The following is a 288,358-nucleotide window of genomic DNA, read 5'->3' as shown; positions in this document are numbered from 1 at the left end:
GGTATGTTACTTGCCCGAGATTTGTTTGCCTGGTATGGTTTATTTTTGTCCAGTTTTTCTTCGTCCCACCACCTCCTCCCACTGGTTTTCTAATCCATTGGTTTATTTTTCTCTCCACTCTTTTCTTTAGAAAAATTAGCTCTTTCCTAACGTACAAAAGATGGCGGATCTAACTTTCCTAATTTATCCAAATCAACCGGTCTCTCTCATTAATGCTTTTTTAGGAAACAAATAATAGGTTTCCAGGAAACAAATAATGTATTTTAAGGAAATTAACAAGTAAAACATGACAAACAAATCTTATTGTGAAAGTATTATCTCTACTCCTAAAGTCTTACGTTTGTTGGTTTCGTTCATTTCCCCACCGATCGATCCCCTCCCCATCGATGGAGAGACATCCCCACCGATATTTTTCCAAATAAAGTGCCTACCTCCACCTCTCTCTCGCATGGAAGAAAAACAGGAAAGAACACAACATACCCCTCTCCTTCATAGATATTGGGCGAAGACTCGTAAATCAGGAAGGAACCATCCTGAGCGGCTCCGCCTTTTCTCGATTCGTTCAAACTAGGAAAAAAATAGTCGCCGATAAAATAAAAAATACCAACTCATGAACGACCCTATTGAAGGAAATATGCCCTAGAGGCAATAATAAAGTTATTATTTATTTCCTTATTCTCATGATAAATGTTTATTATTCATGCTAGAATTGTATTAACCGGAAACATAATACATGTGTGAATATATAGACAAACATAATGTCACTAGTATGCCTCTACTTGACTAGCTCGTTGATCAAAGATGGTTATGTTTCCTAGCCATAGACATGAGTTGTCATTTGATTAACGGGATCACATCATTAGGAGAATGATGTGATTGACTTGACCCATTCCGTTAGCTTAGCACACGATCGTTTAGTATTCTGCTATTGCTTTCTTCATGACTTATACATGTTCCTATGACTATGAGATTATGCAACTCCCGTTTACCGGAGGAACACTTTGTGTGCTACCAAACGTCACAACGTAACTGGGTGATTATAATGGTGCTTGAAAGGTGTCTCCAAAGGTACTTGTTGGGTTGGCGTATTTCGAGATTAGGATTTGTCACTCCGATTGTCGGAGAGGTATCTCTGGGCCCTCTCGGTAATGCACATCACTTAAGCCTTGCAAGCATTGCAACTAATGAGTTAGTTGTGGGATGATGTATTACGGAACGAGTAAAGAGACTTGCCGGTAACGAGATTGAACTAGGTATTGAGATACCGACGATCGAATCTCGGGCAAGTAACATACCGATGACAACGGGAACAACGTATGTTGTTATGCGGTCTGACCGATAAAGATCTTCGTAGAATATGTGGGAGCCAATATGAGCATCCAGGTTCCGCTATTGGTTATTGACCGGAGACTTGTCTCGGTCATGTCTACATAGTTCTCGAACCCGTAGGGTCCGCACGCTTAACGTTTCTATGACAATTATATTATGAGTTTATATGTTTTGATGTACTGAAGGTTGTTCGGAGTCCCGGATGTGATCACGGACATGACGAGGAGTCTCGAAATGGTCGAGACATGAAGATTGATATATTGGAAGCCTATATTTCGATATCGGAAGTGTTCCGGGTGAAATCGGGATTTTATCGGAGTACTGAGGGGTTACCGGAACCCCCCCGGGGCTTAATGGGCCATAGTGGGCCTTTGTGGAGAAGAGGAGAAGAGGCCAGGGCAGGGCCGCGCGCTCCTCCCCCCTAGTCCGAATAGGACAAGGAGAGGGGGGCGGCGCCCCCCCCTTTCCTTCCTCTCTCCCTCCTCTTTCCCCTCCACTCCTAATCCAACTAGGAAAGGGAGGGAGTCCTACTCCCGGTGGGAGTAGGACTCCACCTGGCGCGCCCCTCCTGGCCGGCCGCACCTCCCCCCTTGCTCCTTTATATACGGGGGCAGGGGGCACCCTAGAGACACAACAATTGATCTCTTGATCTCTTAGCCGTGTGCGGTGCCCCCCTCCGCCATAATCCACCTCGATAATATCGTAGCGGTGCTTAGGCGAAGCCCTGCGTCGGTAGAACATCATCATCGTCACCACGCCGTTGTGCTGACGAAACTCTCCCTCAACACTCGGCTGGATCGGAGTTCGAGGGATGTCATCGAGTTGAGCGTGTGCAGAACTCGGAGGTGTCGTGCGTTCGGTACTTGATCGGTCGGATCGTGAAGACGTACGACTACATCAACCGCGTTGTGCTAACGCTTCCGCTTTCGGTCTACGAGGGTATGTGGACACACTCTCCCCTCTCGTTGCTATGCATCACCATGATCTTGCATGTGCGTAGGATTTTTTTTGAAATTACTACGTTCCCCAACAGTGGTATCCGAGCCAGGTTTTATGCGTTGATGTAATATGCACGAGTAGAACACAAGTGAGTTGTGGGCGATATAAGTCATACTGCTTACCAGCATGTCACACTTTGGTTCGGCGGTATTGTTGGATGAAGCGGCCCGGACCACATTACGTGTACGCTTACGCGAGACTGGTTTTACCGCCGTGCTATGCACACAGGTGACTAGCGGGTGTCAGTTTCTCCAACTTTAGTTGAACTGAGTGTGGCTACGCCCGGTCCTTGCGAAGGTTAAAACAGCACCCAGTGGCGGAACCAGAGGGTGTGCCGGGTGTGCTGTGGCACACCCAGAAAATCTGGGATTTTTTTTATATATATAGAAAATTTGGCTGTTGACTATTGAGCCCAGGCCCACCTCATCTTCTCGGGCTCCACTGTGAGCGAGCGAGAGAGAGGCACAGGCGCACAACCGCATCTCGCTCGGCCGCCGCCGCCGCTCCCCGCCTCCGCCCAGTCGCTCCCCTCTCGCGCTCGGCCACCGCCGCTGGGCTCTCGCGCGTGGCGGCCGCCGCTGGAGCTCCTTCGGTCGCGGCCATCGACCGTCGCGCCTCCCCTACCGAGGCGCCGTCGAGCCGACCCGGACCAGACGGCCGCCGCCGCTACGGTCTCCGGAGGATCTGCTCCCGCCTCCCGACGCTCTCCTCTCCTCCGGTCCTTCCCGCTCCACCGCTCCCCGCCCCGGTCGTGGCCTCGTGGGTGAGTTTGACGGCGGCCTCCCCTACAGCTCTGAACATATGCTTAATTTTTGTCTGAACAACAAGCATAGTGCGCTCGGCGGCCTCCCCTACAGTTCTCTCAAATTGAATCTTGCATATATAGCAAACTGATGCTTGATTGCTTCTGCTCTGAACATATGCTTGCTGAAAATCTTATATAGCAAACTGATGCTTGCTTCTGCTCTGAATATATGCTTGCTGAAAATCATATGTTTGCAAACTGATGTATTTCGGATGCTGCTTTGAAATATATGCTTGTTATTGCTCTGAATTGTATGCTTACAAACTGATGTAGCAAACCGATGCTTTTCTGAAACAAATGTATGTTTGAAAACTGGGACGTGTGCCATTTTTTGTTCTGTTGTCTTGCTGTCTTGCTGTCTTGCTGACATTATGTTCTAATTGTAGAACTAAAGATGAAGAGGAATGGTGACATTAAGTCTTTTTCCGGAATTATGAGGCAAAAACAAGAAAGGTTGCAGCCGAAGAGCAACCTGAACCTGATATTGATCCACCTCCAGTCCATTCGGATGCAGAGATTGGCATTGATATTGATCCACCTCCAGTCTATTCCGATGCAGAGATTGACACTGATATTGATGATGAAGCGCCACGGCAACCATCACCCCAACATCCACATGCAAGGTCCTATAATATTCAAAGGCTTCCACCTGATCCAGGGGAAAGGATTCCTATTTCAGATTATGATGTTAATGATCAAGACGAAGTTCGGAGACGGTACATTGCAAAGAATGCAGTCCAACCATATGCACACAACTTTGAAGTCAAGAAAATATATGGTAAAAATCGACACTTCAACTTTGTTTGGTTTGAGAACTACAAATGGCTAGAATATAGTGTCAAATATGAGGCTGCATTTTGCTTTGTGTGTTATTTTTTCAAAGGCAAATTGAATGGGGGGCCTAAGGGTGATGCCTTTGTTAAAGGTGGTTGGAAAAATTGGTATAAGCCTGATGCATTAGACAAACATGAGGGTGGTATTAACAGCATTCACAACAAAGCTCAAGAGAAGTACAATTTATTTGTGGCACCCCAACCATCAATTGATAACATTATGGTGAGGGTGGATAAAGAGGATTTGCGTATGTACAAGGCTAGGCTGACTTATTCACTTAGATGCTTGAGGTTTCTTTTGAACCAAGGATTGGCATTTCGTGGACATGATGAGATTGAAGAATCTAGCAATAGGGGGAACTTTGTTGAACTTCTTAAGTGGCTTTCAGAAAATGATGAAGAAGTTAATAAACTTGTTTTGAACAATGCTCCTGGGAATTGCATCTTGACTAGTCCAAAGATACAAAATCAAATAATTGAATGTTGTGCGGTGCAAACAACAAAAAGAATTATTGAAGATATTGGTGATGACCACTATGCAATCCTACTGATGAGTCTAGTGATGCATCTCATAAAGAACAACTTGCTCTCTGCATACGATTTGTTGAGAAATCGGGAAGAGGATGTGAGAGGTTCCTTGGAGTTGTTCATGTTGCCAATACAACTTCATTGTCACTTAAGGATGCAATTCAAACTTTGCTTAAAGATCATCATTTGACTCCTAGTCAAATGCGTGGGCAAGGATATGATGGGGCAAGCAACATGAAAGGGGAGATTAATGGGTTGAAAACATTGATCATGAATGAGTCACCCTCTGCCTATTACATCCATTGTTTTGCACATCAACTTCAGTTGGTTCTTATAGCCGTGGCTAAGGAAAATGAACCATGTTTGTGGTTCTTTGATCATGTTTCTTACTTGCTCAATATTGTTGGAGTTTCTTGTAAGCGCCATGACATGCTTCGAGATGTTAGAGCTCAAAAGGTTTTGGAAGCACTTGAAATGGGTGAGATTGAAAGTGGAAGTGGGCTAAATCAAGAGATGGGACTAGCTAGACCCGGCGATACTCGTTGGGGTTCTCATTTTAAAACCATTATGCACATTGTCAGCATGTATTCCACAATCCTTGAAGTACTTGATGCTATTGGAAAAGATCCTTCACAAAAACGTGAGTGGACAAGAATACGTGGAGTTGCTCAAGCCATTGAATGATTTGACTTTGTTTTCAATCTTCACTTGATGCTTGTTATTCTTGGCTATACAAATGAGTTGTCCAAATCTTTGCAAAAGAGAGATCAAGATATTGTTAATGCAATGGCACTTGTTAGTTTGGCAAAGAGTAGAATGCAACACTTGAGGTCTCATGGTTGGGAAGAATTTCTTACAAAGCTAACCTTATTTTGCAACAAACATGACATTCAAGTTCCTTTGTGGGAGGATACTTATGAGCATCATGGAAGATCACGTCCGTATTATGAAGTACAAACAAATGATGATCGTTATAGAAGAGAGGTATATCTTGGTGTCATTGATCAAACCATTCAAGAGCTTGACAATCGGTTTGATGAGGTTAATACGGAGTTGCTTATTTGCATGTCGGCTTTGAATCCAATCAACTCATTTGCTTCTTATGATGCACTCAAGGTAATGAGACTTGCTGAATTCTATCCCATGGACATATCAAGCACAGATTTGATAAGGCTAGAATTTCAACTTACTACTTTCATTGATGATATGAGACAAGATGATAGGTTTAGAAATGCAAGTAATATTGGTGAGCTCTCTATTATGCTTGTTGCAACAAAGAAGCATGTTCTTTATGATTTGGTCTACTTACTCATCAAATTGATATTGATTTTACCGGTGGCGACGACGAGTGTTGAAAGAGTACTTTCAGCTATGAATCTAGTGAAAAGTAAGTTGAGGACTACTATGAGTGATGATCGCTTGAATGATTGCTTGGTGACATTTATTGAACGAGATGTGTTCATGAAAGTAAGTGAAGATGACATAGTTGATGCTTTCATGGCAATGCAAAAACGTAGAGTTACCTAGTGATGTAATTTTCTACTTGTGCTTCTTTTGTGTAAGACTATTCGTATTGTAATTTCGCATATTTGAGATATATTTTGTGAACTAAATTGTTGTGAAATTTGAATTGAGCTATTAATGTTATTATTTTACCATATTTTGTCTGACACTTGGATTAGTAGAATTTTTTTAGGGTGTGCACACCCTTCATTTCATTGCTGGGTACGCCACTGACATCACCAACTTGACAAACTATCGTTGTGGTTTTGATGCGTAGGTAAGAACGGTTCTTGCTCAGCCCGTAGCAGCCACGTAAAACTTGCAACAACAAAGTAGAGGACGTCTAACTTGTTTTTGCAGGGCATGTTGTGATGTGATATGGTCAAGGCATGATACTATATTTTATTGTATGAGATGATCATGTTTTTGTAACCGAGTTATCGGCAACTGGCAGGAGCCATATGGTTGTCGCTTTATTGTATGCAATGCAATCGCACTGTAATTGCTTTACTTTATCACTAAGCGGTAGCGATAGTCGTAGAAGCAATAGTTGGTGAGACGACAACGATGCTACGATGGAGATCAAGGTGTCGCGCCGGTGACGATGGTGATCATGACGGTGCTTCAGAGATGGAGATCACAAGCACAAGATGATGATGGCCATATCATATCACTTATATTGATTGCATGTGATGTTTATCTTTTATGCATCTTATTCTGCTTAGATCGACGGTAGCATTATAAGATGATCTCTCAGTAAATTATCAAGGTATAAGTGTTCTCCCTGAGTATGCACCGTTGCGAAAGTTCTTCGTGCTGAGACACCGCGTGATGATCGGGTGTGATAGGCTCTACGTTCAAATACAACGGGTGCAAAACAGTTGCACACGCGGAATACTCAGGTTAAACTTGACGAGCCTAGCATATAACAGATATGGCCTCGAAACACTGAGACCGAAAGGTCGAGCGTGAATCATATAGTAGATATGATCAACATAGTGATGTTCACCATTGAAACTACTCCATCTCACGTGATGATCGGACATGGTTTAGTTGATTTGGATCACGTGATCACTTAGAGGATTAGAGGGATGTCTATCTAAGTGGGAGTTCTTAAGTAATATGATTAATTGAACTTTAATTTATCATGAACTTAGTCCTGGTAGTATTAGCATACCTATGTTGTAGATCAATAGCTCGCGTTTAGCTCCCCTGTTTTATTTTTGATATGTTCCTAGAGAAAACTAAGTTGAAAGATGTTAGTAGCAATGATGCGGATTGGATCCGTGATCTGAGGATTATCCTCATTGCTGCATAGAAGAATTATGTCCTTGGTGCACCGCTAGGTGACGGACCTATTGCAGGAGCAGATGCAGACGTTATAAACGTTTGACAAAGCTCGGTATGATGACTACTTGATAGTTTAGTGCACCATGCTTTACGGCTTAGAACCGGGACTTCAAAAATGTTTTAAACACCACGGAGCATATAAGATGTTCCAAGAGTTGAAATTGGTATTTCATACTCATGCCCGTGTCGAGAGGTATGAGACCTCTGACAGTACTTTGCCTACAAGATGGAGGAGAATTGCTCAGCTAGTGAGCATGTGCTCAGAATGTCTGAGTACTATAATCACTTGAATCAAGTGGGAGTTAATCTTCCAGATAAGATAGTGATTGACAGAGTTCTCTAGTCACTATCACCAAGTTACTAGAACTTCGTGATGAACTATAATATGCCAGGGATAAACGGAAACGATTCCCAAGCTCTTCGTGATGCTGAAATCGACGAAGGTAGAAATCAAGAAAAGCATCAAGTGTTGATGGTTGACAAGACCACTAGTTTCAAGAAAAGGGCAAAGGGAAGAAGGGGAACTTCAAGAAGAACGGCAAGCAAGTTGCTACTCAAGTGAAGAAGCCCAAGTTTGTACCTAAGCCTGAGACTAAGTGCTTCTACTGCAAAGGGACTGGTCACTGGAAGCGGAACTGCCCCAAGTATTTGGCGGATAAGAAGGATGGCAAAGTGAACAAAGGTATATTTGATATACAGACTTTTGATGTGTATTTTACTAGTGTTCATAGCAACCCCTCGGTATTTGATACTGGTTCAGTTGCTAAGAGTAGTAACTCGAAACGGGAGTTGCAGAATAAATAGAGACTAGTTGAGGGTGAAGTGACGATGTGTGTTGGAAGTGGTTCCAGGATTGATATGATCATCATCGTACACTCCCTACACTTTCGGGATTAGTGTTGAACCTAAATAAGTGTTATTTGGTGTTTGCGTTGAGCATGAATATGATTTGATCATGTTTATTGCAATACAGTTATTCATTTAAGTTAGAGAATAATTGTTGTTCTATTTACATGAATAAAACCTTCTATGGTCATACACCCAATGAAAATGGTTTGTTGGATCTCGATCGTAGTGACACACATATTCATAATATTGAGGCCAAAAGATGCAGAGTTGATAATGATAGTGCAACTTATTTGTGGCACTGCCATTTAGGTCATATTGGTGTAAAGCGCATGAAGAAACTCCATACTGATGGACTTTTGGAACCACTTGATTATGAATCACTTGGTACTTGCGAACCGTGCCTCATGGGCAAGATGACTAAAACGCCGTTCTCCGAAACTATGGAGCGAGCAATAGATTTGTTGCAATCATACATACAGATGTATGTGGTCCGATGAATGTTGAGGCTCACGGCGGGTATCGTTATATTCTCATCTTCACAGATGATTTAAGTAGATATGGGTATATCTACTTAATGAAACATAAGTCTGAAACATTTGAAAAGTTCAAAGAATTTCAGAGTGAAGTTGAAAATCATCGTAACAAGAAAATAAAGTTTCTACGATCTGACCGTGGAGGAGAATATTTGAGTTACGAGTTTGGTATTCATTTGAAACAATGCGGAATAGTTTCGCAACTCACGCCACCTGGAACACCACAGCGTAATGGTGTGTCCGAACATCGTAACCGTACTTTATTAGATATGGTGCAATCTATGATGTCTCTTACCGATTTACCACTATCATTTTGGGGTTATGCATTAGAGACAGCTGCATTCACGTTAAATAGGGCACCATCTAAATCCGTTGAGACGACACCTTATGAACTTTGGTTTGGCAAGAAACCAAAAGTTGTCGTTTCTTAAAATTTGGGGTTGCGATGCTTATGTGAAAAAGTTTCATCCTGATAAGGTCAAACCCAAATCGGAGAAATGTGTCTTCATAGGATACCCAAAGGAGACAGTTGGGTACACCTTCTATCACAGATCCGAAGGCAAGATATTCGTTGCTTATAATGGATCCTTTCTAGAGAAGGAGTTTCTCACGAAAGAAGTGAGTGGGAGGAAAGTAGAACTAGATGAGGTAACTGTACCTGCTCCCTTATTGGAAAGTAGTTCATCACGGAAATTTGTTCCTGTGACTCCTACACCAATTAGTGAGGAAGCTAATGATGATGATCATGTAACTTCAGATCAAGTTACTACCGAACCTCGTAGGTCAACCAAAGTGAGATCTGCAACAGAGTGGTACGGTAATCCTGTTCTGGAGGTCATGTCACTTGACCATGACGGACCTACGAACTATGAGGAAGCGATGATGAGCCCAGATTCCGCAAAATGGCTTGAGGCCATGAAATCTGAGATGGGATCCATGTATGAGAACAAAGTATGGACTTTGATTGACTTGCCCAATGATCGGCGAGCCATTGACATTAAATGGATCTTCAAGAGGAAGACGGACGCTGATAGTAGTGTTACTATCTACAAAGCTAGAATTGTCGCAAAAGGTTTTCGACAAGTTCAAGGTGTTGACTACGATGAGAGTTTCTCACTCGTATCTATGCTTAAGTCTGTCCAAATCATGTTAGCAATTGCCGCATTTTATGAAATATGACAAATGGATAAACAAAACTGCATTCCTTAATGGATTTATTAAAGAAGAGTTGTATATGATGCAACCAGAAGGTTTTGTCAATCCTAAAGGTGCTAAAAAAATATGCAAGCTCCAGCGATCCATCTATGGACTGGTGCAAGCATCTCAGAGTTGGAATATATGCTTTGATAAGTTGATCAAAGCATATAGTTTTATACAGACTTGCAGTGAAGCCTATATTTACAAGAAAGTGAGTGGGAGCACTACAACATTTCTGATAAGTATATGTGAATGACATATTGTTGATCGGAAATAATGTAGAATTATTCTGCAAAGCATAAAGGAGTGTTTGAAAGGAGTTTTTCAAAGAAAGACCTCGGTGAAGCTGCTTATATATTGAGCATCAAGATCTATAGAGATAGATCAAGACGCTTGATAAGTTTTTTTTTCAATGAGTACATACCTTGACAAGATTTTGAAGTAGTTCAAAATGGAACAGTCAAAGAAAGAGTTCTTGCCTGTGTTACAAGGTGTGAAATTGAGTAAGACTCAAAGCCCGACCACGGCAGAAGATAGAAAGAGAATGAAAGTCATTCCCTATGCCTCAGCCATAGGTTCTATAAAGTATGCCATGCTGTGTACCAGATCTATTGTATACCCTACACTGAGTTTAGCAAGGGAGTACAATAGTGATCTAGGAGTAGATCACTGGACAGCGGTCAAAATTATCCTTAGTGGAATAAGGATATGTTTCTCGATTGTGGAGGTGACAAAAGGTTCGTCGTAAAGGGTTATGTCGATGCAAGTTTTGACACTGATCCAGATGACTCTAAGTCTCAATCTGGATACATATTGAAAGTGGGAGCAATTAGCTAGAGTAGCTCCGTGCAGAGCATTGTTGACATAGAAATTTGCAAAATACATACGGATCTGAATGTGGCAGACCCGTTGACTAAACTTCTATCACAAGCAAAACATGATCACACCTTAGTACTCTTTGGGTGTTAATCACATAGCGATGTGAACTAGATTATTGACTCTAGTAAACCCTTTGGGTGTTGGTCACATGACGATGTGAACTATGGGTGTTAATCACATGGTGATGTGAACTATTGGTGTTAAATCACATGGCGATGTGAACTAGATTATTGACTCTAGTGCAAGTGGGAGACTGAAGGAAATATGCCCTAGAGGCAATAATAAAGTTATTATTTATTTCCTTATTCTCATGATAAATGTTTATTATTCATGCTAGAATTGTATTAACCGGAAACATAATACATGTGTGAATACATAGAGAAACATAGTGTCACTAGTATGCCTCTACTTGACTAGCTCATTGACCAAAGATGGTTATGTTTCCTAGCCATAGACATGAGTTGTCATTTGATTAACGAGATCACATCATTAGGAGAATGATGTGATTGACTTGACCCATTCCGTTAGCTTAGCACACGATCGTTTAGTATTCTGCTATTGCTTTCTTCATGACTTATACATGTTCCTATGACTATGAGATTATGCAACTCCCGTTTACCAGAGGAACACTTTGTGTGCTACCAAATGTGACAACGTAACTGGGTGATTATAAAGGTGCTCTACAGGTGTCTCCAAAGGTACTTGTTGGGTTGGCGTATTTCGAGATTAGGATTTGTCACTCCGATTGTCGAAGAGGTATCTCTGGGCCCTCTCGGTAATGCACATCACTTAAGCCTTGCAAGCATTGCAACTAATGAGTTAGCCGTGGGATGATGTATTACGGAACGAGTAAAGAGACTTGCCGGTAACAAGATTGAACTAGGTATTGAGATACCGACGATCGAATCTCAGGCAAGTAACATACCGATGACAAAGGGAACAACGTATGTTGTTATGCGGTCTGAGCGATAAAGATCTTCGTAGAATATGTGGGAGCCAATATGAGCATCCAGGTTCCGCTATTGGTTATTGACCGGAGACGTGTCTCGGTCATGTCTACATAGTTCTCGAACCCGTAGGGTCCGCACGCTTAACGTTTCGATGACAGTTATATTATGAGTTTATATGTTTTGATGTACCGAAGGTTGTTCGGAGTCCCGGATGTGATCACGGACATGACGAGGAGTCTCGATGGTCGAGACATGAAGATTGATATATTGGAAGCCTATATTTGGATATCGGAAGTGTTCCGGGTGAAATCGGGATTTTACCGGAGTACCGAGGGGTTACCGAAACCCCCCGGGGGCTTAATGGGCCATAGTGGGCCTTTGTGGAGAAGAGGAGAGGCGGCCAGGGCAGGGCCGCACGCCCCTCCCCCCTAGTCCGAATAGGACAAGGAGAGGGGGGCGGCGCCCCCCTTTCCTTCCTCTCTCCCTCCTCTTTCCCCTCCACTCCTAATCCAACTAGGAAAAGGGAGGGAGTCCTACTCCCGGTGGGAGTAGGACTCCACCTGGCGCGCCCCTCATGGCCGGCCTGTTGGAAATATGCCCTAGAGGCAATAATAAAATGGTTATTATTATATTTCCTTATTCATGGTAATTTTCTATTGTTCATGCTATAATTGTGTTATCCGGAAATCGTAATACATGTGTGAATACATAGACCACAACATGTCCCTAGTGAGCCTCTAGTTGACCAGCTCGTTGATCAATAGATGGTTACGGTTTCCTGACCATGGACATTGGATGTCATTGATAACGGGATCACATCATTAGGAGAATAATGTGATGGACAAGACCCAATCCTAAGCATAGCACTAGATCGTGTAGTTCGTTTGCTAAAGCTTTTCTAATGTCAAGTATCATTTCCTTAGACCATGAGATCGTGCAACTCCCGGATGCCGTAGGAATGCTTTGGGTGTACCAAACGTCACAACGTAACTGGGTGACCATAAATGTGCACTACAGGTATCTCCGAAAGTGTCTGTTGGGTTGGCACGGATCGAGACTGGGATTTGTCACTCCGTATGACGGAGAGGTATCTCTGGGTCCACTCGGTAATGCATCATCATAATGAGCTCGATGTGACCAAGTAGTTGGTCACGGGATCATGCATTACGGAACGAGTAAAGTGACTTGCCGGTAACGAGATTGAACGAGGTATTGGGATACCGACGATCGAATCTCGGGCAAGTAACGTACCGATTGACAAAGGGAATTGTATACGGGATTGCTTGAATCCTCGACATCGTGGTTCATCCGATGAGATCATCGTGGAACGTGTGGGAGACAACATGGGTATCCAGATCCCGCTGTTGGTTATTGGCTAGAGAGGTGTCTCGGTCATGTCTGCATGATTCCCGAACCCGTAGGGTCTACACACTTAAGGTTCGATGACGCTAGGGTTATAAGGAAGGTTTGTATGTGATTACCGAATGTTGTTCGGAGTCCCGGATGAGATCCCGGACGTCACGAGGAGTTCCGGATTGGTCCGGAGGTGAAGATTTATATATGGGAAGTCATCATACGGTCACCGAAAATATTCGGGGGTATACCGGTATTGTACCGGGACCACCGGAGGGGTTCCGGGGGTCCACCGGGAGGGTCCACCTGCCCCGGAGGGCCTTATGGGCTGTAGGTGGAAGGAAACCAGCCCCTAAGTGGGCTGGGCGCCATCCCCCCTAGGGCCCATGCGCCTAGGGTTGGGGGGAACCCTAAAGGGGGGCGCCCCCCTTGCTTGGGGGGCAAGCCCCCTCCCCCTTGGCCGCCGCCCCCTCTAGATCTCATCTAGAGGGGCCGGCCCCCTTCCCCCTTCTCCCTATAAATAGAGGGGTGGAGGGAGGGATGCAGCACCACATCCAAGGCGCAACCCCTCCTCTCCCCAACACCTCTCCTCCTCCGCGTGAGCTTGGCGAAGCCCTGCCGGAGAACTGCCACTCCACCACCACCACGCCGTCGTGCTGCTGTTGGAGCCTGCTTCCTCAACCTTTCCCTCCTCCTTGCTGGATCAAGGCGCGGGAGACGTCACCGGGCTGCACGTGTGTTGAACACGGAGGCACCGGTGTTCGGTGCTTGGATCGGATTCTGCCGCGATCTGAATCGCTACGTGTACGACTCCTCCAACCGCGTTCTTGCAACGCTTCCGCATCGCGATCTTCAAAGGTATGAAGATGCACTCCCCTCTCGTTGCTAGTAAACTCCATAGATTGATCTTGGTGATGCGTAGAATTTTTTTTAATTTCTGCAACGATCCCCAACAGTGGCATCATGAGCTAGGTCTATGCGTAGTTTCTATGCACGAGTAGAACACAAGTTGTTGTGGGCGTCGATTTTGTCAATTTACTTGCCGTTACTAGTCTTATCTTGATTCGGCGGCATCGTGGGATGAAGCGGCCCGGACCGACCTTACACGTACGCTTACGTGAGACAGGTTCCACCGACTGACATGCACTAGTTGCATAAGGTGGCTAGCGGGTGTCTGTCTCTCCCACTTTAGTCGGATCGGATTCGATGAAAAGGGTCCTTATGAAGGGTAAATAGAAATTGGCATATCACGTTGTGGTTTTGGCGTAGGTAAGAAACGTTCTTGCTAGAAACCTATAGCAGCCACGTAAAAATTTGCAACAACAATTAGAGGACGTCTAACTTGTTTTTGCAGCATGTGTCATGTGATGTGATGTGGCCAGAAGAATGTGATGAATGATATATGTGATGTATGAGATTGATCATGTTCTTGTAATAGGAATCACGACTTGCATGTCGATGAGTATGACAACCGACAGGAGCCATAGGAGTTGTCTTAATTTATTTATGACCTGCGTGTCAACTGAAACGTCATGTAATTACTTTACTTTATTGCTAACCGTTAGCCATAGTAGTAGAAGTAATAGTTGCCGAGACAACTTCATGAAGACACGATGATGGAGATCATGATGATGGAGATCATGGTGTCATGCCGGTGACGATGATGATCATGGCGCCCCGAAGATGGAGATCAAAAGGAGCAAAAATGATATTGGCCATATCATGTCACTATTTGATTGCATGTGATGTTTATCATGTTTTACATCTTATTTGCTTAGAACGACGGTAGCCTAAATAAGATGATCTCTCACTAAAATTGCAAGAATTGTGTTCCCCCTAACTGTGCACCGTTGCTAAAGTCCGTTGTTCCGAAGCACCACGTGATGATCGGGTGTGACAGGTCCTAACGTTCGCATACAACGGGTGTAAGCCAGATTTACACACGCAATACACTTAGGTTGACTTGACGAGCCTAGCATGTACAGACATGGCCTCGGAACACGGAAGACCGAAAGGTCGAACATGAGTCTTATAGAAGATACGATCAACATGAAGATGTTCACCGATGATGACTAGTCCGTCTCACGTGATGATCGGACACGGCCTAGTTGACTCGGATCATGTATCACTTAGATGACTAGAGGGATGTCTGTCTGAGTGGGAGTTCATAAATAATTTGATTAGATGAACTTAATTATCATGAACTTAGTCTAAAATCTTAGCAATATGTCTTGTAGATCAAATGGCCCACGCTAATGTCAACCTCAACTTCAACGCGTTCCTAGAGAAAACCAAGCTGAAAGACGATGGTAGCAACTATACGGACTGTGTCCGGAACTTGAGGATCATCCTCATAGCTGCCAAGAAAGCATATGTCCTTGAAGCACCGCTAGGTGAAGCACCCGTCCCAGCAAACCAAGACGTTATGAACGCCTGGCAAACACGTGTTGATGATTACTCCCTGGTTCAGTGCGGCATGCTTTACAGCTTAGAACCGGGGCTCCAAAAGCGTTTCGAGCAGCACAGAGCATATGAGATGTTCCAAGAGCTGAAAATGGTTTTCCAAGCTCAAGCCCGGGTCGAGAGATATGAAGTCTCCGACAAGTTCTACAGTTTTAAGATGGAGGAGAATAGTTCCATCAGCGAACACATACTCAAAATGTCTGGGTTGCACAACCGCTTATCTCAGCTGGGAGTTAATCTCCCGGATGATGCGGTCGTTGACAGAATCCTTGAGTCGCTCCCACGTAGCTACAAGAGCTTTGCGATGAACTTCAATATGCAGGGGATGGAAAAGACCATTCCTGAGGTATATTCAATGCTGAAATTAGCGGAGGTGGAGATCAAAAAGGAACATCAAGTGTTGATGGTGAATAAAACCACTAAGTTCAAGAAAGACAAGGGTAAGAAGAACTTCACGAAAGACGGCAAGGGAGTTGCTGCGCCCGGTAAGCAAGCTGCCGGGAAGAAGACAAAGAATGGACCCAAGCCTGAGACTGAGTGCTTTTATTGCAAGGGAAACGGTCACTGGAAGCGGAACTGCCCCAAGTACTTAGCGGATAAGAAGGCCGGCAGTACCAAAGGTATATGTGATATACATGTTATTGATGTGTACCTAACCAGCGCTCGTAGTAGCTCCTGGGTATTTGATACCGATGCGGTTGCTCATATTTGTAACTCAAAGCAGGAGCTGCGGAATAAGCGGAGACTGGCGAAGGACGAGGTGACGATGCGCGTCGGGAATGGTTCCAAGGTCGATGTGATCGCCGTCGGCACGCTACCTCTACATTTACCTACGGGATTAGTTTTAAACCTCAATAATTGTTATTTAGTGCCAGCTTTGAGCATGAACATTGTATCTGGATCTCGTTTGATGCGAGATGGCTACTCATTTAAATCCGAGAATAATGGTTGTTCTATTTATATGAGAGATATGTTTTATGGTCATGCCCCGCTGGTCAATGGTTTATTCTTAATGAATCTCGAACGTGATGTTACACATATTCATAGTGTGAATGCCAAGAAATGTAAGGTTGATAATGATAGTCCCACATACTTGTGGCACTGCCGCCTTGGTCACATTGGTGTCAAACGCATGAAGAAACTCCATGCAGATGGACTTTTGGAGTCTCTTGATTATGAATCATTTGACACGTGCGAACCATGCCTCATGGGAAAAATGACCAAGACTCCGTTCTCCGGAACAATGGAGCGAGCAACCAACTTATTGGAAATCATACATACTGATGTGTGCGGTCCAATGAGCGTTGAGGCTCGCGGTGGCTATCGTTATGTTCTCACCCTCACTGATGACTTAAGTAGATATGGGTATGTCTACTTAATGAAACACAAGTCTGAGACCTTTGAAAAGTTCAAGGAATTTCAGAGTGAGGTTGAGAATCAACGTGACAGGAAAATAAAGTTCTTACGATCAGATCGTGGAGGGGAATATTTGAGCACGAATTTGGTACACACTTAAGGAAATGTGGAATTGTTTCACAACTCACGCCGCCTGGAACACCTCAGCGTAATGGTGTGTCCGAACGTCGTAATCGCACTCTATTGGATATGGTGCGATCTATGATGTCTCTTAGCGATCTACCGCTATCATTTTGGGGTTATGCTTTAGAGACTGCCGCATTCACTTTAAATAGGGCTCCGTCGAAATCCGTTGAGACGACACCGTATGAATTATGGTTTGGAAAGAAACCTAAGCTGTCGTTTCTGAAAGTTTGGGGATGCGATGCTTATGTCAAGAAACTTCAACCTGAAAAGCTCGAACCCAAGTCGGAAAAATGCGTCTTCATAGGATACCCTAAGGAAACTATTGGGTATACCTTCTACCTTAGACCCGAAGGCAAGATCTTTGTTGCCAAGAATGGATCCTTTCTAGAGAAAGAGTTTCTCTCGAAAGAAGTAAGTGGGAGGAAAGTGGAACTTGATGAAATACTGCCTCTTGAACCGGAAAGTAGCGCAGCTCAAGAAAATGTTTCTGTGGTGCCTGCACCGACTAGAGAGGAAGTTAATGATGATGATCAAGGAACTTCGGATCAAGTTACTACTGAACTTCGTAGGTCCACAAGGACACGTTCCGCACCAGAGTGGTACGGCAACCCTGTCCTGGAAATCATGTTGTTAGACAACGGTGAACCTTCGAACTATGAAGAAGCGATGGCGGGCCCGAATTCCGACAAATGGCTTGAAGCCATGAAATCCGAGATAGGATCCATGTATGAAAATGAAGTATGGACTTTGACTGACTTGCCCGATGATCGGCGAGCCATAGAAAATAAATGGATCTTTAAGAAGAAGACAGAGGCGGATGGTAATGTGACCATCTATAAGGCTCAGCTTGTCGCTAAGGGTTATCGACAAGTTCAAGGGGTTGACTACGATGAGACTTTCTCACCCGTAGCGAAGCTGAAGTCCGTCCGAATCATGTTAGCAATTGCCGCGTTCTATGATTATGAGATATGGCAAATGGACGTCAAAACGGCATTCCTTAATGGTTTCCTTAAGGAAGAATTATATATGACGCAGCCAGAAGGTTTTGTCGATCCTAAGAATGCTGACAAGGTGTGCAAGCTCCAACGCTCAATCTATGGGCTGGTGCAAGCATCTCGGAGTTGGAACATTCGCTTTGATGAGATGATCAAAGCATTTGGGTTTACGCAGACTTATGGAGAAGCCTGTGTTTACAAGAAAGTGAGTGGGAGCTCTGTAGTGTTTCTGATATTATATGTGGATGACATACTATTGATGGGAAATGATATAGAATTCTTGGAAAGCATAAAGGCCTACTTGAATAAGTGTTTTTCAATGAAGGACCTTGGAGAAGCTGCTTATATATTAGGCATCAAGATCTATAGAGATAGATCGAGACGCCTCATTGGTCTTTCACAAAGCACGTACCTTGACAAGATATTGAAGAAGTTCAATATGGATCAGTCCAAGAAGGGGTTCTTGCCTGTATTGCAAGGTGTGAGATTGAGCACGGCTCAATGCCCGACCACGGCAGAAGATAGAGAAAAGATGACTGTCATCCCCTATGCCTCGGCCATAGGGTCTACTATGTATGCCATGCTGTGTACCAGACCTGATGTAACCTTGCCGTAAGTTTGGTAGGAAGGTACCAAAGTAATCCCGGCATGGAACACTGGACAGCGGTCAAGAATATCCTGAAGTACCTGAAAAGGACTAAGGATATGTTTCTCATTTATGGAGGTGACGAAGAGCTCATCGTAAAGGGTTACGTCGACGCTAGCTTCGACACAGATCTGGATGACTCTAAGTCACAAACCGGATACGTGTATATTTTGAATGGTGGGGCAGTCAGCTGGTGCAGTTGCAAGCAAAGCGTCGTGGCGGGATCTACATGTGAAGCGGAGTACATGGCAGCCTCGGAGGCAACGCATGAAGCAATCTGGATGAAGGAGTTCATTACCGACCTAGGAGTTATTCCCAATGCGTCGGGCCCGATGACTCTCTTCTGTGACAACACTGGAGCTATTTCCCTGACCAAGGAGCCCAGGTTTCACAAGAAGACCAGGCATATCAAGCGTCCCTTCAACTCCATTCGTGAAAATGTTCAAGATGGAGACATAGATATTTGTAAAGTACATACGGACCTGAATGTCGCAGATCCGTTGACTAAACCTCTTCCACGAGCAAAACATGATCAACACCAGAACTCTATGGGTGTTTGATTCATCACAATGTAACTAGATTATTGACTCTAGTGCAAGTGGGAGACTGTTGGAAATATGCCCTAGAGGCAATAATAAAATGGTTATTATTATATTTCCTTGTTCATGATAATTGTCTATTGTTCATGCTATAATTGTGTTATCCGGAAATCGTAATACATGTGTGAATACATAGACCACAACATGTCCCTAGTGAGCCTCTAGTTGACTAGCTCGTTGATCAATAGATGGTTACGGTTTCCTGACCATGGACATTCGATGTCATTGATAACGGGATCACATCATTAGGAGAATGATGTGATGGACAAGACCCAATCCTAAGCATAGCACTAGATCGTGTAGTTCGTTTGCTAAAGCTTTTCTAACGTCAAGTATCATTTCCTTAGACCATGAGATCGTGCAACTCCCGGATGCCGTAGGAATGCTTTGGGTGTACCAAACGTCACAACGTAACTGGGTGACCATAAAGGTGCACTACAGGTATCTCCGAAAGTGTCTGTTGGATTGGCACGGATCGAGACTGGGATTTGTCACTCCGTATGACGGAGAGGTATCTTTGGGCCCACTCGGTAATGCATCATCATAATGAGCTCGATGTGACCAAGTAGTTGGTCACGGGATCATGCATTACGGAATGAGTAAAGTGACTTGCCGGTAACGAGATTGAACGAGGTATTGGGATACCGACGATCGAATCTCGGGCAAGTAACGTACCGATTGACAAAGGGAATTGTATACGGGATTGCTTGAATCCTCGACATCGTGGTTCATCCGATGAGATCATCGTGGAACATGTGGGAGCCAACATGGGTATCCAGATCCTGCTGTTGGTTATTGGCTAGAGAGGTGTCTCGGTCATGTCTGCATGATTCCCGAACCCGTAGGGTCTACACACTTAAGGTTCGATGACGCTAGGGTTATAAGGAAGGTTTGTATGTGATTACCGAATGTTGTTCGGAGTCCCGGATGAGATCCCGGACGTCACGAGGAGTTCCGGATTGGTCCGGAGGTGAAGATTTATATATGGGAAGTCATCATACGGTCACCGGAAATATTCGGGGGTATACCAGTATTGTACCGGGACCACCGGAGGGGTTCCGGGGGTCCACCGGGAGGGTCCACCTGCCCCGGAGGGCCTTATGGGCTGTAGGTGGAAGGGAACCAGCCCCTAAGTGGGTTGGGCGCCATCCCCCCTAGGGCCCATGCGCCTAGGGTTGGGGGGAACCCTAAAGGGGGGCGCCCCCCTTGCTTGGGGGGCAAGCCCCCTCCCCCTTGGCCGCCGCCCCCCCTCTAGATCTCATCTAGAGGGGCCGGCCCCCTTCCCCCTTCTCCCTATAAATAGAGGGGTGGAGGGAGGGCTGCAGCACCACATCCAAGGCGCATCCCCTCCTCTCCCCAACACCTCTCCTCCTCCGCGTGAGCTTGACGAAGCCCTGCCGGAGAACTGCCACTCCACCACCACCACGCCGTCGTGCTGCTGTTGGAGCCTTCTTCCTCAACCTTTCCCTCCTCCTTGCTGGATCAAGGCGCGGGAGACGTCACCGGGCTGCACGTGTGTTGAACACGGAGGCACCGTTGATCGGTGCTTGGATCGGATTCTGCCGCGATCTGAATCGCTATGTGTACGACTCCTCCAACCGCGTTCTTGCAACGCTTCCGCATCGCGATCTTCAAAGGTATGAAGATGCACTCCCCTCTCATTGCTAGTAAACTCCATAGATTGATCTTGGTGATGCGTAGAATTTTTTTTTAATTTCTGCAACGATCCCCAACACGGCCGCACCTCCCCCCTTGCTCCTTATATACGGGGGCAGGGGGGCACCCTAGAGACACGACAATTGATCTCTTGATCTCTTAGCCGTGTGCGGTGCCCCCCTCCACCATAATCCACCTCGATAATATCGTAGCGGTGCTTAGGCGAAGCCCTGCATCGGTAGAACATCATCATCGTCACCACGCCGTCGTGCTGACGAAACTCTCCCTCAACACTCGGCTGGATCGGAGTTCGAGGGATGTCATCGAGTTGAACTTGTGCAGAACTCGAAGGTGCCGTGCGTTCGGTACTTGATCGGTCGGATCGTGAAGACGTACGACTACATCAACCGCATTGTGCTAACGCTTCCGCTTTCGGTCTACGAGGGTACGTGGACACACTCTCCCCTCTTGTTGCTATGCATCACCATGATCTTGCATGTGCGTAGGAATTTTTTTGAAATTACTACATTCCCCAACACCTATCCCTCCTCCCTTGTCACCTGACGCGCTGCTGCGTCAACCCCAGCCGCGACGCCCGACATTTCCACCGATGGTGAGGCCTTCCTCAATCTCTCCAAGCTCTGTCACCGTGCATCTTGGAGGGGGAACGCGACGCCCTTGGCACCAGAAATCGGCCTATGATGGCGGATCGACGGTGCGGCTCGCCTGATGTACAGTCATCCTGAAAGTCGTTGTTGGCACCGGAAATCGGCCTAGGCTGGCCAGATCGATGGCACGGCTTGACGGCGGTCGGATCCGGCTACTCACGGCCTGGAGACGTGGCTGGGAGTGGAGAAGGTGGGTGAGATCTCGATGGAGGGGTTGGGAGGCGCCGATGAGCATGGAGGGGAGGGGATGGTGAGAATGCAGGGGAGGAGGCAGAGACATACCACGGGGGGGATGTGGCGGCCGGGACGCCATGGCAGAGAGGGGTGGTGGGGGCGACGTCGTGGCGGAGAGAAGGACTGGGAGGGTGAGAGAGCGAGGGCTGCGTGCGGTGAGAGTGGTTGAGGTGATACGACAGGGTAGTTAAGCTAAAAAACTGAGTAGGTGAAAAATAATTTATTTATTTTCTCATGTTTATTAATATAAAATATCATTTATATATGTTTATATATTTGTATGTAAATTCAGGTAGCCATTTTTTGCAAATAAAAGTAGTTGTGTTAGTCTCACATTTGTTTTTATGTACTATACATTATATACTTTTATAATGTAGTATAAAATGTATTCCACTTTTGTTCGTTAGAGATAAGAAGCGATGGATTTGGATGATACTTTAAAAATATCAACTAACATTAACATGTAAAATTTAACATGCATTATGGCAAAATATTTCAAATGCCCGTGGCAACGCAACGGGCATTCTACTAGTAGATATAGTACTATAATATAGTGTGATACAGTGGGGGAATTGCATTGGGGATCCTTGGTGTTGTCCCCCCTACATCTCCACCCACCAACTGCGTTTAGATTCGAAAGGTATAGTACGGGTGGTTTCTATAACCCACCGTATCAATTAATTCACGTGAATATGTCAATGCGTATTTGCATATCCTTTTTCCACCTTTGGTCCCACCAGTCGGGGTAGGAGTTGTTCTACCTTCTACGCACCCAACCCTTTGTTCGCAGTTAATTCAGCCATCCCTGATCAGAGCTCCACACCCGCTCCATCTTTACTCCCTCCTTGCCACTTTCTTACCTTCCCGATCCCCATCACCAGCTTCCACCCAAATCTCCATCGCCGCCATCCACCGCGCTGCTTCTCCGTCGCCGCCGCAACCGCATCTCCGTCGCCGGTACCATACCGCAACCATGTGTACCCCGTCGTCTTGATCCCAGTCCCTCGTGCCGTTCATCCAGGAGCTCGCACCTCTCCCTCTCGTCACCTGTCCCTACTGCAAGAAGGGAGATGTCGAATGGTGGGTTTCCCGCACCACGATGAACCCCGGCAGGCACTTCTACAAGTGCAAGCATCACCGGGTGAGTACTTCATCTTTCCGTATTCAATCTCACATATTCTTTGTTTTTTCTGTTCTAATCAATCCCCTTCTCTAATCTAGAAAGGGAAATGTTCTTTCTGAAAGTGGGAAGGTGAATACATCGACGTTCTCCGAGCCAAGTGGCCCAAGCTGTTCATTCCCCTGGCCATCCAACCCAAGAACAACGGCCCTGCTATGATGTTCATCCTCATCGTCGGTATCCTCAACCTGGTTGATGTTCTTCACCTTTGCATCAAGAACCACTGAAGAGGGAGATTCTCCGACGGAGATGCAGTGCCACAAGGCTGAACCAGTGTTAACTACCTAGTTAATTAACTATTTCAAGCAAGAACTTAGTCTGTCGTTATGTGTGGTCTGTCTTAGGTTTGTCTGAAATTTAGTTTAGCCTGATATTCAGTTCAATTTGTGTTATCAGGAGAATCATATGTTGATATTCTCCTTTAGTTTATCTTTAGTCCACCTCCGACAGGAGGTTAGCTTTTCAGGTAGCACTAAAGTACTGATCTGTGTTGTTAGCCTATCCTTTTTCCACCTTTGGTCCCACCAATCGGGGTAGGAGCTGTTCTGCCTTTGGCGCACCCAACCCTCTGTTCGCAGTTAATTCGGCCATCCCTGGTCAGAGCTCCACGCCCACCCCATCTTTACTCCCTCCGCGCCGCTTTCTTACCTTCCCGATCCCCATCACCAGCTTCCACCCAGATCTCCATCGTCGCCACCCACCGCGACCGCTTCTCCGCCGCCGCCGCAACCGCATCTCCGTTGCAGGTACCATACCGCAACCATGTGTACCTCGTCGTCTTGATCCCAGTCCCTCGTGTCGTTCATCCGGGAGCTCGCACCTCTCCCTCTCATCACATGTCCCTACTACAAGAAGGGAGATGTCAAATGGTGGGTTTCCCGCACCAAGATGAACCCCGGCAGGCAGTACTACAAGTGCGAGCATCACTGGGTGAGTACTTCATATTTCTGTATTCAATCTCACATATTGTGTGTGTTTTCTGTTCTAATCAATCCCATTCTCTAATCTAGAAAGGCAAATGTTCTTTCTGAAAGTGGGAAGGTGAATACATCGACGTTCTTTGAGCCAAGTGGCCCAAGCTATTCATTCCCCTGGCCATCCAGCCCAAGAACAACGGCCCTGCTACGATGTTCATCCTCATCGTCGGTATCCTCACCCTGGTTGATGTTCTTCACCTTTGAATCAAGAACCACTGAAGAGGGAGATGCTCCGACGGAGATGCAGTGCCACAAGGTTGCACCAGTGTTAACTACCTAGTTAATTAACTATTTCAAGCAGGAACTTAGTCTGTCGTTATGTGTGGCCTGTCTTAGGTTTGTCTGAAATGTAGTTTAGCCTGATATTCAGTTCAATTTGTGTTATCAGGAGAATCATATGTTGATATTCTCCTTTAGTTTATCTTTAGTCCACCTCCGACGGGAGGTTAATTAGTTATTGAGGGTTTTCAGTTGTTTACACAAAGTAGAAGGGAAAAAGAAAAAAGAATGGCCCACCGCTAACACTACCAATTAGGGCAACTCCAATATGGATCATCAAATTGCCCCTAAATATTCGGATTGGGATCAGTCTGGACATTTTTAGCCGTCCAACGGTGGTTATCAAAATTTGTCTGCATCAGTTCAAATGTCCAAAATCTCACAAATCAAAACCAAATTGCGGCCGGTTTGCAGGCATCCCGATGTCTGCCACATATGCATCTGGCAATGCGGACACACCAAAAACCCTCTCCCATCGCATCGGCGCACCTCCACGCCGCATTCATCTGGCAATGCAGACCCACCCGAAAAGCCCTCTCCCACTGCATCCACTCACCTCTGTGCCGCATTCATGCCTGTTCAAGTCGGACATGACATGACGAGATGGCTTCCGACTGCATTCAACCAGTTGACCGACCATCCGCCTGCCGGACATTCATACCGGTGCGGCGAATAAGACACCAACTCCAGGAGTCCCACATTAAAGCCGTTGCTCCGCCTCTCCCACCGTGTCCGCTTGCTCTCCGCGCCGCATTCATCATGTTGGTTCAGAGTGGATGCGACAAAACGGGATGATGAGACGGCTTCCTACTGCATTCAAGCTGGTTGATCGGCAGTCCGCCTTCCCGACATTCATAGCGGCGCGGCGAACAAGAAGCCAACTTTGGTCACCCGCATTCAAACCGCTGCTCCGCCTGCCTGGGTGTCTGCTATTTATAGTTGGACGGCGATGCCACAAAATCTGACCCCTCCATGCCCCATCTCCCTCCATCCGAGCCACCAGGATACTGCCACTTCCTCCAATTCTCCTTCGTCTATTGCCGTCGCAATGGCCGCAACCGCCCATGGGGTAGTGGAAGAGCCCGATGATGTGGAGCCGCCATGAAATCGCCATGAGCCTATGTATTCGCCTCCCCTCTACCTGCCGCTCCGCCAACTGGTGACCAGGGGGTGATCTCGGCGCTTCCGCCCCGGTTAGTAATTTAGGCTAGGGTTTTTTAGTCCTCGCAGATGCGGCGCTTCTTCTTGGAGTTTGTCTTCCGTGCTCCGATCCTCCTCGCGTCCGTCCATCTGGACATAGTCGACGAAGCTCCGACGTTTCCTGTCGTCTCCTTGGGGCGGTGAGGTTAGGGTTCCTTATCAAGTGGCAAGATTTGATGTCAGGTGCTTCAAATCTATTCAAAGGTTCAACGATGACAACTGCGACTCCAGGGCGCTGATCCTTAGGGCCACGTGCACGAAGACTTTCCGGCTATCATCGACAAGGTCATGCCGGCTCCGGTAGGGGAGCGATGACAATGGCGTGTCGGCGGCTCATTCTGACGGCGGTAGTGGTTGTTCGGTGGTCTTGGAATCTTGATGTTTTTTTAGATGCTTTATACTTCCGATGAACTTTGATAATAGATCTGGATCATTTTCAAAAAAAAAAACTCTGTGTTGCGTGGACGTCCATAGCTCCCACAACTCAGGGTGTTCATGAGTAGGGTTATCGCGGAATCTAAAAAAAAGAATAGGGTTATTACGGTGATGGTGCACTGATCCCCGGCGTGCGTACGAGAAAGATTTCTCTGGTGGTGGGGGTGTTCATGAAGGAGAAGCCACAGGTCACATGGAACACTGTGCTGCTAGAAAACAAGAGGACTTTGTCTGTGGCGGAATCTACTAGTGAAGGCAAGAACAGAGCGAGCGTGCTTAGCTGCTTGGTGGGCCCTGAGGGAGCTAGTTGGTACTGTATAGTAATAGTCAACTTAGCTTCAGTTCGAACATAGCACAAGCAAGTCTGTTGTAGTATAGTGGTAAAGTATTCCCGCCTGTCACGCGGGAAAGCTTACATTATGTGATCTGTGTAGCCCGCGTAGGACATAAAATGGAGCTCTATCGCTAGAACACTGTAATCGTTAATCCCTGTCTCCATTTCCAGTATCTTAATAATATGATTACTAGCGATTGGACTGTGGCAGTGAGCATGGCATCTCTAGGCCAGGTCCAGCCTCTGGCATAGCTCTGCGTGGACGCCCATAGCTCCGACAACTCGGGGTGCTCCTCCCCGCTCTCATGGGTAGGGTCATGATCATGACGGACGGTGGTGGTGGAGGTGGAGCACTGGTCGCTGGCGTACGATAAAGACGTGTCCAGTGGCCGTGGGGGAGTTGATGACGGAGAAGCCACGCACGGGTCCCTCTCTGGCGTACGAGAAAGATGTCTCCGGTGTGGGGAGTTGATGACGGAGAAGCGACATATCACGTGGAATGCGGTGCTGCTAGTGCTTCTGCTACGCATGAAAAACAAGGAGACTTCTTTTCAGTGATGAAAAATAAGGAGGCTCTGTATGTGGCGGAATATAAAAGGCAAGAACAGAGCGTGCTTACTGCTTCGCTGCTTGGTCAGGCCTGAAGCAACTAGTTATTGTCCGTTAATTAAGCTTTCCATTCGATCAAAGCACAATTAAGTCGTTGTAGTATAGTGGTAAGTATTCCCGCCTGTCACGCGGGTGACCCGGGTTCGATCCCCGGCAACGGCGTTCTTATTTTTGCTCCCCTCAAATCTGAATTTTGCTTACGCCGGGCTTCTATAGCAGGGGCGATGCTATTCCGCGCGCGCGCGCTGGAACGATCGGTTTCCGACAGGCGCAAATCTTTCCTGTTTTGGTTAATTGAGGGGGGAAAGTGCCACGCGCCCGGGCCCCCACTGTTGGAATCAGGGGGGGAGAAAAGATTAGGATTGAGCGCTGTAGCGGTCGGTCGCGCAGGAGTAAAACCGCTATAGCAGACAGGACAAACATGTTTGGCTTGGGTCTTACAGGTAGCCCACAAAAGCAAAAAAAATTGAAGTCAAACTTAACAATCTTTGACCAAGTTTGTTGAGAAAACTGTTTATATCTGCTGTACTAAATATAGACAACATGAAAGTATGTCTCGTGATGTATCTTAGGATAAGTATTTCATAACATGGAAGTATGATTTGTGATGAACCCTAGGATATGTATTTCGTGTTCTAGATCTATATGTTTTCCTCTACAAACTTGGTCAAAGTTTGTAAAATTGGACTTTTTTTAAACTACATTGTGGAACAGGAGTACTGAATTCTTTTGGATTCGACGTTGTTTCGAGATAGACTATCGGCTGCCGTTATAACACGTCACCCCCAGCAACAAGTAATGGTCAAACCTTCTTTCGAGGTAGTACATCACGTCGCCGTTTGCTAGAAGTGAAGTGACCCCAAGCAAATTATATCACAGGATTCACGGCACAGTTTTTCGCTCTGAGGTCCAAGTATCAACAGTAGTATATCATGGTGCGACAATGGCCGCACCAACACATCATCCTCGTTTGTCCCAGGATAAACATCACCAATGGGACTGGCCCAAATCACTCTTTCTAAATTTCTAACAGCTTTGACGCGAATTTCACACCAGATGGAGGATCTTCGCCTCACTGGCGCTTTTTAGCTTTCGATCGAGACGCGTCCTTCCTCATCGTCCAAAATGCGGCGCGGTATCGATTCTGCAACTCAAACCAGATGCAGAGATAAGACTGGTTGCCGTACATGGATTGAATTTAATGTTATACGTCACGTAATTCAATCAACTGTTAGTAGGTTACCTGCATCATCGATACCATATTTGCTGTGTAAGTGGTATCTATCATTTTCTCCATCTGAAAATTGCATGTTAATAAAAATCTGTGGAAGCAGCCACAGTCAATTTATAGTGCATAAGCCCCTCACCTCCATCACAAATCCATAATGGTAAGCTACCCTTTTCACGTCTTCCAAACTTAGTTCAATAGACATATCCTGAGTTCAAGGAGACAAATTATGTCAACTGATAATGCCACCTTCAATTAGTATAAATAAAGGGGGTCGAGAAAAGAGTAATTACATCATCTGGTCCATAGGCATCAGCAAAGTGATAAAGAAGCGGACCCATGTTTACCCAGATCTGTTGATTCAAATTGCAGCAATTATTTATTGATTACATTAAGTACAGAAAGAGCAAGTATAATAGCACTGGAGAGTGGAGAAACAACTTATAGTACTAAATAATGACTTCCTACCAATCAGCTCACAAAATAACATGTGCAGTACTGGTTCTCATGAAGAGTAGATATTATAATTAAAATATTAGAGCAAGAGAACTCACTCCACCATCCTTGAGAATTTTTGATATTATCTCAATATATTCAACAATATTGTGTGCCGTATCGAGGAAGAAGCAAGTTACAACAGCATCCCATGCAGCTGGAAGAGCAGATAAGAATTGTAAGAGTGTCAAAACAGCATTTATCCATTACGCAAGTACGGACTACACAAAATGAGAAAAGTAATAATGCAAACAGTAAACAGAGAAATGAAAGAACATTGAACATTTGAACTCCAAGAGGACTTCAACTTGCTGTCATCCATGAGAAAAGTAATAATGCATCAGTAGACTACATGGTTACAGAAGGGGTGTGCTTCAGTCCTCTCCAAGTTAATAGCGACAAATGCAAATCAGATTAAATTAAAGGCTTGTTTTGCAACCACTCAGGCACCCACTACATTATTACAAAACTAGAATTTTCTTTTGAAGTTAACAAAGGCACTCCTAACGCAATTTATGCATTATATGCAGCCCTGAAACAAAACCAAACAAGGTAGCAGAACAAAAAATACTGAATATGTTTCCCGCAAAAGCATACTCCGTACTTCATATGTACATGATGCAACAACAGCACAGATTATGATCTGGCTGTAAATCATGTTTTTCCTTGTGATTTAAAATTCAGACAACCTGACAGACAAAATCAGCTCAAATTTTCATCTCCTTTTAGGATACAAACAAGATGCAGCTTGCAATTATTAACACGTTTATATGCTTAGACAAGATGGAGTGATGGACTGACCCCATTACAGGAGTACCCATGTGTCAATAATTATTTAATCACAATGCTTCTAACAATCTAACCACCTTATTTCAGTTTCCTGCAGTTACATGCCTACTTAATGGAGGATTTTAGCAAGCAGAAGCACAGTTAAGCTGATTCTGAAACAACATATAACTCTTTAGTTCAGAAAGTCGTGTAAGGATTAAATTTTTCTTCATTAATGCACCTAAAACTAGAAGCTTTCCTGGTCCGTGAGAAGAAAGTTCAGTATTCCTTTAACATAATAACCAATAGTTCATGTGGCAAATATGTGCACAACAAGCCAAAGGGCCCCAGAACACTCTTCAAATCATAAATCATTTTGACCCCTATCCAACTAAAAGGCATCATGTCCAACAGTTAGGTGTAGCAGAGATGTGCATGCTGACATGAATATGTGGCCACACAAGAAAGGATCGGGTCCGGATTGATGATATACGTGATAGAGTTGGGGTAGCACCAATTGAAGAGAAGCTTATCCAACATCGTCTGAGATGGGTTTCAACTCTAGCCTACCCCAACTGGTTTGGGATTGAAAGGCTTTGTGTTCTTGTTTGTTTGACCCCTGCTTTGTTTACTAAAGCCCCAATCATAAGAGAGCAAGTGATCTTACATTCTTGGCTTTCCTCATTGTAGACCTCTACAAAATCTCCAGCACACATCGAAAATCCTTCGGTTATCCCAGCACTGTTAATAGAAAAGAGGACCCAAATACAAGTGAGCTAAATATACCAACGTGAAACATACAAACATATGACAATCAGTGTATCCGTGAGAAATCAAAGTCCACACTCGATAGAAATAAAATTTCAGCTTTTGCCTACAGAATAAAAACTGCCAGCAGACTGAAACAAGCTCTATCAGTAAACTCAAATTCTAAAATGAAACAAAATTTAGATTAGGAAGTCAAATGTAACTATGCAACGACACATTTTTTAATGCCAAATGCAATTTTTTAACATCCAAAAGTCAAAATTTAGTGGATAAAAAAGTTGGGCCCTCAAACTATTTCCATGGACCCAGGTGACGATTTTCAAGTTCCAGGACCTACATGACACCCCAGAAATAGTTTGAGGACCCATAATGCACTTTGATCTTCGCAAATATTCCATAAGCTGATTCGTATTTCATACAGAATCCTACAACATAATTTACCTACAAATGTAGTCAGCATAACTGTACTTGGGCCCATGGAAATACTATAATCTAAATGCACTCAATAATACACATATCCCAAATGTACGGCTTGCACCAAATGTACAAAGAATGATGCGTGGAAACACATTATTTTTGTAGAGGTGCTGACACTGAAAATAAAGAAGTTAAACACAGTGTACTCAATACCTTGAGGGATGAATATCAGGAAATGAAACAGCCCGAAGTTGATCTTTGTCTGAAAGAGAATTGCAATTGTTGTGTATCCAAGGATAAATGGTCCATTCATTGGCCTCTTGGGTGCTGATAGGAATATGTGATATTATTAGCATTATGAACACAGTTTGATAAAGATGTCGATTGCTTATAATATCTGTTGCACAGAGTTCATAGATTAGCATACTGGTTTAGAATGAAACTTGAACAGATCATCATGTAATATGAGAACTCATTTCCCTGGCTTACAAAACCTGTTCAAGGGGGAAAAATACAGAATTACAAGAAATATATTGTATTGGCTAATCTTCAACTCAACATCACCATACAGTACCCAGAGAAGAGATCTCCAGAGCCAATCTCCCAAGCCCAGCACCAGGGACTAAACATGAAGGTGGCCTGTGATTTTCAGAACATACACAGATCAGTGCTGGAAGACTAGAAGTAAATCTGGAAGGAAAAAAACTTCTGTTTGTTTGTGATGTCAATGGAAATGCTTGGATCCACCATCAATAGCAACTAAAAGAACAGTAATTTCCTCCGCAGTTAGGCTTCGGTGGCATTTATCACGCGCTTCTGACCCAAGATAATAGACTAATATAGCTAAATCCTGAAGGAAATGTGCTAATAAATAGTAGTACCAGTACGCCTGTAATCAAAGATACAAGAGTACAAAGACAAAACACGGATCTGCAAGAACATTATCAATTTGTTCCTTCTGCATGATTCGTTGAACAAATAGAAAAATAGGAAGGCTCAGCCTCACAGGATTCTGGGAGCGCTGAGCAGGTTCAAAACATGAACATTACGGAGAAAACAATACTATCTGAAATGATTTGCCAGTTTTCATTATAATAAGCCTCAGCCCCACCCGCCAAGCAAGCAGACTAGTGAGCACAAACACAAAGGAGATGACACTGTTAGATATTCCTATCAACCAACTATCCCACAACGACAAAAAACTATTGCCAGTATCCACTCTTAAAATCGAGATCAATTCTTAATCTTAGCAAATGATTTGAAAATGTACAGTAGCTCTTCATTACTGAAACAACAAGAGACAATGCATGTTTACCTGCTTCGGTCAGGAAAAAGATGATTAAGTTCCTCAAGAATTGGTTTATAGCACTCATCACGTTCAATTTGACCCTGGGACAAAAACAATTAAAGGTAAAAAGATAAACATTAGAACAGTATACAGAAAAATAGAAGGTCTACATCAAGCGCATTGTAAAACAATCTACAGTTGAACAGAAAATTACCTCCTGGGCCCAGTCTCTCACAATATTTCTTATGATACATCTTACCTACATAAATAGTTAAAAAAGTGAATGCCAGATGAATCAAAGCAGATAGAATTCTGAGAAGAACAATTACTTTGTCAACGCCAAGAAAAGGAGAATGTATCAAATGCAGGCAAAAGGAGAATGTATCAAATGATAACAACAATTACTTTGTCAACGTCAACTGGAGGAACATCCAGTGGCAAAGATGGAGCCCTGCGGTGCCCTGGAGTTACCTGAAATGAAGAAAACATATTCGTTATAATCAACAGTTATTTAAACACAATATTATCCACAAATAGAAGGCACAAAAGATTATATTATAGAACAGGAATCAGTGCTTGATAAACTGAAAGTGGTTCGTGAAATGTTTTGTGATACCCTGTCCTAAACTTTATGAATAGTTCGCTGTTAGCTGAAGCATTGACTGGTTCTGCAAATTAGGAAAGCTGAACCATTTCCAATTTTAACTTAATCTGATGGGAGTTTCCTATGTCCAATCCTTAAATTTTGGTGGGGAGGCTATGGCATGGCACCGACGGCTCAATCACTCTGGCTAAGCTGCAGGTTACCTGACCTGGCGCCCCAATCACCTTCTGTACATTTCTTTTGCTGGTGGTACAGAACAATCTCTATGGTGCCAGGTTCTATGCAGGCTGGGTTGAACTCCTTGATCACCCTTTGTGCTTGGATGATTTGGAATCATCGAAATGATTATGCCCTCAACGGGAGTTCGCCTAATGTCCAGAAGGTGCTGCTGGCTATTAAAGATGAGGCGCAGCATTGGTGCATGGCTGGGGCAAAAGGCTTGGCCAGGCTGACCATGGGAGAGTCGTGGTTTGGCCATGGTCGAGTGTTGGTCATGCTTTTCTTGCTTGCGGCGCTCTTTTTATAGCTGTTTTAGTGGAGTATGTGGCTGTGTGTTTGTACTCTAGGTACATTTGTTATTAGTGCAATGCTGTGCAGCTTTCCTGCGTATTCGAGAAAAAGGAACTGCAAGTTGCCAGGTTTCAATTTGGCTTAAATTGGTTCAAAATTCACCCAGTGAATCTTTGGACTTTTGAATAAATCCCTTAAAGGCGCAAATAAACGCCATATAACCCACTTTTATGTAGAAATCCAAGAACACAGGTGAATGTCCTATTTGTATTTTCTAACACTATGAAGCTCTTTAAAAAATGTCGAACTTTTCAAAGAAAGTGACTATTCAACAAAACCCTCGAGGATTGGTACCTGGAAGAAAGAGTACCAGTACATTACCTGGTTTACTCTTTGCCAGGCATATTTTTGCAATACAACCTCCTGAAATAACTTGGGGATAAATCTATTCATCACATACCCTATTTACAGAAGAGTCTTTATAAAGCGCATTTGAGTCTAGTCCTAAATTCAGCACATATCACATCAGAAGTTCAGAATTATCAGGGTCTTTAAGTAATGGTTAGTGGTAATATATTGACTGATGTCTCCTGAGACATATTACAAGTTCTCAAAGAGAACATAACAAGCATTTCCATGTTTGTGCAAAGTCATTTAGACATTTCAAAACAAAATTATGTCTGATAGGAATTTTGAATTATGCATAGGTGAATTATTTGGAATAAAAACGGATCTTGCAACATGAGCTTACATTTTCATCAGTAGAAGATGCAAAGCAATCTGTATCTTGACAGTTAGCAGCTGCACTCGCATCTTTACCATCATTACATGATTTATCTTCACCTTGGGATATCCCCAAGTTGCAGGCAGCAGGCTGGGAGCAGCCCACCATGTGGACTTCCTCATCCTGTTTAATATAAATCAGTCAGACTATACATGCAACATAAAAGGGGAATTCGGCAACATATCACCAATGCTGTAATCTAAAAATATGATAACAGAATTCTAAGTGAAAACACTCATTATCATGTTTAATGTTTTAAGAAATAAACTGATTCAGACTGAGGAGTTACCTTCTTATTCTCAGTTTCTCTAGTATTTGCACCTTCCTCTGGGCAACAATGCTGAACAAGCAATTCGGAATTATTTATGGTATCAGCATGACTATGTCCGTGCATGTGCTCTGCACAATCATGACAATCACCATCTACACACTGACTCATGTCGAAAGGAGGTTCAAATGCCTGCAGTTCTTTCTTTTTTAAGAATACCATCACGTGCATTGCAGTTTTCATCAAACAGTCTCAAAAAGACCATACCTCAAGCATATTCATGATAAAAGATGTATTCATGGATATACACCTGCAAGTAATTATGCATCAAATAACAGTAGTCAAAATGTTGAATCAATCAGCACTGAACAGTACGCTATACACACAAAGGCTTCTGTACAGATAGTGCTACACATGGATGGAGCAGGGGGGCATGGTTACCCCCATGGTAAAAAAAATGTTTACCCCCGATTTCTAATGTATTGCCCTGGCAATACCTCACATGTGAGGTTCTTTGTTTAACTCCTCCCCCAACCAACCACCTAGTATAAATTTTCTAGCTCCGTCCCTGTCTTACATGTCATTATCACATCTGATACTGATTTATAGCACATATTTTAAACATCTATAATGCACAAGTGCCAAAACAAATGACAGATATTGAACAAGCATGGCCAAAATTAATTTGAAAAGGGCATAGGTAGTTTTTTCTTCATAATAAGTCAATGGCTTGAAGATAGAGCATCATCCTTAAATCTCAGATAAATATGGATAAAATGAATCAATTGCCCAGAGTCATATCAAAGATCTGAAAAAGTGAGGTTTGATGATTCCATATAGACTAAATGAATAAATTACAGTTAACAAACCACTATTTCAGATGATGTACAGCTTGACAGATAGGTGGTCCAGCATTAAGCACAAAATATTACTTACCATCTCAAACGTTGGTACTTAAGACCAAGGTGGAATAGAAGTTCCTAAACAGAGAAAGGCATCAGAGAGCATATAGCATTATATAACCTGGATAAGTAAAAAAAGGTGAATGTGGGGTGACCCTATGAAAACTAAACCTTGTGGGCAGGAGAAAGCTTTTTGAATGAACGTTCATATCTCTTGACATCTTTCTCTGCTGCATCTTGATAGCTGTTACAAAAGCAAAACAACAGTATTTTGATATTCGAAGAGAACAGGAAAGAAAGGGGGTATGCTGTTTCCATGTCTTTATCTTCTATAGGTATCATTTTGTGCTATCACTAATCAATAAAAAGCAGGAACCATCATAATTGTGTGACATCAATGATGAAACGTCAAAGAAACCAAGACCTGGAAAAATATACATGTCCTGAATATAGTGTTTTAAGTACATCCAACAGACCAACTAAATCCTAGCATTCATATCAGTTAATTCGCCATGTGCGCACTCTGATTAATATAGCCACATTTCTGGACCATCTTACACACCCTCCAACAACTTCAATCCACAACAATCAAATGCAAGAGTGCCAGGAAACTCCACATTGCGTGGTTATCTTTTTTGTTTCCCTCTAACATGATTAAAAAAAAGGCACACCCATCCATGACGTTCGGACTGACGTGGTTGCTACCAAATCCAATCCACTATCGCTTCTCGACCATTTTACACACCCTCCAATGGCTTCAATCAGGAATAATCAAATGCAAGGATACCAGGAAACTCCGCATTATTCGTGGTTATCTATTGATTTTTTTCCATCTATAACATGATTAAATAAACGGCCACTCCCATCCCCAACCTTCAGACTGACGTGCTTGCTCGCAATCCAATCCACTATCCGCTGCAATACATCAATGTTTACATACTGAATCTATCTTATCCACCCTGACCAATGCGCGAGCACAAGAGGGGGGTGGGGGGTGCTATTTACGAACACCCAAACAGTCGAGCACACAGCAAAGCCTTAGCCCCCCGCCATCGCCACCAGTGAACTCGAACTGGGGCAACCATTCCTAAACCCTACAACTCGGAAGGAGACGACCATGAACTCGGGCCGAGCTCCACCGCGAGCTCCAGTCCACCCAATCGGGCCACAGCTCGAAGCAGAGCCGCGGAACTGCCGCGCTCCCCTTCTACACGACCTCTCAATCTCGCGGCGTGGACCGGCGGCGATGGCGGCGGGGGGTGGAGAGCCCAAAGGGATGAGGATGGAACGGGAGGGTTCGCAGAGGAAGGAGAGGATGGGGATCGGGGATTCGCGTACTTGATGTAGGCGGCGATGATGCGGCGGAGGGACTTGATCTCGAGCGCCTCCTCGTGCTCGGTATACCGCCGCGCGGCCATGTTTCCCGGCGGCGGCGGCGGCGGTGGCGGCTAGGTGCTGCTAATTTTCTTCAGATAGAATTGGTTTTTTTTTAGGGGTTCGGATGGAATTGGTGGGTTTGAAATGAGGGGCAGGTTTTTCAAGGCCGTGGGCCTTGGGTCCATCCGACTTTAATGGATTATATTATGAGGGTTTCACTTGGTGATAAATACTCGTATTTGCGCATGACAGATGTGGGACAGTCCAAAAATGACACTTTCAAATATCTAGATAAGGTATGGGAGAAAGTGAGAGGCTGGATTATCAGCAGCAAGAAAAGAAATTCTAATAAAATCAATGGCACGAGCAATTCCGGTGTATTCGATGGCAATGCTTCAGGCTACCCAGGGGATTTTGCGAGGGTGTGACATCAATTATATATTAGTTTTGGTTGGGGAATAAAAGTGACAAACGGAAACCTTGTTGGGTTGCTTGGGTTGTTATGGCATGGCCGAAGAATCTTGGTGGCTTGGGTTTTCGTGATCTAGAAATCTTCAATTTTGCTCTATTGTCTAGGCAAGCATGACGGATTTTTAATGAGCAAAACTCATCGAGCGCTCTAATTTTAAGAGCAACCTACTTCCCCACTTGTACTGTTTTGGAAGCAGAACTGGGTCCTCACCCATCGCAAGTTTGGCACAACGTGGCTGACGGTCTTGATTAACCAAGGCATTATTCGGAGAATTGGAGAAGGTACTTCAAGGCGAATCTAGATCCCTCGACAAGGGATCATGAAGACATTTTCATCCTGTGTTTCTAACCTGCCCCGAGTTGTGTCAGAGATCATAGACCGGAACAGGGAGGTATTTTTCCCGTCGATGTTGAAGCCATTTTACATATTCCTCTCTGTACACGTCAAGTTGATGACTTCTGGGCATGGAATGATGATCCAAAGGGATGATTCTCAGTTCGTTCAGCATACGAAATGTTTGTTGAAGTTAATCTTGGGAGAGAAGCATGGTTAGAGAAGAGGGAAGATGTTTCAAACCCAGCTGCGGAGTCAAGGAATGGTTGTCTCTTTGGAACACTCATGTGCCATCTAAGTTAAGAGTGTTCTCGTGGAGTCTTGCACAACATTCCTTCCCACCAGTGATGTCCTCCAAGGATGGAATATGGCCACCACATGTGTGTTGCCCTCTTTGTAGAGCCTTGGATAGCTGGCGTCACTCACTCAATGATTATAGTATGGCAAGGAGCGTCTGGGGTTGTCAAACAAAGAGATGGTGCAACATAGACCAATGAGACTATGCTAAATTATGGCTTTTCGCCATGAGCGATTTGTTGCTACCAAATCAGTTTATATTGATGGTAGTGACTCTTTGGGCGATTTGGAGTGCGCGCCGAACAGCTATACATGAGGATGTGTTTCATTCCTTTTGCCACAGACCAATCCATTGGTTCATATCTCGAAGATATCAAATTTATGCAAGGTGCAAATGTGGGATCAAGGTTAGCGCCGTCGCCAAGGCTGTCGGTGTCAAAACCGGCGGATCTCGGGTAGGGGGTCCTGAACTGTGCGTCTGAGGATCGAGGGTAACAGGAGACAGGGACACGATGTTTTACCCAGGTTCGGGTCCTCTTAATAGAGGTAATACCCTACTTCCTGCTTGATTGACTTTGATGAATATAGGGGTTACAAGAGTTGATCTACCTCGAGATCGTAATGGTTAAACCCTAGATGTCTAGCCTGTATGATTATGATCGCCTCTACGGACTAAACCCTTCAGTTTATATAGACACCGGAGGGACCTAGGGTTGTACAGAGTCAGTTTACAGAGAAAAGAATCTTCATATCCGAACGCCAAGCTTGCCATCCACGCAAAGGAGAGTCCCATCCGGACACAGGGGAAAGCCCTCCGTCTTGTATCTTCACGGCCCATCAGTCCGACCCATGTCACATTACCCGGATGCCCGGGGACCCCCTAATCCAAGACTCCCTCAGTAGCCCCTGAACCAGGCTTCAATGACGACGTGCCCGGCGCGCAGATTGTCTTCGGCATTGCAAGGCGGGTTCCTCCTCCGAATACTCCAAAGTAGCCTTCCAACATGAGAGCTATATCCGGCTCCGTTTATCAGCTACAACCCTAAGCCATAAGGGCAAAATACTTTAAAATAAGTCATGTCTGTCAACAACTTTTTTTTGGCGAGACGTTATGCTTGGCCTCATTATTATTTCGAACCGTTTTTAGCCTCCCGCTTCGTGTTTCGAGGCACGACCCACATTGACACGTCTTGTCCAAGCAGAGATCATGTCCCCTTATTGCGGGATTCTCATCAATACGGGTTTGGATAATCCAACCGTGTCGTTTGCATGACCCCTTGGGAATAGGCAAGTTTTAAGGCTTGTTAGGAGGCGCTTGATATTCATTGCCTTTATAAAGGGATAAAGACCCATCTTTCTCCCCCACGCCTTCTTCTTCCTCAGCCTTTCCATCCCTGAGCTCGAGCGCCCAAGTCTCGACTTCTTCCATTGCCACCAAGCACTCCGGCCATGTCTGGGTCCGGCTCTCAAGGCAAGTGGGTGGCCTCCTCTATCACCGAGGAGGACATCGCGGGGCTCCGGGAGGCGAGGTACCTGACTGCGGGAATCCCACACAGGCTCCCTGCCAAATGGCAGGTCATCCCCACACCAAAGCCCGGTGAGAGGGTTGTGTGCATCCCTCACTTCCTCCGCGGGTTAGGGTTTTGTTGAGGATATAGACCTGGGAGTCACCCGCCAGGAGGGCCGGGTTACACTAAGGGTCATTGCTAGAAGCCCAGAGCTAAGTTTCAAGATAATGGGCCAGAGATGGGCTGAGACCCGGCGATGGCTTAAAGCTCGTAGTACAATCTTTATTGTTATAATAGAACTTGTAGTGTAAGGCAAGTATTGTTTAGAGTCCGAGCCGGACACTCTTATGAGCCGGCCGGGACTCTAAGGGCTGCTGGGCGTCAGCCTCCCTATATAAAGGGACGACCCGACAGCGGTTTAGGGGCGACAATAATCTCATCGAGAGCCGGGCATAGCTGTTTAGCTCCCTGGCGATCGTAACCCTAATCAATAACACCTCAACTGGACGTAGGCTTTTACCTTCACCGTAAGGGGCTGAACCAGTATAAACCCTCGTGTTTCTTGTCCCGCATAACCCCTTCAAGCTTCCTAGTTGCGATGGCTCCACGGCTAAGTCCTAACTCAAGGACATCTCAACTGGACGTAACCCTAATCAATAACACCTCAACTGGACGTAGGCTTTTACCTTCACCGTAAGGGGCCGAACCAGTATAAACCCTCGTGTTTCTTGTCCCGCATAACCCCTTCAAGCTTCCTAGTTGCGATGGCTCCACGGCTAAGTCCTAACTCAAGGACATCTGTCGTGACAATTCCACGACAGTTGGCGCCCACCGTGGGGCTGGCGCACGGTGGATTTGAGTTCTTGAAGGGCAGCTTCGAAGGGCTCAAGGGATACGCTGTGGGCCGGATGACCAAGAGTCGTCGCGGCAAGCTCTACATCGACGATGCGGACTGGGGCCCCGACGCCGGCTCAGTGGAGTACGGGTACCGGGTCCCCTTTGGCGGAATTCATGTCTTCATTGGCAAGGTTGGTGAGCCGGGCCCCGAGCCGGATCTCTGCGCCGATCTCATCGAAATGGCTCAGCGCGCACGACCCGCCCGGGCCCGGCCTGCCTTAAAGCGCGCTTTTGTGGGGTGCATCCATGGAAGGCCCTCTAATCCATCTGGGTCTGGGGATGAGGCGGCCGCCGGCTCTGACGGTGAGTCGGCCGCTGATGAGTCAAACTTGTTGTACCAGCTTCAAGATGGCAGGCTCATGAGTTATTCCGATGGCAACAGTATTCCGGACCTTTTTGAGCCGCCAAGTCAGGTCGGAGTTTTTATGGCTGGTGCGCAGCCTGTTCAGAACCCCGCTACTGGATCGGAAAACCCGGAGCCTTCCCCGGCTCAGGTGCTGATGGATCTCACAGATAAGATGACGGCCCTGTTAACTGCCACGGTTGACCCGGCAGATCAAGCCCAGCATGACACAGAGGTGGCACAGTTAAAATTGGATCTGATGAAAGCTAAAGAGGATCTTGCAGCAGAAGGGATCAGGCTGGCGGCGGAGCGGGCGGCTCTCGACGCCCGGACTCAGTTGATTCAGGCGCAGTCCTTCCAACTCACGATGGATCAGAACGCGGCCAACGAGGTCATTAGAAGGAGGCATCAGAAGGCCCAGTCTCGACTCCCGCCGGTTTACGATCCGTGCAACCTCTTCAACACGCCGGGTGCGGGATCCAGTAACCCACCATGGGTCATTGCGCCCGGGTCGGGACCCCTTATTCAGCCACGAGTAATGGGGCCTCCCCAGGTGCCCCTGCCCCGCCTCAGTATGTGCCAATACCCCCGGGTCATTACGATAACCCGCTGGAGAACATGGTAGCTGCGGCAGCACGACTGGCGGCTCTTCCCGTTGACGGCAATTCTCCGGCAGCCGTCGAAACCCGCCGGGTCAGGGAACTCCTGCAGACAGCTCTAGCACAGCAAGAGGCGTACTCCTACAGCCGGGACAGGATCCACTCAACTCCTCGCCCAGGCCAGAGCCCGAGTTACAGCCGGCACATGGCCTCAGAAACCGGCTCAAGTAATGTCTGACGCCATGACCCACCCCCTGGCCATGGCCCGGCTCATGTTGGAGCCTTCTACGCAGCAGACCAAGCACGGCAAGAGGCGGAGCAGGTGCCGCAATTGACGGCTTATCAGACCCCCCCGGCTTATCCGACGGCGTCCGTTGATGTGGGTATTTCTACCAGGACCGGGGGTGTCCCTTGTTTGGTGCCGGCCATCCGTAATGAACGTCTACCTAAGGATTTCAAGGGCCCTAGGAAGGTGCCTAACTATACAGCTGACTTACAGCCTGCGGCCTGGATTGAGAGTTATGAGATGGCTATGGAACTGCTAGAGGTCAGCGAGGCGGCCATGGCTAAATATTTCACCATGATGTTAGATGGAACTGCCCGCACGTGGTTAAAAGGGCTACCACCGAACTCCATGGGGTCTTGGGCTGAGCTGAAAGCCCGGTTCATTCAAAACTTCAAGGATACCTGTAGGCAGTCTATGTCAATTGTGGACTTGACTAACTGTAAACAGCAGGAGGGTGAATCCACGACCCATTGGGTTCGCCGGGTCAAGGAGATCATACATTCGTCGGATAAGATGGATGCTGGCTCTGCAGTCTTAATGTTGGAACAAAACTGTCGCTTTGTGCCCCTAAAGATGAAACTCGGACGGCTTAAGCGTGACTGTACTGATATGGGTACACTGATGGCGGCTCTGGTTAAGTACGCTGATTCTGATGGTACCAAGGATCCCCCTTCAGATGATGAAAGGACGGGGAAGGGAAAGAAGAACGGCAATGGCAAGGGGCCTCAGTTTAACCCGGGGAATCAAGGAGGAGGCAAGCGCAAGGCCGATGGCAGCCTGGAGTTCGTAGCCAACACCCAAGGTAACAACCAGCGACGCAAGGGGAGGCCCCCTCCCCGAGGCGGCGGGTCAGGACCTTCTCTGGAGCAGCTATTGAATGAACCTTGTCCGAGACACAGCTCTGGAGAGAAGCCAGCGACTCATCTGTGGAAGGATTGTGCTATCATGAAGGCCTTTAAAAACTACAATGGCCCGGGCGGCGGCTCAGGCGCCGGCGGCTCCGGCGCTGGCGGCTTTCATGGCCCGGGAGGCGGCTCAAACCCCGGTCCTCAGAACGGTCAAGGGGGCTTTAATCAACAGTCTGGTCAGGGTCATCAACAGCAACAGGGGGGCTATCAGACCAACCCAAAGCAGCTTAGCGGTGGACAGTATCACGTGTTCACCACTAGTTTGTGCAAACGAGACGAGAAGCTTCACAAGAGGGCTGTTAATGCTGTTGAGCCGGCGGTTCCACGCTACTTACGGTGGTCGGAGCAGCCCATAGTGTGGAGTAGGGAGGATCACCCTCCCCGGGTGGATAACCCGGGCCACCTGGCCTTAGTGGTGGCTCCTCAAGTGGGAGGCTATAAGTTCACAAAGGTACTCATGGATGGAGGCAGCAGCATCAACATCCTCTATTATGAGGCTTTCCGTCGTATGGGGCTAGTTGATAAGAACCTCAGCCAGTCAAATACTATCTTCCATGGTGTGGTACCCGGTAAATCGGCTTATCCAGTCGGCAAGATCGAACTGGAAGTGGCCTTTGGTGATGAGAACAACTACAGGGTGGAGAAGTTGACCTTTGAGGTGGTCAAGATAAGAAGTCCATACCATGCTATATTCGGACGGCCGGCTTACGCCAAGTTCATGGCACGGCCGTGTTATGTGTACCTACAACTCAAGATGCCGGGTCACAACGGGACTATTACGGTTCACGGCAGCCGGAAAGTGGCTCTGGAGTGTGAGGAAGGTGACGCGGCTTATGCAGAGTCTGTTTGTGCCACAGAAGAGTTGAAATTTTATAAAGACAATGTTGACCCAACAGATATGACCTCTCTGAAAAAGCCAACCACGGAGAATGAACCAGCAATGAAGTTTAAATCAGCTGATGAGACTAAACTTGTTGATTTTGTTCCAGGTGACTCGTCTCAGCAGTTCAGCATCAGTGCAAATCTGGACCCAAAATAGGAAGGCGCGCTCATCGAGTTCATCCGTGAGAATAGGGACATCTTTGCATGGAAACCTTCTGACATGCCAGGTGTACCTAGAGAACTCGCTGAGCACACTCTCAATGTTGATCCAAAATTTAAGCCGGTCAGACAGTTCCTTCGACGGTTTAATGAAGAGAGGCGAAACGCCATTGGTGAAGAAGTGGCCCGGCTCTTGGCGGCCGGGTTCATTGTCGAGGTTTTTCACCCAGAGTGGTTGGCTAACCCGGTGCTTGTACTTAAGAAGAACGGCACCTGGCGGATGTGTGTGGATTACACGGATTTGAACAAGGCGTGTCCGGCTGATCCTTTTGCCCTCCCCCGTATCGATCAAATCATTGATGCTACGGCGGGTTGTGCACGCTTAAGTTTCTTGGATGCTTATTCAGGGTATCATCAGATTAAGATGGCAGTTAAGGACCAGGAGAAGACGGCGTTCATCACTCCCTTTGGAGCCTTCTGCTATGTCTCTATGCCCTTTGGGCTCAAGTGTGCGTAGGCGACTTACCAGCGTTGTGTACAGAATTGTCTCCATAAACAGATCGGGCGCAATGTTCACGCTTACGTGGACGATATTGTGGTTAAGTCCATCAAGGAGGAAACCCTGATAGATGACTTAAGGGAAACCTTCGATAATCTCCGGGTCTACAAGATGATGCTTAACCCGGCCAAATGTGTTTTTGGTGTTCCTGCGGGCAAGCTATTGGGCTTCTTGGTTTCTGACAGAGGAATTGAAGCTAACCCGGAGAAGATCAAAGCTATCACTTCTCTAGCTAAGCCGGCATGTATAAATGATGTTCAGCGTTTGGCAGGTCGCATCGCTGCTTTAAGCCGGTTCATAAGCCGCTTGGGTGAGAAGGCTATGCCTTTATATCAGTTGATGAAGAAAACGGATAACTTTGTATGGAATGATGCAGCTAATACCGCCTTCGAGGATTTGAAAAAGCAACTGGCAGAGCCCCCCGTCCTTGCTGCTCCGGTTGATAAGGAGCCCTTGCTACTGTATGTGGCGGCAAACGCACGAGCCGTCAGCGTGGCTATTGTGGTGGAGCGCAAGGAGGCGGGTAAGGAGCATCCGGTTCAGCGGCCGGTTTATTATGTCAGTGAGGTGCTCATTGAGTCCAAGCAGCGGTATCCGCATTGGCAGAAGCTCGTATATGGGGTGTTTATGGCGAGCCGGAAGCTTAAGCATTATTTTCAGGGTCATCCCATCACTGTGGTCAGTTCCGCCCCTCTCGGTGATATTATCCAGAACAGAGAGGCTACAGGGAGAATTGCTAAGTGGGCAATAGAACTTGGTCCTCATGACCTCAAATATGTGCCACGCACTACTGTTAAGTCTCAGGCCTTGATAGATTTCATCAATGATTGGACAGAGTCGCAAGTACCTGAGCAAAAGCCGGATAACACTTATTGGACTATTCACTTTGATGGGTCCAGGAAGCTGGAGGGCTCGGGAGCTGGTGTTGTCTTAGCTTCCCCCAAAGGTGACAAATTCCATTATGTGCTACGGTTGATGTTTCCTTGCACTAACAATGCGGCTGAATACGAGGCTTTGCTCCACGGTCTTCGGGTGGCTAAGGAGATGAGCTTAAGCCGGGTGAGGTGCTTTGGTGACTCAGACTTGGTGGCTCAACAAGTATCCGGCACCTGGGATTCTAAGGATCCTCTAATGGCGGCTTATCGCCGCGAGGTTGATGCCATTGCTGGGCACTTCCAGGGATACCAAGTGGAGCATATTGATCGCAGGCGGAACGAGGCGGCTGACGCGTTAAGCTGGCTAGGCTCTCAGCGAAAGCCGGTGCCGCCTAACACTTTCCTGGATATCCTGTACAACCCTTCGGTCAAGTTGCCTACAGAGGAGGGCTTGGCTATCCCTGACCCGGAGGCGCAACTGGTGGCAGCTCTTCATGTCATACCAGACTGGACAATGCCATATCTGGCTTATATAACCTGGGGAGAGTTGCCTGAGGATGAAATTCTGGCCAGGCAAATAACCCAGCGGGCTAAGTCAATGATTGTTATCGATGGCGAGTTGTATCATCGCAGTGTTTCAGGGGCATTTCAGCGTTGTATCTCCCCTGAGGAAGGTCAAGAGATCTTGCGCGAGATCCATGAAGGGGATTGTGGCCATCATGCCGGTTCAAAATCTCTTGTGGCCAAGGCTTTCCGTCATGGTTTTTACTGGCTGACGGCTCACGCTGATGCAGAGGACTTGGTTAGTAAATGTGATGGCTGCCAAAGGTTCTCACGACGGGCTCATGTGCCGGCTCAGGAGTTGAGGATGATTCCAATCGCCTGGCCCTTTGCGGTCTGGGGGCTTGATATGGTTGGGCCTTTTAAACGGTCCAAGGATAAGAAGACCCACCTCTTGGTGGCAGTGGACAAATTCACGAAGTGGGTGGAAGCTGAGCCAGTTAGCAAGTGTGATGCAGCCACGGCGGTTCAATTTATGAAAAAGGTGATCTTCCGCTTCGGTTTTCCGCACAGCATCATAACAGACAATGGCACTAATCTGTCCAAAGGCGCTATGGAGGAGTTTTGTCAACGAGAGCATATCCGGCTTGATGTTTCTTCAGTAGCTCATCCCCAGTCTAATGGTCAAGCTGAGAGAGCTAACCAGGAGATTCCGAAGGGCATCAAACCCCGGCTTTTGGTCCCTTTGCAACGGACGCCGGGTTGTTGGGTGGAGGAATTGCCCTCCGTCTTATGGAGCATCAACACTACTCCTAACAGGTCTACCGGCTTCACGCCTTTCTTCATGGTTTATGGAGCAGAAGCGGTTCTCCCCAGCGACATCCGTCATGATTCACCTCGTGTGGCGGCTTATGTTGAGACGGATAATGAACAGGCGCGCCAAGATGCTCTGGACTTGTTGGACGAACAGCGTGATGTGGCAGCCGCCCGTTCAGCGATTTACCAACAAGACCTGCGCCGTTATCATAGCCGCCGGGTCAAGTCACGGGTCTTTCAGGAAGGCGACCTGGTGCTCCGGCTCATCCAGGATCAAATGGATGCACACAAGTTATCCCCACCTTGGGAAGGGCCTTTTGTGGTCAGTAAGAACTTGCACAACGGGTCATATTACCTCATTGATATCCGGGAGCATAAAGACTCGCGTAAATCTGAGGAGGAGACCCGTCGGCCGTGGAACATAGCTCAGCTTCGGCCTTACTACACTTGAGCTACCGGCTCTTGTGATGTACATATTTATCTCAGCCATGTATATATTATGATAAAACAATAAAGCAGGACCTCTGTCCTTTGCTCTCTCCCAAATATGTGTGTTGTTTTTTACATGCTGACTTACAGAAGATCCGGCTTATGATCATCTTCGGATCTAGCTGTAAGCAATAAAGTCACTTGGGGGCTTCCTGTTCACACATGGGTCGTATTCGAACCAAAGAGAACATAGCTGTCGATACCCATTTGATTGGCAAAGTGCCGAGCTCATTGGGAAGTTGCCTCTGGTCATATTTGAATCATAGTGTAAACCCTCTGAGAACCGACGTGGATCGTATTCGAATCAGCGTCGTTAAACAATTTTCAGAATCACTTGGGGGCTTCCTGTTCAAACATGGGTCGTATTCGAACCAAAGAGAACATAGCTGTCGATACCCTCTTGATTGGCATCGCCAAACCCACTGGGGGCTATATGATCGTATCCGAATCTTAGCTTAACCCCTTTGGACCGAGTTTCTGGTCGTATTCGAACCAGAAGCCCTTAAATTTTTACATTTTACCACAAGTTTACTCTGATCATGTCAAAGTATGTACTGCCGGGTTTCACTTGCCGGCTTAATTTCGGTTTATCTTGTTAGTTGAGCATCATGGGCTATTTAACCCGGAAGTATGCTTACAGGCTGTTGAGTGTGGTATCACGACTGTGTTCAGAATATAGTTAAGGACCAGTTTTTTTGGTTTGTATTCCGGGTTATCCATCTCAAACACCTGATTCTTAGGGCGGTAAGCCGCCTTGCGACTTGTGATTTGCCTTTCTATGCAGATACTTAAAGGCACTTTTTAAGGTTGAGAAGGACAAAGGGATAATTACTACCCGGAGGAACACAGGATAATTTCAAGAATTTCCAGCATTCAATACGTGCACGATGGCACGGCAGAGATAAAATGTTGCACCTAGTCTATTACAAAATTCCTCAAGTTTCAAGGTTGGAGTGTTGTTCGGTGAACCGCCAGCCACTTTACGACGCCTGCTGGGTTGAAGTCCCCGGCTCGTCTTCTGCTCCGGTTGATCCCAAGACCTCAAAGGTTGACGACTTCCAGTCGATGCCGCGGAGAGCTTCGAACTGAGCTTCTTCGTCGATTAACCCGGCCGGGTTAATCTCCGGGGCGAAGGTGTGCTGGCGAGCCGGAGGAATCAGATTGATAGCTTCATAGCGGGGGGTTGGAATCCTCTGATTCTCCGCGTTGTATCCCGGCTGATACTTGGTTAAATCGGTGTCGTTCCCGATGATGGTGGCCACCGGGCGCACAGCCTTCACACACGCCGTGAAGTCCTTCTGGTCGAACGCTGAGCCGTCTTCTTTCAGGCTGGGGTAACCCAGGGCGATGTCTGCCGGGTCTAGCTCCGGCAAGAATGCTTTGGCCCGGCTCAGCACGGCGATTGCTCCGGATCTCGCGGATGCTCGTCGTAGCTCCTGGATCCGCTGCGGCAGAACTGCGAGCCGGCGCAGGACTTCGGCCAGATGAGTCGGCACTTCATTCGATAGGGCCACCACAGCTAAGGCCCGCTGTGACCCGGTGTAGAGCTGTTCCACCAGGGTGTACACGGCCTTTAACTTGGTGACCACGCTCTGGTTCAAGTTGGCGCTTCTGGAACCTGTTTAACAACATCAGATGACCCGGTGATAAGGATAAGTTAGGAGATGTAAACATTCTAACGTGAATGAAAGCCGGTGAGGCGACTTACCGAAGATGGCAGCTACCATTTGGGACACTTGGCGCTTTAGACCGGAGAGCTCAGCAGTCTTCTCAGTGAGGGCCTTCTCCGCCTGTTCTGCCCGGGTCACCAGTGCAGCTTTCTCCTCAGCCCAGGCCTTCCGCTCAGCGTCGAATTCAGTCTTCAATTTCTCCTGAGCGGCGATGCTGGAGACAAACTTGGCATTTGCCTTCCGGGTCTCCATCTCTTGTGCCTTCAGCCGGCTCTTGAGATCCGCCAGGTCCGACTCTAATTTCTTGCCAACAGCCTGCATATATTTCCGGGTTATTAATAGTCATTCTATAAAGTCCCAAGCGCTTTCCAAGCAAAGACACTTGACACTTGGGGGCTAATGCATATTGAACGTAACTATCTATGTACGGCCGGCTCAGTTCAGTAAGCCGGAATCTAAAGTCTACAACATATTCAAGTATAAGTCCTAGACTTGGGGGCTAGAATGACAAGGATCACTATGCAGAAATAAGAAAACAGCAGAAGGTTACCTCAGATTTCTGTTGGATCTGGTTGACCATGGCGATCTCGGCGTCTCGGCTCTTGTGAACCTGGCTGATATAGCCTGAGAAAAGCTCTCCAATGCTTAAATCGGTGTAGCTGGAGAGATCCAGATTCACCCGATGGGGTTGCAGCAACTCCCCCTTCGCGGAGCATTTGGCCAGTGCGGTCGGCCTCCCCGGCTCAACATACTCCGTCCAGGTAATTACCACGTCCGGGTCGTTAGCTGGTGGGGCTGAGCCGGACGCCTGCGGGTTAGCTGATGCTTCGGTTGTTCTCTTGGTGTTCGGGGCAGGGGCTTCAGGCGCCGTGTCCATGGGAATGGTGGCTTCGGAGGCGGAGGCGGCTGGCGGCTCTTGAGCCGTCGTCTCTGGCTCGGGCAAGTCTGGCACTCCGGCTGACCTTGTCTTCTTTGCTCTTTTGGTGAGCTTTGCCTGGGCACTGAAAAGGCAGAAGTGTTAGGCATACAAAGAGTAAGTACAGACAGATAATGTAAGGAGATTGTTATTACCCGGGGGCAGTCTTGAAGGCCGGCAGACTTGACTGCATGGAGTCACCCGAAGAGGGGGAGGTCTCCTGGTAATTGGAGTCAGAAGAGTTGAGTGGCTGACGGATGACACCCGCCAACGGATGAAAAGGGTACAGGTGAGAAAAAACCTCAGTGCGGCGCTTCCTCGTTGCGTCGGGTAGCCCGGTGGAGAGGCCGGTGTCCTTGCGGGCCCGGGTGAGACGCCGGCTTTCGTGAACCTGCTGCTTCAAAAGGAATTGAGGGTCTTGATGAGCTAATGGATGAGAAAAGCTTACTTTCCGGGTTACCCTTCGGACTTTCAGCTGTGGCAAAGGCTCCGAGTCGGAGGGGAGTAACGTTACCTCTTCAATCACCGGGTTACTGGCGCCGGTGTCGTCCTGTCAGTAAGCAAGTGTTGATAAGGCGGACAGCATCAGACAACATATACTGCAAGAATTTAAAAGGTTTAAGGGTTACCTCTGACTCGGAGCTATCGCTTAATTGTAGCAGCTCCGAAGCAGTGGGTCTGTTTCCCTTTTTGCGAGGGGCGGCTTTCTTCGCCTTCCTGGCCTTCTTGGCCGCCTCATGGTCATACTTGACCCGCCAGAATTTATCATCAGCCTGAGAAATACAGTAATGAGCTCTTAGTAAAAGGACAGGTAAAACAAAATGGAAAGGTTAAAGTCAGCGGCTTACCGCTGGGGCTGGATTGGTCTTGCAGAACGGGGCTAGCCCGGTTTTTCCACAGTCCGCCAGGCTCTCATTTAAAAGAGCCTTGGTCTTTTCTTCGGCAACGTCTTCTGGAAGGTTGTTGCGACTGTGCCTCTGCGGGTCATCCTTTCGCCCGGTGTACTCACACATTAAGCCGGGGCGGCGGCTCAATGGGATCACCCGCCAAGAGATCCAGACCCGGACCAGGTCTATTCCGTTCAGACCGTTGCCTAGCAGGGCCTTGATCTTATTGATCGTTGGAAGCAGAGGCTGGCGTTCCGCGGCAGACAGCTTGTCGGATAGCGGATGAGTCGGTTCCAAGCGCGTTGGGCGAAAGCCGGGCAGCGGGCTCTCATCAGCCGGGGACGTGTCTTGGCAGTAGAACCAAGTCATGTTCCAGTCCTTGGGGTGACTTGGCGGTTCTGCGTAAGGAAATAGGCAGTCCCTGCGCCGTTGGATGGAGATGCCGCCTAACTCTAGACTTGGACCGTTTGCGCACTCGGTTTGGCGGTTCAAATAAAACAGCTCTCTGAAGAGCAGCAGACTCGGCTCTTCTCCAAGATATACTTCACAAAAAACTTGGAAGTTGCAGATGTTGGATACGGAATTGGGTCCTATATCCTGAGGCCAAAGGTCAAAGAAGTTGAGCACGTCCCGGAAGAATTTTGAGCCGGGCGGTGCAAAGCCCCGGCTCATATGGTCTGCAAAGATCACTACCTCCCCGTCCCTCGGCTGTGGTCTTTCTTCGGACAGGTCAGGGGCACGGTAGGACATCACTTCCTTCTTGGGCAGATATCCGGACTTAACAAAGTTGGCCAGGGTCTCTTCGGTGACGCTGGATTTCATCCAGTTGCAAGTGATGGGAGCCTTGGGAGGCATGGTGACGGTTGGTGATCTATGATAAAGAGGAAAGTGTCCGGGTTAATTATAAGCCGGAGTTTATCATTCAAACTACAGTGACGGCTTATGAAGGGAACTAATGATATATATTGATACGGTGAGTTATCTAAGCTGTCGGAGTTTTCAGGATAAGTTGGTCATCTACGGCTTACTGCAGTTAAGTCGGAGGATTCTACGGAGCATGGTTCTCTTTAAACCGGAACGTTCTACGGCACGTGTTTTCTTTAAGTCGGAAGCATAAGCCGCCAAGATTCAAGGGTTGCAGTTTTTACTAAGTGTGGTAAAACGGATTTCACATATTGCAGTAACTTTTTCGGATCAAAATGGTCGGGCGAGGTGAAAATTTTCTAGACCTAAAAAACAGAGGCAGAAGAAGTTTTTGAGGTTGAACACAGTTCTTATGCAGTGAAAAGAGGGTTTCTTATAGATGAAATGGGTCTCAAACTTCTACCGCAGTGGTTCTACGCGAGGTTAAAGATCAACTAACTACAGTGGCAACAAGAACTACCGAATCTGTGGGCAATGGTGATGAACACGAAGAACTGAAAGAACCCTACCACAGATCTATTCTAGCAAGGCAAAGGAGACTCACCGGAGTTGGAAGGAGCGGAGGTCGCCGCCGTGAGTCTGGTCCGAATCAGGGTGATGCAGCGGCCGGGTTGATGAAGACCAGGGGCGCGACGGCGGCGGCAGTGGCGGAGCTCGAGCAGAGGAGCGATGGCGCGAGGAGGAAGAGGGAGAGTGTGAGAAGGAAGTGCTGGGCCGGCCTATTTATAAGGCCGAGTCATAAGTGGGCGCGGGATTCAAGGAGGCCACGGCGTGGTTATCTCCCCCTCACGGCGCCTCGATTCTCGGAAGGACAGTAAAAGGAAAGATCCGTTGCGGATCTGGCGGAGTAAAAAACGGACTTAATGGAGGATGACGTCACGGCGGATTATCCGGAGTCCAGAGGATGACGTCACTCCGGGTTATGACCTTCACATGAATGGTAAGCCGGAGATTTTTTCTGTCTGCAGAGCTGAAGATTGACACGAGCCGGCTCAAGTCAATCTGGGGCCTAATGTTGAGGATATAGACCTGGGAGTCACCCGCCAGGAGGGCCGGGTTACACTAAGGGTCATTGCTAGAAGCCCAGAGCTAAGTTTCAAGATAATGGGCCAGAGATGGGCCGAGACCCGGCGATGGCTTAAAGCTCGTAGTACAATCTTTATTGTTATAATAGAACTTGTAGTGTAAGGCAAGTATTGTTTAGAGTCCGAGCCGGACACTCTTATGAGCCGGCCGGGACTCTAAGGGCTGCTGGGCGTCAGCCTCCCTATATAAAGGGACGACCCGGCAGCGGTTTAGGGGCGACAATAATCTCATCGAGAGCCGGGCATAGCTGTTTAGCTCCCTGGCGATCGTAACCCTAATCAATAACACCTCAACTGGACGTAGGCTTTTACCTTCACCGTAAGGGGCCGAACCAGTATAAACCCTCGTGTTTCTTGTCCCGCATAACCCCTTCAAGCTTCCTAGTTGCGATGGCTCCACGGCTAAGTCCTAACTCAAGGACATCTGCCGTGACAATTCCACGACAGGTTTGCTCTCCACCCCTTTGTTCGCGGTCTTATGTTCTATTACGGGCTAGATTTTAACGATCTAGCCCCGAACTCTTTCCTCCATATCTCGGCGTTTATCGTCATGTGTGAGGCTTTTCTCCGTATCCCCCCCACACTTCGGCCTGTGGCTCAAGACATTCATCGTGAAGCCGAAGCAGGTGGTCGACGGGGAGCACGCGGAGTGCGGCGGCGCTATGGTGAGCAAGCTCGCCAACGTTACCTGGCCAAAAGGGGCCTTCGTGGAAACCGTCAAGGTATGGCAGCAGGAGTGGTTCTACATGTTGGGGAACGTAGTAATTTCAAAAAAATTCCTACGCACATGCAAGATCATGGTGATGCATAGCAACGAGAGGGGAGAGTGTTGTCCACGTACCCTCGTAGACCGAAAGCGGAAGCGTTATCACAACGCGGTTGATGTAGTCGTACGTCTTCACGATCCGACCGATCAAGTACCGAACGCACGACACCTCCGAGTTCAGCACACGTTCAGCTCGATGACGTCCCTCGAACTCCGATCCAGCCGAGTGTTGAGGCAGAGTTTCGTCAGCACGACGGCGTGGTGACGATGATGATGTTCTACCGACGCAGGGCTTCGCCTAAGCTCCGCCACGATATTATCGAGGTGTAATATGGTGGAGGAGGGCACCGCACACGGCTAAAATATCGTATATCAATTGTGTGTCTAGAGGTGCCCCCCTGCCCCCGTATATAAAGGAGCAAGGGGGGAGGCCGGCTGCCCTTGGGGCGCGCCAAGGAGAGGGGGGGAGTCCTCCTCCTAGTAGGAGTAGGACTCCCCTTTCCTAGTCCAACTAGGAAGAGAGAGGGGGAAGGAAAGAGAGGGAGAGGGAGAGGGAAAGAGGGGCCGCGCCCCCCTCCCCTAGTCCAATTCGGACTCCTCATGGGAGGGGGCATGCCACCTCCTGGCTGCTGCCCTCTCTCTCCCCTCAGGCCCACTAAGGCCCAATACTTCCCCGGGGGGTTCCGGTAACCCCTCCGGCACTCCGGTTTTATCCGAAACTTCTCCGGAACACTTCCGGTGTCCGAATATAGTCGTCCAATATATCAATCTTGATGTCTCGACCATTTCGAGACTCCTCGTCATGTCCATGATCACATCCGGGACACCAAACAACCTTCGGTACATCAAAACATATAAACTCATAATATAACTGTCATCGTAACTTTAAGCGTGCGGACCCTACGGGTTCGAGAACTATGTAGACATGACCGAGACACCTCTCCGGTCAATAACCAATAGCGGAACCTGGATGCTCATATTGGTTCCCACATATTCTACGAAGATCTTTATCGGTCAGACCGCATAACAACATACGTTGTTCCCTTTGTCATCGGTATGTTACTTGCCCGAGATTCGATCGTCGGTATCTCGATACCTAGTTCAATCTCGTTACCGGCAAGTCTCTTTACTCGTTCTGTAATACATCATCCCGCAACTAGCTCATTAGTTACAATGCTTGCAAGGCTTATAGTGATGTGCATTACCGAGTGGGCCCAGAGATACCTCTGCGACAATCGGAGTGACAAATCCTAATCTCGAAATACGCCAACCCAACAAGTACCTTCGGAGACACCTGTAGAGCACCTTTATAATCACCCAGTTACGTTGTGACGTTTGGTAGCACACAAAGTGTTCCTCCGGTAAACGGGAGTTGCATAATCTCATAGTCATAGGAACATGTATATGTCATGAAGAAAGCAATAGCAACATACTAAACGATCGAGTGCTAAGCTAACAGAATGGGTCAAGTCAATCACGTCATTCTCCTAATGAGGTGATCCCGTTAATCAAATGACAACTCATGTCTATGGCTAGGAAACATAACCATCTTTGATTAACGAGCTAGTCAAGTAGAGGCATACTAGTGACACTCTGTTTGTCTATGTATTCACACATGTATTATGTTTCCGGTTAATACAATTCTAGCATGAATAATAAACATTTATCATGATATAAGGAAATAAATAATACTTTATTATTGCCTCTAGGGCATATTTCCTTCAGTCTCCCACTTGCACTAGAGTCAATAATCTAGTTCACATCGCCATGTGATTTAACATCAATAATTCACATCACCATGTGATTAACACCCATAGTTCACATTGTCATGTGACCAACACCCAAAGGGTTTGCTAGAGTCAATAATCTAGTTCACATCGCTATGTGATTAACACCCAAAGAGTACTAAGGTGTGATCATGTTTTGATTGTGAGATAATTTTAGTCAACGGGTCTGTCACATTCAGATCCGTAAGTATTTTGCAAATTTCTATGTCTACAATGCTCTGCACGGAGCTACTCTAGCTAATTGCTCCCACTTTCAATATGTATCTAGACCGAGATTTAGAGTCATCTAGATTAGTGTCAAAACTTGCATCGACGTAACCCTTTACGACGAACCTTTTGTCACTTCCATAATCGAGAAACATATCCTTATTCCACTAAGGATAATTTTGACCGCTGTCCAGTGATCTACTCCTAGATCACTATTGTACTCCCTTGCCAAAATCAGTGTAGGGTATACAATAGATCTGGTACACAGCATGGCATACTTTATAGAACCTATGGCCAAGGCATAGGGAATGACTTTCATTCTCTTTCTATCTTCTGCCGTGGTCGGGCTTTTGAGTCTTACTCAATTTCACACCTTGTCGACAGGCAAGAACTCTTTCTTTGACTGTTCTATTTTGAACTACTTCAAAATCTTGTTAAGGTATGTACTCATTGAAAAAACTTATCAAGCGTCTTGATCTATCTCTATAGATCTTGATGCTCAATATGTAAGCAGCTTCACCGAGGTCTTTCTTTGAAAAACTCCTTTCAAACACTCCTTTATGCTTTGCAGAATAATTCTACATTATTTCCGATCAACAATATGTCATTCACATATACTTATCAGAAATGCTGTAGTGCTCCCACTCACTTTCTTGTAAATACAGGCTTCACCTCAAGTCTGTATAAAACTATATCCTTTGATCAACTTATCAAAGCGTATATTCCAACTCCGCTTGCACCAGTCCATAGATGGATTGCTGGAGCTTGCATATTTTGTTAGCACCTTTAGGATTGACAAAACCTTCTGGTTGCATCATATACAACTATTCTTTAATAAATCCATTAAGGAATGCAGTTTTGTTTATCCATTTGCCAGATTTCATAAAATGCGGCAATTGCTAACATGATTCGGACAGACTTAAGCATAGATACGAGTGAGAAACTCTCATCGTAGTCAACACCTTGAACTTGTCGAAAACCTTTTGCAACAATTCTAGCTTTATAGATAGTAACACTATTATCAGCGTCGGTCTTCCTCTTGAAGATCCATTTAATCTCAATGGCTCGCCGATCATTGGGCAAGTCAATAAAAGTCCATACTTTGTTCTCGTACATGGATCTCATCTCAGATTTCATGGCTTCAAGCCATTTTGCGGAATCTGGGCTCACCATCGCTTCCTCATAGTTCATAGGTTCGTCATGGTCAAATAACATGACCTCCAGAATAGGATTACTGTACCACTCTGGTGTGGATCTCACTCTGGTTTACCTACGAGTTTTGGTAGTAACTTGATCTGAAGTTACATGATCATCATCATTAACTTCCTCACTAATTGGTGTAGGAGTCACAGGAACAGATTTCTGTGATGAACTACTTTCCAATAAGGGAGCAGGTACAGTTACCTCATCAAGTTCTACTTTCCTCCCACTCACTTCTTTCGAGAGAAACTCCTTCTCTAGAAAGGATCCATTCTTAGCAACGAATGTCTTGCCTTCGGATCTGTGATAGAAGGTGTACCCAACTGTCTCCTTTGGGTATCCTATGAAGACACATTTCTCCGATTTGGGTTTGAGCTTATCAGGATGAAACCTTTTCACATAAGCATCGCAACCCCAAACTTTAAGAAACGACAACTTTGGTTTCTTGCCAAACCACAGTTCATAAGATGTCGTCTCAACGGATTTAGATGGTACCCTATTTAACGTGAATGCAGTTGTCTCTAATGCATAACCCCAAAACGATAGTGGTAGATCGGTAAGAGACATCATATATCGCACCATATCTAATAAAGTACGGTTACGATGTTCGGACACACCATTACACCGTGGTGTTCCAGGTGGCGTGAGTAGTGAAACTATTTCACATTGTTTTAACTGAAGGCCAAACTCGTAACTCAAATACTCTTCTCCACGATCAGATCGTAGAAACTTTATTTTCTTGTTACGATGATTTTCTGCTTCACTCTGAAATTATATGAACTTTTCAAATGTTTCAGACTTCTGTTTCATTAAGTAGATATACCCATATCTGCTCAAATCATCTGTGAAGGTCAGAAAATAATGATACCTGCTACGAGCCTCAATATTCATCGGACCACATACATCTGTATGTATGATTTCCAACAAATCTGTTGCTCTCTCCATAGTTCCGGAGAACGGCGTTTTAGTCATCTTGCCCATGAGGCACGGTTCGCAAGCATCAAGTGATTCCAAAATCCCATCAGTATGGAGTTTCTTCATGCGCTTTACACCAATATGACCTAAACGGCAGTGCCACAAATAAGTTGCACTATCATTATTAACTTTGCATCTTTTGGCTTCATTATTATGAATATGTGTATCACTACGATCGAGATCCAACAAACCATTTTATTGGGTGTATGACCATAGAAGGTTTTATTCATGTAAACAGAACAACAATTATTCTCTAATTTAAATGAATAACCGTGTTGCAAGAAACATGATCAAATCATATTCATGCTGAACGCAAACACCAAATAACACTTATTTAGTTTCAACACTAATCCCAAAAGTATAGGGAGTGTGCGATGATGATCATATCAATCTTGGAACTACTTCCAACACACATCGTCACCTCGCCTTTTACTAGTCTTTGTTTATTCTGCAACTCCCGTTTCGAGTTACTACTCTTAGCAACTGAACCAGTATCAAATACCGAGGGGTTGCTATAAACACTAGTAAAGTACACATCAATAACATGTATATCCAATATACCTTTGTTCACTTTGCCATCCTTCTTATCCACCAAATAGTTGGGGTAGTTCCGCTTCCAGTGACCAGTCCCTTTGCAGTAGAAGCACTTAGTCTCAGGCTTAGGACCAAACTTAGGCTTCTTCACTTGAGCAGCAACTTGCTTGCCGTTCTTCTTGAAGTTCCCCTTCTTCCCTTTTCCCTTGTCTTGAAACTAGTGGTCTCATCAACCATCAACACTTGATGTTTTTCTCGATTTCTACCTTCGTCGATTTCATCATCACAAAGAGCTCGGGAATTACTTTCGTCATCCCTTGCATACTATAGTTCATCACGAAGTTTTACTAACTTGGTGATGGTGACTAGAGAATTTTTTTTCAATCACTATTTTATCTGGAAGATTAACTCCCACTTGATTCAAGCGATTGTAGTACCCAGACAATCTGAGCACATGCTCACTGCTTGAGCTATTCTCCTCCATCTTTTAGCTATAGAACTTGTTGGAGACTTCATATCTCTCAACTCGGGTATTTGCTTGAAATATTAACTTCAACTCCTGGAACATCTCATATGGTCCATGACGTTCAAAACGTCTTTGAAGTCCCGATTCTAAGCCGTTAAGCATGGTGCACTAAACTATCAAGTAGTCATCATATTGAGCTAGCCAAACGTTCATAACGTCTGCATCTGCTCCTGCAATAGGTCTGTCACCTAGCGGTGCATCAAGGACATAATTCTTCTGTGCAGCAATGAGGATAATCCTCAGATCACGGATCCAATCCGCATCTTTGCTACTAACATCTTTCAACATAATTTTTCTCTAGGAACATATCAAAAATAAACACAGGGAAGCAACAGCGCGAGCTATTGATCTACAACATAATTTGCAAAATACTATCAGGACTAAGTTTATGATAAATTTAAGTTCAATTAATCATATTACTTAAGAACTCCCACTTAGATAGACATCCCTCTAATCCTCTAAGTGATCACGTGATCCATATCAACTAAACCATGTCCGATCATCACGTGAGATGGAGTAGTTTCAATGGTGAACATCACTATGTTGATCATATCTACTATATGATTCACGCTCGACCTTTCGGTCTCTGTGTTCCGAGGCCATATCTGCATATGCTAGGCTCGTCAAGTTTAACCTGAGTATTCCGCATGTGCAACTGTTTTGCACCCGTTGTATTTGAACGTAGAGCCTATCACACCCGATCATCATGTGGTGTCTCAGCACGAAGAACTTTTGCAATGGTGCATACTCAGGGAGAACACTTTTATCTTGAAATTTTAGTGAGAGATCATCTTATAATGCTACCGTCAATCAAAGCAAGATAAGATGCATAAAAGATTAACATCACATGCAATCAATATAAGTGATATGATATGGCCATCATCATCTTGTGCTTGTGATCTCCATCTCCGAAGCACCGTCATGATCACCATCGTCACCGGCGCGACACCTTGATCTCCATCGTAGTATCGTTGTCGTCTCGCCAACTTATTGCTTTTACGACTATCGCTACCGCTTAGTGATCAAGTAAAACAATTACATGGCGATTGCATTGCATACAATAAAGCGACAACCATATGGCTCCTGCCAGTTGCCGATAACTCGGTTACAAAACATGATCATCTCATACAATAAAATATAGCATCATGTCTTGACCATATCACATCACAACATGCCCTGCAAAAGCAAGTTAGACGTCCTCTACTTTGTTGTTGCAAGTTTTACGTGGCTGCTACGGGCTTAGCAAGAACCGTTCTTACCTACGCATCAAAACCACAACGATAGTTTGTCAAGTTGGTGCTGTTTTCACCTTCGCAAGGACCGGGCGTAGCCACACTCGGTTCAACTAAAGTGAGAGAGAAAGACACACGCCAGTCACCTTTAAGCAACGAGTGCTCTCAACGGTGAAACCAGTCTCGCGTAAGCGTACGCGTAATGTCGGTCCGGGCCGCTTCATCTCACAATACCGCCGAACCAAAGTATGACATGCTGGTAAGCAGTATGACTTATATCGCCCACAACTCACTTGTGTTCTACTCGTGCATAGCATCAACGCATAAAACCTGGCTCTGATACCACTGTTGGGGAACGTAGTAATTTCAAAAAATTTCCTACGCACACGCAAGATCATGGTGATGCATAGCAACGAGAGGGGAGAGTGTTGTCCACGTACCCTCGTAGACCGAAAGCGGAAGCGTTATCACAACGCGGTTGATGTAGTCGTACGTCTTCACGATCCGACCGATCAAGTACCGAACGCACGGCACCTCCGAGTTCAGCACACGTTCAGCTCGATGACGTCCCTCGAACTCCGATCTAGCCGACTGTTGAGGGAGAGTTTCGCCAGCACGACGGCGTGGTGATGATGATGATGTTCTACCGACGTAGGGCTTCGCCTAAGCTCCGCAACGATATTATCGAGGTGTAATATGGTGGAGGGGGGCACCGCACACGGCTAAAATATCGTATATCAATTGTGTGTCTAGAGGTGCCCCCCTGCCCCCGTATATAAAGGAGCAAGGGGGGAGGCCGGCTGCCCTTGGGGCGCGCCAAGGAGAGGGGGGAGTCCTCCTCCTAGTAGGAGTAGGACTCCCCTTTCCTAGTCCAACTAGGAAGAGAGAGGGGGAAGGAAAGAGAGGGAGAGGGAGAGGGAAAGAGGGGCCGCGCCCCCCTCCCCTAGTCCAATTCGGACTCCTCATGGGAGGGGGCGCGCCACCTCCTGGCTGCTGCCCTCTCTCTCCCCTCAGGCCCACTAAGGCCCAATACTTCCGGCGCGCCACCTCCTGGCTGCTGCCCTCTCTCTCCCCTCAGGCCCACTAAGGCCCAATACTTCCCCGGGGGGGGGGGGGTTCCGGTAACCCCTCCGGCACTCCGGTTTTATCCGAAACTTCTCCGGAACACTTCCGATGTCCGAATATAGTCGTGCAATATATCAATCTTTATGTCTCGACCATTTCGAGACTCCTCGTCATGTCCATGATCACATCCGGGACTCCGAACAACCTTCGGTACATCAAAACATATAAACTCATAATATAACTGTCATCGTAACTTTAAGCGTGCGGACCCTACGGGTTCGAGAACTATGTAGACATGACCGAGACACCTCTTCGGTCAATAACCAATAGCGGAACCTGGATGCTCATATTGGTTCCCACATATTCTACGAAGATCTTTATCGGTCAGACCGCATAACAACATACGTTGTTCCCTTTGTCATCGGTATGTTACTTGCCCGAGATTTGATCGTCGGTATCTCGATACCTAGTTCAATCTCGTTACCGGCAAGTCTCTTTACTCGTTCCGTAATACATCATCCCGCAACTAACTCATTAGTTACAATGCTTGCAAGGCTTATAGTGATGTGCATTACCGAGTGGGCCCAGAGATACCTCTCCGACAATCGGAGTGACAAATCCTAATCTCGAAATACGCCAACCCAACAAGTACCTTCGGAGACACCTGTAGAGCACCTTTATAATCACCCAGTTACGTTGTGACGTTTGGTAGCACACAAAGTGTTCCTCCGGTAAACGGGAGTTGCATAATCTCATAGTCATAGGAACATGTATAAGTCATGAAGAAAGCAATAGCAACATACTAAACGATCGAGTGCTAAGCTAACGGAATGGGTCAATTCAATCACGTCATTCTCCTAATGAGGTGATCCCGTTAATCAAATGACAACTCATGTCTATGGCTAGGAAACATAACCATCTTTGATTAACGAGCTAGTCAAGTAGAGGCATACTAGTGACACTCTGTTTGTCTATGTATTCACACATGTATTATGTTTCCGGTTAATACAATTCTAGCATGAATAATAAACATTTATCATGATATAAGGAAATAAATAATACTTTATTATTGCCTCTAGGGCATATTTCCTTCACTACATTACCGAACCCCGCGGCACCAAATGGGCGGCCGCTCCTGCATTCAGATCCGGTCCCCCACTGCGGCTCGCATCGTGGATCAATAAGGGTCTGGACTGGGGATCATCCGACGAGGTGCTGATGCTGCAAAAGCGCATCAAAAGCATCATCGAAAAAGGCACCAGTCTTACTAACGTGATCCAGGTGATGCTCGTCCACAACCCTTCCGTGCCAGCGACGGTCTCTCCGTATGTGGGAGTTTAATCCGGAAGGGCCGCGGACCCTGCATCAATTCTTCGGCACAACGCACAAAGGGATCTGGAAACTGCTCTTCAAGGCTCAAAAGTCATGGCCGGATACATCTGAGGACATCGACCTCGACTACAACCATCTGGACAGCCCAGTAAGTGCTCAATTTCTGAACATAGCTTAGTCCATTAATCTAAGGTGATGCACTGAGAATTACATCCTTTAATCAGGGTTGGATAAAGAAGGCGGAGCGAATCAGGTGTTCGGCTCCACTTCCTGAAAACCTAGCTGATCCTCTGTTAATGAAGATGCTGGTCCCGGCACCGTACCAAGCGCCAGCGAAGAAGGACAAGAAGAAGAGCAAGAAGGCCGAAGGTGGCCTTCACCCTAAAGGTACATCGGACGCTATGTCCGGGGGGACCGAGGCTCCCTCCTCCGAAGATGAAGACGAAGAGGAGGAAGAAAGCGATAACCCTCCTCCCTAGGGGGGGAAAAGGGCGGCCTCCGAAGACCTGGAGGTGGAGGTGCCCAAGAGGGGAAAGATATCCCTGTCGGATGGCTCGGATTCGGAAGCCGAAGCCGTCCCGAAACACCGCCCCAGGGTTAAGCCCCTTGCCGAATCGTAAGTAACTAATGACGCTCTATACACATCCAGTTCTTTTTGAACTGCGGGAATAATATTAATTTACGTGTTGCAGCCCGGCCCGTGATCTCCCTCAAGTATCATCGTCATCGGGGGATCTACCGCCGGAGATGATGGAGAGTGAGATGCCTCCACAAGCTTCCTCGCCCCCTAGGGCGGATGACATCGAGGTGTCATCCCAGCGGACTTCTCCGGATCGCTGAGAGGTACAGGGAACCATCAACACGGCACCGGAGGGGAATACTTCGGCCGTCGAGGGCACAGGGGGTGCGGCCCCCGTGAAGACCAGCGATGGGGGCCCTGGGTTGTTCGACCCCCAGCCGAATACCGCCCCGGAGATGGATCCGGAGTCGGGTGAGCAGCCCCCTTCAAGGGAGGGGGGGCGCCTAATACTGCGGTGACCTCCCTGATTCCGGAGGCGCCGGACACCCTGATGGATGTACTGCAAAGGGCGTCCGTCTTAGAGGAGCACCGTACCTAGATGGGTACGGTGGTTGAGAAGATTCGGTCCCCCAAAAGTGGGCTGAATGAAGCCCTCATGAGCCTACTAACAGGCTTCGAGGTATGCGATGTAATGTCTTTAGCCGCTTTCCATATGAACAATACGCCTGTATATAGATAGTAGCCCATGAGACTCTGGTCGGCCCATGAAAAAGGGCGAACAGAGGATCTATAGATATCTGCAGGAAGTAACATACTTATTTGATTGAAAAAACAAGCTTCACTGTTAGCGGCAACCGCCCAGGCTGCGGAGGTTTCCAAACTAAAGCAGAAACTTAAGCTGGCTGATGAGGACATTGTCCTCATTAACAAGCGGCTCGACGAGGCGCAAGGTATGCTTCGAACATCCCTTTTGTGCCTATATGAATGTGCGAACACTAGGTTGAAACTTAGACGCTATTATTTGCATAATTGCAGATGGCGCTGCCGAGGTCGAGACCCTCAGGGGTGAACTTGCCCGGGCCAAGGAGCGGTCCAGGGTGAGCAATGCGGCCGCTGATAAAGCGGCTGCAGATTTGAAGGCCGAACAGGCCACCCGGCACCAGTTCGAGGAGCGGATATCCGTCGTAGAGCAAGAGCTCAAGGACGCCGCCCGCAAGTGCAAGTCCCTCGTGAAGGAGAATAAAGCCAAGGCGACCGAACTCAACAAAGCCCTTCAGGAGGCCAAAGATGCGCGGTCCGAATCCAGAGCGTCTCGCGAAGAGATCCGGCAGGCTGGACAGATAGCAGCTGGTAAGCCCTTTCTTTTACAGACTAAGTTTGGCGATCAGAGATATGCCTTGCTTAATCGACTGTGGAGTTCTCCAGGCGCTTGTGCGGATCTTCCGAAGAGTGCCGCACAATTCTTCCAGGCTTAGGAGGGAGATGCGACGGAGAAGCTGTTCTGGTCACAGTTCGCGGCGCAGGAGCGCCCGGCGCTGCTGAACGACCAAATGGCGCAGTGGGCCGAGCTGCATAAGATGCCCGGAGCGGCCATGAAGGCGTCATAGTTCGGCTATGGCCAACCGAACCCATTCCGAGCAGCTATTTCAGCCTGGTGCGGCGACTTGTTGATGCAGTGCCGCGAATCGACGCAGTCAAGCGGTCAGTGTGCATAGAAGGTGCACGGATGGCCTTCGCCTGCGTCAAGATGTACTGGGCGAAGATGAAGGCCGCCGATGTTGCAGTTAAGGGCCCGCCTGGAGGCAAGGACCACCGCACCCCGGAGCGCTACTTAGACGACGTCCTAGAGGGCGCCCGCTTGATAGAGGATCAGTGCTCAAAGGACATTATGTTTGAATGAATGTACCTGAACTGCCTGGACGTTTTTATTATGTACTAAGGCCTTGCGATATATTTGTGCTATTATCCGAAAGTTCTATCCTCCTGTGCGGCCGTTGTTGTATTCCTGAGAGTTTTCCAGTCGTCGGCTTCATCCCCCACGTAGATACTACAGGGGTGTTCAGAATAGCACATGAGCACACTTGACCCGTAAAGGAGGTGTCAGTGCGGCGAACCAGGCAATTGGACTATGAGGCTTTACCACTGTCACTTAGCCATAGGAGTTTGACGATGGGTCTACGAGGTAGCCCCTGGTATGTACGCGGCTATCTGGATGCGGATGCGTTACATATGTGACTGGAAAACAGTCCTTCGTGTAATACGGAAAAAATCGCTAAAGATTTTAATATGTCACCGAGTGGCTGACCAGCTCTCGCCGCATCATGACAGTCAGTTTTCGGCTTTCTCTATTGAGGTGCTTAACCGGACGAACCAGAAACACAATCGCAGTAGTTCTACGTTTACTACCCTAGCTGGTCAGACGGAACGTAAGGTAGCAAACACAGGAGCCGGGCAACCCAACTATTGACCAAAGACATGATTTAGAGCCGGTGCATATAATGCCAAGCTCGGGACGCCGAATTGTGCTATAAAGCTGTTCGGGCTTTTGATTGGCAACACATATGTTACCATATAGAGCCCCTGGCAATTTGTGCCGAGGTGTGTGCGTGAGACAACTGAAGAGACGGAATATAGTATATGAATAAAGGCGATACCGTTGTGTTCATTGGAATCTGATTGATACGTCAAAATGTGATCTTACAGAGGGTACCATAATCACCAAGGCCATTTTACATGCCGGGGGTCTAAGACTAAGGGGAAAAGCTCTATACAGGTTCTTGAATAAAGTTTTGGTCTACAAAATCCTTTGGACCTCCTGCCACACGTCTGCGCCGCTTTCGCCTTAGAGAGAAAGATTCCTTGAGATGAATGGTCTTTGACTATTTGTACGAAACCGGGCTCGGAAAGAGTCCTTGTAAGTCCATTGGATGAATAGGTTTTGATTCACCTATGGTAAGAGAGAAGAAATAATTAAAGAAAAGGGGAAGGCCATATAGGGTCGAACCGTACTATAGGCCTGTCCGTATTGTGCCTACGCTGATGCCCAAGGTATTTTGAGTGCATAATTATGCATGCGCGATACGAATTTCGTGGATGTACATGGCGATCGACGGAGGCGAAACTGCTAATCCAGCTCTGGAATTGCCGAGTTGTTAGCATGCGGAATTGACCGGCCTTGTGTAATAAAGTCCGGCGGCTTAATAGCCAATGAGGTGTGCGGCTTGACAGGGCCGCTTTGTACTTCGGCCGCGATGGCCGCGGTATGCTCCTCAATGCGGAGGGAGCGTTCCATGTTTCCATTGATTGTAATGACGCCACGTGGACCGAGCATCTTGAGCTTTAGATAGGCGTAGTGTGGGACCGCATTAAAACGGGCAAAAGCGATTTGTCCGAGCAGTGCATGATAGCCACTGCGGAAGGGGACGGTATCAAAGATCAAGTCTTCGCTTCGGAAGTTGTCTGGCGAACCGAAGATGACTTCCAATGTTATTGAGCCCGTGCAGCAGGCCTCTACACCAGGTATTAATCCATTAAAGGTAGTTTTAGTGGGCTTGATTTTTGACGGATCAATGCCCATTTTGCGGACAGTGTCTTGGTAAAGTAGGTTGAGACTGCTGCCGCCGTCCATGGGGACTCGCGTGAGGTGGAATCTGTCGATGATTGGATCAAGGACCAGAGCTGCCAAACCTCCATGACGGATACTGGTTGGGTGGTCCTTTCGATCGAAGGTGATCGGGCAGGCCGACCATGGGTTGAATTTTGGGGCGACCGGCTCTATGGCGTAGACGTCCCCTAATGCGCGCTTGCGCTCCCTCTTAGGGATATGTGTGACATATATCATATTTACTGTTTTTACCTCGGGGGGAAATTTCTTCTGTCCCCCTGTGCTCGGTTGATGAGGCTCTTCGTCGTCGTCCTCGTTGGGCGGCCCTTTCCCCTTGTGTTCGGCGTTGAGTTTGCCGGCTGATACGTCTCCAACGTATCTATAATTTATGAAGTATTCATGCTATCATTTCATCAATCTTGGGTGTTTTATAATCACTTTATAGCTACTTTATATCATTTTTGGGACTAACCTATTGACCCAGTGCCCAGTGCCAGTTGCTGTTTTTTGCTTGTTTTTTTACATCGCAGGAAATCAATATCAAGCGGAGTCCAAATAACGTGAAACTTTTTGGAGATTTTTTTGGGCCAGAAGACTCCCGATGGGCCAAAGCAGCACCTGGGGGGGTGCCCCGAGGGGGGCACAACCCACCAGGGCGCGCCAGGCCCCCTAGCGCGCCGAGGTGGGTTGTGCCCACCTCGGTGGCCTCCCGCACCCCTTCTTTGCACTATAAATTCCCAAATATTCCGAAACCCATAGGGGTTACCCTAGATCAGAAGTTCCGCCGCCGCAAGGTCTCTGTATCCGCGAAAACCAATCTAGACCCCGTTCCGGCACCCTGCCGGAGGGGAGAATCATCTCAAGTGGCCATCTTCATCATCCCGGCGGCCACCACGATGAGGAGGGACTAGTCCACCCTCGAGGTTGAGGGTTTGTACCAGTAGCTATGTGTTTAATCTCTCTCTCTCTCGTGATCTATATCATGGGCTTTGTTAATATAGTCGGATCATATGATGTTTCTACCCTCTATACTCTTGTTATGATGAATTGAATCTTTACCCTTCAAAGTTTTGTCTTGTCGGATTGAATATTCAGAGATGAGAACACATGATATATGTCTTGCAATATGAATACTTGAGGTGACAATTGGGGTATCTTATTGATTCACTTGATATATGTTATGGCATTCAACTCGCGGATTCCCGCGGTGATATTGGGGTAATCTATGTATAGGGTTGATGCACATTTTTCTACGGTAGAAACTTTGGGGTCTCTTTGTAGTTCTTTGTGTGGATTGAGTATTATGAATATGAATTTGCCTTGGTGTTATCTTAGTACGAACTCTTGATTGGATCGAACGGAAAGAATAGCTTGCGTTATTCTAGTACGAACTCCGGGATAGATTGATCGGAAAGAATAGCTTTGAGGTGGCTTTGTACCCTACAAACAATTCCTATCTTTTGTTCTCCACTAATAGGAACTCGGGAGTGATTCTTTGCTGCACTTTGAGGGATAATCATATGATCCAACTATGTTAGCACTGTTGGGAGGTTGCACTAGCGAAAGTACGGACCCTAGGCCTCCTTTTCAAGCATTGCAATACCGTTTTTGTGCCCGTTTACTAGTTGCTACCTTGCTGTTTTTATTTATTCAGATTATAAAAATATATTTCTACCATCAATATAACACTTTTATCACCATCTCTTCGCTGAACTAGTGCACCTATACAATTTTCCATTGTATTGGGTGTGTTGGGGACACAAGAGATTTCTTGTATTTGGTTGCAGGGTCGTTTGAGACAGACCATCTTCATCCTACACCTCTCACGGATTGATAAACCTTAGGTTATCCACTTGAGGGAAAATTGCTACTGTCCTACAAAACTCTGCGCTTGGAGGCCAAACATGAGTCTACAAGAATAAAGTTGCATAGTAGACATCAAGCTCTTTTCTGGCGCCGTTGCTGGGGAGGTTAGGTAAGCGGCACTCACATCCCGTCAACGAAGCTCTTTTCTGGCGCTGTTGCCGGGGAGGTGAGTGCTTGAAGGTATATCTTTAGATCTTGCAATTGAATCTTTTAGTTTCTTATTTTATCACTAGTTTGGTTTATAAAAAGAAAACTAAAAAAATGGAATTGAGGTTGCATCATATTGTTCATATTTATAATGTATTTCGTGAAAATGATGGAAAGGAAAATTGTGCTCAATTGATAGAGGAATAATTCTATAAAATGTTTGACAAAAAATCTTTGAATGATGAGCATGATTGCAATGTTGTTAGTATGAATTCTTTGAATATCCATGATGCTAATGATATGAAAAGCCATAAGCTTGGGGATTCTATATTTGATGAAGATGGTATTTTTAGTACCCCAAGATTTGATATGCAAATTTGTTATAATGATTGCATGCCTCCTATTTATGATGATTATAATGATGAAAGTGGATTTGGAGAGGTCATGACTTTATTTAGTGATGAATCCACCATTTTGGATGAGGCTTCAATTAACTGTGATAACAAAGTTGCTATCTATGCTGATTATGGTGATGACATGTATGCTATAAAGAATAATGATGACCATGAAACTTGTCATCATGATTTTAATTTTCAATTACATGATAGTTATTTTGTCGAGTTTTCTCCCACTACTATGAATGAGAATGAATTTGCATATGTGGAGAGTAATAAAATTTCTATGCTTGTGGATCATGCAAAGAATGCTTTATGTGGTAGTTATATTGTTGAATTCATTCATGATGCTACTGAAAGTTACTATGAGAGAGGAACATATGCTTGTAGGTATTTGTAACGCCCGGGGAATCAAGCTACAGTAATTCCCCGCTAATCATGCCACGTCACCTCGGTTACTGTTGTTAACCGTGGGATGATCCAAAACCGTTTCAAAATTCAAATTTAAATTAATGCCGACAGAAAAGGTTTTTCAAAAAATTGAAACAAAATGTTCGGTGGGTGCCAAATATTACAAGGGTAATTATACTAAAGAAAACATATTTTATAAAATGCCTAAATGCGTTTAAATGAATTAAAACAGAAAAGAAAATAAATAAATAAAAAGAAAATACAAAAGAAAACAGAACAAAAAAAGAGAGAAGGAGAAGCCCCCCCACTGGCCCCTGGCCCAACTAGGCCGACCCCAGGCCCAGCCGGCCTGGCCCACCTCCCCGGGTCGCCTTTCCCCCCTGTTCCCCCGACCGGGGTCGCAACAGGCGCGTCCCCGCCGGACCCCCCTCGCCGGCGTCGAGGATAAGGACGCCAGCGCCCCCACCTCCTCGGGCCCCTCTCCCACTCGCCCCCGCTCACCCTCTCGGCCTCTGCGCCTCTCCCTCTCCCCCCAGATCCACGCCGCTCCCTCCTTCCCCACCGCCCGAGCGCGGTCGCCGACGTGCCGCCGTCGTTCCCGCGGCCACCGAGCCCCGTTCTCCTCCCCGACGTGTCCACGAGCTCCGCCGCGTCGAGCCCGTCCTCCCCGACCACCTGCTCGAGCCGGGACCCCCTACATCACCCCCAACGCCGTCGCCTTCTTCCTCGGGTCGCCGCCGTCTTCTTCGACTCCGGCGACTGCTGCTGCTACTAAGCCTCTCACCGGCCTTCGTGTGCCGCGCGGTGAGCTCCTCTACCTCCTACCCTTCTCCGTTTGCTCTCGCGCGAACCTTAGCTAGCTCTCACGACGAGGCCGAACGCGTCGCCGCGGAGCTCGCCGCCGACGCGTCTCCGGTGACGGTTTGGTCACGGGCCCGTACCCATTAGACTCGCCGCACCACGTAGTTCCTCCCCAGCCTCCTCTTTTACTCAATAGCGTGCTGCCTCGCCGTTTCCGTCTTCGACCGAAGCCGCTCCGCCGCTGGCCTCGACGCCGGCGCCGATTCCAGCCAACTCCGGCGACGCCACCACCGCTGTTCGACGCGCGTTGCTCCGCTCGTTCGAACGCGCCCTCGCGCGCGCGAAATGGTTGCCCGTAGGCGAAATCCGACGAGGTCCGAAGCCCTCCGCCGTGTTTGGCGTCACCGGCGACGTGCCGCCGGCCGCCGCTGACGTGGCACACCTAGGGCCACCCCGGGTCACTGCCAGCGGGCCCCGCGGGCCCCGTTGACTGGGTTGACCCAGTCAACGTGCTGACTGGGCGTCTCTGTGACGCTGACATGCGGGCCCCGCCGCGTAAATAAACTAAATAAAATGTTTTTATAAAATAAAACTAATTAATTAATCTAAATAGGCACTGACAGGTGGGGCCTACCTGCTAATAACCTTGTTTAAGTTAGTTATAAAACTCTGTTAGTGCCCTGTCAATGACATGTGGGTCCCACTGGACCCACCTGTTTGGTTTGACTGGTCAGCCGACCTGTTGACCTGCTGACGTCAGCGTTACCTCATGCTGACGTCATAATTCATTTTTGCTAAATTCAAATAATTCCAGAAATTCAAATAATCTTTGAAAATTCATATCTTTTAAACCGTAACTCGGATGAAAATGTTTTCTACATGAAAGTTGCTCAGAACGACGAGACGAATCCGGATACGCAGTCCGTTCGTCCACCACACCTCCCTAACCTATCGAACTCGCAACTTTCCCCCTTCGGTCCATCTGTCCGAAAACGCAAACATCGGGAATACTTTCCCGGATGTTCCCCCCCCTTCGCCGGTACCACCTACTGTCGCGTTAGGACACACCTCGCACTGCTCATTGTCATGTCACGCATCGTCATGTTTATGTTTGCATTGTATTTACTGTTTCTTCCCCCTCTTCTCTCCGGTAGACTACGAGACCGACACTGCTGCTGCCCAGTTCGACTACGGAGTTGACGACCCCTCCTACTTGCCAGAGCAACCAGGCAAGCCCCCCCCCTTGATCACCAGATATCGCCTATTCTTCTCTATACTGCTTGCATTAGAGTAGTGTAGCATGTTACTGCTTTCCGATATCCTATCCTGATGCATAGCCTATCCTTGCTACTACTGTTGTTACCTTTACCTGCAATCCTACATGCTTAGTATAGGATGCTAGTTTTCCATCAGTGGCCCTACATTCTTGTCCGTCTGCTGTGCTATACTATCGGGCCGTGATCACCTGGGCGGTGATCACGGGTATATACTTATATACTATATACATGACACATGTGATGACTAAAGTCGGGTCGGCTCGTAGGAGTACCCGCAAGTGGATCTTTGTGGCGGAGCGACAGGGCAGGTTGAGACCGCCTAGGTGAGAGGTGGGCCTGGCCCTGGTCGGCGTTCGCGGATACTTAACACGCTTAACGAGATCTTGGTATTTGATCTGAGTCTGGCCATTTGGTCTATACGCACTAGCCATCTACGCGGGAGTAGTTATGGGTATCCCGGCGTCGTGGTATCAGCCGAAGCCTTCTTGACGTCAGCGACTGAGTGGCGCGCGCCGGATTGGACTGGAACGCCACTAGGCTAGGTCTGCTTCCGGCCGCGTACGCAACGTGCAGGTGTGCATAGGGCGATGGGCCCAGACCCCTGCGCGCATAGGGTTAGACCGGCGTGCTGACCTCTCTGTTGTGCTTAGGTGGGGCTGCGACGTGTTGATCTTACGAGGCCGGGCATGACCCAGAAAAGTGTGTCCGGCCAAATGGGATCGAGCGTGTTGGGTTATGTGGTGCACCCCTGCAGGGAAGTTTATCTATTCGAATAGCCGTGTCCCTCGGTAAAAGGACGACCCGGAGTTGTACCTTGACCTTATGACAACTAGAACTGGATACTGAATAAAATACACCCTTCCAAGTGCCAGATACAACCCGGTGATCGCTCTCTAACAGGGCGACGAGGAGGGGATCGCCGGGTAGGATTATGCTATGCGATGCTACTTGGAGGACTTCAATCTACTCTCTTCTACATGCTGCAAGATGGAGATGGCCAGAAGCGTAGTCTTCGACAGGACTAGCTATCCCCCTTTTATTCTGGCATTCTGCAGTTCAGTCCACTGATATGCCCCTTTACACATATACCCATGCATATGTAGTGTAGCTCCTTGCTTGCGAGTACTTTGGATGAGTACTCACGGTTGCTTCTCTCCCTCTTTTCCCCCTTTCCTTTCTATCTGGTTGTCGCAACCAGATGCTGGAGTCCAGGAGCCAGACGCCACCGTCGACGACGACACCTACGACACTGGAGGTGCCTACTACTACGTGCAGGCCGCTGACGACGACCAGGAGTAGTTAGGAGGATCCCAGGCAGGAGGCCTGCGCCTCGTTCGATCTGTATCCCAGTTTGTGCTAGCCTTCTTAAGGCAAACTTGTTTAACTTATGTCTGTACTCAGATATTGTTGCTTCCGCTGACTCGTCTATGATCGAGCACTTGTATTCGAGCCCTCGAGGCCCCTGGCTTGTATTATGATGCTTGTATGACTTATTTATGTTGTAGAGTTGTGTTGTGATATCTTCCCGTGAGTCCCTGATCTTGATCGTACACATTTGCGTGCATGATTAGTGTACGGTCAAATCGGGGGCGTCACAAGTTGGTATCAGAGCCGACTGCCTGTAGGAATCCCCCTTTCCACACTCCTTGGCCGAAGTCGAGTCTAGACATTACAAAAACTTTTACTAACATGGCTGTGTGTCTTACGGGCCCACGTCGCCATTGGGTGGTACTAGGATCTTTTACTCCTCGACCTTTACTCTGGGACTCTGAACTTTCTTCTACTCGGGTTAAACGAATTTACTAACTCTAACACTAGGATCCCGTGACCGCATTCACCCCAAAGTTGGATAAGCCATAGTTGTTTCTTAGGATAGTATTTTGAACAATTCACACACTGTCATTTGACTCCTTTGAAACGTCTTTGCTTTCAGATGGAACCCACGAGGCAGGTCGTGCGCCACACGACGGCCATTGGTGCCTCGGGATCACCGGCTGTGCTAGCTGAGATGATGACCTATCTGGGTTATCGCTGGCACCCTGAGTACACCGTCTACGAGGAGTACCAGGACTTTAACCAGGAGCAGTACCGTGCCATCGTCCACCTCTACTCGCGGGAGTATGACTCCACTACTGTGCTGCACACCGCACATGGTGTTGGTGTGACCATCGATATGGCTGTCCACGATGCTGCCTATGCTGCTCTGACACGTCTTCGTGGAGAGTATCGGGAGTTGGACACCTCCCCTTTCAGGCACATTGCTATCGCATCTGATGTTGGTGCGGAGGGATACTATACTGCTGCCTACTCCACTGTCACCCGAGAGCCCTTCTACCATCAGAACCTGGTTCTGCATGCTGATGGGCTGGATCGAGCTAACCGAGCTCTTCGCCACGAGATGTACACCACCCGTCAGCACCTTTACCGTGCTCTGACGCTGCTGCACCCCTTTGTCCGGTCTGGACAGCTACCGCGTACTGCGATCTACCCAGCCAGGACCGTGATGCCCCACGGTGTCGGTTGGCCAGAGGTGGGAGGCTACTCTCCCGCACTTGGTCCTCTTCTGCCACCTGAGCGTCGGGCTCTACACCTGAGTATCCGCGGCCCCCAGTCTGCTGACGTGGAGGGCTATCCGTTGCCTCACTACCAGCTGTCGGGCTACGATTACCTCCACAGTACCTCTTGGGACTGATGTAGGCTTGCTTGTAGTGTTAGATGCATTCGCCGCGAGCCTGTGTGCCGCCTATGATGTTTTAGTCTATGTACTGAACTCTGTGTACTGAACTCTATGCATGACCCCTTTTGTAAGTTATGCCGACTACTATGTAGTAGCTATCGTGCTCCTTTCATTATGCATGTTTCATCATGAATGATCCTTGTCTTTGCAAATTTCTCAATGCTGAACCCCTGTTATATATTAGCAGGATGGTTAGACCAGGTGGTCGTGGTAGTGGTGGCAATGCCCCACCACCACCTGAGTACATGGCTGGTATGATCCAACAGTTCGAACTGAACCGCCAATTCATGGAAAATATGATGGCTCAGTTTCCTCGCCCCAATATGGACCAGCAGCCAACCCAAGTGACTCTTCAAGATTTCATACGCCTCAACCCAACCATCTACCGCAGCTCAACTCAGCCTCTGGATGCTGATGACTGGCTCCGTGACATCACCTATGAGATGGAGTCTGCTGATGTAGCCCCTGCCAGCTATGTCAACTTTGCTTCCTTCTTTCTGAAGGGACCCGCAGCTCAATGGTGGGACAGCCACAGGCGTACTCTGCCAGCTGGAACAATCATCACCTGGCCAGACTTCCAAGCAGCTTTCCGTGCCCGCTTCATTCCTCAGGGAGTCATGGACCGGAAGAAGCGTGAGTTCCGCAACCTCACCCAAGGCAACAAAACTGTTGAAGCTTATCAACGGGAGTTTCTGGACTTGTCTCGCTATGCTGAAGAGGACATTGCAACTGATGCACGCAGACAGGAGAAGTTCCATGATGGCCTTCAAGCTGACATCAAGCTCGCACTTCTAGTGCATGACTTTGCTGATTTCGCCACCTTGGTGAACAAGGCCATCAATGTCGAAACTGGTCTGCAGGAATACCAGAGCTCTCACAGGCGCAACCGTGACACGGGCTCATCTTCGGGCTCGCCCTCACAGAAGCGTAAGATATGGATCCCGAACAGCATGTACCGTCCAAATGCATCTGCCCCAAGGCAGACCTATGCTGCACCTCGTCTGCCTCCACCACCATCTAGGCAGTCAAGACTTCCAGCTCCACCATCCCAAGCTCCTGTTCCCACTCCCAATAATGGCTTGTGCTTCAGGTGTGGTCAACCAGGACACCGTGCTAGAGAATGCAACCAGAACCAGAATCAACTGGCCCTTCCAGCAACTGGCCGTGGTAACAATCAGCCCCGCAACAACAATGCTAAGTCTTATGGTTGTGCTCATGCCAACCATGTTGATCTCAACGAAGCTCAAGACCAGCCTGCTACTGTGATGGGTACACTCCTCGTAAATTCAGTACCAGCATCCGTTTTATTTGATACAGGTGCATCGCATTCATTCATGTCAGAAGATTTTGCATACAAGCACGACGTTAAATGTGAGGAGATGAACACCTCGGTATTGGTCAAAACCCCCGTGGGACAGTGTCAAACCTCCCTGGTTGGCATCGATGTCCCCGTGGAAATCGAAGGGCTGGAATTCTATGCCTCCCCCATTATCCTGAAGTCATCTAACATCGACCTAATTTTGGGTATGGATTGGTTGAAAGCGCATACTGCTTCTATAGTTTGCGCCACTAAGACCGTCCATCTGCTACACCCTTCAGATGAAATAGTTGCTTACCAAGCTCATCTGGTGCAAAATGCCGAGGCCAGGCTCTATGCATTGAATGCATTGAACGCTGCACCACTCGAGGGCATTGAAAACATTCCCGTCGTGCGTGAATTCCTCGACGTCTTCCCTGAAGAACTTCCAGGGATTCCCCCTGCTAGAGCTGTCGAATTCATCATCGACTTGAAACCGGGCACCACTCCTATAGCCAAGCGACCCTACAAAATGCCGCCGCATGAACTCCTTGAGCTTAAGGAGGAAATCGACAAATCTCTTCGCAAAGGATTCATTCGCCCAAGTTGCTCTCCTTGGGGAGCACCTTCTCTCTTTGTCAAGAAGAAGGATGGGACAAACCGGTTAGTTCAAGACTACCGTCCTATAAACCAAGCTACCATTCAGAATAAATACCCTCTTCCTCGGATCAATGATCTGTATGATCAACTGGCGGGTTCGTCAGTGTTCTCTAAGCTCGACTTGAGGTTGGGTTACCACCAGATCCGTGTTCGCGAAGAGGATATCCCAAAGACCGCCTTCGTGACTCGCTATGGTTCATACGAGTACACCGTCATGTCTTTCGGTTTAACCAATGCTCCAGCCACCTTCTCTCGTCTGATGAACTATATATTCATGGATTACCTCGACAAGTTCGTTGTGGTTTATCTGGATGATATCCTGGTATTTTCCAAGAACGAAGAAGAACATGCTGAACATCTTCGACTTGTGCTGGAAAAGCTACGAGAGCATCAACTATATGCCAAGTTCTCCAAATGTGAATTCTGGCTACCGGAAGTAACCTATCTTGGGCATGTCATCTCTAAGGATGGTATTGCCGTCAACCCCGAGCGAGTTCAGGCTATTCTTGATTGGACTCCTCCCAAGAACGTTAAGCAAGTCAGAAGTTTTCTCGGTCTCGCCAGCTATTGCCGTCGATTCGTCGAGAACTTCTCCAAGATCGCCAGGCCTCTGACTAACCTGTTGCATAAGGGCGTCAAGTTCCAATGGACAGACAAATGTCAGGAAAGTTTCCAGGCACTCAAAGACAAGTTGACTTCTGCCCCAGTTCTAGCTCCACCTGATACTAAGAAGGACTTCGTCATTTACTGCGACGCTTCCCGTCAAGGATTAGGCTGTGTCCTAATGCAAGACCGCAAAGTGATTGCTTATGCCTCTCGGCAATTGCGCCCTCACGAAGAGAACTACCCAGTTCACGACCTCGAACTTGCTGCTGTCATTCATGCGCTGAAGCAGTGGCGACATTACCTTCTCGGTAATCGTTGCGAGATCTTCACTGACCACCAAAGTCTGAAGTATCTGTTTACTCAGCCAGATCTGAACCTCCGTCAACAGAGATGGATGGAGCTTGTTGCAGACTTTGACTTGGGTATTTCCTATACGCCAGGCAAGGCTAATGTAATGGCTGATGCCTTGAGCCGCAAGTCTTACTGCAACCACCTCCAGGTTCACAAAGTTCAGCCCTCGCTTGTTGAAGAATTCAGGAAGCTGAACCTCCATATTGTTCCTCCGGGTGCACTCGCTCCCCCTCCTAAGGAGTTTGGCAAGGTGAACCTCCACGTTGTTACCCAGGGTTCCCTCAATACCCTAGTTGCTAAACCAGATCTCGAGGACAGCATCAAAAGGCTACAGAAGTATGACTCTGAAGCCCACAAGATTAAGCGCTACCTCGCAGAAGGAAAGCCCTCATTCTTCACCATTGCTGAAGATGGCACCTTATACTTCAAGGGCCGCCTAGTGGTGCCATGTGCAGAGAAGAACCTGGATGTGACACAGGAAGTTATGAAAGAAGCTCATGATACGCCTCTATGTATCCACCCTGGTAGTACAAAGATGTACCAAGACATCCGTCAGAGATTCTGGTGGTCTAATATGAAGCAAGACATTGCTCGATATGTTGCTGAGTGTGACGTTTGCCGTCGTATCAAAGCAGAACATCAAAGGCCTGCTGGAACTCTGCAACCTATCTCTATTCCTGAATGGAAATGGGACCATGTTGAGATGGACTTCGTCACTGGATTTCCCAAATCACAGAAAGGTAATGATGCTATTCTTGTCGTCATTGACCGGCTTTCCAAAGTTGCACATTTCCTGGCGGTCAAAGAAACGATCACTGCTAGCCAGTTGGCAACGCTCTATATGTCCAGGATTGTTTCACTCCACGGTATTCCATTGGTTATCAGCTCAGACCGTGGTAGCTTATTCACTTCAAGATTCTGGGCAAGTTTCCAAGAAGCTATGGGAACTCATCTGTCATTCAGTACTGCGTTTCATCCTCAATCGCAAGGGCAAGTTGAACGCGTCAACCAAGTTCTCGAAGACATGCTTCGAGCTTGTGTTATTTCCTTCGGCAAGAAATGGGAGGAATCTCTCCCGTATGCTGAGTTCTCTTATAATAATAGCTATCAAGCTAGTCTGAAGATGGCCCCCCTCGAAGTGTTATATGGACGAAAGTGCCGAACCCCTCTGAACTGGTCAGAAACTGGGGAACGTCCACTCTTTGGTCCGGATATTATCCAAGATGCCGAAGAACAAGTCCGCATTATTCGTGAGAATCTCAAGACTGCTCAATCACGTCAGAAGAGTCAGTATGACCGTCATCATAAAGACATGGTCTATCAACCTGGCGAAAAGGCTTATCTTCGAGTCACACCTATGAAGGGTGCTCACCGCTTCGGGATCAAGGGCAAACTAGCTCCTCGCTATATTGGCCCATTCACTATTCTCGAAAGGCGTGGAAAAGTGGCATACCAACTGGAGCTACCGCCGAACCTTTCTCAAGTTCACGATGTGTTCCATGTGTCACAGCTCCGCCGTTGCTTCAAGGATCCAATCCGAGCAGTGGATCATGAAGTGCTCGAATTGCAGCAAGACCTCTCCTATAAGGAGCATCCGGTCCGCATTCTCGACCAAGCTGAACGCCGCACACGTCAGAAGGCGATCAAGTTTCTCAAAGTCCAGTGGTCGCACCATTCTGAAGATGAAGCCACTTGGGAACGAGAGGATCGTCTGCGCGAAGAATACCCCGCACTGTTTCCTTCTACCTCCTAAATCTCGGGATGAGATTTCTTGTAGTGGAGGAGATTTGTAACGCCCGGGGAATCAAGCTACAATAATTCCCCGCTAATCATGCCACGTCACCTCGGTTACTGTTGTTAACCGTGGGATGATCCAAAACCGTTTCAAAATTCAAATTTAAATTAATGCCGACAGAAAAGGTTTTTCAAAAAATTGAAACAAAATGTTCGGTGGGTGCCAAATATTACAAGGGTAATTATACTAAAGAAAACATATTTTTATAAAATGCCTAAATGCGTTTAAATGAATTAAAACAGAAAAGAAAATAAATAAATAAAAAGAAAATACAAAAGAAAACAGAACAAAAAAAAAAGAGAGAAGGAGAAGCCCCCCCACTGGCCCCTGGCCCAACTGGGCCGACCCCAGGCCCAGCCGGCCTGGCCCACCTCCCCGGGTCGCCTTTCCCCCCTGTTCCCCCGACCGGGGTCGCAACAGGCGCGTCCCCGCCGGACCCCCCTCGCCGGCGTCGAGGATAAGGACGCCAGCGCCCCCGCCTCCTCGGGCCCCTCTCCCACTCGCCCCCGCTCACCCTCTCGGCCTCTGCGCCTCTCCCTCTCCCCCCCAGATCCACGCCGCTCCCTCCTTCCCCACCGCCCGAGCGCGGTCGCCGACGTGCCGCCGTCGTTCCCGCGGCCACCGAGCCCCGTTCTCCTCCCCGACGTGTCCACGAGCTCCGCCGCGTCGAGCCCGTCCTCCCCGACCGCCTGCTCGAGCCGGGACCCCCTACATCACCCCCAACGCCGTCGCCTTCTTTCTCGGGTCGCCGCCGTCTTCTTCGACTCCGGCGACTGCTGCTGCTACTAAGCCTCTCACCGGCCTCCGTGTGCCGCGCGGTGAGCTCCTCTACCTCCTACCCTTCTCCGTTTGCTCTCGCACGAACCTTAGCTAGCTCTCACGACGAGGCCGAACGCGTCGCCGCGGAGCTCGCCGCCGACGCGTCTCCGGTGATGGTTTGGTCACGGGCCCGTACCCATTAGACTCGCCGCACCACGTAGTTCCTCCCCAGCCTCCTCTTTTGCGCAATAGCGTGCTGCCTCGCCGTTTCCGTCTTCGACCGAAGCCGCTCCGCCGCTGGCCTCGACGCCGGCGCCGATTCCAGCCAACTCCGGCGACGCCACCACCGCTGTTCGACGCGCGTTGCTCCGCTCGTTCAAACGCGCCCTCGCGCGCGCGAAATGGTTGCCCGTAGGCGAAATCCGACGAGGTCCGAAGCCCTCCGCCGTGTTTGGCGTCACCGGCGACGTGCCACCGGCCGCCGCTGACGTGGCACACCTAGGGCCACCCCGGGTCACTGCCAGCGGGCCCCGCGGGCCCCGTTGACTGGGTTGACCCAGTCAACGTGCTGACTGGGCGTCTCTGTGACGCTGACATGCGGGCCCCGCTGCGTAAATAAACTAAATAAAATGTTTTTATAAAATAAGACTAATTAATTAATCTAAATAGGGCCTGACAGGTGGGGCCTACCTGCTAATAACCTTGTTTAAGTTAGTTATAAAACTCTGTTAGTGCCCTGTCAATGACATGTGGGTCCCACTGGACCCACCTGTCTGGTTTGACTGGTCAGCCGACCTGTTGACCTACTGACGTCAGTGTTACCTCATGCTGACGTCATAATTCATTTTTCCTAAATTCATTTAATTCCAGAAATTCAAATAATCTTTGAAAATTCATATCTTTTAAACCGTAACTCGGATGAAAATGTTTTCTACATGAAAGTTGCTCAGAACAACGAGACGAATCCGGATACGCAGTCCGTTCATCCACCACACCTCCCTAACCTATCGAACTCGCAACTTTCCCCCTCCGGTCCGTCTGTCCGAAAACGCGAAACATCGGGAATACTTTCCCGGATGTCCCCCCCCTTCGCCGGTACCACCTACTGTCGCGTTAGGACACACCTCGCACTGCTCATTGTCATGTCACGCATCGTCATGTTTATGTTTGCATTGTATTTACTGTTTCTTCCCCCTCTTCTCTCCGGTAGACTACGAGACCGACACTGCTGCTGCCCAGTTCGACTACGGAGTTGACGACCCCTCCTACTTGCCAGAGCAACCAGGCAAGCCCCCCCCCTTGATCACCAGATATCGCCTATTCTTCTCTATACTGCTTGCATTAGAGTAGTGTAGCATGTTACTGCTTTCCGATATCCTATCCTGATGCATAGCCTATCCTTGCTACTACTGTTGTTACCTTTACCTGCAATCCTACATGCTTAGTATAGGATGCTAGTTTTCCATCAGTGGCCCTACATTCTTGTCCGTCTGCTGTGCTATACTATCGGGCCGTGATCACCTGGGCGGTGATCACGGGTATATACTTATATACTATATACATGACACATGTGATGACTAAAGTCGGGTCGGCTCGTAGGAGTACCCGCAAGTGGATCTTTGTGGCGGAGCGACAGGGCAGGTTGAGACCGCCTAGGTGAGAGGTGGGCCTGGCCCTGGTCGGCGTTCGCGGATACTTTAACACGCTTAACGAGATCTTGGTATTTGATCTGAGTCTGGCCATTTGGTCTATACGCACTAACCATCTACGCGGGAGTAGTTATGGGTATCCCGGCGTCGTGGTATCAGCCGAAGCCTTCTTGACGTCAGCGACTGAGTGGCGCGCGCCGGATTGGACTGGAACGCCACTAGGCTAGGTCTGCTTCCGGCCGCGTACGCAACGTGCAGGTGTGCATAGGGCGATGGGCCCAGACCCCTGCGCGCATAGGGTTAGACCGGCGTGCTGACCTCTCTGTTGTGCTTAGGTGGGGCTGCGACGTGTTGATCTTCCGAGGCCGGGCATGACCCAGAAAAGTGTGTCCGGCCAAATGGGATCGAGCGTGTTGGGTTATGTGGTGCACCCCTGCAGGGAAGTTTATCTATTCGAATAGCCGTGTCCCTCGGTAAAAGGACGACCCGGAGTTGTACCTTGACCTTATGACAACTAGAACTGGATACTGAATAAAATACACCCTTCCAAGTGCCAGATACAACCCGGTGATCGCTCTCTAACAGGGCGACGAGGAGGGGATCGCCGGGTAGGATTATGCTATGCGATGCTACTTGGAGGACTTCAATCTACTCTCTTCTACATGCTGCAAGATGGAGATGGCCAGAAGCGTAGTCTTCGACAGGACTAGCTATCCCCCTTTTATTCTGGCATTCTGCAGTTCAGTCCACTGATATGCCCCTTTACACATATACCCATGCATATGTAGTGTAGCTCCTTGCTTGCGAGTACTTTGGATGAGTACTCACGGTTGCTTCTCTCCCTCTTTTCCCCCTTTCCTTTCTATCTGGTTGTCGCAACCAGATGCTGGAGTCCAGGAGCCAGACGCCACCGTCGAGGACGACACCTACGACACTGGAGGTGCCTACTACTACGTGCAGGCCGCTGACGACGACCAGGAGTAGTTAGGAGGATCCCAGGCAGGAGGCCTGCGCCTCGTTCGATCTGTATCCCAGTTTGTGCTAGCCTTCTTAAGGAAAACTTGTTTAACTTGTGTCTGTACTCAGATATTGTTGCTTCCGCTGACTCGTCTATGATCGAGCACTTGTATTCGAGCCCTCGAGGCCCCTGGCTTGTATTATGATGCTTGTATGACTTATTTATGTTTTAGAGTTGTGTTGTGATATCTTCCCGTGAGTCCCTGATCTTGATCGTACACATTTGCGTGCATGATTAGTGTACGGTCAAATCGGGGGCGTCACAGTATTGCAACAATATCAAGTTTCCTCTCTATGTGTTGAAAATCTTGAAGTTTTGCTTGTTTTGCCTTCCTATGCTAGTTGATTCTTGTTCCCATAAATTGTTTGCTCACAAAATCCATATGCATAGGAAGTGGGTTAGACTTAAATGTGCTTTCCATGTGTTTCATGATGCTCTATTTATGTTTCAATTCTTATCTTTTATGCGAGCATCATTGAAATCATCATGCCTAGCTAAAAGGCATTAAAGAAAAGCGCTTGTTGGGAGACAACCCAACACTTTTACCTACTGTTTTTGTGTGTTCACATGATTAATCTACTGTAGTAATCATGTTTTATTTCTTTTGTTTCAATAAAGTACCAAGTAAAGCCTTTGGGATCATGTTGGGTGATAGTTGATTTGACTTTGCTGAAAAATAGAAACTTTTGCGCTCACAAAAATAATTCTTATTTTTAACAGAAGAGTGCTTTTGAGTTGATTCTTTTTTCAGAAGTTTAATATACAAATTGCTCACGTGGGCCAATTTGTTTCATAATTTTTGGAGTATCAGAAGTATGGTTTGAGTCCAGATCATTACAGGCTGTTCTATTTTTGACAGATTCTGTTTCCAATGCATAGTTTGTTTGTTTTCTAGTTTCTATGGCTTATATTGCTAAATTGTCGAAATGATATGATACAGTAGGAATTGTGTGGTAACAATTATGAATCTTGTCTTTGACAGTACCAAAGTGAAATGGTTTGCTCTTTATCATACTAACCTATCTCACAAAGTTCCGTTAAGTTTTGTGTGATTGAAGTTTTTCAGGTTTTGGGTGAGATGACGATATGAGGAGAATAAGGAGTGACAAGACCCTAAGATTGGGTATGCCCAAGGCACCCCAAGGTAATATCCAAGGAAGATCCAAGCAACTAAGCTTGGGGATGCCCCGGAAGGCATCCCCTCTTTCGTCTCCAACATTATCGGTAACCTGACTTGGAGCTATGTTTTCATTCGTCACATGACATGAGTTTTACTTGGAGCGTCAATTTATTTTTTTAGTATTTGCTTGCTTTTATTTAGAATAATGTTTTGCATATTTTATTACAATAAAAATTTCAAGGATAGCCCTTACCATGCTTATTTTACAAGTCTACATGTTGCTGTTTGAAAACAGAAAGTTTACCGCTGCTGAGAAAAATCCCTAGAAAAGTCAGAGTGATAAAATGTTGAAACTTTTTGAAAAATAAGCTCTGATAAATTCACTACAGTGTTAAAATTTTCATAATTTTTGGAGTTAGGGAAGTATGATGAATCTTGCATTCTTACAGACTATACTGATTTGGCAGATTGCTGTTATGTTTGCATATGTTTGCTTGTTTAATGATTATATTTGAGGATAGGAGTATTAAATATGCAGAGGCATTTAGTATGCAATGTTAAATAATAATTTTTGTGATTTGCTGCAGTAGAGAATGATAAAGCTTTTGCATTGGTTTATACTAACTTATCTCACGAGTTCTTGTTGAGTTTTGTGTGAGTGAAGCTTTTGAGATTTAGGAAAATCGTGATATGAAAGGAATTAAGGAGACACAAAAGCTCAAGCTTGGGGATGCCCAAGGCATCCCATGATAATATTCAAGAAGTCTCAAGCATCTGAGCTTGGGGATGCCCCGGTAGGCATCCCACCTTTTTCCTTCAACAATTATCGGTTAGTATCGGTTGAGCCTAAGTTTTTGCTTCTTCACATGATGTGTGCTATCCTTGGAATGTCATTTTGTTTTGTTTTGCTTGCTGTTTTAATAAAATACTTAGATCTGAAAGTTTTTAAATAAGAGAGAGTCCTCAAATAGCTACCTATTTACTTAACTACTCGTTTGATCTCCACTTATATCTTTTTGGAGTAGTTTGTCATTTACTCTTGTGCTTCACTTATATCCTATGAGTAACTTGTTGAATAAATTGAATGTCATGAAGTTGAAATCATATCATGCCTAGTGGTAGCTTCACATTGGGTTTAGAAAGTGAAATCTTTTGAGGCTTGACAATCACAATATTGGTCATACAAGCAATTCACGAATAATTAGTATAAGGAATAAAACTTTGAAGGAAATATGCCCTAGAGGCAATAATAAAGTTATTATTTTATTTCCTTATATCATGATAAATGTTTATTATTCATGCTAGAATTGTATTAAACGGAAACTTGATACATGTGTGAATACATAGACAAAACAAAGTGTCCCTAGTATGCCTCTACTAGACTAGCTCGGTAATCAAAGATGGTTAAGTTTCCTGACCATAACATGTGTTGTCATTTGATGAACGGGATCACATCATTAGAGAATGATGTGATGGACAAGACCCATCCGTTAGCTTAGCATTATGATCGTTAAGTTTTATTGCTATTGCTTTCTTCATGACTTATACATGTTCCTCTGACTATGAGATTATGCAACTCCTGAATACCGGAGGAACACCTTGTGTGCTATCAAACATCACAACGTAACTGGGTGATTATAAAGATGCTCTACAAGTGTCTCCGAAGGTGTTTGTTGGGTTGGCATACATCAAGATTAGGATTTGTCACTTCGTGTATCGGAGAGGTATCTCTAGGCCCTCTCGGTAATGCACATCACTATAAGCCTTGCAAGCAATGTGACTAATGAGTTAGTTGTGGGATGATGCATTACGGAACGAGTAAAGAGACTTGCCGGTAACGAGATTGAACTAGGTATGTGATACGTCTCCAACGTATCTATAATTTTTGATTGTTCCATGCTATATTATATTCCGTTTTGGATGTTTAATGGGCTTTATTATACACTTTTATATTATTTTTGGGACTAACCTATTAACCGGAGGCCCAGCCCGAATTGCTGTTTTTTTTGCCTATTTCAGTGTTTCGAAGGAAAAGGATATCAAATGGAGTCCAAACGGAACGAAACCTTCGGGAACGTGATTTTCTTAACAAAAGTGATCCAGAGGACTTGGAGTCTACGTGAAGCAATCAACGAGGAGAGCACGAGGCAGGGTGGCGCGCCTACCCCCCCAGGCGCGCCCTCCACCCTCGTGGGGCCCATGTTGCTCCACCGACGTACTTCTTCCTCCTATATATACCCATATACCCTGGAAACATCAGATACGGAGCCAAAACCCTATTTCCACCTCCGCAACCTTCTGTACCCATGAGATCCCATCTTGGGGCCTTTTCCGGCACTCCGCCGGAGGGGGCATTGATCATGGAGGGCTTCTACATCAACACCATAGCCTCTCCGATGATGTGTGAGTAGTTTACCTCAGACCTTCGGGTCCATAGTTATTAGCTAGATGGCTTCTTCTCTCTCTTTGGATCTCAATACAAAGTTCTCCTCGATCTTCTTGGAGATCTATTCGATGTAATCTTCTTTAGCGGTGTGTTTGTCGAGATCCGATGGATTGTGGGTTTATGATCAAGATTATCTATGAACAATATTTGAATCTCCTCTGAATTCTTTTATGTATGATTTGTTATCTTGGCAAGTCTCTTCGAATTATCAGTTTGGTTTGACCTACTAGATTGATCTTTCTTGCAATGGGAGAAGTGCTTTGCTTTGGGTTCAATCTTGCGGTGCTCGATCCTAGTGACAGTAGGGGAAACGACACATATTGTATTGTTGCCATCGAGGATAAAAAGATGGGGTTTATATCATATTGCATGAGTTTATCCCTCTACATCATGTCATCTTACTTAAAGCATTACTCTGTTCTTATGAACTTAATACTCTAGATGCAAGCTGGATAGCGGTCGATGTGTGGAGTAATAGTAGTAGATGCAGAATCGTTTCGGTCTACTTGTCGCGGACGTGATGCCTATATACATGATCATACCTAGATATTCTCATAACTATGCTCAATTCTAGCAATTGCTCGACAGTAATTCGTTTACCCACCGTAATACTTATGCTATCTTGAGAGAAGCCACTAGTGAAACCTATGGCCCCCGGGTCTATTTTCCATCATATTAATCTTCCAACACTTAGCTATTTTTATTGCCGTTTATTTTATTTTGCATCTTTATCATAAAAATACCAAAAATATTATCTTATCATATCTATCAGATCTCACTCTCGTAAGTGACCGTGAAGGGATTGACAACCCCTTTATCGTGTTGGTTGCGAGGTTCTTATTTGTTTGTGTAGGTGCGTGGGACTTGAGCGTGATCTCCTACTGGATTGATACCTTGGTTCTCAAAAACCGAGGGAAATACTTACGCTACTTTACTGCATCACCCTTTCCTCTTCAAGGGAAAACCAACGCGGTGCTCAAGAGGTAGCAGTATGATGATACCGACGATCGAATCTCGGACAAGTAACATACTGATGACAAAGGGAACAACGTATGTTGTTATGCGGTTTGACCGATAAAGATCTTCGTAGAATATCTAGGGGACAATATGAGCATCCAGGTTCCTCTATTGGTTATTGACCGGAGATGTGTCTCGGTCATGTCTACATAGTTCTCGAACCCGTAGGGTCCGCACGCTTAATGTTCGATGATGATTTGTATTATGAGTTATGTGATTTGATGACCGAAGTTTGTTCGGAGTCCCGGATGAGATCACAGACATGACGAGGAGTCTCGAAATGGTCGAGAGGTAAAGATTCATATATTGGAAGGTTGCATTCGGACATCGGAATGGTTCCGAGTGATTCGGGCATTTTTTCGGAGTACCGGGAGGTTACCGGAACCCCCCGGGGAAAGATATGGGCCTTATGGGCCATAGGAGGGAGGCTAACCAGCCCACAAGGGGCTGGTGCGCCCCCCACAAGGGAGGAGGCCGAATTGGACTTGGGAAGGGGGCGCCACCCCCCTTTCCTTCTCCTACTCCCTCTCCTTCCCCTTTTCCCCTCCTGTAGAAGGAAAAAAGGGTGGGGCCGGATCCTACTAGGACTGGAGTCCTAGTAGGACTCCCCTCTCCCTGGCGCACCCCTTGTTGGCCGGCCTTATCCTCCCCTCCTTTATATACGGGGGCAGGGGCACCCCATAGACACACAAGTTGATCTTTTAGCCGTGTGCGGTGCCCCCCTCCACAGAAACACACCTCGGTCATATTGTCGTAGTGCTTAGGCGAAGCCCTGCGCCAGTAACTTCATCATCACCATCGCCACGCCGTCATGCTGATGAAACTCTCCCTCAGCCTCAACTGGATCAAGAGTACGAGCTACGTCATCGAGCTGAACGTGTGCTGAACACGGAGGTGCCATGCGTTCGGTACTTGATCGGTTGGATCGCGAAGACGTTCGACTACATCAACCACGTTACTAAACGCTTCCGCTTTCGGTCTACGAGGGTACGTGGACACACTCTCCCCGCTCTTTGCTATGCTTCTCCTAGATAGATCTCGCGTGATCGTAGGCAAATTTTTTGAAATACTACGTTCCCCAACAGTGGCATCAAAGCGAGGTCTATGCGTAGATGTTATATGCACGAGTAGAACACAATGAGTTGTGGGCGATAATAGTCATACTGCTTACCAGCAACGTCTTACTTTGATTCGGCGGTATTGTTGGATGAAACGGCCCGGACCGACATTACATGACCGCGTTCATGAGACTGGTTCTACCGACGTGCTTCGCACACAGGTGGCTAGCGGGTGTCAGTTTCTCCAACTTTAGTTGAATCAAGTTTGACTACGCCCGGTCCTTGTTGAAGGTTAAAACAACACACTTGACGAAAAATCGTTGTGGTTTTGATGCGTAGGTAGGAACAGTTCTGGCTAGAAGCCCGTAGCAGCCACGTAAAACTTGCAACAACAAAGTAGAGGACGTCTAACTTGTTTTTGCAGGGCATGTTGTGATGTGATATGGTCAAGACATGATGTGATATAATTTGTTGTATGAGATGATCATGTTTTGTTAAAGTCATCGGCAACTGGCAGGAGCCTTATGGTTGTCTCTTTATTGCATAAGATGCAAGCGCCATATAATTACTTTACTTTATCGCTACGCGATAGCAATTGTTGCAAAAGCAATAGTTGGCGAGACAACCATGTGACGACACATTGATAGAGATCAAGATGATGGAGATCATGGTGTCATGCCGGTGACGATGGAGATCATGACGGTACTTTGGAGATGAAGATCAAAGGGCACAAGATGATGATGGCCACATCATGTCACATATTTTGATTGCATGTGATGTTTATCTTTTATGCATCTTATTTTGCTTAGTACGGCGGTAGTATTATAAGATGATCCCTCACTAAATTTCAAGGTATAAGTGTTCTCCCTGAGTATGCACCGTTGCGACAGTTCGTCGTGCCGAGACACCACGTGATGATCGGGTGTGATAAGCTCTATGTTCACATACAATGGGTGCATGCCAGTTTTGCACACGCAGAATACTCGGGTTAAACTTGACGAGCCTAGCATATGCAGATATGGCCTCGGAACACTGAGACCGAAAGGTCGAACGTGAATCATATAGTAGATATGATCAACATAGTGATGTTCACCATTGAAAACTACTCCATCTCACGTGATGATCGGACATGGTTTAGTTGATATGGATCACGTGATCATTTAGATGACTAGAAGGATGTCTATCTAAGTGGGCGTTCTTAAGTAATATGATTAGTTGAACTTTAATTTATCATGAACTTAGTACCTGATAGTATTTGCATAACTATGTTGTAGATCAATAGCTCGCGATGTAGCTCCCCGTTTATTTTTGATATGTTCCTAGAGAAAAACTATGTTGAAAGATGATAGTAGCATTGATGCGGACTAGGTCCGTGATCTGAGGATTATCCTCATTGCTGCACAGAAGAATTATGTCCTTGATGCACCGCTAGGTGACGGACCTATTGCAGGAGTAGATGTAGACGTTATGAACGTTTGGCAAGCTCAGCATGATAACTACCTGATAGTTTAGTGCGCCATGCTTTACGACTTAGAACCGGGACTTCAAAAACGTTTTGAACGCCACAAAGCATATAAGATGTTCCAAGAGCTGAAATTGGTATTTCAGACTCATGCCCCAGTCGAGAGGTATGAAACCTCTGACAAGTACTTTGCCTACAAGATGGAGGAGAATAGCTCAACCAGTGAGCATGTGCTCAGATTGTCTGAGTACTACAGTTGCTTGAATCAAGTGGGAGTTAATCTTGTAGCGATCCGACCTCAGACAGTCAAATCTCTGTGCATAAGTGTCATCCCTGGATCGGTAATGCTGACACACACAGTACTTGAAGGATTTATAACAGAGTGCAATCATACACTTATTACATCGAATGTCTCAAAAGAGAACTTATTACAATAAATATGGCTTAAGGCCATCTAAATAAGATAACAGCGGAAGGCTTGGAAGATAAAGTGAGTCCATCAACTCCAACGGCATAGCCGAGTACACGACAATGACCTAGCGCACCTTACTCTTTGTCTAAAAAGTCTTCAACATGATATGTTGCAGCCCGAAACGGATCAGCACATGGAATATGTTGGCAATATAACACAGTAGAGCAAATGAACAAGTAAATGCTATTACTACATGCATATATGGCTGGTGGAGGCTCTATGGTTATAATGTTTTGCGCAAAGCCAATTTTTTCCTACAACAAAGGAATATATTTTATTTAACTATCATGGTAGTTGATAAACATTGAGAATGGTAAACCCCCATCTCAATCCCAATTATGAAGTAATTAACAACCCAAACAAATTAATTTAGAGTGATGAGATCAACATGATAATCCAAGAACCAGATACTCAAGATGTCCATAACAACCATGATTAGTTTGTACACTCTGTAGAGGTTTGCGCACTTTTACCCACAAGACTCGATCTCCTCCGTTGGATTTCTCGCACTACATGGTGTTTGAGAAACGGATGACCGAGACACAGTCTTTCAGAAGCATTAACTCTTTACTCTGGGTGGACAGTTACACCTACTTTCCCCTACATCTGCTAGCACACCACTGAAAGAGGTCATGCAACATACTCAACTATGCTAGAGCCCATAATAGCTTGTGGCTGCACACGAAAGTTTCTAGCATGAATAATCTTATGATCCCTTTGAGCCTGGGTGGCGAACCAAAAGGAGAGCACTGGTATATCCCCAGGTGCCCGCAACCAATCCACCCAGATGTGTGTTTAAGTAGCCACCTTAAATTAACCATTAATTAACAATCTCACATCTGTCATGGATACACTCAAACCCAATCCACGCCTATGAGCATAGCATAGCAACATAAGCATAACGTAGAAGTAACTCCCGAGGGTTTGATAATAAAAGGGCAATAGGTTCTACCTCATCATCTACTTCCCAATACCCACAAGTTAATCACATCCTAATCATGCAGTGTTTGAGGGTTGTAACTAATGCATAAAAACCGCGTATGAAAAGAGTATGATCAATGTGTTACTTGCCTTGCTGACGATCTGCAAACCCTAGAGACTCGTAGTAGCACGCTTCGCACTCCGGGAATTCTATCGCAAACAAACAATAGCATACATAAGCACTCAAGCAAAGATGCACGGTTAAAACTCAAATAAGAAGATCCAAACTGAAGATTCAACTGAAGAGCTTCAATTTGCAAAAAGAATCAATCGAATTGGAGCTACGGAACTGAAACTATGGTCAAAAGAACCTCGAATTCAAATCTTCTTGAAACAAAATTTTAAATTGTCAAAACCTTGTTCAAGTTGATTAAACAGAAAGAGGGGCTCGAGACGAAGATTTTGGCGTTGGTTTCACTGGATTTGGACGGACGGTTGAAAAGTTGCGAGGGTTTGAAGATCAAGGGCTAATCTGCGATAAAAATAATCGCGGATAGGTCCTTGGCCGAAAATAAACGGAAAAAGGAAAATCTAACGGACGAACGTCCGCTAACTGAGACAAACGGGCGAATCGTTCGTTAAAACGAACGAACGAACGCTAAATAACTAAACCGAAGAAAACCGAACCGATCTAAATAAATAAATAAATAAATAACCGATCTAGGGTTTTGAAGAAAACCGGGCAGGTTTTACCTAAAAACCAAAAAGAACCGGCGGCGACATCTGGCGGCTCCGGCGGCTTCCGGCGAGGCGGGAGAGGCGGCGGGGCTGCGCGGGGCGGCGGAGTGCGGCGCGACGCTGCGGCGGCGGCTCGGCGGGCGGCGGCGCGGCGGCTCGGCGGCGCTGCTGCTGCTGCGACGGCGGGCGGGGTGGCGATGTGGGGGCGGGGGCGGCGGCTTTTAAAGGGGTCGAGGAGGAGGGGTGTCTTGGGGAGGGGGCAAGGCGGCGGCGTGTCCGAGGTGGCGACGGCGGCGTGCAGGAGTTGGTCTCCACCTCGGGGTCGGGGGCGACGCGGTGCTGGGCCGGCTGGGCTTCGGCCTAGTTCGGTCCGGGAGTTTTTTTAATTAAAATTCTGCCGAAAGAAAATCCTAAATAAATATAAAAAAATTCTAAAAATGCTAAAAAACAATTTTCACCGTCTAAATAGAATATTTAGAACATAGTGAACATTTTCTTGGCCTAAAAATGCAATTTAAAAAATGCATATTTTTCTAATTCAAATAAAATAGCAATAAAATCCAAATAAAATTATTTATTTGATTTTAACATTTTCCTCCAATATTTCTTCTATTTTGGAGAAGTCATATTATCTCCTCTCATTTATTTTTATATTTAAATATTTCAGAGAAAAAAAGAAGTAAAACCAAAATGATCCTCTTTCCAGTATTTGAGAAAATTCAAATATGAAAATAATAAAATCCCCAACTCTCTCCGTAGGTCCTTGAGTTGCTTAGAATTTCTAGGATCCAAACCAAAATGCAAATAAAATATGATATGCATATGATGACCTATGTATAACATTCCAAATTGAAAATTTGGGATGTTACAAACCTACCCCCCTTAAGATGAATCTCGCCCTCGAGATTCGGGTTGGCTAGAAAATAGGTGTGGGTGGTCTTTCCGTAGATCATCCTCTCGTTCCCAGGTGGCTTCATCCTCAGTATGGTGGCTCCACTGAACTTTGCAAAACTTGATAACCTTGTTGCGGGTAACTCGGCTGGCAAACTCGAGAATCTTGACTGGTTTCTCCTCGTAGGTGTAACGCCCCGGATCCGATGCACCAGGTGTCTTCCAATTATTCGCCGTCGTTGCCATGTCATTTGCTTGCGTGTTGCATTTTGCCATGTCATCATCTGCATTGCATCTGCATGTTTCCTCAAAACTTGCATCCGGTCCTTTTCCCCGTTGTCCGTTTCGCGATCCGACAGTCCCATACGCGCCCGTCGCCCCTCTCAGACCTTGTTTCGTGAGCGGGAGAAAAACGTTCTCGGAATGGGCCGAGATTTGCCGAGTGGCCTTGGTATATCACCGGCAGGCCGCCCGTCAAATTTCGTTCCATTTGGAGGTCGTTTGATGCCCCCAACGGTTAACCGCGTAGCCCGAAACCCCCCTCTCTTTGCAGCCCAGCACCCCTCCAAATCAGCCCACTAACCCAGCAAAACCCCCTCCATGCTCTCGGTCGTTCGATCACGATCGTGTGGGCGAAAACCGCACCCCATTTGGACTCTCCTAGCTCCCTCTACCTATAAATATGCCCTCCCCCTCCATTTTTCGTAGTCCAAACCCTAGCACCTTAGTCCCCGCGCCGCAGGACATGTCCGCTCGCAGCCGGACGCGTCCACCGCCGCCCAGCCACGTCGCCCGGCCAATCAGGGAACGCCACCTTAGCCGCGCCGCCGCCCGCGCTCAATCGCGGCACGCCACGTCAGCCTCGCCGGCTCTCCTCTCTCCTCCCGCCGCGCCGGCCCGCTCGGCCCGCCCCCGGCCCTCGCGGGCCCATCCGGCCGACGCCGCCCGAGGTGCCCCGCGGACGCCGCCCCGCGCCTCCCTTCGTCGCGCCCCGCGCCTCCCGCCGCCGGCGACCGGCCCGCCGCCGTGTGCCGCCCCGCCTCCCTCGCCGGAGCAGGAGCTCCCCCGCGGCGGCCCGCCTCCGTGCCGCCCCGCCGGTTCCAACCCCGCCGGAGCCGCCGCCCTCCGCCGCCGTCCCAGCTTGCCGCCGGCCGGATCCGGCGAGATCCGGGCCGGGGCCGCCTCCCCGCGCCGCCTCTGCCTCGTCTCCGGCGAGATCCACCGCCGCATCGTTTTCCGTGCGAACTCGAGGTTGCACCGATTTTCCCCAAGTCCCTGAGAATTTTGCAGTATGTACCCATGTTCATCATGCCATATCTTCTTGTGTGCTGCTCCGTTTCATGCATATAATATATCAAAATGTTTATTGTGATATGATATTCATTTTGTTCCATTGGGTCATGTTCATTAGAGTTTATCTTGATGCCCTAATCATCGTTGCAAGAGTGCTATATGATGTTAACCTGCTGAAACTGTTATAACTTGGTGATTTGTCTTTTTCATTGCATTTTGTGTTTGCATCCTATGAGCATGAGCTCTATATGTGTTTTGTTATACATCATGTCATCTTTACAGGGGTGCTTGTCTTGTATTTTTGTGTTATATGTGGTGACTGTCACAAGCATGCAAAGTAGCCTCCGTGATGTTGCTGATTTCTGTGACTTAGTAATTTCTGCTAAGTCTGTAGCTGTAACATTGTGATGCCATGTAAACCTGCTGTCACCATGAGTTCTATGCATAATCTGGAGATGTTCACTAAGGATGTTTTGTTATACATGTTATGCTCTATCCATCCATGCCCTTGGTTGCATTTATAGCCTGATTTAGCTAGTTGTTAACATGATCTAAACTTGCTAAATAATGTTGCTGTCAGCCTGTTAACATTAAGTCTGTAGCTGTAACATTGTGATGCCATGTAAACCTGCTGTCACCATGAGTTCTATGCATAATCTAGAGATGTTCATTAAGGATGTTTTGTTACACATGTTATGATGTCTCCAACCATGCCCTTGGTTGCATTTATAGCCTGATGTAGCTTGTTGTTATCATGCTCTAAACTTGCTAAATAATGTTGCTGTCAGCCTGTTAACATTAATTCCAGTAATTTCTATGTGTTTTGCTAGTGATCCATGTAACCTGTGACTATGCTATTACCATTCTTAGCTTCATATTTATGCCGTATTACTGTTGGTTACCTTTCCATGCCATGTATTGCTCTGTGGTGAGTGGTTCAAGCTCACCAACATGCCTACTTATCGTTGTTTCTGCCATGCACTGTTATTTTCACCAAGTCTGAATCTGTCATATTACTTGCTATGTTTACATGGGTGCCATCATATCTTTTGTGTCTTTTTGGCTCGTTATCAGTAAGGGACTTTTGTTCTATTCAATTAGTAGATTCATGCCATGCCTTTGGTTGCTATGATCTGTTCCTATAGCATGCTGTTTGATAGCTCTAAACTTTGCAACCTGATGTTATTTCTGCCAAGTCTGTGAAACTGTTGTTATGTGCAATCTTGCCATGTCCTTTTGAGCATGTTCTAGTGGTTTCTGGAGATAGCTCAGTGTTCATGTTTTGTTGTGCTTTACCTGTACATCATGTCCATGCCTTTTGTTTTCATGTTGAGTTGCTGTAACATATTGTTTTGATGCTTGATAGATGTCTAGTTGCTGCTTTGGACAGATTGTTGCTATATCTTGTATAGAGTGTATGTGTTGCACCGTTGCTCCGTTTTGAGCATGCTCTATATGGAACTTGCTTAGAATTGCATGTAGTTTCATATTATCATGTTGCATCCATGCCTTGAGTGTGTTTGTTTGATGTTTGAATGATTTTTGCATCAATGCCATGTTTAACTTGTTTTGCTCATATCTTCTAGGCCGTAGCTCCGAATCTAATGAACTTTATATGTAACTTGACTAGAATTTCGTGTAGATCATCTTGGTGCATATTAACTTGCTGTTTAACAACTTGAACAAGGTTTATTCAGATCTGGACCAATTTTGAAATTTGGATATGAGGACTTACCGGAATTGTTATATGTTGTTTCCGGCCTCATTTAAACTTGCTTTGATGTGTTGTTCTTGGTTGAGCATCATGCCTTGTTCATGTGTGGTGTGTTTACCATGGTGTGTGCTTCTTCTCGATAGTTCCCGTGTCGTTGCGATTGTGAGGATCCGTTCGTCTTCGTGGCTTCATCTTCTTCATGGACTCATTCTTCTTCCTAGCGGGATTTCAGGCAAGATGACCGTCACCTTGGATCTCACTACTATCATTGCTATGCTAGTTGCTTCGTTCTATCGCTATGCTGCGTTACCTACCACTTGCTTATCAAGCCTCCCAAATTGCCATGAACCTCTAACCTTTGTCACCCTTCCTAGCAAACCGTTGTTTGGCTATGTTACCGCTTTTTTCTCAGCCCCTCTTATAGCGTTGTTAGTTGCAGGTGAAGATGAAGTTTGCTCCATGTTGGAGTATGTTTATGTTGGGATATCACAATATCTCTTATATTATTAATGCATCTATATACTTGGTAAAGGGTGGAAGGCTCGGCCTTATGCCTGGTGTTTTGTTCCACTCTTGCCGCCCTAGTTTCCGTCATACCGGTGTTATGTTCCTTGATTTTGCGTCCCTTACGCGGTTGGGTGATTTATGGGACCCCCTTGACAGTTCGCTTTGAATAAAACTCCTCCAGCAAGGCCCAACCTTGGTTTTACCATTTGCCTATCACCTATTCTTTTCCCTTGGGAGTCGCGCTCCCGAGGGTCATCTTTATTTAACCCCCCCGGGCCAGTGCTTCTCTAAGTGTTGGTCCGAACCGAGCAGCCTGCGGGGCCACCTCGGGGAAACTCGAGGCCTGGTTTTACTCGTAGCTTGACTTATCCGGTGTTGCCCTGAGAACGAGATATGTGCAGCTCCTATCGGGATTGTCGGCACATCGGGCGGCTTTGCTGGTCTTGTTTTACCATTGTCGAAATGTCTTGTAACCGGGATTTCGAGACTGATCGGGTCTTCCCGGGAGAATGGATATCCTTCTTGACCGTGAGAGCTTATAATGGGCTAAGTTGGGACACACCTGCAGGGTATTATCTTTCGAAAGCCGTGCCCGCGGTTATGTGGCAAATGGGAATTTGTTAATGTCCGGTTGTAGAGAACTTGACACTTGACTTATTTAAAACGCATCAACCGCGTGTGTAGCCGTGATGGTCTCTTCTCGGCGGAGTCCGGGAAGTGAACACGGTTTCTGGGTTATGTTTGACGTAAGTAGGAGTTCAGGATCACTTCTTGATCATTGCTAGTTTCACGACCGTTCCGTTGCTTCTCTTCTCGCTCTTATTTGCGTATGTTAGCCACCATACTTGCTTAGTCGCTGCTGCAACCTCACCACTTTACCCCTTCCTTACCCATTAAGCTTTGCTAGTCTTGATACCCATGGTAATGGGATTGCTGAGTCCTCGTGGCTCACAGATTACTACAACACCAGTTGCAGGTACAGGTTTTGCGATGATCATGACGCGAGAGCGATGTTACTTGTTTTGGAGTTCTTCTTCTGCTTCTTCTTCGATCAGGGGATAGGTTCCAGGTCGGCAGCCTGGGCTAGCAGGGTGGATGTCGTTTGAGTTCTGTTTGTGTTTCATCCGTAGTCGGATGTTGATCTTATGTATGATGTATTGATGTATTCTTGCGGCATTTGTATGCCTTGTATGTATCCCCATCTATTATGTAATGTTGATGTAATGATATCCACCTTGCAAAAGCGTTTCAATATGCGGGTCTATCCTTGGTGGGACCTTCGAGTTCCTCTCGGATAGGGTCGCATATTGGGCGTGACAAGTTGGCATCAGAGCCTCGACCGACCCTAGGAGCCCCCCTTGTTTGATCGTGTAGTTTGGCCGTTGTTGAGTCTAGAAGAAAACTATTTCTGAGTCTAGTTATATCGGAGAGTAGGAATTCTTTTTACTCCTCTGCCCCTTCGTCGCTCTGGTGAGGAATCTTGACGTAGGTGTTTTGAATTACTCCTCTTCCCCTTCAAATTTTCTTAGGATCACACAGTTGGTTTTCCGATCGTTGTTCCTCAGCTCTTTGCATCCGGTGCAGTTCTCGTCAAGGTGATTCGACCCTCTCCGTTTTCGCAAGTTCAATCCTAAGTTGTCTTTCTTTTCCCACCCGCCCACCCTTTTTTTCTTCTTCTCGGAGCCCGAGTCCCTAATCGAGTATCCATCCTACTCGTACGAAGCCTTTGCATTCTTTCAACCGGTGTTTTCTCTTCAAGCTATTCGTCGGTTCTCCCTTCCAAGTTGCCTTTGTTTTTCCCGCCCTCCCACCCTCTTATTCCCGGAGCCTGAGTCTCTTTCGAGCATCAATTTTCATTCGTGCGGAGTATCTTCAGTTTTTCCTCAGTTATTTCAACCGGTGAATTCTCGTCTCGTTTGACATTCTTCATCTTTTTTCTTCTCCGGTGGACTCAGTGCAAGTTTTTTTTTGGGTTGATCATATTCTTTTCCTTGGATCAAGTGTTTTCCTTGCTCGTTCGCCTCTCGCCAGTTTATCATTCTGGAGTGCTCAAGACATCTCAGGAGATTCGGCTGTATTCGAATTAATTCGAGGTTGTCACCTCATTCAAATATTTCAATTGTTCCGGTGCATCATCTCTTCTACAATCCTTTTTCAACGGTGTTTTTCTTTTCAGTGGGCCCTAACCCACAGGTCTTTTCCCAGGATCTTACCTGACTCTTCTAAGTTTCCCAGAGTTATTCTCAAATCCTTTTCGAAGTGGACGTAAGTATGAATTTCATCAGTTAGACGCTTTTCCAAGATCAATTTCAAATTATTTTCATTGTTGACTCTACCTCTTCGCTTTTCATTCTCCCGGAGTATCTCAACAATTTTGGTGTTCTTTCCCGTCGTCATTCTCAACATTTGAAGACTGAAGTAGAGTTTTCCCCAAATCTTGTCCATTCTCCCGAAGATTCGTGGTGCTAGCTTCATGTTATCCTCTCAAATTGTTTCTAGTCGTGCAATTCTTTTCATCCATCCGGAGTATTTCAGGAGGTGTTTTCTCTCTCGATTATCCGGAGGCCTTCATTTCAGAATATTTCTTCGTTCTAAGTTTTCAAATCCGTTCTCCGATTATTCTATATTCATGCCTTTTCGTTCGTCTCCATATTCTTCTGGTGTTTTGCTCTTTAATCAGTTTGCGATCTCTTCGTTCTCTTGTCTCTAGATTCCCTCAAGTATCTTCGTGCTTTTCTAATTCTTTCCGGTGATTCATTCTCTTTTCGTCATTTGTTTCAGTTCCTACGATGGATCGTTCAAGATTCTTTCTGTTGTTATCATATCAATTCATTCGTTCTTTCCAGCCCTACGTGTGGTTCACGAAGACTTTCTCAAGTTTTGCGCTATATCCCCCCTTAAACTTTCCAACGAGAATAAGTAGTATGCAAATCCATTGTTTCTCATCAATTTAATTGATGGAGGATAAGCATAACGTAATCCTTATTCTTCTTTCTTCAAGTGGTTTTATCTCTTCTTTTCAGAGATTTTTCATCTTATCACATTCTCGGTTCAAAGTGTTTTCATCTTTTCTTTTCCGGAGTTCCAAGCCTTCTCGCTTGTCTCGTCGCGAAGCTCCATCCAAATCATCGCAAGGATTTAATCTTATCCCTTTCATCCTTCAATTTTATCTCGTCATTCTTTTGTTACCGGAGTTCATCACGGTGGCTCCTCAAGATTTAATTCATTCTTCAAGTGTTCATCAAGATTCTTGTAGGAGGAGCTCAAGTATCTTTCCTTCTTACTTTTCGAAGTGCAATTGATTCTCCGTATTCTTTTGAAGTGGAGTTTTGCATTTCTTCGTTCTTCTCAGCTATCCAATCATTTCCGTTTGTGGCCGGTTATCACCTTATGATCTTGAGATGTTACCTATAAGACCACAACAAGCTTATTCTTTTGTTGTTGAATTTCCAACAACTCCGTTCAATCCTTCCTTCTAAAGTTGCTTTCTATTTCATTCATGGTAGAAGTTGTCATCTTCTTCCCCGTTCTTCTCATTCCACTCTTTCGAGTCTTCCGGAGGTTTTGTGTTGTTCCTCAAGTCAAGTATCGTTCCATTTCTCAAGTTCATGTTCTATTCTTTCCTTGTTCAGCCGGAGTGCTGCATAAATTCCTTCGTTATTATTCCTTTTCTATCTTGTCCTAACCGGAGTGGTTTCAAATTCAGTCTTATTCCTTGAGCTTTTGCTTCTTGTCTCATTCAACATTCCTCTTTCCTACTCGAGTGTTCTTGACTTTGTTCATCCTCACTGTTTTGTTCTTATTTCACCTCATCCCTTTTTCCTTCCGTCTCGGTCCTAAGATCTCGGGACGAGATCTCTTGTTAGTGGAGGAGTGTTGTAACGCCCCGGATCCGATGCGCCAGGTGTCTTCCAGTTATTCGCCGTCGTTGCCATGTCATTTGCTTGCGTGTTGCATTTTGCCATGTCATCATCTGCATTGCATCTGCTTGTTTTCTCAAAACTTGCATCCGGTCCTTTTCCCCGTTGTCCGTTTCATGATCCGACACTCCCACACGCGCCCGTCGCCCCTCTCAGACCTTGTTTCGTGAGCGGGAGAAAAACGTTCTCGGAATGGGCCGAGATTTGCCGAGTGGCCTTGGTATATCATCGGCAGGCCGCCCGTCAAATTTCGTTCCATTTGGAGGTCGTTTGATGCCCCAACGGTTAACCGCGTAGCCCAAAACCCGTCTCTCTTTGCAGCCCAGCACCCCTCCAAATCAGCCCACTAACCCAGCAAAACCCCCTCCATGATCTCGGTCGTTCGATCACGATCGTGTGGGCGAAAACCGCACCTCATTTGGACTCTCCTAGCTCCCTCTACCTATAAATATGCCCTCCCCCTCCATTTTTCGCAGTCCAAACCCTAGCTCCTCTCTCCCCGCGCCGTCGGACATGTCCGCCCGCAGCCGGACGCGTCCACCGCCGCCCAGCCACGTCGCCCGGCCAATCGGGGAACGCCTCCTCAGCCGCGCCACCGCCCGCGCTCAATCGCGGCACGCCACGTCAGCCCCGCCGGCTCTCCTCTCTCCTCCCGCCGCGCCGGCCGCTCGGCCCGCCCCCGGCCCTCACGGGCCCATCCGGCCGCCGCCGCCCGAGGTGCCCCGCGGACGCCGCCCCGCGCCTCGCTTCGTCGAGCCCCGCGCCTCCCGCCGCCGCGACCGGCCCCGCCGCCGTGTGCCGCCCCGCCTCCCTCGCCGGAGTAGGAGCTCCCCCGCGGCGGCCCGCCTCCGCGCCGCCCCGCCGGAGCCGCCGCCGTCCCAGCTTGCCGCCGCCGGCTCCGGCGAGATCCGGGCCGGGGCCGCCTCCCCGCGCCGCCTCTGCCTCGTCTCCGGCGAGATCCACCGCCGCATCGTTTTCCGTGCGAACTCGAGGTTGCACCGATTTTCCCCAAGTCCCTGAGAATTTTGCAGTATGTACCCATGTTCATCATGCCACTTGTGTGCTGCTCCGTTTCATGCATATAATATATCAAAATGTTTATTGTGATATGATATTCATTTGGTTCCATTGGGTCATGTTCATTAGAGTTTATCTTGATGCCCTAATCATCGTTGCAAGAGTGCTATATGATGTTAACCTGCTGAAACCGTTATAACTTGGTGATTTGTCTTTTTCATTGCATTTTGTGTTTGCATCCTATGAGCATGAGCTCTACATGTGTTTTGTTATACATCATGTCATCTTTACAGGGGTGCTTGTCTTGTATTTTTGTGTTATATGTGGTGACTGTCACAAGCATGCAAAGTAGCCTCCGTGATGTTGCTGATTTCTGTGACTTCGTAATTTCTGCTAAGTCTGTAGCTGTAACATTGTGATGCCATGTAAACCTGCTGTCACCATGAGTTCTATGCATAATCTGGAGATGTTCACTAAGGATGTTTTGTTATACATGTTATGATCTATCCATCCATGCCCTTGGTTGCATTTATAGCCTAATTTAGCTTGTTGTTAACATGATATAAACTTGCTAAATAATGTTGCTGTCAGCCTGTTAACATTAAGTCCAGTTCTTTCCATGTGTTTTGCTAGTGATCCATGTAACCTATGACTATGCTATTGCCATGCTTAGCTTCATATTTATGCCATATTACTGTTGGTTACCTTGCCATGGCATGTATTGCTCTGTGGTGAGTGGTTCAAGCTCACCAACATGCCTACTTATCGTTGTTTCTGCCACGCACTGTTATTTTCACCAAGTCTGAATCTGTCATATTACTTGCTATGTTTACATGGGTGCCATCATATCTTTTGTGCCTTTTTGGCTCGTGATCAGTAAGGGACTTTTGTTCTATTCAATTAGTAGATTCATGCCATGCCTTTGGTTGCTATGATCTCTTCTTGTAGCATGTTGTTTGATAGCTCTAAACTTTGCAACCTGATGTTATTTCTGCCATGCCCGGTGATTTCTGCCAAGTCTGTGAAACTGTTATTATGTGCAATCTTGCCATGTCCTTTTAAGCATGCTCTAGTGGTTTCTGGAGCTAGCTCACTGTTCATGTTTTGTTGTGCTTTACCTGTACATCATGTCCATGCCTTTTGTTTTCATGTTGAGGTGCTGTAGCATATTGTTTTGATGCTTGCAAGATGCCTAGTTGCTGTTTTGGACAGATTGTTGCTATATCTTGTTTGGAGTGTATGTGTTGCACCGTTGCTCCGTTTTGAGCATGCTCTATATGAAACTTGCTTAGATTTGCATGTAGTTTCATATTACCTTGTTGCATCCTTGTTTTGAGTGTGTTTGCTTGATGTTTGAATGCATTTTGCATCAATGCCATGTTTAACTTGTTTTGCTCATATCTTCTAGGCCGTAGCTCCGAATCTAATGAACTTTATATGTAACTTGACTAGAATTTCGTGTAGATCATCTTGGTGCATCTTAACTTGCTGTTTAACAACTTGAACATAAGGTTTATTCAGATCTGGACCAATTTCGAAATTTGCATATGAGGACTTACCGGAATTGTTATATGTTGTTTCCGGCCTCATTTAAACTTGCTTTGATGTGTTGTTCTTGTATGCATCATCTCTTGCCATGAGTAGCTTCATGTAGCCTTGTCATGCATCATACTTGGTTGAGCATCATGCCTTGTTCATGTGTGGTGTGTTTACCATGTTGTGTGCTTCTTCTCGATAGTTCCCGTGTCGTTGCGATCGTGAGGATTCGTTCGTCTTCGTGGCTTCATCTTCTTCATGGACTCGTTCTTCTTCCTAGCGGGATTTCAGGCAAGATGACCGTCACCTTGGATCTCATTACTATCATTGCTATGCTAGTTGCTTCGTTCTATCGCTATGCTGCGCTACCTATCACTTGCTCTTCAAGCCTCCCAAATTGCCATGAACCTCTAACCTTTGTCACCCTTCCTAGCAAACCGTTGTTTGGCTATGTTACCGCTTTTGCTCAGCCCCTCTTATAGCGTTGCTAGTTGCAGGTGAAGATGAAGATTGCTCCATGTTGGATTATGTTTATGTTGGGATATCACAATATCTCTTATTTAATTAATGCATCTATATACTTGGTAAAGGGTGGAAGGCTCGGCCTTATGCCTGGTGTTTTGTTCCACTCTTGCCGCCCTAGTTTCCGTCATACCGGTGTTATGTTCCTTGATTTTGCGTCCCTTACGCGGTTGGGTGATTTATGGGACCCCTTGACAGTTCGCTTTGAATAAAACTCCTCCAGCAAGGCCCAACCTTGGTTTTACCATTTGCCTATCACCTATTTCTTTTCCCTTGGGAGTCGCGCTCCCGAGGGTCATCTTTATTTTACCCCCCCGGGCCAGTGCTTCTCTAAGTGTTGGTCCGAACCGAGCAGCCTGCGGGGCCCCCTCGGGGAAACTCGAGGCCTGGTTTTACTCGTAGCTTGACTTATCCGGTGTTGCCCTGAGAACGAGATATGTGCAGCTCCTATCGGGATTGTCGGCACATCGGGCGGCTTTGCTGGTCTTGTTTTACCATTGTCGAAATGTCTTGTAAACCGGGATTCCGAGACTGATCGGGTCTTCCCGGGAGAAGGAATATCCTTCGTTGACCGTGAGAGCTTATAATGGGCTAAGTTGGGACACCCCTGCAGGGTATTAACTTTCGAAAGCCGTGCCCGCGGTTATGTGGCAGATGGGAATTTGTTAATGTCCGGTTGTAGAGAACTTGACACTTGACTTATTTAAAACGCATCAACCGCGTGTGTAGCCGTGATGGTCTCTTCTCGGCGGAGTCCGGGAAGTGAACACGGTTTCTGGGTTATGTTTGACGTAAGTAGGAGTTCAGGATCACTTCTTGATCATTGCTAGTTCACGACCGTTCCGTTGCTTCTCTTCTCGCTCTTATTTGCGTATGTTAGCCACCATACTTGCTTAGTCGCTGCTGCAACCTCACCACTTTACCCCTTCCTTACCCATTAAGCTTTGCTAGTCTTGATACCCATGGTAATGGGATTGCTGAGTCCTCGCGGCTCACAGATTACTACAACACCAGTTGCAGGTACAGGTTTTGCGATGATCCTGACGCGAGAGCGATGTTACTTGTTTTGGAGTTCTTCTTCTGCTTCTTCTTCGATCAGGGGATAGGTTCCAGGTCGGCAGCCTGGGCTAGCAGGGTGGATGTCGTTTGAGATTCTGTTTATGTTTCATCCGTAGTCGGATGTTGATCTTATGTATGATGTATTGATGTACTCTTGTGGCATTTGTATGCCTTGTATGTATCCCCATCTATTATGTAATGTTGATGTAATGATATCCACCTTGCAAAAGCGTTTCCAATATGCGGGTCTATCCTTGGTGGGACCTTCGAGTTCCTCTCGGATAGGGTCGCATATTGGCGTGACAAGTTGGTATCAGAGCATCGACCGACCCTACGAGCCCCCCTTGTTTGATCGTGTAGTTTGGCCGTTGTTGAGTCTAGAAGAAAACTATTTCTGAGTCTAGTTATATCGGAGAGTAGGAATTCTTTTACTCCTCTGCCCCTTCGTCGCTCTGGTAAGGAATCTTGACGTAGGTGTTTTGAATTACTCCTCTTCCCCTTCAAACTTTTCTTAGGATCACACAGTTGGTTTTCCGATCGTTGTTCCTCAGCTCTTTGCATCCGGTGCAGTTCTCGTCAAGGTGATTCGACCCTCTCCGTTTTCGCAAGTTCAATCCTAAGTTGTCTTTCTTTTCCCACCCCCACCCTTTTTCTTCTTCTTCTCGGAGCCCGAGTCCCTAATCGAGTATCCATCCTACTCGTACGAAGCCTTTGCATTCTTTCAACCGGTGTTTTCTCTTCAAGATATTCGTCGGTTCTCCCTTCCAAGTTGCCTTTGTTTTTCCCGCCCTCCCACCCTCTTATTCCCGGAGCCTGAGTCTCTTTCGAGCATCAATTTTCATTCGTGCGGAGTATCTTCAGTTTTTCCTCAGTTATTTCAACCGGTGAATTCTCGTCTCGTTTGACATTCTTCATCTTTTTTCTTCTCCGATGGACTCAGTGCAAGTTTTTTTTCGGGTTGATCATATTCTTTTCCTTGGATCAAGTGTTTTACTTGCTCGTTCGCCTCTCGCCCGTTTATCCTTCCTGTCGTGGAATTGTCACGGCAGATGTCCTCGAGCTAGGACTTAGTCGTGGAGCCATCGCAGCTAGGAAGCTTGAAAGGGTTAAGTGGGACAAGGAACGCGAGGGTTTATACTGGTTTGGCCCCTTACGGTGAAGGTAAAAGCCTATGTCCAGTTTGAGGTGGTATTGATTAGGGTTTCGATGACCAGGGAGCTTAACTGCTATGCCTGGTTCTCGATGAGATCTTTCTTGTCCGTAAACCGCTGCCGGGTCGTCCCTTTATATAGGGAGGCTGACGCCCAGCAGCTCTCAGAGTTCCGGCCGGCTCATAAGAGTGTCCGGCTCGGACTCTCAACTATTCTTGCCTTACACTACAAGTTATACCATAATAATGATTGTAACTACGGGCCTTAAGCCATATCCGGGTCTTAAGCCCATCTTTGGCCCACCGTCTTCAAGCTTAGCGCCGGGCTTCTGGCAATGACCATATGAGTAACCCGGCCCCTCCTGGCGGGTGACTCTAAGGTCTATATCCTCAACATTAGGCCCCAGATTGATTTGAGCCGGCTCATGTCAATCTTCAATCTTTTCAACAGAAAATCTCCGGCTTACAATTATGTGAAGGCCATAACCCGGCGTGACATCATCCTCTGGACTCCGGGTAATCCGCCGTGACGTCATCTTCCATTAAGCCCGTTTTTTACTCCACCAGATCCGCAACGGATCTTATCTTTACTGCCATCCCGAAAATCGAGGCGTTTCGTGGGGAGATAACCACGCCGCGGTCTCCTCGTTTCTCGCGCCCACTTATGAGCTCGCCCTTATAAATAGCCCGGCCCGACGGGCCTTCAGCCACTCTTCTCCTTCGTCTTCTTCCTCTCACTGCCCCCGTGCTGCTCGAGCTCCGCCGCCGCCGCCGCGCCCCCGGTCTTCGTCAACCTTGGCCGCTGCATCACCCTGACTCGGTCCAGACAAACGGCGGCGACCTCTGCATCTCTTCAGCACCGGTAAGTCCTCGCTACCCCGTAGAACAGATCTGCAGTAGGGTTCGTCCGTGTTCGTCCGTGTTCTTCACCGTCGCCCACAAGTTCTTCGGTAGTTTTCATTTTTACTGCCCTTCTTGATCTTAGACCTGTATAGACCTGCCGCGGTAGCTGTTTGGCACTCATTTCAGACGCAAGTAGATCTCTTTTGATTGCCTAAAGACCTCGTTCGAGCTCAAGAACTCCCTCGCGTCTGTTTCTAGGTCTAGAAACTTTTCTTTTGCCCGACCATTTTGATCCAAAATATTTACCGCAATGTGTGAAACCTGTTTTCACCATACTTAGTAAAAAACTGCCCTCATTGAGTCATGGCGGTTTACATTTCCGGCTTAAAGAAAACACGCGCCGTAGAACCTTCCGACTTAAAGGAGACCATGCGCCATAGAATTTTCCGGCTCATCTGTGATAAGACCGTAGACAATCGAATTACTCTCAATACCTTGGGCGGCTTAAATAACCTGGTGCACTTAGATATACGTCATTAGTCCCCTCCGTAAGCCGCCACTTTAACATTGAACTATAACTTTCCTCCGGCTTATACTTAAACCGGACGTTTCCTTTTATCATAGGCTGCCGACTTTCACCATGCCTCCCAAAGCTCCTAAAGTCTCCATCACTTGCAGTTGGATGAGGACCAATGTCACCAACGAGACGTTAGCAGATTTTGTCAAGTCAGGCTACCTGCCCAAGAAGGACGTCATGTCCTACCGTGCCCCCGACCCATCAGAGGAGAGACCACAGCCAAAGGACGGGGAGGTGGTCATTTTTGCGGATCACATGAGCCGGGGCTTCGCACCGCCCGGATCAAAGTTCTTCAGAGACGTGCTGAATTTCTTCGACCTGCGGCCTCAAGACATAGGACCCAACTCAGTGTCCAATATCTGCAACTTCCAAGTGTTCTGCGAGGTCTATCTTGGAGAGGAGCCCAGCCTGCTGCTCTTCAGAGAGCTCTTCTACCTGAACCGTCAGAACGAGTGCGCCAATGGGCCAAGTTTGGAGCTAGGTGGCATCTCCATTCAGCGGCGGAGGGATTGCCTTTTCCCTTAAGCAGAGCCACCAAGCCACCCCAAAGACTGGAATCTGACGTGGTTCTACTGCCAAGACACGTCGCCGGCTGATGAGAGTTCGTTGCCCGGCTTTCGCCCCTCGCGTCTGGAGCCGACTCATCCGCTGTCCGACAAGTTAACCCAGGCGGAACGCCAACCTCTGCTCCCCACCATCAATAAGATCAAAGCTCTCCTGGGCAATGGTCTCAACGGAATCGATCTGGTCCGGGTCTGGATCTCCTGGCGGGTGATCCCATTGAGCCGCCGCCCTGGCTTAATGTGCGAGTACACGGGCCGAAAGGATGACCCCCAGAGACACAGCCGCAACGATCTTCCTGAAGATGTTGCAGAGGATATGACCAAGGCTCTCTTGAACGAGAGCCTGGCAGACTGCGGGAGGACCGGGTTAGCCCCCTTCTGCAAGACCAACCCAGCCCCAGCGGTAAGCCGCTGATCTGAACATCTTATCTTCTTCTGTATATAACTTTCATCTGAATCGTTTTAAGAAATCATCATTGTATTTTTCAGGCTGATGACAAGTTCTGGCGGGTCAAATATGACCATGAGGCGGCCAAAGCCAGAAGGCCAGAAAGCCGCCAAGAAAGCCGCCCCTCGCAAGAAAGGAAGTAGGCCTACTGCTTCAGAGCTGATGCAACTAAGCGACAGCTCCGAGTCAGAGGTAACCCCTGAGCCTGTAAGTCCTTGTTGTATTTGTTGTTTATTTCTGTCCGCCTTATCAATACTTGTTCATCAATAGGACGACACCGGAGCAAGTAACCCGGTGGTTGAAGAGGTCACGATACTTTCCTCCGACTCGGAGCCCTTGCCACGGCTGAAAATCCGAAGGGTAACCCGGAAAGTAAGCTTTTCACATCCTTTAGCTTATCAAGACCCTCAATTTATTTTGAAGCGACAGGTTCATGAGAGCCGGCGGCACACCCGGACCGACAAAAACACTGACCCCTCCTCCGGGTTACCTGACGCATCAAGGAAACGCCGGACTGAGGTGATTTCAAAATTGTACCCTTTTCATCCTTTGGCAGGTGTTATACATCAACCGCTCAACTCTGCTGACTCAAATTATCAGGAAACTTCCCCCTCTTCTGGTGACTCTATGCAGTCAAGCCTGCCGGCTTTCAAGACCGTGCCCGAGTAATGATAATCATCTCATGTTGTACTTTGTCTTTACTTACACTATTGTGCTTAACCTTTCTGTCTTTTCAGTGCCCAGGCCAAACTCACCAAGAGGGCGAAGAAGACCAAGCCGGTCGAAGAGCCGGATTTGCCTGAGCCGGAGGTAGCAGGTCAAGAACCGCCAGCTGCCTCCGCTCCTGAAGCCACTGCTCCAATCGACACGGCAACTGCAGAAGCTTCTGTTAACCCGGAGGCCTCCAGCTCGGCTCAACCAGCAAATGATCCGGACGTGGTAATCACCCGGACGGAATTTGTTGAGCCGGGGAGACCTACTGCGCTGGCCAAGTGCTCCGCCAAGGGGGAGTTGCTACAGCCCCGCCGGGTTAATCTGGACCTTACTGACTACACCAACCTGAACATCGGAGAGATCGTCTCCGGCTTCGTCAGTCAAGTGCACAAGAGCCGGGATGCAGAGATCGGCATGGTGAACCAAATTCAGCAGAAGTCTGAGGTATTACTCTTCTGTCTTCTTACTTACTGCATAGTTACTGTTACCATGCTAGCCCCCAAGTCGACGACTTATGACTGAATATGTTGTAGACTTAAGTTCCGGCTTACTCAATTGAACCGGCAATTTGTAGATAGAAACGTTCAATATGCATTAGCCCCCAAGTGCCAAGTGTCTTTGCTTGGAAAGTGCTTGGGACTTTAAAACTGTTCATCCTATAACCCGGAAATTATGCATGCAGGCTGCTTGTAAAAAGTTTGAAGCTGACATCTCCGATCTGAAGAACCGGCTGAAGATGCAAGAAATGGAGACCCGGAAGGCAAATGCCAAATTTGTGTCCAGCATCGCCGCGCAAGAAAAGCTGAAGACGGAGTTTGACGCTGAACGGAAGGCTTGGGCCGAAGAAAAGGCCGCGCTGGTGAACCGGGCTGAACAGGCGGAGAAGGCTCTCTCCGAGAAGACCGCCGAACTCTCCGGTTTAAAGCGCCAAGTGTCCCAGATGGTCGCCGCAATCTTCGGTAAGTCATCTCACCGGCTTTCATCAAGTTTAGAATCTTTATATCTCATAACTCATCCTTGTCGGCGGCTTATCTGATTTTGTTAAACAGGTCCCAGAAGTGCCAACCTCAACCAGAGTGTGGTAACCAAGCTGAAGGCCGTGTACACCCTGGTGGAGCAACTCTACACCGGGTCACAGCGTGCCTTGGCTGTGGTGGCCCTATCCAACGAGGTGCCGACTCACCTGGCGGAAGTTCTTCGCCGGCTCGCCGTTCTGCCTCAACGTATCCAAGAGCTGCGACGGGCCTCTGCAAGAGCCGGAGCGATCGCCGCGCTGAGCCGGGCCAAGGCGTTCCTTCCAGAGTTAGACCCGGCGGACATCGCCCTCGGCTATCCAAGTTTGAAGGAAGACGGCACAGCCTTCGATCAAAGGGACTTTGCCGCCTGCGTGAAGGTCGTGCGCCCGGTGGCCACCCTCATTGGAACGACACAGATCTGACCAAGTACCAGCCGGGTTACAATGCGGAAAATCAGAGGATCCCGACCCCGCGCTATGAAGCCCTCAGCTTAATCCCGCCGGCTCGTCAGCACACCTTCGCCCCGGAGATTGACCCGGCCGGGTTAATTGACGAGGAAGGCTCAATTCGAAGCTCTGAGCGGCATCGACTGGAAGTCATCGACTTTCCAGGCCTTGGGAACAGCCGGAGGAGAAGAGAGGGACGAGCCGGAGACTTCAACCCAGCAAGCGTCTTAACTTCTGCAGGCGGCTTATAAAACAATGCTCCACCCTTTTGGACTCAATGAGTCTTGTAATAGAGTAGGACCAACACTTTATCTTTGCCGTGCCATCGTGCACGCCTTGAATGCTTGAAGTTTTATTGAAGTTATCTCCTTTATATTTCCCCGGGTCATTCATTCCCTTAGTCTCAAATAATTGCCTTTAACTATCCTGCATAGAAAGATGAATCCCAAGTCTCCAGGCGGCTTACCGCCCTGAGAATCAAATGTTTCAGATATATAACCCGGAATATAAATCAAAAAAGACTGATTCTCAGGTATGTCCTTAATACAGCCGTAATAACACAATTAGCGGTCTGCAAGCATACTTCCGGTTTAGATAACCCGGATAATAAGGTTGGTACTTTAATTCCGATTTACTTGTCTTAATGACACCCATTGTGTGCAACTAACACTGTAAATCAAAGTTTAAGCCGGCAAAATGAGACCCGGTCGTACACACTTTGAAATGATCAGAAGAAAACTTACTATGAAGCAGAAGAACTTAGGGGCTTCTGGTTCGAATACGACCAGAGACCCGGCCCAAAGGGGTTATGCTAAGATTCGAATGCGATCATATAGCCCCCGGTGGGTGTGGCGATGCCAATCAAGAGGGTATCGACAGCTGTGTTCTCTTTGGTTCGAATACGACCCATGTTTGAACAGGAAGCCCCCAAATGACTTAAGAATTGTTTAACGACGCTGATTCGAATACGATCCACGTCGGTTCCCAAAGGGGTTAAACTATGATTCAAATATGATCAAAGAAAACTCCCCAATGAGCTCGGCACTTTGCCAATCAAATGGGTATCGACAGCTATGTTCTCTTTGGTTCGAATACGACCTATGTTTGAACAGGAAGCCCCCAAGTGACCTTATTGCCTACGGCTAGATTCGAATACGATCATAAGCCGGATCCTCCTTCAAGTTATCATGTTAATCTTGCAATGAAAACAACACGTGCACATTTGGAGGAGAAAAAGGACAGAGGTCCTGCTTTATTGCTTATCATAATATATACATGGCTGAGAGAAATATGTACATTATGAGAGCCGGTGGCTCAAGTGTAGTAAGGCCGAAGCTGAGCTATGTTCCACGGCCGACGGGTCTCTTCCTCCGACTTACGTGAATCTTTGTGCTCCCGAATGTCAATGAGGTATTATGACCCGTTGTGCAAATTCTTGCTGACCACAAAGGGCCCTTCCCAAGGCGGGGATAGCTTGTGCGCATCTGTTTGATCTTGGATGAGCCGGAGCACCAGATCGCCTTCCTGGAAGACCCGGGATTTAACCCGGCGACTATGATAACGGCGCAGGTCTTGTTGGTAAATTGCTGAGCGAGCTGCTGCCACATCACGCTGTTCGTCCAACAAGTCAAGAGCATCTTGGCGCGCCTGTTCATTGTCCGCCTCAACATAAGCCGCCACTCGAGGCGAGTCATGACGGATGTCACTGGGGAGGACTGCTTCTGCCCCATAAACCATGAAGAAAGGCGTGAACCCTGTAGACCTGTTAGGAGTAGTGTTGATGCTCCATAACACGGAGGGCAACTCCTCCACCCAACAACCCGGCGTCCGTTGCAAAGGGACCAAAAGCCGGGGCTTGATGCCCTTCAGAATCTCCTGATTAGCTCTCTCAGCTTGACCATTGGATTGAGGATGAGCCACTGAGGAAACATCAAGTCGGATATGCTCTCGTTGACAAAACTCTTCCATGGCGCCTTTGGATAGATTGGTGCCATTGTCAGTTATAATGCTGTGCGGAAAGCCAAAGCGAAAAATCACCTTTTTCATAAATTGAACCGCCGTGGCTGCATCACACTTGCTAACTGGCTCTGCTTCCACCCACTTGGTAAATTTGTCAACTGCCACCAAGAGGTGGGTCTTCTTATCCTTGGACCTTTTAAAAGGCCCAACCATATCAAGCCCCCAGACCGCAAAGGGCCAAGTAATTGGGATCATCCTCAGCTCCTGAGCCGGCACATGAGCCCGTCGTGAGAACCTTTGGCAACCATCACATTTACTGACCAAGTCCTCCGCATCAGCATGAGCCGTCAGCCAATAAAAACCATGGCGAAAAGCCTTGGCCACAAGAGACTTTGAGCCGGCGTGATGGCCACAATCCCCTTCATGAATCTCACGCAAGATCTCTTGACCTTCCTCAGGGGAGACACAACGCTGAAACGCTCCTGTAACACTGCGGTGATGCAACTCGCCATTGATAACAATCATTGACTTAGCCCGCCGGGTTATTTGTCTGGCCAAAGTTTCATCCTCAGGCAACTCTCCCCGGGTCATGTAAGCCAGATAGGGCATTGTCCAGTCCGGTATGATGTGGAGAGCCGCCACCAGTCGTGCCTCCGGGTCAGGGACAGCCAAGTCTTCCTCTGTAGGCAACTTAACAGAAGGGTTATACAGGACATCCAGGAAAGTATTAGGCGGCACCGGCTTTCGCTGAGAGCCCAGCCGGCTTAGAGCATCAGCCGCCTCGTTCTTCCTGCGATCAATGTGCTCTACTTGGTAGCCCTGAAAGTGCCCAGCAATGGCATCAACTTCGCGGCGATAAGCCGCCATGAGAGGGTCCTTAGAGTCCCACTTGCCTGATACTTGTTGAGCCACCAAGTCTGAGTCACCGAAACACCTTACCCGGCTCAAGCTCATCTCCTTAGCCATCCGAAGACCGTGGAGCAAGGCCTCGTACTCAGCCGCATTGTTAGTGCAAGGAAACATCAACTGTAGCACATAATGGAACTTGTCACCTTTAGGGGAAGCCAACACGACTCCAGCCCCCGAGCCCTCCAACTGCCTGGACCCATCAAAGTGAATAGTCCAATATGTGTTATCCGGCTTTTGCTCGGGCACTTGTGACTCTGTCCAATCATTGATGAAATCCACCAAGGCCTGAGATTTAACAGCAGTGCGTGGCACGTATTTCAGACCATGGGGTCCGAGCTCTATAGCCCACTTAGCCACTCTCCCTGTGGCCTCTCTGTTTTGAATGATATCACCAAGAGGGGCAGAACTGACCACAGTGATGGGATGACCCTGGAAATAATGCTTAAGCTTCCGGCTCGCCATGAACACACCATAAACAAGCTTCTGCCAATGTGGATACCGCTGTTTGGACTCGATGAGCACTTCGCTGACATAATAAATAGGCCGCTGAACCGGATGCTCCTTACCCTCTTCCTTGCGCTCCACCACCACGGCCACACTGACAGCTCGTGTGTTAGCAGCCACATACAGCAATAAAGGGCTCCTTATCAACCGGAGCAGCAAGGACTGGGGGCTCTGCCAGCTGCTTCTTCAAGTCCTCAAAAGTGGTATTAGTTGCATCATTCCAGACAAAGTTATCAGTTTTCTTCAACAACTGATATAATGGCATGGCCTTCTCACCCAAACGGCTTATAAACCGGCTTAAAGCAGCGATGCGACCCGCCAAGCGCTGAACGTCATTTATACACGCCGGCTTAGCCAGGGAGGTGATGGCCTTGATCTTCTCCGGGTTAGCTTCAATGCCTCTGTCAGAAACCAAGAAACCCAAGAGTTTGCCTGCAGGAACACCAAAAACACACTTGGCCGGGTTAAGCATCATCTTGTAAACCCGGAGATTATCAAAGGTTTCCCTTAAATCATCTATCAGGGTTTCCTCCTTTATGGACTTAACCACAATATCGTCCACATAAGCATGAACATTGCGCCCAATCTGGTTATGAAGACAGTTCTGTACACAACGCTGATAAGTCGCCTGTGCACACTTGAGTCCAAAGGGCATAGACACATAGCAGAAGGCTCCAAAGGGAGTGATGAACGCCGTCTTCTCCTGGTCCTTAACTGCCATTTTAATCTGATGATATCCGGAATAAGCATCCAAGAAACTTAAGCGCGCACAACCTGCCGTAGCATCAATAATTTGATCAATACGGGGAAGGGCAAAAGGATCAGCCGGACACGCCTTGTTTAAGTCCGTGTAGTCCACACACATCCGCCAAGTGCCGTTCTTCTTGAGTACGAGCACCGGGTTAGCTAACCACTCTGGGTGAAAGACTTCAACAATAAACCCGGCCGCCAAGAGCCGGGCCACCTCTTCGCCAATAGCTTTCCGCCTCTCTTCATTAAACCGCCGAAGGAACTGCCTGACCGGCTTAAATTTCGGATCAACATTGAGAGTGTGCTCAGCAAGTTCTCTAGGTACACCTGGCATGTCAGACGGCTTCCATGCAAAATGTCCCTATTCTCACGGATGAACTCGATGAGCGCGCTTTCCTATTTTGGATCCAGATTGGCACTGATGCTAAACTGCTGAGATGAATCTCCTGGAACAAAATCAACAAGCTTAGTTTCATCAGCCGACTTAAATTTCATCGCCGGCTCATTTTCCGTAGTCGGCTTTTTCAGAGAGGTCATATCTGTTGGGTCAACATTGTCTTTGTAAAACTTCAACTCCTCTGTTGCACAAACAGATTCTGCATAAGCTGCATCGCCTTCCTCACACTCCAGAGCCACTTTCCGGCTGCCGTGAACCGTAATGGTCCCATTGTGACCCGGCATCTTGAGCTGTAAGTACACATAACACGGCCGTGCCATGAACTTGGCGTAAGCCGGCCGCCCAAATATGGCATGGTACGGACTTCTTATCTTAACCACCTCAAAGGTCAATTTCTCCACCCTGTAGTTGTTCTCATCTCCAAAGGCCACTTCCAACTCGATCTTGCCGACTGGATAAGCCGACTTACCAGGTACCACACCGTGGAAAATAGTGTTGGACTGGCTGAGGTTCTTATCAATCAACCCCATACGACGGAACGTCTCATAATAGAGGATGTTGATGCTGCTGCCTCCATCCATGAGCACCTTAGTGAACTTATATCCTCCCACCTGAGGAGCCACCACTAAGGCCAAGTGGCCCGGGTTATCCACCCGGGGAGGGTGATCCTCCCTACTCCACACTATAGGCTGCTCAGACCACCGCAAGTAGCGTGGAACCGCCGGCTCAACAGCATTCACAGCCCTCTTATGAAGCTTCTGATCTCTCTTACACAGACTGGTGGTAAACACATGATACTGTCCACCGCTAAGCTGCTTTGGATTGGTCTGATAACCCCCCTGCTGCTGTTGATGACCCTGGCCAGACTGTTGATTAAAGCCCCCTTGACCATTCTGAGGATTAGAATTTGAGCCGCCGCCCGGGCCATGAAAGCCGCCGGCGCCTGAGCCGCCGCCCGGGCCATTGTAATTCTTAATGGCCTTCATGATTGCACAATCCTTCCATGGATGGGTAGCTGGCTTCTCTCTAGAGCCATGCCTTGGACAAGGCTCATTCAACAGCTGCTCCAGCGTCGGGCCTGACCCGCTGGCTCGGGGAGGGGGCCTCCCCTTGCGTTGCTGGTTATTACCTTGTGAGCTGGCGTTGGCTACAAACTCTAGGCTGCCATCGGCCTTGCGCTTGCCTCCTCCTTGGTTCCCCGGGTTATGCTGAGGACCCTTGCCATTGCCGTTCTTCTTTCCCTTCCCTGTCCTTTCATCATCTGAAGGGGGTCCTTGGTACCATCAGAATCGGCGTACTTGACAAGAGCCGCCATTAGTGTACCCATATCATTGCAGTCGCGCTTAAGCCGCCCGAGTTTCATCTTTAGGGGCACAAAACGACAATTCTGCTCCAACATTAAGACTGCAGAGCCGGCATCCATCTTATCTGAGGAATGTATTATCTCCTTAACCCGGCGAACCCAACGTGTCGTAGATTCATCCTCCTGCTGCTTGCAGTTAGTCAAATCCACAATTGACATAGACTGCCTGCAGGTATCCTTGAAGTTTTGGATGAACCGGGCCCTCAGCTCAGCCCAAGACCCAATGGAATTCGGTGGTAGCCCTTTCAACCAAGTGCGGGCAGTCCCATCTAACATCATGGTGAAGTACTTAGCCATGGCCGCTTCACTGACCTCCAGCAGTTCCATGGCCATCTCATAACTCTCGATCCAGGCTGCGGGTTGTAAGTCTGCCGTGTAATTAGGCACCTTCCTAGGGCCTTTGAAGTCCTTGGGTAGACGTTCATTGCGGATAGCTGGCACTAAGCAAGGGACACCCCCAGTCCTGGTAGGGATACCCACGTCGACGGAAGTCGTCGGATAAGCCGGGGGAGTCTGGTAAGCCGTCAACTGAGGCACCTGCTCCGCCTCTTGCCGCGCTCTGTCTTGGTCTGCTGCGTGAAAGGCTCCGTTATGAGCCGGGCCATGGCCAGGGGGCGGGTCATGGCGTCGGACGTTACTTGAGCCGGTCGCGGAGACCATCTGTCTGCTGTAACTCGGGCTCCGGCCTAGACGAGGGGTCGAGTGGATCCTGTCCCGGCTGTAGGAGTACGCCTCTTGCTGCGCCAGTGCTGTCTGAAGGAGTTCCCTGACCCGGCGGGTTTCAATAGCCGTCGGAGAGTCGCCGTCGACTGGGAGAGCCGCCAGCCGTGCTGCCGCGGCGACCATGTTCTCCAGCGGGTTATTATAATGACCCGGTGGTATTGGCACGTACTGAGGCGGGGCGGGGTGCACCTGGGGAGCCCCCATTACTTGCGGCTGCATAGGGGTTCCAGACCCGGGCACTATGACCCCTGGCGGGTTACTAGACCCTGCACCTGGCGTGTTGAAGAGGTTTCGTGGATCGTAAACCGGAGGGAGTCGAGATTGGGCCTTTTGATGCCTCCTTCTCAGGACCTCATTGGACGCGTTTTGATCCATCGTGAGCCGGAAGGACTGCGCTTGAATCAACTGGGTTTGGGCATCGAGAGCCGCCCTCTCCGCAGCCATCCTGATCCCTTCTGCTGCCAGATCCTCCTTAGCTTTCACTAGATCCAACTTTAACTGTGCCACCTCCGCATCATGCTGAGCTTGATCCGCCGGGTCAACCGTGGCGGTTAACAGGGCCGTCATCTTGTCCGTGAGATCCATTAGCACCTGAGCCGGCGAGGGCACCGGGTTTCCCGCTCCAGCAGCAGGGTTCTGAACAGGCTGCGCACCGGCCATGAAGATTCCAACCCGGCTTGGCGGCTCAAACGGGTCCGGAATACTGTCACCATCGGAACAACCCATGAGCCTGCCATCTTGAAGTTGATACAACGAGTTTGACTCATCGGTGGACGACTCGCCGTCAGAGCCGGCGGCCGTCTCATCACCAGATCCAGATCGATCAGAGAGCCCTCCATGGATACATCCCACAAAAGCATGCCTTAAGGCAGGCCGGGCCCGGGCGGGTCGTGCACGCTGAGCCGTCTCGATGAGATCGGCGCAGAGATCCGGCTCAGGGCCCGGCTCACCAATCTTGCCAATGAAAACATGAATTCCGCCGAAGGGGACCCGGTACCCGTACTCAATTGAGCCGGCGTCGGGGCCCCAGTTTGCATCGTCGATGTAGAGCTTGCCGCGACGACTCTTGGTCATCCGGCCCACAGCGTATCCATTGAGCCCTTCGAAGCTGCCCTTCAAGAACTCAAATCCACCGTGCGCTGGCCCCACGGTGGGCGCCAACTGTCGTGGAATTGTCACGGCAGATGTCCTCGAGCTAGGACTTAGTCGTGGAGCCATCGCAGCTAGGAAGCTTGAAGGGGTTAAGTGGGACAAGGAACACGAGGGTTTATACTGGTTCGGCCCCTTACGGTGAAGGTAAAATCCTACGTCCAGTTTGAGGTGGTATTGATTAGGGTTTCGATGACCAGGGAGCTTAACTGCTATGCCTGGTTCTCGATGAGATCTTTCTTGTCCCTAAACCGCTGCCGGGTCGTCCCTTTATATAGGGAGGCCGACGCCCAGCAGCTCTCAGAGTCCCGGCCGGCTCATAAGAGTGTCCGGCTCGGACTCTCAACTATTCTTGCCTTACACTACAAGTTCTACCATAATAATGATTGTAACTACGGGCCTTAAGCCATATCCGGGTCTTAAGCCCATCTTTGGCCCACCGTCTTCAAGCTTAGCGCCGGGCTTCTGGCAATGACCATATGAGTAACCCGGCCCCTCCTTGCGGGTGACTCTAAGGTCTATATCCTCAACACTTCCGGAGTGCTCAAGACATCTCAGGAGATTGGGCTGTGTTCGAATTAATTCGAGGTTGTCACCTCATTCAAATATTTCAATTGTTCCGGTGCATCATCTCTTCTACAATCCTTTTTCAACGGTGTTTTTCTTTTCAGTGGGCCCTAACCCACAGGTCTTTTCCCAGGATCTTACCTGACTCTTCTAAGTTTCCCGGAGTTATTCTCAAATCCTTTTTGAAGTGGATGTAAGTATGAATTTCATCAGTCAGACGCTTTTCCAAGATCAATTTCAAATTATTTTCATTGTTGACTCTACCTCTTCGCTTTTCATTCTCCCGGAGTATCTCAACAATTTTGGTGTTCTTTCTCGTCGTCATTCTCAACATTTGAAGACTAAAGTAGAGTTTTCCCTAAATCTTGTCCATTCTCCCGAAGATTCGTGGTGCTAGCTTCATGTTATCCTCTCAAATTGTTTCTAGTCGTGCAATTCTTTTCATCCATCCGGAGTATTTCAGGAGTTGTTTTCTCTCTCGATTATCTGGAGGCCTTCATTTCAGAATATTTCTTCATTCTAAATTTTCAAATCCGTTCTCCGATTATTCTATATTCATGCCTTTTCGTTCGTCTCCATATTCTTCCGGTGTTTTGCTCTTTAATCAGTTTGCGAGCTCTTCGTTCTCTTGTCTCTAGATTCCCTCAAATATCTTCGTGCTTTTCTAATTCTTTCCGGTGATTCATTCTCTTTTCGTCATTTGTTTCAGTTCCTACGGTAGATCGTTCAAGATTCTTTCGGTTGTTATCATATCAATTCATTCGTTCTTTCCAGCCCTACGTGTTGTTCACGAAGACTTTCTCAAGTTTTGCGCTATATCCCCCCTTAATCTTTCCAATGAGAATAAGTAGTATGCAAATCCATTGTTTCTCATCAATTTAATTGGTGGAGGATAAGCATAACGTAATCCTTATTCTTCTTTCTTCAAGTGGTTTTATCTCTTCTTTTCGGAGATTGTTCATCTTATCACATTCTCGGTTCAAAGTGTTTTCATCTTTTCTTTTCCGGAGTTCCAAGCCTTCTCGCTTGTCTCGTCGCGAAGCTCCATCCAAATCATCGCAAGGATTTAATCTTATCCCTTTCATCCTTCAATTTTATCTCGTCTTTGTTTTGTTACCGGAGTTCATCACGGTGGCTCGTCAAGATTTAATTCATTCTTCAAGTGTTCATCAAGATCCTTGTAGGAGGAGCTCAAGTATCTTTCCTTCTTACTTTTCGAAGTGCAATTAATTCTCCGTATTCTTTTGAAGTGGAGTTTTGCATTTCTTCGTTCTTCTCAGCTATCCAATCATTTCCGTTTGTGTCCGGTTATCACCTTATGATCTTGAGATGTTACCTATAAGACCACAACAAGCTTATTCTTTTGTTGTTGAATTTCCAACAACTCCGTTCAATCCTTCCTTCTAAAGTTGCTTTCTATTTCATTCATGGTAGAAGTTGTCATCTTCTTCCCCGTTCTTCTCATTCCACTCTTTCAAGTCTTCCGGAGCTGTTGTGTCGTTCCTCAAGTAAAGTGTCATTCCATTTCTCAAGTTCATGTTCTATTCGTTCCTTGTTCAGCCGGAGTGCTGCATAAATTCCTTCGTTATTATTCCTTTTCTATCTTGTCCTAACCGGAGTGGTTTCAAATTCAGTCTTATTCCTTAAGCTTTTGCTTCTTGTCTCATTCAACATTCCTCTTTCCTACTCGAGTGTTCTTGACTTTGTTCATCCTCACTGTTTTGTTCTTATTTCACCTCATCCCTTTTTCTCTTCCGTCTCGGTCCTAAGATCTCGGGACGAGATCTCCTGTTAGTGGAGGAGTGTTGTAACGCCCCGGATCCGATGCGCCAGGTGTCTTCCAATTATTCGCCGTCGTTGCCATGTCATTTGCTTGCGTGTTGCATTTTGCCATGTCATCATCTGCATTGCATCTGCATGTTTTCTCAAAACTTGCATCCGGTCCTTTTCCCCGTTGTCCGTTTCGCGATCCGATACTCCCACACGCGCCCGTCGCCCCTCTCAGACCTTGTTTCGTGAGCGGGAGAAAAATGTTCTCAGAATGGGCCGAGATTTGCCGAGTGGCCTTGGTATATCACCGGCAAGCCGCCCTTCAAATTTCGTTCCATTTGGAGGTCGTTTGATGCCCCAACGGTTAACCGCGTAGCCCGAAACCCCTCTCTCTTTGCAGCCCAGCACCCCTCCAAATCAGCCCACTAACCCAGCAAAAACCCCTCCATGCTCTCGGTCGTTCGATCACGATCGTGTGGGCGAAAACCGCACCTGATTTGGACTCTCCTAGCTCCCTCTACCTATAAATATGCCCTCCCCTCCATTTTTCGCAGTCCAAACCCTAGCTCCTCTCTCCCCGCGCCGTCGGACATGTCCACCCGCAGCCGGACGCGTCCACCGCCGCCCAGCCACGTCGCCCGGCCAATCGGGGAACGCCACCTCAGCCGCGCCGCCGCCCGCGCTCAATCGCGGCACGCCACGTCAGCCCCGCCGGCTCTCCTCTCTCCTCCCTCCGCGCCGGCCGCTCGGCCCGCCCCCGGCCCTCATGGGCCCATCCGGCCGCCGCCGCCCGAGGTGCCCCGCGGACGCCGCCCCGCGCCTCGCTTCGTCGAGCCCCGCGCCTCCCGCCGCCGGCGACCGGCCCCGCCGCCGTGTGCCGCCCCGCCTCCCTCGCCGGAGCAGGAGCTCCGCTGCGGCGGCCCGCCTCCGCGCCGCCCCGCCGGTTCTAGCCCCGCCGGAGCCGCCGCCCTCCGCCGCCGTCCCAGCTTGCCGCCGGCCGGATCCGGCGAGATCCTGGGCCGGGGCCGCCTCCCCGCGCCGCCTCTGCCTCGTCTCCGGCGAGATCCCCCGCCGCATCGTTTTCCGTGCGAACTCGAGGTTGCATCGATTTTCCCCAAGTCCCTGAGAATTTTGCAGTATGTACCCATGTTCATCATGCCATATCTTCTTGTGTGCTGCTCCGTTTCATGCATATAATATATCAAAATATTTATTGTGAGATGATATTCCTTTTGTTCCATTGGGTCATGTTCATTAGAGTTCATCTTGATGCCCTAATCATCGTTGCAAGAGTGCTATATTATGTTAACCTGCTGAAACTGTTATAACTTGGTGATTTGTCTTTTTCATTGCATTTTGTGTTTGCATCCTATGAGCATGAGCTCTACATGTGTTTTGTTATACATCATGTCATCTTTACAGGGGTGCTTGTCTTGTATTTTTGTGTTATATGTGGTGACTGTCACAAGCATGCAAAGTAGCCTCCGTGATGTTGCTGATTTCTGTGACTTCGTAATTTCTGCTGTCTGTAGCTGTAACATTGTGATGCCATGTAAACCTGCTGTCACCATGAGTTCTATGCATAATCTGGAGATGTTCACTAAGGATGTTTTGTTATACATGTTATGATCTATCCATCCATGCCCTTGGTTGCATTTATAGCCTAATTTAGCTTGTTGTTAACATGATATAAACTTGCTAAATAATGTTGCTGTCAGCCTGTTAACATTAAGTCCAGTTCTTTCCATGTGTTTTGCTAGTGATCCATGTAACCTATGACTATGCTATTGCCATGCTTAGCTTCATATTTATGCCATATTACTGTTGGTTACCTTGCCATGGCATGTATTGCTCTGTGGTGAGTGGTTCAAGCTCACCAACATGCCTACTTATCGTTGTTTCTGCCATGCACTGTTATTTTCACCTAGTCTGAATCTGTCATATTACTTGCTATGTTTACATGGGTGCCATCATATCTTTTGTGCCTTTTTGGCTCGTGATCAGTAAGGGACTTTTGTTCTATTCAATTAGTAGATTCATGCCATGCCTTTGGTTGCTATGATCTCTTCTTGTACCATGTTGTTTGATAGCTCTAAACTTTGCAACCTGATGTTATGTCTGCCATGCCCAGTGATTTCTGCCAAGTCTGTGAAACTGTTATTATGTGCAATCTTGCCATGTCCTTTTAAGCATGTTCTAGTGGTTTCTGGAGCTTGCTCACTGTTCATGTTTTGTTGTGCTTTACCCGTACATCATGTCCATGCCTTTTGTTTTCATGTTGAGTTGCTGTAGCATATTGTTTTGATGCTTGCTAGATGTCTAGTTGCTGTTTTGGACTGATTGTTGCTATATCTTGTTTGGAGTGTATGTGTTGTACCGTTGCTCCGTTTTGAGCATGCTCTATATGAAACTTTCTTAGAATTGCATGTAGTTTCATATTATCATGTTGCATCCATGCCTTGAGTGTGTTTGTTTGATGTTTGAATGATTTTTGCATCAATGCCATGTTTAACTTGTTTTGCTCATATCTTCTAGGCCGTAGCTCCGAATCTAATGAACTTTATATGTAACTTGACTAGAATTTCGTGTAGATCATCTTGGTGCATATTAACTTGCTGTTTAACAACTTGAACAAGGTTTATTCAGATCTGGACCAATTTCGAAATTTGCATATGAGGACTTAGCGGAATTGTTATATGTTGTTTCCGGCCTCATTTAAACTTGCTTTGATGTGTTGTTCTTGTATGCATCATCTCTTGCCATGAGTAGCTTCATGTAGCCTTGTCATGCATCATACTTGGTTGAGCATCATGCCTTGTTCATGTGTGGTGTGTTTACCATGGTGTGTGCTTCTTCTCGATAGTTCCCGTGTCGTTGCGATCGTGAGGATCCGTTCGTCTTCGTGGCTTCATCTTCTTCATGGACTCATTCTTCTTCCTAGCGAGATTTCAGGCAAGATGACCGTCACCTTGGATCTCACTACTATCATTGCTATGCTAGTTGCTTCGTTCTATCGCTATGCTGCGTTACCTACCACTTGCTTATCAAGCCTCCCAAATTGCCATGAACCTCTAACCTTTGTCACCCTTCCTAGCAAACCGTTGTTTGGCTATGTTACCGCTTTTTGCTCAGCCCCTCTTATAGCGTTGTTAGTTGAAGGTGAAGATGAAGTTTGCTCCATGTTGGAGTATGTTTATGTTGGGATATCACAATATCTCTTATATTATTAATGCATCTATATACTTGGTAAAGGGTGGAAGGCTCGGCCTTATGCCTGGTGTTTTGTTCCACTCTTGCCGCCCTAGTTTCCGTCATACCGGTGTTATGTTCCTTGATTTTGCGTCCCTTACGCGGTTGGGTGATTTATGGGACCCCCTTGACAGTTCGCTTTGAATAAAACTCCTCCAGCAAGGCCCAACCTTGGTCTTACCATTTGCCTATCACCTATTTCTTTTCCCTTGGGAGTCGCGCTCCCGAGGGTCATCTTTATTTAACCCCCCCGGGCCAGTGCTTCTCTAAGTGTTGGTCCGAACCGAGCAGCCTGCGGGGCCACCTCGGGGAAACTCGAGGCCTGGTTTTACTCGTAGCTTGACTTATCCGGTGTTGCCCTGAGAACGAGATATGTGCAGCTCCTATCGGGATTGTCGGCACATCGGGCGGCTTTGCTGGTCTTGTTTTACCATTGTCGAAATGTCTTGTAACCGGGATTCCGAGACTGATCGGGTCTTCCCGGGAGAAGGAATATCCTTCGTTGACTGTCGTGGAATTGTCACGGCAGATGTCCTTAGTGTCAGGACTTAGTTGCGAGGCCAACGCATCTATGTGGTAACTTGAGTGGGGTTGAGCGGAATCGAGAGACGCAACACAAGACAAGGATTTAGACAGCTTCGGGCCCCGGGAAACATCATCCGGTAACAACCCTACATGCTGTTTGAGGCTAGGTCTCATTATGATCACGGGAGAGTCGCCGGGAACCGACTCTCGGTGTTTAGCCCTAGAGATTGTTTCTTGTCTTGTCTGTCCCTCTTTGGGGTGCCCTGCCCCTCCTTATATAAGTTAGAGGGGCGGGTTACATGCGGAGTCCTAGTAGGACTAAGACTAGTCTATCTTTTCTTACAAGTTGAATACAAGTCCGGGTCTTGCTTCCTTGGTAGGAGAATATTCCTTATGCCTTTCCTCATAAACTGGCCCACCATAACATGAGCCGGCCTTCTGGGCCTTGGGCCTACTCTTCTGTCTGACCCGCCGTCGGGGCCATCATTAAGTCGCCAGGCTCATGAGTCGCCAATCCTCCGTCGGGTTACGATGAAGCGCCAAGTCCGGCCGGGTCATACTCCCGGCCGGGTCATACCGCGGGGTATATCCCCGACATTAGCCCCCAGTTTAATTTGGATTTATCCATGTTGAACTGATCCTGCAAAATAACTCAAGAACAAATTTGACAGGTTGTGCTCCAGGTTAAATATTCTTGTAAGCCAGCACCTAATCATCCTTCAGTCCTTGACATTTTCTCCTGGAATATCCGGGTCAATAGGCCAGCTTCATAATCCGTTTGCTGACATTGGCTCTTGTAAAGAAATATTATAAGAAATAATCCATTTGAGTCGGCCTTCAATGCTCTGATTTGACAAAAATATTGGTCTTGAAATATTCAACTGATATTCAGCCGGCTTAAAGATGTAGATCTTGCCGATTTATGATTGCCAAAATTGCCGGGTTATAAATAAATGATGCCGGGTCATGATTGTTGCAGACAACGGGTTAATCTGGTCTGCTCCAAACTGAGAATTTGAAGATTTTTTCTCCCTTATATGCATATCACCTGTAGCCCCCAAGTCTTAAGAGGAGAACATAATGATAACTTAAGACTTGCTTCAATATAAGTGTTGCAACCTTGAAGAAAACCGGGTTATTCATCTCAATCATTAGTCATAAACTGAATATTCCACATATGTAGCCCTCAAGTGCCGGGTTGTCATGCTTGCAGCAACCTGGGACTTGTAATTGCCTTATGTTCATAAAAACTTCAACCAGTGTAGCCCCCAAGGGCCGGGTCAGTAAGATATTACCGAGCTGGGACTTTGTATATGATTCATTGATAATAACAGCATATGATGTAATCTCCACCATGGGGCTTGAATCCACGTCCACAAGGTTAAGAACTTTGTACTCTACCAACTGAGTAGTGGATCTTTCAATATAATAGATTAAGGCTTGTGTACCTTGAATTTTCGACAGGAGCAATTGGTAGCCCCCAAGGGCCGGCTCATTACAATGTGATGAGTCGGGTCTTCAATAAGTTGAGCAAAAAATGTCTTTACATTCGCCCCCAAGTGCCATGGTGCATGCTGGCGGTGACATGGGACTTGCATATTTGATGTGACCTTAATTTAAATAATGTAGCCCCCAAGTGACGGGTCGTAAGCCTGCAGCGACTCAGAACTATTCTTTCCATTGTAGAATAAATAATATCCATTGATAAAATAATAGCCATTGCGCCAAAGCGACTTTGAATACCTCATCTGCTGATAAGTCAATCCGGAGTTTAAATACCCGGCGGCTCTTGGCCGATGGCGATTTAATACGCCTCCATTGTAAGCCGGAATTTGTACAACCCGGCGGCTTATAGCCTTTGAGAAAATCAAGAATTGATAACCCTTTTGAGACACCAATTTCAATCTTTGATGATGGGCTTGAATTTAATCATTTATGTAAGTCATAGCTCTGTAAATCCTGCAGAGTTTAAACAACATATGCCCTGGCGACTTAACGTCAAGAACCAGGGCGGGTAACTGCCCAAATGTAGTATTATCCTGCACATAATTAGATCACAAGATCCCTTGGCGGTTTACCGCAGGGCGTCAAGAACCAGGGCGGGTAACTGCCCAAATGTAGTATTATCCTGCACATAATTAGATCACAAGATCCCTTGGCGGTTTACCGCAGGGCGGGTCATAATATCTCACATATAACCATTGATGTGTTACAAGGAGTCACAGATAAGCCTGTTATGAATCATAACTTTGAAACATAACTATAATAATAATATTATACCTGTGATATTGAATTTTTACTGCCGGTTTATGTGACCTGTGCAGTAAGGGTGATAACCCAATCCTTAGAAGCCAATGCTTCCACATAGATGATGATTGTCATAAGCTGGCGATTTATCATCGAAAATCAAGCCGGGTTAAATAGCAACCACTCATATACACTTTAGATAGGAAAAAGAGCTTCAGATAAAATCCAAAAATTGTTTGCAAAAAGAGACTTCAAAAATTTTGAGGCTTCTGATTCGAATACGATCAGAAAACCGTCCCAAAGGGGTTAAGCTAAGATTCGAATACAATCATATAGCCCCCAGTGGCTTTGGCGTTGCCGATCAAGAGGGTACCGACAGCTATGTTCTCTTTGGTTCGAATACGACCTATGTTTGAACAGGAAGCCCCCAAATGACCTTGAGAGTTGTTTAACGACGTTGATTCGAATACGATCCATGTCGGTTCCCAAAAGGGGTTGAGCTATGATTCGAATACAATCAAGAAGCCCCCTAGTGAGCTCGGTAGTGTGCCAATCAAAAGGGTACCGACAGCTATGTTCTCTTTGGTTCGAATACGACCTATGTTTGAACAGGAAGCCCCCTAGTGATCTTGAGAATATTTAACGAATCAAATTCGAATATGATCAGGGTCACACCAAAAGGGTTCAGCTAAATTCGAATACGATCAGCTCCCAATGGCCATTAAAGCAGGGTACCTATGTTTGGGTTGTGCTTTGTAACAGACTCTTTGGTCCCTTTAATTTTCCCTAAGAACTCGAACTTTGTGAGAGATAAATTCTTTTTGAACCGGAATTCTTAAACCAGATATTGAGAGTTTCAAAGTTTTGTGATAAATTTTTTTACCTTGAACCGGATTTGAGAGCTTCAAAACTTTGTGGCAGATAAATTTCCCTTGAACCGGATATTTAAGAGCTTCAGTGCTTTGTGGGAGATGTCAAGTCTCTTGAGCTGGATCTAAACCGGAATCCTTCTTTTTAAGCCGGATATACCCCGCGGAATGACCCGGCCGGACTTGGCGCTTCACCGTGACCCGCCGGAGGACTGGCGACTCACAGGTCTGGCGGCTCACTGCCAGACGACTCACGAGCCAGACGACTCACGGATGACCCCGACGGTGGGTCAGATAGAAGACTAGGCCCAAGGCCCAGAAGGCCGGCTCACGTTTATGATGGGCCGGCTTAAGAAGAAAGGGATGACGAATATTTCCTTTACGTGGAAGCAAGACCCAGACTTGTAATTAACTTGTAAGAGAAGATAGACTAGTCCTAGTCCTGCTAGGACTCCACATGTAACCCGCCCCTCTAACTTATATAAGGAGGGGCAGGGCACCCCAAAGAGGGACGAGCAACAAGAAACAATCTCTAGGGCTAGACACAAAGAGCCGGCTTACCGGCGACTCTCTCATAAGCATAATGAGACCTAGCCACAAACAGCATGTAGGGTTGTTACCGGATAATGTTTCCCGGGGCCCGAAGCTGTCTAAACCCTTGTCTTGTGCGTTGATCCGCCCTGCGTCTCTCATCCCAATCAACCCCTTTCAAGCTACTACATAGATGCGCTGGCCTCACGACTAAGTCCTTACACCTAGGACATCTGACGTGTTAATTCCACGACAGACGGCCTTTAAACTTTTCACCAATATGGCGGTAACCTCCGAGACCGGGTTATTTTTCCCTCCAATGACCCGGAGTTCTTGAATGCATTGAAACCGACCAATGCTGCCGAGTCATATCATTGTAGCCCCCGAATTTCAAGACGACTCGAGGAGTTGGCTTTGAAATTCTCCATATTGACCATAGCATAAGGTGTATATCATTGGTGTTGACAGCGCGATGTGAATCCACAGAAGGTTGAGGTGACTGCGGCGGGTTATAAATGATCCCGTATGAGCCGTGTCAGCAACTCGGCCAATGGTTCCTTCTGGATGTTTTAAAGTTAACCAAACTGTAGTGGCGGCGACTTGTGCGCATGCCCATTGAGCCGTCCAATGCCGACGGCGGCTGATAACACATGACAATTTTCCTCCAAGCTGTTGGAAGAAAAACCGGGCTTCCCAGGCAGTGACTTGCTCATATTCAATAATCTGCTCATGCAGACACGTGCAGTCCTGGTGTGTCGATGTAGACCCGGCCGCAATAGACAGATGGAAAAGACGACCGCCGCGTCAGAGGCAGCTCTAACAGATGAACCGGCTGCGGTGCTGTAAACCGGCGCGGGCGAGTCAACCATGTTTGTTTTGACATAGTGAACAAATGTCCTGCATCAACAATAGTGCAGACCAAGGCGAAGATAAACTGCTCTTTGACAAAAATACTATGTGTTAAGAACAAACTTGGATGAACATCACCTGATTCGCCCGGGCAACTGATGAGCTGGCCACGGCACTGTAAGCCGGTGCGGACGGGCGAGTCGGCCGCGGGGGGTGAATCGGCCGCAGGAGCAGACAGATAAATCGGCCACGGCATTGTAAGCCGGTGCGGACGCGCAAATTGTCCTCCTCGTTGTAAGCCGATGCGGACGCGTGAACCGGTCGTGAGGGCGGGCGGGCGAGTCGTTTGTGGTGCTGCAATGCGGCGCGGACGGGCGAGTCGGCCGGCGCATTGATGTAATCCGGACCATGACACACGAGTCCGTGAAGCCGCGCGGTACCGCCGAACGTGCCTCCGTGGCATAACACCACTTTGTAACGGATAATTCTCCTGCATACAAAAATACCGTAGAGCAGAGTAGTTGTGCTCATAGTAATTAAAGTATACTAAGAAAATGCATAGGAGAAATAACACCTGATGTGTCTAGGCCGGAAGTAATCCGCCATGAAGTTAATCACAGGTGAGTCAACCGCAGCACTGTAAACCGGTGCGGGCGGGAGAGTCGGCCGCGGCATTGTAAGCCGGTGCGGGAATCCGTTGAGTAAGGACAACCACCTGTGCCAAATAACGTTTGGCGTGTCTCCATCTCCGCGGTATAATGCCACTTTGCGATGGGTAATTTCCCTGCATACAAAATACAACAGGGCAAAGTAGTTTTGCTCGGGTGATTTAATATGTGCTGACAAAATACATAGAAAGGATAGCACCTGGTATTTTTTGTTGGACGGACGAGTTGCCGCGGCGTTTGTAAACCGGTGCGGACGGGCGAGTCGTCCGTGGTGTTGTAAGCCGGTGTGGACGCGTGAACCGGTCGCGAGGGCGAACGGGTTAATCGTCCGTGGCGTTTGTAAGGTGGCGCGGACGGGTAAGTCGGCCGGTGTGTTGATGCAATCTGGACCGCGACTCACATATCTGTGAAGCTGCGCGGCACAGCCGAATGCGCATCTATGGTGTAATGGCGGAAATAATTGTCCTGCGTATAAAAAATACAGAGAGGGAGTAGTTGTGTGTATAAAGAAATTAACATGCACTGAGCAAACAATATATAGGATAAATATCACCTGATGTATCCGGACGATAGCTCTGTACGCCGACCCTGTATCCAGGTCCTCTTGACCATCAAATTAATACGGAGAGGCTCCAAGGCAGGAGATCGACCCGGCGGCGACTCAACAGTGGAACAAGCCGGCTTGATGCCGCGAGAAGCAGCAGTGGCCAGACGGCGCGGGGCAGAGCCGCTGCTGTGGGCTGAACAGAGTGCAGAGACCGCAGATACTTGGGGAGGCCGCGGGCGGCTTGCGGCTCGTAGTCACGTCGGGTCAATGGAGTAGGGGGCGGCGATAGCGACTGACGGACCGGCAGCAGTCAGCATGCGAGCGACAGGCTGGTGAAATCAGAAGTGACGCTGACGAGGGGAAAACCGCAGCAGTGGCTGAAGGCAGGCGTCCTTGCTTTTGTTCTGTTCGGATGCAATCATGTGGACTGGATGGTTGATGCGTGTGCTTGTGACCAGACATTAAATTTGCACTGTACGATATCCAAATAACCATGCATTGAGAGTCTACGTGGCTAATCCATATGTCAGGTGGTAGCACTACTAGCTCATGGCAACGTCTTATTCTTTTCCTTGGGCCCAGAGCTCTTTCCCATCGGGAATCTTTGCCACAGATTGATTTCTCCTTTTTTACGCTAGTCCAATCCGGACCGTTTTCGATTCCGGTAACGAGCAGTAAACCAACCAGTCAAATACCCTGTAACTTGCTACTACAACGCTCGATCGCCTCGGGACTTGCCTTGCTTTGGTTGATGTTGTAGCAATGTACGGCGGCTATCCGGATCAGCGATCCAATGGAAAACCAAAACTCCTGTGGATCTTTAGACAACTCAATCACGCTTTAATTTTACAGTAGCGCACCAGAATCAATCTGCCTTACGGGTCATGTGCGGCGGCGCGCACGGATCCATAATCTCTTGATCGCGATCTTCCATCTGTGGTTTCCAAAGATTGACCACAATTTTGACCATAAAAACGATGATTTTGTCAGGCCTATCTGAGATTTGTCCAGTAACGGTTCTTCTTTACCTGGCAAACCATGGACTTCTCGATCCTTGAGAAAAAGATCCCTCCAAGAACTCATCACCATCGTGCGCCTGGCCCCACGGTGGGCGCCAATTGTCGTGGAATTGTCACGGCAGACGTCCTTAGTGTCAGGACTTAGTCGCGAGGGCAACGCATCTATGTGGTAGCTTGAGAGGGGTTGAGCGGAATCGAGAGACGCAACACAAGACAAGGATTTAGACAGCTTCGGGCTCCGGGAAACATCATCCGGTAACAACCCTACATGCTGTTTGAGGCTAGGTCTCATTATGATCACGGGAGAGTCGCCGGGAACCGGCTCTCGGTGTTTAGCCCTAGAGATTGTTTCTTGTCTTGTCTGTCCCTCTTTGGGGTGCCCTGCCCCTCCTTATATAAGTTAGAGGGGCGCGTTACATGCGGAGTCCTAGTAGGACTAAGACTAGTCTATCTTTTCTTACAAGTTGAATACAAGTACGGGTCTTGCTTCCTTGGTAGGAGAATATTCCTTATGCCTTTCCTCATAAACCGGCCCACCATAACATGAGCCGGCCTTCTGGGCCTTGGGCCTACTCTTCTGTCTGACCCGCCGTCGGGGCCATCATTAAGTCGCCAGGCTCATGAGTCGCCAATCCTCCGTCGGGTTACGATGAAGCGCCAAGTACGGCTGGGTCATACTCCCGGCCGGGTCATACCGCGGGGTATATCCCCGACATTGACCGTGAGAGCTTATAATGGGCTAAGTTGGGACACCCCTGCAGGGTATTATCTTTCGAAAGCCGTGCCCGCGGTTATGTGGCAGATGGGAATTTGTTAATGTCCGGTTGTAGAGAACTTGACACTTGACTTATTTAAAACGCATCAACCGCGTGTGTAGCCGTGATGGTCTCTTCTCGGCGGAGTCCGGGAAGTGAACATGGTTTTTGGGTTATGTTTGACATAAGTAGGAGTTCAGGATCACTTCTTGATCATTGCTAGCTTCACGACCGTTCCGTTGCTCCTCTTCTCGCTCTTATTTGCGTATGTTAGCCACCATACTTGCTTAGTCGCTGCTGCAACCTCACCACTTTACCCCTTCCTTACCCATTAAGCTTTGCTAGTCTTGATACCCATGGTAATGGGATTGCTGAGTCCCCGCGGCTCATAGATTACTACAACACCAGTTGCAGGTACAGGTTTTGCGATGATCCTGACGTGAGAGCGATGTTACTTGTTTTGGAGTTCTTCTTCTGCTTCTTCTTCGCTCAGGGGATAGGTTCCAGGTCGGCAGCCTGGGCTAGCAGGGTGGATGTCGTTTGAGATTCTGTTTGTGTTTCATCCGTAGTCGGATGTTGATCTTATGTATGATGTATTGATGTACTCTTGTGGCATTTGTAAGCCTTGTATGTATCCCCATCTATTATGTAATGTTGATGTAATGATATCCACCTTGCAAAAGCGTTTCCAATATGCGAGTCTATCCTTGGTGGGACCTTCGAGTTCCTCTCGGATGGGGTCGCATATTGGGCGTGACAGTAGGTCAGATCACTATCCAAATGAATTGCTTCCAGGGGTACTGTATCTCTCAGAGGAATATCGGCCATCTCAGCATGGCACTTCTTCAACTGGGAAACGTGAAACACATCATGAACTTTTGACAGTCCTTCGGGTAACTCCGACTTGTAGTCCACTTCTCCCATACGTTTCAAAACTCGGTATGGTCCTACAAATCTCGGGGCTAGCTTTCCCTTAACTCCAAAACGTTTAACTCCTCGCAGAGGTGACGCTCGAAGATATGCTCTGTCTCCAATTTCATAGACTACCTCCTTGCATTTTGAGTCTGCATAACTCTTCTGTCTGGACTGAGCTACCTTCAGTCTATCTCGAATCAACTTAACCTTCTCTTCTGAGTCTTTGATCAAATCTGGTCCAAACAACTGACGGTCTCCAACTTCATCCCACATTAACGGTGTCCTGCACTTCCTTCCATACAAAGCTTCGAAAGGTGCCATCTTCAAACTAGCCTGATAGCTGTTGTTGTATGAGAACTCTGCGTAAGGCAAATTATCATCCCAACTAGATCCATAATCTAGCGCACAAGCCCTCAACATGTCCTCCAGAATCTGATTGACTCTCTCGGTCTGTCCATCTGTCTGCGGATGAAAGGCTGTACTGAACTCTAACCTGGTGCCCAAAGTCTGGTGCAACTGATGCCAAAACTTTGAAGTGAACTGTGTTCCTCTATCTGATGCTATGGTCCTCGGAACTCCATGCAGACATACGATCCTGGTCATATATATCTTGGCCAACTTCGCACTCGTATAGGTGGTTTTCACTGGGATAAAGTGGGCCACTTTGGTCAAGCGATCAACTACTACCCAAATAGAATCATATCCCGATTGGGTCCTGGGTAATCAGGTGATGAAATCCATGCCAAGCTTATCCCACTTCCATTCGGGTATCGGCATATCCTGCTGGCTTCTGATGTTCTGCCTTCACTCTCTGACATACATCACATACGGCTACATACTCGGCAATATCCTTCTTCATTCCCGTCCACCAGAAACGCTCCTTCAAATCCAAATACATCTTGGTGTTTCCGGGGTGTATCGAGTATGGCGAGTCATGAGCTTCCTGAAGTATCAACTTCCCAATCTCTACATTATTGGGTACATAAACATGGTCCTCAAACCAGAAGGTGTCGTGTTCATCCTCACGAAAACCTTTGGCTTTTCCTTTGCTCATACTCTCCTTTATCTCGGCAATTTCTTTGTCCTCCTTCCGAGCTTCTCGAATTTTTCCCAATAATGTTGACTGAACTTCCAACGCTGCAACAAAACCTCTAGGGACTATCTCCAAACGAAGCTCCCTGAGATCTTCGGCTAACTCCTTTGGCAATCCTCCGCTTACGAGGGTATTAGCATAACTCTTCCGGCTCAAAGCGTCTGTTACGACATTGGCCTTTCCTGGGTGATAATGCAACTTCATATCATAATCCTTTATAAGCTCCAACCATCTCCTTTGCCTGAGATTCAGCTCCTTCTGTGTGAAAATGTACTTCAAACTCTTATGATCCGTGTACACATCACAACGATTTCCAATAAGAAAATGTCTCCAGGTCTTGAGCGCATGCACTACAGCTGCTAAGTCCAAATCATGCGTGGCATAATTCAACTCATGCGGTCGAAGCTGACGTGAGGCATATGAAACAACTCTTCCGTCTTGCATAAGTACACCTCCAAGTCCTAAGCGAGATTCGTCGCAATACACTTGGAAATCTTTGCGTATATCTGGCAGAATCAGCACTGGGGATGTAACCAAACGTTTCTTCAGCTCCTGAAAACTTGCCTCACATTCATCTGTCCCTTTGAACTTGGTGTCCTTCTTCAACAACTCCGTCCTGGGCTTCACAATATTAGAGAAATTCTAAATGAATCTCCGGTAGTATCCCGCGAATCTAAGAAAACTGCGGATCTCTGCTACTGAGGTGGGTGCTAGCCAATCAGTGACAGGCTGAACCTTGGTAGGGTCTACTGCTATACCTTCTCCTGATATAACATGTCCAAGAAATCCAGCTTCCTTCAACCAAAATTCACACTTGCTGAACTTGGCATATAACTGATGTTCCCTGAGCTTCTCGAGAACTAAACACAAATGTTCCTTGTGCTCCTCTTCATTTTTTGAGTACACCAAGATATCATCAATGAACACCACAACAAACTTATCCAAGAACTCCATGAACACCTTATTCATCATACTCATGAAATAGGCAGGGGCATTAGTCAACCCAAATGACATAACCGTGTACTCATATAGCCCGTACCTTGTGGTGAAGGCTGTCTTAGGTATATCCTGTTCTCGAATCTTCAGCTGGTGGTATCTTGATCGCAGATCAATCTTGGAGAATACTTTAGCTCCTTGCAGCTGGTCAAACAAATCATTGATCATCGGCAATGGGTACTTGTTCTTGATCGTCACTTCATTCAATGCACGATAGTCAACGACCATTCTCAAAGATCCATCCTTCTTCTTAACTAAGAGCACTGGGGCTCCCCATGGTGACGAACTTCGTCAAATGTAACCTTTCTCCAATAACTCCTTAATCTGCTTCTTAATCTCCTCCAGATCATTTGCGGGCATCCGGTATGGTCTCTTTGAAATTGGTCCGGTGCCTGGCAACAACTCTATCAAAAACTCAATGTCTCGATCCAGCGGCATGCCTGGTAGTTCCTCTGGAAATACATCTGGGTAATCCTTCACTATAGGCACTTCCTCCTGAACAACTCCAGAGAGAGAATTTACTTGGGTTCTCCTTGGCGCATGCCTGGATACATACTTGATCCTTTTTCCCTCCGGTGTGGTGAGCAGAATTGACTTACTGGCGCAACCGATGTTTCCCCCATACATCGATAGCCAATCCATTCCTAGTATCACATCCAATCCTTGTGACTCCAAAATTATCAAGTCTGAGGGGAAAACATGCCTACCTATGGTTAAGGGCATCTGAAAACATCCTTGGCTTGCCATATACTCCGCTCCTGGCGAGCTTACTAACATAAGAGTCCTAAGAACTTTGGGGGGCAACTTATACTTATCCACAAATCCCCTTGAAATGTATGAATGCGATGCACCAGTATCAAAAATAACGATTGCAGTAAATGACATAACCAAAAACTTACCGATAACTGCATCTGGCTGCTCTTCAACCTCCTCCACATTCACGTGGTTCACTTTTCCCCTGTTGAAAGGGTTGGGCTTTTTCCCAGAGCTTCCATTGCCATTTCCATTCTTTGGTTCAGGACACTCATTGGCATAGTGTCCAGTCTTCCCGCACTTGAAACAAGTAATGTGACTTTGGTCCTTCTTGGCGGGTGTGGCTGGGTTAGAGCGGTTCTGATTACTGCCTGCTCCATTCCCATTTCCATTCTTGGGGCCACTGTGGTTATGCGAACTTCCTCCATTGTGGGTATGGCCTCCATGGTTATGGGTATATCCTATCGAGTTCGGGGTAAAACGAGGCCTCTGCTGAGCTCCTGAATTATACTTCCCTTGTCCATACTTCCTTTTACGGCTCTCAATCTGCTACTGCTTCCCTTCACTCATAAGAGCCTTGTCTACCAACTCCTGGTAGTTGTTAAATGTTGCCACCCTTAATTGCATACTCATCTCATCATTCAGCCCTTCCATAAACTTCTCCTGCTTCGCGGCATCTGTGGCCACATCATCTGGGGCATAGCGAGCTAACTTGCCAAACTCATCCACGTACTGCCCCACAGTACGGTTTCCTTGACGTAAGTTGCGAAACTCACGCTTCTTCATGCTCATAGCTCCAGTTGAGACATGAGCAGTGTAGAATGCTTGCTGAAACTGCTCCCAAAGTGACATTGGCTATAGGGAAAGTGGCTGTGTAATTCTCCCACCATGAGGCTGTGGGTCCATCCAATTGATGTGCGGCAAAACACACCTTCTCAGCATCTGTGCAACATGCGGTGGTCAACTCTCTTCCAATCCTGCGTAGCCAGTCATCAGCAACTATTGCCTCGGTGCTACTGGAAAACACCGGTGGCTGCAACCTCAGGAAACGGGCTAAGTTGTCAACTGGAGGTGGTGGCGGTGGGTTGTTGTTGTTGTTGCCTTGGTTCTGGACTAGTAGCTGCATCAATGCATTCTACTGTTGGATCAACTGGGTGAGCTCCGGTGGGAAGGCAAATCTGGGGTCACGTCTCGGAGGCATCTGATGGGTTTAGAGGGGAGAGATTAGAATAGAATGAGGTCTAGTGAGAAAGCACTACCCATATGCACATGAGACAAACACATTCATATCACACCAAAATCAATTCAAGCAAGGGCATACAATCGATCTAACTATCGTTATAGTGCTCGGACTACTACTATATACATGGGGGAAATACTACTAATAATACGGTGGTCTACTAGAAATTTTGATCGGTGGAAGACTTCATGATATCTGCTCCAGCTTCGTCTTCATAATCATCATCACTACTGTCAGGGTCGGAGTCAGTGTCATCGATGATGATGTAGTCTTCAGAACGGATGTTGCTGGGATGGTCGTCGTCTCCTCCTCGCGCGGGGTCTCCCATGAATACTCCTAGCTTCCTCATCAGGTCATCATTCTTCTCCACTAGTATTGTGATTTCCTCCTCGTATCCGTTGCATGTAGACTTGAGTTCCTCTTCTAGCTCCATGTTCCTGGTCATCACCTTCTTCAGTTCTATCATGCTTGCGCACATCTGGTTCTCCTGTCGACGAATGTGCTGGTTTAACTCCTGGATGCAAGCTGCAATGGACCTGTCCCTCCTGGTGCTGATCATCTCCCATTGCTCATCTCGGCGCCCACATATCTGGTAGATGGTGTCCTTAAGATCCTTGTGGTAAACTTCGCCGATGCGTCCCATGGCGATGTGGGCTGCCATGCTCTTACCTAGACTCCAGGTTGGTGCATCAAAGGAAAACTCTATGGGCTTTGTGACTGGCGTGAATGTCCTTCCTAGAACTTGAACTCGAATCATCCAACGCTCCTCTTCTGGTAAAGTGGCAGTGTAGGTCCCGGTGAAGCTTGGTATTCCGATGTTCAGGTACCTAGTGACTTTCTTCAAGTGTCTCCCGAAAGGTGTGTCTTCATCCGGTTGTGCAAACTTGTTCCTTGAGTCCGCCATCCTATAGAGTAGAAACTGGAGAGGAGTCAGAAATGAGTAGAGAAGAGTGACCTATGGCTTAACTTAGTGGTCCTGTCCTACAATCAGCGTGTGCTTTGATACCATCTTGTAGCGATCCGACCTCATACGGTCAAATCTCTGTGCATAAGTGTCATCCCTGGATCGGTAATGCTGACACACACAGTACTTGAAGGATTTATAACAGAGTGCAATCACACACTTATTACATCGAATGTCTCAAAAGAGAACTATTATTACAATAAATATGGCTTAAGGCCATCTAAATAAGATAACAGCGGAAGGCTTGGAAGATAAAGTGAGTCCATCAACTCCAACGGCATAGCTGAGTACACGACAATGACCTAGCGCACCTTACTCTTCATCTAAAAAGTCTGCAACATGATATGTTGCAGCCCGAAACGGGTCAACACATGGAATATGCTGGCAATATAACACAGTAGAGCAAATGAACAAGTAAATGCTATCACTACATGCATATATGGCTGGTGGAGGCTCTATGGTTATAATGTTTTGCGCAAAGCCAATTTTTCCCTACAACAAAGGAATATATTTTATTTAACTATCATGGTAGTTGATAAACATTGAGAATGGTAAACCCCCATCTCAATCCCAATTATGAAGTAATTAACAACCCAAACAAATTAATTTAGGGTGATGAGATCAACATGATAATCCAAGAACCAGATACTCAAGATGTCCTTAACCGGGGACACGGCTAACCATGATTAGTTTGTACACTCTGCAGAGGTTTGTGCACTTTTACCAACAAGACTCGATCTCCTTCGTTGGATTTCTCGCACTACATGGTGTTTGAGAAACGGATGACCGAGACACAGTCTTTCAGAAGCATTAACTCTTCTCTGGGTGGACAGTTACACCTACTTTCCCCTACATCTGCTAGCCCACCACTGAAAGAGGTAATGCAACATACTCAACTATGCTAGAGCCTATAATAGCTTGTGGCTGCACACGGTAGTTTCTAGCATGAATAATCTTATGATCCCTTTGAGCCTGGGTGGCGAACCAAAAGGACAGCACTGGTATATCCCCAGGTGCCCGCAACCAATCCACCCAGATGTGTGTTTAAGTAGCCACCTTAAATAACCACTAATTAACAATCTCACATCTGTCATGGATACACTCAAACCCAATCCACGTCTACGAGCATACCATAGCAACATAAGCATAACGTAGAAGTAACTCCCGAGGGTTTGATAATAAAGGGCAATAGGTTCTACCTCATCATCTACTTCCCAATACCCACAAGTTAATCGCATCCTAATCATGCAGTGTTTGAGGGTTGTAACTAATGCATAAAAACTGGGTATGAAAAGAGTATGATCAATGTGTTACTTGCCTTGCCGACGATCCGCAAACCCTAGAGACTCGTAGTAGCACGCTTCGCACTCCGGGAATTCTATCGCAAACAAACAATAGCATACATAAGCACTCAAGCAAAGATGCACGGGTAAAACTCAAATAAGAAGATCCAAACTGAAGATTCAACTGAAGAGCTTCGATTTATAAAAAGAATCAATCGAATCGGAGCTACGGAACAGAAACTACGGTCAAAAGAACCTCAAATTCAAATCTGCTTGAAACCAAATTTTAAATTGTCAAAACCTTATTCAAGTTGATTAAACAGAAAGAGGGGTTCGAGACGAAGATTTTGGCGTTGGTTTCACTGGATTTGGACGAACGGTTAAAAAGTTGCGAGGGTTTGAAGATCAGGGGCTAATCTGCGATAAAAATAATTGCGGATAGGTCCCTGGCCAAAAATAAACGGAAAAAGAAAAATCTATCGGACGAACGTCCGCTAACTGAGACAAACGGGCGAATTCATTCGTTAAAACGAACGAACGAACGCTAAGTAACTAAACCGAAGAAAAGCCGAACCGATCTGAATAAATATATATAAAAAACTGATCTAGGGTTTTGAAGAAAACCGGGCGGTTTTTACCTAAAAACCAAAAAGAACCGGCGGCTCCGGCGAGGCGGGAGAGGCGGCGGGGCTGCGCGGCGTGGGCGGCGGAGTGCGGCGCGGGGCGGCGCGACGCTGCGGTGGCGGCTCAGCGGGCAGCGGCAGGTGGCGGCGGCTTGGTGGCGCTGCTGCTACGGCGGCGGCGGCGGGCGGGGTGGCGATGTGGGGGCGGGGGCGGTGTCTTTTAATGGGGTCGAGGGGGAGGGGTGGCTTGGGGAGGGGGCAAGGCGGCGGCGGTGTCCAAGGTGGCGATGGCGGCGTGCGGGAGTCGGTCTCCGGCTCGGGGTCGTGGGCGACGCGGTGCTGGGCCGGCTGGGCTTCGGCCCAGTTCGGTCCGAGAGTTTTTTTTAAATAAAATTCCGCCGGAAGAAAATCCTAAATACATATAAAAATTCTAAAAATGCCAAAAACAATTTTCGCCGTCTAAATAGAATATTTAGAACACAGTGAAAATTTTCTTGGCCTAAAAATGCAATTTAAAAAAATGCATATTTTTCTAATTCAAATAAAATAGCTATAAAATCCTAATAAAATTATTTATTTGATTTTAACATGTTTCTTCCAATATTTATTCTATTTTGGAGAAGTCATATTAGCTCCTCTCATTTATTTTTATATTTAAATATTTCGGAGAAAAAAATAATTAAAACCAAAATGATCCTCTTTTCAGTATTTGAGAAAATTCAAATATGAAAATAATAAAATCCCCAACTCTCTCCGTAGGTCCTTGAGTTGTTTAGAATTTCTAGGATCCAAACCAAAATGCAAATAAAATATGATATGCATATGATGACCTATGTATAACATTCCAAATTGAATATTTGAGTTACAAGTTTGGCCTTCAATTAAAACAATGTGAAATAGTTTCACAAACTCATGCCACCTGGAACACCATAGCATAATAGTGTGTCCGAACGTCGTAGCCGTACTTTATTAGATATGGTGCAATCTACGATGTCTCTTACCAATTTACCACTATCGTTTTGGGGTTATGCATTAGAGTCAGCTGCATTCACGTTAAATAGGGCACCGTCTAAAAATCCGTTGAGACGACACCGTATGAACTGTGGTTTAGCAAAAAACCTAAGTTTTCGTTTCTTAAAGTTTGGGGTTGCGATGCTTATGTGAAAAAGTTTCAGCCTGATAAGCTCAAACCCAAATCGGAGAAGTGCGTCTTCATAGGATACCCAAAAGAAACTGTTCGGTACACCTTCTATCACAGATCCGAAGGTAAGATCTTTGTTGCTAAGAATGGATCCTTTCTAGAGAAGGAGTTTCTCTCGAAAGAAGTGAGTGGCAGGAAAGTAGAACTTGATGAGGTAATTGTACCTTCTCTCGAATTGGAAAGTAGCTCATCACCTAAAAACCGTTCCCGTGATGCCTGCACCAACTAGTGAGGAAGCTAATGATAATGATCATGAAACTTCAGATCAAGTTACTACCGAACCACATAGGTCAACCAGAGCACGTTCCGCACCAAAGTGGTACGGTAATCCTGTTTTGGAGGTCATGTTACATGACCATGACGAACCTATGAACTATGAGGAAGCGATGATGAGCCCAGATTCCGCAAAATGGTTTGAGGCCATGAAATCTGAGATCGGATCCATCTATAAGAACAAAGTGTGTACTTTGGTGGACTTGCTCGATGATCGGTGAGCCATAGAGAATAAATGGATCTTCAAGAGGAAGACGGACGCTGATAGTAGTGTTACTATACAAAGCTCGAATTGTCGAAAAAAGGTATTCGACAAGTTCAAGGTGTTGAATACGATGAGATTTTCTCACTCGTATCGATGCTTAAGTCTGTCTGAATCATGTTAGCAATTGCCGCATTTTATGAAATTTGGCAAATGGATGTCAAAACTACGTTCCTTAATGGATTTCTTAAAGAAGAGTTGTATATAATGCAACCAGAAGGTTTTGTCAATCCAAAAAGGTGCTAACAAAGTGTGTAAGTTCCAGTGATCCATTTATGGACTGGTGCAAGCATCTCGGAGTTGGAATGTACGCTTTGATAGTTTGATCAAAGCATATGGTTTTATACAGACTTTTGGAGAAGCCTGTATTTACAAGAAAGTGAGTGGGAGCTCTGTAGCATTTCTGATATTATATGTGGATGACATATTGTTGATCAAAAATGATGTAGAATTTTCTGGAAAGCATAAAGGAGTGTTTGAAAGGAGTTTTTCAAAGAAAGACCTCGGTGAAGCTACTTACATATTGCGCATCAAGATCTATAGAGATAGATCAAGACGCTTGATAAGTTTTTTCAATGAGTACATACCTTGACAAGTTTTTGAAGTAGTTCAAAATGGAACAGTCAAAGAAGGAGTTCTTGCCTGTGTTGCAAGGTGTGAAGTTGAGTAAGACTCAAAGCCCGACCACGACAGAAGATAGAGAGAAAATGAAAGTCATTCCCTATGCCTCAGCCATAGGTTCTTTAAAGTATGCCATGCTGTGTACCAGACCTATTGTATACCCTGCCCAGAGTTTGGCAAGAGAGTACAATAGTGATCTAGGAGTAGATCACTAGACATTGGTCAAAATTATCCTTAGAGTACTAAGGAAATATTTCTCGGTTATGGAGGTGATAAAGAGTTCATCTTAAAGAGTTACGTCGATGCAAGCTTTGACATCGATCTAGATGACTCTGAGTCTCGATCTGGATACATATTGAAAGTGGGAGCATTTAGCTAGAGTAGCTCCGTGCAGAGCATTGTAGACATAGAAATTTCCAAAATACATACGGATCTGAATGTGGAAGACCCATTGACTAAACCTCTCTCACAAGCAAAACATGATCACACCTTACTACTCTATGGGTGTTAATCACATGGCGATGTGAACTAGATTATTAACTCTAGTAAACCCTTTGGGTATTGGTCACATGGCGATGTGAACTATAGAGTGTTAAATCACATGACGATGTGAACTATTGGTGTTAAATCACATGGCCATGTGAACTAGATTATTGACTCTAGTGCAAGTGGGAGACAGAAGGAAATATGCCCTAGAGGCAATAATAAAGTTATTATTTTATTTCCTTATATCATGATAAATGTTTATTATTCATGCTAGAATTGTATTAACCAGAAACTTGATACATGTGTGAATACATAGACAAAACAAAGTGTCCCTAGTATGCCTCTACTAGACTAGCTCGGTAATCAAAGATGGTTAAGTTTCCTGACCATAGACATGTGTTGTGATTTGATGAACGAGATCACATCATTAGAGAATGATGTGATGGACAAGACCCATCCATTAGCATAGCATTATGATCGTTAAGTTTTATTGCTATTGCTTTCTTCATGACTTATACATGTTCCTCTGACTATGAGATTATGCAACTCTCGAATACCGGAGGAACACCTTGTGTGCTATCAAACGTCACAACGTAACTGGGTGATTATAAAGATGCTCTACAGGTGTCTCCGAAGGTGTTTCTTGGGTTGTGATACGTCTCCATCGTATCTACTTTTCCAAACACTTTTGCCCTTGTTTTGGACTCTAACTTGCATGATTTGAATGGAACTAACCCGGACTGACGCTGTTTTCAGCAGAATTGCCATGGTGTTATTTTTGTGCAGAAATAAAAGTTCTCGGAATGACCTGAAACTTCACGGAGAATATTTTTGGAATATATAAAAATACTGGCGAAAGAATCAAGACCAGGGGGCCCACACCCTGTCCACGAGGGTGGGGGCGCGCCTACCCCCTGGGCGTGCCCCCTGTCTTGTGGCCCCCCTAAGGCTCCACCGACATCAACTCCAACTCTATATATTCACGCTCGGGGAGAAAAAAATCAGAGAGAAGGATTCATCACGTTTTACGGTACGGAGCCGCCGCCAAGCCCTAAATTCTCTTGGGAGGGCTGATCTGGAGTCCGTTCGGGGCTCCGAAGAGGGGAATCCGTCGCCGTCGTCATCATCAACCTTCCTCCATCAGCAATTTCATGATGCTCACTGCCATGCGTGAGTAATTCCATCATAGGCTTGTTGGACGGTGATGGGTTGGATGAGATTTATCATGTAATCGAGTTAGTTTTGTTAGGGTTTGATCCCTAGTATCCACTATGTTCTAAGATTGATGTTGCTATGACTTTGCTATGCTTAATGCTTGTCACTAGGGCCCGAGTGCCATGAATTCAGATATGAACCTATTATGTTTTCATGAATATATGTGAGTTCTTGATCCTATCTTGCAAGTCATTAGTCACCTATTATGTGTTATGATCCGGTAACCCCGAAGTGACAATAATAGGGATCACTCCCGGTGATGACCATAATTTGAGGAGTACGTGTATTCACTAAGTGTTAATGCTTTGGTCTGTTACTCTATTAAAAGGAGGCCTTAATATACCTTAGTTTCCAATAGGACCCCGCTGCCACAGGAGGGTAGGACAAAAGATGTCATGCAAGTTCTTTTCCATAAGCACGTATGACTATATTCGTAATACATGCCTACATTACATTGATGAATTGGAGCTAGTTTTGTGTCACCCTATGTTATAACTGTTGCATGAAGAATCGCATCCGACATAATTATCCATCACTAATCCAATGCCTACGAGCTTTTCACATATTGATCTTTGCTTAGTTACTTTTCCGTTGCCACTGTGACAATTACTACAAAGCTGCTACTGTTACTTTTCCCACCGTTACCGTTACTTCCATACTACTTTGCTACTAAATACTTTGCTGCAGATATTAAGTTATCCAGGTGTGGTTGAATTGACAACTCAGCTGCTAATACTTGAGAATATTCTTTGGCTCCCCTTGTGTCGAATCAATAAATTTGGGTTGAATACTCTACCCTAAAAAACTGTTGCGATCCCCTATACTTGTGGGTTATCAAGACTATTTTTTGGCACCATTGCCGGGGAGCATAGCTCTATTCTTTGAGTCACTTGGGATTTATATCTGCTGATCACTATGAGGAACTTGAAAGACGAAAAAACCAAGATTTATCCCTCAACTACGAGGGGAGGTAAGGAACTGCCATCTAGCTCTGCACTTGATTCTCCTTCTGTTTTGAGTAAACTTGCGACACCTAAACCTGCTTCTGCTATTAATTCTGATATGTCGCATGTTATTGATGATGCCACTGCTGCTATGCATGATACTTATGATGAAACTACTTCTATGCTTGATAATATTGTGCCACTAGGTGAATTTCTGGATGAACAACTTGCTACGGCTAGAGAGAATGAAATTATTGAAACTGATAATATTGATGAAAGTGATGATGAAGATTCTCCCCCTAGATATGAATTGCCTGTTGTGCCTGAGGGTTATGTTATGGATGAAGAAACTGCTAGAGATTTTCTTGCTTGCAATGATAGATATGATCTTAAGAAATTATTAGCTAAGCTGAAAGAAAAATCTTTGAATGCTAGAATGAAATATGACCCTGCTTTTGCTACTTCACCTATCTGTATTACTGATAAGGATTATGATTTCTCTGTCGATCCTGAGATAATTACTTTGGTTGAATCTGATCCTTTTCATGGCTATGAATCTGAAACTGTTGTGGCACATCTTACTAAATTAAATGATATAGCCACCCTATTCACTCATGAGGAAAAAATTCGTTACTACTATATCCTTAAGTTATTTCCGTTCTCGTTAAAAGGTGATGCTAAAACATGGTTTAATTCTCTTGATCCTGGTTGTGTGCGTAGTCCCCAGGATATGATTTATTACTTCTCTGCTAAATATTTCCCCGCTCATAGGAAACAAGCTGCTTTAAGGGAAATATATAATTTTGTGCAAATTGAAGAAGAGAGTCTCCCACAAGCTTGGGGGAGGCTTCTCCAATTACTTAATGCTTCGCGTGATCATCCTCTCAAGAAAAATGAAATACTTGATATCTTTTATAATGGACTAACCGATGCTTCCAGAGACCACCTGGATAGCTGTGCTGGTTGTGTTTTCAGGGAAAGAACTGTTGATCAAGCTGAATTGCTATTGAATAATATGTTGACTAATGAAAATAATTGGACACTTCCTAAACCAACTTCCAAGCCAACTCCGAAGAAAAGGGGTATTCTATTTCTCAGTCCTGAAGATATGCAAGAGGCAAACAAATCTATGAAAGAAAAGGGTATTAAAGCTGAAGATGTTAAGATTTTACCGCCTATTGAAGAGATACATGGTCTTGATAACCCGACACAGGTAGTAAATGTAAATTCTCTCTACAGATATGATAAAGCTGAAATCCCGCCTATTGAGTTTGATGGTTTTATTGCTAAATAAGAAAACTTCAATGTTTATGTTGGCAGACAATTGAAACGTAATGCTTATATGATTGAACACTTGAGTGATTATATGTCTAGAGTTAAAGGCGACCTTAAACTTATTAGTAAACATGCTTCTATGGTTACCACTCAAGTAGAACAAGTGCTTAAAGCTCAAAATGATTTTCTCAATGAATTAAATAACAAGAAAAATGATAATTCTATTAGAGTTATGACTAGAGGGGGTAAAATGACTCAGGAACCTTTGTATCCCGAGGTCCACCCTAAGAGAATTGAGCAAGATTCTCAAAACTAATGTTGATGCACCTAGTCCTTCTAAGAAGAAGAAAAAGAAAAATGATAGGACTTTGCATGCTTCTAGTGAACCTGTTGTTGACACACCTGAGAATCCCAATGATATTTCTATTCTGATGCTGAAACACAATCTGGTGATGAACATGAACCTAGTGATAATGTTAATGATGATGTTCATACTGATGCTCAACCTAGCAATAACAATGATGTAGAGATTGAACCTGCTGTTGATCTTGATAACCCACAATCAAAGAATCAACGTTATGATAAGAGAGACTTTGTTGCTAGGAAGCACGGTAAAGAAAAAGAACGATGGGTTTAGAAACCCATGCCTTTTCCTTCTAAACCATCCAAGAAAAAGGATGATGAGGATTTTGAGCGCTTTGCTGAAATGATTAGACTTATCTTTTTGCGTATGCGTTTGACTGATATGTTTAAAATGAATCCTTATGCTAAGTATATGAAGGATATTGTTACAAATAAAAGAAAGATACTGGAAGCTGAAATTTCCACCATGCTTGCGAATTATACTTTTAAAGGTGGAATACCTAAGAAATTAGGAGATCCAGGAGTACCAACTATACCATGCTCCATTAAAAGAAACTATGTTAAAACTGCTTTATGTGATCTTGGAGCTGGTGTTAGTGTTATGCCCCTCTCTTTATATCGTATAATTGATTTGAATAAGTTGACACCTGCTGAAATATGTTTGCAAATGGCCGATAAATCAACTGCTATACCTGTCGGTATTTGTGAGGATGTGCCTGTTGTGGTTGCAAACGTTACTATTTTAACGGACTTTGTTATTCTTGATATTCCCGAGGACGATAGTATGTCGATTATCCTTGGTAGACCCTTTTTGAATACTGCAGGGGCTGTTATTGATTGCAACAAAGGCAATGTCACTTTTCATGTTAATGGTAATGAGCATACGGTACACTTTCCGAGGAAACAACCTCAAGTCCACAGTATCAATTCTATTGGAAAAATTTCATCGATTACTATTGGAGGTTTTGAATTTCCTCTTCCCACTGTCAAGAAGAAATATGATATTCTTATTATTGGGGATGTGCATATCCCCGTTGAGGTAACCTAGTGCTATTCGAAAATTCTCCGGTTTCATGCGATTCGGAATGAGTTTGTTAACAAGACTTGATCAACCTTGTTAGTGGATTCCTTTTGATGAGCATGAGATGGATGAAGTTAGAAAGCACAACTCTCTGTACCCTCCTTTTACTTTCTTTTATTTAGATTAAATAAAGAAAAATATTATTTTTTGTATGTTTTTTGAATTATCCGTGCAATAAAAAATACCCCGAAAATAAAAGTTCTCCAAATGCCCTGAAATTGAAATATGATTTTTTGTAGAATATTTAAGAATATCTGGCACGGAGAACACATCAGGGGGAGCCACCACCTGGCCACGAGGGTCCAGGGCACGCCCACCCCCTGGGCGCGCCCCCTGCCTCATGGGCCCCACGTGGCCCCCTCCACTTATTCCTGCACCCACACACTTCGTCTTCCTCCTGAAAAAATCACCACACAACTCAAACTCGTGTTCTAACTCGTTTTGCTATGATTTTCGATCTCCTTGCTCAAAGCTCCACTCACAAAACTGCTTTGGGGGATTGTTCTTCGGTATGTGACTCCTCCAATGGTCCAATTAGTTTTTGTTCTAGTGCTTTATTCATTGCAAAATTTTGCTGCTTAGGTGACCCTGTTCTTGAGCTTGCATGTCAAATTTATTTGGTCCCAAGTAGTTCTAATGTATGATATAGTCTGTAGGCACTTGTGGGAGTAGTTGCTATTAATTTCGTTGAGTTTGGTTCACTTTTATTTTGAGTTACTAAAAATTTCAGGAATTTTTCAGAGGAAGAAATATGTTTAGGAAAATGTACCAAGGAGGTTCCTCAAAGAAGCAAGGACCCAGGCTCGCGATACGTGAGCCGGACTATGAACTACCAAGAGAAGCTCAAGTGCAGCCTCGTGAATGGCCGTTAGAAGATTTTATGGTCCAAGCAGGAATTAAGGATGAATTTGACGCGTATGTGTGTAATGCTGAACTCGAAGGCTTCGTGTCAGATAAGTGCCCTCAATATCACTACCTAACTGATTCCTTTGTGATAAGGTTTAAATTTACATCATCACGCAATTCTCACACTCTCCTATTTGATCTTTATGATAAATCTTATACCATGGACTTAGAAGATTTTAATATTGCTTGTAAACTCCCGTAGTGGGGTAATGCTAGTGAACCTCGCAAATCTGAATTTAAAGACTTTCTTGCTAGCATAACTGTGGGGGAATCTAGAGAAATCACGCAAGCTACCATAGGGAGCATCCATTTTCCTGCTATACATTATTTTGCTCTCTTTATAGGTAGATGTATTAATGGTAAGGATGAGGCATGTCACATGTGCGTTCCTGATCTTAGTGTTCTCAAGAGTGCTGTATTAGGAGATAAACAATATAACTTGGGGGCTAACGTTGCACGAAGGTTGCATCATAACAGTATAAGTGGAGATTTGTTCGGTGGAATTTATGCAACCCGTTTAGCTAACTATCTTGAGGTACCCATACATGAAAATGATATGGAGTTGCCTCCTGCTTATCTAGATTTTAATGCTATGGTTCGCCATCAGTTTATTAAGAGGAATGAACAGCCTCTCCAGTACCGACTAATCTTTGACAAACGTCGCGCTGTCCATATTGCTCTCCCTACTCCTACTTTCTTTGACTTTCAGGCAAAGGGGAGATATGTCATAACCAGGGAGGAGGCAAACGAGTACGAGAGGAGGGCGGAAGCAGCTCGCCTCCAAGCTGTAGCTCGTGAGGCAGTAGCGGCTGCATCTCAGTACGACCCCAGTTACAACTTCGGATATCCGCCAGGCCATCCATGGGCATAGACCAACTTAGGCCAAAAGCCTAAGCTTGGGGGAGTATGTATTTCTCACCGACATTACATTCATGTTCACACACTCGTGCCAATTGTCGGTGCTCATACTTTTTCATTGTACTATCCATGCTAGTTTATTTTCTTTTTAAGTTTTCTTCTTGTGTGTTTGAAAAACCTTAAGAAAAACCAAAAAATTAGTTGTAGCTTTCAGCTAGTTTACTTTTCTTGCCTGTGGTAGTAATAATTAAAAGAAAACCCAAAAAGATTTCTCGTTCTTCTTTTGCTTGTTGGGAGCTTTCCCGTGTAAATAGTTTTATTTCCTTTCTTTTCTTTGGGGGTCGAGAGGAGAAGACCTTGATGAAAATGTTGAAGTGGCTCTTATATGCATTATTGTTGATTTAACTAAGAGCCCATATTACCTTGTCTTCTCCTTTGTATTAAATGCTTGCAGATTCCAGCTTAGTCCAATGCACGTGCACTATTATTATTATCCACACCGTTCAGTCGTGCAAGTGAAAAGCAATAATGACGATATATGATGGACTGATTGAGATGAGAGAAGCTGGTATGAACTCGACTTATCTTGTTTTTGTAAATATGATTAGTTCATCGTTCCTGATTCAGCTTATTATGAATGAAACATGTTTGCAATGACAATTAGAGATTATAGTTGCTCATGCCATGCTTAATTTGCTAGGAGTTTATAATGGTTTACCTTGCGTGCCAACGTGCTATTAAAATGGTTGTGATGTGGTATGATAGGGTAGTATCCTCCTTTGAACGATTCAAGTGGCTTGACTTGGCACATGTTCACGCATGTAGTTGAAACAAAATCAACATAGCCTCCACGATATTTATGTTCATGGTGAATTATATCCTACTCATGCTTGCACTCAGTGTTGATTAATTTTAATGCATGTTCATGACTGTTGTCGCTCTCTAGTTGGTCGCTTCCCAGTCTTCTTCTAGCCTTCACTTGTACTAAGCGGGAATACTACTTGTGCATCCACTTCCATAAACCCCAAAGTTATTCCATATGAGTCCACCATACCTTCCTATATGCGGTATCTACCTGCCGTTCCAAGTAAATTTGTATGTGCCAAACTCTAAACCTTCAAATGAAATTCTGTTTTGTATGCTCGAATAGCTCATGTATCAACTAGGGCTGTCTGTATCTTCCATGCTAGGCGGGTTATTCTCAAGAGGAGTGGACTCCGCTCCTCACTCACGAGAAAATGGCTGGTCACCGGGATGCCCAGTCCCATGCTCAAACCAAATCAAAATAATTGCAAACAAAACTCCCCCAGGATTGTTGTTAGTTGGAGGCACCCGTTGTTTCGGGCAAGCCATGGATTGATGCTTGTTGGTGGTGGGGGAGTATAAACTTTACCATTCTGCTTGGGAACCGCCTATAATGTGTGTAGCATGGAAGATATCGAGATCTCTCGTTGTTATGTTGACAATGAAAGTATGCCACTCAAAATATTATTTATCTCTATTTCAAAAATCGAGCTCTGGCACCTCTACAAATCCCTGCTTCCCTCTGCGAAGGGCCTATCTATTTACTTTTATGTTGAGTCATCATCCTCTTATTAAAAAGCACCAGTTGGAGAGCACCGCTGTCATTTGCATCCATTACTATTAATTTACATTGAGTATGACTATGATGGATCTCTTTTACCATGAATTACAATGTTTAGTCAGTCCTTGATCTTCAGAGGTGCTCTGCATTTATGTTTTGCGGTCTCAGAAAGGGCTAGCGAGATACCATCTTGTTATATCATATTATGATTGTTTTGAGAAAGTGTTGTCATCCGAGATTTATTATTATTGCTCGCTAGTTGATTATGCCATTGATATGAGTAAACATGAGACCTAAATGTTATTGTGAATATGGTTAGTTCATAATCTTTGCTGAAAACTTGAATGCTGGCTTTACATATTTACAACAACAAGAGCAAACAGAGTTTGTAAAAGTTTTTCTTTATCACTTTCAGTTTATCAACTGAATTGCTTGAGGACAAGCAAAGGTTTAAGCTTGGGGGAGTTGATACGTCTCCATCGTATCTACTTTTCCAAACACTTTTGCCCTTGTTTTGGACTCTAACTTGCATGATTTGAATGGAACTAACCCGGACTGACGCTGTTTTCAGCAGAATTGCCATGGTGTTATTTTTGTGCAGAAATAAAAGTTCTCGGAATGACCTGAAACTTCACGGAGAATATTTTTGGAATATATAAAAAATACTGGCGAAAGAATCAAGACCAGGGGGCCCACACCCTGTCCACGAGGGTGGGGGCGCGCCACCCCCTGGCGCGCCCCCCTGTCTCGTGGGCCCCCTGAGGCTCCACCGACGTCAACTCTAACTCTATATATTCACGTTCGGGGAGAAAAAAAATCAGAGAGAAGGATTCATCGCGTTTTACAGTATGGAGCCGCCGCCAAGCCCTAAACTCTCTCGGGAGGGCTGATCTGGAGTCCGTTTGTCGGGTGGTAGGTGCGACATATGCCAACGGGTGGCTTATCATTGTGGGAGCCAGTAAGACATCGCCGGTGCCTAGAAACGGGATAAGGCGAAGACATGCACGCCGGCGGATCTTACCCTGGTTCAGGGCTCTCCGTGGAGATAACACCCCTAGTCCTGCTCTGCGGGGTCTCCGCATGATCACTAGATCAATACAAGTAGCTACAAGTGCTCCTTGAGCTGTTTGGCTAGAGGAAGAAGAAGGGCAAGGCTGGCTCTCCTTTTCTCTCTATGTGGTGTGTGAAACTCTATGAGATCAACCCTTTGCATGGGTGTCCCGGGGGGCTTATATAGGCCTACCCCCAGGGGTACAATGGTAATCCGGCTGGGCGCGGGTCCCAGCCGTCAGGGTCTATGCTCGCCGGCTTCTCCGCCGGCCATTGGGGCCCGCCGACTGGTGGGTCCCGCCGGCTGCCGGCCTCTTGGCCGACAGGCCGGCCCCACCGCTTGGGGGCCTTGTCGGCGGCTGGTTACTGTTGCCTCGCCTCTGATGACGAGGGCTTTGTCGAGGTAAGCGTGGCTACAGTGCCGCCGCCTTGCGGGCTCTCCCTGTAGGCTTACCTCGTCTTGTCTCCTTAATGAGGCAGATGTTTCGAGGGAGGAAGGTAGCCGGCTATTGGGAGCCGGCCACGCCCCTGGCCGACTAGAGGAGGCCGGGCCGCCTTCGAGTGTCTCTCTGGCTAAAGGGGCCCGCCACCCGCGGGCCGTACTGGCGCCTGTCGTGGGTGACGTCGAGGTCAACATGGCTACAGTGCCGCGCCGGACGGGAGATGGCTGGCCCGTACGGCACCCTGTGGCCATGCCTGCTTCGGGATTCGGGGGTAGTGCACTGTACTGCGGCCACGCCCCGTCTTATCACCGTTATGTGGATGCAGTCTTGGTGGGTACAGTCTTGGCCGGCTTCTGGGAGTCGATCCTCTTGGGGCCAGCTTCCTGGAGTCGGCTATCTCGTAGCTTTCCTTGGGAAGGATTCTGAGGCCGGGTCGCCTTCTGGTAATCGGCCCTGGGGATAGCCGGCCGGGGGAAAGCGGCCCTATGCTCTGGATGCTTGAAGGCTCGAATGGCCTGATAATTTTTTGAAGAGCTAGTGGGAGTCGGTTAGGCTACCCGTGGCCATTTACTCTGACAGTAGTCCCCGAAGCTGGTTGGGCTTCGAGGCTGAGAGGAGGTCGAGAAGCTCGGTCAGCTTCTTATCTTGACGAGCCAGCAGCTGGGAGCCGGCTTCGGTTGGGCGCGCCGTCTTGGCGAAATTTCTAAAGTCGAAAGGCGGGAGTGTGTTGGTGCGTGCGCCGGGCTGCGGGCCGGCCGCTCGCCGCCCGCGAACCACGTGGCATCCTCCGGCTGAAAAAAGCCTGCCAACCCACGCGCGCGACAGGATGTCGCCGCAGGCCGGGGGCCCACCACTCCTACGCCTAGGCCCAGGAGCGGATCCTCTGTGGCCCAGAGCTGTCCGCACGTCTTCCGGCGGCGGTTTCCGCACGCCGTTAGGGCGCAATAATCGCGGGGCGTGGGGGAGTTGGCGCAGTTAATCCCATGTTCCTCCCCACGCCTCGTCTCCTCGGCTTCGCCGCACGAGGCTATAAGTAGGGGGGAGGGGAAGCGGCAGACGCTCGCACGCTCCTCTCCTCTCCGCCATCTTCCTCCTACTTTCCCTCGCAGCAGCGCCTCGCCGCCGCGCCGTCCCACCAATCTTCACTCCGCCCCGCAGCTTTGCTGCCGCAGGGCCGTGCTTTCTCCGCCGCCGCACCCTTCCTCGTTAGCTTCTCGCCACCATGCAGTACGGCGGGGACTGGGACGACTCCAACGTCCATACAGACCACATCGACTTCCTCTGCAAGACACGGTGATTGCCCGACAAGGACCAGGTGCGGGTCCGTCTCGCGCCGGAGAAGGATATCACGCCGGCGCCGGAGGAAGGCGAGTGGGTAATCTTCCGCTCGCATTTCCTGCGCGGCCTCGGCTTGCCGGCGAGCGCCTTCTTCCGCTCCTTTCTCGACTTCTATCAACTCCAGCCGCACCACCTCACTCCGAACACGGTGGTGCTGCTGTCCCCTTTCGTCACACTGTGCGAAGGCTTTCTTGGTGTTTTCCCCACCCTCGAGCTCTGGGGGGAGTTCTTCCAAACCAAGGTCGGCACCCGCATGCAGGGCGTGCCGGCTCAGAGTGGCGCCTTCATCGCGATGCGGAGGCCGGCGGCCGACAACCCCTTCCATGTCATCACGCTGATCCAGTCGGTGAAGCGCTGGCAGAAGTCGTATTTCTACGTGAGGAACGTCGCCCCGCAAGGCGACTACGTCAACTTGCCGGCTTACGTAGCCGGCCCGCCGGCTGGGAGGCGGCCCCAGTGGTCCTATCGGGCCGTGACACTGTCGCAGGCTGGAGCCGCGGCCGTCGCCCGACTCCGGGTAATGATCCAGTCGGAGGGTCTGACTGGGTCCGACTTGCTAGCGCCTTCGTCGTGCGCCGGGTGCTTCCGCTTCAAAGCCGCTCTCACCTGATCTGTCAGATGAGCGGCCAACTCGATCCGAGTTGGATGTGCACCAAGGATATGGAGCACGACGAGGTGACTCATATGGTGAATTATCTTGCGAACTGCAAGCTCTCCGCAGAGTGGCGGTTTGGCAAGGAGCCATACTCCCGTGCACATCCTCCTCCTACGGTATGCTCTCTTTATCCTTTCTTCTCTTAGTTTTGTCGCCGAGTTTTTCTTGGCCGACTCTGACCAGTCGGCACGTCTTGGCAGAGCCCTCTCCTTCGACCTGAGGCCGGGTTGGGGGCGGATCGCTGATTTCTTCCCGACCGGGCGGAGCATGACTTGGAGGACCACGACTTGGGGGCGGCCGCCATGGACGACAACACCGAGGCGGGAGGCGGTGAAGCAGGCGGCTCCGGGCTTGGAGTCAGCTTCGACGACTGACCGGATGACGACGAGGCAGAAATCATCCCACGTCGCCAGCCGGCGGCCGGCCATGGCGCGGGTTCCTCCGCCGCGCCGCCTGCTCGGGGCGGCGGGCAGAAGCGCCGGGCCGCGGCGGGCTTGTTCGGCAGTCGGCCAAAGAAGCCCAAGGGCGGGGTGGCGGCGACCAGGCAGGATGAGGCAGCCGCGAAGGCGGCCTGCTTCCGCAAGGTGGTGAAGCAGCCGCAGACGGTGTCAGGGTAAGTGTATATTCTTTTGCATACTCTTTCTTCTTTTCTTGTTGATTTCTGAATCCTTATCCTTTCTCAAAAATCAGGGCTCCGCTTTCTCTTGCGCGGGTTGCTGCCGCCTCCGTGGTTGGATCGCCGGGAGGGTCCGGGAGCACCCGCCGTGTGGACCCCCGTGCCGAGCTTCAGGCGGCGACGGAGTGAAACGCGCGGGAGGCGCGGGAGGCGGAGGAGCTGAGGGCGGCTGCCGCCAAGGCGGCACAGGAGGAGGAGTCGGCGAAGGCGCGTGCCGACGCGGCGGCCAAGGCCCAGGCGGAGGCTGCGGCCGTGGCAATAGCAGAGGGGTCCTTGCTTGTCACCCCTCTGCGTGTCACGGCGCCCGAGGTCCTAGAGCCCCCGCCGGAGGAAGCCGACGGCGACCTGCCGGGGTTGGAGAAGGAGGACGACGTCGTTGTCCCTAAGAGGGAGGCGGCACCATCCTCGCCGACTGGGGCAGCCCAAGGCAGCCGGCCTAACGTGCCGCCTGCACAATCGGCTGGGGGCGAGCCGGCTGCGAGGACGGACCTGGTGGTCCAGTCGCCATCACGCGAGCGCGCGGGGAAGGCCACTTTGGACCAGCAGAAGGCCGTGGGCTCTGGCTCATCGGCCCAGGACGTGGAGGCGGCCAGCGCCAGCTCGGGGTGGACGCCGGGTGGAGGGACGACCGTGGTGAATGTGGCGGCGCAAGAAGTCCGGAACCGGCTTCAGTCCCAGGCCGCGGCGCTGAGGCAATACAATGACGAGTTCCTCGCGACACGAGCGGCCACTCGGGTAAGTCTTCCCGTTTTTGCTTTTTGATCTTGGTTTCTTCCGTGGGGGCGTGTTAGCGCACCCACTGGGTGTAGTCCCCGAGTTCCGAGTCGGCTGCTGAGTAGGCGGCATGGAACTTCTTAGCGGGCTTTGTTTGCTACCTTGTTCTCATTCGCTTCTCTACCTGACTTGCAGGACTACCACAACCTCCGTGCAGCTGCCTTCAACTCTCAGGCTCAAGAGCTGACCCAGAAGAATGCTGATCTATCTGAGAGTCGGGGTAAGTGCTTCATCTTTTATCTCACGTGGGGGCGCGTCAGCGCACCCACTGGGTGTAGTCCCGAGATTCAGGCCGACTGCTGAGCAGTCGGGTCGGATCTTTCTTGACGACTTCCTCCTTATTCCTTCTTTCTTCTCTGCCATGCCTGCAGTGGCCAACGCCAAACTGAGGGAGCAGCTGGGTGGGACTCGGGCCGCCCTTCGCGCTAAGGAAGCCGAGTTTGACGCCTTGGCCCAGGAGCGTGACCGCCTGGCCAAGAAGCTGGCCGACCAGGAGGAGAGCCACAAGGCGGCCCTGAAGGCGGTGCAGGACAGCGAGGCCGCCCTTCAAGCCGAATATGAGACAGAGGAGGCAAGCTGGGCCGAGGCGAGGCAGTCGTTGATCAACGGCTATGGCCAGATCGAAGACTTGGTTGACGGTAGGTCGCCCTCTTCTTCGTCCCTTGCTTGCCGCTTGCCGCTTGGTTCGTTTTCTGACTTGGTATTTTCTCTTCTTTCTCTTTCTTTCTTGTGCGGAGTACTTCCCTGACTATTCTACTGCCGCCAACCAGGTCGTCGAGGCCCACCGCGAGGCGCAAAGGCAGGCTGGCGCCAAGATCGCGCCGAACGCTCGCTGGTCGCTGGAGGAACAGCTCTTGGCGATTCAAGCCCGCCTCCAGCCGGCTCACCGCATGCTCCGTCGGCTTTAGCGTGTTGGGGCGCAGGTGCTAGCCGCTCTCTGGCCCGGTGAGGTGATTCCCCGCACTCCCAGTCGGACTCCCGACTGGCTGGAGGTGGCAGCCGGCCGCTTCGAGGCCTGGAAGGCTTCTGTGGCTCGGTCGGGCGCCAGGCGGGCGCTGGAGTTCGTCAAGGCCTGGTATCCCGAGCTGAGTTTGGACCAGCTGGCCACCTGGCGGCAGGAGGCCGACACGGAGCTGGAGCCGGTGCGGCCGGCTATCATCCAGCGAGCCTCGACGATCGCCGACTACACCGACACCAGCGCCTTTGCTCCTGAGGTAGACGGCAACGACATTGCCCAGCCGGAGGAGTGGTTCGGGCTGAACCCGGCAGATGGCGAGGATTCGGCGGAGGAGATCGACTCCAGCGACGAGGGCGAGGAGGAGGAGGGTGAAGATGTCGCGCCAGATGGTGGAGCGGCCGGTCAGCCTCAGCTTGACCGTGCCTCCAGCAACAAGGCACGTACGAGCGCACCGCCTGCAGTCGGCGATGATCAAGCCGGGACTCGCCAGCCAGCCGCTCCTCCAGCCGGCGCTGCCATCTCCACCGACCAGCCCGGCTCCCCTACTGCACCCTTAGTCTAATCTGCTGCCTCTACTTTCCTGTTTTATTACTTTTGGAACAGTATTTTGTTAAGTTTGCATAGTTCCACCCACTGGGGGTGTATTTGAACTATATTGACTGCCGGCCTGTTGAGGGCCTTATGTGTAAATATAATCATGCATGCGTTTGGCTTTCCCTTGTTCTTTGCTTTTCATCCTTCGGCTGTTTCCTTTGCCGCCCTCCCTTGGTTGCCGCCTTCCCAGCTGGACAGCTGCTCTGCAGTCTGCGGCTGGAGAAGTGCTTGGCCAGTTGGGAGGGCGAGTACTCTACCTTTGTTGGATTGTAGCGAAGTGACTGGGAGGCCGGCCAGCCGGCTGTTTTGACAGCCGGTAGGCGTGGTTGGAGGCCGGCTTGCGTTATATAAGTTCGTTAGTCCTTAGCCGTTTTTCGTGTGGGCATCCTTTCTGCCTTTGGCTCTTGCCACTTGGACAGTCGGTTCTTTGAGCTGCGACTTACAACAAGAGAGCGCTCGGGTGCTCGCACACTACTTGTCTGACTTCAGGTAGAACTTTTTATATAAGTTAAGGCGGCCAGTCCCCGGGCCGACTAGTCGAACCCGGTGCCAGATAGAAAATCAAATGTAATAATACATTCATGGGTATGACACTTGTCATTCATAGATAAAGGAGGGCAGTCCCCGAGTGCGCCTCGGGGGGCCCGTTGTTTCGTACTTAATACAAAAAGGTAGCATGATACATACTGCTTTTAACTGTAAAATCTTCTCAGGAGGTTGGCGTTCCATGGTCGTTCCGACTCCTTGCCGGAATCATCCCTCTTGAGTGCTCTTGGCTTCTGTGCGTCAATCAGGTAGTAGGAGTCGTTGCCTAGGGCCTTGCTGATGACGAAAGGGCCTTCCCAAGGGGCCGAGAGCTTGTGCTGGCCGGCTGTTCGCTGGATCAGCCGGAGCACAAGATCGCCCTCTTGGAAGGATCTTGGCTTGACCTTCCGGTTGTGGTAATGGCGCAAACCCTGCTGGTAGATGGCGGATCGGCTGAGTGCTAATAGCCGGCCTTCTTCCAGCAGGTCGACGCCGTGTTCTCGCGCTTCCTTGGCCTCCGCCTCCGTGTACATGGTGACCCGAGGCGAGTCGAACTCAATGTCAGTTGGGATGACAGCCTCAGCACCAGATACAAGGAAGAACGGAGTGAAGCCGGTTGACTTGTTTGGGGTAGTACGCAGACTCCAAAGGACAGCCGGCAGCTCATCGAGCCAGCAGCCGGCCGAACGCTCTAGTGGTACGACCAGTCGGGGCTTGACGCCGGAGAGGATGAGGCCGTTTGCTCGCTCGACCTGGCCGTTTGACTGCGGGTGGGCAACAGACGCTAAGTCCAGTCGGATGCCCTGTGTCGCGCAGAAACGTGCCAGTGCTCCTTTGGCAAAATTTGTGCCGTTGTCGGTGATGATTTTGTGTGGAACACCATACCGAGTAGTGATGTCTGCGATGAATGTCACGGCAGTCGGCCCGTTCAGCTTCTTGATCGGCTTCGCTTCAATCCACTTGGTAAATTTGTTCACGGCGACAAGCAGATGTGTCATGCTGCCGCGGGCTGTCTTGAATGGGCCCACCATGTCCAGCCCCCAAACGGCAAAGGGCCAGGTGAGGGGGATGGTTTTGAGTGCAGAAGCCGGCAGGTGTTGCTTGGAACTGAAGAATTGGCATCCTTTGCAGCATTTGACTAATTCCTTGGCATCTTCCAAAGCAGTCGGCCAGAAGAAACCATGGCGGAAAGCTTTGGCGACAAGTGATCTTGAGGCTGTGTGGTGGCCGCATTCGCCTTGGTGGATATCCTTGAGGATTGCTACGCCCTTCTCTGGCTCGACGCAGCGCTGGAAGACTCCAGTGACGCTACTGTAACACCCCGGATGTAATTTTCCATATTTGTAACTCCAACTCTTGCCATTTTCGGCTATGTGTTATGATATTCCCTCCGTGGTCGGGTTTTGTCTTTCGTTTTGCATTTTGTTCATGTCATGCATCCCATATCATGTCATCATGTGCATCTCATTTGCAGACGTGTTCGTCTCATGCATCCGAGCATTTTCCCCGTTGTCCGTTTTGCAATCCGACACTCCCACATGCACCGGCGCACCCCTCTTGTTTCTTTTCGTGAGCGGGTGTTAAACGTTCTCGGAATGGACCGAGGTTTGCCAAGTGGCCTTGGTACACCACAGGTAGACCACCTATCAAGTTTCGTTCCATTTGGAGGTCGTTTGATGCTCCAACGGTTAACCGGGTAACCGCAAAGTCCTTTTGTGTGTTGCAGCAAAACCCCCTCCAAACAGCCCAATAACCCATCTAAGTCCCCTCCATGCTCTCGGTCGTTCGATCATGATCGTGTGGGCGAAAACCGCACTCCATTTGGAGTCTCCTAGCTCCCTCTACCTATAAATATGTCCTCCCCGTCCAAAATCCGGGTCCAACCCTAGCCTTCGTCCTCTGTGCGCCGCTGGACACGTCCGGTCCGGACGGACGCTTCGCCGCCACCGCCCCGGGCCAACCGGGAGCCGCCACCTGTCGCCGCCGCCTTCCCCCACCGCGCGGCCCGCGAGGGCCCAGAGCCGGCCCCGAGCCCGGGCGCTCCCGCGCCGCCGCCCGTCTCCTCCCGCGGGAGCCGCGCCCGACCGCGGCTCCGTCCGCCGGCCGCCCGCGCCTCCGTCCGTCGTCGCCGCGTCGCCGGATCCCGCCGCCCGTCCGGTCGCCGGCCAGATTCGCCCATCTCCGACCCCGACTCCGGCGCTCCTCCTCCGCCTCTTCTCCTCCGTCTCCAGCGAGCCCCGGTCGCCTCAAGCCTGTCCTCGATCCGCGCGTCAGATCTGGATCCCTAGGTTGACTTCTCCCCACCTTGTTTTTTTCTCCAAGTCCTGAGATTATCATATTCTAGAGCTCTGTTCATTGCATCATAACTCTGTGCATACTGCTTCGTTTCATGCGCATGATATATCGAAATGTTCATTACGAGATGCTCTTCATTTTGTGCCATTGTGCCATGCTCGTTTGAGTTCATCTTGATGCCCAAATCTCTGGTGCAAGAGTGCTATATGATGTTTACTGCTGTTACTTATCAGAACTTGGTGTTTTGTTATTTTTGCTACATTTGATGTGTGCATCTTAAGGGCATGAGCTCTACAGGTGTTTTGTTCTATGCCATGCCATCTTTACAGAGGTGTATGCAATGTATTTTTGTGATCTATGTGGTGACTAGAACAAGCATGCAAACTAGGCTTCGTGATGTTTCTGTTTTCAGGGACTTAGAATTTTGCTAAGTCTGTTACTGCTGTTATTTTGTTGCCATGTATCCATGTGTCTTCAGTGATATCCATACTTCTTTTGGGCATGTTCAGTAAGGATGTTGTGTAGATATAGTTGTGCTCTATCCATCCATGCCCCTGTTTGCAATTATGGAGTGCCCTAGCATGTCTTAATCTTGCTCTACTTTTGCTATAAAATATTCCTGGCAGATTGTTAACATGATATTCAATTTTGTCAAGATTGTTGTAGTTGATCCATCCATGCTATGAACTTGCTCTTGCCATGGTTAGCTTCCTAAACATGCCATCTTGCTGTAGGTATGCTTGTTTTGTCATGCATTACTTTGTGATGAGTGAATCAAGCTCACCAAGATGCCTTCATAATTCTGTTTACTGCCATGCTCTTTTCTGCCAAGTCTGAAACCTGTTAACGAAACTTGCTATGTTTACATGGGTGCCATCATATCTTCTGATCCTTTTTGGCTCATGGTCAGTAAGGGACTTTTGTTCTATGCATTTAGTAGATTCACTCCATGCCTTGTTTTTCCATGTTAAGTTCCTGTAGCATGTGTTTTTCTTGCTCTGAACATTGCTACCTGATGCTGTTTATGCCATGTTCAGTATTTTCACTGTCTGTGAACCTGATATCTTTTGCACTTTTGCCATGCTTGTTTGAACCTGTTATGTTGTGATCTAGACGTAGCTCAGTGTTCATCGTTTGTCAAGCATCTCCTGTAGATTACTGTAATATGCTTTGTTGCTATGTTGGAATGCTGTAGCATAGTTACTTGATGTATTCTAAGTGCTATCATGCTGTTAATCGCAGATTTATGTCATTCTTGTTTTGCTTGCCATTTGCAAACCGTGCATCCGTTTCCGGTGATCTTTATATCGATTTCGACCGAAATCATCTCATCTTTCCAGTGGCATACTTGGTTTGCCAAGTTTCTGCCTTGTTCATCCTTTTTCTTCGGGAGCACGCATACGCATCGCATATCATATCTCGCATATCATTCATGTATTGCATCATGTTGCTTGTGCTTTTCCCGTGATTGATTGTGGTTCCATTGCTTGTGTTCTTGCTGTGGGTAGAGCCGGGAGACGAGTTCGTGAACGAGGAACCTGTTGAGTACGCTTACGAGGATCAAGCTTTCGACAACTCTGAGAACATTGCAGGCAAGATGACCATACCCTCGAAATCACTTCTATCTTTGCTTTGCTAGTTGCTCGTTCTATTGCCATGCTGCGCTACCTACCACTTGTTATATCATGCCTCCCATATTGCCATGTCAAGCCTCTAACCATCCTTTTCTAGCAAACCGTTGTTTGGCTAAGTTACCGCTTTTGCTCAGCCTTTCTTATAGCGTTGCTAGTTGCAGGTGAAGTTGAAGTTGGTTCCATGTTGGAACATGGATTTTTTTTGGAATATCACAATATCTCTTATTTAATTAATGCATCTATATATTTGGTAAAGGGTGGAAGGCTCGGCCTTATGCCTGGTGTTTTGTTCCACTCTTGCCGCCCTAGTTTCCGTCATACCGGTATTATGTTCCTTGAGTTTGCGTTCATTACGCGGTTGGGTGATTTATGGGACCCCCTTGACAGTTCGCCTTGAATAAAACTCCTCCAGCAAGACCCAACCTTGGTTTTACATTTGCCTACCTAAGCCTTTTCCCTTGGGTTTTCGCGAGCCTGAGGGTCATTTTTATTTAAACCCCCGGACCAGTGCTCCTTCGAGTGCTGGCCCAAACTGGGCGATGTCCGGTGCCCCCTGGGCAACCAGGGTCTATGCCAACCCGACGTCTTGCCCATCCGGTGTGCCCTGAGAACGAGATATGTGCAGCTCCTATCGGGATTTGTCGGCACATTCAGGTGGCTTTGCTGGTCTTGTTTTACCATTGTCGAAATGTCTTGTAAACCGGGATTCCGAGACTGATCGGGTCTTCCCGGGAGAAGGTTTATCCTTCGTTGACCGTGAGAGCTTATGATGGGCTAAGTTGGGACACCCCTGCAGGGTATTATCTTTCGAAAGCCGTGCCCGCGGTTATGAGGCAGATGGGAATTTGTTAATGTCCGGTTGTAGAGAACTTGATACTTGACTTAATTAAAATACATCAACCGTGTGTGTAGCCGTGATGGTCTCTTTTCGGCGGAGTCCGGGAAGTGAACACGGTTTGCGTTATGCATGAATGTAAGTAGTTTCAGGATCACTTCTTGATCATTTCTAGCTTCACAACCGTTGCGTTGCTTCTCTTCTCGCTCTCATTTGCGTATGTTAGCCACCATATATGCTTAGTGCTTGCTGCAGCTCCACCTCATTACACCATCCTTTCCTATAAGCTTATATAGTCTTGATCTCGCGGGTGTGAGATTGTTGAGTCCTCGTGACTCACAGATTCTACCAAAACAGTTGCAGGTGCTGACGATGCCAGTTCAGATGACGCACCCGAGCTCAAGTGGGAGTTCGACGAGGAACGTGGTCGTTACTATGTTTCGTTTCCTGATGATTAGTAGTGGAGCCTAGTTGGGACGATCGGGGATCTAGCACTTGGGGTTATCTTATTTTCATTTGGATTTGGCCGTAGTCGGTCTATGTGTGGATTTTGGATGATGTATGAATTAAATTTATGTATTGTGTGAAGTGGCGATTGTAACCCAACTCTCGTTATCCCATTCTTGTTCATTCCATGGGATTGTGTGAAGATGACCCTTCTTGCGACAAAACCACAATGCGGTTATGCCTCTAAGTCGTGCCTCGACACGTGGGAGATATAGCCGCATCGTGGGCGTTACAGCTACGCTTGACAAGTTCTCTGTTTATTATTGCATATGCTCCGGCTCGGCGTTGCACTAGTCTTGCCGAGATCTCATCAGTCGGCAGCTCTCTGTTGACTAGGAAGTTGAGGTTGGGCTGGGCCCATGATGGAGCTGTGACTTCTTCTATTGTCAGTACGGCCACTGTGACCCGGGTGGGTGGGTTGGGTGGTGGAGAGTTGGAGTCGGCCACCGCCTCTTGTGCCGCTGTAGTCCCCGGGCCGACTGCTACAGCCCCCGGGCCAGGTTCTGAAGTCCCCGAGCCGGGTGCGACTACGGCAGTCCCCGGGCCGCTTGCCGAAGTCCCCGAGCCGCCTGCTGGGTTCCTCTAGTCGGATCCGGCTGCATCAGGGGCGGGCGGTACGAAGATAGAGTCCGATTCTGGATACGGCTTGATAGACAGTTTGAGGAGGCGCTAGAGAGAGACACCGGTTGGTATAGCCTGTCGGGTGGAGCCGATCCGTGCCAGGGCATATGCTTGATCGTTGTCGGCCCGTGGCACGTGAAGGAACTCGCACCCTTCAAAGTATCCACTGATCTGCTGGACGAGGAATCGATAGCTCGCCATGTTTGCATCCTTGGCGTCCCAGTCGCCAGATGACTGCTGGACCACCAAGTCCGAGTCGCTATAACACAGGATCCGGCGTATGCCGAGCTCTTTGGCCAGCCGGAGCCCGTGTATGAGCGCCTCGTACTCAGCCACATTGTTGGAGGCGGCAAAATGGATTTGCAGCGTGTATCTGAGCTTGTCGCCTTTGGGAGAGGTGAGGACGATGCCGGCTCCCAAGCCGGTGTGCATCTTGGACCCGTCGAAGTGCATCCGCCAATGAGTGGAGTCGGGAGCCGGCGGTAGGTACTGGGTCTCGGCCCAGTCAACGAGGAAGTCGGCCAATGCTTGGGACTTGTTGGCGGTGCGGGGCTGGTAGAAGATTGTGTAAGGAGCCAGCGTAATGGCCCACTTAGCCACCCAGCCGGATGCATCCCGGCTGCCTATGATCTCGGCAAGCGGGGCGATGCATACGACCGTGATGGGATGCTCTTGAAAGTAGGGCTTCAGCTTCTTGGCGGAGAAGTACACTCCATAGCACATCTTCTGGTAGTGCGGGTAGTTTTGCTTTGAGGTGGACAGTACTTCGCTTAAATAATATACCGGCCTTTGGACTAACTGGGCTCGGCCTTCTTCTGGGCGCTGGACCACGATGACTGTACTGACCACTCGGCTAGTCGCGGCAATGTAGAGGAGCATGGGCTCCTTCTCAGTCGGCGCTGCCAGGACAGGTGGAGTGGTCAGCATCTTCTTCAACTCATGGAAGGCTTGGTCTGCTTGGTCATTCCGCTCGAAGTGAGTGGATTTCTTCATGAGTCGGTACAGGGGAGAGCCTTCTCCCCTAGCCGGCTGATAAAGCGGTTTAGGGAGGCCAGGCACCCGGTGAACTTCTGAACGTCTCGCAACTTGGTGGGAATCTCCATTCTCTCAATGGCCTTGATCTTCACAGGGTTGCACTCAATGCAGCGTTCGGAGACCAGAAAGCCTAGAAGCTGGCCGGCTGGTACTCCGAACACGCATTTCTCGGGGTTGAGCTTGATCTGGAATCGGCGCAAGTTGGCAAATGTTTCTTTGAGGTCTTCCAGCAGGGTGCCGCGCTTCTCCGTCTTCACCACAATATCGTCTACGTAGACGTGGGCATTTCTGCCGAGTTGCTTGAGGAGGCATTTCTGCATGCAACGCTGAAAAGTGGCACCGGCATTCCTCAAGCCGAATGTCATAGTCAGGTAACAGAAAGCTCCGAATGGTGTGATGAAGGCGGTCTTCAGGCGGTCCGCTGGGTCCAACTTGATCTGGTGGTATCCTGAGTAGGCATCCAAGAAACTCAACAGCTCGCATCCGGCTGTGGAGTCTATCACTTGATCAATCCGTGGTAGGGCAAACGGATCTTTGGGGCAGGCTTTGTTGAGGCTAGTGTAGTCTATACACATACGCCATTTGTTGTTCTTCTTCAACACCAAGACCGGGTTGGCAAGCCACTCTGGGAAAAACACTTCCATAATGAAGCCGGCGGCCAGGAGCCGGGCTATCTCTTCTCCTACGATTCTTCTCTTCTCCTCCGACAGTCGGCGGAGAGGCTGCTTGACTGGTTTCGCGTCCGCTCGGACGTGTAACTTGTGCTCGGCGAAATCCTTCGGAACACCCGGCATGTCCTTTGGGGACCATGCAAAGATGTCTCGATTCTCACGGAGGAAGTCGACGAGCTCGCCTTCCTATTTACTGTCCAGGTTTGCACCAATGACAGCAAACCTCTCCGGGTTCTCCGGGTCCAGAGGTATCTTCTTCGTCTCCTTGGCCGGCTGGAAGGAGCCCTGAGCATCATATTCCTTGGGGTTGGGGGACAGGGCCGGCTGCTTGCCGGCCATGGCCACAACTCGCTCCAGCATCTTCTTCTCTTCTGCAACCACGAGGGACTCGGCCAGTCGGCTGCTGGCTGCAGCGCACTCGATGGACTTCTTGTAGTCGCCGGCTACAGTGATGATCCCCTTCGAGCTCGGCATCTTCATCTTGAGGTAGGCGTAGTGGGGCACAGCCATGAACTTGGCCAGGGCAGGTCGGCCAAGCAAGGCGTGGTAAGGGCTCTCTAGGTCCACTACCTCAAACCAGATCGCTTCTCGGCGAAAGTGATCCTTGTCTCCGAAGAGAACATCCATCTTGATCTTGCCGATTGGGGAACAGGACAGGCCGGGTACGATGCCATGGAACACGGTCCGGCTTGGCATGAGCTGCTTCGCCTTGAGGTTCAACTTCTCCATGGTGTCGCGGTACAGTATGTTGATACTGCTTCCGCCATCAATCAGCACGCGGGAGAATCGGGCAGCTCGCCTCTCCGTCGCGAGGGTGACGTCCAACACCAATGCGTAGGAGCCAGGAGACGGCATCACCTCTGGGTGATCGGCCCGGCTCCAGCTGATAGGCCTTTCAGACCAATGCATGAACTCGGGGTTGCTGGAGGCGACCGCGTTGACCTCTTGGTGCTGTCGGCGCCGGCTGCGCTTGTCTTCAACCTGGCTCGTGAAGACGACGTAGGCGGCGTGCTCATCTGGGAACTCATCCTGAATGGCTCCGACTGCTGGTCGAGCAGCCGGCTGCTGGGGGCTGGAGGCGGCGGGCCGGGAGGCGGAGGCGGCACCAGCCCCTCGCCCTTGGAGATCCGTGTGAGCCAGTGGCACTTCCGGGTCGTGTGGTTGGACGGCTTCGCGCCGCTGTGAAACTTGCAGGGGGCATCGAGAGTCTGCTCGTAGGAGAAGGCCGGCTGCCAAGCCGGCCTGCCGCCCTTCTTCTTGGGAGCGGGCCGCTCTTCGGGCTGCTCGTCTTCGACAGTGGCTACCTGCCGACTGGCGGAAGGCGGCATAGGGGCCTTGCGCTTGTTGTCGTTCTGGTAGGGGCGCCGGTTGGAGTCACCAGCCGGCGTCTTGGGAGCCGGAGTGAGCACCTTCCCAGAGTCGTCCACTCGGAGCTCTGTCTTCATCGAGGAGTCGGCCGTGGCGTACTTGTCTGCTATGACCAGCAGCTCGTCGAGGGTAGCCGGCTCGTCGTAGAGGAGTCGGTGCTTGAGGAGGGTGCCCTCTCAGCACCCGGCGGTGAAGTATTCTATGGCTTGAACCTCGTGCACCCCTCGCAGGAGTTGCGGAGCTCGGCCCACCGTGTGAGGTAGTCGCGAGTCGATTCGCTGGGCCCTTGGACGCACAAGGAGAGCTGGCGGGGCTTGGGAGGCCGCTTGTACGTGCTGGTGAAGTTGCGGACGAAGACTTCCGTGAAGTCCAGCTAGCTGTTGACGCTGTAGGGCTTGAGGTTGTTTATCCAGGTGCGTGTCGTGCCTTGAAGCATGAGAGGGACGTACTTCATGGCTACGCGCAGGTTGCCATTCGCTATGCTGACAGTGGGAGAGTAGTCGATCAGCCAATCTTCCGGCATCACAGAGCCGTTGTACTTGGGCGTGTCTCTGGGGAGCGAGAACCCTTTGGGGAAAGGTTCGTCGCGGAAGCGGGGGCCAAAGCATGGCGGGCCGACATCGTCTTCTTCTTCTAGCACCAGGGATCGTGCTAGGCGGTCGATCCGGTGGCGGGCGTTGTTCTCGCCGACTCCTTCACGGTGGCCTAGTCGGCCACCGAGAGTCGGATGCGTGACAGGCGGCGGGGGTGGGATACCTCTCCCCACGAGGCGGGGGAGGAGGCGGATTGCCTTGGCGCTCCACCGCTCGGGGGCGGCCTTCTGCGTCGCGCTCGATGGTGATTCGAGTCCGGCTACAGCTAGCAGCCGGCTCCTTGTCTTTCCTTGCGCGGGCGCCGCTCGCAGTCGGCGACCGGGATGTCGCGGCGTGTTCTCGGCGTGGGGGAGGACTCTCAGCGCGGGCGCCGGCTTCATGCCGTTCTGCGGCCGCGTCGATCGGCTGCTGGATGCGCCTTGTCATGTAGGGGAGCTCATCAGCCCCCAGCCCGTTCAGCTCTTCTACGGCCACCTGAGTGGCTCGAAGATTCTCGAGCGGTGTGGCGTAGACTGGGCGGTCTGCCCCCAGCATGCTGGCGATGGCCGCGCCGCGCTTCTTGACGAGGCCGGCTCGGCTCGGCCCGCCATGAGGCGGCGTACCAAAGGCGGCGCGGTCGACTTCGCGCTGGTGAGCCTCAGTGAGGCGTCTCATGGAGGCTATCTTCTGGCCCTCCGCGATGAGGGCGAGGCGGCGTGCCTCCAGAGTCTCGGCGTCGGCGTCGGCCGGGATGGGGACGGACAAGTCATGCATCGCCGCTTGTAGGGCGTCGTGGGCGTTTTCGCCCGAGTCGGCGCCGTGGCTGATGACCAGCACCTCAGTGACAGCGCTGCTGCCACTGTCGGCTCGAGGGAGAGGGTCGTCGAAGATTACCACGTCGGAGGGGTAGGCGTCAAGCGATGCCGTGTCGGAGTCGACAAGCATCGGGTCGGTCGAGCCGACCGACTCCAAGTCCACAACAAGCTCGTTGGAGACGTGAAGCTGGTCGAGGAGGCTGACGAGGCGGCTCTCGGGGTAGTCTGTGCCCGCGTCGGACGCGGGCTCGTCAGAGATGCGAGTCTCGCCAAGAAGGTCGGCGAGGCAGCTCGCCGCGCAGGCGTCGTCGACGCCTTGCAGCGCGTCAGGGCAAGCGCCATCGGGCGTAGCAGGCTGGCTACGCTCGCGGGGGAGGAAAAGGGTTCCCGTCCAGAACAGGTCTCCGGACGACGGTGCACCTGGCCCCACGGTGGGCGCCAAATGTCGGGTGGTAGGTGCGACATATGCCAACGGGTGGCTTATCATTGTGGGAGCCAGTAAGACATCGCCGGTGCCTGGAAACGGGATAAGGCGAAGACATGCACGCCGGCGGATCTTACCCAGGTTCGGGGCTCTCCGTGGAGATAACACCCCTAGTCCTGCTCTGCGGGGTCTCCGCATGATCACTAGATCAATACAAGTAGCTACAAGTGCTCCTTGAGCTGTTTGGCTAGAGGAAGAAGAAGGGCAAGGCTAGCTCTCCTTTTCTCTCTATGTGGTGTGTGAAACTCTATGAGATCAACCCTTTGCATGGGTGTCCCGGGGGGCTTATATAGGCCTACCCCCCAGGGGTACAATGGTAATCCGGCTGGGCGCGGGTCCCAGCCGTCAGTGTCTGTGCTCGCCGGCTTCTCCGCCGGCCATTGGGGCCCGCCGACTGGTGGGTCCCGCCGGCTGCCGGCCTCTTGGCCGACAGGCCGGCCCCACCGCTTGGGGGCCTTGTCGGCGGCTGGTTACTGTTGCCTCGCCTCTGATGACGAGGGCTTTGTCGAGGTAAGCGTGGCTACAGTGCCGCCGCCTTGCGGGCTCTCCCTGTAGCCTTACCTCGTCTTGTCTCCTTAATGAGGCACATGTTTCGAGGGAGGGAGGTAGCCGGCTATTGGGAGCCGGCCACGCCCCTGGCCGACTAGGGGAGGCCGGGCCGCCTTCGAGTGTCTCTCTGGCTAAAGGGGCCCGCCACCCGCGGGCCGTACTGGCGCCTGTCGTGGGTGACGTCGAGGTCAACATGGCTACAGTGCCGCGCCGGACGGGAGATGGCTGGCCCGTACGGCGCCCTGTGGCCATGCCTGCTACGGGATTCGGGGGTAGTGGGCTGTACTGCGGCCACGCCCCATCTTATCACCGTTATGTGGATGCAGTCTTGGTGGGTACAGTCTTGGCCGGCTTCTGGGAGTCGGCTTTCTTCATGGCCGGCTTCTGGGAGTCGGTCCTCTTGGGGCCGGCTTCCTGGAGTCGGCTATCTCGTAGCTTTCCTTGGGAAGGTTTCTGAGGCCGGGTCGCCTTCTGGTAATCGTCCCTGGGGATAGCCGGCCGGGGGAAGGCGGCCCTATGCTCTGGATGCTTTGAAGGCTCGAATGGCCTGGTAATTTTTTGAAGAGCCAGGGGAGTCGGTTAGGCTACCTTTGGCCATTTACTCCGACACCGTTCGGGGCTCCGGAGAGGGGAATCCATCGCCGTCGTCATCATCAACCTTCGTCAATCACCAATTTCATGATGCTCACCGCCATGCGTGAGTAATTCCATCGTAGGCTTGCTGGACGGTGATGGGTTGGATGAGATTTATCATGTAATCGAGTTAGTTTTGTTAGGGTTTGATCCCTAGTATCCACTATGTTCTGAGATTGATGTTGCTATGACTTTGCTATGCTTAATGCTTGTCACTAGGGCCCGAGTACCATGAAATCAGATCTGAACCTATTATGTTTTCATGAATATATGTGAGTTCTTGATCCTATCTTGCAAGTCATTAGTCACCTATTATGTGTTATGATCCGGTAACCCCGAAGTGACAATAACCGGGACCACTCCCGGTGATGACCATAATTTGAGGAGTTCGTGTATTCACTAAGTGTTAATGCTTTGGTCCGGTACTCTATTAAAAGGAGGCCTTAATATCCTTTAGTTTCCAATAGGACCCCGCTGCCATGGGAGGGTAGGACAAAAGATGTCATGCAAGTTCTTTTCCATAAGCACGTATGACTATATTCGTAATAGATGCCTACATTACATTGATGAATTGGAGCTAGTTTTGTGTCACCCTATGTTATAACTGTTGCATGAAGAATCGCATCCGACATAATTATCCATCACTGATCCAATGCCTACGAGCTTTTCACATATTGATCTTTGCTTAGTTACTTTTCCGTTGCCACTGTTACAATTACTACAAAGCTGCTACTGTTACTTTTGCCACCGTTACCGTTACTTCAATACTACTTTGCTACTAAATACTTTGCTGCAGATATTAAGTTATCCAGGTGTGGTTGAATTGACAACTCAGCTGCTAACACTTGGGAATATTCTTTGGCTCCCCATGTGTCGAATCAATAAATTTGGGTTGAATACTCTACCCTCGAAAACTGTTGCGATCCCCTATACTAGTGGGTTATCAGGTTGGCATAGATCGAGATTAGGATTTGTCATTCAGTGTATCGGAGAGGTATCTCTCGGCCCTCTCGGTAATGCACATCACTATAAGCCTTGCAAGCAATGTGACTAATGAGTTAGTTGCGGGATGATGCATTACGGAACGAGTAAAGAGACTTGTCGGTAACGAGATTGAACTAGGTATGATGATACCGACGATCGAATCTCGGACAAGTAACATACCGATGACAAAGGGAACAACGTATGTTGTTATGCGGTTTGACCAATAAAGATCTTCGTAGAATATGTAGGGGCCAATATGAGCATCCAGGTTCCGCTATTGGTTCCGGAGTTATGTCTCGATCATGTCTACATAGTTCGCAAACCCGTAGGGTCCGCACGCTTAATGTTCGACGATGATTTGTATTATGAGTTATGTGATTTGATGACCGAAGTTTGTTTGGAGTCCTGGATGAGATCACGGACATGACGAGGAGTCTCGAAATGGTCGAGAGGTAAAGATTCATATATTGGAAGGTTGCATTCGGACATCGGAATGGTTCCGAGTGATTCGGGCATTTTTCCGGAGTACCGGGAGGTTACCGAAACCCCCGGGGAATGATATGGGCCTTATGGGCCATAGGAGGGAGGCTAACCAGCCCACAAGGGGCTAGTGCGCCCCCCACAAGGGAGGAGGCCGAATTGGATTTGGGAAGGGGGCGCCACCCCCTTTCCTTCTCCTACTCCCTCTCCTTCCCCTTTCCCCCCTCCGGTAGAAGGAAGAAAGGGTGGGGCCGGATCCTACTAGGACTGGAGTCCTAGTAGGACTCCCCTCTCCCTGGCGCGCCCCTTGTTGGCCGGCCTCATCCTCCCCTCCTTTATATACGGGGGCAGGGGCACCCCATAGACATACAAGTTGATCTTTGAGCCGTGTGCGGTGCCCCCCTCCACAGAAACACACCTCGGTCATATCGTCATAGTGGTTAGGCGAAGCCCTGCGCCGGTAACTTCATCATCACCGTCGCCACGCCATTGTGCCGACGGAACTCTCCCTCGACCTCAACTGGATCAAGAGTACGAGGGACGTCATCGAGCTGAACGTGTGCTGAACACGGAGGTGCCGTGCGTTCGGTACTTGATCGGTTGGATCGTGAAGACGTTCGACTACATCAACCGCGTTACTAAACGCTTCCGCTTTCGGTCTACGAGGGTACGTGGACACACTCTCCCCGCTCGTTGCTATGCTTCTCCTAGATAGATCTTGCGTAATCGTAGGCAATTTTTTTGAAATACTACGTTCCCCAACAAACTTTCACATGCAAATACACTATCCTAGAAATCTTTTGTGATTGTGAGCCCCCATCAAAATAATATATGCCAAAATTGTTGACGTTGGACAAGGAAGACAACGTAATGGTTTATGTTTGTTCATATTCACATAGAAGTCATATTGTCATAGATCCTTCAACATGTGGTGCTTGCCCCCCATCTTTGCTAGCCAAAAATTCCGCACCAAGTAGAGATACTACTTGTGCATCCAAAAACCCTTAAACCCAAATCTTATTTTCAAGAGTCCATCATACCTACCTAAGGATTGAATAAGATTATTCAAGTAAGTTGTCATCAGTGCAATAAGACAATAAAAATTGCTTCTAAAAATGTAAGATCATTTAGTGTAAGAGAAAATTGAGCGTTATACGAACTTGTGATGGTAAAGCAATAAAAGCGACATACTACATAATAAAGGTTGCCATCACAAGGGCAATATAACGTGACGTTCTTTTGCACTAAGGGATTGAGCATACAAACAAATAAGCGCATGGCAACCTCTGCTTCCCTCTGCGAAGGGCCTATCTTTCACTTTTCAGTATTTACTTTTATGCAAAGAGTCAAAGTTTTTCTCTCTATTCCTTTTTATTTTTCTCCTTTGGCAAGCATCATGTGGTGAGGAAAGATCTAGGCACATATGTCCAGTTGAATATGGGCAGCATGAGTTACTATTGTTGACATCACCCTTGAGGTGAATACGTTGGGAGGCAAAACAATAAGCCCCTATCTTTCTATGTGTCCGGTTGAAACGTTTTGCTCATGTGTATGCGGTGAGTGTTAGCAATCATAGAAGACTATATGATGGTTCAGTATGTGGAGCTCTTACTTAAACTCTGTTGAATAAGTTGAATTGCAATTGCTTGGTGACTAAGAACATAGGTTGTTGAGTTTCAAGAGAGTTCATTGTTTGAACCTTAACATGTGAATTGGTTGCCACTACAACATGAGAAATTTTATGAGAAAGAATTGCTGTTATGATGCTAGGAAGAGTGATTGAAATTATCATTGATCAAACTTATGCACTTTGCTAGCATTCACACTTCATAAATTATTTCTTTTATCATTTACCTACACGAGGACGAGCAGGAATTAAGCTTGGGGATGCTGATACGTCTCCAACGTATCTATAATTTATGAAGTATTCATGATATTATTTCATCATTCTTGGGTGTTTTACAATCATTTTATAGCAACTTTATATCATTTTTTAGGACTAACCTATTGACCCAGTGCCCAGTGCCAGTTGTTGTTTTTGCTTGTGTTTTACATCGCAGGAAATCAATATCAAACGGAGTCCAAATAACGCGAAACTTTTGGAGATTTTTTTGGGCCAGAAGACTCCCGATGGGCCAAAACAGCACCTGGGGGGTGCCCCGAGGGGGGCACAACCCGCCAGGGTGCGCCAGACCCCCCTGGCACAGCCAGGTGGGTTGTGCCCACCTCGGTGGCCTCTGGCACCCCTTCTTTGCACTATAAATTCCCAAATATTCCAAAACCCATCGGGGTTACCCTAGATCAGAACTTCCGCGCCGCAAGGTCTATGTATCCACGAAAACCAATCTAGACCCTGTTCCGGCACCCTGCTGGAGGGGAGAATCATCTCCGGTGGCCATCTTCATCATCCCGGCGGCCACCACGATGAGAGGGAGTAGTGCACCCTCGAGGTTGAGGGTTTGTACCAGTAGCTATGTGTTTAATCTCTCTCTCTCTCGTGATCTATATCATGGGCTTTGTTAATATAGTCAGATCATATGATGTTTCTACCCTCTATACTCTTGTTATGATGAATTGAATCTTTACCCTTCAAAGTTTTGTCTTGTCGGATTGAATATTCAAAGATGAGAACACATGATATATATCTTGCAATATGAATACTTGAGGTGACAATTGGGGTATCTTATTGATTCACTTGATATATGTTATGGCATTCAATTCGCGGATTCCCGCGGTGATATTGGGGTAATCTATGCATAGGGGTTGATGCACGTTTTTCTACGGTAGAAACTTTGGGGTCTCTTTGTAGTTCTTTGTGTGGATTGAGTATTATGAATATGAATTTGCTTTGGTGTTATCTTAGTACGAACTCTTGATTAGATCGAATGGAAAGAATAGCTTGCGTTATTCTAGTACGAACTCTAGGATAGATTGATCGGAAAGAATAGCTTTGAGGTGGCTTCGTACCCTACAAACAATTCCTATCTTTTGTTCTTCTCTAATAGGAACTCGGGAGTGATTCTTTGCTGCACTTTGAGGGATCATCATATGATCCAACTATGTTAGCACTGTTGGGAGATTGCACTAGCGAAAGTACGGACCCTAGGCCTCCTTTTGAAGCATTGCAATACCGTTTTTGTGGCCGTTTACTAGTTGCTACCTTGCTGTTTTTATTTATTCAGATTATAAAAATATATTTATACCATCAATATTACACTTTTATCACCATCTCTTCGTCGAACTAGTGCACCTATACAATTTGCCATTGTATTGGGTGTGTTGGGGACACAAGAGATTTCTTGTATTTTGTTGCAGGGTCGTTTGAGAGAGACCATCTTCATCCTACACCTCTCACGGATTGATAAACCTTAGGTCATCCACTTGAGGGAAAATTGCTACTATCCTACAAAACTCTACGCTTGGAGGCCCAACACGAGTCTAGAAGAATAAAGTTGCATAGTAGACATCATCGGCATGTTTAAAAACCCAACAGTTTCTATTGGTATGATTGGCAGGCTTATTGGGGGTGCCATGAATCTGGCAAGGCCGATCGAGTATTCTGTCCAAACTGGATGGACCATCTCTGTTTCCTTTGAACGGCTTCTTTCGTTGGCCGGGTTTAGGGACACTGAATTCGGCATTGACCGCCGTATCTTCGGTACCGTCATTGTTGATTCGACGCTTGTGCTTGTTGCGTCGTGGCTTGCCATTGCCGTCCCTGGCTTAGGAGGTGCCCGGGTCGCTGGTGCTATTGCTTCTACGGGCTAGCCAGTTGTCTTCTCCCGTGCAAAAGTGGGTCATGAGTGCGGTAAGGGATGCCATGGACTTCGGGTTTTCTTGGCCGAGGTGTCTGGCGAGCCATTCGTCGTGGACGCTGTGTTTAAAGGCTGCGAGGGCTTCGGCGTCCGGACAGTCTACAATTTTGTTCTTTTTAATTAAGAACATGGTCCAGAGTTTTCGGGCTGACTCCCCGGGTTGCTAGACTATGTGGCTGAGGTCGTCGGCGTCTGGGGGCCGTACATAGGTACCTTGGAAGTTATCCCTAAAGGCATCTTCCAAATCTTCCCAACTGCCGATGGAGTTATCTGGAAGGCTGTTTAGCCAGTTCCGTGCTGGTCCCTTAAGTTTTAGGGGGAGATATTTGATGGCATGTAGATCGTCGCCGCGAGCCATGTGAATGTGGAGAAGAAAATCTTCAATCCAGACTGCGGGATCCGTCGTACCATCGTATGATTCGATGTTCACGGGTTTAAACCCTTTTGGGAACTGGTGCTCCATTACCTCATCTGTGAAGCAGAGGGGGTGTCCAGCGCCTCTGTATCGGGCAACGTCTCGACACAGTTCGGATGAAGCCGATATGCGGTTTTCTGCCCGGGTGAGGTTGTGCTTGTCACGCCAGGCCTGATGGCTGTCTTCTCGTGCTGGGGCACGCCCCCTTGATCCGTAGATTGATCTGGTCTGACCGGCTCTATTGTCCAGGTCCTGTCATAGGTCGTAGGTGTATTCTGGAGCTGCTGTTTCTCTGGCTCTACGGCGAGGTGGTGCGGGCTGGTGTTCGGCTTGAGTTGCCGCTCTGTCCCGGCCACGTGGTGGTCGGTCCGGTCTGTCAACAGCATCACGCGTTGGCGGTATGGGCTCCAGGGCTTCGTCATCAAATTGTGGTAATAGCTTGTGCTTCGGGTAACTCTTAGTTGGGCATTCGAGGCCGTATTCCTCGCCTACCAGGACGTTAGTCCATCTGTCATTGAGTAAATCCTGATCAGCTTGAAGCTGCTGCTGCTTCTTTTTCAGGCTTCTTGCAGTGGCGATTTGCCGGCGCTTAAAGAACTCTTGTTCGAGGGGTTCTTCCAGCACGATGAAATCTTCGTCGCCGAGGCTCACATCCTCTTCGGATATCGGTAGGTAGTTACTGTCTTCCGAGCCCTCATTCCCGGTAGGGTCTTCGAGGTTAACTTGCCCATCCTCCCAATCATCTTGTTCGGATGTTGGTTCCATAGGGGCTTCAGGGTCTTTGGCATTCTCCAGAGTATTATTATCTCCGGTGCCGGTATTGTTGTCTTTGTCGCGACATGACTTTGAGCGGCGCCGCTGATATCGACGCTTCGGAGGTGCGTCCGCGGGCTTGTCCTCAACCGGATCCTTTTCACCGTCGCCGTCGTCCTCTTTGGGTGTGTCCACCATATATACATCATATGTGGAGGTGGCCGTCCAGCGTCCGGTGAACGGTGGGTTTTGGCCTTGCTCGTCTCTGGCATCGTCGTCCATATTGTCGATGTCTTCGGAGGCATAGTTGAGCATGTCGATTAAATCTTCGACAGTGGCTATGAAGTGGGTGGTGGGTGGGAAGTAAAATTCCCCGCTCTCAGCCCCTAGTCTGGGCTGGGCGCAATTCAGCGGCGATTCCTCTGTGATGGCGAGGGATCGCATTAAGTCCAAAGCCTTGTTTAAGAGCAAGGTTTGGACCGAGAAGCAAGAGTCCGCAGGGTTGACCAGGGTGAGAGACCCTGGCCACGCCTGCTCGACGCAGACCTCGGGAGTTCGGATTTAGGGTCCGAGGGAGAGTCCGGTAATTTAGCAGCGAGGGGAGCTCGGTTCGTCTTCGGGTTAGCCGATGACGCCGTCCCCTCCAAACCTCCGGTAGCAAGTTCCATAACTGCGGGGAGTCCGGCGGGCTCTAAACTCCCATCTTCGGATCTGGTGATCAGCCCTGGATCTGAAGCCAGAGCGGCGGTCGGGGCCGCGAACCCTTCGAAGATGAAGTCTCCTCGGATATCATCGACATAGTTTAAGTTCCCGAAACTGATCTGATGACCAGGGGCGTAGCTGTCGATCTGCTCAAGGTGGCCAATCAAGTTGGCGCGCAGTGCGAAGCCGCCGAATACGAAAATCTGTCCGGGGAGAAAGGTCTCCCTCATGGCAGCATTGTTGTGGATGATCGATGGAGCAATCCAACCTTCTATCGACGGCACAGAGGAACTCTCAGTGAAAGCACCAATGTCGGTGTCAAAACCGGCGGATCTTGGGTAGGGGTCCCGAACTGTGCGTCTGCGGATCGAGGGTAACAGGAGACAGGGACACGATGTTTTACCCAGGTTTGGGCCCTCTTAATGGAGGTAATACCCTACTTCCTGCTTGATTGACTTTGATGAATATAATGGTTACAAGAGCTGATCTACCTCGAGATCGTAATGGCTAAACCCTAGATGTCTAGCCTGTATGACTATGATCGCCTCTATGGACTAAACCCTCCGGTTTATATAGACATTGGACGGACCTAGGGTTGTACAGAGTCGGTTTATAGAGAAAGGAATCTTCATATCCGAATGCCAAGCTTGCCATCCACGCAAAGGAGAGTCCCATCTGGACACAGGGGAAAGCCCTCCATCTTGTATCTTCAGGGCCCATCAGTCCGGCCCATGTCACATTACCCGGACGCCCGGGGACCCCCTAATCCAGGACTCCCTCAAAGGCCAACGTAGTGGCTACCGCCACCAGTTGACCACGTTAAGCTCAATGTGGATGCGACAGTATCTAGAGATGGAACTTTTGGCGCAGTCAGTGCCATATGTCACAATGAGTCACGCATTTTTCAGGGGGCGTCCGTGGTGGTCATGAGGAGACTATGCGATCCCCAGGTCCTTAAGACTTTAGTAATCCGAGACGCTTTGGCATTGATGAAGATCTCTATGTTTCGAGAATTTTTGTTGCTTCAGATTGCAAGGTGGCGATGGATGCGACCAAGGAAGGAAGTGGTGCAAACTTTGGAACTATAGTACATGAAATAATAGCTAGGGCTACTACACTTTCTGCATTCCCTTTTAGCCGTAAATTTAGAATCTCGAATGTTGAGCCATGTTTGGTTAGGACAACCCGGTGATCTTATCTTCGTCCTTGTAAACATTGTGATGACGTAATAAAGTTTTATGGGATTTCTCAAAAAAACTGAGGGTTTCAGAGGCAGAATATAACTAGAAATTTTCTTGCGCCTCGCCGCTCACATTCATGGGACCTTTTTCTATTGGTGTTCATATTTTTTTAGGTGTTGTTGGTAACACGTGGAAGAGTGGAAGGTTAGCAGTGCAACAGACTCCTCCCTTTGGCAAGGCAGTGACACGAGAGCCCTCCCTCACACCCACATCAATAACAAAAATCAGCAGACCAACGCCACTTCCTTTCGCACACATTCCGACCATAGGGACAACTAACCACACCACCACCCACACCCATCGTACCAACACTAACAGGTGAAACGCAAAAAGCCACACACGCGCTACACATATCCATGAATGGGCCCAACGATCATATACAACCATCCCATCCAGTTTCGAGCTCAAAGCATTGCCACAATCTCAATGCACCACAAGGTTCCCTTTCTAGGGATCTTAGTAGTTGTGGTGGTACGAGTTTTGAAACAAATTTTCAGAATCTCATACGCCAAGGGGAAGAAGGGTGAAGGAAGCCAGACCTCCAATTCACCATCCAAGCCCCCAAAACAATGCTACAATTGTGGTGATCTAGGTCATTTTTCATTGCAGATTCCCCAAACAAGAAGAAGGGCATGAGAGAGGGCAAGGACAAGGAGAAGAAGAAGTGCAAGAAGAAGCCCTTCTTCAACAATGGGAAACCATACAAGAAGGACAATGTCAGGACCCCGATCCTAAGCCACATCGATCTAGCATGTAACACATCATATCGCTTTGCGGCCTCATGCACCGTATTCCCACGGGTGCCACCATACCTGGCCCGGGACCGTTTGCGCCTTTTGGCTCACGTATATGATAGTGTCGCTAGTATCCATATGAAAGAGAACCCGGGCCGACATGACTAGTCGTGAACCAGCATCGAACGTGTCGGTCATCAGCGTGTGAATCCGGGTTGTAGCAACTGGGCTAACAGGACTCCGGGAACCCGGGCTGTATCAGGCTAGCAGGACTCCAGAAGTCACCGCGTGACATTTCCCCGAAGGGACAGACACAGGAACGAAGTGGATCACATGCCGGCCAGTCTAAGTGTTCCGGAGCAGTAGTAACTGGGCTAACAGGACTCCGGTAAACCGGGCTATAGCAGACTACCATGGCTCAGTGGAAGCACTAGACTACATTTCTTCATAAGAGAGGCTACCAAGGATAGACAACTAGGTTGTCGGATCCCACACATACCAAGCATTTCAAATCATACACACATTATGCTCGATATGTGCAAATACAACAGGGCATCACAACAAAACTCTACAACTCAAAGTATTTATTCATTAGGCTCCGAGGAGTCAAGTATTACAAACATGGATCTCATGACCCAACATACAGAGAATACAAGCAACAAGCGGAAGCATAAACATGTCTGAGTACAGACAACTACAAATGAAAAAGGCCGAGAAGCCTGACTATCTACAAGACCCTCCTAAGGGTACAAGATCATAACTGAGGTAACAAGCTAAACGTCGAAATCCACGCGGAACTACTAGTGTGTAGCGACCCGACCCAAATGGATCAAGTCTCTGTGCTTAAGTGTCATCCCTGGATCGGTATGCTGACACACACAGTACTCGAGGATTTATAACAGAGGTAAATCACATGTATAAAGTAACGTAGATACTATTACCTCAATCCAAATAGCGGAAGTAACAAGGTTGTGGATTCCCATCAACACCAACGGCAAAGTTGAGTGTAGAAATCGTAACCCTAACGTATCACTTACTCGTCGTAAGATATCCTGCAACATGAAACGTTGCAGCCCGAAAACGGGTCAGCACATGGAATATGCTGGCAAATTCACACCATAGAGAAATGATGAACAAAGGCTATCACTACATGCATATATGGCTGGTGGAAAAGCTCTATGGTTATATGTTTTTGCGAAAAGCCAATTTTTCCCTACTGCAAAGGAATAAATTTTATTTAACTATCATGGTGGTTGTGAAACATTGAGATGGTTGACAGCATCTCAATCCCAATTAAGTATCATCATTAACCCAACAAGATTAATTAAAGTAACATGATGAGATCAATATGAATATCCAAAGACCAGAGACTCAAAATTGTCCATAACCGGGGACACGGCTAATCATGATTAGTTTGTACACTCTGCAGAGGTTTGTGCACTTTTCCCCACAAGACTCGATCTCCTCCGTTGGATTTCTCGCACTACATGGTGTTTGAGAAACGGATGACCGAGACACAGTCTTTCAGAAGCGTTAGCACCTTATGATGGGTAGACCGTACCACCTACATCCCCTACATCTGCTAGTCTACCACTGTAAGAGTTCACACGACTTAATCAACTATGCTAGAGCCCATAATAGCTTGTGGCTGCACACGGAAGTTTCCAGCATGAATAATCTCATGATCCCTTTGAGCCTGGGTGGCGGTCCAAAGAAAAACAGGCAATCCTGGAATACCTAGGTACCTCAATCCACCCATATGTGTGTTTTAGTTGCCACCTTAAGTTTAACCATTAATTAACAATCTCACATCTGTCATGGTAACACTCAAACACAATCCACGTCTACTAGCATAGCATAACGATATAAGCAAACGTAGAAGTAACTCCCAAGGGTTTGATAATAAACAGGGCAATAGGTACTACCTCATCTACTTCCCAATACCCACAATTTAATTAGATCCTAATCATGCAATGTTTGAGGATTGGTCTAATGCAATAAAACTAGGTAGTAAAGAGGTATGATCAAAGTGTGAACTTGCCTGCAATGTTGAAGAAGACGATTCGCACTCAAAACTCCTGATAGTTCTACTCGTCACACTCCGGTCAATCTATTGTAAGCAAGCAATGGTAACCACACATAAGTAATCACTCAAAAGATCAGAAAGAACGAAGAAGATACTTCGGAAAACACCAAAACCAGGCGAATAACTCTTGCAACATAAAACAATTTCTAACAGTACCAAAATTATGTGAATTTGGCCTTATCAGAAAGTTTAGGTCAAGAGCTTCGATTTGCAAAAAGAATCAACTAAATCGGAGTTATAAAACTCAAGTTGTGATCAAAAGAAGTTTGAATACAAATCTGTTTGAATTCAAATTTTAAAACTTTCAAAACATGTTCAAGTTGTTTTACTGGATAGAGGGGATCATAACGAAGAAGTGGGCGTTGGTTTCGTTGGATTTGGACAAACGAGCAAAAGTTGTGAAGGTTTTAAGATTAAGGACTAATCTAAAAAAACAATCTACAACTATGTCCCTGGACACGTGTCAGAAAATGACAAGCTGGAAAACCGTTCGCTGCGGGGCTAATAGAGCGAACGTTCACTAACTAACACATACCGTTTCAAAATAAAAAAAACAAGATCGATCTAATCTGGGCCGTCGAATCTGGATCAAACGAACGAGGGGTAGAGGCGACGGTTACCGCGGCGTCGAGGTCGCCGGCGAGGTGGGACGGCGGCAATGGCGTCGGCTGCGAGCGGGGAGGCGGCTCCGGCGGACGGCTGGTTCGGGTCGAAGCATGGGGAGGCGCGGCGCGGCGAGGCGAAGGCGACGGCAGCATCGGCGTTGGGCGAGGAAGGCGGAACGGGGCACGGTGGCGGCGACAGATCTCGTCGGAGCTCGCAACTCCGGCGAGGTTTGCGCGGGCGGCGGCGGTGCGAGATGAGGGGGAGAGAGAGGGCCGGGGTCCTCGCCTTTTAAAGGCGGAGGGGGAGGCGGTGGCGTGGGGGAGGGGCAAGTCTCGGCGGCGGCGGAGTCCGGCCTCGTCTCGGCGGCGGCGCGGGATGCGTGCGGGAGCCGGACTCGGGGACGAACGGGCGAGCGGAGGGGCTGGCTGGGCCGCGGCCTGGCTGGAGCTGGGCCGGCCCAGTCGGTGGGGAAAGGTTTTTTTTAAAAGACATACAAAGAAAAAATAATATAAACTAAATAAAATAAAAACAAACTATAGGCATATAATATATCAAAATTTTCAGGAAAATATTTTCTACAAGTTGAACATTTTTCCAACATAAAAAAAATCCTCACAAATCCAAATAAATCAAAGAGTACTACTGGTTCAATAAAACCTTATAAAAATCATTTTAAAAATACCAAAATGATTTCAAATTTATTTCTCTCCAATTTTCTATTGTAGGGAATCATGTTACCCTATTTTCCATATATTTTTATTTTGGAGAAAAATAATTTGAATAAAACCCAAATACTCCAAATTGAAAATAATTTCCAAAGGACTTTAAATTAGATCCTTTTAAACTTCCAACTCATATTTCATATGTTTTGAAGAAGTCATTTTATCTTCTCTCATGAAAATCATTGAGTTGCTTGAAGTTTCTGAATTGGAAATATTTTCAAATGATATTCAAATATTTTCAACACCCCCTTTTCATTTAAATAAATGGAAGAAGTCATGTCATCTTCTCTCTAGGGTTTTGTGGTGAAAAGAATTTGAATTTACGGAGATCATAAAAGCAAAAATGAAAGTTTGGGAAAGTCCTCTTATTCCCTCTCATTTAACTTTCAAAAGTTTCGAATTTCACTCAATTTCACTCAATCAATCAAACAATCAATCAAATCTATCTATTTATTATAACATTCCAAAATTTAGAATTTTGGGATGTTACATAGTGAGACTGAAGTCTCTCTGCAAAAACATAAATTAAGCAAACGTGAGTACAAATGTACCCAGCAAGACTTACATCAGAACTAACTACATATGCATCAGTATCAACAAAGGGGTGGTGGAGTTTAACTGCAGCAAGCCATCTTTGACTCGGTGGCTATCCTGAACTATGACTGCTGGTAACTCTTTTGAGGTGGTGTACACGAGTCCACATATTCACCAATCAATACATCACTATGGATCCGCTCCCGTCTCCCCACGAGAAGGCCATCCATAGCACTCACGCTTATCTTGCGTATTTTAGAGTATCCACTTTCACTTGTCTATGAACTGTACAGGCAACCCAGAAATCCTTTACCGCGGACACGGCTATTCGAATAGATCAATTATAACCCTGCAGGGGTGTACTTCTTCACACACGCTCTCGCCACTTACCACCATGTACACGTCGTGTATCTCGGCAACCTTCAAGCGGAAGCCTGGCGAGGGAGTCGGCCACAACCTGACTAACCACACAAGTCTCTAGTCCAGGTTTATCGCCTATTCGGGTTCCATCCGCAAGGAGATCCGGCCGGGGTGTCGCTCACGACCCCAAACAATGTGTATAGGGTTCCAAGCCCACCAAACGGGCGGCGCTTGCTATACCCGGCCATGGTGCCTAGTCTGTCCCAAGCCCACCCGTACCGGGTGCCACTTGGTAGACTACTACACTACCTACAAACACCAGAAACTAGTTGCAACTCCTTGACAGAGATCAGGTTGATTAATAAGTCGAGAGGGGCACTTAAGCATTCCAATGCGTGGTAGTAACTGTTCATGGATCACAAACACAGAACTCAGTTCTTGAGGACAGTTTCAATGAGACAACCCACCATGTACTCCTACATGGCCTCTCACCGCTACCTTTACCAAATCGTGTTCACACACTTAGCTCTCAACAGTAGGACATGTTCACCACATTCCAATTCATCCCCGATGAATCAGACCTGACTCAACTCTAGGCAATAGAAGGCATGACAAACAAGCATGAATGAGTAGGCACATCGGGGCTCAAACAACTCCTACTCATGCTAGTAAGTTTCATCTATTTACTGTGGCAATGACAGGTCATGCAGAGGAAAGACGTTCAGCTACCGTAGCATGTAACAGTTGAAAAGCTATTGTCCTAATGCAGTAAAAGAGAGCAGGAGCGAGAGAGTGGGATTGTATCGGAATGAACAAGGGGGTTTTGCTTGCCTGGCACTCCTGAAGATGATATAGTTCTTCATCGGTGTCATCGAACTCAACATCGGAACACGTCTATCGAGAGGGAACAACCACCGGTAATAGAGAAAGAACACAATCAATGCAATGCACATCCAAATGAATGATATGTCATGTTAAGGTACTGAATTGACCTAGTGCAACAATTAGTCATATTCATTGAAGCGGAATTCAAACATATAGCAAATTCCAACTCCAAAACTAATTACCATTTATTCCATAACCATGAATTGTCCTATTCAGTGAGGTTAACTTGTTCAAACATGCATGAAAATGCCATATTCAGATTCTTTGGATTTTTCTGATAATTTTTCATATATGATTTATTTCATTTGGAGTTATAGATTATTTTCCATGATTTTTACAAGTTTTAAACATTTTCTAGAATTTCCTAAATAAATTTAAATCCAGAAAATGCTTTACTGCGTCAGCACGTCAAAGGCGCCATCCCAGGTCAAACCTAACGGCTAGGACCCATATGTCAGTGGCTGTGGCTAATCCTAATATAAATTAAACCTAACCTAGTTTAATTAGTCGGGTGGGGCCCGCATGTCAGTGAAACAGTGGCTTAACTAAAATTACTTATTTATTTAACCAAAAGTTAGCAGGGGCCGGGCCCACACCTCAGTGACCCACTGGGGTCAAACGGTGGTCAAACCCGGGTCAACTGGGTCAAAACTTGCCGGCGACGCGACGCCGGCGAGGCCAGACGCGGCGGAGAGCTGCGGGTTTGCGTCTCCGGCGACCAAACGGCTGGCGGAGGCATCTACGGGCCTTATGCGACGCGGCGAGGTCAGTGGACAGGACGGCTGGGCTGTTACATGGCCGGAGCCACGTGGGCGGCGAGCTCAGTCGGCGGCGCGTGCGGGTATGCTTGGTACGGCGTCTACGGGGAGTGGCAGAGAGAACGGAGAGGGAGAGGATGGTCAGTGGCTCACAGCGGATGCAGTGAAGCAGACGGCGGGCTTGGAGGAGGTCGGAGCTGAGCGAGGCGGCGAGGGGGATCTCCGGCGACGGCCGTCGGGGACGAGCTCGGTGAGGCCAGAGTAGTGCGCCGGGCGACGAGTGGCGGAGCGAGGAGGTCGAGGACGTTGAGGTGGAGCGCATGGACCAGTCGGGGAAGCAAGGGGGAGGCGGTGGACACGGCAGCAGCGAGCGGCGGTGACGATGGCGCTCGGGCATGGGAGGGGGAGAGAACCAGAGGAGGGGAGAAGCACGGGAGAGAGGTCGAGGGGGTTCGGGCGTCTTCGTGGCGCTCACAGGCGCATCGGGGCAGCGGTGGGAAGCAGGAGGTGGCGCAGTGCGTGTGCGCGCACGGCGGCCACACGCCCTCGTCCTTCTGGCGCAAGGAGGAGGACGAGTGGCATGGCCAGATGGGCCGGCCTGCTGGGCCAGAACAGCTGGGCCGCCAGGTAAGTCGAGTGGGTTTTCTTCTTTCCTGTTTTTCTTTCTGTTTTCTATTTGTTTTGCTCTGTTTTGATTTAGTACTAATACTAAACCATTTTTGTTTCTTCTGTATATTATTGTATGGACTAGAGATATTACTCTAGAGCCCCACAATAATTTCCAAAATTATTGGACATGTATTTCTTTTATAACAGAAATAAAGCCAATTCAAATACATTATGATTTAATTCAAAATGCCCAAATTAATTACTCTTAATGCCCTAAAATATTGGTTTGGATTTTTACCTCTTGCCAATTTTTTCAGGGATTAAAGTGAACATTTCCTTGGGCTCATTTGAAGAAATTTTTAACTTGCTCATTTTTAAAAGATTTCTGAGGCTTTGGGAATTCCCTCAATTCAATTTCCTTGAAATTAAAATGATGCATGGATGCTTGATGCAACTAATTAGAAACATTATTCTAGGGCTGTGACAGACAATCAAGCTAAGACCTTTTGTTGGCCATGGATACACCCTCGACAAGTCCGATGATAAACAAGAAGATGAAGTAGTGGTTGCGGGCTTGCGATAATCTCTCCATCAAAGCCTGCCTCCTTCATCAAGTTCGACTACTCCGACCAAATCAAGATTATTCCTAGATGCCTTATGGCTATGCAGTCAAAGGTAAGATGATACAGGGTAAGCCGTTGAGTGGCCCAATCTTCACGAATTGGGGAAGGATTTGAGAAAGAACACGAGGGAAAAGGAGAGGAATTGCAAGGGAAACTAGCACAAATTGACACACAAATAGCAACACAAGATACACATGGATAGATATTTTATCTCAATCATCCACAAGAGAGAGATGGGGGAAAGATAGGGTTCTTCTCCTAGTCCTAAGATGAAGAGGGAGGAATCTTCCCCACAAGTGGAGGTCTTGATACTCCTCGAAATCTTCACCTCGCAAGGTGGTCTTGTTCTCCATGAGGAGCTATCTCGAATGGGGGAATCCCACTTAGGGAGGTATATGTCTCTAATACTTTGATATCCCTAGACTAGGAGGGGAAGGGTGAGGGAGTCCCAGATTAGGGGGTCCTCGGATAGCCGGACTATATCCCTTGGCCGGACTGTTGGACTATGAAGATACAAGATTGAAGACTTCGTCTCGTGTCCGTATGGGACTCTCCTTGGCGTGGAAGGCAAGCTTGGCAATACGGATCTGTAGATCTCCTCCCTTGTAACCGACCCTGTGTAACCCTAGCCCCCTCCGGTGTCTATATAAACCGGAGGGTTTAGTCCATAGGACAACAACAATCATAATCATAGGCTAGCTTCTAGGGTTTAGCCTCTACGATCTCGTGGTAGATCAACTCTTGTAATACTCATATCATCAAGATCAATCAAGCAGGAAGTAGGGTATTACCTGCATCGAGAGGGCCCGAACCTGGGTAAACATTGTGTCCACCGCCTCCTGTTACCATCCGCCTTAGACGCACAGTTCGGGACACCCTACCCGAGATCCGCCGGTTTTGACACCGACATTGGTGCTTTCATTGAGAGTTCCACTGTGCCGTCATCATAAGGCTTGATGGCTCGTCTCGTTGTCAAGGAGAACATCACCTCTGGGGGAGCCCTGGCTGTAGGCCAAACTCTCCGACTAGGCGGCTTCATTATGACCGCCCGTTCGGCCGCTGCGCCGACGATAACTTCTCGAGTCATCAAAAACAGCCTCCACGTCGGCTCGAGATTCGCCGAGCAAATGGATCCAATGGAGCTCTCCTCCTTGAACGAGCTCTTGGATCGCATCGCCGCTTTGGGAGTCGCTATGGACTATGATCAGATCGGGCTTAAACCCCAGGCCGACTGGAGGGGGGCTTGGCCGCCTTCGAGCGTCTCTCTGGCTGAAGGGGCCCGCCGCCCGCGGGCCGTACGGACAGCCTGCCGTGGGTGGCGTCATGGTCAACATGGCTACAGTGCCGCGCCGGACGGGGATGGCCGACCCATACGGCGCACTGTGGCCATGCGTGCTCTGGGATTCGGGGGTGGCAGACTTTACTATAGCCACGCCCCGTCTTGTCACCGTTATGTGGGTGCAGTCCTTGAGGGTGCAATCTTGGCCGCTTGCCGGGAGCCGGCCCTCTTGTGGCCGGCATCATTGAGTCGGTCTTCTTATGGCTTTCTTCGTGAGGGTTTCAGGGTCGGGCCGCCTTCCAGTAGTTGGCCTGTGAGATAGCCGGCCAGGGGAAGGCGGCCCTGTGCTTTTGGGTGCTTGAAGGCTCGATCGGCCCGATAATTTTCAAAGAGCCAGGGGGAGTCGGTAAGGCTACCCGTGGTCATTTACTCTGACAGTAGTCCCTGAAGCTGGTTGGGCTTCGCGGTTGAAAGGAGGACGAGAAGCTTAATCAGCTTCCTATCTTGAGGAGCCAGCAGCTAGGAGCCGGCTTTGATCAGGTGCGCCATCTTAGTGAGGCTTCGAAATCTGAAGGCAGGAACCAGCTGGCGCACGCGCCTGGCTGCGGGCTGGCCGCTTGCCGCCCGCGCACCATGTGGCGCCCTCCGGCTGGGAGAGCCTACCAGCCCACACACATGATGGGATACTGCCGCAGGCTGGGGCCCGCCACTTCCACGCCTCGGCCTAGGTGTGGATCTCCTGTGGCCCAAAACGGGCCATTCGCCTTCCAACGGCAGTTTCCGCACGCCTGTTAGGGCGCAATAATTGCGGGATATGGGGGAGTGGGCGCAGTTAATCCCACGCCCCCCACGCCTCGCCTCCTCGGCTTCGCCGCACGAGGCTATAAATAGTGGGAGGAGGAGGAGCGGCAGACGCTCGCACGCTCGCCCTCGCTCTGCCATCTCCTTCTTCTTCTTCTTCTTCTTCTATTCCATCACCGTAGCCCCTGGCTGCCGCGCCGTCCCCCCAGTCATCGCACTACCCCGCAGCTTCGCCTCTGCGGGGCCGTGCTTTCACCGTCGCCGCGCCTTTTTCATCGGCTTCTTGCCCTTATGTCGCGCGGCGGAGACTGGGACGGCTCCAACGTCCACGAGGACCACATCGACTTCCTCCGCAAGACGCGGTGGTTGCCCGGCAAGGAGCATGTGCGGGTCCGTCTTGTGCCGGAGCGGGAGATCTCGCCGACGCCGGAGGAGGGCGAGCGGGTAATCTTCCGTTCGCACTGCCTGCGCGGCCTTGGCCTGCCTGCGAGCGGCTTCTTCCGCTCCTTCCTCGAGTTCTACCAGCTCCAGCCGCACCACCTCACTCCAAACACGGTGGTGCTGCTGTCCGCCTTCGTCACCTTGTGCGAGGGCTTCCTCGGCGTCCTTCCCACCCTCGAGCTCTGGGGGAATTCTTTCAGTCCAAGCCCTGTACCGCCATGAGGGGCGTGCCGGCTCAGAGCGGCGCCTTCATCGCTGTCGGGTGGTAGGTGCGACATATGCCAATGGGTGGCTTATCATTGTGGGAGCCAGTAAGACATCGCCGGTGCCTGGAAACGGGATAAGGCGAAGACATGCACGCCGGCGAATCTTACCCAGGTTCGGGGCTCTCCGTGGACATAACACCCCTAGTCCTGCTTTGCGGGGTCTCTGGATGATCACTAGATCAACACAAGTAGCTACAAGTGCTCCTTGAGTTGTTTGGCTAGGGGAAGAAGAAGGGCAAGGCTAGCTCTCCTTTTCTCTCTATGTGGTGTGTAAAACTCTATCAGATCAACCCTTTGCATGGGTGTCCCGGGGGATTTATATAGGCCTACCCCCCAGGGGTACAATGGTAATCCGGCTGGGTGTGGGTCCCAGCCGTCAGTGTCTGTGCTCGCCGGCTTCTCCGCCGGCCATTGGGGCCCCCCAGCTGGTGGGTCCCGCCGGTTGCCGGCCTCTTGGCCGACAGGCCGGCCCCACCGCCAGGGGGCCTTGTCAGCGGCTGGTTACTGTTGCCTCGCCCCTGATGACGAGGGCTTTGTCGAGGTAAGCGTGGCTACAGTGCCGCCGCCTGGCAGGCTCTCACTGTAGCCTCACCTCATCTTGTCTCCTTAATGATGCACATGTTTCGAGGGAGGGAGGTAGCCGGCTATTGGGAGCCGGCTACGCCCCAGGCCGACAAGGGGAGGCCGGGCCGCCTTCGAGCGTCTCTCTAGCTGAAGGGGCCCGCCGCCCGCGGGCCGTACTGGCGCCTGTCGTGGGTGACGTCGCGGTCAACATGGCTACAGTGCCGCGCCGTACGGGGGATGGCTAACCCGTACGGCGCCCTGTGGCCGTGCATGTTCCAGGATTCGGGGTGCGTAGGCTGTACTGCAGCCACGCCCCGTCTTATCACCGTTATGTGGGTGCAGCCCTGGTGGGTGCAGTCTTGGCCGGCTTCTGAGAGTCGGCCTTCTTCATGGCCGCCTTCTGGGAGTCGCTCCTCTTGGGGCCAGCTTCCTGGAGTCGGCCATCTCGTAGCTTTCTTCGGGAAGGTTTTTGAGGCCGGGTCGCCTTCTGGTAGTCGGCCTTGGGGATAGCCGGCCAGAGGAAGGCGGCCCCGTGATCTTGAGGCCGCGTGGTGGCCGCATTCGCCTTGGTGGATATCCTTGAGGATTGCTATGCCCTTCTCTGGCTCGACGCAGCGCTGGAAGACTCCAGTGACGCTACGCTTAACAAGTTCTTTGTTTATTATTGCGTATGCTCCGGCTCAGCATTGAACTAGTCTTCCCGAGATCTCATCAGTCGGCAGCTCTCTGTTTATTAGGAAGTTGAGGATGGGCTGGGCCCATGATGGAGCTGTGACTTCTTCTGTTGCCAGTACGGCTACTGTGACCCGGGTGGGTGGGTTGGGTGGTGAAGAGTTGGAGTCGGCCACCGCCTGTTGTGTCGTTGCAGTCCCCGGGCCAATTGCTGCAGTCCCCGGGCCGACTGCTGCAGTCCCCGGGCCGGGTTCTGAAGTCCCCGAGCCGGGTGCGACTACGGCAGTCCCCGGGCCGCTTGTCGAAGTCCCGAGCCGCCTGCTGGGTTCCCCCAGTCGGATCCGACTGCATCAGGGGCATGCGGTACGAAGATGGAGTCTAATTCTGGAGATGGCTTGACAGACGGTTTGAGGAGGCGCTGGAGAGAGACGCCGGTTGGTATAGCTTGTCGGGTGGAGCCAATCCGTGCCAGGGCATCTGCTTGCTCGTTGTCGGCCCGTGGCACGTGGAGGAACTCGCACCCTTCAATGCATCCGCTGATTTGCTGGACAAGGAATCGCTAGCTCGCCATGTTTGCGTCCTTGGCGTCCCAGTCGCCAGATGCTGCTCGACCACCAAATCCGAGTCGCCATAACACAGGATCCAGCGTATGCCGAGTTCTTTGGCTAGCCGAAGCCCGTGTATGAGCGCCTCGTACTCAGCCACATTGTTGGAGGCAGCAAAATGGATTTGCAATGTGTATCTGAGCTTGTCGCCCTTGGGAGAGGTGAGGACGATGCCGGGTCCCAAGCCGGTGCGCATCTTGGATCCGTCGAAGTGCATCCGCCAATGAGTGGAGTCGGGAGCCGGCGGTAGGAACTGGGTCTCGGCCTAATCGACATGGAAGTCGGCCAATGCTTGGGACTTGATGGCGGTGCGGGGCTGGTAGAAGATCGTGTAAGGAGCCAGCGCAATGGCCCACTTAGCCACCCGGCCGGATGCATCCCGGCTGCCTATGATCTCGGCAAGTGGGGCAGTGCATACGACCGTGATGGGATGCTCTTGAAAGTAGGGCTTCAGCTACTTGGCGGCGAAGTACACTCCATAGCACATCTTCTAGCAATGCGGGTAGTTTTGCTTCGAGGTGGACAGTACTTCGCTTAAATAATATACCGGCCTCTGGACTAACTGAGCTCGGCCTTCTTCTGGGCGCTGGACCACGATGACTGTACTGACCACTCGGCTAGTCGCAACAATGTAAAGGAGGATGGGCTCTTTCTCAGTCGGCGCTGCCAGGACAGGTGGAGTGGTCAGCATCTTCTTCAACTCGTGGAAAGCTTGGTCTGCTTGGTCGTTCCACTCGAAGTGGGTGGACTTCTTCATGAGTCGGTACAGGGGAAGAGCCTTCTTCCCTAGCCGGCTGATAAAGCGGTTTAGGGAGGCCAGGCACCCGGTAAACTTCTGAACGTCTCACAACTTGGTAGGAATCTTCATTCTCTCTATGGCCTTGATCTTCACTGGGTTGCACTCAATGCCGCGTTCGGAGACCAAAAAGCCTAGAAGCAGGCCGGCTGGTACTCCGAACACGCATTTCTCAGGGTTGAGCTTGATCTGGAATCGGCGCAAGTTGGCAAATGTTTCTCTGAGGTCTTCCAGCAGGGTGCCACGCTTCTCCGTCTTCACCACGATATCGTCTACATAGACGTGGGCATTTCTGCCGAGTTGCTTGAGGAGGCCGTTCTGCATGCAACGCTGAAAAGTGGCACCGGCATTCCTCAAGCCGAATGTCATAGTTAGGTAGCAGAAAGCTCCGAATGGTGTGATGAAGGCGGTCTTCAGGCGGTCGGCTGGGTCCAACTTGATCTGGTGGTATCCTAAGTAAGCATCCAAGAAACTCAACAGCTCGCATCCGGCTGTGAAGTCTATCACTTGATCGATCCGTGGTAGGGCAAATGGATCTTTGGGGCAGGCTTTGTTGAGGCTGGTGTAATCTGTACACATACACCATTTATTGTTCTTCTTCAACACCAAGACCGGGTTGGCAAGCCACTCTAGAAAAAACACCTCCATAATGAAGCCGGCGGCCAGGAGCCGGGCTATCTCTTCTCCTACGATCCTTCTCTTCTCCTCCGACAGTCGGCGGAGAGGCTGCTTGACTGGTTTCGCGTCCGCTCGGACGTGTAGCTTGTGCTCGGCGAAATTTCTTCGGAACACCCGGCATGTCCTTTGGGGACCATGCAAAGATGTCCCGATTCTCACGGAGGAAGTCGACGAGATCGCCTTCCTATTTACTGTCCAGGTTTGCACCAATGACAGCAAACCTCTCCGGGTTCTCCGGGTCCAGAGGTATCTTCTTTGTCTCCTTGGCCGGCTGGAAGGAGCCCTGAGCATCATATTCCTTGGGGCTGGGGGACAGGGCCGGCTGCTTGCCGGCCATGGCCACGACTCGGTCCAGCATCTTCTTCTCTTCAGTAATCACGAGGGACTCGGCCAGTCGGCTGCTGGCCGCAGCGCACTCGATGGACTTCTTGTAGTCTCCGGCTATGGTGATGATCCCCTTTGAACTCGGCATCTTCATCTTGAGGTAGGCGTAGTGGGGCACAGCCATGAAATTGGCCAGGGCAGGTCGGCCAAGCAACGCGTGGTAAGGGCTTTCTAGATCCACTACTTCAAACCAGAGATCGCTTCTCGGCGAAAGTGATCCTTGTCTCCGAAGAGAACATCCATCTTGATCTTGCCGATTGGGGAATAGGATAGGCCGGCTATGATGCCATGGAACACCGTCCGTCTTGGCATGAGCTGCTTCGCCTTGAGGTTCAACTTCTCCATGGTGTCTCGGTACAGTATGTTGATGCTGCTTCCACCATCAATCAGCACGCAGGAGAAACGGGCAGCTCACCTTTCTGTCACGAGGGTGGCGTCCAACACCAATGCGTAGGAGCCGGGAGACGGCATCACCTCTGGGTGATCGGCTCGGCTCTAGCTGATAGGCCTTTCAGACCAATGCATGAACTCGGGGTTGCTGGAGGCGACCGCGTTGACTTCTTGGTGCTGTCGGCGCCGACTGCGCTTGTCTTGAATCTGGCTCGTGAAGACGACGTAAGCGGCGTGCTCATCTGGGAACTCATCCTGAATGGCTCCGACTGCTGGTCGAACAGCCGACTGCTGACGGGCTGGAGGCGGCGGGCCAGGAGGCGGAGGCGGCACCAGCCCCTCGCCCTTGGAGATCCGCGTGAGCCAATGGCACTTCCGGGCGTGTGGTTGGACGGCTTCGCGCCGCTGTGGAACTTGCAGGGGGCATCGAGAGTTTGCTCATAGGAGAAGGCCGGCTGCCAAGCCGGCCTGCCGCCCTTCTTCTTGGGAGCGGGCCGCTCTTCGGGTTGTTCGTCTTCGACGATGGCTACTTGCCGACTGGTGGAAGGCGGCATAGGTGCCTTGCGCTTGTGGTCGTTCTGGTAGGGGCGTCGGTTGGAGTCACCAGCCGGCGTCTTGGGAGCCGGAGCAAGCACCTTTCTAGAGGCGTCCACTCGGAGCTCGGTCTTCATCGAGGAGTCGGCCATGGCGTACTTGTCTGCTATGATTAGCAGCTCGTCGAGGGTGGTCGACTCGTCGCAGAGGAGTCGGTGCTTGAGGAGGGTGCCCTCTCGGCACCCGGCGGTGAAGTACTTTATGGCTTGAACCTCGTGCACCCCCTCGCAGGAGTTGCGGAGCTCGGTCCAACGTGTGAGGTAGTCGTGAATCGATTCGCTGGGCCCTTGGATGCATAAGGAGAGCTGGCGGGGCTTGGGAGGCCGCTTGTATGTGCTGGTGAAGTTGCGGACGAAGACTTCCGTGAATCTACCTAGCTGTTGACGCTGTAGGGCTTGAGGCTGTTCAGCCAGGTGCGTGCCATGCCTTGAAGCATGAGAGGGACGTACTTCACGGGAACGCGCCTGTTGCCGTTTGCTATGCTGACTGCGGTAAAGTAGTCGATCAACCAATCTTCCGACTTCATGGAGCCGTTGTATTTTGGCGTGTCTCTTGGGAGTGAGAACCCTTTGGGGAAGGGCTCGTCGCGGATGCGGGGGCCAAAGCAAGGCGGGCCGACATCGTCATCTTCTTCTAGCGCCAGGGATCGCGCTAGGCAGTCGATCCGGTGGCGGGCATCATTCTCGCCGACTCCTTCTCGGTGGCCTAGTCGGCCACCAAGAGTCGGATGCGTGATAGGCGGCGGGGTGGGATGTCTCTCCCCACGAGGCGGGGGGAGGCGGATTGCCTTTTCGTTCCACCGCTCGGGGGCGGCCTTCTGCGTCGCGCTCAATGGTGACCCGAGTCCGGCTGCGGCTAGCAGCCGGCTCCTTGTCTTTCCTTGCACGGGCGCCGCTTGTAGTCGGCGTCCGGGATGTCGCGGCGTGTTCTCGGCGTGGGGGAGGACACTCAACGCGGGCGCCGGCTTCATGCCGTTCTGCGGCCGCGTCGATCAGCTGCTGGATGCGTCTAGTCATGTAGCGGAGCTCATCAGCCCCCAGCCCGTTCAGCTCGTCTACGGCCGCCTGAGCGGCACGTAGGTTCTCGAGTGGCGTGGCGTAGACTGGGCGGTCTGCTCCCAGCATGCTGGCGATGGCCGCGCCATGCTTCTTGACGAGGCCGGCTCGGCTCGGCAAGCCAGGAGGCGGCGTACCAAAGGCGGCGCGGTCGACTTCGCGCTGGTGAGCCTCAGTGAGGCGTCTCATGGACGCTATCTTCTGGCCCTCCGCGATGAGGGCGAGGCGGCGTGCCTCCGGAGTCTCGGCGTTGGCATCGGCCGGGATGGGGACGGACAAGTCGTGCAGCGCCGCTTGTAGGGCGTCGTGGGCGTTCTCGCCCAAGACGGCGCCGTGGTTGATGACCAGCACCTCAGTGACAGCGCTGCTGCCACTGTCGGCTCGAGGGAGAGGGTCGTCGATGATCACCACGTCGGTGGGGAAGGCGTCAAGCGATGTCGTGTCGGAGTCGACAAGCATCGGGTCAGTGGAGCCGACCGACTCCAAGTCCACAGCAAGCTCGCTGGAGATGCGAAGCTGGTCGAGGAGGCTGACGAGGCGGCTCTCGGGGTAGTCTGTGCCCGCGTCGGACGCGGGCTCGTCGGAGATGAGAGTCTCGCCAAGAAGGTCGGCGAGGCAGCTCACCGTGCAGGCGTCGTTGACGCCTTGCAGCGCGTCAGGGCAAGCGCCATCGGGCGTAGCAGGCTGGCTACGCTCGCGGGGGAGGAAAAGGGTTCCCGTCCAGAACAGGTCTCTGGACGACGGTGCACCTGGCCCCACGGTGGGCGCCAAATGTCGGGTGGTAGGTGCGACATATGCCAACGGGTGGCTTATCATTGTGGGAGCCAGTAAGACATCGCCGGTGCCTGGAAACGGGATAAGGCAAAGACATGCACGTCGGCGAATCTTACCCAGGTTCGGGGCTCACCATGGAGATAACACCCCTAGTCCTGCTCTGCGGGGTCTCCGCATGATCACTAGATCAACACAAGTAGCTACAAGTGCTCCTTGAGCTGTTTGGCTAGGGGAAGAAGAAGGGCAAGGCTAGCTCTCCTTTTCTCTCTATGTGGTGTGTAAAACTCTATCAGACCAACCCTTTGCATGGCTGTCCCGGGGGATTTATATAGGCCTACCCCCCAGGGGTACAATGGTAATCCGGCTGGGTGCGGGTCCCAGCCGTCAGTGTCTGTGCTCGTTGGCTTCTCTGCCGGCCGTTGGGGCCCGCCGACTGGTGGGTCCTGCCGGCTGCCAGCCTCTTGGCCAACAGGCCGGCCCCACCGCCTGGGGGCCTTGTCGGCGGGCTGGTTACTGTTGCCTCGCCCCTGATGACGAGGGCTTTTGTCGAGGTAAGCATGGCTACAGTGCCGCCGCCTGGCGGGCTCTCACTGTAGCCTCACCTCGTCTTGTCTCCTTAATGATGCGCATGTTTCGAGGGAGGGAGGTAGCCGGCTACGCCCCAGGCCGACTAGGGGAGGCCGGGCCGCCTTCGAGCGTCTCTCTGGCTGAAGGGGCCCGTCGCCCGTGGGCCGTACTGGCGCCTGTCGTGGGTGACGTCGCGGTCAACATGGCTACAGCGCCGCGCCGGACGGGGGATGGCTAACCCGTACGGCACCCTGTGGCCGTGCATGTTCCGGGATTCGGGGGTGGTAGGCTGTACTGCGGCCACACCCCGTCTTATCACTGTTATGTGGGTGCAGCCCTGGTGGGTGCAGTCTTGGCCGGTTTCTGAGAGTCGGCCTTCTTCATGGCCGCCTTCTGGGAGTTGGTCCTCTTGGGGGCGGCTTCCTGGAGTCGGCCATCTCGTAGCATTCTTCGGGAAGGTTTTTGAGGCCGGGTCGCCTTCTGGTAGTCGGCCTTGGGGATAGCCAGCCAGAGGAAGGCGGCCCCGTGCTCTGGATGTTAGAAGGCTAGATTGGCCTGATAATTTTTCGAAGAGCCACGGGGAGTCGGTTAGGCTACCCGTGGCCATTTACTCCAACAATCACGCTGATTCAGTCGGTGAAGCTCTGGCAGAAATCCTACTTCTATGTGAAGAACGTCGCTCCGCAAGGCGACTTCGTCAACTTGCCGGCTTATGCAGCCGGCCCGCCGGCTGGGAGGCGGCCCCAGTGGTCCTATCGGACCAGAACACTGTCGCCTGCTGGAGCCGCCGCCGTCGCGCGACTCCGGGTAATGATCCAGTCGGAGGGCCTGACCGGGCCCGACCTGCTGGCCGCCTTCGTGGCGCGCCGGGTGCTCCCGCTCGAAGGCCGTCCTCATATGATTTGTCAAATGAGCGGCCAACTCGATCCGAGTCGGCTGTGTACCAAGGAAGCCTCATGCGGAGGTAGCTCACATGGTGAACTACCTTGTGAACTGCAAGCTCGCCGACGAGTGGCGATTTGGCAAGGAGCCGTACTCCCGTGCCAATCCGCCGCCTATGGTAAACTTTCTTTTTCTTCTCTTCTTTACTTTTGTCACCAAGTTTCTCTTGGCCGACTCCGACCAGTCGGCTTGTCTTGACAAAGCCCCCTCCTTCGACCGGCAGCCGGGGCAGCGGCGGTGGAGCGCCAATATCTCCCCGACCGGACGACGCACGACTCGGACGACCCCGACTTGGGGGCGGCCGCTCTGGACGACGACATCGTGGGGGGAGGCGGCGAGGCAGGCGGCTCCGGGCTTGGAGCCATCTTCGACGACTGGCCGGATGATGACGAGGCGGAGGTCGTCCCACGCCGCCAGCGGCGTGCGATCAGCATGGCTCGGGTTCATCTGCCGCACCGGTTGTCCGAGGCGGCGCGCAGAAGCACCGGGCCGCGCCGAGCCTATTCGACATTCGGCCGAAGAAGCCCAAGAGCGCGGCGGCGGCGACCAGGCAGGACGAGGCGGCCGCGAAGGCTGCCCGCTTCTGCAAGGTGGTGAAGCAGCCACAAATGGTTTCGGCGTAAGTGTCAATTCTCTCACGTATTCCTTCTTCTTTTTTGTTGATATTTTTCTGAGTCCTTGTCTTGAATTAAAAAATACAGGGCTCCGCTTTCTCTTGAGCGGACCGCTGCCGCCTCCGTGGTTGGAGCGGCAGGAGGATCTGGAAGCGCCCGCCGCGTGGACCCCCGTGCCGAGCTTCAAGCGGCAACGGAGCGGAATGCGCGGGAGGAGCGGGAGGCGGAGGAGCGGGAGGCGGAGGAGCTGAGGGCGGCCGCTGCCACGGCGGCGCAGGAGACGACAGAGAGGTCGGCGGAGGCACAAGCCGAAGCAGCGGCCAAGGCTCAGGCGGAGGGCGCAGCCGCAGAGAGGGCGGCGGAGACCCTGCGTAACCGGCCTCCGCTGCTTGTTGTCCCCCTTCGCCCTGTGGCGCCCGAGATCCCGGTGCCCCCGCCGAAGGAAGCCGGTGGCGACCAGCTGGCGGTGGAGAGGGAGGAGGGCGACGTCGTGATCCCGGAGAGGGAGGCGGCACCGCCATCGCCGACTGGGGCGGACCAAGGTAGCCGGTCTAGCGCGTCGCCCGTGCAACTGGCTGGAGGCGAGCCGGCTGCGAGGGCAGACCTTGTGGTTCGGTCGCCATCGCGCCAGCGCAGGGAAGCCGACTTCGGCGCCAGGCCCGCAGAAGGCCGCGAGCTCTAGCTCGTTGGCCCAGGATCTGGAGACGGCCAGCGCCAGCTCGCCGGGATGGACGTCGGGTGGTGGGACGGCCGTGTTGAACGTGGCGGCGCAAGAAGTCCGGAACCGGCTTCAATCCCAAGCCACCGTGCTGAAACAGTATACTCTAGAGTTCCTCGCGACGCAGACGGCCATTCGGGTGAGTCTTCCCGCTTTTTTGTTTCTTGTTCTTGATTTCTGCCGTGGGGGCGCGTCAGCGCACCCACTGGGTGTAGTCCCCGGGTTCCGAGTCGGCTGCTGAGCAGGCGGCTTGGAACTTCTTAGTAGACTTTGATTGCTATCTTGCTCTTATTCGCTCCTCTGTCCTATTTGCAGGACTATCACAACCTCCGCGCGGCTACCTTCAACTCCCAGGTCCGGGAGCTGAACCAGAAGACCATTGATCTGACCGAGAGCTGGAGTAAGTGCTTCGTCTTTTATCTCACGTGGGGGCGCGTTAGCGCACCCACTGGGTGTAGTCCCCGAGATTCGGGCCGACTGCTGAGCAGTCAGGTCGGATCTTCCCTGGTGACTTCTTTCTTATTGCCTTTTTTTCTTTCTTTACCATATCTGCAGAGGCCAATGCCGACCTGAGGGAGCAGTTGGGTGGGGCCCAGACCGCCCTTCGTGCCAAGGAAGCCGAGTGTAACGCCTTGGCTCAGGAGCATGACCGCTTGGTCAAGAAGCTGGCCGACCAGGAGGAGAGCCATAAGGCGGCCCTGAAGGTGGCACAGGACAGCGAGGCTGCCCTTCAAGCCGAATACGAGACCGAGGCGGCGAGCTGGGCTGAGGCAAGGCAAGCGCTGAGCGACGGCTACGGCCGGATCGAAGATTTGGTTGACGGTAGGCCTTCTTCTTCTTCTTCGTCCCTTTGCTTGCCGCCTGCCATTTGGTCCATTTTCTGACCTTGTGTTTTCTTCCTTTCTTCTCTTGTGCAGAGTACTTCCCTGGTTACTCCATTGCCACCAACCAAGTCATCGAGGCCCGCTGCGACGCGCAAAGGCAGGCTGGAGCTAAGATTGCGCCGGAGGCTCGCCGGTCGCTTGAGGAGCAGCTTCTGGCGATCCAAGCCCGCCTCCAGCCGGCTCACCGCATGCTCCGCCGTCTTCAGCGCTTTGGGGCGCAAGTGCTGGCTGCCCTCTGGCCCGGCGAGGTGGTTCCCCGTACCCCCAGTTGGACTGCCGACTGGCTGGAGGTAGCGGTTGGCCGCTTCGAGGCCTGAAAGGCTTCTGCAGCTCAGTCAGGCTCCAGGCAGGCGCTGGAGTTCGTCCAAGCTTGGTATCCTGGGTTGGATTTGGCCCAGCTGACCACCTGGCGGCAGGAGGCCAACGAAGAGCTGGAGGCGGTGCGGCCGGCTATCATCCAGCGTGCTTCGGCAATCGCCGACTACACCGACACTAGTGCCTTTGCCCCTGAGGTGAATGATGACGGTGTTGCTCAGCCGGAGGAGTGGTTTGGGCTGAACCCAGCAGATGGTGAAGACTTGGCGGAGGAGATCGACTCCAGTGACGAGGGCGAAGAGGAGGAGGGAGAGGATGGTGAAGACGCCGTGCCAGACGATGGAGCGACCGGCCAGCCTCAGCTTGATTGTGCCTCCAGCAACGAGTCGCGTGCGAGCGCGCCGCCTGCAGCCGGTGATGATCAAGCCGAGACTCGCCAGCCGGCCACTCCTCCAGCCAGCACTGCCGTCTCCACTGACCTGCCCGGCTCGCCTGTTGCACCTTTGGCCTGATCCACTGTCTTTGCTTTCCTGTTTATTACTGTTTGAACAATATTTGTGAAGTTTGCGCAGTTCCACCCACTGGGGGTGTATTCAAACTATGTTGAACGCCGGCCTTTCGAAGGCCTTTTGTGTAAACATAATCATGCATGTGCTTGGCTTCCGATTGTATTTGCTTTTCATCCTTTTGGCTGTTTCCTTTGCCGCCCTCCCTTGGTCGCCGCCTTCCCAGCCGGATAGCTCCTCTGCAGTCTGTGGCTGGGGAAGGGCTTGGCCGTTTGGGAGGGCAAGTACTCTAGCTTTTTTTAGATTGTAGCAACGTGAATCAGAAGCCGGCCAGCCGGCTGTTCTGACAGCCGGTTGGCGGGGCGGGAGGCCGGCTTGTGTTATATAAGTTCGTTAGTCCTTAGCCGTTTTTCGTGTGGGCATCCATTCCTGCCTTTGACTCTTGCTAGTCGGACAGTCGATTCTTCGAGCTGCGACTTTCAACAAGAGAGAGCTTGGGTGCCGGCACACTACTTATCTTACTGCAGGTAGAACTTTAATATAACTCAAGGCGGCAAGTCCCCGGGCCGACTGATCGAACCCGGTGCCGGACAGGAAAACAAATGTAGTAATACATTCATAGGTATGGCACTCATCATAGATAAAAGAGGGTAGTCCCCGAGTGCTCCTCGGGGGGCCCGTTGTCTTGTACTTAATACAAAAGGTAGCGTGGTACATACTGCATTTAGCTGTAAAATCTTCGGAGGAGATTGGCGTTCCATGGTCATTCCGACTCCTTGCCGGAATCATCTCTCTTGCGTGCCTTCGGCTTCTGTGCGTCGATCAGGTAGTAGGAGTCGTTGCCTAGGGCCTTGCTGATGACGAAGGGGCCTTCCCAAGGGGCCGAGAGCTTGTGCTGGCCGGCTGTTCGCTGGATCAGCCGGAGCACAAGATCGCCTACTTAGAAGGATCTTGGCTTGACCTTCCGGTTGTGGTAACGGCGCAAACCCTGCTGGTAGATGGCGCACTGGTTGAGTGCTAACAGCCGGCCCTCTTCCAGCAGGTCAACGCCGTCTTCTCGCGCTTCCTTGGCCTCCGCCTCCGTGTACATGGTGACCCGAGGTGAGTCGAACTCAATGTCAGTTGGGATGACAGCCTCGGCACCATATACAAGGAAGAAAGGGGTGAAGCCGGTTGACTTGTTCGGGGTAGTACGCAGACTCTAGAGGATGGCGGGCAGCTCGTCGAGCCAGCAGCCGACCGAACGCTCCAGTGGTACGACCAGTCGGGGCTTGATGTTGGAGAGGATGAGGCCGTTTGCTCGCTCGACTTGGCCGTTTGACTATGGGTGGGCTACGGACGCTAAGTCCAGTCGGATGCTCTGTGTCGCACAGAAACGTGCCAGTGCTCCCTTGGCAAAATTCGTGCTATTGTCGGTGATGATGCTGTGTGGTACGCCATACCGGGTGGTGATATCTACGATGAATGTCACGGCAGTCGGCCCGTTCAGCTTCTTGATTGGCTTCGCTTCAATCCACTTGGTGAATTTGTCCACGGCGACAAGCAAATGTGTCATGCCGCCGCGCACCGTCTTGAATGGGCCCACCATGTCCAGTCCCCAGACGGCAAAGGGCCAGGTGAGGGGGATGGTCTTGAGTGTAGAAGCCGGCAGGTGTTGCTTGGAGTTGAAGACTTGGCACCCTTTGCAGTATTTGACTAATTCCTTGGCGTCTTCCAAAGCAGTCTTCCAGAAGAACCCATGGCGGAAAGCTTTGGCAACAAGTGATCTTGAGGCCGCGTGGTGGCCGCATTCGCCTTGGTGGATGTCCTTGAGGATTGCTATACCCTTCTCTGGCTCGACGCAGCGCTGGAAGACTCCACTGACGCGGCGCCTAACGAGTTCTCTGTTTACTATTGTGTATGCTCCGGCTCGGCGTTGAACTTGTCTTGTCGAGATCTCGTCAGCCGGCAGCTCTCTGTTTACCAGGAAGTTGAGGATGGGTTGGGCCCATGATGGAGCTGTGACTTCTTCTATTGCCAATACAGCTACTGCGACCAGGGTGGGTGGGTTGGGTGGTGAAGAGTTGGAGTCGGCCACCGCCTGTTGAGTCGTTGCAGTCCCCGGGCCGACTGATGCAGTCCCCGGGCCGGGTTATGAAGTCCCCGAGCCGGGTGCGACTACGACAGTCCCCGGGTCGCCTGTCGAAGTCCCCGAGCCACCTGCTGGGTTCCCCAAGTCGGATCCGACTGCATCAGGGTCAGGCGGTACAAAGATGGAGTTTGATTCTGGAGACGGCTTGACAGACGGCTTGAGGAGGCATTGAGAGAGACGCCGGTTGGGATAGCTTGTCGGGTGGAACCGATTCGTGCCAGGGCATCTGCTTGCTCGTTGTTGGCCCGTGGCATGTGAAGGAACTCGCATCCTTCAAAGTATCTGCTGATTTGCTGAACGAGGAATCGGTAGCTCGCCATGTTTGCGTCCTTGGCGTCCCAGCCGCCAGATGATTGTTGGACTACCAAATCCGAGTCGCCATAGCACAGGATCCGGCGGATGCCGAGCTCTTTGGCTAGCCGGAGCCCATGTATGAGCGCCTCGTACTCAGCCACGTTGTTGGAGGCGGCAAAATGAATTTGCAACGTGTATCTGAGTTTGTCGCCCTTGGGAGAGGTGAGGACGATGCCGGCTCCCAAGCCGGTGCGCATCTTGGATCCATCGAAGTGCATCCGCCAATGAGTGGAGTTGGGAGCCGGCGGCAGGTACTGGGTCTTGGCCCAGTCGACAAGGAAGTTGGCCAATGCTTTGGACTTGATGGCGGCGCGAGGCTGGTAGAAGATCGTGTAAGGAGTCAGTGCAATGGCCCACTTGGCCACCCGGCCGGACGCATCCCGGCTGCCTATGATCTCGGCAAGCGGGGCAGTACATACGACTGTGATGGGGTCCTCTTGAAAGTAGGGCTTCGGCTGCTTGGCGGCGAAGTATACTCCATAGCACATCTTCTGGTAGTGCGGGTAGTTTTGCTTCGAGGTGGACAGTACTTCGCTCAAATAATACACCGGCCTCTGGACTAACTGAGCTCGGCCTTCTTCTGGGCGTTGGACCACAATAACTGTGCTGACCACTCGGCTAGTCGCGGCCATGTAAAGGAGCATGGGCTCTTTCTCAGTCGGCGCCGCCAAGACAGGTGGCGTGGTCAGCATCTTCTTCAACTCGTGAAAAGCTTGGTCCGCTTGGTCGTTCCACTCGAAGTGGGTGGACTTCTGCGTCGCGCTCGATGGTGAGCCGAGTCCGACTGCGGCTAGCAGCCAGCTCCTTGTCTTTTCTCGCACGGGCGCCGCTTGCAGTCGGCGTCCGGGATGTCGCGTCGTGCTCTCGGCATGGGGGAGGACTTTCAGCGCGGGCGCCGGCCTCATGCCGTTCTGCGGCCGCGTCGATCAGTTGCTGGATGCGTCTACTCATGTAGGGGAGCTCGTCGGTCCCCAGCCCGTTCAACTCGTCTACAGCCACCTGAGCGGCATGCAGGTTCTCGAGTGGCGTGGCGTAGACTGGGCGGTCTGCTCACAGCATGCTGGCGACGGCCGCGCCGCGCTTCTTGACGATGCCTGCTCGGCTCGGCCCGCCAGGAGGCGGCATACCAAAGGCGGCGCGGTCGACTTCGCTCTGGTGAGCCTCAGTGAGGCGTCTCATGGATGCTATCTTCTGGCCCTCCGCGATGAGGGCGAGGCGGCGTGCCTCCAGTGTCTCGGCGTCGGCGTCGGCTGGGATGGGGGCGGACAGGTTGTGTAGCGCCGCTTGTAGGGCGTCGTGAGCGTTCTCGCCTGAGGCGGCGCCATGGCTGATGACCAGCACCCCAGTGACAGTGCTGCCGCCACTGTCGGCTCGAGGAAGAGGGTCGTCTATGATCACCACGTTGGTGGGGAAGGCGTCAAGCGATGCCGTGTCGGAGTCGACAAGCATCGGGTCGGTGGAGCCGACCGACTCCAAATCCACAGCAGGCTCGCTCGGGACGTGAAGCTGGTCGAGCAGGCTGACGAGGCGGCTCTCGGGGCAATCTGTGCCTGCGTCGGACGCTGGCTCGTCGGAGATGCGAGCCTCGCCAAGAAGATCGGTGAGGCAGCTCACCGCGCAGGCGTCGTCGACGCCTTGCAGCGCGTCGGGGCAAGCGCCATCGGGACTGCCGGGCTGGCTACGCTCGCTGGGAAGGAAATGGGTTCCCGTCCAGAACAGGTCTTCGAACGACGGTGCACCTGGCCCCACGGTGGGCGCCAAATTTTGGGTGGTAGGTGCGACATATGCCAACGGGTGGCTTATCATTGTGGGAGCTAGTAAGACATCGCCGGTGCCTGGAAACGGGATAAGGCGAAGACATGCACGCCGGCGAATCTTACCCAGGTTCTGGGCTCTCCGTGGAGATAACACCCCTAGTCCTGCTCTGCGGGGTCTCCGCATGATCACTAGATCAACACAAGTGGCTACAAGTGGCCCCTTGAGCTGTTCGGCTAGAGGAGGAAGAAGGGCAAGGCTAGCTCTCCTCTTCTCTCTATGTGGTGTCTAAAACTCTAAGAGATCAACCCTTTGCATGGGTGCCCTGGGGGGTTTATATAGGCCTGCCCCCCAGGGGTACAATGGTAACTCAGCTGGATGCAGGTCCAGGGCGTCAGTGTCTGTACCCGCCGGCTTCTCCGCCGGCCGCTGGCACTACCAAAAAAATACACTTCTGTGATGATACGTGTTTGTCACAGTAGGTCGCGTTTTTTTTCATGCATGTACATCCATGACAAATTTATGACAGAATCAAGATAGTCATACCTGTGCTGTCGTAGAGTGTTCCATGACATTACCAAAATTATCATCACGGAAGTGTCCACTTCCATGACGATAAATCGCGCGTCACAGAAGTGCTTTCGTCAAGGGTAACCGACACGTGGCATCCACCGTAACGGAACGCCGTTAAGCTATCGGGTCGGGTTTTGGATCCGATAACCCGTTAACAGCCCCGACCAATGGGGATTTTCCACGTGTAAAATCATCATTGGCTGGAGGAAACACGTGTCGGCTCATCGGTGGGACAGATGTCATCCACTCATTGGACAGAAGGCGCCTATGATACGTTGACACGTGGCACGGCCCAACAGTGGCCCATTCCTGTGAAAAGGCCGGCCCGTTTGACTTGGTCAAAAGCTGGCGGGCCAGCCCATGGAAAGCCTGTTAACGGCCTGTTCGCATATAGCCCATTTACAGCCCGCTAACCCAAGGCCCGTTACGCCCTATTCGAATTAGGCCCAGTAGCGTCATCTGGGCCATACAATATGATTCCAGCCCGTTTTCACTTTTGGCCCATGTATGGCCCGTGATGTCTTTTGGCCCATATGAGGCCCTATGTAACTCTTGGCCTATTAACGGCCCGTGCTGAAACTGGCCCGTAATGAACAGTGTATTATTTTACACCCATTAACGGCCCGTGGTGAAACTGGCCCGTAATGAACAGTGTATCACTTTATACCCATTAACGGCCCGTTATTCTGTTGGGCCGTTTCCAGCCCATTATCTTTCGGCCTTCTCAGAGCCCATTTATTCTTTGGCTATTTTCCAGCATTCGTTTACTTACGGCCCGTTACTGTCATTTTCTGCTTGTGGGCCAAATTCAGCCCGTCGTTACAGTCGGCCCGTTTGTGGTTCGTTAATACGTTGGGTCATTTCATAGCGTCATCAAATACGGCCTATTAATGATGGCTCGTTATGGTCGGCCCATGAACGGACGATTCCAACTCTAGCCCGTTTACAGCCAGAATGCGGTCTGTTTGGCCCATGTTTGGCCAATCGATCATACGACCCGTATAAGGCCCATTGATGATACGGCCCATAGAAGGCCCATTGTTTCTACGGCCCGTAGAAGGCCCATTGTTTCTACGGCCCGTAGAAGGCCCACTGTTTCTACGGCCCGTAGAAGGCCCACTGTTTCTACGGCCCGTAGAAGGCCCACTGTTTCTACGGCCCGTAGGAGGCCCAGTGTCACTACAGTAAATATTAGCCCATGGTTATTGTGGCCTAGTTTTAAAAATTAGGATATTGCAGCCACTAGCAAACCGCGGAAAAAGAACTGCAATGACTACAAGCAAACAAATAAACAAGACAACAAGGAAATAAATAAGCAAGCAACTTACGCTAGGCTATCACGGCTATCACACATATTACATCCACTGGGCATCAAAGTTCGCCACCAGTGCAAATAAACGCGTCGACAAAAGAATATACAAAACTGAGAGCACTTCAGAAGGCACTAGGCCTGGCCACGTCGGGCCCCCCAAACAGCTGAAGAAGCTGAGTAGACCTCAGTTGTGTCAACGATAGATGCATCAACACTAGATTTAAGGCATGATGGTGCGCACGGCAGTCCTCTGACATCTTCATTGCATCTTTGACTTCAAGTCGGAGCTGAGCTGAAGCAAGCCTTTCCGCTTTAAGTTGAGACTGAAGAAGTCGAACTGATTGAGGCAGCGACTGCACAGAGGTTGTCTCACACCTGCTGGTGAGTAGCTTCAACTCACTGTCTTCATCAAGACAGGACCTTGGGGTCATCTCGCAGTCCTCAAGATGGTTTGGCTCACTATCTTCCCTAAAGTTCTGCCTGGCGTAAGAGATACGAGTCTGAAAGAGAAACAAGGAGACACGTAACAGGTTTCACAATTATATAAGCAAATAAATGGATCTGTTCTGCATAAGGAACATGTTTTTACAACTACAATTTGAAACTGGTAGTTGTTGCAAACATCCAATCAGATGTAAACAGCAAAGCAAACAGCAGTGGAGGAAATGATGCCTATCCAAATCTATACTAGAACAAAGTTTGAAGGCTTGAGAAGGATGAACTTACATTACATGTTAACACGGGCTGGACAAAGCCCTTCTCCATGTTGATGGAAGGATAATTCAATAAATTCCCCAAAGAAATTCTTTATAAGCATTGCCATTATTCTACATTTTGCAAAGAGTAATATAGATCAAATAATATTGGAAGAAACAGAGGATAATGAAGCTCAGGTGCAGACTGATGATACATAATCAAATAGCAATTAATTAAGTACAGCGTTACAAGGCAAAAGGGAGAGAGGTACTGACAAGAGCAATGCAGAGCCCATTATTGTTTTGAGATCGTATGATCCTTTGAGCAAGGAGATTCATCTGAAATTAGTTTTCATACAAGAGAGAAGGTAAGGCACAAGCAGAAATTTAGGAGTTCAAATTTTTAATTGATATCATAGACAGTACCTGACGCTGGGCTCCCAGCAGTTCTAATAGGGTTTTGGCCACTGGAGTAGGGGTAAAGTGTGGTACAGTTGAGCCTGTGTTTTCTGTGGCTGCTGATCTATCTGATTTAATAGGTATCACTACCTTTTCCAAATACCTAGTTTGTACTCCTTGAGGATCTGCACTCACCCTCTTCCTTTTGGACATCTATTACGAAAGAACAACATTTGACTGGAAAAACATAGTGTGACGACACATGGAATAGGTACAGAAAATGGATAGGTATGGCATATACTTATATATGATGCTTAAACTAAGCAGATGGTGTAACAAAGTAGAAGTAATGCAAGAGGTCACATGAAAAATATGTGCGACCAATACAACTTTGCAAAGTTAGAGCAAGCACCTTGATGGGTGAATAAGATAGGCCATCCTCCACCATGCCAAGTTTGTTACCAGTGGATCGTTCCGCAATATTCCTCTCGTGCACCCATTCTCATATTCATTTTGATAATGTTCAATATCTGACATGCATGAAAACATAAAAACAAGTGAGATTTTCTTTGTAATGCAGAAGTGATTCTAATCCAATACTGCCTCCCTGTAAACCCCTTTGTGCTATCTCTGCAATTCTTTTAAAAGATGCCATGCATGCTGTAATTTGTTGTGTGCATTAATATAATGTGGCCTACTACTCAAAATATGAGAGCTCCAGAAGTGATGACACTTCGCAGATGATAGCTTCAACATATAGTAAAGAAGAACAAGTCAACTTGACCTGACAGATTCAAAATATACTAAGGGAGAACAACTCGACCTGACCAGTCGACCGCAAGAGAAGAGTATCATCTTAAAGAAGAGCAGAAGAGCAAGCAGATTGCAGATATTACAAGTCTTTCAATACAATGTCGGTTGGCCACCCATGATGAACCAGAGCGCACAGAGAAATACTATTATTTCCGGTCTCTCCATATGTGGCTCACATGCATTTCAAAACTAAAGTAGGAACATTTAGCTAACCAATTAAACATCTCTCAGTTTTACTAATATCAGCAATAATATCAGATATGAATTTGTACAACTAAGCTTGTTTTGCTCGATGGGTGGAGCAGTGCTATTACGACACGAACCACGTAGGCTGATTGTGGTCATCATAAAATGGGAAAAACATAAGCATGATGAGTACAGTGTTGACCGTGGCAGTGGGATGGCAGATCTGAAGCTGCAAACCACGCAAAGGGTAGTTAGCAACCGATGTTTGCTTTGAAATAACAACTAAGATTTGGTATGGACAAGAAAGTACGGTCAACAAGTGACAAAGAAATGCAATTATGCTGCCTCTCTATATGTCGCGACATGCATTTGGAAACTCAAGTGGGACCTTTAGCTAACCAATTAAATGTGTCGGTTAACTAATATCAGTATCATATCACAATCATATTTGAACAACTAAGCTTTCGAATTCTGAGTGTTGTGTTGTTTAGCTTGAAGGGTGGAGTAATGCTAGTACGACAGAAAGCACCTACGCAGATCATAGTAGAGTAGATAAAAGGGGAAAACCCTAAGCATCAAGAGAAAAATCAGGAAAGTGGAACTAGCTGGACCAGTGGGTGGCGCACATGCTTTTCGAAACGAATATAGGAACATTAGGTGACCAATTAAACGTTCTCTGTTTTAGTGATATGAGCATCATATCAGATTCGTATTTCAACACGTAAGCTTTGGGTTGAGGTCTTGAGGAGCAGTGCTAGCACGACACGAAGCACCTACGATGATGGTAGTGAATATAAAGGGGGGAAACCATAAGCTTTACGAGTATAGTGCCCGTGCCATGGCGGATCTGAAGGTGCAAACCGGACAAAGCTACTTCGCAACCAATGTTTGCTTTCAACTAGCCACTACGATTTGGTACGGACAAGAAAAGTACAGTAAACAAATTACGATCTATTTTCCGGGTGAGATCAATAACTTAAGCACATATGGAAGAGTACCACCTCTCTTGCGACGCCGTGTAGGCCTATGCTGATACGTTGAGGGTGCCGCGGGTGCGATCGCTGTCGGCGGCGGGGAAGAAGACTTTAGACGGCAGACGGCCGGGTCGGGGATATATCATGTTGCCGTGGACGAGGCGGTCATAGGAGCGGCAACGGAAAGGTGGACGACGGCGCCGATGAAGCGAGAGGAGGCGATGAAAGGATCCTGGTCCAGCGCCGTGGATGAGAGACGTCCATCTCTTGCAGTGGACGACGGGGTAGGGGTAGCGGCTCTGGCAAGGTGGAGGATGGGGTGGCGGACGGAGGAGGCTGGCCGCAGTGCGGAGGTTGTCGTGCCGCCGACGGTGTATGAATGGGTTAATGGAGGGGAGGGGGGATCTCAAACTTTGGGACGCGCTTCTCTGAAATGGGGGAAAGTTACGAACTTATCCCCCGTTTAAAATTTCGGACATCGCGTCGGTTGGGGATAGGACGGTAATCTCGCATCTCCAAATATTTGCCGGTAACTATTTCGGGCGAGGAGAGGGTGTTTTGCCGCCCACGGTTGGCGCCCACGGTGTATGAACGGGGCTGACAGGTAGGGCGGTTGTGTCACGTCTGATGGAAGTTACACATCTGCCCCTATTTAAAATATTAGCCTACATCGATTTCGGACAGGAGAGTTTGTTTTGCCGCCCACCGTGTATGAATGGGGAAATGGAGGAAGAGACACATGTCTTTCGGACGAGCTTGAATCAAATGTGTTTTGCCGCCCACGTTTGGCGCCCACCGTGTCTGAATGGGCTCAGAGGCCGTCGTGTCACGTCTGATTGAAGTTACTAGTCTACCCCTATCGACAGCAGTGTAAATCCGGTCGATAAGGATGTCAAGTGTCAGGGGTAGACAGTAATTTCCATCTCGCAAACACTTGCTTCGGGCAGCCCACAAATTATAGTGGGTGTTTAGCCGCTTCGTTCAAAACTTGGGAGAATTAGCATTCACGTTTGCCCTGGGACCTGGCAAACTAAATTCAAATCCAATTTGTATTCGATTACGAATATCCACAGATAATTATACATTTTGTTATTTATTTCTTCAAAACCACAACAAAGATTTATTCCACCTTTATATATGATTATGATTTAGAAATGTCGTGATCTTCGAATTCAGTAGGTTGGATACACTCTGAGTCAAACAGTTATTTCATCCAATACAATATGCTCACACGAAAAACAGTTCACCTTATGTCAATCATACAAGTACTGAGGATTACCTCGCCTAAAAAATTCGGATCATTACAACACATGGACAACATAGGGGGTCTTGCAACATAATCCATTCAGAGACATGACACAACATGCAAGTACAATAATCTAATGACAATTTCAACTGGTATCTAAAGAAGAACCGGGATTACCTTGGGCTTCAGATAGCAGAAACAGCAGGACCTCCTCCGTCTTCAAATGCAACATTCTTACTTCCTCCAATTCTTGGGTTGCTTGCATAATGCGTGCCGCTAATTCCGTAATTTCCAGCCTCAAGATAAAGATTACCTCATTCATGGCAGCCACACCATCTCTTTCTGCCTCTAGTAGAGCCTCAAGCACTATAATATCTGTGCTCAGACTGCTCTCCGGCTGGTGTTGCCTCTGAACTGCTACCATCTGGTAACATGGATGGCGCACTGCTTCCACAAATAGATTCTGGGGTTGTACATTGTGTCCTAGTGTGAACGGCATCCTGAAAGGTTTCCGCTGGACATCAGTAAGAGATAGTTATCGTATGATCCAGGCAGTAAGCTTACATGGTAAACGACAGACGAATTATTGCCGAGCATGGCAAACTATATTTAAATGGTTCGAAGCAGCATCAGCCGAAAAGAAATTAAAATGGTAAGATGAAACTAGGGATGTAAGTGGCAAATAAACGACATCCGCCAGTCCCATCTAGTTAGTTTTTGCTACCTCCCTAGTTCATTTTCCTCAAAAAACAAAAACTCTTTTGAACTATCATACCACTAGTGGACTTTAATCGGGATTAAACGGGACCCAGTTGACATCCCTAGTTGAAAGGGAGTGTACAACCGCTATATTTAAGTTGCCAAGGCATCTAAGCAGTTGAAATAATCTGAGAAAGCACTTAACAGTGTGGCCTCATATAAACTACGAAGACAGTCTTGTGATGAAGTTGAGAGGAAAAGTTAAGGACTCAAATGAAATAGGCATGCATTTCTTTACGATAGTACAGCAGGCACTGCTGACATATTGGCCAACTCAGGTATAGCGTAACAACAAATAAGCATTCGAATCAAGCAATACAGCAAAGCAGACAACTGAACTATTTGTAATTCGGTAGGATTACACGTTGAGGGCACAAGCCAAGAAAGCAGCCCACTCGCATTACATTTCACATGTACTAAAACACACTGGCTTACCATATGTTGCTGTGAAGCCTAGCTGCTGTTGCAATGTTCTTTGAAGATATCGTCAGCATCCCGTGGTTGCAAATCTAGTTGTTGTAGTTTATTCTGCACCATCTATTTAGGTAAAATTAATTTTAATCGCATGCACTGGTCAGAATTGATCATCAATGGTTCATCTAAACTAATGAAAGAAGGGTGTGTGCATACACGACAATATATCTGCTTCCCTCTATTTTTATGCTTGTTCGAGGTGCCAGCCCCAAAAGAACAAATATTTTGCTTGATGGGGTTGGCAGCTCCATAATTAATAGAAGCATCAAATTAGTCATGCAACTTGGGAAGATCAAGAACACACAAACAAGTAATGAACAGAGGCTCGGGGCAGTCATGTAATAGCTAGCATCAGAAAATGTAGGGTAAAACGAACAAAAAGCAGCGGAACCACATGCTAGTTTGCTGATGTGTAATTAAGCATAGAGAACATGAAGCAGTCTGATGGAACCAACAGGTGGCATCAGAACAGAACTAAAGCATATGAACTATATGTGCACTGGTATGTAATTTAGCACATGTAACATGTTCACTGCCAGAAGTATGGCCCTACAGGTGCAAGCAGAATAACGCGTCTCATGAAAAACCGAATGATGCCCTGAAGAAATTCAAAGGTGCGGTGCTTATGCTAGGAAAGTGAACGTAGGCGCCGGCCGTTGGATAATAGTACCTGATTCTCGGCGGCGTATGGGTATCGTTGTCATACTTGATAGCTAAGGATCGTCGATGGTGCTCGTGTTGCGGTTGAGTTTGGGCCGGCTGTTGCCGTCGCTGAAGCGGCTCCGGTGCTACGGTTGCGGCGCCTGTCGACATACAAGAAAACTCATCTGTGGTAAGTGAACAGTTGCACGATAAAGAGAAAAACCAAAGGAGTACAAATCAAAATAACTTGATGAGGCTGCGGCGTCGGTAAAGCAGGGCCGGTGGAGTTGAATATGGCGTCCGTGGAGCGGGTCCGGTGCAGTGGACGAAGGCTTCGGCGGGCGCATTGTACAGTGCTTTCGGTGAGGCGGATCTGTTGCGGCGGACGAGGGCTTGTATGAAGGGCCAGCGAAGGGGTGGACGAGGGAGTCAGTGAAGGGCCTACGCTATGGTGGACGAGGGCGCCGGTTAAGCAGATCCGGTGCGGTGGACCATGATGGCGGTCAAGGAGATCTGGAGCGGTGGACAAGCCAGTCGCTGAAGCGGCTCCGGTGAAGTGGACGAAGGCTTCGGCGGGCGCATTGTACAGTGCTTTCGGTGAGGCGGATCTGTTGCGACGGACGAGGGCTTGTATGAAGGGCCAGCGAAGGGGCGGACGAGGGAGTTAGTGAAGGGCCTACGCTATGGTGGACGAGGGCGCCGGTTAGCAGATCCGGTGCGGTGGACCATGATGGCGGTCAAGGAGATCTGGAGCGGTGGACAAGCCAGTCGCTGAGGCGGCTCCGGTGAAGTGGTGAGTTGGCAGTTGGGGGTTCCAAGGTGCGGAAGGTAGATCCGGCGGGGTGTGAGGTCCACCGCTGCGGCGGAGGACTAGATTCGGCGGCTTGCCGTGGTTGGGGGGTCGGGGAGGGGAAGGGGAGGGGCTCTGGGGAAGAATGTTGGGGGCAAAGAGGGGAAAACAATGGAGTTACCAAAGTAGCCCTTTTCCGTTCATGTGGCAGGGGTAAAACAGCAATATCGCAGGGCTAAACTTTCGGGCGCGTGATATTTCGATGTGAGCGGGAAGTTTGAAAGCTTTTGGCGCCTAAAATTATAAGTATTCTGCTCTCGTACGGCCGACTATGATATCATGGCCGACAATTTGTTTGTTTTGCATGCAAAAAATTTTTGCAATTTTTGAAAATCAATGTCTCCAACTCGAAACTTAGATTGTCCATTCAATTCAAATATGGATCATTGAGCTACTACAAGCAAATACCATCATATGGTCCAATTCAAATGAAATTCCAAATGTGTTTATCCTAAATATGATGACAAAAGCAAAAATGTGTATGTGTATGAATAAAGTGGATGATTATAAAGTTTGAACATGCCCGTATGTGTATATCTCTAGGTTTGATATATGAATTTGAAATCACGAAATCCCAGCTTAAAAGATGTACCTCCATTTAAATGAATTACAAAAGCTAATGATGGAGTCGAATTCCAAATTCCAATCTTAGGTTTGTAATTCTGGTACATCAAGGCATATCACGCATGTTCGAAAGTATCGTTATCTCATAGTACAAACTGTGAAACAAATTGATCAACCATGAGTGCACAATATCTCAATTACACTAAAGTCCCTCAAATATAGACACCTCACTCTTTATCTGAAGTCAACCCCCCCACCACCACACACACACACACACATAGAGAAGTCGTTCTCTCCCCCAAACACCAACACACATGCACATTAACACCCCTCTCTCTTGTAAAGTCCGGACCCCAACATAGGTCTCTATCACTTTGTCTCGGTCTCGGGCATGCACACATCTCTTCCCTCACTCTCTAGGTCTCCCGCTATCTCTCTTACCCAAGCACACGCACTATGTAGAGTGTATATTTCCCATACACACAAAACGACGCCCCCAAACGTCTATCTCCCTAGTCATGTGGTTCTCGCACACTCACCTCACACACCACCCCCACTTCAAACAAGCACACTTTGTCTCCTTGTGCACCACTCTCCTCTTTCCATCTCTCCCACATGCGGACCCGCCCCAGCTCCTTCCCTGTATACATATATGTCGTGACTCTTTGCATAGCTCCCTAATGTATAATCGTTCACGATTTCGCACATTGTTCTCTACACCATCTATTCTAGATCTCTCATGAAGTCCCTATCACACACACGATGACTCGCTTCCCTTGCATCTCCGTTCATAGGCCAATTTCGGACAACATCAACATTGTCTCCCTATCTATACGCCATTTATGGACACAAACGACCCCTCTCGCCCCCTCTCCTCTCTCTCTCTCTCTCTCTCTCTCTCTCTCTCCGTCGCTAGCTCTCTCTTTCTCTCGCTCTCACACCCCTCTCCCACACACACACTCGATGTCTCTTCCAAATAGTCTGCTCCCCCCGCCCGCACCCGTGCTATCTCGCTACTACACATGTCACACCATTCCCCCTTCCCTGATACTAGGTTTACATCATCAGTGGTCTCTCTACTCCACATACACTCTCTCCCTCTCACACACAAACGCGTGCACAAACACACACAGACACGCACAAACACCCATTTATCTGGATCCTCATCTCTCCTCATGTCCGCATGTGTATCTCACACACTCACTCTCTAATTATGTATATGTGTCTCCACGTTACACAACACAAAGCCCCATGTACATGTCTCTCTCTATCCTCCACACACATAGACACAAAGAATCTGTGATCATTGCCTCAGTCTCTAACATATCACACACGCACACTGTCTCTCTCTCTCTCGCAAACACGCTCAACAAGGGTTTCCCCGTGAATGACTTACCGTCTATTCATCAACAGTCGTGGCAGTACGGCGAACACGAGACGTGAAAAAGAATAAATCTACACGTGCTTAGACCACCTAGTATGACTACTAGGACTAGAGCAAGCCAAAAAGCGCGCCGCCGTCACCCCCTCCTTGTCGGCGACGGGAAAATCTTTGTTTTACACAGTCGAGAAGTCATTGTGCTAAGGCCCACATGCCGAGGCGTTGAATAGAATGTAGATGCTAGTTTACGGAAGCAAGTATCGATAATACGTTTGTATCTCCATACTTATATTTCTTCTCTTATAAAAACCAGTTGTGATGCTGGTACGTGTGCCATCTTGCAATATAGACCGTCCGATCTATATCTGACGGATGGAAATTAAACTAAAAGATACCCGCACCCCTCTCCACATTTGCAGACAAGGCCTTCCCTCGTTCATCCTTATCTCCAACAAACCTCATTGTTGAGCAATTAAGAAAGGAAGCCTCTGGAACAAACTGGCCTGGTGGCCGCTGCCGGCGTCGTCAATCCCCATGCCTCGCTCAGTCCGACCACCAACCACCACCACACCCCACTCCTCTTCACCTTATCTCATATTTCTCGAGATATCATTAGTTTTTACACATGGGATTACTCCCGCAAGGGTCAATCACAACAAGTGTTTTTATAAAAAAATCATCTTGATGTTCCGTGCAATGCACGGATCTTGCTAGTACTCCTACACAAGACTAAGTTGGTGATGCTGGTGTGTCTGCCATCCGTCGTTTCTGACCATTAGATCTACATCTAAAGATTGTGAGGTAAGTTGTTGCCTTTTCTCACCAACATCCCACTTGTCTACCAATTTGCAGAAAAACCCATAATTAGTATCTTAAAACCAACCACATCCCTCCCTGACCTCACCAAAACAGCCCAAGGAATATATTCTAATTGAAACATAATATATCTCTAGTGACATATGTATATCAAAATTAGAGTGTTTTGTACCAAGTTTGTGAATAAGTATTATTCTAATTATGATTCGTTGCAATGGACATGAACATTGCTAGTATTTCCAACCATGCATTTTTTCCTAGTATTCCATAGTTTCGAGTTTTCCATCAAGATATTAGTCACTCATGGTTGATATTTACTTTCAATCATGTACACATATGCACTATGTAACTAGCCTTGCTTATTTGCTTCCAAAGCTTAACTTTCACTCCTACTTACAATATGTAGAGTATTTAACAAAAAACTACCACTTTCAACCAGCCCTAGGAAGAATTTATTGTACAAAAAATAGCAAAAACATACCCAAAATTTCTTAATCCACGCCAAAAACTACCTAGTACTCCTACCGATTAGGTTCGTTTAAACCCATTTATGACAGGGTTGGCCCACACGTCCGTGCTGACGAGGCCAGCTTAAACCAACACATTTTGTTTGACCGTTGACACGAGGGACCCACATCTGACCTGCTATCCTGTTATTCCCCCTCAAATCATTATTTTTCCTGAACATTACTTCAGACAGTACTGATGCGTGTTCGTCGATGGCGCTGGTGATGAGCGAGTTGGCCGCCGCTCCGCCGGACAGGCTGGACGCCGCGCTGGCCTCCGCACGGTTGGGCAGGCTGGCCCGAGCGTGACTCACGAGCGAGCAAGCCGCCGCGCTGGCCTTCGCTCAAGCCAGATGGCTGGCCTTAGAGCGGCGCGTGCGAGCAAGCCGCCGCGCTGCCGTGCCAATCTAGCTAGCAAACCTTGCAGACAAGCAGCTGGACGGAGCTATCTTGGCTAGCTAGCGGCCGCGAGCGCCGGACGGAGCTGGCATCCGGGCTGCCCCAACATGGGCCCAGCACCGCCGGCGGTTTTGACCTCGCCTTCTACCGGCGGCGGTAGCTGCGTCCCATGGCCGAGGATGACTAGGTGGACGGGCCGGAGGTAGGAGGTCACTCGAGGATTTTTGTTGGTAAGAGCATGTACAATGGTTGATAAGGTAGTCTTATCTTAAGTCTGCCATGTATGCAAGTGGTAGTAGTTTCTTGGCATTTTAGTGGTGTCTTGCATTATTAGAGCAAGTACAATAGAGCTGAGTTAGCGGGCTATAAGAAATAAACTAGTATATTTCTGCTTAGTTGGAGGAAAGAGAAGAGGAGAGAGAAGGTAAGCGGGCTCTTCATGAAGAGCCAGCTCTAGCACGTGCTCCTAGGCACTTTGTGAGAATGAGAAGTGGGCCACATAATAAAAAAGTAGTACACTCTTTTGATCTATTATTGTACATGTTGGCTATAAGATGGGCTGTAGATGACATGGCACTGGCTTATAGCCAGCAGCTGGCTATACTATTAACCATGCTCTTAGGGGTTTCTTGTAAGGAACAATGTACGTATGACTAGCGACAAAAGGCGATTCTAGGTTGCGTTGTACTCCAACGAGTACTACTAGTGGTCGCGGGAGTGTATACCTCATTTTGTGGGTTCGATCCCGGCCGAACGCACGGCGGCCTGTTTTTTTTAAATAGTACTACTACACTTCGCTGCGAGCCAATATTTTACACGGGTAGTTTGAGTTTTGAAGTCAAACAGACGTGCGGCCCCACAATCTGGGTGCACTGGACAGCCTAGCCACGTGAACGGGTTTTCCTTCCCAGCATCCCGTGGCTCGCCTGCTCGCCCTAGCCGCACCTCGCTTGCAGCTTCCAGCTAGTAGCATATTTAAACTAGCGCCTCCCAATTAAGCCCGAGGAGCCGGAAAAGCCTGGCGGGGCATTGGGAACTGTGCAATATGGCTCTGTACGTAAAGTGCTCTACTACTACTCTGTAGCTTGTGGCGTTGCACGCATGGACATCACTGCATTATTGGCTCTACTATAAAAGAAATTCCTCTTGACGTGTTTTTTTTGAAACGGAGGCAAAAGCTTTGCTTCATCTCATTCATAAAGAAGGAACTACTAACAAAGTTTGACGAGATCCATTACACCTCCACAAATGGAAGCGAAAAGCCTAGTCTCGCTGTATCAAATAACTCAAATGTTCTGCCCCCGCAGTAACCGTCGCTGATAAACAGGCTGCTAGTGTGTGCATGAGAGGAGCGGCTGAGTAGGCCAGCTATGTGAGAGGAGCGGCTGAATAGAGCACCGAGAGTACCCACTAGGCCACTACGCAGGTGTACTTCCCCTGCATTGATAGTACAGCGATGGTTCTAGAGAACAGTAGAACCCTCCACTTCCAACTGTAGCTCCTTGGCCCTGAGATTCAAGAGTTCAAAACTGGTGCACTATACTAGACTGGACTAGAAGTACAGTACATCGCACTACTAGTTGAGAAAAGTAGTAGTAGTAGTACTGCTACAGTACGAGTACGTACTCCTCCGTCACATAATGTAAGAAATTTTTTGACACTAGTTGGCGTGTACAAAAAATGGCAAAAACATACCCAAAATTTCTTAATCCACGCCAAAAACTACTACCTAGTGCCAAAAATTTCTTACTAGTGCTATTATTTACAGTATAATGCAATCCCATAACATTCCATAATGCTAGTACTAGTAGTAAATAATAGCCTCACCCCTTCGCTGAGGAACGATCTACAGTTGGAAGGGACGAGGCCCTGCGGTTACTACGCTCTTATCTCCTCCTCGCCAGTTCCCCTCCCCCCGAAGAGAAGGCAGTCGTCGCTGCTCCCATGGATTCGCCAGGCGGTTCTCCTCCTAGTCGGGGCTGGGAGACCTTGGACGACGATCCTCTGGGAGAAATCGCACGCCGCTCCGACGTCCTCACCGCCACAAGACTCGGTGCTTCCTGCACCAACTTTTTCAAGATGGTGCTTAAACAGGCTTGGGAAAAGGCCATGCTTGTTGGTCTTCCATGCGTCCTCGAGGAGAAGGTTCTTCTATGGGACAATCCTTCGAACAGTCCACCGCTCCCTGGCCATGGTTGCACGTTGACTCCGCTAGAGTTGCCGACGTTGAGAGGTAGTCGGATTTTGTCCGATGAGCAGGTCAGTAATGGAGTTTGATCATGTAGTACTTAGTTATTCCATTTCCATCCCGTAATTTCTCCGCTGCCCACCGTCTTATATATAGGTCTGGGTCAGTGCCAACGAAGATTGGCTTGCATACCTCTGGCCGGATACCACCATCGTTTTGCACAACATCCACAACAGTGCGGCCGTTCCGGTAGACCCCTTCTCCACCATTGGGATCGGCCTTCCGGACTGGCTGGGCTTGAATACGTATGATGATGCCTACATGAGATTGAAGAAGATAGCAATTGCAGACCCGCCGACAAAGCGACGCGGCTACGACGATTACTATCTCATCGCAGTGTTCGACATAAGGATTGCCATCGATGCAAGAGGCAGTAACGGCAGAGGCTGGCGCATGTTGGCGGCGGCAGATTTGTACCCCTACACGTTCGAAGACGTCGTGCGCCATCTAGGCCGCATCTTCGCGGTGACAAGCCAGGGGACTTGTTTCATCTGGTTGCCATCCTACGTTACGGGAGATTACAAACGGAATGCACAAACCATCATTTGCATCCCTAATGGTACTTCATTATTTTGCAGGGACCAGTCATCCCCCGATCAAAATAAGATCGCCGATCCTGGATGTGCATTTGCATCCGCGATTCGATCTAACCTGGAACCTTGTAGCTGACTTTGGCATATTGGGATCAACTATCTTAGCAGTCGTCACCCATGGTACCACTGATGTGCAACATGGTCACACAATCTACCACGATCGGACCGTCACCATCTACCCAGGTATTCCATTTTTTAACCCTCTCGCCTTCTCTTTCATTGTTGTACTAGTAGTATACTTTGTAGTACTAGTAGGAGTACTTTTTACCTTGGAGGACGCGTATAGCTAACTAGGCCCTTGAATACTTGAACCCACTAGCTGCCACCATTTTTGTTTTTCCATGTCTTACTATCTCATCCATGTAGCCAAGAGTGGCTATATATAATAAGCCGGTTATTTTACTTCCTCTATACCGGAGTAGTACTATTTGCTGCACAGTATTAATGACCGCCATATTTGAGCACAACATTATTATGCATGGACCTTGACTATGTAAGTCACCATGTGTCCAGATTTGGGATGCCACGTGTACCAGATGAACAGCGCCGAGTTCGACCCCCGTGATGCTACGTGGGTGCCGAGGAACACTCTTGGAGAGTACTCGCTTTTCATCGGGGACAGCTACCCCATTGTGAAGCGGATGCCACCTTCTGTGCACGACATGGAAGGCCTGCCGTTCATGAAGCATGGTTGTGTCTTCAGTGCGCACTGCCGGATGAACGACATGCTGGGACACGCTATCCCTGATTTATGCCGCTTCAGCTTGGATGAGTCTCCATCGTGTGGAACCGGACTAGAAAGCTGCGACAATGATTCCCGTTGCCCACCGCAATGGATCGTGCCATCCATGAAGAACACCTGGGACTGGAACCTGGAGGAGGACATGTAGCCCATCTATAACGTGTAAGTGGAGTACGGTAATTGTGAACGGTAGCGCTGTGAATATATGTAGACTAGTCGTGCACAAATTTATCACATGAATTGGAGATGAACTTGTGTGGCATACTGGCATTTGTCCTTTAGAATTTATTACTAGTAAATGTGTTATGTGTACGTGCAACTTGTGTGGTTGTTGCATGGGCTCCAACACGCTCTTTGAGAAAAAAAGGTGGCACAACTTTGGATATACGTGACGTGGCGGCATCATACAGTAGCATCGTTCGCTATAATTGTAGTACACTCCTACTAGGACGACAACTCCTATAAAACCTTGCGCTTGGCTCTTTGCCTCTTCGGGAGGTTCAACAGTTCGTACTCATGTGAACCTTGCACTTGGCTCTTCGCCTCTTCGGAAGGTCCAACAATGATGATACTACAGTACAATATGCTTCTGGCAATCTGACACCGATTGAACTGCTGCACGTCCACCGCGAGGGCGAGGGCGAGGGCGAGGGAGAGCGAGGGAGAGGGAGAGGGAGAGGGCGTTGTAGTCAAAACCCTCTCCTCGTCCTGTGAACCACCGCGCGCGTGGGCGAGGGAGAGGTGTAGTAAGCAAGCTTCTCCTCGTTCGGCGAGTTGACGGGACACATCAAAGCAATACTAGTACTAGTAGTAATAGTCCATACTGCGTCCTTTCCGATTAATATGGCTTAATTTGAAACAAGAAAATACACTGGCGATCAACGTATGTAACAATACGCTCTTTACGGTCACTATATATAGTTTTGCGGCGATTATACGATCACTAGCTCATCGTAGAGCACTGTATTGCACCCTACTGACCGGCCACATAGTCAACGTGGCACTTTGTTGACTGGTTAAATTGTCACCTGATTTCTGGGTCCCACCTGTCAGTTGGCAGAGCAAAGAAATCAGTTAAACAAAACTTTATGCAGGCGCGACACGAGACCAACCCTTGCGTGCGAACCGCCCTGTCTGTGTATGTGAGTGCATGCACGTGTCCTCCCTCGGTCTTCCAACAAAGAGTGTACATCGGCTATAAAACAAAGAGTGTAGTACATGATGATCATCTACACTTCCAATGCATTTAGACTTTAATCTTAATCGATATTGATTGACTAATGCACCAACTTGTGCTGTAGGTATAGGCTACATGTCTATCCCTAATTACAGCATGCAACGGCCTTCATTTAATCTTTGTATCTCAATGGTCGCATGCACACATAAGTCTGCTACTTTTGGGCGTTAATTATGCCCTGGTCAATGTGTAAATCTCTAAATGTACAGTCTTTCACGGACGTAGGGAGTAGGTTGAGCACTTGAGCGTGAGCGTGTGTGTTGCGTCGTGTGCTGTGTGCCGCATGGGTGCGTGAGTGTTGCGTGCGTCCATGTGTACGTGTGAGTGTTGCATGTTGCATGCATGCATGTATGGGGCTTACTCCCTCCCATTGACATGTTCATATTTCAAGCTTCCTCTGTTCCCTCCATATGGTGATACTCCCTCTGTTCCCAAATAGTATGGAGTAAAAGCCTCCCTCTGTTCCCAAATACAGAGTATTTGTCTTTCTACAGATTTCAACAAGTGACTAGGTATAGAGAAAAATGAGTGAAGTGAGCATAGAGGCATAGGGATACTGTAGAAAGGAAGTCCTCGCGATCCATTATTCCCCATCTCGGCCAGAGAGAACTATTCAACTAGTCTTCACAGTGAAGTGACAATACACGCTACAGCAGATGGGACACGTAATTAATAAGCTGAACCAGCATGTTGGTGTTACTAAATCAGCCTTACCCAGTACTTCCATCATGTTTGCCAGTAGAGCACGCTTCCGCAAATAAGCCTACGCACCTCTGTCCTCCATTAACTGACATATGGGCCCTGTTGTGGTAGACCCACATGTCATCGGTGTAACTATTTACACTCCGAAGGACGGTATATCCTGGTAGTAGTACTAGTAGAATTGAGATTGAATGCACTTTCTTCCCCGTCTTCCACTCTTCTTCCTCCTCTCTTCTTCCTCCTCCTCTCTTCCCCATCATCGGCCGCACACCATTTACCCCCGCTCACTGCTCGCCCGCCCGCGCCATCTTCCTTGGTAGCTCGCGCGTACCATATCCCCCCGCTCACTGCTCGGCCACACGAGGAGAAGGTTCTTCGCTCGCCCGCCCGAATCCACTTCCCCGCTGGCTCGCAGGCACCGAAAACCCCAATGGCAGAACCGACTGACACGTAGAGCCGCGATTGGAATTCCCTCCCCGATGTTCTCTTGGAGCAGATCTGTAGTCGTATGGACCTACTCAGCACCATCCGTCTGGCCGCATGCTCGGTGTCTTTGTACCGTCTACTCGTCTGCAACCGTCCGGCTCTTTTCAAGACACCCTGCTTGCTGATGCCCGATCCTCGCAGGTGGCCCAGACACCGACTTGACGATCCTACGGAAGTTGCCATGGTGCCCCTCGACATGCTACCACTACCCGTCCACCTGTCCTTCATGCGCGGCCACTACTAGGCGGGCATGAAGGCCAACTGGATCGTCCTCATCCACCACACCGGTAGTCCGTGGCGTCTCATGGATATCTACACCCAGTGAGAGATCACCCTTCCATCGTTGAATACCGCCACCATCGAGCCTCGCGGTCCGCCGGACACTCCTGCCTACTACGCACGAGACGCGTCAAGCTTTTGGCTCAACCTCTGTTTGCAGAAAGTTGTAATCTGCGAAGTGCCCACACCATCAGAAGACTACATGGATTACAAGCTCATTGCCTTGTTCAACATGGGATTAGTCTATCTGGAATCCGGTCGCCATACATGGTTATGGCTCATCATCAATCCTGTTGAGGCAACATTTCTGTCTGATGCTATAGTGCACGATGGCATCGTTTACGCGGTCGACGCACAGATTGGCTGCCTATACTGGTGGAATCTATCGTCGTGTAATTGTTCTATCTCATCTCATCTTTACCTTATGAATACGACTGCCTGTTCATTTGTTACAAACTTAGAATGCATAGCATGTCTATAACCACATCATTGCTATATGTTCCTCTCATTTCCTAGATTTTTATGACCACACATGTTATTGTTAGAGTTGATATGAGAACAATTGGCATCTAATGATTGTTAGAATACATATTATGAGCATAACATCTTGATTGCTATATGTTACTCTTGTTTACAAGATTTTTATAACAACGCATGTTATTGCTTAGAGTTGATATGAGAACAGTAGTAGTAAGTGCTATGGTAGAATAAGAGTAGGCGCTGTCATAGCTGTTTTCCTCTCATTGTTACATGATGTTTGAACCATGACATATTGCTAGAATATGAAAGCCATTGGCTTATTTTTTTTAACTTGGGGTATGATTATGACCACGGCATTGCAATTCTCTGTCTATGATATGTGTCACTGTTATAATAATCTTAATTCCACACATACTCTGAACATGATTGTTTATTTTTGTCCTTTTGGTCTCCAATTTGAATTGTTGCAGCAGACGCAAATGCGCTGGCCTTCATGATTCCAGTACCTGGAATCATACCAGCCAATGGGTGGTGGTTTATCGCTCGTTCAGCTGACGGCGGTCATTTGATGCTCATTCGCACGTACCAAATTGACCAAACCATTACATCAAACCACATGCAGTACAATGCATGGGGCGTTCGTGACATTGATGGCTATGGCTGCTTCGTGTTCGAGAAAGATCCCAGCTCCGTTGGGCCAGGAGTATTCAACTGGAGGCGGGTTTACAGCCTCGGCAACCACTCCTTGTTCCTGGGGCTCAATTATCCGATCATCCAACCAATCATCGATCATATCACCAGCGATGATTACTGTGCTATGCAACTTCCATTCGCGAGGGGGGGTTGTGTTTACACATCATACCATGGGTTTCATGAATCACCATATCTAGAGATTCGTCGACACAGCTTGTTGCCAGATAATCTTCAGTGTGTGAAAGGCATCAAGCTTCCATGCGATGGATGGCTTTTGCAAACCCGACATGCGGCGATGTGGTTCATGCCAACAGCAAATATGCACAACTTGATTCGTGCTGATATCTAGACTGAGCCATGTATTCTGCTGCTGTAGCACGACCCTCTTTTGTTGGATATTATGTACTGTTGTTAGTTTGAAGCACTCCTCTGGTTTGAAGGATAGATACCTTCCTGGTATCAAGTGCATCCTAACTCACCTGCGTAGGATGTACTGATAATGATGATGGAGATACTCTGTAGAAGCCATATATATATATATATATATCAGTTAGGCTTCAAGTGCGTACTTGTTAGTTAAACCTATGTATAAATTGTGACACTAAATACGACTAGTAAGTGGTACAGTAGCAGTACTAGTATACGTCGGTCAAATTATTCATCATGTCCACACATTGAATTGACGTGACAACACGCTGCGCATGAGGTGACACAAGAATCCCAGCGGCGTGTTTGGGTATTCTGGACTTCAGATTTGGAGTACCACTTATCTGTCGAAATCTTTCATCATTCACTTAAAACAGTTGATTGATCATACATTGAGTACCATATAACTGGAATTATCGATGCAAGTCCAAGATGAATTGGCCGGTGCTGCCGGCTGGCGTCAAGTTCGATCCCACGGATCAGGAGCTGATCGAGCACCTTGAGGCCAAAGTGAGTGCTGACAGCGCGAGATTTCAGTCTCTCATCGATTTGTTCATACCAACCATCGACAGCGAGCACGGCATATGCAACACCCAACCTGAGAAATTTCCAGGTAAGACACCGATCGACCGTCTACTTGCACAAACATATTCCTTTGTTTATATCTCTATTTTTATTTTTAGATGCAGACCTGGTGAAGCAATTACAATTTGACAGTTAATAAAAAGTGAAACAAGTGACTGCAACATGCCAAAGATGTTATGAAAATGCCAACTAGGTACACTAAAACATGTATTCCACAATACTGCAGGTATCACACTGAGTGGCCTAAGGAAGCATTTCTTCCAGCGCAATTCCAGGGCGTTCAAAAGGGGCACGTGGACGCGTCGCAAGATACAGTCGGAGTGTGGCATGCACGCGATGTGGCATAAGACCGGCAATACCTTGCCGGTGATGGTCAACGGCCGGCAGATGAGCATCAAAAAAAGTTCTGGTGCTGCACACCAACAAGAACTTCGACCAGCAGAGGACCAACTGGGTGATGCACCAGTACCACCTTGGGGACCTGGAGCAAGAGAAGGAGCGGGAGCTGGTCCTCTGCAAGATTTTCTACCAGACGAACACTAGGGCCAGGAGTAAAAAGATTATAAGTTAGTTTGGTATTGGTAGTTGTACTACCTTGTCGTCCGCAAGTTGGTATTGTTGTTAACGATCTTTTGGTATGAACTTGCACTTGCTTCCAACCATCATGCCAAGGGTCGACGTGGATATAAAGTTGAATCATTTGTTTCGAAACGAATTTTCAAGCACCTGATTTTTATTTGATGGGTAGCATAAGCACCCGCCGTTCGAATTCCCAGTTCTCCAATTTTTTCGAAACAAGTGCATGCACTTATTATCACGATAAAAAAATATCCGTGCTGCATCCCAGTTATCAGTCTGTACTTGCAGAATTCTCTCGTTTATAGAGCACGTATATTTTTTTTCAGGTCGAGCAAGTTTCAACTAGGTTGTAGACTGCCCAGGGTTGGTTTTGTTTTTGACAGGCCCAGCCCATGACGACAATGGGGCACAAAGATCCAGCAGGTATCTACTGGCCTCTGGCCCGCCAGCGTTAGTTATATTTTGTCTTACAACATCCGCGGGCAGTTTTTTTTACTGAATCAAACACACAGCCCAGTTCTATTTTCCTCTTGAAACACATGTCCTACATCCGATTTCTAATCTCTACCTATAGTTTTACTAGTTCATATACACGTATCATTATAATGAAAACACATAAATTCCCTTTTCATATTTACACCCTTATTTTTGTTGTTTTTTCTCACCCAGCGCTGATTTTTTTTACCACTCGTTTTCCCTTAAACCAATTCAATTGTCCCACGTCTTATTTGCTTACAAAAACAAAACGATTTTTTGGCAAATCAATAAGTTCTTAAAAAATGTTTATCATTTCGGGATTACAACAGTTCGGACTCCACCGAAATATGCAAAATAAGGTTGAACTTTTTGACCGTGGTCCTGGGCAGAAAATGGCTGTAATAAATTACTTAAGAATTAGCAAATGGGCTGCAAATTATCAAAAATAGAAAATGGGCTTTATGTTGTCTGCCACAGATTTGGAGGCTGACTTGTGGGCCTACTAAGTTCATGCGTACACAAGATTTCTCAAAAAAGAAACTTAGTCAACAATCGACTCTACCAGCGTCAGACCGTTAGATGTCAATCTAACGGCAATCGTGCTTCTTCAGTCTCTGATCTTCCTGCCCCAGCCGCCCAAACCAGCGCCGTCGGAACCGCCTGCTCCCGCCTCCCGTGGCCGGCAGTGCTGCCGGGCAGGCCTCACGGCCCCATCATACTCGCATCCCTGGCCTGTCTATCCCTCTACTCACCCGCACCTCCTGTTATTTTCCGGCGACGGCAGCCGAACCAGTCAACCCTCGTACTCTCCACTGCGTGGGCAGCCACTGCCGTGTCTTCCCTGGCTCCGTGTCATTCCCTTCGTAGGCCTCGCCGTCGTCCACCGCCCTGGTGCTCTCGGCGCGGCGTGGTCAACGGTGTCCATCCAACGGCCGTAGTGCTTATTCAACCTCTGGTCTTCTTGCCCCAGCCGCCCAAAGCAGCGCCGGTCGTGCCGCATGCTCCTGCCTCCCGTGGCCGGCTATGATGCCGCGGATGAACCAGTAAACCCTCGTACAGTCGTACTCCCCTCCGCGTGGGAAACAACTGCCGAGTCTTCCCTGCCTCTGTATCGTTCCCTTCCTAGGCCTCGCCGTCGTGCACCGCCCTGGTGCTCTCGGCGCGGCCTGGTCAACGTGGTCAACGACCGACATGCATCTGAAGTGGACTGTACGTGGAGAGGCCGACAGCTGGGTCCACGGGCGCACGCAAGGAAATGCCTCCTTATTACGCGCAAAATAATGATTCCTCCACCTGACATCAGGGACCCACCGAAAGGGCCTCTGTATTTCGCGAAAAAAACATTACCGCTGCTGACAGCTCGGACCCACCAGCTATATCTTCGCACGCAAGGAAGTGCCTCCTTATTACGCACAAAAAAATGAATACTCCCCCTGTTAGCTGGGACCCAGTATAGTGGCAGGCTGACTTGTGGGCCTACTAAGTTGACGGGGATGGAGGGCTTTGTCAACTTAGTCAATATGCATGATTCTAGCTCTAGTGACCGTACGATGTCCATCCAACGACCGTAGTGCTTCTTCAACCTCTGGTCTTCTTGCTCCAGCCGCCCAAACCAGCGCCGGTCGTGCCTCGTGCTCCTGCCTCCCGTGGCCGGCTGCGATGCGGCGGAGGCCTCACCGCCCCCTACTACTCCCACCGCTGGCCAGGCCATCCGTCTACTCACCCACACCCCCTGTTATTCTGCGGCGACGGCAGCCTCACACCGCAGCGAACCAGTGAACCCTCGTACTCCTCTACGCGTGGGCATCCGCTGCCGCGTCTTCCCCGGCTCTGCGTCGTCCCCTTCCTAGGCCTCGCCGTCGTCCACCGCCCTGGTGCTCTCGGCGTGGCGTGGTCAACGTGGTCAAGGATCAGCTTCCATCGGACGTGGACTGTACGTGGAGAGGCTGACAGCTGGGTCCACGGCCGCAGCAAGGAAGTGCCTCCTTATTACATGCAAAATAATTATTCCTCCACCTGTCAGCGGGGACCCACCGTACGGGCCACCGTATTTCGTGAAAAAAACGTTTCCCCCCTGACTGCTGGGACCCATCAGCTACACCTTCGCACGCAAGGAAGTGCGTTCGGGCAAAGAAAAACAAAACGATTCGCCCCCCTGACTACTGGGACCCACCAGCTACATCTTCGCACGCAAGGAAGTGCCTGACAGTCGGGACCCACCTGGTCGAAGCGTACGTAGCGTTGTCATTCTGGTCGCGAACGTGTACGTACATATATACTGGTGGATGTAGAGGCGCTCACGTGTCGTAGTAGAGGCGCGTACGTGTCGTAGTAGAGGCGCGCATGTAGCATGTACACGTACGTACAGCGGCCAGGGTGCAAGAAAGAAAATGCGGCCACGTATGTGTACATACGGGCGGCGTCTCGAACGCCTACTCACGCATACTATGGCCAGGGCTCGTGTACATGGCTGGGTCGGAACAGAGAAACAGCGTCGTCGTCGTGTTCATGGGGAGGCAACGGAATGCGTCGTGTTCATGGGGAGGCAACGGAATGCGTCGTGTTCATCGAGAGGCAACGGAACGCGCGGGAGCCAACCGGCTGGGTCAGAACGAAATGCGTGGTCATGTTCATCGGGAGGGCTTGGACGGAACAGGCGATGGAAACGAGGCCTGGCGTACCGCAGAACGGAGGAAACGGACCTCCTACGGTCAAAACGGGGGTCCTATTGATCGGGAGGGGTGTGGCGTACCGCAAAACGGAGGAAACAGACCTCCTACGGTCGAAACGGGGGTCCTGTTGATCGGGAGGGGTGTGGCGTACCGCAAAACGGAGGAAACGGACCTCCTACGGTCGAAACGGGGGTCCTGTTGATCGGGAGGGGAGTGGCGTACCACAAAACGGACGAAACGGACCTCCTACGGTCGAAACGGGGGTCCTGTTCATCGGGAGGGGTGTGGCGTACCGCAAAACGGACGAAACAGACCTCCTACGGTCGAAACGGGGGTCCTGTTCATCGGGAGGGGTGTGGCGTACCGCAAAACGGGACTCCACGGGATACTGTTCATCTCCACCGTCGACCTCCTCCAGCCTCCACGGGCTCCTGTTCATCCAGCCTCCACCGTGCGCTACTCCACCGGCTACTGTTCAACCACCCCTCCACCGTGTACTATTCATCCAGCCCTCCACACCACGGGGTCCTGTTCAACCACCCCTCCACGGGCACCCCTCCACCGTCTACTGTTCATCCAGCCCTCCACACCACGGGGTCCTGTTCATCCAGAGGCAACGCCACCGCTCACTGTTCATCCAACCCCCCCCCCCCCCGCAACGCTCACTGTTCATCCAATCGATCGGCTTCAGTTAGCAGCAGTAGCGAAGGAATCGCTCGATCGGGTTCAGTTAACAGCCATCGATCGATCGCTCGGGTTCAGTAACGCGTAGCCTGCAGTGCAATCGCTCGGGTTCAGTTAGAGCCCAATGCCTCGCTCGGGTTCAGTTAGAGCCAACGCCTCGCACACACGCGCGTACGTGTACGAGAGAAACGCGCATCGCTCGGCCCCCGACCTCCCACCGTAACCGGGAACTCCCCAAAAATTTCCTCGCCCTCGCTTCTACCACGGTTTTTTCCGTCATGGACGGCCCAAAGAATGTCATGCAGCTGCGTCTCCGGCCCGCCCAGGACGAAAAGCCCATTTTCTATCATTTTTTGTCATAGAAGTAGGAGCCCACCACATCTATGATGATACCGGGTTTTGTCACAATTATCATGATAGAAGTGTCATATGTATGACAGAAAAAAAATTCGTTCGGCCCAAAATGTCACGGATGTGTCTTTTTTTGTATTGTGGGGCCCACCGAGTGGTGGGTACCGCTGGCTGCTGGTTACTGTAGCCTCGCCCCTGATGACGAGGGCTTTGCCGAGGTATGCATGGCTACAGTGCCGCCGTTCGGCGGACTCTCACTGTAGCCTTACCTCGTCTTGTCTCCTTAATGATGCACATACTTCGAGGGAGTGAGGTAGCCGACTATTGGGAGCCGGCTACACCCCAGGCCGACTGGAGGGGGGCTTGGCCGCCTTCGAGCGTCTCTCTGGCTGAAGGGGCCCACCGCCCGCGGGCCGTACTGAAAGCCTGTCGTGGGTGGCGTCATGGTCAACATGGCTACCGTGGCACACCGGTCGGGGGATGGCCGACCCGTACGGCGCACTGTGGCCATGCGTGCTCCGGGATTCGGGGGTGGCAGACTTTACTGTAGCCACGCCCCGTCTTGTCACCGTTATGTGGGTGCAGTCCTTGAGGGTGCAATCTTGGCCGCTTGCCGGGAGCTGGCCCTCTTGTGGCCGGCATCGTGGAGTCGGTCTTCTTGTGGCTTTCTTCGTGAGGGTTTCAGGGTCGGGCCGCCTTCCAGTAGTCGTCCTGTGAGATAGCCGGCCAGGGGAAGGCGGCCCTGTGCTTTTGGGTGCTTGAAGGCTCGATCAGCCCGATAATTTTCAAAGAGCCAGGGGGAGTCGGTTAGGCTACCCGTGGTCATTTACTCCGACAACTAATATATATAATTATCAAATTTTCTTACCCGTATATCCTTTACATACTGGTCCGTGGCTTTGGCAAGACCATTTTGAGCAGCTCGGATGTACGCGTCTCCTGAGTTGAAGGCATCGAACGCCTCTTGGGAGAAACAAGCGTCGTGGAGTACGGCCCGACGACGCCTGTGATTCATGGCACTCTCCAACTTCGGAATTCGTAGCGGATAGCCTATCCGCATCCTCTGTAGGGGGAACACCGGTGTTGGCCCATGTTAGCGTCTGCCTATAAGTCCAGCTCTGGAGCCCGGCTGGTGGAGGCGTGGCCGGCAACCTCTCCGAATATAGTCCGACGAGCGTTTTTCCTGCTAGGAAACATGGACGTTATTATATTTTAAAAGACGACAACCACGGAGCGGGGTTCTTCTTCATACCTCTGCGACGGCGTCTCAGTCCTGACCGCCTTCCTTTTAAGCCTACCCGGCTTAGGTGCCCCTTGTTGGTGAGTCACTGTGGGTTCGGCATGGCGTCCCGAGGGCCTTCCCTGTAAGACACCATATGTGTGCGGTAGATGAAGTGCAGAAAAAGGGATCCTTCTCGGAAGTTGGGACTCCGGTTTTACTTACATGCGATGCAGGGAGTAGTCCAGGATAATCGGCTATGATGGCCACCATGGCACCGTCGCAACTTAATTGATAGAATGTCATGTCAATAAGCTCCACAAATGTGTCCGGATCTTCTTCGAGTCCGGGGTCGAGGGCCCGGTCAGGGTCCTCTGGTTGTGGAGGCGGGCTGTTGACCTCCCTCACAGCTTTTCGCAGTTCCTGCTATAAAATGGCAAGGTAAATACTTATGACGAAGAATGCGGGAAGGTTTGGAGTAAAAAGTAGCAGCTCACCCAGCTTGGGGGGTTGTACATGGAGAATCCATCCCGTGGCTTAATGCGGATGAACTCCTCTTCCTCTCCTTTGTACAAATCGGACAGTATTTTCGCTAGAGCAGCGACAGAGTCCGGTCCCTTACGACCGCAGCGGGTAGCATCGTCTTCTCCATTGAAGTGCCACATGGGTTGTCCCCGATATTGAAGTGGCTGCACCCCCCCCCCCCGCATTATACATATTGACATAACCTCGATTATTGTCAATCCTGATTTGGCCAGCATTTGTATCCGGCCCATCAGGTACAGGACCTCCCTGTTATCTTCCTCCTGGGGGCTCGGAGGGCGCCAGCTGCGGCGTTTCTTCAAAGGGGCGTTATCAAACTCAGGAAGGCCCCTCTGAATAAGGTCTGGAAGGGGGACGTCCTCCATATAAAACCACTCCGAAGGCCAGTCTTCGGATGTCTTCTTCGGAGTACTGGACTGATATCCGGTCCTGGCAATGCGCCATATTTCGGCTCCGCCTACTTGATAAATTGACCCCTCCTGTGTACGGGGTACGAGGCAGAATAGCCTCTTCCATAGCTCGAACTGAGCCTCGCAGCCCAAAAATAGCTCGCAAAGGGCGACGTAGCCAGCGATGTGTAATATGGAGGCGGGAGTGAAATTATGCAGCTGGAGGCCATAGAACTCCAGGAGCCCGCGGAGGAACGGATGGATTGAAAATCCAAGCCCCCTTAATAAGTAAGGGACGAGGCATACCCGCTCCCCCATGGATGGGTTGGGAAAGCTCTCTGCTTGCTCCCCGCCATTGTAGGTGGCGAGTCCGGCTCAAACGGGGACCATACATGGTGGAGGGAGAAATCCCTCGGTCTGTAACTCTACTAATTGGCTGTGAGGGACGGAACACTTCTCCCAATTGCCTGGCTTAGGGCTATGGGAGCGAGAGGAGGAGCTGCGATGGCCGGCCATGATGGGATGGACTTTTCCGGGCACGCTCTGATGGATACTCGCTGTGGGAGGACGGTGTGATCTAGATCTGAGGATCCCCGTCTCTTTGAATAGACGATTTACTGGCATGGTTAGGGTGGCAAATGTAAAAATGCCCCGACTTCTCGCATTCGCTCGACACGTGGAGGATAGCCATTATTAGGTGCAGAAGCCGAGGAGTGCAACATTCATGGGAAGCTGGACACTACTTAACAGGTACTCAGAATTTGGAGAAGAACCCGCCTTGCAATGTCGAAGACAATCTGTGCGCCGGACTCATCGTCATTGAAGCCTGGTTCAGGGGCTACTGAGGGAGTCCCGGATTAGGGGGTCCTCGGACAGCCGGACTATATCCCTTGGCCGGACTGTTGGACTGTGAAGATACAAGATTGAAGACTTCGTCTCGTGTCCGGATGGGACTCTCCTTGGCATGGAAGGCAAGCTTAGCAATACGGATCTGTAGATCTCCTCCCTTGTAACCGACCCTATGTAACCCTAGCCCCCTCCGGTGTCTATATAAACCTGAGGGTTTAGTCCGTAGGATAACAACAATCATAATCATAGGCTAGCTTCTAGGGTTTAGCCTCTACGATCTCGTGGTAGATCAACTCTTTTAATACTCATATCATCAAGATCAATCAAGCAGGAAGTAGGGTATTACCTCCATCGAGAGGGCCCGAACCTGGGTAAACATTGTGTCCCCCGCCTCCTGTTACCATCCGCCTTAGACGCACAGTTCGGGACCCCTACCCGAGATCCGCCGGTTTTGACACCGACAAAGGCGTATATATATAAGTCCACTCACAAAGGGGTAAATAAGGGAAGGGAGAGATACCTGGGTCAGTAGCCCAAAAGCTGCACGCGGGCACTACCCCGGTTATACGGGGTTGTTTGGTTCGGTGTTGTTGGAATAGTCTGAGGCGCATAGTCAATAATCCGAGGATGAAGCAATCTCATGAGGCACGCCACCAAGATTTGTTAACGAGGTTCACCGATATGGCTACATCATGGCGCCTGACAATGAGCACTCCTCCCCATGACACCATCACGATAACTCACACCGGCCACCAGGGTGCTGGCACATGCCACCGCCTCCCCCTGCGTGCATGTGCCATTATGTTGGCATAGATACATCGTGTGTCTATCCCGCATCATATAAAAGGCCTAGGATACAGGAGTCCTACTAGTACACTACTCCATACCATGTCTATGATACGTATCCAATGTATCTATAATTTATGAAGTATTCATGCCATGTTTACAACAATTCTATATGGTTTTGATATGATTTGAATGGAACTAAGCCGGACTGACGTTGTTTTCAGCAGAACTACCGTGATGTTGTTTTTTGTACAGAAATAAAAGTTCTCCAAATGCAATGAAACTTTTTAAAGATTTTTTGGAACAAAAAGGCATTAGAAGCTTCGTGGGAGGACCAGAAGGTGAAGGAGGTGGCCACTACCCATCAGGGTGTGCCCAGGGCCTTGGTCCTGCGCTGGTGCCTAGTGGGCCCACCTTAGCCCATCTTAGCGAGAGACCGACGTCAAAAAATCCTATAAATAGAGAAACCACCAGAAATAACCCTAGAACTTTGAATCCGCCGCCGCACGCCTCTGTACCTTTGAAATACCATCTGGAGCCCTGTTCTGGCACTCCGTCGGAGGGGTAAATCATCACCGGAGGCCATCTTCATCATTTCGGCGGCCACCATGATGAGGAGGGAGTAGTTCCCCCTCGAGGCTAAGGGTATGTACAAGTAGCTATGTGTTTGATCTCTCTCTCTCTCTCTCTCTCTCTCTCTCTCGTGTTCTTGATTTGGCATGATCTTGATGTACCGTGAGCTTTGTTAATATAGTTGGATCATATGGTGTTTTCCCTTCTCTATCTTGTTGTGATGAATTGAGTTTTTACCTTTGAGGTTTCACTATTATCGGATCGAATAGTTGTTCAATTTGAGAACACTTGATGTATGTCTTGCATATGAATACCCGTGGTGACAATGGGGTATTATATTGACTCACTTGATGTATGTTTTGGCACTCAACTCGCGGATTCCCGGGTTACATTGGGTAATCTATACATAGGGGTTGATGCACATTTTCGTCCTACTTTCTCCGGTAGAAATCTTGGGGCACTCTTTGAAGTTCTTTGTGTTGTATTGAATAATATGAATCTGAAGTTGTTTGATGCATATCGGATAATCAACTCACGGATACTTGTGGTTACATTGGAGTATCTAGGTGACATTAGAGTTGGTTGGTGTATATCATATGGTGTTATTTTAGTACGAACTCTAGGGATGTTTGTGATACTTATAGAAATGGCTCATAGATTGATCGAAAAAGATAACTTTGAGGTTGTTTCATACCCTACAAACAATTTCATCTTATGTTCTCCGCTACATAAGAACTTTGGAGTGACTCTTTGTCACACGTTGAGGGATTGTTATATGATTCAATTATGTTCGCATTGTTGAGAGATTGCACTAGATAAGTATGAACCCTAGGCCTTGTTTTCAAGCATTGCAATACCGTTTGTGCTCCATTTTATCACTTGCTACCTTGCTGTTTTTTTATTTTCGGATTACAAAAACCAATATCTACTATCCATACTGCACTTGTATCACCATCTCTTCGCCGAACTAGTGCACCTATACAATTTGCCATTGTATTGGGTGTGTTGGGGCACAAGAGATTTCTTGTATTTGGTTGAAGGGTTGTTTGAGAGAGAGCATCTTCATCCTACACCTCCCACGGATTGATAAACCTTAGGTCATCCACTCGAGGGAAAATCGTTGTTGTCCTATGATGATGTTTGCTAGGACTAGGTCGGTATTTCCCCCAAGAGAAGAGGATGATGTAGCACAGCAATGGTAGGTATTTCCCTCAGTAATGAAACCAAGGTATCGAACCAGTAGGAGAACCAAGCAACAAAATGTAAACAGACCCTGCACACAAATAACAGCCACTCGCAACCCAACGTGTTAAAGGGGTTGTCAATCCCTTTCGGGTAACGGCGCCAGAAATGGCTAGTTGATGGGAGAGAATTGTAATAGATTGAAATAATAGATCGCAAATAAAATAAAGTGCAGCAAGGTATTTTTGTATTTTTTTTTGGTTTAATAGATCTGAATAAAAACGCAAAGGAAAAGTAGATCGCAAGGCAAATATATGAGGAAGAAGACCCGGGGGCCGTAGGTTTCACTAGTGGCTTCTCTCGAGAAAAATAGCAAACGGTGGGTAAACAAATTACTGTTGGGTAATTGATAGAACTTCAAATAATCATGACGATACCCAGGCAATGATCATTACATAGGCATCACGTCCAAGATTAGTAGACCGACTCCTGCCTGCATCTACTACTATTACTCCACACATCGACCGCTATCCAGCATGCATCTAGTGTATTAAGTTATGGAAAAATGGTAATGCAATAAGAATGATGACATGATGTAGACAAGATCCATCTATCTATTGCGGTAGATATTAGATCTCATCTTTTTATCCTTAGTAGCGACGATACATACGTGTCGGTTCCCCTTCTATCACTGGGATCAAGCACCGTAAGATCGAACCCATTACCGGGCACCTCTTCCCATTGCAAGATAAATAGATCAAGTTGGCCAAATAAAACCCAAATATCGGAGAAGAAATACGAGGCTATAAGAGATCATGCATATAAGAGATCAAAGAAACTCAAATAACTTTCACGGATATAAAAAGATGTAACTGATCATAAACTCAAAGTTCATCAGATCCCAACAAACGCACCACAAAAAGGTTACATCATATCGATCTCCAAGAGACCATTGTATTGAGAATTCAGCGAGACAGAGAAAGACATCTAGCTACTAACTACGGACCCAAAGGTCTACAAAGAACTACTCACGCATCATCGGAGAGGCACCAATGGAAGTGGTGAACCCCTCCGTGATGGTGTCTAGATTGGATCTGGTGATTTTGGACTCTGCGGCGGCTGGATGAGTATTTGCTTCTAGGGTTTCTGGATTTTTGGGGTATTAATAGAGCAAAGCGGCGGTCCGGTGGGTGCCCGAGGTGGGCACAACCCACCAGGGCGCGCTTGTGAAGGAAATATGCCCTAGAGGCAATAACAATGTTATTATTTATTTCCTTATTTCATGATAAATGTTTATTATTCATGCTAGAATTGTATTAACCGGAAACATAATACATGTGTGAATACATAGGCAAACAAAGTGTCACTAGTATGCCTCTACTTGACTAGCTCGTTGATCAAAGATGGTTATGTTTCCTAACCATAGACATGAGTTGTCATTTGATAAACGGGATCACATCATTAGAGAATGATGTGATTGACTTGACCCATTCCGTTAGCTTAGCACTTGATCGTTTAGTATGTTGCTATTGCTTTCTTCATGACTTATACATGTTCCTATGACTATGAGATTATGCAACTCCCGAATACCAGAGGAACACTTTATGTGCTACCAAACGTCACAACGTAACTGGGTGATTATAAAGGTGCTCTACATGTGTATCCGAAGGTACTTGTTGAGTTGGCATAGCTCGAGATTAGGATTTGTCACTCCGATTGTCGGAGAGGTATCTCTGGGCCCTCTCGGTAATGCACATCATTATAAGCCTTCCAAGCATTGTAACTAATGAGTTAGTTGCGGGATGATGTATTACGGAACGATTAAAGAGACTTCCCGGTAACGAGATTGAACTAGGTATTGAGATACCGACGATCGAATCTCGGGCAAGTAACATACCGATGACAAAGGGAACAATGTATGTTGTTATGCGGTTTGACCGATAAAGATCTTCGTAGATATGTGGGAGCCAATATGAGCATCCAGGTTCCGCTATTAGTTATTGACCGGAGACGTGTCTCGGTCATGTCTACATAGTGCGTAGGGTCCGCACGCTTAAAGTTCGGTGACAATCGGTATTATGAGTTTTTGTGTTTTGATGTACGGAACGTAGTTCGGAGTCCCGGATATGATCACGGACATGACTAGGAGTCACAAAATGGTCGAGATGTAAAGATCTATATATTGGACGACTATATTCGGACACCGGAAGTGTTTCAGGGGGTTTCGGACATATACCGGAGTACCGGGGGGTTACCGGAACCCCCCCCCCCCCGGGGAGTTTATTGGGCCTATTGGGCCCTAGTGGGAGAAGAGGAGGGGCGGCAGGGAAGCCGCGCGCCCCCTCCCCCTCTAGTCTGAATTGGACAAGGAGGGGGGCGCCCCCCCCTTTCCTTCTCTTCCTCTCTCCCTTCCCTCTCCTCTCCTACTCCTACATGGAAGGGGGGAGTCCTACTCCCGGTGGGAGTAGGAATCCTCATGGGGCGCGCCATAGGGGGCCGGCCCCTCCCCCTCCTCCACTCCTTTATATACGGGGAGGGAGGCACCCCTTGGAGACACAACAATTGATCATTGATCTTTTAGCCATGTGCGGTGCCCCCCTCCACCATAATCCACCTCGGTAATATCGTAGCGGTGCTTAGGCGAAGCCCTGCGTCGGTAGTATCATCATCACCGTCATCATGCCGTCGTGCTGACGGGACTCTCCCTCGAAGCCCTGCTGGATCGGAGTTCGTGGGACGTCATCGAGCTGAACGTGTGCTAAACTCGGAGGTGCCGTGCGTTCGGTACTTGGATCGGTCGGATCGTGAAGACATACGACTACATCAACCGCGTTGTTCTAACGCTTCCGATTTCAGTCTACGAGGGTACGTGGACAACACTCTCCCCTCTCGTTGCTATGCATCACCATGATCTTGCATGTGCGTAGGAATTTTTTTGAAATTACTACGTTCCCCAACAGCTTGGGCCTCCTGGCACACCCTGGTGGGTTGTCCCCTCCTAGGGACTCCCCCCAGGTGCCACCAGGGCCCATCTTCTTCCTTCTGGCCCATAAAAATCTCAAAAAAGTTTCGGGGCATTTGGACTCAGTTTGATATTGATTTCCTGCGATGTAAAAAACATGCAGAAAACAGCAACTTGCACTCACTGGTGCGCGTCGGTCCTAAACAAACGGTTTTTAACCCCTTTCCGCGACGGCATCTGGAACCATCGCCAAGTGAGTGTGGGTCATAGGGGGGTCCTTCCCACACGACCCAGAAACCATCGGGGATATGCCCTCCTAGCACACACGTTCGGCAAAATGAGGTTGTGTGCGACCAGCGACCGCTCAAATACGGAAATACGTATAGTACAGCTAAAAATACAATTATACAGCAAAATTGTTTCTGGTCGCAAGTACATGCCACACAGTCAGTCTCCGCTAAACTTTTCCATTCGTATGTACATCCCACACAGTCGCTCCAAGGAAAATGTTTCCGTTCACAGGTACATCACACACAATTTTTCCCGTTAAATCATTTGTGATAGCGTCGCCATTGCACACGATATTAATAATTTTATCGTTTGCGTTATTGAATGCATCACACACGGTGCGTAGAAAGAAACTATGTGGAAAAGGCTGTCCATCACACACACTTTTTATGTGATAAAAATTTCCGCAAGGTGGCCTAACGCAAACCGTTTTCAAGAGAAAGTCGTGTGTGCAGTGGAGATTGGTCGCACACGTAGTGGATCCTAAAAACGTTTCTGATCTCCATGTATATCACAGACATTTTGCTTTCGCAAACCGTGTGCAGTGCAATCCCTATTTAATCCATAATTAATCCAATTAATCCCTAATTTAAAAATCACATGTTATGAATTTGAAAGTAGGCAATCACTTTTTTCATATCCAACCATGTTTATTACAAATATAGGTTCAACCACGAATCCATAATTCAATGCACATGTACATATACTGAAAAACTACAGAAGCACCAAGTAAAGAATGATGAACCACAGTTGTACTAAAGACTGTAAAGAGAGAGGCGAAAGACATTCTGGTTGCTGGAGAAGGTGAAGCAGAATGCCCATATTGTGCCCTCCTCCATGCGTAAGGCACGCACGACTCTAGGCTAACCCCTTGTGATGGCTGCCCGTCCATCCTTCACTGTCTTCATTAGGACTTCTCGATGCTCATTGTAGTCTGGATGAAATACTTTAACCTTCATTGCATGTCCACCAATCATGTACTTTGCGAGGTAATCTTGAGTGAACTGCTTCGGGAACCACTGGGAACGAAAAAGATTCAGACATTGTTGTCTAACAACTCATTATGGGCAGTAAAAAGAGAAGGCTGCAGAGTTTGTAGTTACCATCCTACAGCTCATTGTTGTGTTGGATAGAGCATAAACAAATAATTTGCTTGCCACCATTCATATCTTTTTGCTAATAATCCTTATCAGTTTCCTCACTTGATGCTTGTTCATCAATATCTCATTGCCCCATACGCAAAAAGGGTCGATGTGTGGATGCTTGCCAAGGGCATATGTACCTACAAGCAACAAGTCAATATTAGAAGCTAACTAGTGTCCAGGCCTGGATCTATATGCACTACATTATGGAACGACGGGGGGAGTACAAGCCGAGGGATGAAGCTAACCTCGGCGGAAAATGGTGGCCACTCCCGTTGTTGTCCTGCATAAGTAGTGGAAAGGCATGATAAGTACAGCAATCTTAACATCAAACAAATATAGCAAAGGTAAACAACAGCATCTCCAAATGATAGCTTGAATGTGTTGGTTTCATCATGCTGTTAAAGCAGATATAAAATGGAAGGCAATGTTACCGACAGCAGGCTTAACAGCCATCAAATATTGCAATTCAAACTGGTATTGTTGAAAATGAATAGAACGTAGGTAATGCTTAAACATCACACTGGATAAATGTGTAAAACTGAAATAAAGGGCATGTGTTAACTACACCAGGAATAACTGGAACCAAATATAGCCATTCAAACTGGTATTGATGTAGTCGAGCAGCACAGTTCCGACTTGCACATAATGAACCATACATTGTGAATGACTGAAATAAACAAGGCATAAATGACCAGTATAACAACCAAATATAGCCATTGAAATCTGGACAGAGTCTCACTGCAACCAACCTAACAAGCAAATACAGATAAACAGCGCATATGCTTGAAAACTGGACAAATGCTCACTGCAACCAACCTAACAAGCAGATAAAGATAAACAAGGCATCTGCTTGATAACTGGAGAAATGCTAAAAAAGCAACCTAACAACCAAATACAGATAAACAAGGCATCTGCTTGATAACTGGACAAATGCTAAAAAAAGCAACCTAACAACCAAATACAGATAAACAAGGCATATGCTTGATAACTGGAATAATACTCACTGCAACCAAACTAAGAACCAAATACAGATAAACAAGGCATCTGCTCGATAACTAAAAAAATGCTCACTCCAACCAACCTAACAACCAAATACAGATAAACAAGGCATCTACTCACTATAAACAACCAAATATAGCCATTCGTGAAACTAAAGTGGACAATTCATACTTAAACATCACATAGACCTATTGAACAATACATTTTTGCATAACTGAAATAATTAAACACGGCACAGTTAAAGCACCGTACGGCAAATGCTACTACAACAAAGGGTACGGGTTGGCAAGCTAGAAAAGGTAATATTTGCTGATAGAATGTTGCCTCACATTTCATGGACGGGATCCTTCCAGTTGGAAGAGCACAGACCCATGGTGCGCTCTCTGATGTCACAGATGGGCTGTTTCGCCTTGGAAGAACCTTCGTGGGTGCCCTCCTCGTGGTCGTGGTCATGGTCGATGAGATCTGACTTGGCAATTGAGTATCCCCAAGCCGCCGCCGTAGAACATGTCCTTCAGAAGTGACAAAATGGGCTCGATGGCGTATAAAGCTCGCAAATCCTTGACCGCTTGGCGGTGGAGATCAGCGGCAGGGCCGTCGAAGAGATCGACGGCGGTTGAACTAGAGGGGTTGGGGATGGACCACTTGACCTATGACATGGCCCGTGTGAAGCCGTCGGTGTGGACGAGATTGATGTCGTAGCCAGCTTTCCCGAGATACAGTAATACGTAGCCCGCTGACATGAAGCCTTCGGCATGGCAACGTAGTCAACGTCTTCGCCGGCTTCCGCGGCGACGTGTTGCTCCGGGATCGACAGGTCGGAGCGAACGGCGGCCACCTCGCCAACGTCCGCCGGAGAGGCCATGATAAACCTCTTCTTGGCCGAACACTCGTCGGGCTCCCCGGGATACATGGTCGAGCTTAGGCTGCGACATTCTAGAGCAGGGGATGTGGATCTGGTGGGGAGGGACACCGCAGGCCTCATCTAAAAACTCAGGGGAGTGGGGCGACGGTATGGGAATCGCTGGATAACCTGAACTTTATTATCTAAGCTAGGAGGAACGGGCAGACCGGCAGGTTGGCGGCGGCGCTGGCGGCGGCCGCGAGCTAGGGTTCAAAGGGGGGGAGGGGCGGGTGGGGGACTGTGGAGGGGGGTGGTGTTTGAGGATACGCCGCGGCTACAATTTTTTTTACTAATGGTGGGTGGAGATGGTGGTGGACGAGGGACGGCGACGGTTCAAATGCCTCGGCTACTAAAATTTTACTATAAGGTCGGTGCTGGAGGAGTGTGGGCGATGGTTGAAGTAAGGCGGCTACTAAAATTTGGGTAAAGGAATTGATGCGGGGCGGGAGTGCCCAAGATCGCGCATGGTCCAATAACAATATGCGTGTATGATAATAAAGGAAAAGTGGCGCGGGTCCGCTGATTTTTGCAACGCTCAAGGCGGGTAGTTTGTTTTTTATATTTCTAGCTAGCTGGTTTATCGCACACGGTTCGTCCTAATTTCCAAATAAACTTACCCGCCTTTAGCTTCCACAGGTGGTGGTTTTACAGCGCACTTGCATCGCACACGGTTAAGCCAGTACCTCCACCCTTTGCTCGCGCTCGCGCGGTCGTGGTGATTTCAGCGCACTTGCATCGCACACGGTTGAGCCAGTACCTCCACCTTAATTTGCTCGCGCTTGTGCGGTCGTGGTGATTTCAGCACACTTGCATCGCACACGGTTGAGCCAGTACCTCCACCCTTTGATCGCGCTTGCGCGGTCGTGGTGATTTCAGCGCACTTGCATCGCACACGGTTGAGCCAGTACCTCCACCTTAATTTGCTCGCACTTGCGCGGTCGTGGTGATTCACATCGCACTTGTATCGCACACGGTTGAGCCAGTACCTCCACCTTAATTTTCTCGCGCTTGCGTGGTCGTGGTGATTTCAGCGCCCTTGCATCGCACACGGTTGAGCCAGTACCTCCACCTTAATTTGCTCGCGCTTGCGCGGTCGTGGTGATTCACATCGCACTTGTATCGCACACGGTTTAGATATTATACCCCGTGTCCGTTGAGGATCATCAGAGTCTTTGTAGCAAAAAAATAACGTTAGGGAGGGTCAAAAGACAGCCACACCAGCATGTGGCCCAAATATATATGAGTGAAAAGGGTGGTATGTGATGTTCAAATTTCCAATGCACAACTTTGACCCCGTGGGCCCATGGTTGGGCGCGTCATTCAAGATCGATGAGAGGGGCCAGAAGTCAAGAACCACCTGGCAGTGGCCAAATATATGTACGAATATTGGGGATGTTTAAAACTTTAAATACACAATGCATAACTTTGGTGGCACCTGCCTCGCAAACCCGAAAGCACCCTAACAACCACCTAGCTAGGATATATATAATGACATAATGTCGTACCTAGCTAGGATGCTTGGTCCACCACCTCCTACTTCGTGTCAGCGGGGCGGATGCACGTAATGATCGATACTTTGGTCATACATGCATGTCGCCATGACCTACCATAAGATGGACCAATGAATCTTTCGTTTGGTCAAATGACAGTTGTTGTTGTCGATAAACCGCTTGGGCCAATAGATTGAACCATCATAAACATCGCACGAGAGGGACCACAAAACCAGCACCTCTTGCATGCGGCCCAAAATGATGTACGTTGGGAAGGGGTGATGTGTGTTTTCAATGTAGAATAATGTACAATTTAGATGTGGTGCCTACCTCTCGATACAGACAACAACCATGAAGGCAAGGTAGTTAAGGACGAGATACGTACGCAGGGTTTGATGTAGGTCGAACCCAGCAATCCGAGCATCTGGGAGGGAATCCTGACAACGCATGAGCTCGAGCTTTGGTTGACTGACATTTGACGGTGACCGGCCCTAACATGAACTAGGAGGAATCCATTCATGGACAACACATACCCCTCATTATCAGTCAAAGGGATGATATATATACACTCGAGGAGCCCCCAGATATCCATGTCGTCACAAAAAGCCGCACAAGGGAGACGTGGTCAATCAGAAGACCCCGTATACACTACATGCGGCCTGAAAATATGTATGGGTACGATGGTGTATGATGTGTTTAAATCCCAAATGCACAACTTCGATGGGCCACGCCAAGTACATTACAAACCGAACACCGTACCCGACTCCAAGCCTGGTTCAATACCTATGATGTATGTTTCCCAACTTCGAGGCGGCAGCTGGGGGGTCGTCCCACGCATGTGCTCAAACTTTATTTTGCCTAGCATGGGACACATCTATATATATTTGTACATCTATACACATATATAGTGTGCGAATAACTATGAAAGTTGCTCGTTGGATGAAGCCAATTCGACGGTACAGAGATGGCAAATCCGAGCACTACTGGTCTTTGGATATCATCTACATTCCACCAGATTCTGCCACATGTACAATCTAGAAGACTCCATGGTTGAACTTAAGCATAATGCACAAACCTCAAAACACAAGCACTTCTCCTTTGTTCTCTAGAATCTTCCATATCTTAATTGCCCAAACCTTTTTTTCTAAATGAATTGTCACCATTTGTTTTTACCTTTACAATGCACAATTCCATGAATCTTAAAATTGTTTTTTACAAACTAATTGATTTTGGATGAGATGAACTATAAGAATTAAACGAACATCTACATCATGCATATCTGGGAGAAGAGGCGGGAAACCGGTGAGAGGAGTGGCGAGAAACGGTAGCCTATTTTGAATGAAAACCTAGTAGTAGAGAAGGAAGCGTGAGCTACACGACGCATGCGCACAGTGCTTACCCACGTACTGCATGTGCTGTCGAAAGGGCTCAGGGTTGTCGTTCGTTCTGGGAGCATCCAACGGTGCACACATACGATCCGTGGGGTTTGGTTCTGGCCAGTCAGAACGCAGGACTCAGATCATGCGTGCAGCGGGGGGGATATCATACGGAAACCAACATTCGATGCAAACCGGTGAAAACCATGAGAAAAAAGATGTTTTGAAGTTTCAAAAAAATGCGGGATGTTAAGAGGATGATGTTTTATTGGCACACAAAATTTCAAGTTGAAACACATTAAGAGATGTGAGCTATGAAAAACACAAAATCAGTGTTGAATAGTAATGTCACTATTCAGGGCGGAATTTGTCTTTTTTCATAGCTCACATCTCGTAATGTTTTTCAACTTGAAATTTTGTGTCGCAATAAAACATCACCTTCTTAACATCCCACATTTTTTTTAGATTTTTATGAAACTTTAAAATATGGTTTCCACGAAGTTTTCATTTGAATATCGGCTTACGTGAGTGAACCGTGTGCTATTTGAAAACATTTCGTGAGAAGAATCTCGGTTTTTAAATCCCCGTAAATCCAAAACTAAGCTGAAAATCGTGAAACCTGCCATGGTGTCACGACATCGCACTTATATGTCGAGGAATTTTTTTCGTCCATTGTGGCGCAAGTTTTATGACAAGCCTCTTACAAACTGGAGCTTCTCTCTTGTGGGCAAAATGTAATCACTGCCTCTTTTCACCTTGTATTGTCTTGTACGGGCAACATGGAACGACAGGATATCCGTGCTGAAATTTAAACTTATTCAGGGTTCGTTTGGCCTTTTTATACACTAATTGAGTTTCCTAGGCGTTTAATGTCCATAATTCAAATCTGAACTACAAATACATGCTCTGGTTCACCAAAATGGCTAGAAAAATTATACATGTGTCCTTGGGTGCATGTTTAGGTCCCATGCCAGGAATGGGAACGAATTACAACCGTACTGGTGTCATGGCTCGTACTCAAACATTTAGAATCTCAGTTTTTAAGTCCCCATAAATCCTAAAGTCACCAGAAAGTCATCAAAGGTGGCATGGTGTCACGTCATGGCACATATATGTCGTGGTAAAAACATTGTCAGATTTGGGCCAAGCTTTATTACAAACCTCTTACAAAAACTGGAGCTTCTCTCAACGAAGCCTCGTGGTTCTGATAGGGAAACGTGTTCCCCTTGTGGGCGAAACGTAATCACTGCCTCTTTTCGCCTTGTATTTTCCTCCATGGGCAACATGGAACCACAGGATATCCGTGCTGAAATTTAAACTTATTCAGGGTTCGTTTGGCCTTTTTATACACTAATTGAGTTCCTAGGCATTTAATGTCCATAATTCAAATCTGAACTACAAATACATGCTCCAGTTCACCAAAATGGCTAGAAAAATTATACATGTGTCCTTGGGTGCATGTTTAGGTCTCATGCCAGGAATGGGAACGAATTACAACCGTACCGGTGTCCTGGCTCTTCCTCAAACATTTCGAATCTCGGTTTTTAAGTCCCCATAAATCCTAAACTCACCAGAAAATCATCAAAGGTGGCAAGGTGTCATGTCATGGCACATATATGTCGTGGTAAAAACATTGCCAATTTGGTCCAAGCTTTATTACAAACCTCTTACAAACCGGAGCCTGTCGCAAGAACCCTCATGGTTTCGATAGGGAAACGTGTCCCCTTGTGGGCCAAACGATAATGACTCCCTCTTCTAGCCTCGTATTTTCTTCTACACGTGACACGGAACAACTGGAGATTCGCGTTGAACTTTGAAATTATTCAGGGTTCGTTTGACCTTTTTTATTCATTAATTGAGTTTTCTAGGCATTTAATGTCCATCATTCAAATCCAAACTACAAATACATGCTCCAGTGCACCAAAATGGCTAGAAAAAACATAAATGTTTCCTTGGGGTGCATGTTTAGGTCCCATGGAACGAATGGGAATGAATTCAACCATCTCGCCGTCTTGGCTTGGCCACAAACATTGCGAATCTCAGTTTTTAAATGTCTGTAAATCCAAACTCACCAGGAAATCATGAAACTTGGCATGGTGTCACTACATGGTATATATAATTGTCCAATCTGGGCAAAGCTATATTACAAGCCTTTTACAAACCGGAGCCTGTTGCAGCCCTCGTGGTTCCGGTAGGGAAACATGCCCCTATTGTGGGCGAAACGATAATCGATGCCTCTTCTCGCCTTGAACTTTGTTTTCTACAGGCAACATAGAATAACAGGAGTGTCGGGCTGAAATTTGAAATTGTTCAGGGTTTGTTTGGCCATTGTATATATATTACTAATTACTAAGTTTTATATGCATTTAATGTAGTCCATAATTCAAATTTGAACTACAACCACATGCTCCAGTGAAGCAAAATGGGTTGGAAATCGTACATGTGTCATTGGGTGCATGTTTAGGTCTCGTTTAAGGAATGAGAATGAATTACAAACTTGTCGTCGTCCTGAAACAATGACAATCTCGGTTTTTAAATCCCAGTAAATAAAAAAGTCACCCAAAAGACATGAAACTTGGCATGGTTTCATGAAATGGCACATATATTCCGTGGTAAAAAAGTCGTCCAGTTTGAGAAGAGGCGCACACATTAGGAGCCAACGAAGTCCTTTTTGAAACAAAAAGCGGACACGTTAATATCGCAAACGGTTGTATTATATTTACCATGTCGATTTAACCATACTCGGTGGCGTGCGTGTTGCTGTTTGATTAGATGGGACGAGCGCGAGAAGTCCGCCATGCAGGTTCGATGGGACGCGTGCGAGTAGTCCGCCGCGCAGGCTCGACGGGACGCGTGCATCCTGTCCACCTCGCAGGCTCGACGGGACACGTGCGAGCAGCAAGGCCGCCCATGCTCACCGGGAAGCGGGCTCTTTGACCTCCATGCACCAGCCGCCGCCCGCCTCGCTCATAATTTCTCCATTAATGGGTTAATTAAAGCACCTGGATGGAGGGTGTTTGCTTGTGATCCCATGGCAGCATTTGCTTTGTTCGTGTTTTCAATTAATATTCAGCCCTAATTTAAATTGCCACATAGGGCAACGGATAATACGACCAAAAATAAAATGGCAACAGATAATACGACGACAAATTTACAATGGCGCACATAATAATTGTCTTACATATTCCGGATAATTTAAAATGACACATGCGGCAAAGCCCGGAAGACATGGGGGCAAGGGAAGAAGGAAATTGCAGACAACGATTTGGGTCGCTACTGCCTCTACTCGTCGATGGATCGCCGGGCGGCGAAATCCTCCAGCTCTTTCTTCAATTCCTCACGACTTTGCTTGAAAGCAGCCACGGATTCCTCCACCTCCTGCTCGCGCTCGATCCGGAGCTTCCTCAAGCCACCCATCAGTTCCTCAACGACCGCTTTCAGCGTCATCTCTGAGGCACTGCTCTGCTCATGCAGCATCTTCCAGCCGGCGGCCTCCTCCTCCTTCTCGGCGACCAACTTGAGGAGCTTCGTATTGTCATCCATGAGTTGCTCGACGAGGCCGGTCGCCTTGTCAACTGAGGCATCACTGATCTTGAGCAACTTCATCAAGCCGTCGACTAGCTCATGCTGCGTAGTGACGCCAGCGAGAATGTCGTCGTCGCCAGCGAAGGACTTCAGGAACGCCGGCTTGTCGCGATGGCCGACGCTGCGAATGCGCTTGTCAGAGCCCTCGCGTGCCCATGAGAGCTCGTCCGAGGGCTCTGCGGCGCGCCGGGACATCTCTGCTGCGGCCGCGGCTTCGCGGCGGGACCTCTCTAGTTCCTCCGCGACCTTGGTCTTTGCTTCCTGGTTATATGTCCACCTTAAACTCCTCCTACCGGTCATGGCGGAACAACTTGACAGAGAAAACCAGTTTTGTTTGTGATGAGGAGAGGAACTGTGAAGTAATTTTTGAGTGGGTAGTTTTTATAGCCCGGTGCTAAGTGTGAACACATATTAGTTTGATAGGTGTGAACAGATTTGCAATTACTTATTGCATTGTAGTCAGCAATGTGATGAGAAACAAGGTCAAAATTTATTGATGGCAGAAGGTTGACCACATGGTTGCTCGCCGTTGAGGCGGCCGCGGCGCGCTCCGCTCTGGCGTCCCTGCGCGCGCTCTGCTCGCCGTTGAGGCAAAGTTACAATGGCAACTGTTAATAATTCTTAATAATTGTCTTACATATTCAGGATAATTGAAAATGCCAAATGCGGCAAGGCCCAGAACACTCACGACCTACATATGCATACAATTATAATAAAATATAAGCTAAAAGGCTGAGCTGGCGGCCTTCCGACGATGGTCTTCTCGGACTCCATGATCAGCATAGCACCCTTGCAGCCGTTCACTCCGAGTGTCCCGACCCGCCTCCGCCTACGGAGCTGCTGGCGCTGGGAGGCTATTGGGGCTGCTGGGCCTCTTCCAGAAGAGCTTTACAGCGTGCAATCGTGTGCATGACAACACCGCGGAACCGCTCCATTTCCATGTCTCTGGCCTGGTAGCAAAATCCGTCGATCACCTACATCCTCAAGATATCACGTTGGCGATGTTCTACTTCGTCGGGGATGTCAACTCCGCCAAGGATGCGCTCGAGCCAGGCCACCACATCATCGGGGTCGATGTTGACATGGCCGCCGCGGGCAATGATGAAGCTGTAGGTTGCCTTTATCTTGACTGAATCGCAGAGGTCCTCTGCCCATTCCTTGCGGGGCATCAGGCTCTCGATGAGCACTAGTGACAGCGGCTCTTCGGGTGGGTCGTCGATCATGCCGCCAAGCAGCTCTGGATCTTTTGCACGGTGGATGGCAAACTTCTCATCACGCCTCCTCTGCAATATGTCGATTGTGCTCCCAAGGACTGTGACGCTGATATCGCTGCCGATGGGCCATGGTGCCTACACCGGCCGATGAAGCTCTTGCTCCCCAACCTGCTCCGGCTCGTTCTCCTCGCTGAAGATGTAACACAGGTAGGCGTCGACGTCGAAGCTTTGGTCGTTGCCTGGCATGCTTGGAATAACTAATGGTAGATGGGTGAGGACTAGATCTTCGCAGAGTGTCACGGTGGTGCGCTGTCGCCTGGGTTATATGCAGCAAGCCGTTAGTTGGTGGTGGGAAACCGATGAGGGAATAGGCGTGGATTTTACAATTCATCCATGTGGAGTGCGGGAAGCATTCGCGGGAGCGCGGGAAGACTAAGTGGAGCACACACACAACCCGAATACCATATCCAGTGCCACGTGTTATTTATCACACAAGTATTAACATAAGGAAACATATGTGTAACTTACTAATCATCGCACACGAGTACTCGCAGACGCATCGTGTCTGATATTCCTAGCCACCGCAAGCAACTAGTTTGCATTTTTCAAAAAAAATTGTACACACAGAATCGCACACGAACTAACTGTATTAACCGTCTGTGTTGTAATTTCTCATCGCAAACAGTTCATCCGAGTCGGCTATTTGCCACGTATCACACACATCTTGTTAAGTTTAACCGTTTCTGTTGCATTCGCTAATCGAAAATAGTTCATCCGAGTGAACCGTATGCCCTATATCACACACACCTTGATCTGGCTAACCGTTTATGTTGCACTCCCTAATAGCAAACGGTTCATCAGAGCGAACTATATGCCGTATATCGTACACACATTGATATGGCTGCCTGTTTCTATTGTTCTGCCTCATCGCAAACAGTTCGAACGGGTTAACCGTGTGGCCTGAATCGCACACGCAAGTAAAATCTGAACCGTGTTCGATGCATCCTCTATCGCAAAAGTTTTTCACCTTTTTTGACGATTTTCATACACCACCGTTTGTGATTATTGCATCGCACACAGTTTCTCGAAGGGTCTCTGATTGTAGTGTCGCATTAGCAGCATCCTGCAGTAGTGACTGGGCACTATGTTAATAGGTTAGTACCAAAAAATGACTATAAAATGATTATAAAACATCCAAGATTGATAATAAAACAGCAAGGAACAATCAAAAATTATAGATACGTTGGAGACGTATCATCCTACAAAACTCTGCGCTTGGAGGCCCAACACGAGTCTACAAGAATAAGTTGTGTAGTAGGCATCAGTCTACACACAATATGACTCAGAATCCAACTGTAATGCCTTGTACAAATATTTGACACAGTTCCAATAGGTGCAACCAGTTGCTAGGCTAGGCATGAAGCAGGCGGAGTCCATAGGTTGCGCGGTCGTCATGCAGAGCCGGTGTAACTAGTATAAGGACCGGCATGACGGGTGGTCGGTTGTACCGATACTTGCACCGAGTTGACCCAGGCTTGAGCCGATGTAACTAGATTTACTTCCAATTCCAGGTGGTCTCGAACTAGGGCTAGTGTATCCTGGTGTCTTGGGTCAATGTAACCGGCTACCTAACAAAGTCCCTTCTTTGCCATCTTCCGTCTCCGCTTCCATGCTTTCCTCGTGGATGGTGTTTAGTCATACTCTTGTGTTTGCACTCCTCATTGTCACGCTTGATGGTCAACTAAAACGTATACATGCACAAAGGAGAAGTGTCAAGTAGTATACCATCCGCGGGAGAGCCAAGTAAACACATGTAAAGGAGAAGATTTACCTTTATCTGTATGACGTGGATGATGCCCGTGTCTCTTGAAGATAGAGCACTTGCCATGGTGATGTTCGTAGGATGCTCCACATCATATGACCTCCCTTATATGCACTCTTCTTCACCCACACTATCTCATATGTGTCTAGACATATGTGAAATTAGTGTCGAGGGAGATAGTCACAACGGAATTGATGAGGAAGTGATCTCAACTTTAAAATTTATGAATCTGTTTGTGGTGAGAGGCTTGAAAGATTTTGTGAAGTCATGTCCCCCTTTGTGGAGTGTAATGAGTAAATTGAGAGAGTGGCCTTCATCATTGCGGAAAAGGAGAATGTGAAACTCCTCAAGTATAATATCCATGAAAAGGAAGCTAAAAATGAGACTCGATAGTTGAATCTCTCAAAAGCTAAAGATCCTCTTGAGATGGCTCTAGAAGAGGCAAAGGGTTTCAAGGCTTCTGAAGAAGTGACTGATGTTGCTCATACTAAACTTAGTGGGGATTTTGAGCACCTCTTGAAAAACGGCTATAAGCTAGTTAAGGGGATCTCATCATACTCAGAAAGTAACATGGGAAAGTTCAAGCCACACACTTGAAGCTCCTAACCAACCATCGGTCTCCTATTGGTATTGATGTTGGTGCTTGTGCTACTAATTATATTTGTGATAAAGCATCTATCATTGAGGATAACAACTAGGTTGAATGCTCATCTTGAGAGAGGATTAGCTTCACGCATCCAAGGTGAGAACACTATCAAGGAGCTAATGAGCTATCCCCACAAAATGGGAGATAATGAGCTAGCAAAGAGTAATAATTGACAGGAGAGACTTTAGTTTACCCCCTAACTTCAATGATAATGGCAAAGGCTTGGCTTCCCATTAATGCATGGAACCCAAGAAAAATTGCACGAAGAGCACAAGGCAATGGTGGTGATGATATTGTGAATGGTAGAGCTACTAGGAGTTATGCCACTCACAATGATGATGTATCCATCCTATATGCTATGTAAGGGCAAGGATGACAATGTACTTGCTAAATATGTTGGTGTCAAAATTGCTCAAGTTGTTAAGTTTTAGGGCATATTTCTCCCTAAATGGTTTTCGTGATTGATGACAATGCCTTTGCGGACTAATCGTGTGCATTGAGCATTTCAGATAAACCATCATTTGGCACAAGACGTTTGGAACCCCTCGAAGCTATCACGAAGATGGTGTTTTTCTTGGGTTTCTTTTTCGGAGGACTTGAGTCGTAGTAACACCGTACTATTAAGAGGGGGTCCGCTTCGGAAAGGTTTGGGTGGAATCAACACGTACACAGTCCTATGCACCCTATTTCCTTTTCCATACAACTGATCTTATCCTTCCTCCTTGCTTGGGATTTTCAGAACAACTTAAGCGGTAGTACCGCCCTGCCTAGCAGTACTACCGCAATTCAGTACGGTTCCTACTTCGAGCTATATTTGTGTTCTGTAAATGGGCGGTAGTAGAGCGGTAGTATCGCCCCTGTGGTACTACGCCCTAACTGCCACTCCACTACCGTTGGTTTACTCGGATTGCAGAGGCTAACCGGAAGTACCGCTTCGTGGCGCGGTAGTACCGCTCAGGCGGAACTACCGCTGTCTACTTCCGCTGGAAGTGCCGCTTATTATTTGTGTTCTGGAATCATCATTCCTGTGTGTGGAAGTAGAGCGGCAGTTGGCTGCGGTAGTACCGCCCAGGGTGGCACTACCACCCTGCCCTCCTCTCGGGCTCTGACAGCTTTCAACACCACGCGGTAGTACCGCTCTGGCGGCTCCTACTGCCCCCTAATTAGTTCAGTTCGAACTATGTGGCCAGAACTTTTGTGCCAGCGGAAGTACCGCTCGCCTGAGCGATACTACCACTTGTGCACGGGCTGTGCATGCATAACGGTTGGATTTATTCCCTCACTACATAAGGGAGTCATCTTCCCCAAGTTGACTCACCTCTTCCTCCCCCAAGCTCCATTGTTGCTCACAAGCTCATTTTCGCTCGATTTCTCTCCCTAGCCAATCAAACTTGTTGATTCTTTAGGGATTGGTTGAGAAGGCATAGATCTACACTTCCACCAAGAGAAATTATATTCCCCCCACTAATCCCTTGTGGATCTTGTTACTCTTGGGTGTTTGAGCACCCTGGGCGGTTGAGGTCACCTCAGAGCCACATTTGGTGAAGCTTCGTGGTTGTGGCACCCCGGCTCAGAGACACCGGATCACCCCGTATTCTAGCCCAGAGATCGAGGAAAAGTCTCTGGAATACGGCACTGCTTGACATAGAACAAATCAGCTCTTATTACAAAGGGTAATAAATACAAAAGTCTGATGTTACAACGAATCACATCAGAACGGCGACACTACGCCTGCGATACTACACTTGCTCTATGCTAGCAGCGGAACAACTCGTAGCAGCGGAATGCTTCTAGCAGCGGAACAACGATGAAGGTGGTGAACTCCACTCTGCAGGGACTCTGGCTGGGACACGATCTAGCTCGCACGAACGGAAACCTCGGCAAACAATTAAGCAATCACAGCATCACCTGCAATCTGGCATGACACGCCAGGTCAGTACATTGAATGTACTTGCAAGCTCACAACAACCAAAAGCATCAAGGCAAAACAACAACATAGCATTAAGCAAGTTAATTAATTAACAACTACCATGATGAAGCAACTACTAATCATGCTATGAAACTACTACAATATTGATAAATCACCATCTCAGATCTCAATAACCATCTCACTCTTGGCTATCTGACCAAGCAATATATCATTCGCGATCACCTCATGATCCACCTAATCACCTCGTGATCAAAACATCCACATGATCACCTCATGATCAAAACATCCACATGATCACCTTGTGACCACATCACAAACTGAATGATCACCCTCAAGATCATCCCATCATCATCATCCTGCCAAACTGTTACAGCTCACAATATCAACATATACATCACCTATAAGTGATTCCGTCATGTGAGTGTTGATCGAACGGTGTGACCCTAGTATGAACTTTGTGCCCATGATGGAGGACGCGGCTATTGATAGATTAAACACACACACTCTGCAGAGGTAGCGCACTTTACCCACACCACGGAACCCATGGCCTCGCACTCCCATTCGGGTGGACCAACGGCGTTCCGACAAAACCGATCTACTATCATGACACTCTCCCTTTGGGTTCAGTCCTGGGTGGCCCTGTGCCTACCAAAGGCATCAACGGCCACCGTCGTGGCAAAACAAAAACAGTCCCAAACGGGGACAAAAAGGCACCTAACAACAACTACGGGCACACAAGGCTTATGTCCGCCTACCTGATCATGGTAGCGCGCGCCCATAACCTTCCCTCGTTGGAGGCACCGGCGAGAGACACGGCAATAGCATCGCATTAGGGCCTTCCCATAAAGGCAAATGTGGTTGCACTGGAAAAGCTCGGTTCGGTGGCACCTGACCAACTTAATGACGGAATTTAATCCCAAAAATATAACTGTGCTAACTGATACTCCGAAACCATCTATCAACCTATAATCCAAGTCATAGCAATATCCAACATATAATCCAAGCATCATAACATCATACCAAAATACTTCGAGGATAGCATAACACTACCATAATGATGAATCCAAGAACGATATTACTACTTCTCAAATATCAAGAACAAGCTATCCAGCTAAGATCCACAAGTAAACATCATCTCCAAAATCATACTTAGAAACATAATATCAACTAGCATCATGATGAAAACAATTCTAGCCACTAATAGTCCGAAGGCAACATGACATTCCGAGTAATACTCCAAAATATAATATCAAATACTCACATGAAAATAATCATAACATAAGCCACTAATAATCCAAGAACAACATGACATCCATCAAATAGCAAGCATAACTCATAGTACTCCAAACAGTAGCATGGCAATAGCAAGATCAACAACAACTCCGAGAAAATTGCCACGCACAAAGGTCATGCAGCTAAAACAATATTTTAAACAGTTCAAATCATTTAAACCATGTCACTGCATTACAGCAATGCAAATGGAGGGTGTGGTTTGCCTGGGGTGGATGAAATCACCGGGAAGAAGTGCGAGAAGCTCGCAGAAAGAATCGTCGGAAAACATACTCTCTCGGAGGGGGCTGATTAAGCGCAAGGGCAAAATGGTCATTTTCAAAATGTCAAAACATGGTGAAAATGATACCAACAGAACGGGCTCGACGAGACGAGGAAGTGGGCTTTGGAATCACCTCATTTGGAGTTGGGAGTAAAAAGTTGTCACGCGATGAAGATCAAGGACTTTTCTGCAAATATTTCATCACAAACAAGTCCCTGAGTGGATAAGGCAGAAGCGGGTTTTTAGAAAATGCGCTTTCCAGAGAGGAAAACGTACTTACACCCAAAGAAGAAGTGGAATGCGCTTCCCCGCAGGGAAAGCGTAAAAGGCCGAAGCCATTTCCACTTATCCCGCGTGGCAGTGGGGCCTGGGCTTGGTGACGCTGCTAGGTGGAGTCGCACGGGGAGGGGCCCGCCGGCCTGACTGTCTTCAACCTCCCGCTCGAGGAGCTCCTGGCCAAGGGGAGAGGCCCGCCCAGACGGCGATTGCCGGTGCTACGGGGCATCTCCGGCGATGCTCGGGTTATGGATGGATTCAGCGCTCAACGACGCATCCAAAAATCCCATCCACGGCCGGTGGGATGACCCGAGACGACAACGAGCTCGGCGCCGACGGACAGGGGCTTCGGCCGTCGAAGAACTCCTGGCAAGAGGCCACCGGAGGAGGACAGGGAGTGCTGGGGTGGATCTAGGGTACTAGGGGAGGGCCGTGGTGGTGGAGGAAGTGAGGGAGGGGCTCGGTCTCGCTCGGATTTGAGCAGAGGCCATCGGCGGACATGGTGGTCATGGGGGTCGAGGAGAGGCTCTGGGAGCGATTGGAGGGGCTGGGTGGGGTGCTGGGAGGTTTGTGAGGAGGCTGGTGAGCTCGGGAGGCCTCAGGAGTGGCTTAAATAGCCGAGGGGAGGGGTGCTGCGCTGGCGTCACTGCGGACGTGTGTGCGCGCGCTCGAGGTCGGAGGTAGACGACGGGAGGGGGCACAGGGAATGCTCACAAGGCAGAGGGAGCCAAGAGAGCACGGGGAGGAAGACGACGGTCGGCGCACTGTGCTCTCGTGGGCGTTCGGCGGCGAGCGTCGGTGAGGAAGCGGACGGAGGGGGTGAGCTGTCCAGGGGGACGGCGACGATGAGGTGAAGCCATTGGACATGCTCACGCGCGCGAAGACGACGAGAGGAAAGAGGACGAAGCAGAGACAACGCGCTGGACGCGGCCACTACGCACAGAGCGCGCGCACAGGCTTGCCAGCTACGCGGTCACCACGGGACAATGCACAGCTTGGCCCGCAGTATGAAGATAGGACATGTCAAATAGTCTTATTTTTACTTATTGTACTACTTGTATACATACGCCTTGACGTATCATTTAAATAACAATGTACAGCATGAGCTTATTATTGCACTCCTTCATACTTTTTCCTTGTCTACTTATTTATGACAAATTGCACCCGTACATTCTGATATGTCCAGTGCGCCGGGGGCTTCAGTGTACCCCATAACACGGCATGAAAAGTCCGAACACTTTCGACAGTGCGGCACCCCAAACTTATAGCATTATATGCATCAGCTCCGAATCATGTCTCGGGTCAATAGTTGGGTTTGCCCGGCTCCCATGTTTTGGTACCTTACGTTCCACTATATCAGCTAAGGTAGCACTAGGAGAACTGCGATTGTGTCCCGGTTCTTCCGGACGAGCACCTCAGTAGAGAAAGCCGAAAACTGACTGTCATGATGCGGCGAGAGCTGGTCGTTGTTTGATAACCCACAAGTATAGGGGATCGCAACAGTTTTCGAGGGTAGAGTATTCAACCCAAATTTATTGATTCAACACAAGCGGAGCCAAATAATATTTTCAAGTATTAGCAACTGAGTTGTCAATTCAGCCACACCTGGATAACTTAGTATCTACAGCAAAGTATTTAGTAGCAAAGTAATATGGAAGTAACGGTAACGGTAGCAAAATTAATATTTTTGGGTTTTGTAGTGATTGTAACAGTAGCAACGGAAAAGTAAATAAGCGAAGAACAATATGTGAAAAGCTCGTAGGCATTGGATCGGTGATGCAGAATTATGCCGGATGCGGTTCATCATGTAACAGTCATAACATAGGATGACACAGAACTAGCTCCAATTCATCAATGTAATGTAGGCATGTATTCTGAATATAGTCATACGTGCTTATGGAAAAGAACTTGCATGACATCTTTTGTCCTACCCTCCCGTGGCAGCGGGGTCCTAATGGAAACTAAGGGATATTAAGGCCTCCTTTTAATAGAGTACCAGACCAAAGCATTAACACATAGTGAATACATGAACTCCTCAAACTACGGTCATCACCGGGACTGGTCCCGATTATTGTCACTTCGGGGTTGCCGGATCATAACACATAGTAGGTGACTATAGACTTGCAAGATGGGATTAAGAACTCACATATATTCATGAAAACATAATAGGTTCAGATCTAAAATCATGGCACTCGGGCCCTAGTGACAAGCATTAAGCATAGCAAAGTCATAGCAACATCAATCTCAGAACATAGTGGATACTAGGGATCAAACGCTAACAAAACTAACTCGATTACATGATAAATCTCATCCAACCCATCACCGTCCAGCAAGCCTATGATGGAATTACTCACGCACGGCGGTGAGCATCATGAAATTGGTGATGGAGGATCGTTGATGATGACGACAGCGACGGATTCCCCTCTCCGGAGCCTCGAACGGACTCCAGATCAGCCCTCCCGAGAGGTTTTAGGGCTTGGCGGCGGCTCCGTATCGTAAAACGTGATGAATCCTTCTCTCTGATTTTTTTCTCCCCGAACACGAATATATGGAGTTGGAGTTGAGGTCGGTGGAGTGTCAGGGGGCCCACGAGGCAGGGGGCGCGCCCCCCACCCTCGTGGACAGGGTGTGGGCCCCTGACGTGGATTCTTCTTCTAGTATTTTTAATATTTTCCAAAAATATGTTCCGTGGAGTTTCAGGTCATTCCGAGAACTTTTGTTTCTGCACATAAACAACACCATGGCAATTCTGCTGAAAACAGCGTCAGTCCGGGTTAGTTCCATTCAAATCATGCAAGTTAGAGTAAAAAACAAGGGCAAAAGTGTTTGGAAAAGTAGATACGACGGAGACGTATCAACTCCCCCAAGCTTAAACATTTGCTTGTCCTCAAGCAATTCAGTTGATAAACTGAAAGTGATAAAGAAAAACTTTTACAAACTCTGTTTGCTCTTGTTGTTGTAAATACGTAAAGCCAGCATTCAAGTTTTCAACAAAGATTAAAAGTAACCATATTCACAATAACATTTAGGTCTCATGTTTACTCATGTCAATGGCATAATCAACTAGCGAGCAATAATAATAAATCTCGGATGACAACACTTTCTCAAAACAATCATAATATGATATAACAGGATGGTATCTTGCTAGCCCTTCCTGAGACCGCAAAACATAAATGCAGAGCACCTTTAAAGATCAAGGACTGACTAGACATTGTAATTCATGGTAAAAGAGATCCAGTCATAGTCATACCCAATATAAATTAATAGTAATGAATGCAAATGACAGCAGTGCTCCCCAGCTAGTGCTTTTTAATAAGAGGGTGATGACTCAACATGAAAGTAAATAGATATGCCCTTCGCAGAGGGAAGCAGGGATTTGTAGAGGTGCCAGAGCTCGGTTTTGAAATAGAGATAAATAATATTTTGAGCGGCATAATTTCATTGTCAACATAACAACCAAGAGATGGCGATATCTTCCATGCTACACACATTATAGGCGGTTCCCAAACAGAATGGTAAAGTTTATACTCCCCCTCCACCAACAAGCATCAATCCATGGCTTGCTCGAAACAACGAGTGCCTCCAACTAACAACAGTCCCAGGGGAGTTTTGTTTGCAATTATTTTGATTTGATTTGCATAAAGCATGGGACTGGGCATCCCGGTGACCAGCCATTTTCTCGTGAGTGAGGAGCGGAGTCCACTCCTCTTGAGAATAACCCGCCTAGCATGGAAGATACAGACAGCCCTAGTTGATACATGAGCTATTCGAGCATACAAAACAGAATTTCATTTGAAGGTTTAGAGTTTGCACATACAAATTTACTTGGAACGGCAGGTAGATACCGCATATAGGAAGGTATAGTGGACTCATATGGAATAACTTTGGGGTTAAGGGATTGGATGCACAAGCAGTATTCCCGCTTAGTACAAGTGAAGGCTAGCAAAAGACTGGGAAGCGACCAACTAGAGAGCGACAACAGTCATGAACATGCATTAAAATTAGGGATAATTGTATTTGAGCCCTTAGTTGTGTCACCCTCGACAGGAATACCCCTAGTTTTGCAAAACATGCGGTCTTGCCCAACTCAGTTAGCTTGCTTTGTGTTTTTGTCCTTCCAGCACGGCTCCGTCCAGTCAGCGCCGTTTGACCGTAAGCGGTGCTAGATTTTGGACAAGTCTTGCCCCCCGGTCGACCTAACCAGCTCACACTCTCTCGTTCCCCACTGTCTCTCTTTCTCTCTCACCAACCCTAGCTCGCTCGGCGGCGGCGAAACCCGCACCGCCAGATCCATTGGCAGGCGATGGGGGAGACCGGAGAAAGCATCAGCGGACGCGGCCGCCGCCGTAGGGACACCACATCCTCACTTCAGCGTGGAGGCGGCGGGGCTGCTGGAGCCAATGGCGACAAGGGCAGCGGATCTGCACGGGAGAGCATAGGAGGCGGCGCTGGCGGCACCCACGGCGACAAGGGCAGCGGATCTGCACGGGAGCGCAGACAAGGCGACGCCGGCGGCGCCCACGGCGACAAGGGCAGCGGATCTGCACGGGAGCGTGTACAAGCCGAGGCCCATGGCGACAAGGGCAGCGGATCTGCACGGGAGCGCGGACAAGGCGACGCCGGCGGTGCTAGCTGCGACAAGGGCAACGGATCTGCACGGGAAATTCCTGCGGGGTAAGTATTAGACCTAGATTTGCTCGTGTTTACTGCTGTAGGGTTGATTCAACGATGCTTTAGGCTAAGTTTTGTTCGTTTTTTCACGGGAGATGGCATGTTTTTTATCGTAGGATAAATCCAGCGACCGCGTTCTATCTATCTATTAGAATGGAGACCACTGTTCTTGTTTCTGCGGGTACTAAAGGAAAAGATTGTGGCTTCACTTTTCCATTGTTTGTGGACAACACTACTTCATACCAGGATTTTAGGGCTGCCATTTGTGCTAAGTATCCATGGGGATTGTTTGATGCTGTTGAGATGAGATATTGGGATAGTAGTAACCTTTGTTGGGTCCCTGTACAGTGTGATTCAGAGTTAGGTGTGATGTTTGCAAGTAATGCACAAACTATGTCATGCAACTTGGAAATCACAGTGATACAGAGAACTAGAGCACAAAGGTTTGAAAACCCATCAACTTCTAGGCCCTCTGCATCTAGGCCATCTTGTTTTAATCCCACTGCTGGAGGGACAAGGGCTAGAACTAGGGCTAGCAGTAGAAGTAGGGCAGCAAGTGACACCTCTACTGCTCCTGGAACTCCAAGTGTTAATGAAAGTCAGGAACAAGCAAACAAAAAAGGTGATCCAGTTGTGGAGGAGGCATTGCCTGATGCACCAGGTCTGGAGGATGAGATACGTTATCCTGGGTATGTTCGACACAACAATGAAGAAGAAAAGGCAGACAAAGACTATATCCCTGCAGAATTTTCAGATACAGATGCTGATGAGATGCAAGAGGATCATGAAATGGGAGCTTTTGAAGATGCAGATGAGGACAGACCTGTCATGATGTATGACAGGGAAAATCCATCTATTGAGGAAGGTGTGGTCTTCCCTTCTGCAGTTGATTACAGAAATGCAGTTGCAACCTACTCAATCAAAGCTGAAACTGAGTTCTCTATTCTGAAAAGTGACCCAACTAGGTTTACTATCAAATGTTCTTATGACAGGTGTAAATGGAGGCTACATGCCTCTTTAATGAGGAGGAGCACAATGTTTCAGGTATTAAATGTTGTGATCTCTGTAATGTGTTATATTTTCTGCACTCACTACTGTTATATGTACTTACTATTTGTTGTGCTGTTTTGTTTCAGATTAAAGTGAACCAACACCAGCATACTTGTCCTAGTGTCAAAAGATCTCAAAGATTGAGAGCTGCAAAAAGAAGGTGGATTGCAGATGCTTCTCTGCCCTGGATCAGACAAAATCCATCTATTGGTCCTAAGGAAATTCAGATGAAGTTGCTAGAGAAGTATGGTGTGGAGGTGCCATATGACAGGTGCTACAATGGCAAAGAGATGGCACTGGACAAAATATATGGCAAGTATAGTGATAGTTTCCAACTTCTTTATTCTTTCAAAGCTGAAGTGGAGAGGGCATCACCAAGCAGTCTAGTAGAAATTGACAGGCACATAGTTGAGTATCAGATTAAAGGCAAGAAGTATTACAAGGAGTGTTTTAGAAGAGTGTTTGTTTGCTTCAAAGCTTGTCAGAAGGGTTTTCTGGAGGGGTGCAGGCCATACCTGGCTGTAGATGCTACATCATTGAATGGTAGGTTTAGAGGGCAGCTTGTAGCAGCTTGTGCACTGGATGGCCACAACTAGTTGTTTCCAGTTGCTTATGGTGTTTTAGAAGTGGAGTCTACTGAGAGTTGGACATGGTTTTCCACAAACCTGAAGAAAATGGTAGGTCATCCAGAAGGTTTAGTGATACATACTGATGCTTGCAAGGGATTGGAAACAGCAGTTGATGATGTGTACCCTGGAGTGGAACATAGAGAGTGTATGAGACACTTGGCTCAGAATTTCAGTAAGAAATTTAAGGGAAAGTTCTTTGATGATAACTTATGGCCTTGTTCACTAACCTACACTATCAAGAAGCATAATTATCATCTGAACCAGCTCAAAAGCAAACCCAAAGTTAAGGAATATCTGGAGGAGCACCACAAAAATCTGGGCAAGAGCAGAGTTCAATGAGATGTGCAAGGTTGACTATGTGAACAACAACCTTGCTGAATCATTCAACTCAAGAATCAGGAAATACAAGAGTCTTCACATAGTTGACCTGCTAGACAAGATTAGGCAATACATCATGGAGAAATTTTACTTAAGAAACAGAATTGCCACTGGCCATTTCATTGGGCACAACATCATACCAGCAATAATGAAGGTTTTGATGGAGAAGACAAAAGGTCTGGAGATGAGTATAGTTAGGAGAAGCCCAACAGAGGCTGAGGTGACTGCTACTGACAGAGAGAAAAGAGAATGGAGGTACCCTGTTGACATAGAGAAGTGGTCTTGCAGTTGTAGGCAGTGGCAGATCACTAGTAAACCCTGCATCCATGCCCTTTTTTCATCACTGCTCTAAGAGGTGAAGCTAGTGGAATAGATCAGTATGTCCACAAATATTACACAGTTGAGATGTTTAGAGCAACTTATGCTGACAATCTACCAGCTCTAGAAGGCAAACAACAGTGGGACTGTGTAGATCCAGGATTCAAGTTGTGTGCTCCTGTTCAGAACAGACCACCAGGAAGACCAAGAAAGCAGAGGATAAGATCTACCAGTGAAGGAAAGGGTCTTGGTCCTAGGAAGTATAAGTGCAAGAGATGTGGAAGATGTGGACACAAAGCCAAAGGCTGCAAAGAATCTGTTGATCTGGCCTTTGGAGAAGAAGAACATTGGGGAGCAGATGATCATCCAACAGCTAATGAGCCAGCAGAAGCAGAAGTACAAGATGAGGAGGAGGATGAAGAGCCATAAGTTGATGTTCTTCAGCAGCAGATGCCACCACCAAAGGAAACCTCACATGAGGCATCTACACAAGCTAGTGTAGTGAGGTGTGTGCCAGCAACTTGTTTCAGTTTTATATTGCCCTTGTTTCAGTTTTCATTAGTTCATATCTTAAAAATTGTGTTATGTTTGAACTTGTTTTAGTCCTAGAAAGAATTATAAAAGAGGAGCAGAGAGGGGAGCTTCTCCAAGGTGTTGCAAGCAGAAGAAAAATGGACCAACAACTACATTTTGCTCAGTTACTAGAAGCAGTGTTGACAGCAAGGGTGTCTCTCCAGCCAAAAAAGCAGCAACAGCAGTTGAAGCCCCACCCACTGCCCCCAATCCAGCTAAGAACACTAGAAGCAAGGCAAAGCTGGCTCCAAACCCAGCCAAGAGCACCAGGAGCAAGAAACTTCAGTTTTAGTCCTGTTACTTCAGTATTATGTTTGAAACTGTTATGCACTTGATGTTGTTACTATGTGCACTGTGATACCAGTACTTTCGTGTTCTTAGTGCTTTATGCACTTGATGTTGTTGTCTATGCACTGTGATGATCAACTTCTTAATGCTTTATGCACTAGTTATGCCCAGTGTTTGGTACATGTGTGATGATCAACTTCTTATTCTTAATTCTTTGCGCTCACTGTGGTGTTTAATAGGTTGGGATTGCTGTTGATCTACTTTGGCATAGTTTTGCCATCGACGTCGTCGATGACAAAACCTACATCTACCTTTGGCATAGTTTTGTCATCGACGTCGTCGACGACAAAACCTACATCTACCTTTGCATAGTTTTGTCATCGACATCGTTGACGACAAAACCTACATCTACCTTTGCATAGTTTTGTCATCGACGTCGTCGACGACAAAACCTACATCTACTTTGGCATACATCTGAAGCAACATCTACTTTGCATCCATCCACACCATCATCTAGTTTGCATAGACAAAATAGCATGTTCATCTTGACCACAACAGTGCATCATCGTCTTTAGATACATCACACTAGGTTGTACCATTCGGTCAACAAGCACAAACTGATACAACTACAACACGAACAACATTACAACACAAATTCCTACAAACAACAATGCTAAAAGAAGCATCATCTCATCTCTTCCTCTCAGCTTCTTCTTCAAAACATGATTCTTTCTTGACAGCAACATGTTTTCCTTCTTCAACTTGTGACTTTTGATCCAGCTCTGTTCTACCTCTGCGTGCAGGTCTTCAAAAGCCAGGGCAACACGCAATGGAGGAGGATCAACCCACACCACCCACTCACACTCCTGTGGTAACTGATTGCACATCACATTTACCAAAAATTAGATTTTTCATAAACAAGAACTAAAACATGCTCAAATTCACAATCTCTTACGTCTAAAGGACACCCTAAAAACCGGCGGCCAGTGCTTGCCCCTCCCCAGGAAACACGGCGGGCTGGAACAAGGCCGTGACCAGGCCAACGATGCTTTGAACGATACTCCAATCCACAGTAGGTGTCATCGGGAAGATAGAACTCGGAGACGAGCTGCACAATCCCGACCCCATCAACCTAAACCAAATGGAAGGGAAGTAAGGTCAAAATTTCCCCCAAATCTCACAAACCCTAGAACAAATTGGGGGTGGAGGAGCCGCACGAGCTCATGTTCACTTACCTCACCGGCCACCTGCGAGTAGTTGGACGAGCCCGAGCTCGCCGTGCTGCGCCGCTCCATCTTCTTCCTCGTCGGGCCTCGCGTCGCCGGCTTCGCTCCTCTATTTTCTTCAGCGCGAGCTCACTATGGACGAAAGGGTACTAAGTGTAGCACCGACAGGGGCAAAAATGTCCAAAATCTAGCGCCTCTTACGGTCAAACGGCGCTGACTGGACAGAGCCGTGTCGGAAGGGCAAAAGTACAAGACAAGCAAACTGAGTTGGGCAAGACCGCGTGTTTTCCAAAAGTAGGGGCAATCCTGACGAGTGGTACCCAACTAAGGGTATAAAACCGATTATCCCTTAAAATTAATAAACATTGAGTACAAGCATGAGTAGGATATAATCCACCATGAACATAAATATCGTGAAGGCTATGTTGATTTGTTTCAACTACATGTGTGAATGTGCCAAGTCGAGTCACTTAAATCATTCAAAGGAGCATACCACCCCACCATACCACATCACAACCATTTTAATAGCATGTTGGCACGCAAGGTAAACCATTATAACTCATAGCTAATCAAGCATGGCACGAGCAACTATGATCTCTAATTGTCATTGCAAACATGTTTATTCATAATAGGCTGAATCAGGAACGATGAACTAATCATATTTACAAAAACAAGAGAGGTCGAGTTCATACCAGCTTCTCTCATCTCAATCAGTCCATCATATATCGTCATAATTGCCTTTCACTTGCACGATCGAATGATGTGAATAATAATAAGAGTGCACGTGCATTGGACTAAGCTGGAATCTGCGAGCATTCAATAAACAGGAGAAGACAAGGCAATATGGGCTCTTGGTTAAATCAACAATAATGCATATAAGAGCCACTTCAACAATTTGATTATGGTCTTCTCCTATCGACCCCCAAAGAAAAGAAAAGAAATAAAACTATTTACACGGGAAAGCTCCCAACAAGCAAAAGAAGAACAGGAAACATTTTTGGGTTTTCCTTTTAATTATTACTACTACAGCAAGAGAAGTAAACTAGCTAAAGCTATTACTTTTTTTTTTGGTTTTTCTTAAGGTTTATTAAACACACAAGAAGAAAGCGTAAAAAGAAAATAAACTAGCATGGGTATTACAGTGAAAAAGTATGAGCACCGACATCTAGCAATGAGTGTGTGAACATAAATGTAATGTCGGTGGGAAATACGTACTCCCCCAAGCTTAGGCTTTTGGCCTAAGTTGGTTTATTGCCATGGGTGGCCTGGCGGATATCCATAGTTGTAGCCAGGGTCGTACTGAGATGCAGCGGCTATTGCCTCCTGAGCTGTAGCGTGGCGGCGAGCTGCCTCCGCCCTCCTCTTGTACTCATCTGCCTCCTCTCTGGTAATAACATATCTTCCTTTTGCCTGATAATCATAGAAGGCAGGAGCAGGGAGAGTAATATGGACAGCACGACGTCTGTCAAAGATTAAGCGATACTGGAGGGACTGCTCGTTCCTCTCAAGAAAATGATGATGAACCATGGCATTATAATCTAAATAAACATTGGGCAGCTCAACATCATACTCACGTATAGGTACCTCAAGAAAATTAGCTAGACGGGTTGCATAAATTCCTCCAAAGAAATCTCCATTAATTTTATTATTATGCAACCTACGTGCAACAATAGCTCCCAAATTATAAGATTTATCTCCTAACACAGCACTCCTAAGAATACTGAGATCAGGGACACACATGTGACATGCTTCATCCTTACCATTAATGCACCTACCTATGAAGAGAGCAAAATAATGTATAGCAGGAAAATGAATGCTCCCTATGGTAGCTTGTGCTATATCTCTAGATTCCCCCACAGTTATACTAGCAAGAAAATTTCTAAATTCAGATTTGCGAGGTTCACTAGCACGACCCCATTGTGGAAGTTTGCAAGCAGTGGTAAAATCATCTAAGTCCATCGTATAAGATTTATCATCAAGATCAAACAGGACAGTTGGAGAATTGCGTGAAGATAAAAATTCAAACCTCCTCACGAAGGAACTAGTGAGATAGTGGTACTGGCGGCACTTTTCCTCCTCGAAGCTCACAAGATCAGCGTTACGCAAATATGCGTTAAATTCTTCCTTGATTCCCGCTCGATCCATAAAGTCCTCTGAAGGCCATTCACAAGGCCGCACTGGAGCGTTCCTTGGTGGCTCATCATCAGCATCACGCATTGCAAGCCTGGGTCCTTGTTTTCCTTGAAGAACCACCTTGGTACATTTTCCTAAGCATATTTCTTCCTCAAGGAACAATCCCCCCAAGCAGTTTTATGAGAGGTGCTTTGATCAAGGAGATCGAAAATCGCAGCAAAATGAGCTAGAACTCGTGCTTGAGCTGGATGGTGATTTTTTTGGGAGGAAGAAGAAGTGTGTGGTGGCAGGAATAAGTGGAGGGGAGCCACCATGGGCCCACGAGGCAGGGGGACGCGCCCTGTAGGGGTGGGCGCGCCCTGGACCCTCGTGGCCAAGTGTTTGCTCCCCCTGTTGTGTTCTCAGTGCCAGATATTCTCAAATATTCCAGAAAAAATCATATTTTAATTTCGGGGCATTTGGTGAACTTTTATTTTCGGGGTATTTTTATATTGCACGGATAAATCAGAAAACAGACAGAAAAATACTATTTTTACTTTATTTCAACTAAATAACAGAAAGTAAAAGAATGGTACAGAAGGTTGTGCCTTCTAGTTTCATCCATCTCATGCTCATCAAAAGGAATCCACTAACAAGGTTGATCAGGTCTTGCTAACAAACTCATTCCGGATAACATGGAACCGGAGAAATTTCGAGTAACACTATGTTATCTCAACGGGGATATGCACATCCCCAATAATAAGAATATCATATTTCTTCTTGACAGTAGGAAGAGGAAATTCAAAACCTCCAAAAAAATCGATGGAATTTTTCCAATAGAGTTGATACTATGAACTTGAGGTTGTTTCCTCGGAAAGTGTACCGTATGCTCATTACCAGCCCCTGCAGTATTCAGAAAAGGTCTTCCAAGAATAATAGACATGCTATCGTCCTCGGGAATATCAAGAATAACAAAGTCCGTTAAAATAGTAACGTTCGCAACAACAACAGGCACATCCTCACAAATACCGACAGGTATAGCAGTTGATTTATCAGCCATTTGCAAAGATATTTCAGTAGGTGTCAACTTATTCAAATCAAGTCTACGATATAAAGAGAGAGGCATAACACTAACACCGGCTCCAAGATCACATAAAGCAGTTCTAACATAGTTTCTTTTAATGGAGCATGGTATAGTGGGTACTCCTGGATCCCCAAGTTTCTTTGGTATTCCACCCTTAAAAGTGTAATTAGCAAGCATGGTGGAAATTTCAGCTTCTGGCATCTTTCTTTTATTTGTAACACTATCTTTCATATACTTAGCATAAGGATTCATTTTGAGCATATCAGTTAATCGCATACGCAAAAAGATAGGTCTAATCATTTCAGCAAAGCGCTCAAAATCCTCATCATCCTTTTTCTTGGATGGTTTGGGAGGAAAAGGCATGGGTTTATGAACCCATGGTTCTCTTTCTTTACCGTGTTTCCTAGCAACAAAGTCTCTCTTATCATAATGTTGATTCTTTGATTGTGGGTTATCAAGATCAACAGCAGGTTCAACTTCTACATCATTATCATTGCTAGGTTGAGCATCATCATGAACATTATCATTAACATTTTCATTAGGTTCATGTTCATTACCGGATTGTGTTTCAGCATCAGAAATAGAAATATCATTTGGATTCTCAGGTGGTTCAGCAATAGGTTCACTAGAAGCATGCAAAGTCCTATCATTTTTCTTTTTCTTCTTTTTAGAAGGACTAGGTGCATCTAAATTATTTCTCTGAGAATCTTGTTCAATTCTCTTCGGGTGGCCTTCAGGATACAAAGGTTCCTGAGTCATCTTACAAGTTCTAGTAGCCACTCTAACAGCATAGTCATTATTCTTACTATTTAATTCATTGAGCAAATCATTCTGAGCTTTAAGTACTTGTTCTACTTGAGTGGTACCATAGAAGCATGTTTACTAATGAGTTTAAGTTCACCTTTAACTCTAGACATATAATCACCCAAGTGTTCAATATATAAGCATTTTGTTTTAATTTTCTACCAAAGTAAGCATTAAAATCTTCTTGCTTAACCGTAAAGTTATCAGACTCATCCAAACATTGGCTAGCAAACTTAGTAGCAGGGATTTTAGCTTTATCATATCTATAGAGAGAATTTACCTTTACTACCTGTGTCGGGTTATCAAGACCATGTGTTTCTTCAATAGGTGAGGGATTAAGATCATATGTTTCTTCGACAGGCGGTAAATTAAGACCATGTATTTCTTCAATAGGAGGTAAATTCTTAACATCTTCAGCTTTAATACCTTTTTCTTTCATAGATTTCTTTGCCTCTTGCATATCTTCAGGACTGAGAAATAGAACACCCCTCTTCTTCGGAGTTGATTTAGGAATAGGCTCAGGAGCTGGCTCAGGAAGTGTCCAATTATTTTCATTAGTCAACATATTATTCAATAGAATTTCAGCGTCATACGGTGTTCTTTCCCTGAAAACAGAACGAGCACAACTATCCAGGTAATCTCTGGAAGCATCGGTTAGTCCATTATAAAAGATATCAAGTATTTCATTTTTATTGAGAGGATGATCAGGCAAAGCATTAAGTAATTGGAGAAGCCTCCCCCAAGCCTGTGGGAGACTCTCTTCTTCAATTTGCACAAAATTATATATATCCCTTAAGGCAGCTTGTTTCTTATGAGCAGGGAAATATTTAGCAGAGAAGTAATAAATCATATCCTGGGGACTACGCACACAACCAGGATCAAGAGAATTAAACCATATCTTAGCATCACCCTTTAATGAGAATGGAAATATTTTAAGGATATAAAGGTAGCGAGATTTCTCGTCATTAGTGAACAGGGTGGCTGTATCATTTAATTTAGTAAGATGTGCCACAATAGTTTCAGATTCATATCCATAAAAAGGATCAGATTCAGCCAAAGTAATTATATCAGGATCAACAGAGAATTCATAATCCTTATCAGTAACACAGATAGGTGAAGTAGCAAAAGCAGGGTCAGGTTTCATTCTAGCATTAAGAGATTGCTGCTTCCATTTAGCTAATAACCTCTTTAGATCATATCTATCATTGCAAGCTAAAATAGCTCTAGCAGATTCTTCATCTAGAACATAACCCTCAGGAACAACAGGCAATTCATATTTATTAGGGGGAGAGTCTTCATCATCACTTTCATCAATATTATCAGTTTCAATAATTTCATTCTCTCTAGCCCTAGCAAGTTGTTCATCAAGAAATTCACCAAGTGGCACAGTAGTATCAAGCATAGAAGTATTTTCATCATAAGTATCATGCATAGCAGAAGTGGCATCATCAATAACATGCGACATATCAAATGAATAGCAGAAGCAGGTTTAGGTGTCGCAGGCTTACTCAAAATAGAAGGTGAATCAAGTGCAGAGCTAGATGGCAGTTCCTTACCTCCCCTCATAGTTGAGGGATAAATTTTTGTTTTCTCGTCTTTCAAGTTCTTCATAGTGACCAGCAGATATAAATCCCAAGTGACTCAAAGAATAGAGCTATGCTCCCCGGCAACAGCGCCAGAAAATAGTCTTGATAACCCACAAGTATAGGGGATCGCAACAGTTTTTGAGGGTAGAGTATTCAACCCAAATTTATTGATTCGACACAAGGGGAGCCAAAGAATATTCTCAAGTATTAGCAACTGAGTTGTCAATTCAGCCACACCTGGATAACTTAGTATCTGCAGCAAAGTATTTAGTAGCAAAGTAATATGGAAGTAACGGTAACGGTAGCAAAAGTAATATTTTTGGGTTTTGTAGTGATTGTAATAGTAGGAACGGAAAAGTAAATAAGCGAAGAACAATATGTGAAAAGCTCGTAGGCATTGGATCGGTGATGGAGAATTATGCCGGATGCGGTTCATCATGTAACAGTCATAACATAGGGTGACACAGAACTAGCTCCAATTCATCAATGTAATGTAGGCATGTATTCCGAATATAGTCATACGTGCTTATGGAAAAGAACTTGCATGACATCTTTTGTCCTACCCTCCCGTGGCAGCGGGGTCCTAATGGAAACTAAGGGATATTAAGGCCTCCTTTTAATAGAGTACCAGACAAAAGCATTAACACATAGTGAATACATGAACTCCTCAAACTACGGTCATCACCGGGAGTGGTCCTTGCCGGATCATAACACATAGTAGGTGACTATAGACTTGCAAGATAGGATTAAGAACTCACATATATTCATGAAAACATAATAGGTTCAGATCTGAAATCATGGCACTCGGGCCCTAGTGACAAGCATTAAGCATAGCAAAGTCATAGCAACATCAATCTCAGAACATAGTGGATACTAGGGATCAAACCCTAACAAAACTAACTCGATTACATGATAAATCTCATCCAACCCATCACCGTCCAGCAAGCCTATGATGGAATTACTCACGCACGGCGGTGAGCATCATGAAATTGGTGATGGAGAATGGTTGATGATGATGACGGCGACGGATTCCCCTCTCCGGATCCCCGAATGGACTCCAGATCAGCCCTCTCGAGAGGTTTTAGGGCTTGGCGGCGGCTCATATCGTAAAACGCGATGAATCCTTCTCTCTAATTTTTACCCCCAAACACGAATATATGGAGTTGGAGTTGAGGTCGGTGGAGCGTCAGGGGGGCCATGAGGCAGGGGGCGCGCCCAGGGGGGCAGGCGGGCCCCCCACCCTCATGGATAGGGTGTGGGCCCCCTGACGTTGATTCTTCTTCCAGTATTTTTAATATTTTCCAAAAATATGTTCCGTGGAGTTTCAGGTCATTCCGAGAACTTCTATTTCTGCACATAAATAACACCATGGCAATTCTGCTGAAAACAGCATCAGTCCGGGTTAGTTCCATTCAAATCATGCAAGTTAGAGTCCAAAACAAGGGCAAAAAGTGTTTGGAAAAGTAGATACGATGGAGACGTATCACTGTTCGAGAGGTCTCAAATCCTTAAAGATTTTTTCCGCTTCGGGCGAGGTGTCGGCCTTGTCCGATTTAGGCGTACACAGCGCCCCAAGTTCGGCCTTCCGAATACTAGGGGCTTCGCCAAAATTTAAAATTGTAGACTTCTATGGCTAAGTGAGAGTGATAAAGCTTTATAGTCCGATTGCCTGGTTCGTTGTGTTGAACACCTCCTTCGAAGGACCCAAAATTGGGATAAAGAGTGATCAGGTTTATCCCGAACACCTCAGTACTAGTTACATGGGGGCAGAAGCCGACGACTAGCCAACTCTCAGATTTTATAAATGGCCGCACAGAAGGTAATATTTTAAATCAACAAGCGTTATATAGCGCACATGAACTCGTTTTCATATTACAGGATCACATGAGCACATTCATTCAAATATTATATCCTTAGCACATTCCTCCACCACAAGGCGAGCACCCTTCAGAACACTGTCATAATACTTTTCGGGGTGGCGATGCTCCTTGCCCTCTGGCGGCCCTTCCTTGACCAGCTTTTCGGTGTCCATCTTCGCCTAGTGCACTTTTGCCCGGGCAAAAGCCCTGCGTGCACCTTCAATGCAGACGGACCGCTTTATGACTTCAAGCCGTGGGCAGGCATTCACAAGCCGCTTTACCAGGCCGAAGTAACTGCCAGGCAGGGGCTCGCCAGGCCACATCCGGACTATGAGACCCTTTGTGGCCACTTCGGCTGCCTTGTGAAGCTCGACCAGTTGCTTCAACTAGTCGCTCAAGGGCATCGGTTGTTCGGTCCAAGTATACTGAGACCAGAACAACTTCTCCGTCAAGCTCCCTTCCTCGGCCCGGTAGAACTCTGCGGCATCCGATACGCTACTGGGTAGATCTACGAACGCTCCTGGAGAGCTCCGAATTCAGGTAAGTAAAAGGAAAGTTTCCTCCACATGCTTGCTTTGCATAATGAATGCCTTCCCCGCTGCTATCTTCTTGACCGCCTGAATTTCCTGGAGGGCCTTTTGGGCCTTGGCCTTGGCATTTTGTGCGTTCTCGAGGGCCTTCGCAAGCTCGGACCCTTGCGTCTTCGACTCACGCTCCAAGGACTCATATTTCTTGGCAAAATCCTGGAGCTCTTGCTGAACCTCGCCGATTCGGGCCTCTTGCTTCTCGCGCTCGATGCGCTCCTTGGCCGCTTTGTCTTCGGCCTCGGACAGCGCCTTCTTTAGGGCCGCCACTTCGGTAGTGGCCCCTAGCAAAATTTGTGAGGATCCTGTTATCTAACAACCACCTTCCTTTTTTTATTTTATCAATAAACAGACGGGGTATCACTTACCTTTGTTCTCTTCGAGCTGCCTCTTGGTAAGGCCAAGCTCTTCCTTGGACCGCTCAAGGTCCCGCTTCAGTGCGGAGACCTCTGCCGTGTGAGCGGCAGTGGCTAGCAGCGAAGCCTGCTTATTAACATAGACATATTTTGATTAGACTCCTGTGATTATTATTTGATCCTCTGTTCGGCCTTTCTTTGCGAACACCAAACAGAGCATCAGGGGCTACTGTCTATGTTGTAACACTTTTTCATAATTTGATTACTTACCTCAAAGCCTATTAGGAGGCTGGCACAGGCTTCAGTCAGTCCGCTTTTGGCTGACCAAACCTTCTTGACCACCGCACTCATGATAGTGCGGTGCTCTTCGTCAATGGAAGCGCCGCAAAGCACTTCCAGCAAATTGTCCGATGCCTCTGGATGGACAAAGGCCATCGGCACCGACGGCTTTCCCCCCTTGGCGAGGGGTTGCCTGACAGAATCCAGAACCACTGGAGGTCCCGGCGCAGTATTCGGCTGGGGGCTAAACTTGCTGCACCCGGCATTAGAGCCCCTGGGAGTCTTGCCTCCCATGCGCCCAGCGCCTGGAATATCGCCCTGGGGCGCCTTCGGAGCTATCTCCCCTTGGTTCAGTGTCCTTTGGGACAACACCTCGCCGTTGTCCGTAGGGCGGGGGGAGGAGGCGGTCGGGAGTGAATCGATGTTCATCTCCGACTGGCCCAAAGACTCCTCCGAAGAGGATACGTCGATATGGGCTTTGGATGGACTGCATGATCATGTCTGGCATGATAAGAAGCAATAAAACGAAACATACCAGAACTATTATGGTATCCGGATACTTACGACTTCGTGAGGGGCTTGTCTCTGGGTAACCACTCCTCGTCGCTGAAAGCGGCCGTTGTGGAGCAGTCCGGAAGGAGGGTCCTTCCCTTCTTGGACCCTTCGGCCTCCCAAAATGGGGCGGCCTTCCTTTTCTTGTCTCCCCCGGCTGGGGGGGACTTTCCTCTTCCTCCTCCTCGTTTTCGTGGGAGGAGGGTGCCTCGGTGTTAGCGGACAATGAGTCCGATACAACCTTGCACCGGAGACCTTTCCTGGTCCCCGCGGCCTTCTTCTTGGCCTTCTTCTCCGGCGCCTCATAGGGCGCCGGAACCAGCATCTCCGTTAGGAGAGCCCTTGCTGGATCTTCGGGTAGTGGGGCCGGACAATCGATCCGCTCCGCTGTCGTGACCCAGTCCTGTTAAATGGCGTGGAGGCTCAGATCCCTCACATGATTAAACTGCGGAAAGGAACATCTTATGAGATATGAGGAGCTTACCGGATTGGCTGGGCGCTTGGCGCTGAGTCCGCGATCCTCGGTAAGGGGAGGAGGTACCTCGGCGGACTTGAACAGCACCTTCCAGATGTCTTGGTGCGTCGTGTCGAAAAGCTCTCGCAGCGTCTGGTGCTTAGCCGGGTCGAACTCCCACATATTGAATGCCCGTCTTTGACACGGGAGGATCCGGCGGAAGAGCATGACCTGGACCATGTTGACAAGCTTGATTTTCTTGCTTATCATGTTTTTAACATAGTTCTGGAGTCCGGTCAGCTCCACTGATGAACCCCAGGACAGGCCCTTCTCTTTCCAGGAGGTGAGCCGCATGGGGATGCCGGATCGAAATTCGGGGGCCGCCGCCCAGTTGGTGTCGCGCGGCTCGGTGATGTAGAACCACCCCGATTGCCACCCCTTCACGGTCTCCACATAGGAGCCTTCGAGCCAGGTGACGTTGGGCATTTTGCCCACCATAGCGCCTCCGCACTCCGCTTGCTGGCCGACCACCACCTTCGGTTTCACGTTGAAGGTCTTCAGCCACAGGCCGAAGTGGGGCTTGATGCGGAGGAAGGCCTCGCACACGACGATAAACGCCGAGATGTTGAGGATGAAATTGGGGCCAGATCATGAAAGTCCAGCCTGTAGTAGAACATGAGCCTGCGAACAAATGTGTGGAGGGGAAATCCCAGCCCGCAGACAAAGTGGGTAAGGAATACAACCCTCTCGTGGGGTTCTAGAGTAGGGACGATCTGCCCCGCGTCTGGGAGCCGGTGCGCGATGTCCGCGGCCAGGTATCCGGCTTCCCGGAGCTTCGTAACGTTCTCCTCCGTAATGGAGGAGACCATCCACTTGCCTCCCGCTCCGGACATGTTTGGAATGGCTTTGCGGAGAAAATGGGAACTTGGGCGCTGGAGCTCGAGTGCCCAAGAATGGATGGGCAAGGAAGAAGAAGGCGTGGGTAAAAGAAAAAGAGGAGTCCTTATCCCCTTATAAAGGCAGCAGGGGTTCTGCGCCTCCCCACTTGCCTGGTAAACTCGCTTATTCCCCGAGCGCCGTGATTGATGGCGCGGTTGGGTTACCCACACCCGTATTGATGAGAATCCCGTGATAAGGGGACACGATCTCTGCTTCGACAAGACGTGCCAAGAAAGCCGCCTCGCAATATGTGTAGTAGCTGGTCGAGAAAAACGATTCGAATAATGACCGGGCCATGGCGTGATGTCACGCTATGAAATTTGTCAGCAAATTAGATTTGTGGAAATATTATACTCTCTACGGTGGTATGTGGAATTTGTTTTGCAGAGCCGGACACGATCCTTGTGTTCAAGATCTTCTATGGAGTATTCGGAGGAGGAACCCGCCTTGCAATGCCGAAGACAATCTACGCGCCGGACTCATCGTCATTGAAGCCTGGTTCAGGGGCTACTGAGGGAGTCCTGGATTAGGGGGTCCTCAGACTGCCGGACTATATACTTTGGCCGGACTGTTCTACTATGAAGATACAAGATTGAAGACTTCGTCCCGTGTCCGGGTGGGACTCTCCTTGGCGTGGAAGGCAAGCTTGGCAATTCGGATATGTAGATCTCCTCCCTTGTAACCGACTCTGTGTAACCCTAGCCCCCTCCGGTGTCTATATAAACCGGAGGGTTTGGTCCGTAGGACAACAACAATCATAATCATAGGCTAGCTTCTAGGGTTAAGCCTCTACGATCTCGTGGTAGATCAACTCTTGTAATACTCATATCATCAAGATCAATCAAGCAGGAAGTAGGGTATTACCTCCATCGAGAGGGCCTGAACCTGGGTAAACATTGTGTCCCCCGCCTCCTGTTACCATCCGCCTTAGACGCACAGTTCGGGACTCCCTACCCGAGATCCGCCGGTTTTGACGCCGACAGAGGTCACGAGGGAATTGCAAACCTTGTCTTGTGGCTAGTCCTTCCAGGGTGGAGTATTTATGAGTCTATGGCTTGATATGGGTGCTATGGTTAAATGGTAATGGGCGTCTGAAGTTTACTGAATCAAACTTGGGCGTGCACTGCTGATCAACAGGGAAGTGATTGGGGTCAAAGGAGTTGTCTGTGATGATTAACTAAGGAAGGACTACGGTCCTGGAGGTTTTGAGGATAATTGGGCCAGAAATGAATATAGTTGCTTTGCAACTGACCAGAATAGTCCAGAATCAAGATCATGATGGTTCACTCACATGGGGTATCAACACGATCTGAAATTTGGAAAATCATAATGATTTGGACATATAGAGATGTTGTAAAAATTTCATACCAATTGGATTTACCAAACTGGTACTTGCTTCACAAACATCCCTTCTGTCCAGAAACTTGAAATAATTTTGGAGAAATACTGGCTTGAAGAATTGATCCCAAAATTGGTGGAGAAAGGTTTAAGGCTAAGAGAATGCTCTGGTAAATTTTCAGCCAAAATGAAGCAATATCAAATATACTTGCTTCACAACCTGGAAATATTGACAGAAGCAAAGATTTGGTCATGTGCTCACATAGATCAAGGGATGGAGCTGAAATTTGGAGGAGTGTAAAGATATTAGCACATTAAGGAGTGTGCAAAATTTCAACTCATTTGGAAACTCCTAGCTAGTACTTCCTTCACAATGCCTTCTGTCTGACAGAAACTTTGAAAAATCACCGAGGAAGATTGGCTAGGAAAATAAACTTGAATTTTGGCATGAGGCAATTATTTGGACATAAAAGAATGCCCAAAAAGTTTTGGAGCAAACAAGATTGGATAGGTGGCACTTCCTTCACAGAAAGCTACACTGGACAGAAATGAAGAATAATTATTGGAGAATTATTTTTGGGCTAGGGAAGGAAATTTTGGGCCCCCAAAGAAATTATGAGAATTATTTGGGAATTTTTGGGTGGACAGAAATATAGGTTGCTTCACAACCTAGGGCAGATGAGGTTATTCATGTAATAGAAAAAGGAATATTCCTGAGAAAAAGAATTTAGGGTTTGGTCAAGCAGTGAAGTGACGTGATCTTGGGAAAGTTTTGAGGATGATGAGTCACTTGGGAGAGGAAATGAAGATGATTTCCCAGGTGGCAAGGCCACAGAACCATTACAAAAAGAAAATCAGATCAAAAACCAATAAATCAAAAAGAAAAAGAAAAGGGCCAAAAACCAGGCTGTTACAAACCTTCCCCCTTAAAGAAATGTCATCCTCGATATTTGGTTGCTCAGGGAACAAGTATAACTTGAGGACACCATTTCCAACTCGGGTATCCTTTTCCTTTATATTTTGTTCCCTCAAAAAAATTATATGATTTTCTTACCTTGCTCCAGGTGGTTTGCTCCACCTTTGCCAAATTTTGACGGGTTTTTTCTCATATACAAAATCCTTTTGCTGACGTTGACTCTCCCATATCTGCGGTGATATCCAATGGGTCTGAGCATAAATTTTTCTTTGTTCATGAAAACCTTTTTACTTGTTCCATGGGATTGCTCAAACAAATGCATGTATTCTGGGTTCAATAATGCTGAGAATCATGGCCATTCTCCTGACGGGATATGACTGCTCACAGGGGGTACTGATTTATCTTGATTTGTTTCTTGGGCTCGAGCGTGAGAGATGTACCGAAGATTCGACTGCCTTCTGTCGTGAGCAATATAACAGGGTATGGATTTATAGCTGTAGCATACCTCAAATATGAACATCTTGAGACTGTCCTGACAGGAGTGCTGGCGGGAAAAATACTTTTCATGACCTGTTGTCCATGCACTTGGTTCCACCAGTGGATATACCTGGTCTGAGCTGATTGTTCGATTTTTGATTTACGCATGTTGTCGGTATACCCAGATGTGGTAACAGGCCATGAGATGCTTTAATACTGCCATTGAAGTCAAACTGCTGAGGTTGTACTTGAATCTTGGATCTGATAGAACAGACTTGGGTATTCCGCACTAACCATTTTTAAGCGGGTTAGCGGAATATGCAGTCCTTAGAACAGAGTAATCCTCTAAGGGTATGTCTTTGTGGCTCCATATGTAATTATGGCTTTCAACTGACTTGGGCATCGGACCCTGATGGTCGCGCAAAAAATATCATCATACCTTTGCTATCAGTCTCATCCTTTGACGATCATGATTTTCTTTGTCAGGATACCTTACTAAAATAACTTGGCCACACATGTCCTTGATTCTCCGTATGATCATGGATGTGGGTAGTGCAATATTCTTGGCATAATTCTTTGCGCTTGTTTTCTGACCTGGGTCCACACATATATGTCATATGATCGGGGCTTGTAGCTGTACAGAGCTCATTGTTGAGGCCAACCATCCAAGAGGGTTTCAAGAGCTCAGGAGATCTCCTTGTCGGTGCAGGAATATTGGCCTTGGTGGCCACTGTCAAGACTGTTGATTCTGTGATGTCTGATCTGGAACTTGTCGATCCTTGTATTACATAAGATGTGTATCTCTGCTTATCTTTATTTGCATGGCTCATGAGGTTTTTGAATCCGTACCTTTCTTAGGTATATCTGCTTGATCATTGTCGTATCCCGTATGAGTGGCTGATCTGACCGAGGATACATGCTCACCATATGTATAAGAATCGTATGCAACCGAATACCCGATTCTTGTGGCAGGAATTTGTCTTGACTGAGTGATACTTCTGACAAAATCATTGAAAATCTGACCCTTGATTTGCATGGTCATATACTGCCCACTTATTGTGTCATATCTTGTAGCAATACTGATTACGACATGCGGTCTCGTACTGAAGAAGGCAAGATGTCATGGGTTGAAAACTACCCGATTCACTTGCATGTCTGGGGATACATTCTCACCATATATGTAGCCGAACACTTGATTTCTAAAGAAAACCTATGCCTTGACTGATTTGTGCTTCTGAGAAAATTATTGTGAATCTGATTCTTGAGATGTACTACCACATACTGCCAACTCACCGTATAATCTCCGAGGACGGTGCAATAGTGTGCTACTGACGCGGACTGAGTGACTTACCAGAGAAGCCATCCAAGTAGCTTGCTGAGGAAGACTCGTTAGCTTCTGCTCGAAGCATTTATCAGGGTACCGTGCAGAAGAAGGCTCGATAGATTACACACGAAGCTTGACCTGATTATTGTGGTGGAGAAGCCTGGATTCCGTACTTGCGATGCTTCTCCTCGGGTTACTTGTTCATAAAGATTCATTTTCTTATGTCAGAAGCCTTTACTGAGGTATCTTGCTGAGAAAGGCTGGGTATCTTGGACCGGAATCTATCCATATATTGTACTGAGGAAAATTGAGGAGCCTTTTATCTAACCTTCATCTGATAGCATGTGGACAACGACTGAGTTTCTCATATCCAAAGCTTCATACTGTGATATACAGACTGAAAGCCATACACACACCCATAATATTTTGCGGCTGATTACTTGCATGAGAAAATTTATTTGACTGTCTTCCTTGATCATAGCATATTCCGGTTTCCTTTCGGATGATAGCATATTTCAAGCATCATTTATTGCTGTGCCAGACCTTGTATATGAGCCATACCTTTAACTGAAAATATTCCATTGGCCTTGCAACTGACTTGCCTTACTGTTGGCTAGATCATAAGTGCAGTGAGGATTTTGTACTGATGTGGACTTGATTTATCCGTATTGTTGTGAGGAGTGCGCACTAATGCAAAATTGATTATGAGCATCAAGATCAGATATTCCCCATTTTACTGAAGACGACTGAGAATTCCTTTCGGTTTAGCTGAGTTCCCAAATATTTGAACTCTTTGCGGATATTCAATCCAAGACACCATTGGTACTCTGAGCAGACTATAAGGCAGTTGACTGGGTAGACCATAATGTTCGGCTGAGCTTCTACCAAATATATGTAATCCTTATTGCTTCCTCAAGTCCGGTGTCGGCTGATGAGCAACTTCCTTAAGGGGAAAATAGGGTAACACCGAGGGCCCAAAAGAAAGAAGCAAAAGAAACAACTCAACTAAATAACAGCACACAAAACAATCACTTCACACACAAACAAAGTCACATAATACTGCTAGTCACACAATATGCATGCCTACTTAAGCACACAAATCTCGTGGGAACTCCGGTTCTACGATCTAGCATGCTGTGACGGTGTGCACGAGGACGAAACAATGTGTGGAAAAGTTGGTGTAAACTGCGCTACACCAAGTGCTGGCCTAGCAAGGTAAAAACCTTGACTAGCTCGGAGGCGAGGAAGTACTCGGTAACCATGTAGCGGGACAAGAATGTCGCGACCACATTATTATCAAGCAGATGAAAAAAATTCCATAGTCGTCCAAGGAATAGGAAAGCAAGAAAAACTGAGTCGACTGGCATTGCCCTTCCTTGATAGCTAAGATCATTAAGGGTTGCCAACACGACAAGATAAAAAGGACGATCCGAGATAGAAGCATGTGTCGGGATACCTGGGCACCATTCCTGAAAACAGTGTCGGGATCACTTGGCATCACTCCGCTGGGACAGAAATGATGCCAAGCACCGAAGAACGAGCAAGAAAACAAACTGGAAGAAATGCAGGAGCGGAGCTGTAGTGGATCCGGACCGATGTCAGCTACACTCACCAGATAATCTGTTAGTAACAAATAATAAGACTATATGCATGCTATGCAACAAACAAATGCATCAACCAAATGCAACAAACAAGACAGACTCTATACTACCGATTTCTACCGGTTTCTACCGCTCGCGCTGACTAGGGCGTCCTACAGCCAGACCTGCTCTAATACCAAGCGTTGTGGCACCCTGGCTCAGAGAAACGGAACGCCCCGTATTCCAGCCCAGAGATCGAGGAGAAGTCTCTGGAATACGGCACTGCTTGACATAGAACAAATCAGCTCTTATTACAAAGGGTAATAAATACAAAAGTCTGATGTTACAACGAATCACATCAGCATGGCGACACTACGCCTGCGATACTATACTTGCTCTATGCTAGCAGCGGAACAACGACGAAGGTGGTGAACTCCACTCCGCGGGGACTCTGGCTGGGACACGATCTAGCTCGCATGAACGGAAACCTCGGCAAATAATCAAGCAATCACAGCACCACCTGCAATCTGGCATGACACGCCAGGTCAGTACATTGAATGTACTTGCAAGCTCACAACAACCAAAAGCATCAAGGCAAAACAACAACATAGCATTAAGCAGGTTAATTAATTAACAACTACCATGATGAAGCAACTACTAATCATGCTATGAAACTACTACAATATTGATAAATCACCATCTCAGATCTCAATAACCATCTCACTCTCGGCTATCCGGCCAAGCAATATATCATTCGTGATCACCTCATGATCCACCTGATCACCTCGTGATCAAAACATCCACATGATCACCTCATGATCAGAACATCCACATGATCACCTCGTGACCACATCACAAACTGAATGATCATCCTCAAGATCATCCCATCATCATCATCCTGCCAAACTTTTACAGCTCACAATATCAACATATACATCACCTATAAGTCATTCCGTCATGTGAGTGTTGATCGAACGGTCTGACCTAGTACGAACTTTGTGCCCATGACCGAGGACGCGGCTATCAATAGATTAAACACACACACTCTGCAGAGGTAGCGCACTTTACCCACACCACGGAACCCATGGCCTCGCAGTCCCATTCGGGTGGACCAACGGCGTTCCGACAAAACCGATCTATTGCCATGACACTCTCCCAGCCACTCCGACTAACACCCCCTTTGGGTTCAGTCCTGGGTGGCCCCGTGCCTACCAAAGGCATCAACGACCACCGTCGTGGCAAAACAAAACGGTCCCAAACGGGGACAAAAATGCGTCTAACAACAACTATGGGCACACAAGGCTTATGTCCGCCTACCTGATCAGGGTAGTGCGCACCCATAACTTTCCCTTGTTGGAGGCACCGGCGAGAGACACGGCAATAGCATCGCATTAGGGCCTTCCCATAAAGGCAAATGTGGTTGCACTGGAAAAGCCCGGTTCGGTGGCACCTGACCAACTTGATGACGGAATTTAACCCCAAAAATATAACTGTGCTAACTGATACTCCGATACCATCTATCAACCTATAATCCAAGTCATAGCAATATCCAACAAATAATCCAAGCATCACAACATCATACCAAAATACTCTGAGGATAGCATAACACTAACATAATGATGAATCCAAGAACGTTATTACTACTTCTCAAATATCAAGAACAAGCTATCCAGCTAAGATCCACATGTAAACATCATCTCTGAAATCATACTCCAAAACATAATATCAACTAGCATCATGATGAAAACAATTCTAGCCACTAATAATCCGAAGGCAACATGACATTCCAAGTAATATTCCAAAAAATAATATCAAATACCCACATCAAAATAATCATAACATAAGCCACTAATAATCCAAGAACAACATGACATCCATCAAATAGCAAGCATAACTCCTAGTACTCCAAACAGTAGCATGGCAATAGCAAGATCAACAACAACTCCGAGAAAATTGCCAGGCACAAAGGTCATGCAGCTAAAACAATATTTTAAACAATTCAAATAATTAAAACCATGTCACTGCATTACAGCGATGCAAATGGAGGGTGTGGCTTGCCTGGGGTGGATGAAATCACCGGGAAGAAGTGCGAGAAGCTCGCGGAAAGAATCGCCGGAAAACATTCTCTCTCGGAGGGGGCTGATTAAGCGCAAGGACAAAATGGTCATTTTTAGAATGCCAAAACATGGTGAAAATTTTACCAACAGAACGGGCTCGATGAGACGAAGAAGTGGGCTTTGGGAATCACTTCATTTCGAGTTGGGAGTAAAAAGTTGTGAGGTGATGAAGATCAGGGACTTTTCTGCAAAAAATTCATCACAAACAAGTCCCTGAGTGGATAAGGCAGAAGCGGGTTTTGAGAAAATGCGCTTTCCAGAGAGGAAAACGTACTTACACCCAAAGAAGAGGTGGAATGCGCTTCCCCGCGGGGAAAGCGTAAAAGGCCGAAGCCATTTCCACTTATCCCGCGTGGCAGTGGGGCCTGGGCTTGGTGACGCTGCCAGGTGGGGTCGCGCGGGGAGGGGCCCGCCGGCCTGACTGTCTTCAACCTCCCGCCCGAGGAGCTCCTGGCCGAGGGGAGAGGCCCGCCCCGACGGCGATTGCCGGTGCTACGGGGCATCTCCGGCGATGCTCGGGTTATGGATGGATTCAGCGCTCAACGGCGCATCCAAAGATCCCATCCACGGCCGGTGGGATGACCCGAGATGACGACGGGCTCGGCAACGGCGGACAGGGGCTTCGACCGTTGAAGAACTCCTGGCAAGAGGCCACCGGAGGAGGACGGGGAGTGCTGGGGTGGATCTAGGGTACTAGGGGAGGGCCGTGGTGGTGGAGGATGTGAGGGAGGGGCTCAGTCTCGCTCGGATTTGAGCAGAGGCCGTCGGCGGACACGGCGGTGATACGTCTCCAACGTATCTATAATTTTTTATTGTTCCATGCTATATTATATTCTGTTTTGGATGTTTAATGGGCTTATTTATACACTTTTATATTATTTTTGGGACTAACCTATTAACCGGAGGCCCAGCCCAAATTGTTGTTTTTTTGCCTATTTCAGTGTTTCGAAGGAAAAGGATATCAAACGGAGTCCAAATGGAATGAAACCTTTGGGAACGTGATTTTTAGAACAAACATGATCCAGAGGACTTGGAGTCCACGCAAAGCAATCAACGAGGAGAGCACGAGGCAGGGGGCGCGCCTACTCCCCCCCCCAGGCGCGCCCTCCACCCTCGTGGGGCCCACGTTGCTCCACCGACATACTTCTTCCACCTATATAAATCTACGTACCCCCAAACTATCAGAGACGGAGCCAAAAACCTATTTCCACCGACGCAACCTTCTGTACCCGTGAGATCCCATCTTGGGGCCTTTTCCGGTGCTTCGCCGGAGGGGGCATTGATCACGAAGGGCTTCTACATCAACACCATAGCCTCTCCGATGATGTGTGAGTAGTTTACCTCAGACCTTCGGGTCCATAGTTATTAGCTAGATGGCTTCTTCTCTCTCTTTGTATCTCAATACAAAGTTCTCCTCGATCTTCTTGGAGATCTATTCGCTGTAATCTTCTTTTGCGGTGTGTTTGTCGAGATCCGATGAATTGTGGGTTTATGATCAAGATTATCTATGAACAATATTTGAATCTCCTCTGAATTCTTTTATGTATGATTGGTTATCTTTGCAAGTCTCTATGAATTATCAGTTTGGTTTGGCCTACTAGATTGATCTTTCTTGCAATGGGAGAAGTGCTTAGCTTTGGGTTCAATCTTGTGGTGTCCTTTCCCAGTGACAGCAGGGCACGTATTGTATTGTTGCCATTGAGGATAAAAAGATGGGGTTTATATCATATTGCATGAGTTTATCCCTCTACATCATGTCATCTTACTTAAAGCATTACTCTGTTCTTATGAACTTAATACTCTAGATGCATGCTGGATAGCGGTCGATGTGTGGAGTAATAGTACTAGATGCAGAATCGTTTCGGTCTACTTGTCGCGAACGTGATGCCTGTATACATGATCATACCTAGATATTATCATAACTATGCTCAATTCTATCAATTGCTCAACAGTAATTTGTTTACCCACCGTAATACTTATGCTATCTTGAGAGAAGCCACTAGTGAAACCTATGGCCCCCGGGTCTATTTTCCATCATATTAATCTTCCAACACTTAGTTATTTCCATTGCCTTTTATTTTACTTTGCATCTTTATTACTCTTTATCATAAAAATACCAAAAATATTATCTTATCATATCTATCAGATCTCACTCTCGTAAGTGACCGTGAAGGGATTGACAACCCCTTTATCGCGTTGGTTGCGAGGTTCTTATTTGTTTGTGTAGGTGCGTGGGACTCGAGTGTGGTCTCCTACTGGATTGATACCTTGGTTCTCAAAAACTGAGGGAAATACTTACGCTACTTTGCTGCATCACCCTTTCCTCTTCAAGGGAAAACCAACGCAGTGCTCAAGAGGTAGCAAGAAGGATTTCTGGCACCGTTGCCGGGGAGGCTACGCACAAGTCAAGACATACCAAGTACCCATCACAAACTCTTATCCTTCGCATTACATTATTTGCCATTTGCCTCTCGTTTTCCTCTCCCCCACTTCACCTTTGCCATTTTATTCGCCCCTCTTCCGTTCGTCTTATGTGCTTGCATCTTCGCTTGCTAAAAATCTATTGTTATGGATCCTCATCCCCTTGCTAATCTTTTTAAGAGATCCAATTATGATGAACCAATTGCTAGTGAGTTTTGTGCACTAGATTATCTTTATGAGGTTTTGCTTGAAATTCGTGAATCTAAAAATTGTGATGAAGTGTTGAAAGAAGAAACTTATGAAGTGATTCACGATAGATCTTTGAATAAAAAGCATGATTTCAATGATGTTATTATAAATTCTATTAATGTTAATTGTGTTAATGATATGCAAAATCCTAAGCTTGGGGATGCTAAGTTTGCTATGTCTACTACTTGTTGCAATGATCATGATTGGGGTGATTCTTCTTATGATCTTGAAAATTTATTTAAGCCCCATGATGAATATGAGATTGATAATACTATTTGCAATAATATTGAAAGTGGGTTTGGAAGAGTGTCAACTTTAGATGGAGAATGTTCAATCTTATGGTATTTTTGATAAAAGTGGGTTTGGAGAGGTCATGACTTTAGCTAATGTTAATCCCACTATTTTGGAAGAGTGTCAACTTTGCATACATGTGGATCGTGTTAAGCATATGTTTTGTGATAGCTATATTGTTGAATTTTCTCATGATCCTACATGTAATTATTATGAGAGAGGAAAATATGGTTGTAGAAATTTTCATGTTACTAAATTACCTCTCGTTATGTTGAGATTGCTATTGTTTCTTTTCGCTTCCTTGCATATGCTAATTTTTGCTTGCTATGATAATTTGTTTGCTTATAAAATGCCTATGCATAGTAAGTATGTTATACTTAGATGTGTTTATCACTTGTTCTATGATGCTCTCTTTGTGCTTTAATTCTTGTCTTTGGTGTGAGCATCATTAAAACTATCAACGCCTAGCTAAAAAGGCTTTAAACGATAGCGCTTGTTGGGAGGCAACCCAATTTTATTTTATTTTGCTTTTTGGTTCTGTTTAGTAATAAATCTTTGATCTAGCCTCTGGTTAGATTTTTTTTTAATTAGTGTTTGTGCCAAGTTAAACCTATAGGATCTTCTTGGATGATAGTTATTTGATCTTGCTGAAAATTCCAGAAACTTTCTGTTCACGAAAACAATTGTTGAAAATCACCAGAACGTGATAAAATACTGATTCCAATTGCATTAGATCAATAAACAAATTGTCTAGGTCGTCCTATTTTGGTATATTTTTCTGAGTTCCAGAAGTTTGCGTTAGTTACAGATTACTACAGACTGTTCTGTTTTTGACAGATTCTGTTTTTCGTGTGTTGTTTGCTTATTTTGATGAATCTATGGATAATAAAAGAGTTTATAAACCATAGAGAAATTAGAATACATTAGGTTTAACACCAATATAAATAAATAATGAGTTCAATACAGTACCTTGAAGGGGTGTTTTGTTTTCTTTCGCTAATGGAGCTCACGAGATTTTCTGTTAAGTTTTGTGTTGTGAAGTTTTCAAGTTTTGGGTAAAAGATTTGATGGATTATGGAACAAGGAGTGGCAAGAGCCTAAGCTTGGGGATGCCCATGGCACCCCAAGATAATCTAAGGACACCAAAAATCCAAAGCTTGGGGATGCCCCGGAAGGCATCCCCTCTTTCGTCTTCGTCCATCGGTAACTTTACTTGGAGCTATATTTTTATTCACCACATGATAAGTGTTTTGCTTGGAGCGTCTTGTATGATTTGAGTCTTTGCTTTTTAGTTTACCACAATCATCCTTGATGTACACACCTTTTGAGAGAGACACACATGATTCGGGATTTATTAGAATACTCTATGTGCTTCACTTATATCTTTTGAGCTATATAGTTTTTGCTCTAGTACTTCACTTATATCTTTTAGAGCACGGTGGTGGATTTGTTTTATAGAAACTATTGTTTTCTCATGCTTCACTTATATTATTTTGAGAGTCCTACAAAACAGCATGGTAATTTGCTTAAATTGAGAAATTATTCCTAAAGTGATAGGCATCCAAGATTAGTAAAAAAATCTTATGAGTGTGTTGAATACTATGAGAAGTTTGATGCTTGATAATTGTTTTGAGATATGAAGATGGTGATATTAGAGTCATGCTAGTTGAGTAATTGTGAATTTGAGAAATACTTGTGTTAAAGTTTGTGATTCCCGTAGCATGCACGTATGGTGAACCGTTATGTGATGAAGTCAGAGCATGATTTATTTATTGATTGTCTTCCTTATGAGTGGCGGTCGGGGATGAGCGATGGTCTTTTCCTACCAATCTATCCCCCTAGGAGCATGCGCGTAATGCTTTGCTTTGATAACTTGTAGATTTTTGCAACAAGTATATGAGTTCTTTATGACTAATGTTGAGTCCATGGATTATACGCACTTTCTTCCTTCCACCATTGCTAGCCTCTCTAATACCGCGCACTTTTCGCCGGTATCATACACCTACCATATACCTTCGTCAAAACAGCCACCATACCTACCTATCATGGCATTTCCATAGCCATTCTGAGATATATTGCCATGCAACTTACCACCGTTCCGTTTACTATGACACGCTCCATCATTGTCATATTGCTTTGCATGATCATGTAGTTGACATCGTATTTGTGGCAAAGCCACCGTTCATAATTCTTTCATACATGTCACTCTTGATTCATTGCATATCCCGGTACACCGCCGGAGGCATTCACATAGAGTCATATTTTGTTCTAAGTATTGAGTTGTAAGTAATAAAAGTGTGATGATCATCATTATTAGAGCATTGTCCCAAGTGAGGAAAGGATGATGGAGACTATGATTCCCCCACAAGTCGGGATGAGACTCCGGACGAAAAAAAAGAGGCCATAAAAAAAGAGAAAAGGCCCAAATAAAAAATAAAAAAATGAGAGAAAAAGAGAGAAGGGACAATGCTACTACCCTTTTTCCACACTTGTGCTTCAAAGTAGCACCATGATCTTCATGATAGAGAGTCTCCTATGACATCACTTTCATATACTAGTGGGAATTTTTCATTATAGAACTTGGCTTGTATATTCCAATGATGGGCTTCCTCAAAATGCCCTAGGTCTTCGTGAGCAAGCGAGTTGGATGCACACCCACTTAGTTTCGTTTGTTGAGCTTTCATATACTTATATCTCTAGTACATCCGTTGCATGGCAATCCCTACCCACTCACATTGATATCTATTGATGGGCATCTCCATAGCCCGTTGACACGCCTAGTTGATGTGAGGGTGACGCCCTCGATTCAATCGTACACTAATCATACACGCAAATGTGTACGATCAAGATCAAGGACTCACGGGAAGGTATCACAACACAACTCTAGACACAAATTAAAATAATACAAGCTTTATATTACAAGCCAGGGGCCTCGAGGGCTCGAATACATAAGCTCGAATACACAAGAGTTAGCGGAAGCAACAATATCTGAGTACAGACATAAGTTAGACAAGTTTGCCTTAAGAAGGCTAGCACAAAAGCAATATCGATCGAAAAGGAAAGGCCTCCTGCCTGGGAGCCTCCTAACTACTCCTAGTCGTCCGCGGCCTCCACGTAGTAGTAAGCATCGGCGGTGGCATCTAGCTCCTGGGCTCCGACATCTGGTTGCATCAACCGGAAAGAAGAAGAAAGCGGGAAAACGGGGAGCAAAGCAACCGTGAGTACTCATCCAAAGTACTCGCAAGCAAGGAACTACACTACATATGCATCGGTATCAATGAAATGGGTTGTATATGTGGACTAGACTGCAGAATGCCAGAAGAGAAGGGGAAAGCCTAGCCTATCGAAGACTAGCATCTTCTGGAAACCACCATCTTGCAGCAACAGGAGGGAGTAGAGTAGCATAAAGTAAAGTAGTAGAAGTGTTATCAACCTCGGCTAGAGATCCTTTCTCGACTCCCTACGAGAAAGCAATCCCAGAGCCATACTATCCATTTATCACCTCATATCCAAGTCTCATCTCAAGTATCCAGTTCTAGTTGTATCGATCAGGATACAACTCCAAGTGTCTATTACCGTAGGACAGGCTATCGATAGATGTTTTCTTCCCTGCAGGGGTGCACCAACTTACCCACCACGCTCGATTAACTCCGGCCGGACACACTTTCCTGGGTCATGCCCGGCCTCGGCCAAACAATACGCCGCAACCCGACCTAGGCTTAATAGAGAGGTCAAGCACGCCGGACTAAACCTATGCCCCCAGGGATCATGGGCCATCTCCCCGGGAACTCATGCACGTTGCGAGGGCGGCCGGTGAGCAGACCTAGCTACCTCCTTAAAAAACGCAGGTGCTTACCAGTCCAACCCGGCACGCGCCGCTCAGTCGCTAACGTCTATTAAGCTTCGGCTGATGCATACGACGCATAACGCCC

At 48.1% G+C, this 288,358-nt stretch overlaps 1 protein-coding gene and 1 non-coding gene across 2 annotated transcripts; one reads left to right on the top strand and one right to left on the bottom strand.

Annotated features, from left to right (window-relative positions):
• Window positions 1-27,015: 27,015 nt before the first annotated feature.
• TRNAD-GUC (transfer RNA aspartic acid (anticodon GUC)) lies at window positions 27,016-27,087 on the top strand. The gene has a single exon. It is a non-coding gene; the product is annotated as a tRNA-Asp (tRNA).
• A 681-nt stretch (window positions 27,088-27,768) lies between these two features.
• Window positions 27,769-36,520, bottom strand: LOC123182598 (carnosine N-methyltransferase). Its single transcript, XM_044595229.1, has 18 exons — window positions 36,296-36,520; window positions 35,129-35,201; window positions 34,992-35,035; window positions 34,323-34,365; window positions 34,077-34,247; window positions 33,755-33,910; window positions 32,295-32,360; window positions 32,104-32,148; window positions 31,917-31,990; window positions 31,176-31,240; window positions 31,029-31,095; window positions 30,815-30,928; window positions 30,084-30,157; window positions 28,708-28,805; window positions 28,447-28,506; window positions 28,293-28,361; window positions 28,169-28,222; window positions 27,769-28,069 (listed from the first exon to the last, which is right to left on the bottom strand). Exons 1-18 carry the CDS (start codon window positions 36,373-36,375, stop codon window positions 27,998-28,000), a joined length of 1,425 nt encoding a protein of 474 aa, XP_044451164.1. The 5' UTR covers window positions 36,376-36,520; the 3' UTR covers window positions 27,769-27,997.
• Window positions 36,521-288,358: the final 251,838 nt, after the last annotated feature.

This window comes from Triticum aestivum, chromosome 1D, assembly GCF_018294505.1.
Source record: "Triticum aestivum cultivar Chinese Spring chromosome 1D, IWGSC CS RefSeq v2.1, whole genome shotgun sequence".
NCBI lineage: Eukaryota > Viridiplantae > Streptophyta > Magnoliopsida > Poales > Poaceae > Triticum > Triticum aestivum.
The sequence above is the reverse complement of the archived record's forward strand: the minus strand, read 5'-3'. Positions and strand labels throughout refer to the sequence as shown.

Coding starts and splice junctions, on each gene's coding strand:
- LOC123182598 (XM_044595229.1), bottom strand. CDS start 36,375: ATGGCCGCGCGGCGGTATACCGAGCACGAGGAGGCGCTCGAGATCAAG. Junction 35,202..36,295: donor ATCATCGCCGCCTACATCAA/GTACGCGAATCC, acceptor CTTTTGTAACAG/CTATCAAGATGCAGCAGAGA. Junction 30,929..31,028: donor TCAAGTTTCATTCTAAACCA/GTATGCTAATCT, acceptor TATTCCTATCAG/CACCCAAGAGGCCAATGAAT.